The sequence below is a fragment of the Thunnus thynnus genome, chromosome 15 (genome assembly GCF_963924715.1).
Source record: "Thunnus thynnus chromosome 15, fThuThy2.1, whole genome shotgun sequence".
NCBI classification, from domain to species: domain Eukaryota; kingdom Metazoa; phylum Chordata; class Actinopteri; order Scombriformes; family Scombridae; genus Thunnus; species Thunnus thynnus.
Window position 1 is genome coordinate 10,452,942 of NC_089531.1, and position 241,769 is coordinate 10,694,710.

Genomic DNA, 241,769 nt, shown 5'->3' on the forward strand with positions numbered 1-241,769 from the left:
TGGGTTCACTCAAACTTTCCCCAAACTAAACGATTGAAACGGAACAGAAACTTTTAGTCCTCAAGACTTGTTGCCCGCCGTGTGAACCCCAAATGCTCAAATCCCATTTCTGCAGTGTGAAGAAATGGACAAAAATGGCGGGAGGGAGATGAGCACAGGGGAAGAGAGGGAAGAAAAGATGTTGAGGGAGGAAGAAGAGGGGGATGGCATGCTCAGTTGTCTTAGTAGATAAGAAATAAGCTCATATAGCTTGAAATCTCCCTGGATGTGCTTTCAACAAGGTCCATAAGTAGATATAAATATATTAATGGGAACAGCCTCCACATTTATTAAAGAGGGAATCTGCCACATTTCTGTGGTGCAGAAGATGGCACCCTGAGGGGTAATGAATGACACAGTGATTTATCTGTTTTTTGTGTGTTTGCATGTGTGTGTGCGTTCAGTAAGACTCTTCAAGACATGCAGACATCTGTGCGCTGTCATGAAATTTTCGTGTCAGTCTTAGAAGGGCCAGATGTTTTGCCGCATTCATGCTATCTGTCTGATCTTAACTGTAGATCTCTCTCTTTGTTGTCATGTCATGGTCCCAGTGCTTGTGTTTAATTGATAGTCAACACTGATTGACGAAGAAGTCAAAGTCAAAGGAGGGATACGGATCTTTGCTCCAGGTTGCTGAGAATCGTCCACTCTTCTTTTGTCTCTCCTTCCTCCTTACTTTCCTTTTTCTCACCTCCCCCCCTCTTCATACAGGTTTTCATTTTTCTTTCTCAGCCTGCCTATAGGCTTTTATATTATTCATGAACTCCATATTGTTTTTGGCTGATGCAGAATACATGTTTTCCCTCCTATATTACCTACAGCACACCATACATTCTCCTCTTCAGTGCCTCATCTGCAATTTAGCAGGGCTAAACTCCAGGAACTAAACTACACTGAAGGTTGCTGCATTAATAATTTATTTTCATTCCATTCCTATCTTATCAGTTAGTAGGCCTATATTGTGACAATATCTTGGAGACATAGGTGGATGGCACAACATAGGTTGTAAACGTGACTTGATCTTAGCCAGCTGATACTGGCACTTTCTATGTATTCACTGCTGTTGTATTTTAAACCCCCTTCACCCCTTTCATCAACATGAGAAAAGTTCCTGAAACATGGGGACATATGTTTTTACCTGTCAAGAACAACATTTTACAACCTTATCTTGTGTTGAATGTAAACTCTTAAAGGAGACGTATCATGCACATTTCCAGGTCTATATTTATATTCTGAGGCTCTACTGGAATATCTGTGCATTATTTACAGTTGAAAAATTCCTTATTTATCTTATAATGGCCCTTTATGCAGCCCCTCAGTTCAGCCTCTGTCTGAAACAGGCTGTTTTAACTCCTGTCTCTTTAAGGCCCTCCTCCTGATGAGCCCACTCTATTCTGATTGGTTAGCTTCTCCAATGACTTCTGGCAGTTCTGGAGGTTACATAGTAGTCAGATTTCACTTCTTTTTCTCATTTTTTACTCAAAATTGAAACTTTTCAAATATATATATATAAATGTTTGAGCTGAAATCTCACCCAAAATATGCAAGTGGAAAACCTTAGCCACAAAGACTACAGAACAGATGGCCATTTGTGGGCATGTGTGAACAATCTGACAGGTAACATTGCAAATGAAGTGTTCAGAGTAGGTTGAAGCCCTGGCTTTTGACTTTCAGGGAGCATTTTACAGATGTTCACCTCAAGTTCTGGACCATGTTTAAAATAGACATCCAATATCAGAGCTGCATAAATATAACAGAAAATAACAAAAACTATGATATGTCCCCTTTAATCTACAAATTTAACTGGTAACCAGCTATTGAATGAAAGTGATGGATTAAAAAGTATAACATATCTGTTTGAAATCTGGGGAGAAGTAATGGAAATAGTGTATTGATTAAGTCATGGTGCCTCAAATTTGTACTTACAGTAAGTCATAATTTTACTGTTTTTCTTTTCAGTAGAAACAGTTATGTGAATATGTTTTCATGGACACATAATAAGCTAACAAGAACACATTTTGTTCCTCACATTTAGTGTAAAAACAAATGATTGTAAAAAGCATCTGTAAGCAGGAACAGTCTGTGCACAGTGTTACTTTGTTTTACCTCTGCACAAAATGCACAGCGGTGAGAAGCCTGGCTCGAGATATAGATTTATTTTGCCTTATTCCTTAATTTAAGGTGATCGACAATGCTGATTCTGCTCTTCCCCTCACAGTGACCTTTGCTGTCTTTACTTAGTTTTCCTCTGAGTGACAGGAGGAGGAATGCCCGTTTGTCTTTGAGAAGTTAAAGTCTTTTTACTTTTTTGTTAGTTTCCTCCGCAATTTTCTCACAGCTGTCTTTCTGCCAATCTCTTCCCCTCTCTCTCTCTGGCTCTTGCCATCATCAAACCTGATATTATAAATCACAGAGTTGCGCGCCAAGTAATCTACCTCATCAAATGTGGTGATATGCAAATAAGTTGATTAGAACATGACAGCAGTCAGCGGGACCCTTTTTAGCCATCATATCGGATCTAAAAATGGCTGCCAACCTTCTTGCATGCTGTTGAAATGACACTAAAGCCAGGCATTAGTGAAATGGTGTGACTCATTTCAAGTGTGAATGTGACTCAACAGTCATCATATACTTGTTAGATGTGTATACTGTAATCCATATCATGCATGTTTATCCAGATGGCTGGCTTATCAGGAGAAAAAAAACAAACAAATTTAACATTGATGTACAGTATTTTTGTTACTTTTTAGGATAAATTCTTTGGGTTTCTGGAGTTTTATAACTTTCATTAATACAACAGAATGAAAAACATGGAGAAATATGGTTTTATGTATGACCCTAAACATGCAATCATAGCACCATTTATGCAGAGGTCATGCATGAATCGTTTTCTATTAGTCACCAACAATGTATCAGTGATACACTCTTTTGTGAGTGGGGCAAATGTCAGTTCCAAGGGTCAAGTTAATTATCACGTTCTTTTGGTCTGATTTTCATCCATCCTTAACCTCCGACTTCCCTCTTGACCTCGAGGACCTCCAACACACCCCAGTTCCTCCATAACACCCTGCGAGTGTGCGTTTGTACTTTCTAAGCCCATTTCTGTATGAATCTATGTGTGTGTGCGTGCTAAAGACCTGTCTGCGCACCAGACACACCAGAAGCAGTTTCATTAGGATTGCTGGTTCCCAGGAGGGGGGCATGTGAATAATTACCAATTAGACTGTTGTCAAGAACCAGGGTGGGTGCAGCGCTGTGGCTGCCATGGAAGGTTAGGGTGGGTGTGTGCATGCCTGCGTACTTGTTTGACGTGAATATGTATATGTGTGTGTGTGTGTGTGTGAGGTTTTCTGATTGCACTCCCCAAGCAGTGGAGCGTGCAGTCGTGGCTGTTAAATACAGAACGTTGTTTAATCTAATGCTTCAGTCACTTGCTGGGGTTCTTGTCAGCTTTGTCAGCTAATTATAAAGTAGCCACATGGATTACACACTCTTTCTCTCTTTCATTTTTTTGATATTACATCTCTCCTCTCCCCTCTTCTCCTCTCCTCTCTTTCTGTTTTTCCTCAGTAAGAGGTGGCACGGGTTGAATGAAAGACATGTCGACATCACATTGAATAGCTGTGAGTGTTTTTAGATGGGGTGCTGTATGTAAGTGACCTTGTTTTTCTAATGATTTAAAAGCCTATTTCCCTGCAATAGATGCGAAAGAACCTGCCACGATAAACAACCTGACCTTTCTCAGTAAATACCCATCTCTCTGAGAGAGAGAGAGGAATGGTGGTTTCATGTATTTTGTTAAAAAAACATTCTGGCAAGTGTGATGTTTTGCTTGAACTGAAGGTTTACATCAAATCAATTAAAACTCCCTTGAATTAATTCCCGGAGCAGCTTTATTTGCTTTTACCGTTTGTTGTTTATATACTGTTTTAGGGCTCCTTTTGTCACATTTTATTATTGGCCTCTTTGTCTATTTTATTCTCTGTATGTGTATTTGGTGTTTTATTGGTTATCTTATTTAAAGTGTCTCTTGTAATTTCATTTTATTGTAAAGCACATTGTAAGGAAGATGCCATAAAAACACATTTTACACTCAGTGATATTACTTTTTTTTGGAGGTTTTCGGGTTTTAAGTTTTATGGTAATGTGAACCCTATAAACCATAATCATAAAACCAATCTCACAGTAGCTCAGACTCTAAGTAGGAGACAAGCAGGAAAGATTGTTCCTCTCTCTGCTTAAAGGCGATATACTGTATACTTTTTTTTCTGTGGATGATTTATTACAGAACAAGGAAAAAGGAAATGGCAGACAATGTAGGGGCTTCAGTAACAAACAGGTTGATGAAAGAGGTGGATGTATTCTTTCACAGGCTCCTTTATTCTTCCAGGATTAACCTGCATGGGAAAAAACAGAGAAGGAGGGGAGTGATATATTGGGTCAAACTCACCTCGTCACCTCCTCATCCTCCACCCTTCACCCTCCACCCTCTACCCCTGCACCTTTCATCTCTTTTTTCTCATGCTTCCCTCATTTTTCATTCTGCTTGGCTCATTCCTTGACAGGGTGAGATGGGATGGGATGATACGAAAAGAGGCAAGGTGGTTGGGTGATGGGTTGCATTGTCAACTCTTCTTCTCTTTCCTCCCCTCCTCCTCCTCCTCCTCTCCCACCCCAACTCATCCTCTCACCTTGTTTTCCTTAGCTTCCGCTTGATCTCTCCACTCTTGTTCTCCTCCTTTTGATCGTTTTACTTACAGCTACACAGTTTCCTCACCCTCTCTCTGTTTTTGCTGTTTCTGTTTCTGCCTCTTTCTCTTCTTCTTGCCCTGGGAGATGAGAAGTGCTTCAAAGAAGTAGGACATAGAGAGTAGACAGAGCGAGGAAAAAGTTAAGTGTCAAAGGAAGAGTTGACACACTATGCTACATTTTCGAGAATTGTTACAATATTTCTCTCTTCCTCTATTTTTAATGTTTCCCTCTATCTCTCACTCGCATATTCCCCTTTGCCTTTGTCTGCCTTTTTATCCTGCACTGTACTGTCACTCTCCTTGTCTTACTGATTCATCTCAGCCTTTTCTCATTGCTCTTGTTCTCTCCTGCACAGCTTAGTGTACCTCCTCCAGTCTTTACCTCTCACCAGTGGTGGGAGGTAAAGGTCACGTCCTAGTAAAAGTACCAATACAGCAATGTAAAAATATGCCATTACAAGTAAAAGTCCTGCATGAAAAATCCTTCTTAAGTAAAAGTACATAAGTATTAGCAGCAAAATGTACTTATAGTATTGCAGTAAAAGTAGTGGTTTGGTTCCTCTGACTGATATATTATTATATATGACATCATTAGATTATTAGTACTGAAACATCAGTGTTAGAGCAGCATGTTACTGTTGTAGCTGCTGGAGGTGGAGCTAGTTTAGTCCAGTGTTTCCCAACCTAGGGGTCGGGCCCTTCCAAAGGGTCACCAGATAAGTCTGAGGGGTCGTGAGATGATTAATGGGAGAGGAAAGAAAAAAAAAAACAAAGTTCTGATACACAAATCTGTTTTCAGTTTTTGGACTTTTTCTCTAATCTTTGATTTTTGGTGAAACATTGCATTATTTGAATATTTATTGAAATGAAACCATGTGAGTAGTTTGGTGACGGTTTCATTTTTAACAACATGTTGTATTTTGAAAGCTTGTTATATAATCCATTGTGTCAAATCTTAATCTGAAAAGTAACTAAAGCTGTCAAATATAATGGAGTAGAAAGTACAATATTTCTCTCTGAAATGTAGTGGAGTGGAACTATATAGTAGCATACAATGAAAATACTCAAGTAAAGTACAAGTACCTCAAAATTGAACTTGAGTACAGTACTTGGGTAAATATACTTAGTTACTTTCCACCACTGCCTCTCACAACAGGAATTATTCAGAGAGTTTAGACAGATAGACAGATTTGTACACCAGAAGAGACATGACACTGCCCTCTGGGAAGTAGACTCCTCATCTCTCTCGCTTTCTATGTCTTTCTGTCATTCCTGTGCAATGTTCTCATCATCAGCCCCCTTTCCTCTTCTTTCCTTTTGCTATGCCTCAATGTATCATCACATGTGACCCTACCTGGGGTTCACATACAACCCTGAGAGCAGGGCAGAGTATTATGACTCTTGGATGCCGATATGCTTACCTGAACATAAAACATTTCTTTTTATTTAACATAAGACAATGTTCTTACATGTTAAAAAAAAAAAAAGTTGAAAGTAGTTGTACAAGAACTTTACCTTCATAAATAGTTTAAAATTGGTAAAATGTTGATTATTAAATCAGTTCATCATAAGATTATGAATCTGACCAGAAAAGCAGTGCCAAATTTTGGAGCTTTGTAGTTTTTTATACATGGTGTTAAAGACACATTTTGGTTGGTACCATTTACATTCGATATCTAGGTGGCCCTAGGACTTCTTCTAGAGGAAAAGAGATACAGACAACACTACACTACATACTCAATATGCAGACCCCAAAATAACAATTTAATCTGGAACAGGAACAAAATTTAACTGCAACCTGGACCTCTTTTGAGTGACGCGTCGCTATCAAGTCGCCTCAGCTGTCATCATTCAGCTGCCTACTAGTCACCACAGTTAGCAAGATTGTTGTGGCATGTAGGAACTCCAGTTGATAAAGTAAAACAGCTTGTTCAAAAGCAGCTGATACAAAAATAGAAAGGTTGACAGTGAAAAACATGCATTTAAGAATGACTTGACTGAGAAATACATGTTCATTTTACCTGAGGGAGGTACAAGACCATTGTGCATGACTTCCAATAAATAAGTGTAGTGGAGGAAGACTCATAGGTAAAGCAAGGCTGAAGTGTAGGCAAAGTAAAACTGAACAGAATTGATCAATGCAGAACAAACAGAGCAGTAAAGAACAATGGATCCAACAAGACTGAACTGAAAACCAGGACTAAAATACAAACTGAACTGATGAAACAACAAGGAACAGGTGGCAAGACATGAGCGCAAGCTGGGAGCTGATTGGCTGCGGAAGACATAGGGAGCAGGACAGGGCTAACGAGGATAATGCAGGGCAGGTGTGAATGGAAAGTGTGGAGGGAAAAGCAGAACAGACAGTGCTTTCCGAATTGCATACTTCTACTTTTTACATACTGTTGCATGCAGTATGCATACGAGTGGGACACACTACTTCATCTGTCATTGCGGCACCTGTCATGGCACTGTCTTCCGTCACTGCACTGTCAATGTGCTGTCATTGCTCTTTGCTCTCTCAGTGGCTCAGTCGATGTGACGGATCGTCCACTGCACACAGGATTATGTGTCAGAACAGCCAGAAAAGCATGATGGCTTGGATACTGCAAAAGGCGACTGGATGTAGTACCAGGACATCCTGGTACTTTTGGCATACTGTATTTGACATTCTGTGTATTGGGGCATACTAAATATTTTTCTGGCATACTAAATAGTATGTTAGTATGGGTATCGGAATGCACCTAATGACATGAGGAAAACCCAGAACAGCAGAAAACCTTGAAACCAGAAAACACAATCCTCATCCTAATCAACCGACATACATAAACCAGTCCAAGAGCACACATGAATATGACTTAAAGACACAGGCACACCACAACCTGCAAACCTTTACCTACAATCTCATGATGATGCAGCTCTTCAAACATGGCTGACAGAGGCTGCAAACGCAAATCACTCAAATCTACAGAAACAAACGTCAAACAAACTCTTTTTTTTATAATGTGTTGAGGATGAGTTACAGAGAGTCCAGCCATTGCACAAACACCTGTCAGTCTCTGGATAAGAAGGTCTGCCAAATGCCCTGAATGTAAATACAGATAACATATGAAATGAACTGCCTGGTGTATAAATTGCTACATCTTATATGTCTAACTAGGTGTGTCAAACTCCTCAGTCACATTTCACAACTAGTGTGAAAGCAAACTCCAATTTCAACTTCAAGGGCCTACTGCCACTCAGTCCAGTTCAACAAACAAGTTAAAAGTCAGTGGGCATCTGGTGGACTGGTGGAGGGACATAGAGCCACACTGGGACAGAACTATGACACAGTGGCCATAATGAAGAGTGGGAATGCAAAACTCCACTACGACACCAAACATGCCTATTTTGAACAAAACTATCCCAAAAACACAAAGGTAACAACCACAAAACTGAACCAGTTAAAGTCATGCTATCAAGACTCCAGCAGAATAACTATAAAATCAAACACTTTCAACAATGAATGCAGTGAAGAAGTCATACCGCAGCCTTATTAATGATCATTATTAAACATTTACTGAGTGTTAACACTTACTTTTACACTAGTTTGAGGACTTGGTTACACAACGAAGGTGTCATGCCTCCAATTAATACAGAAATGCTGTTCATGTACATAGTTCTGAAATTTTTGTACTGAAACATCATCATTTAATGCACCCTCACTAGACCTCTGATACGGTGGAAATTTATTAAGTGGACCTCTGAGACTTGTAATTGGGTTTAGAGAGAGATTGCCAAAGACATTTTAAGATGAAAAAGTAATGATATACGGATACTTCCTTGAGCTCTCAAACAATTATAAAGAAATACTGCCATGATAAAAACACAATCAATCTCAACTTTCAGTATGCGTGTATGTATAAGATAAGATGGTACATTGCCACAGTGTTTGTCAACAAGACGTGAAATTGTGTGTGAGAAAGAAAATGATGAATTTGGCTAGGTGTGTGCACACATGTGTGAGTTTGAGTGTGTTTGTGTGAGAGAGAGAGAAAGTGCAAGATTTCCCCTGCTGGCTGAGCATGTCAGCCCTGTCAGGAAATGAACTCATTTCCCAGCCTCACGCCACCGGCTGCTGCTGTTCTCGCTTCTTCCAACCCCTCCCTCAAGCATCCTCACTCTTCCTCCTCAGCCCCTGTACGCCCATCAAACACAAAAAAGAGGAGAAACACACACACAACACACACACACACATACAAACTCAACCAACCACACGCAAAGACATGCCACATGATACCATCTCAGCTGGGACTTATCACGATTATAATCACTTTTATATTACAAATCAAACATAGAAACACTGCAACTATAGATGAGATAGAAAGTGGTTGTTGAATTCTCATCAGGAGATTTACAAAGTGGATCAGGGGATTGCAGATTAACATTTCCCAGATTAGGGCGGTGCACTAGGTTACCGTGATTTAAGTGCAAACCCCATCGTGACTCACTACCAGTACAAACTGAGTAGACCCACTGACCTAATCCCCTGGTTATATCTCTCTTACTCTATTTATTTAGTGTTTCTATCTGATTTGAAAGAAGAAAATCTGACTGTACTCACAGGTATACAGCACACCTGAGATTAACAAACAAGAACATAATGAAGACACTTAAAGTAGAACATCTTTAGAATGACATCATCCACTTAATTAACAATAAAAGGCTGTTTGGTGATCAGATTAGAAATTATAACAAGAAATACAATAAGTTCAATACAGCTGATATGGTCAAGTTTATTTTCGGGACACTAGGAAACAAACATGTTCATCCACACTGCACCTTAATAGAGGATTTTGAGGTCATGTTTTTTCTGTGAGTTTATATTCTATAATTGGTAACATGCGTGTTAGAGAGTAACATATGGTGCTGTTTTATTGCCTAATTCAATTTGACATTTACTCTTAGGCTATAATTCCTAGCAGCCTGGAGAAGCTTTACAAACACATTTTGATTAATTTGGAGAAATCAGATTTACAAAAAATATGATCAAAACAGATATCTGATTAAATAAGATGTCAATTATCCAAATAATTAAAATATTTTAAACTATTTTGGCATCTCATACATTTTAGGGATATGATATCCCTAAGTATTGATAGAATCCTGGCAATGGACCTATTATGAGAAAAAGTATTCAGTCATAGTTAAAGCAGTTTTAAAGCAGATTTTTCAGTCCAGTCTCAAGCTCAAATTCATTTTAATGTCAAAACTCTCATTTATCAGCATGCATTATAATAAATGTTGTTGAAATTTTAACTTTGCATTAATAATAATACAGTAATATAACATGTATGTTTAATAGCAGCATTTATATTTTAGGACAGCGCCTGACCCAAATCTGTAGTGCACACATGATTTTTAGGGTCCTGTCAGGCTCAGATCAACTTGCAGACCTGTAGCATGTTAAAATAGTTTATCATTTAGCTTAAGAGCTTCTGGTAATTCAACATAACGAAAAATGTAGAATATGCAAATTAATCCAATTTGATGTCTATTTATGAGGTAGATAAATTTGCCCCAAGCTTTATCCATCCCTTTTAACGTCAGTTGGAGCTGTGCATGGTCGTGATTTAGATTTCATTATGTTCAGCTCTGTTTTTTTTTTTTTTTTATGTTTTCAGTTCTGTTGCTCGATGTGATTTATGTGCGTCTGTGAGTAATTTGTAATAAGTGCTGATCTGCTTCACTGTTAGGACAGAACCAGGCAAAAAAGTGAGTTGACTGAACCCAATGACCGTCCCAATGTCCTCTTTCATTTAACGATTCCTCTACTGGATTTAGGGGCTGTCACTATCAATTAACTTTCCTCACATCAGTCACAGCTGGAGAGGAACAAAAGGTTGGCTGAGGGGACGGTAGTGGGACAGATAGATCATGTGGTTTTAAAGTGAGGGAGACAAAACAGACACAAACTGAAGAAGAGGAAAAAACGGTACTATACACATACGCATGCGCACTCTTGGATGGCTGTTACAGTACCGTGGATGGTTGTGGTAGTGGCAGCGGGGGGGCGGGTTGTATAATTTGATTTGGATTTAGTGTTGCTTGGAAGAATGACACAAATTCTACAGGGATTAATCCGGCTTTAATTCAATCTGGCCGCCGCAGCCTGAAATAGCCCCGCTCCGGTCCTGCTGTTCCTCTGTGAAAGCACAGCTGCACCTGGCATGGGGTACAGAGGCCACGCATGTGTGTGTATGTGTGTGTGTGTCTGTAACTGTAAGTGTGTGAGCATGAGGAAAAAGATGTTTAAGTGTATTTAATCAAGTATAGATTTGTGTTTCTGTGTGAAGAAGAGTGTTAATGTGTGTGTTTGTGGTTATCAAAAGACTGAGAAATGGACAAAACAGCTTCCTGTGTTTGTTTATATGTGAGTTTAAAAGTTAGTCCTGACTACAAGACTGCTCAGATCTCAGAGCTGCTGTTCTGCTCACTACAAGACTTTTCTTGTACCAAACTGTCTTGTTAATGATAAGAGAAATCTGTGACTTGAGTAAATGATCAGGATATTCAACAAGAAACACTTTTTGTTTGCCTTCCTCCATTTCTTGTCATTGAATCCTCCTGATGTCCTATCTCACACTTGTTTCCAGCACATCTTGTGTTTGGCTACAAAAAAATCAAACATGTTTGAAAACTGTGTATCTCACGATCAGGTCAAGACATGTCTAAGAGCAGCTTAAATGACACAACCTGTCCTGATGGGCACAAGTGCAATTCTGAGTTGAGTTGTGATTTTTTCAGATCTCAAAAATGTGTCAAGGCATACTAATCATAGCAGTATAACCTGCATTAGGCGTATTTAATTGCAAAGGAACATTAAGTGTTTTCATGTGCATGTCAGTAGAAATATGCATTTTGTGTATTTGTGTGTGTGTATGCATGTGTTTATTTGCCGTTCTGCAGTGCATTAGCATGTTTAGTCAACAGGGGACATTTTACACCCTTCTTCTCTCTCTCTCTCTCTCTCTCTCACTCACACACACACTGCACTCTCCCAACATTTGCCTCATCAGTATTGTTTGGCTTGCTGCCTACAAGCAATCTACAGTTCATCACGGTTTCCTCCTAAAGGGATGGTTGTCTGGTGATTTGGATCCCACATCTGATGTTGAAACATTCTTAATCATAACTGCTGTGTTGTGTTTACATCTGCACCTGTTTTCAAAAAGCCTGTAAAACAGGCGTATGCTGAGTGTATGCTGATGTGATGAGTTCAGATCATTTAAAATGTCCAGACCACGATAAAATGGGTAAAAATAATGAAGCACTGGACTGTAGAGGGCTTAATCCTGTACTAATGGCCCCTCAATGTGACAACAGAATTGGACAGAACAAATACCACACTAACAATTTTGCTCTTTTTACACCTTCAAAGAAAGGAGAGGAAAGCTCCATACTCAAAACACATGCAGTCTTTTTATTTTTAGTTTTCTGAATCTTTCAGCCCATATTTCCTTGTTCATGATTAGCCTAATGTGCCAAAATGGGATTAAGGGAAGTCAGGATTATCCTAAAGAGGGCAAGTATCTTTTTGCAAGTCCAAACCTCATCGATGTGCATTTTTTTCAGTTAAATTGCACAGTGTTACCAAGAGTGGGACAGAAAAAGGAAAGAATTGTACGAGTGGCTCTATAGCAAAAACCAAGCAAAAATTGCTTTGTGTTCAGAAAATTTCAGTGAAAACTCGTAAAATTGTGTAGATTATTTTTTAGGGATTATCCTGTGGGAAAAGTTGACTTTTTGGCTAGAATAAAGTGAATTAAGTATTAGGGGTGTGTCCGAATACAAATACATTATTCGGCAAAGCACAAATAGTGTTTTTTTTGTTGTTTTTTTTCAGGTTTCAACAAGGGGAGTCACATCCACCTGCTACATGACGCACATTTCCTAATTTGGACATCACTCCTGGAGTTGGGGGTGTTCCCCAGAGATAAAGCTGAGCTACTGACACATGCAAAGTGCTCCCAAGGGACTCTCCGTTACCTGTTGTTCCACTTCTCCTTTCCACAAAGTTAGGTTGTAAAAAATAGGCAGTAAATGAAAAGTGCAAAGCAAGAATCGCCTTTGAACTTCTTTCCTACACGTTACACGGTGTCTGTCTCTGTGTTAGTGGAGTATAAATAGGTAGTGGTCTGTCTGCAATTAGCTGATGAGTAAAGTTTTAGCTCAGTGGTCAGCGCAGCCGTTTATGATCTGGGAGACTCCAGTTCGAGACCCAGTATGGGGACCTCCTTCGTAAGGTAGTTTATTCATGAACACTTACTGTAACACTTTAATTTTCTGAAATTAAAAGTGTAATAAAAACAAAAATAAAACCAGAATTTTTAAGCCTCTTTCCACTTTTACTCGAACACAAATAGAAATACAAATATTTTTTAGGAGACCTTGAAAAAGAAGTGTGCGAGTGGATAGTTTCCAGACACTATCAGCATCAGAATCTATTTTTGGCTAAGTATGTGCAAACATTTGTTTGAAATTTGTTACTGTGTGCCCAATAATCATCCAAGGAGGGATGGCTTTTGAACACCATATCAGAAGATTCCCATCAGCGACAGATGCTTCCAGTATGATGACAGATGACGAATATGATATATAATCTGGATACTACTGTCACTGACTCAGTTGGAGATAGACGGATTAAGACAGTAAGAGTAAGAAGGGAAATTAATGGGTAGAAACAACAGTTGTGACTGGAAACAGATATGAGTGATGTAGAGCATGCAAAGACGTCAAATGCACATTTCAAATACACAGGGCTTTGTTGAGCCTGCCAGAGACGGAAGCAGGGATGGATGGCTGAATTGATAAATGGATAAACGGGGGGATGAATAAGTAGGTGGTAGATACAGTAAGGATTAGGGTAAGTGGGGCGAGAGGTCAGGGTTAGGGTTTAAGGTACCCTGTGGAGTTTTTGACTGCTAGTGGCATTATCTTCTAGCTCTACTAGCTATACTAGCATGCATATGAGGATGCATGCCCTTCAGCAGAGGGTGATTATGCAAATGAGTTCAGTTATTAATTGTTTGATCCATAAAATATCAGAAAATAGCAAAACATGTGCATCCCAATTTCCCACAGTCCAAGTTGACATATTCAAATTGCTCATTTCGTCTGAACAACACTCCAAAACCCAAAGAATTATATGCATTTGACATGTTTGTTAGGCCTTAACTAAAAGCATTTTGGCAAGAAACACTAGATGTAAATATAAGTGTGTGTGTTTGCATGAAAACTCCACAGAGTACGTTGGGGTTCGGATAAAAGTGTAAGATAAGGGGCTTTGAAGTTTGGCTGTAACATTCTCCATTGGAAACACTGTAAGACAAACACCACTATATAAAATAAATAATTACAACACAGCAAGCTTAATGATAACTAAATTTACCTTTATGTAGTACCATAAAAGCCCTTTAATATTTTCTATGGTTTCATATTTCCTTCTATCACAGATCAAAAGGATTCGGATGAAAAACAAACACTGACCCACATTCTTAATGGTCCTTTTTAATTCCCACTGGGGCCACTCATGCTGAAAATATTTATACTCGCTGTAATGCAAGGTGCTTTGGATAAAAGCATCCATTAAATAGCTGATATTATGTTGCATTACTCACATTTGGATTCACCACTGCTACCACAAATTAGGACACTCATTATGACTCATTAGGAATGAGTCTCACACCCAGGCGCCAGAGGCCTCATTTATAAAGATGAGCCTTATGATAAAATTTCATCACACCAATGTTTGTCTACAGAAATTCATCGCAAAGAACTTATTTATGAATCTTGGCCTTGATTAATTTCACTGCTCGGTTTCAGAGCCAGACTCAAAATACTTTTCCTCACTTTTTCTATTACCAGTGCTCTGGCTCCAGAGAGAGGTGAGCTGAGTACAAACTGATATTTTGCTCTCGTACAGTTTATCGGAAAGTGATGTTGAGCTGCTGGTCTTCTTTGGATTTGAAGTAACCTCAAGACTTGTAGTTCAAGGATGAGAGATTATTAATCTTTTAGTTTCTCTATGCAACATTTTTGCAGGCACTCTTGGATTCAAACAGCATTTTTCTGTTCACAAGCAGGTCATCATTTTCATTCCCACTGATGGATTCTAACCACAATCCAAAGCAAAATTGTCAACGAACACTTCAAAAATCAACCATAAAAGTACCAAAAACAGCATTTGTACTTACATTAATTCTGAAATGAGACATGTAAATTCTAGGACAATTGGTCACATAACATTTTACTCACTATATCCACTGTATAAATTTGGAGCTCTGGCAAGGTGTGCAAGCCTCCAAAAGATTTCCAAAATAAAAAAGTGTAACAGGTATGGAATGGACCCAATAGCAGCACAAATGACACTGGTATAAATTTTGCAGTCTTTATTTCACACAATGTCAAGGCAATAGTAGCACGGTCGGAGAAACACAGTTCTGATGAGTATGGCTCCACCGGAAATTGAACCCCGATCTTCCACTCCCACAGCGGACAAAGACCAGGGAACAAGCAGGCAGAACTCAGAGTCAGGGACAGAAGGCTGGTGGGTTTACCGGGGCAGAGACGAGGAGCGATGGTCGAAGACAAGCTGATCAGGAACCAGGAAGGCAGTCCAGTGATGAAGGCAAGATGACTTAGCATAATAGCATAGACAATCTGACAAAGAGGGAGTGGGCCGAGGCAGCTATATACTGGCTTGATTGCAGATGATGAGCAGGTGGGAGCGCCACGTGAAAGTGGTTGAACTAATGAGGGGTGTGGCAGAGCAGAGAGTGAGACTGGATGATTGGATAATTTCCACAGCAACAGGTGAGGGGGAGAGCAGACTCTGACAAAAGTAGTCCCCTGGATTTCCCTGTATCAAACTACATATCAGTTGTAGAGCCACATTTCCAATCTCTACAATGGAGGTGGTAAGGAAAATGTTATCATGAACGAAAGCTATAGTGGACAAAAATATCATAACTAGTGCTTTCATAACCAAATCAAGTTTCAAAGAGTTTGAAGTAACTTTAAGTAATTTGTTTAAATATATTTGAAGGCTACCCACATATCCTAAACTTTGTTGCAGGACTGATGTTCGTTTTGTGTGCAGTGCATCTGCTGTGTGTGAAGCCAATGTTACTGTAACAGTTGCATTTTACAAAGTTAGCAAACAGCCTCAGCTTTATCAACGATTTTTCCATACATAGTGTCGAATTGAAACATCAGTCTACTAAGTAAATCTCAATAACTAATAGACTACTTTACTGACAGGTCAGCATTTCATGGATCAGAAGAGCATTGAAGAAGGCCCTCCCCTATTTCTAATTTGAACATGTCATTGCAGATTGAATAATACACTATTTCCTCAGTTTGAATGGTGGCTTGAGTTTTGAACAAAAAGTGACAGCACTACAAGAATATGACCCAGGATGGCTTCCCTCCTGTACATAAGTAAACATCTCAGATTGTGTGACTATATTTTATTGAAATATTGTAGGGTTTTCAGGTTGGAATACAGTAATATTTAAATAAAATGGTCCCAGACTCCGACACACCCAGATTCACGTTTCTTTCCCCTGCAGACCACCTTGCTGCTGCCCTGTGCTCTCATATCCACTCACACTCAGGCAGACGGGCCTGGCCTTACCTCACTAAGGTTCTGTCCTCTGGCCTGAAACCTGCTGGACTGTTATAAATCATCACAATACACACATATATGCACACACATTCAAATATACACGTGCACAAGCTCTGGCCTTGTTTCAAAGAGTTTTTGATGTATTTTAATCTCTTGTGCTCTTTTCTTTGTAACTCTGTAGTACACACTTGTCCAAAACCTGTGTGCGCTTCTATGTGTGTGTGTGTGTGTGACTTTACATTAAATCTTAATACCTACGCACACAGAAGGTGTTTGAATGCCCTTTTGTTGTGTGCAGCAGCATGTCAGTGCAGGGTGTTAGTTCTGCATGGTTAGCTAGGTGACTTGGCATTTAAAGACTGCTGCTGATAGTAGCGCCTGCAGTAAAGAGTGTGTATGTGTGTGTGTGTGTTTTTGCGCGTGAACTCATATATGTGTGCTAATCATGTCCCATGGTAGCGAAAGAAAGACAGCTTGTAGAGGAGACTGAGGGCGCCCATTAGCGTTATAGCCTTGGGATTGTGTGATTATACTGAAAGTGTATGTGTCTTCATGTAAGGAAGGATACTAATTTGTTTATGTCCATGTGCTTTTGAGCATGTGTGTGTGTTTGTGTAACTGGGGAAGATGTGGCCTTGAACATCCGCAACTGCAACTGGTGAGTTCAGTTTTATCAGGGGATTTAAATCTGGAGAGAAAATTCCCAGAATCAAATCAGCGTGATCAGATGTGTACCAGATCAATGATAAAACTTCTAAATAAATAATGTCATTTGCTACATCTTCCAAACTTTGCTGAAGACAATTAAAACTGTGCATGGTTAGTATAAATCAAAGCATGATTCAACTGCAACTGCATGGTTTATTTCTTGCTTCAGATTTATTCAGAAACTGTTTCAGATTCAGATTCGTGGTGAATAGTTAAGATGAAATTTGACAAGATTTTAGAACAGCTGCCATGTTCTCCCAAATTGAAAATCAGCAACAAAGACCAATCACAGCCCAGCGGGTGGCGCGTTCATTCAATTATTCTTAAGTGTTACATTGATAGTATATATTGATCAACACCTGTAAATGTTCCTGTGTTAACCACATTTTATTTTCAAGTTGTTCCATGACCACATGCTGAATAAGTCATTGAGGTAATTTCCCCCTGGATAAATATAATTCTATCCAACCCTGTCTCCTAGAAATTATGTTCATATTGGACTAAATTGCAACAGCAAATATGTTTTGATTCAAATGTAATGCTGGCAGAATTATGTTTTTTCTCAACATAATGAGAAAATGTTGCTAATTAACATATTTGGCTAGTTGCAAAAAATGTTGATACTGAATGTATGAGTGAAGTGTTCACAAACAACGTAGCTGTTTTTTTCCACCAAAATATTTGATCTTGCAGTACAATATCTGCTGGTAGAAATGACAATATCATTCAACTTATGGTTATGTTTACACCAGCCCATCCTCCCAATAAAAACGACAGTATAGGTCAAAAATTCAGTTACCAAAAATGTCCTACAGTTACGTTTGAGAGACAGACGCCATCTAGAGGCCATAGTAATTATGACCAGCAGAAATGATGCAGTTCAGATGACGTCAATATAAGGTGACAAATTACCTTAATCTGAGGTGGTGCGTTGGGTGGATGGCTAGATTTCCAACTGCAAGTGTCAGGTTCCCAACCATGAGTTGGGACAGTTTGTTAAAAACTGTAACTAAGATTGTCGTGGTGTTTACTGTTGCCATGACGACGAAGATTGTCTAACTTTAAGGAAGTAACGTTAACTCACACCATAATCTTTCCCTAACCCCTAACCAACTGGTTTTTGTGCCTAATCCTGACCAGACCTTCACCACAGCGTTGTCACACCATAAAACATAATTATTTTTTTAACCGTGATTTGTAAGGGTTTAGCGACTACTACCAAGAGAGGCAGCATATTAGGAGACGCTCCTATGGGTCGTTCTGGAGTGCTTGGGCAATTGATCTATATGGTCATTTAATTATGAGAACGTGTTGGTTTAGGCACTGGCAGCACTTGGTTAAGGTTAGGGAAAGATGATCTTGGTTTAATAAAGAAAAACAGTCTTTCGCCAACTTTAACCAAAGTGTTTTTATTGCCTAAACCTAACCACACACAGGACTCAGGATGTGAAAACGGGTCACTGTTGCCAGAGTACTGCATCTTGTACGCCCTCCATCCAGCCCGACCTCCTCCATCACTTCAGAGAGATAAATGTAGTGCTTCATTCATTAAAAAAAAAGTCCAGGCAGTGATTACATTTGCTAACTCAGTGTTATCTGGGAAACAATTTAGTTGCATATGAATGTAATTTTTAGAAGACAGAGGTGTTCTATCTTACCTTTAAAAATAGCGATAACCAACAACAAACCAAAAATAAGAGCAAACAATAGAGCAAGTCAACCAGAGTTGGAAATATAAAATGCAAGAAAATAAAAGACTTTGTACAGTAATGCAAATAATCACTACAATCAGTATAACAGCATATAGTCATCAGGGAAGGTTTGTTCAAATGCAAAAATATCATTCCACTGTTGTACAGCCAAATTTAAATGACGTCTGTTGGAAGCTAATTCATACATGGCCAAAATTTAAAAAAATGAATATCACTTTTCCAAGCTGGGAGCTTTCTTACATGGCAACAAATGATATCTAAATATGTGTTTGCATATTCGTGAGTGTATGTGTGGCCTATGGGATATAGTATTTGTCTATGTGGGTGGTTATGTGTGACTGAATATGTAGCCTGTGGGATGTGATATCATGTAAATGTTTGGGTATTTGGTTCCAGGAGAAGCAAAGCTCTTTCTATAATGGCTATTGACAGATTTAATTGTAGCTGTGCTGACAAACAACTACATTTCATCCTGCTCTTTATTTACAGCAGTTAGCCTGCGCTGCCCTGTCGCTATAGTGCGTGTTAGCGGAGGAAAGCAGTTTGTCTCAAACCAGCTGTTGCTTGTCGGATATGGTTAGAGGTCAGAGAAGCGGTTGTTGTGCATAGTGGCAGGGAGTCAGGTGTGTGTTTGTGTGCAAGTCGAGGCTAGAATAAGTTACAGATGTTTTGACAGGTTGGAAAAGAAGAGAGAAAGACAATAAAATAGTTTGGCATGAAGGGAAAAAAAAATCTTTTAAAATTCTTTTTGTTTCCTGGAGTCAATGTTGAAAAAGAGCTGATCTAATCTCCCTTGAGTGTGTCAACCTGTCTGTCTCCTTCATTCTCTTTGTATCGCTGTCTCTGTGAGTGAGGTTTGTGAAGAGGTCACGCAGTCATGTCCTGTCTTTCTCTGAGCGTGTTTGTGTGTGTGTGTGTGTGTTCCCGGCCGCTCACGCTCCAGTGAGTCCTCGTTACAGGTGTTTGGATAAGATAGGAAGGAAAAGAGAGAGACGAAAATAAAAGATGCAAAATAGTTTGAGGCGTGAGAAGAACTCTTTTTGAAATCGGGGTCCCGAGAGTGGATGTTTGAAAAGCACTGATGCAGCCTCAGTACTGTCAGGTTCACACAGAGTTCAGGCTTCAACTATTTTCAACTAATCTCTTGTTCCTCTTCTTCACCCCGAAAACATTAGCAGCTTTAACAACTTTCTCTTTATCTTTATCTCTCAATAGCTGGGGTTTCATCCAATTATTTTTGGGAAATTATTACTTTTATTAAGAGACGCTGAATGGAAATGACTACATTCAAAAAAAGTTCATCGGTTATCCCTCAAGGAATTCATCCTGTAAAATGATTAAGAAATGATTATAAAAAGTGATGAAAGCACATCTCTTTGGTAAATTATGATGCACCTGTTGAAACGAGGTTATAAATTGAGAATAAAGTGAATTTCATAATAACTCAGAAGTGGTTTCGATGTCCTTGGAATATCAAAGAAATATCACAGTTACAGTTCATGCTTTTTAAATTCACAACCTAAATTGTTGCAATTGAGGAATCAAATGCATTTCTTTGTTTGTATTTTTGACATAATAAAATATACATTTCACAAAAGCACAATAAATCTTTACCAAATACTGATAAATTTCTAAAATATTTAAAAATTTTCCAGATGCAGTTTCAAGAAGCTTTTATTACTCACTACAACCTCAGTCTAATTTTTCAGAGGATTTTCATATAACTCCCTTGACAGCTAGATAGAGTCATGTCTCTGTAAACCTGTATCTGTCTCTTTCTCCCTCTTTTTCCATGCTAACTTTTCCAGAGTGCCCATCTCTGTCTCTTCTTGACCTCTCCCTCTCTTTCCTTTTCAGTGCCTAAATTCCTATGCACCTTGCATCACCAGCCGCCACAGTTTGATTCTCCTGTCCTCCCTCAGTTCGTCTTTATCCCACCTTCATCTCCCTCCCCGTCCTTCCATCCCTCCATCTATTCAGCTTCCTCAGGGGGAGAGCTTTGAGGCTCTCTATCCGTTCTCCTTTTCCACCGCCGATCTGGTGTGAAGGAGAATCATATGGAGCCTTTGAACGGGATTGTGCACTGCTCTGGGTCCTATATGTTATCTCTCTCCTGTGTGTGTGTGTGTGTGTGTGTATGTGTGCATATGTGTGTGTGTAACCAAGCAATGCATTCCCTCCGGAGCTCACTAAAATTCCAGCGCTCAGCCATACGTTACTGGTGAACCATACTGCAGACTGACAGAGAGAGAGGGGCCCTTGGGAGAACTTGTGATAAAACACCTTCCTCTCCTTTACACGTCCACGTCATTTTCATTCAAATCACCCCTCCACTCCCTCCACCCCTCACCTCCTCTCTCTACTGATGCTTTGTTGCCGTTTGAAAGGAAATGAAGCACTGAAACATGAAAAGGAGTTTCTCAACCTGAAGTTGGACTTCTCTCTATCTCACTCTAGTCTGTTTACTCTTGCTGTTTCTTGTTTTCTATTCTCCATGTGTCCTTCACACATTATCTCTGTCTTTATCAACATCTATATAATATACTGTCTCCTTTTGTAGTGAATGCACCCAATTTACATCCAATTTACAATTCACATCTCTTGCTGTCTTGTTTGGGACTGTATGGAAATTATAAGGCGTGGAAGGGGGATCAAAAAAGGGGATGGTATTATATATATATATATATATATATATATATATATATATTATTATATATATATATATATATATATATATATATAACAATAGTTTTCAGAAAGTCCCTTACGTATGATACAATCACAGATTCATGAATGCATGCCTCAAAAAGTATTTTTCTCAGTAATTTTCTCAGTTCACTAAATTCACTCATCTATATATTGTGTGTTATTTTAATAAATCTTTGTTTATGTAAACGTGGAGGAAAGGAATTAGGCTGAAGTGCTTAAATAAAAATTATAATTGAAGTCAAATCTGAGAGTTTAAGTCAATGCTGATACCTCATCACATCATTTATGTCATTTAGAAACAAGAGCCGCTACATTTATCTTAATGACAGGCTAATATCTGGAAAATCAGAGATGCAGCCTCTCTCGTGTTTGATTAGCACAATGACCTTTTAAAGCTCTGGAGCAAACAGTATGAAAGGTCAAGTAATATGAACACTGAGCACAGCGGTAAGGTGTAAAATCTGAGCAGTGAGCAGTGAACAGTGCCCAAAGTATAGCTGCTTTGAGGTTCATCACTCTCTTTATAAGCCGTGAGCTTGATTACTACAGACAGCCTAAATGTGTTTAACACTCAAGTGCATTTAGTAGAGATGTGCTACAACTGAAAACAAGAAAATAATAGCTGTAACGAACATAATGAACCATCATCCTTATCACCTTATCCCATTGTTTGCCAGTAAGCCACCACAGTTTAAATTGTGGAACCCAATACTAGTAGTACTCCTTGTTGTTGACATGATTTTTCTTACAGTTTGGCCTTGCTATGAATGGTGGAAACCTTCACCAAGATACAGAGGTCTTTGGGCTTTTATAGAAACAGCTTTATTTGGTGCCACGTATTTGGATGGATGCCTCATCTGTATAGCGCTTTTCCTCTTGAACTCACAGCCACCGACCACAACCAGACACCTCTCAGCTGTCAGCGAAGATAGAGATAGCAGGCAGAGAGGAGGACAAAAGTGAGGAGTGGGAGAAAGGACAAAGACAATTGGTGGAGTGAGGGAGAGGAAGTGAAAAAGATACAGAGGAAAAGAAACAGCAGAAGCTAGAAATGGTATGAGACAGAGACACAAAGAGAAAGAAAAAGAGAGCGAGAAAACCAAGGTAACAAAAGCCACAAAAATGAGCAGCTTAAGGGCTTAGCTGGCATTAGAGACGCCTAATTTTCCAGTGAAACCATCTCAGCCTCGGCTGTACAGCGACAGGAGGCGAAAGCCTTATGCCCACAGAACAATAAAGCACTATTTCATCATTTGTTTCTCACTCCACTGACGCTTATTTATTTATTTATTAATCTCGGCCACTCTGGCATTACTACAGTCTCAGAGGAATCGAGAGATAAACAATAAAAATGTTCAAATTTTATAACAACAACAGTGGCGGACTGATATCGAGGTGCTGCTAATCAGCGACAATTCTGTCAAGACTTCAAAACATGAAAGCATCAGAGGGATAACTTCTTAGCATCAAGGGAGCCGATCTGCCTGAACATGTCAAAGGAAATCTTGACAATGAGGTAGATATAAAGAATTCCTTTTTCCCACCAGTTGTCTCTCCTGCCAGTGAAGCCGGAAGACACAGCAACAGAGACATTAACCTGGAGAGAGATCTCACGGGTGATCAACTCTACTTTTCTCAGATATCAGGTTTGTACAAAGAACCTGCAACTGATCTCCGAATACATCTCATCTTTGGCTCAGGGGTATTTGAGGTATATCTGTGGAAGTTAAAACACTGCCGTCTTTCTTTTGTGCTTTGACTTTCTCCAATCCCAGATCTCCGAGCTAAGGATGTCTAGACTTAATAATAAAATATAGGACTTGCTGCTTGGGTTCAAGTCTGCTCTTGCAAAAGCAGAGAGTTCTCTTACATCATCTAATTTTTAGGCATATTTCCTGAGTGAGAAGGTGAGCGATGAGAGGAGGAAGGGAGAGAAAATGAGAGGAAACAAGTAGGTGGGGAGAAAGGAAGCAAGGAAAAGTAGATAGGAGGTGTGATGAGTAGATTAGAAAGAGGGAAGAGACAAGAACCCATCCACAGAGAGGGGTAAAGTGAGCTTTGCCTGGGAGAATCAGAGGATGAGAGACGAATAAATAAGCCTTATTTCCTCTCTTTCCCCCGAAATACGGAGTACTTTTTCCGCTCTCACAAGAGAGGAGGGAGCAGAGAGAGTTCACCAAAAAGTCACAAAGAAACTGCCAAGGCGGATGAGAGGAAACCTTTATCTACATGTATACGCTCTAAACTCATCACTTGCTCAGCAAAAAAGCATTTATCTAATTTTTATTTTTCTGTTTGATTCATGAAAGCTTGTTTAGTAACCTCATCTTTACCTTGTACATTTAGCCCCAAGCGACACAGTAGAGGATTACACCGAACAAGATGGTTTAAACAAAACGCTGTTTACAAGGGAGGCGAGATAGATCAATAGACACACATGCTGTGAAGACTCAAGATACATAAACATATTTTCATGGGTTTGTTTTGGACTAACTCCAATTATGTTTTAGTTGTCTTTTATAATTAGTTTGACCTACTAAAATGCAGCCTTTTCACAGTAATTTTTATTTGTTTAGTCCCTAGAATAGTTGTACTTGGTGATTCACTGTTCCTTCACCTCTGACAGGAATCGTACAGAAACTCATTTTGGATCCACTCTAAACTTTTAAACAGTGTAGACAATCAGCTTAGCAAGAAGTAGTTTTAAAAGATTAATAATCACTGACTACATTGTTTTTTATGCAAAGTGGTCATATCAACATTCAAATGCACATCATCAGTATGAACGTGACAGCACTGCCGACTGTCCTCAGTTCAGTCTTTGATTATGAGGGCGTTTTCAAACCTCTAGTTAATTTGCAGTGTAAATCAGTGGATGAGTTGATGAACCTGTTGAGAGTTTCTCATAGCTTCGGTTTCTTTTCATAGAAAAATTAAAGCAAACCAAAATGCATCACTACAAGGCATGTGAGGACGTTCACTATGCTCATTGGTTAGTTGTGTCTGTGAAAAAGAGGAAGAAGGTCCTGAAGAAGGCCGTCTGGTTAAATGCGATGTATTTTGTTGCACTAGTCCTGGTCGGATCTTGATTCATTCTCAGGCTAGCTGCTAGCAACTGTTGATTTAGCTCATCTGCATCCCAGTATGCAAAGCACACCTGGCTAATGAGACCTGTTTAGCTCAAACTTGCAGAGTACACCTAGTAGTTGTGTCAGATCAAGGTCGAATCACATTCCCACTGCAAACAAACCACTTCAGATTTCGTTTGGGACCAGACCGAGAACACCTCCTCAAAGGGTCGATGCGGTTACTTTGGTCTGCAGCCGAGTACAATTGCTGATCTGCCCAAACGAATCGCACCAAGGGGGAAGACGAACTAGAGTCTGATTCAACCGAACTAAACACGGCAGGTTTGAAATGCCCTGTTTGTCTGTTGTCATGTCTGTTGTTGGTTTGAACTCTTTTGTTCAGTTAACAGTTAACCCTGGATGTCCTGTAGGTGTGTCTGTGTTACATCCCAGTTGCGTAACTGCTCTGTCATTTCTCCATGACAGTTCAAATGACAACTGGAAGCATTTCAGAAGCAGAGCATCTTCATTTTTTTCTTCAGCAGCTAAATTTCCAATATTCTTTAGGGTTATTATGTCTACATTTTTTGTGTTTCACAAGCATACTGACTACGTTTTCAACTCATCGATGATTGATGGGGTAACAGATACTTTGTACTAGCTGCACTTTACTTGTTTTAATTACTGTATGTAAGGCATCGTCTTTTCTTTATTGTTTATCTGTATTTATCTGTAAAATGTTTAATAGTGTATATTAGCAGAAGGAAAACCATAGAATTCCATCTTCTGTTTCACAGACTTTAGAGGACAAGTGACATAAGCACCAAGGAAAACTAGCTTTGCTATATGCATATTGGCACACATTGGCACACCGGCAAGTATGACAGTGGGTCGTCTCTGACAGCCAAGACAAAGCTAGAATGTGACACAGCTGTGCCTGATAGACATTGGGGGTAATACCAACTGCTTATCAACTGTGGGGATTTTCATATCATAAAGGCTTATGTTGTGTTTTAGTAAGCTTTTAACTAGGAAGTAATGTACCAATGAGAAAAGCTTTAATACAAAAAGCTACGAATTCGGTTCAACATTTACTGATGATTCAGTTCACTCAACCCATCTTAAAAATTGGATGTGAAAGATTTGTTTGTTCATGCACTAAATGCATAAATTACCTATGTGGCAAGTGTTTGTGCATCATACCTGGTATCGTTGTCACACAGACACAGCGTTTATGTGAATTAGACTTCAAAAATACTTTCAGGAAATGAGAAGGTAACCGCCATGGACTGCAGATTACAAGCTGGTTAGGTGGGTTTTTGTACAAATGGATTGCTGGAGCAGCAGAAAAACCTGTGAGTGGAGGAGGATAAGGCACTAAAACCGGCGGTAGCAGCGTGGTCTATAAAAGTACGGATGACTTTTTTAGTGCAGCTGTATATGTAATGCTGCTGCTCAAAAAGTTATTTTGATTCTTATTTTATTTCGCTAAAGTTTTGGAGTGAGATATCATCCATCTAGCTATCTATATATATATAGTCGGCAAGTTGGAGAATTTATCTATGTGGACCACATCTGTTGAGTCAGACTGCAGGTTCAGGCATCATGCCAACATGATGCAAACACACAGCAACGAGATTGCATGCGATGAACGTGTTTTGTCCTTTTGCTGTCCCCAACATCCACTCCTTTAGGGCCTGCACCTGGTGCCAGCCAACAACCCAAACATCTAATCACATACAGACAAAATAACACAGACTCCTGCTCTTTAACTGAAAATATTTTCATTTTGTCTGCTCTGCCACATGCCTTTTAGGGGTTTTAGACTCTTTGCTACAGGTATAGCATTACTCAACTGACATGTCTTTAACTGACATGTGTGTGTTTGTGTGTGTGTTTCGTCTGCCTAGCGGCGTACCGTTCCCAGGGCCCCTGCGCTCGTTTCGTTGTTTCATTCTGTCGCCTGCCGCAGTCGCAGCTCTGTTTTCATGGCGACCTGTCAGATTTGTAGTAATCCTTAGGATGAGAATACCACGTAGCTTGTGGCGCTCCCCTTCTCTCTGTTTTTCTCTCCTCTTGGTCTTTCTCCTTTACCTTGTCTGTGCTTCTCTGTTACTTTAATCTCTGTCTTTCTTGCTCTGTATCCCTGTAATCATGTTTCCCTGACAAACCGGGGCTGTGTGGGACTATGTTGTGAGGTGTGTTAGCAAGGAGTGAGTAATCCTCTGTGTGTGTATACAGTGTTAGTGTGTCTTTGTATGTAGATAAATGCTGTGTGTCTGTGTTGGTAAAAAAAGAGGGAACACCTTTATTTGATTACGTCAAAATGAGATGAAAATAGCTAAAATTGTCAAAGCATACGTATGTGAGTGTTTGTGTATGTGAAACCTGTCACCTCGTTAGCTCAGCTAGCTACAGGGCCAATTAGCACTTCATCTGTAAAGTGTTTTTCCTAAAAGTTTATTCCATCAATAAATTCTCTCTCTGTGCAGCTACATCAGTTTTGGCAGAGAATAATTTGTTACCAAAATTAAACAAATCTTTATGCCAATCGGAGCAAAGTGATGTATGTTACAAAATGATTAGTTCCTTGAAAGTAAAACAAAGTCAAACTGAAATTAGAATTAATTGTTAAAAAAAAAATCTGTATATACAACATATACTTGGTCTTTGACTTCCCTGTAGTTCCCAAGAACAGCAAGTTTAAATTTCATTTGTGCAGTGACAGTGCCCCTACATTAGTGATCTCCAGGGGGTGTGAATTTTTGGTACAGTGTTAATACTGTAATTTAAATGGTGCAATAAAAAAAAATTGCAGTTTTCATTATGGACCAATCTGTGTGCCGAAATGTGGAGAAAAGCATGAAACACTAGAAACCGCTCTCTGCTCACTCAATCAGACGCAAAACAAGGGTAAATTGCACTCAGCTGCAAAACTTATATGGGCGTGTTTGCGCTGTCATATCATTAGTGCAATATCTTTTGTGAAATGGACCTTGAGACGGGGCAGATAGCGGTTTGCAAATGATGTGCAATTCACGGTGCTATCAGCGGCCGCAATCCATTCTTTGTGAATTCACACCTTTAGTGTGTGGTAGCAGGCAGTGACTCAGCAAGTGTTGAAATAACAACCTAAAGTAATGTTGTGTGGGAATCAGTGCTATTGGAAACTAGTCTGCCCAGCTTGCTGGCTTCCACTTTCTGAATGGAGTACAAACTCATCTCAACTCAAAATGTGAGAAGAATAACTTATTAGACAGTTAACTTTCAAAATATCTACATTTTGCTTTATGGAATCAGTACAGTATGTACGCCTAAAATTATGATTATGAATTACACTATGAAACAAAAATGGATGCTACTAATCAAAACATACAATACATTTTCAAATTAAAGCTTATATCCAAATAATAGCTTCATAAAAGCTCAGCATTACTGTATGTACGGTACATTTCCATAGCCTAATTCCATCTGCACAACATACTGTTATCTCTATGACAAAATACACAGTTTGAATAAAAAAGGAAAAAAAAGGCCATAAATATGAACATAAGCTAATTAATATAAGCCGGTTTTAATTAAGGGTATGATTCTCTCTGTAGTTGAGATAAATAAGCCACATTTTGACATTTTACGATACTGTTTACTTATTCTGTAAGGACTTCCATAGCAAAAACCAATATGTTTTCGTTTGATTTTCATTAGATTTTTATATTTGGATCTATGCAAAGAGTCTTCCCACCCCAAGAGGATCCACTCACATAAAAAAAAAAAAATAAAAAAAAATCAGTAAAAGTAATCGCAAACATCAAATCAACCTCCAGCTAAGATTTGATTAAAGAGCGACATCTCCCTGGATATGTGTCTTCCTGTGTGAGCTCCACTCTCATCTTCAACACTCACACCTCCTTTCTATCTTCCTCCCACTCAAATACACTTGTGTTAGTTTTTCAGGTGTTTACCTGTTTTCGGGCCTGTCATCTTGTTTCCGACAGGATTGAGGGAGAAAAACACAATACCTGACCAAGGAGGGGGAAGTAAAATCACAGTAAAACTATTTGCATAAGCCTCAGGGGAGGATGGAGGGTGTGGGGTGGAAAGAATGGAAAAAAGGGTGGGGGTGGGGGGGGGGGTGACAGTAGGATAAGGAGGATGTTCTATTTCTGTCCAATCTGGGCTGGGATCAGTGGCAGATCGGGGCTCAACACATCACTCAGCCACTACAAAGATAAATATATAATTGAAAGAGAAATAGCAACGAGACGTGTGGGATGACAGGTGTGTGATTCAGACTTAACGTCCAAACCTTTGAGGCGATCTGATGCACATCATTAGCCGATGTTTTCTTCTCGCCCATGCATACCTGCTTGTATGTGTGTAATGTGTAATCATTGTATGTGTGTATGTGCGAGTGCAAAGGACTGTGTGGACAGAGTATTGGATGACAGCATTGTGAGTGTGTTTTTCATCATCTATTCATGTTTGTCTTGGAAACAAAATTTGTGTACATTTGTACTGATGTGTGATTGCAAGCGTCTTGGACAATTAGGTAGCACTCAGCAGCGTTCTTTGTTTGCATATGTGTTTTTGTATTTAGGCATGCATGGGCTTTTGTGTGCGAGACGCTTCGGCTGTCTGTGTGCACAAAACAGCACTTTCTTATGTGTAATAATGATAGAGATTGCACACTCCCTCGCTGAAGGAAATAGTGGAAGAAAAGAGGGTTATAAACAAGGATAGATGGGAATTGTATGAGGAGAAGAGACTCCCCAGAGGCCAATAAACTTGCTTAATTACGGGAGGCCTTGTTAATTTAGTCTCTGGCAATGCATAGCATCTCTGTCTTGCCAAGGAAACAGCAGCAGCTGCAGCAGCTGACTCTTTCCCTGAACTCTACATGGCCTCATCCCAGTCATCACAGTGCAAGCACGGAGAGATGTATGCATGATTCATGCTTTTATGTTGTAATATTTTGGGAATTTTGCAGTTATAAGTCTGTTGGTAGCCTACTGGAAAGGTCAGGACACAGAGAGAAAAGGGAATGTCTAAAGTACTTATCATCGTTTAAGCAATACTGTTGCATACTAAAGACCGAGCCATTTGGATTCTGTTGAGGTAATTTTGCAGGGAAAAAAAGAAAAGCTAGCTACTGTACTTGGCCAGAAATATCATGATACTAAAGACAGTAGATGGTTAGCAGAGCTAGTATAGGGATGTTCACTGTTTTAACTGAATATTCACTACTGCACAAACTACAGTAGAGTGTTTCATACATATGCACTGTAACAGCAAGTTATGTTTCCATTAAAATGTTTTGATCAAATTTCTTAATTATCTGCAAAATAAAATGTGAATAAGTGAGGGTCTCCAACTACTTTTCAAGAGGAATTGAGATGATTATTTAATGCAACTATAATGACTTTGTCTGATCATGTGTATCCTCCGGTGTTTTTAATCAATGGTGATAGAGAAAGGGGAACGACATGCAACAAGGGTCTCTGTCTGACTTGAACTTATTTTTAAAGCTTTATGAAGTGGAGGCATTTAACAGTGAGTTGCAGCACGACATGAACATGAATGCTTCGTCTACAGAAGCAGAAGCAGGTACCATAATGTCAAGAGTGAATTAGAAAAATCTAGTATGATACCCTTTATTGCAGCTTCTCTTTTGGTACGTCAACTTTTCCACCTCAGTCAAGTATGAAAACTGTTCATATTAGTTTTCATTAGCCATGGTTGTTATGTTATTTGGGGTCATGTTTGGTCAGTGCAATGTTTGCAGTGCATGGGTACTTCAGGATGTTTGACATACTGGTAAATTTGACCGCAAGCAGAATAACAAACGTTCTCTTCCAATCATAAATGTAACATCCAGTGTTAAAGCAGTGGAAGATAGCTCGTTTTTCCCACTTTGCTAATGTGTTTGTTACCACTTTGATAAGTTTTGGCATATTTTACTTTTCATTTGGTTGACTTGCTAGTATTAATTATTACTATTATGACACTAGAGTCAGAAGAGTGGAGGCTTGCAACTTATTTTTTGAAGATAAAGAACTCTATTACTCTAAACTGATCCAACATTTTTGATAAATGTAAGCTGAAAAAACTGGTATACAACCTCTATTTTTTGTTAGTGTTTGATAGTATAATACTGCTTTTCTAATGAAAACAAGCCTTTACGACATTACCTTGACCTCATTTTCACTTACAAGCTGATAGCTCTGGGAAATGCATTCTCAATCTAACAAAGTTGAACTGTAACAATAAAAAAAAAACCTGATCCTGTCTCAGAGGGGGTTAAATTATGTAAAGGAAGAGTGAGAGTTGATTTTAAAGGAGCAGAAACTCATCTTGCACAGTTAAAAGTTGATACCTCCTCTTCCTTTCGGTGTATGTGCGCAGGTCAGTCATATTACAGCGTATTGCTACACATATGACTCTCGCCCTCAAAATCTCGCCCCTGTGAAATGAAAACTGCCATAGAAGGAGTAAGAGAGGGAGGAAAGGAGAGAGGGATTTAAAATATAGAGGGAGAGCCATTGATTAAATGCTGCAAAGTGAGAGTAATTCAGCGAGCACTGGGAATACACACATCACACCACACACATTATTCATGCCTCTGCATTTCTCTCTTCACCTTCTCCTGGCTTTCGTTCTTTCTCTCTTTCCACACTCTCTCTCTCTCTCATCTGTGAGCTGGCTGTCGATGAGCGATGATAAATTGCGGCTGGTGTGGAACCTGCGTTTAGTTCTGTCATTATTCAATAACAGATGCAGCAGAAATCAAGGCGGCCCTGGCAGTTATTGTACTACTGCTGGCGCCATGTGATTATTCGCCATAATTTACTTTACTGCTCTGTCCTACAGAACCAACGTTAACTTGAGTTGTTTGTCTAACTGGGAGAGGAGAGAACTATGGGTTTGAGTAACTACTTCATCTTAATAAGAAACAAAGAAAGTGATGCACGGTTGTTGATAATGACAAAGTTGGTAACACTTTATCAGGGAAGTGGTGTATGGTGGCGTTTATCTTTGGCAGCTTTTGCAAGCGTAACCTGATAACTGCAAGTCTGTGCTTGAGATATGAATTGAGGAATAGGATTAATTGAATTAACATTTGCTATATTTATCAGATATATAGTCCTATAAATTAATCTTTTAAAGACAAAAACAGTACTTGAGACATAAAACAATACATACAAGAGACATACACAAAACTTTTTTTCAGCATCAGTTAATATTTGGCTAATAGATTCATCATTTAGTTGATAAGATGTCAAAAATTAGAAAATGTCCATCACAATTTCTCAGTCGAAGTGATGTTTTCAAATTGTCTAACAGTCCAAAATCCACAGATATTGCATTTAAAGTGACATAAACAGAGAAAGGGAGCAAAATCTCACATTTGAGAAGCTAAGAGCAATTCAAATTATGCTTTTTTCTTGATAAATAACTAAAACGATTGATTTCTTACATTCAGTTAATATTGCATATACTGTTGGTAATGAAACACTGGCATTACCTCAGAATGTATCGTGTGTATCATGACTTCCACATTAATAGTTTCGACCGTCCCAGCTGGCATCCCGCCAGCCCAGCCTGACCCCCTGCAGCGGTAGCAGATATATCAGCCTGCTCAGCTTAAACCGCATTGATATGTGAAGGATTTATTCTATGTTAAGCCCGCAAGCTGCAGCCTGCTGACTTATATTGGAGCCAGCCACAGCGATGGCCTACAGGGGTTAATGGGTTAGCAGTGGGAGCTGAGGACACAGGAATTAGGCCTTGGCTACTAATTGCACAGGGGGAAAGATTTGTTTAAATTGGGAGGGAGTAAGCCTGCGGGGATACAGTAGGGAGTACTCAGCCGAATACGTCGAGGCAGTCAAGAAGTAGGGCTGCTTTCGAATTTCATTGACTAAATCAGGCACAAGGATATTTGCTCACTTCATGGATATGGCTAATATTACTCAATTTATAGCCACAAATTTCCACTCTGACTTACACTGTTGTAGCTCAGATATTTTCTTTTCTTTGAGTTCAGACTGGTTACAGCAGGTTTAGTAAATATGCATAATGACTAATTATGCATAATGACTTTTCTTTGAACTTTCAAACTTGTATTCAGTTTTTTAAAATATATTTTATAGTTTTTGAGAAATCTACACGATCGATAATGTATTTTTTTCCTGATGATTGAGAATGATTGTGTAAGTGGTTTGCTTTAGTGGATGATGTAATCATCATCACAGTGAGGAGCAGTGGTTTGCTCTTCACAAATTTTACTTTTTGTATATCATTTGTATGTTCACAGAACCCTCACTCTCAAAATGTAAATAAAAAAAGTTAAGCCATGTTCAGATGGACTTTTACCCTGGGTGAAAAAAACACGACCCTCTCATTCATTTGAACAAGGTCAGTCTGGCGACGCAGCAAAACTAGACAAAACACTATCCAAGGCACAGAAAATTAGAAGTTGGTTGATCGGGGCATTTCATGTTCTCTGATATGCATTAAACTTCTTTCAGTTAAAGCAAGCACATGCAAATTTGCCCTATAATTTTCCTTTTTCCAGTTTGCTCTTACTCCTAACTGTGTAACCCTTCTGCCTCGTGTGATTTGTAAAAGTCATCATGGTTCACATTAAAAGCTAATCCAATGCACTCCAGTGCGTGCAAGTGTGATCACTGGTCAATGATAATAATAGCTAATCCAGTTGTGGCCTGTTTTTCTGTAATTTCCTGTAAACAGAGTCACTGATTGCTGTGGGATCCCAGATGACAGGGAAACACACATGATTAGGAATGATGTTACACTCAGTTATTGATTGGCTGAGGGAGGAATGCACTGTAATGACAGTTGTGTGGTTTAGTGTGTGTTTGTATACGTACGTTTGTGTTTTTATGTGTTTTTTGTGCTCATCTTATGTCCTGCATGTGTATAAGCTCCCCCTCTTCTTTTCTACTGTAGCTTCGTTTTCCTGCTTGACCCATGACCTTTAAAGTATTTGGCCATCCGAGAATAGTACCGACAATAAATATTGCATGTTATCCCCAATCTCTGCATCCCTCCGACCCTCCCTCCTGGCTAACAGTTTCTAAATATGTACATGTTCCTCCCAGAGGCACTCTCCAAGAGGCTGTCTGAAGCTGGAACTTCCACTCTCCGCAGCTACAAACTTCCTATAAAAGATTCAACTGAGGATAACAAGGCTCTTCAACCATATTCTTACTTAGCAACAGATGCATTCACATCTGTCTCTTTACAGGCTCTTTTTTTATTTCCTCTTTTTTTTGACACAGTTCTCCTTCTCTCTGTCCTTTCTGATGCTCCGTTAAGCCTGCTATCTGATGTGTTAATGAGGCACTAATGAGACAAGGTCCGTCTTAATCTCAGGCAGAGAATCGGTGCGCCGGATGATTTTAAACAGTCCGTGGGATTAGCCGAGGGAAGGGCACCCTATGAGGCAGGGCGTGAGAGAAAGAGACGGAAGGAGAAAGTGAGAGAGACAAAGGTGAAAAGAAAGAGTTGTATGTATGAGTGTGTGGTGTAAATTAGTCGTAGACCTGGTGTAATGTTCTGTGCTAATGACTATAGAACATGAGTGGGTGGAAGAAGTCAGAAACTGAAGAAGAGGCTTGTGACCCTGATCGGAAATAAATAATGAGACAGTTGTTGTGAGCACACTTAACACCCACACAGTCATTTTTAAAAAGAAAATGCACATGAAGTTCAGTCTTCATCCCTTGTGACGGGTCTCTTCTGTCTTTAAAGTCTCACCTACTTTCAAACTCTCTCCCTCCTCTCTCTCTCTCTCTCTCAGGTCCAGTCCAACTGTCCTGTGGCCATTCCTTTGCCTTTGTCCATGCTCTCCTCTCTCTGGAAGATGAAGGGATGTCCTTTATTTCTCTTTATGAAAAACCAAGAAGCTCCTCTGCAGATGTTCTGTCGCTTCCACCTCGTTCACCGTTGGGATCTCTCCAATCAATCAAGTCAATTACTACTGAAGTTTCATCATTTCCCCACATCACAGACTGATATGTGTTTGATTTACTTGAGTGACTTTACCCTGACTCACCAGAACTTATGGGGAGTAAAAGTTTTTGATTTGCTTGTGACCAAACTTTGAAGCATAAATTAACTCAGAAGCAGTGATTTTTTTTTCTTTTAAATTGTCACTGTTGGCTTTGCTATGAGTCAGGGGGTTTGAAAAGTTTTGACTTGAGGCAGACTTGTAAAGCTGACAGCTGATTTCAGCTGTCCCAGTCTGAACTGTGACTGTGAAGTTGCCCTCCTGCTTTCCTTCACTCTTTTTGTCTGACGCCATATGTTGCTTTTTTGACCGAGATTCCGCCGGAGGGATTATCTCGGATTATCCAAAAGTCTCGTCTTCAAGCTCCAATCCCACTTCTGGCTCCTTCCCCTGACTTCTGATTCCCCTCTGCAACCAGACACTTTCTTCTAGACGCTACATGAAAAATTGTCCAACTTCTCCTACCACTGTAATAATATTCAAAATGCTCTGAGCACAGTTGTATTGATTATCCTTATTACCTGAAGCCTTTTATTTGTTTATTACATAATAGCTAAAATGGTCTCTGACCTTTGGTGGAATTTATTTACTGGAAGTTTAAATTAAATTGTTGCAGTAAATTGCACCCCTAACAAATGTAAGAATGTAAAACTATTTATTTTCCCTAAATATAGGTCAAAATTTGAAAAATAAACTTGATTCATGAAGGCCCATATATACATAAAGTTCCTCTGACAGGATCAGAAACTTTTGTAAAGGGACTTTAAGCATACAGTAGCAACTACTGCCAGTATTAAAAGTCAGCAAATTTCCTTTTATAAATAAAAACAAGATAAATATTATTGCTGTCATGTGAAAACCATGTATCTCTAAAATGCCAAGTTTTCATGACCTAAGAAAAACAAATGTTGTCAGATTTGTGTCAATCCATTTTTTGGATAATCAATTGGATTTTTGAATGCTGTATTTAGTTTAGGAAGGAAAATAATTTCTCAAAAAAAAGTTCAAATCACCAAATTCAAAGATAGATGATTTTCATTGGCCTTTTTTTTGCCTCTTTCGCCACTTTTGGACTCGTTACATTTAGGTAAATGGGCATTAGCTGACTTTAAAAAAATGATCACAAAAGTGCAAGTGCAGCTGCTAAATTACACTAAAAATATTTATGTATTTTACCCATACATAAATATTAAGAGCTGTGAAACTGTTTACAAAAAGTTCATAAACTTCTTAAGTAAAGGTGTGAACTGCCTGTCAACATGAATCATTATGCGACTGTCTTTGTAAGGCTGGCATGCTAGCCACTTCACATATATGATAGCAAATTACAACTGGTTTACTGTAATAACATAACTTTAAAAGTATTAAAAGATTGTTTAAAGACACTTTAAACAATCCAAAGTGCTTGCCCACAGCCACAGATATAGTTCCTGCCGCATAGTAGAACTAAGTTTTTAAATTGAGATCTGTAGGATGGAGATGATTGCTTCCTGTAACAACAAAACAAAATCAAAAGACAAGGAAAGGATATGAGTTTCATAAGGTTAAGTTAGACTACACAGCGAAGATGTTGCACAGCTGAGGCCTCTCAAATCTTTATTTTGGTGTGCAGATCAATACTAGATGCTTCATATGTTCAGTGTGAACACAGTTTGGTCAAGAGCCTGACACCTATAAGTGATGTTACAGTATATTATAGTCCAAAATGCATTAACTGGCCTTAATGACCCATGTAAAAGTTGTAGATGCTTTTCAGTTATGAATAGATTACCACATGCATTAACTGTTATTATTGTAAGGCTTTACAGCCACAAATACACTTCAGCAGGGCAAGAAATAGCCTAAGCACCATTTACCTTTAAAAATGTCTATGTTTTCTAATCCTGTGGGGAAATGCAGAGACATGTTAACATTTATTTTTTGGCCTTATTTATCTTAACAGATCAATAAAGAAAAGTGTAGAAGAATGTAAGACTACTTATAACACACTGGACTTGTCTTGTGTGGTGTAAGTGACAGTGGGATTATGGGAAGTAGAGCTGCAAAAAAGTGTTTCCTCGCTAACAGAACTGGGTCTCACGATACTGCATGCCACATGGGGAAAGTGTCAGAGAAGTGATCTCTTTTTAAGGATTTGCTGCTGTAATATTTAGGACACACACACGCCACACATCGGCCATAAGGTTCACGTATGCACGCAAGCTGCGCGATGCACGTACTGTACATATTCACTCACATGCGCGGTGTGTGAATGGGTTCATGCACATTATGCACAGATGCTTTGGGTACACACACAAACAAACAGACATCCTGTGCACTCACAGGCAACCAGAGGTAGCTCCTGCTTGCATGCCAACTGTAACATACTTGAATTGTGTGAACTCGAATCCACTCAAGTGACTTATGCAGGAAACGTACAAAACAGCAACCCGAGAGAAAGAGAGAGAGAGAGAGAGTATGGAGGAATGCTGCCTCACTTGAAAAATGAATATTTATGACGCTATCCTGTTAAAGTGATAAATCTATTTTCAAAAGTTATTACTTTCCATTGTTTCATCTCTCACCTCTGTGTATCCCTGTGCAAAGAGACTGAACTAAGCAAAAACTCAACTGAATTTAAATGAACAGAACCACAGTAAACTACAATTAATATAAACTGAACTATTGAATATTTCCAGTGCTTCTCTTTTTTTCTATGCCTCTCTCCTTCTTTCTTTTTTTAACTCTCACTGTTGTGAGCCAACAAACATTACAGACTGTCAAGGTTTCTACCTCTGAGCTGACTAAGACATGTGAACACCATATGTTTATGGCCATTTCATCATTCCCTCCCATATGTAGGAATGAGGTATACAGACTTAACACAATTTATGAATGTCAGCTAGAGAAGCAGATATGGTAACCTAATACCTAATGCATAATAATATATGGTACTATGAGAGGATTGGTTATGCTCTGATACACATGGTAATGTGTTCTTATACATACATATGCATGCACACACATACACCATACACTGTCATTTATAGTAGCTAACCAGCACACGACACAATAAGTAGTTAGGCTGTGTGCCAAAGTGTATAAACTGATATTTATGTGATAATATGACACTTAAACGATGCTCAGAGTCAAGTCTTACACCTTTTTTCTGCTGTCCTCCTCCAAATATTACAATATAACAATGATTTAATCATTTTCATTCATTTTCGCCTTTGTACTGGTAATGTCCTTTAAATCCTTTTATATTATCATTATTAATTTATAGTATTTTAAATAGTGGCATGAAATATTTGGTTTTTGTTCTGACTGACACTTACACCTCACCTAAATTACAGAGCAATTTTTACACCAAAGACCACATGAAAGACATTACAGGGTTTCCAGTATTGAAGATAAAGAGAATGTGTGCTCAATCAATCTTTCTCACATAAATAAAACACAGACAGCACACTGGCAGAACAGTAACTTTATTGAATGCTACTGTTCATCATTGAAATTGGTGTACCAGCTTATTGAGTCATTGCCTATTTAACCACAGTTAAAACAGAAAAAAAGAAAACTGGTCAACATGGCTCATATACAAAGTATAAATCCAGCATGACTAATCACATTAAACAGCACACTACACGTATTACACAGTTTGCTCTCCCACATGCAGACAGAGGTGTGACAATTACCATCTGCATCTAAAGCATTTTTATAGTTTATGACAGTTGCAGTCAAAGGTCTCATTACACCTCATGTGGAATATATTATTTGATTTGATATGCTGATTAAAATGTGTATAACGAGAAGTGCTACACAGATAATGTTGAACATAATGCAAAGAAAAATATACTTAGGAATGTAATGACAAATGGCAAACACGCTAATGCGTTGTGATACGCACACTATCATGCATAATGTACGTTACTTTATGGAGTAGGTCTACGTGGGCCAGGGACACCGCTGGACTGTAAAGGAAGATATTTTGTGCCTCTAAAATAAATGTTGTAAAGTAAAACCTTTTTTAATCAACACATATGCCAGATACTGTATTGGATATATATATATTTCACAGAACTGCTCTTAGATGTGACAAACTACTTGTAAAAGGGTAATGTGACATCACAGTTCTTTGAATGGTAAATTCTGGAAAATACGGTCATCTTTGAGGTTCTGGTTGCACTAGGTGTTCGCAAGTTCAAACCAGCCCAGCAGTAAGATAAGTGTTTTCTATTTGGAGATTTCTGCATCACTAAATTAAAACGGGTTGCACTACACAAATTTAGTGCTGCCAAGTCTCACGCATTGACTGTGAGACTCATGCAATCGACACTTTTCACATGCTCTCACACCACACATGCATCTTCTCACGCAGTGAAAAACAAATTCATAACTGATAACATTGCGGCATGAAAAGAGGACACTGACAGCGCACGGACAGACAAGACAGAGCAGTACAGTGCAACAGCAGTACCGTGCAGCAGCGAATTATTCAGACTGTTGGGGGGAAAGCCAGAAATATACACAAATCTGTTATGTTGTAATTGATTCCCATGCATGCTGCTCAGAGTAATTTTAGTCAGCGACTCTTCTGGCAGCAGCATAGTCTCTCTCCCTTTCCTCTCGTGCTGTGTGCACGCAGGCGGGAATAAGAATGAGTTACTATGGTTACGGGGACGCATTCTTGGTTTTCATAGCACCCTCAATCTAACTAATCTAGACTAGTGCAGATGACTGTTTATTGACTAAAGCCAAGAGGTTAGATCGTGCAGATATGCAGGAAATTTGTATTAAATTACAATTTTTTTTACCCCCTCCCCCCACACCAAAAATGTATCTTTCCAAGTTTGCTCCCCCATTTAAAAACATAACCAGATGCCCACAGTGATGTGCATATTTCTCTCTTATCCTATGTTTTGAAGAAAAATATGTGCTACCCAATAAACACAAATTAGCAAAAAGAAAAAGTCTTACGCAAAAAATGTTGGTTCATAAGGCCAGAGAGAGGTTGAGTGGGTCAATTTACTATGAATAATGCTCAACAAAAAAAGTACTACTAGTACTATTTAGTACTAAGTACTACTAAAAGCCCCCCCCCCAACAAATCTCATGCCAAGCCAAAGTCAAAACTTGGCAGTCCTGCCATAGCTCTTATGTAGAGATTAGAGCTAGCTAACTGACAGTACCAATTAGCAATTGAACTGGCTAACTGACAGCACTGACTAGCTACTGCACTACCAGACTGACAGAATGAATGTTAGCTTGCTAATAGGCTAAATGTAGAGTGAAGAGTAAAAGAGGAATTTGATCAACATATCTAGACATTTGATAAAGAAAAATGCTGTTTATTAGTAATGCAAACTGGGATGACTTTAAATTACATTTCACAAAAACACAATATACTGTACCTCAGATTACAAAATGCTCCCAGTTTCTAAAGTGCATGAATAATACTAACTCTGAAACAATTACTTCATCTATTCATGTGTGACTAAAGCAAAGTCATACCTACATTTATAAAGGATTGGCAGTTTAATATTGTTTTCGTCTTCTAAAACAGGTATTTTTTAAAGTTATGTATCAGCTTCTGACAGTGACTTCCTGTTTATTATAATTTTTAAAATATTTTTGGGTCGTTTTTAGGCCTTTATTATAGACAGTAGACAGAGTATAGAGTAGCTGCAGTTATGTGGCAAAAATCTCAACCAGTAGGCTGGCTGGGTGCACCATAACCTCCTGTCTATATTTTTGATTGTGTTTTGATTGGATGGTGCTACAGATTTCTCCCAGGGAGACATTTCTTAGGTTTTGATGGTGCAACCTGATTTTGTAAATCACTAGTTTGAAACTAGTACACAAACTTTGTGATGGATTTATATGTAGTTGGTGCCATCCTTTTACTAAGAAGTTTCCAGAGCAATTCTTTGTGTTTTTGAGGGACACCTTACTGTGTGACCTGTGGTTTGGGTAAGAAAGGAATTCTTATTGTAGAAGAAAAGGAAGTAACCATTTTCTCTTCAAAAGATTAATGTACAGTAGTGATAAATGAACACCCCTGTAAAAATTGCTACACAGTAATTATTCTTCAAAAGCTGGTTTTCTCTGCTCAAGACTTTACCACTCTCCTAGCAAAGCTGCCATGACGAATAACACAGACATTTATAGCTGAAGGACATCTGGATCGTCAGTTTCTCTTATTGGACAACTTTTGAATTCAGTAGACCCTCAAAGCTTGTCAAAGCTGTGCTTCCTTGAATTATGTTATTCAGCATCGCTCCATATCAGATGAAAAACTGGCTTCCCACTTTTCAAAGCAGGTAGATTAAATGCAGTGGTAAATCTTTCACCAAGCGTACTGTAGACACTTGCCAGACCCCTGTGTGTACTGATGTGTTTTTCAGGGTGGCTAATTAAATACCTGTCTTATGACTCCTGATTATGGTAATCGACTGCCAAGCAGGCAGGTCTCTGCAGATCAGACTGTGGATGTCCTTGTGATTAGAAGTGTAGCAGAGCTGGAGAGAACCAGGGAGCGGATCATTAGTAGGTCTAAATGTAGTAGTATCACTCAGTGGGCCCTATGATCACTCCTGAGAGAGCGGGAGCCACAGAGGGATGAGAAAGATTGAAGATTGTGTTTGTGCGAAGGCCTGTTTGCGCTCAATTTTGTTCCATGGGCCAAGGCAGAGAGTGCAGAAAGGGGTTGGGGTAGATTAAACATCAAGAAGATAAGAGATGATAGATATCTTTACTTGAGCCCCTGAATCTTACCTGATCCGATTCCAAATGGAGTCCCTTTGATGTAGCTGAGAGCTCAGAGTAAGGGATGGAAACGTTGGTTTTCAAATGAGTTTCATCTATCGTGATTTTGAATTTCAACATTTTAATTTGAGAAGAGCAATGCTCAACATGTAAGAAAGCAATGTACAGACATACTTTAAGTTGTCAGAGGTTATTACCATGGCAAGATAACCTTTAAAGGGCAAAAATATGCAATTGGGCCGCAGTTAACCCCCCCAACCACCAGCACTCTTTACAGTTTGTATGTACCCTGTCGCCTCCATGTTTCCAGACAGGCTGTACACTGCAGCTTCATTATACGCCCAGAGACCCAGAAACCAAGCACTACCTCTATGCTGGAATAATATATGTTTTATGAATGTCAAATAGTTTGTGGTAATTTGATTTAATGACTTTATCTAGGAATATGTACCATGTGAGTACAACATAAACTAAAATAATAAAGGTGTTAAAACTACATTTTGACACAGGCTTCTCCACCAGAAAGGGCCACAGGATTAATAAATAAAGCAGGACCTGCCTTAGTTTATATTGCACTCGTGGTACAACTTACATTATATTGACACATTATAATGAACCTGTAAATTTTGGGGGCACTGGGTCCTTGGGGCAGTTGCCCATTTTGCCCAGTTGGTAAATCAGCCTTGGTTATTACTTAAATGAATTTATGTAATTTTCAGGTTTTCAGGTTTTTTCATTCATTTCACTGATAACTGAGAAACACCTGTATATAAGTCTTAACTGGATATTGTTTCTGCTTTTGTTGTCATTGCAAGACTACTTTTATGCTTCCTTCTCAGTCAGGTCTTTGTTAAAAGAGAGATCTTAGTCTCAGTGAGAGTTTTACCTGGTTGAAGAGAGGAAAAAAAAAAAAGATGGTGTAACAGGCCGAGGCATTGACACATGTCAAAACATCATGTGAAAAAAAGACAAAGATGTCATTTTAGTCTTTTTTTTTAATATATATTCAACATTCAAACTATATTGCTGATTGTTGTAATAGAGGTTTTGTATAAAATAACTTGATATTTTGATTCAATCATTTGACCAGTAGCAGAATATACAGTAGGAATGGTATAATTGGAGATTATGTGATTGTAAATGTGAGGTGAAAACTGTTTGAGCAATGATTAGGTCTGAGCTGCAGGATATGTGATGATAGTTGTGCTGCCATGGCAACACTATCTGATGTTAGTATGTATGGAATATATATGGCCCACACAGTAATACATGGCATGCTGACATATTTATGCTTGTTTGTGTGTATGTGTGTGTGTGTGTGTGTGTGTGTGTGTGTGTGTGTTTGTATCCGCAACATATTCACAGTACGTAACAGTCTGGTGTCTGTCGATTTCTGTCTTTCTCTTTCTCTTACTGTCACACACACGTACACACAAATATGCTCGCATCCAACTTCTAGACCCACCGACAGCGCTGTGCACGCACAAGAGAGTGCATGCTTTGTGTGTGCTTGGAGACCGCTGTGCTCTATTTGACATCATATTGAATTTGGTGGGGTTGAAGACAGGGTGTTTGCTGAGCCTAATTTACCTGGGCTAGACCTCACAGAGGGCCTGGGAGGGGCTGATAATTAAAATGGCTTGCTGCTGCTGGGATGGAATATTCATGGGAGATTACTTCCACCCTCAAACACCCCTGCACTTCATTGTGTTTGTGTGTGTGCGTGTGTGTGTGCTCAAACATACTTGTGTGTGTTGGCTTGTGTCTGCATGTACGTGTGATAAGAGCGGATGTGAACTGTGTGAGTGTGAATGTCGTCCTAGACATTTGGGTTTTGTGTGTGTGTGTGTGTGTGTGTGTGTGCTTTTTATGAGTCAGTGTGATCGTGTGAGTGTATGTGTGTGTGTGAAAGAGAGAGTTTTTGTGCTTGTTTACACTCCTCTGTGACCTTTCTCTCTCTCCATAATGTAAAGTCATGCATCAACACGCTGCAGAAGATATTTAGGTCAGTGTGAGACACCACACAAGATGACATGACAGCGAGAGAGTGAGAGACAGACCGAGAGAGAAATAATGAAATTGACGGGCCCCATGAGGTGATGACAGCAGGCTGTCCTCACTACTTGATGGATGACAAATGGTCAGTGTCCATGTCTATCACTGTCCCCACTGCACATCTCAGTTAATACAGCACAAGTTAAACAGAAAATCTGGCCTTTTGGCTTTAATTAACTTTGTCACTGACATTTTCTCCCGCAGATGATGTTTTTGTGACATGTGGATCAATGATGATACATTGTAAAATGTCATACTCAGCTTCGCCAGTGCAAAAAGCAGGTTTTGGACATATATTTGTGCAGTGCCCCGGCAAAATGACATGTGTGGCTATTTGCAATTTCCCCCTAATCCCTCCAAACCTGGACACCAAAGAGGACAGACGTGACATTTTCACTTCTTGACTGACTTTTATTACAGACTTATTCATGTCTCCTAACTTAAACCAAACTCCCCAACATGCTGTTTTCTTTATGATGAGTCTTTATGTGTTATTGAAAGAGACAATGCGTCTTTTGTGAGCGGAAGCAGTCCTGAAAGACTTGACCTTTTTTTCCCAGTGGCGAACGGACTTGCTCTTCCTCTCAGCCATTTTCTTTTTTTTTTTCCCTCCTCTCCCGCTCCTCCTCGCCTCATTAGGGTAAATTTGAATCTGAGGCCATTAAGGAGTGTGAGGCGAGAGTCTGAAATGAGATGAAAACAGTAGGAAGGCAATAAAAGAGCCTTGTTAGAAGAATTTTATTACCGTTTACTCCTCTCATAGTCTGGAGAACAGCCTGCGTCACACCAGGGACTGGATCTATATCCGTCATAATGGGGCTGAAAAAAGACCTTTTCTTTTTAAATGTTCCTCATGTTTAATGCAGACAAATTAGAAAGACATTCTGGGCCATTTTCACTTATTCTAAAAACCAACAAGAATGAATTTCTCTCCCTACTGACATCTAAAAACATCCGTGAATATCAGTGAAGTCACATGGAGTTGGCCTTGTAGTGAAAACGCCATTTCTGTTCCCTTTCTTTTTTAGATATCAAACAGCACATGACCTCACTGTGGTATTTTGTGTAAGTATCTAAACTGGAGCATCTTTCATATACCTGAGAAGATACAAGCCTCTGTCCTGACCATTAATCATAATTCGGTGGCTTTGTGTGTGTGAAAGCGATAGAACAGCAGATGAAGACACAGAGCAGATTGAGCTATTTGTTATCACAGCTTATCCCAACACTGGGATGCCTGCTATTATCCTGCCAACACTGGGAATGGCAGGTGGAAAATGGGATTCCTCCCTCTGTTCTGTTATTTTATTGGATTTTTTTTTCTCCTATTCTTTCTCTTGCATTTTCTGACAAAATGGGAATCATTTTCCTGTGTGCATTCACGGAGGTGATGGAGGCGAGGGCAGAAAACTGGGAGAAAGGTGGCTGAAGGCAAGGTGGGAGAGGCGGGGGAGGTAGAGGTGAGGTGGCTGACATGCTGAGATAAACATTTTTCTGCAGTTGTTATCCTAGGTAAGGCTATGACCTCTCTGGCTTGTTGATTGTAATGTTTGGCCAAGGCGTTATCTCTCTACCACAGAGAGCAGCAGATACTGTCTAGAATATTAGCCTCATGTTAGCTGGACAAAGACACTATGATGCTCTGGCTTTGTTCTCCATAGGAGTGTCTGCACATATGTGTATTTGTTACCATGTAGGCGAGCAAACTCTCCCATGGTTGTAGGTATGGCTCTGCATGTTATACGGCTCATTTTGCTATGTTTGTTCGAGAGAACAGAAAGCTTCGGTGCCTCAGCATGAATGAGTGAAAGGAAGACATAAACTATATATTTAGCTTGGACCGCTATGCGTGCCTTTACCTCCTGAGGTCAGCTCACAGGGGGGTTGCAAGGATTAAAGATAGCGTTGAAGTAGATACATTATTTATTCATCCACCTCCACCACACCACTTACTTCCCTGTGGGTGAGTGCTATGCAATTAGATCTCTGCAAATGAAGACACACCTTATCTATTTGTGGCTGGAGTGCATGCGAGGATAAAATATTGCCATGATAGTTTAACTAAGCACATTATAAGTCCTACAGTATGAGTGGTTGACAGTCATGGAAGATATTTTACAGGTTGTAGCGTGATGCTAACCAAGCGGTGGAGGATTAAGTTGCGATGAAGCACAGTGAAGCTGAGGAAGGTTAGCGTTATGTGCGTGATGCAATGGCATGTGAGAGACGCTGAATGTGGGGGGGGAAAAGAAGATGGCATGAGTTTGTGGGGATTTGTGTCAGTGGGTGATTTCATGTGCGAGTGGACTGTAAGCATGTAATGATGGTTGTGTGTGGGAGAAAATGAGGGCATGTGTGCATTATTGCATGCAGTGGTGGCGTGTGTGTGTGTGTGACTGTCTCTATATCCTCCGGTCAGGTACTAGCACTTGAGATTGGTTCAACTTACCCCTGCTGAACAGATGGGGGTCAATTGGATGCACCCATGCAGAGCCAGCCTAACCTTGAACACTGGCACTGGGTGCAGGTTACCTTTCCAATTTACCCATGGCTCCCCTTGCCAAGTGGAAGAGCCATGCCAGCCATAAGCAGTCCCCTCCTCCTCCCATCCAATCTACCATGCTCGCAGCTGCCAACTGCCCTGTAAGCCACCAGTCGGAGAGGGGGATGAAGTGGGGGAGGGAGCGTTGAGCATACGAGAGAGAGAATACAACAAAAAAAGGATTGGCAATAATGAGGATTTACAGACGAAAATGGAAGGAGAAAAGAGAGATAGGGAGATGGCAGGGTGGAAATGGGTGAGGGGAGATTGAGACAAAAAAGAGAGGATTGACAAAGAAAATAGGATAAATCAGGGAGGATGTGTTTTAGTGAGACGGGCCAAAGGGGAGGGAGAGGGAGGGAGTGGGAGAGCTTTCAGCCCCAGTGGCTTTCTGGTAAGCATGCATGCAGGGCCTTGTGATTATTGTATCTCATTGGCAACCATTGCAGGGCTCCTCCATGTGTGGTAATTGTCAACTGAAAAAAATGCAGACAATGGATTGTCTCAAACATTACACTGGTCACGATCTGCCGCAGGCAAAAAACAGTAGAAAAAGACAAAGAAGCCAAATGCCATGTGTCCCATAGGCCAATTACAATAAACTGAGAGGACATTGTATAGTGGTGAAAACAGAAATTACTTCCACTGAGTGTTTTTTTTTTCTTTTTGTTAAGTATGTGGTTATATAATAATAGTTTTTTTGTATGCAAAACACTAAAGGAATGTATTTTGTTTGCAAAATTGATTCCATTTTACAGAGAAAACAGAAAATGGACTTTTGACCAATGCAGTTAAGCCCTCAAAGTAGCTATTACATCAGCTGTAATAGGATGTGTGTGTCTTCCACCACAAGTCTGATAAATACTGGTTTGTGTGCCTCTAAAAATAACATACACAACCAAAATAATAAGAGGAAGAATGAATGAAGAGAAGAAAAATGTCTTCCACCTGTACTTGTCAGCTCTGTCAGTGGGTCACATGAACTGGCATCTTGTTGATGATGTAAATGTCAGTGGTAGCCATTCATATTGATCGGCTTAAATCATCTGTGGTGGTAATTGGTGCTAATATTTCTGATCACAGTACTGAGTAGAGTTAAAGTCGTAATATAAATAAAACATATTAAAATATACAAAATATCATGATAAGCTAAACACAAAAAGCAACTTAAGGTGCTAAAAGAATCATCTCTAATGATGTTCAGTGCATTTTTGGTAAAGCCTAACTTTAAAAATTGAAGAGAGAGGTGGCAGGAAATGACCATTCATTTTATATGTAGTCTTAACTATTTTCAATGTGTTTGTTTATAGCAGGCATCAAGCTACCAAACTATGAGGGATCATTTTAGCACACTTTCCACGACTGATGTGTGGAAACTGGACCAAAGCTTCCCTTCAAGCATTGAAGCATGTGATGATGGTGATATAAATGTTGGGATCTACTCTAAAAGGCTTAGAAAGAGGCCTGTACAACAGATCTCCCATTCCTCACAGGAAACACACACTTCACGAACACACACAGACTGATAGATGTTTTGTGTGACTAAGATAATACAAAGGGTATCTCATGCAGACAGATTTGTGTGTGTGTGTGTGTGTGTGTGTGTGTGTGTGTGTGTGTGAGTGAGAGAGAGAGAGAGAGAGAGTGTACAACAAATGCTGTCAAGTCCATTTAATTCATTCAGACACACACACACACACACATACAGGGGTAAACACACCACCACAGTCTCCTGACATCCCTGCAGTCGTCATCTTCTCAAAGCCGGTATTCCCGGGTCCAGTGTGACAGATTGCAGACGAGCCAAGCACTTCCTGGTTTCTGCTCTGCTTCTCCTATCAGGGGCCACCATCTCATCTGACACGGCCGGCCGAAGCCCGGCCTGTAATCACATCAGAGACAGAGCAGAGGGAGTGACAAATCACATTACAAGCACTGACTCACTGCAGTCTTTGTGTAGCCTCGATCCCGTGCTCCGTCTTTGCCCGTATCTCTCTGAATAAAGATTCATGCTTTGGCCTGTGGGAGGAAGAGTAATGTGATAGAGAGGCAGGCTGTGAGTGAGACAGAATGAGTGTGTTTGTGTGCATTGTAGGTGTATACAGTCTATAAAACTGACACTCACCAGGCCACAGGCTGTCGGGATACTTGGTGGGCTGCTGTGGTTCAGCTGGTCTCTTATTGTTCACGTAACTGTGCTGAGGTGACATCATTTTTTTTTCCATTCACTAGCTTAACTATTTATTAATACCTAAGAGGCAAAATATGTGTTACGGTGTGCGTTTACATGCATGTTGATGTGTGATGAAGGGTGGACATCTGATCAAAGCGAGTTTTAATATGTGCATATATGACAGCAAGGGGGGTGGGCGGTTGTGGGGAAAGAGTTCATTTGAAGATATATTTATAGTACGATTCAAATGCAGATATTACTCTTCGTATCTACAGTTCCACATGATGTATGGGACAACATAACAAATGCTATTGATAATTTGATATAAAAACAAGACAACAGCAGATTTGATATGAAAAAAATCAATTTGATATGAAAAAAATCAAGTTACTCTGGGGAAATATTTAGATTACCGAATATGTGTAAAGAGCTAGTTCATCATTTTGAGAATTATGTTTTTGTTCCTTTTGTCTGAGAGTGATATGAGAAGATTGATATCAATCTCATGTCTAAGCAAGCAGGCGATCTTTATTAATATAGCACTTTTCAAAAACAGGTACGTGTAATGTGAAATGGGTTGCTTGTAATGACGAACCTGTGGAGAGATATTCCACAATTATATAACCCAATATCACAAATGCTTATTTTTCTATGAATTCATTTTAACTGTGGTATTTGATGATATTTTATTACTGGACGTTGACTGAGAGGACTTCTCTTGTTTCACTCCTTTGTGTTTCACACTCTGGGGGCCTGAAAAACTGAAGGACGTCCGATTCTTCAAAAGAATACAATGCAGCGATAATTTGAGTGGCACTGGCAATGCACCATGATTGAAGCCAATCAAGTAGCTACAAATCGCTGTGTTTATAGATAACCCTATTAGTGCTGTGCCTTTGGAACATAATTACTGGAATTTTTATGCTTATGAGTCCCCAAAGTGAGGGATAGCACCCTTCGTGGAACAATCAGGCAGCTCAGAAAAAGAGCTTTCTGCGTCATTTACATAATTATGATGTAGACCAGTGGTGGATAGCAAGGTAAGAAAGGTTGGCGGGACCACATGAGACTGACGTTTAGAAAATGAGACAACTATTTCTCTGTGCTGTGCTAGGTCTGTATTCATGCTCCGCCAGGCAAGGTAGTCGGTAGTGCTTAACTTTGATCAGACACACTGCTGGTGTAATGTATCTTGGCCCATCCTGAAGAGGTTCTAAATTGCAGGCTGCAGGGGATTTTCTTCTGGGTCTAAAATGTGATGGTTTTACCCCAGGAACTTCCTCTCCTCTCCTCTCCTCTCCTCTCCTCTCCTCTCCTCTCCTCTCCTGTCCTCTCCTCTCCTCTCCTCTCCTCTCCTCTCCTCTCCCTCTCCCTCTCTTCTCCTCTCAGCATATTGATCTATTAACAGTAGAGCTCTGGGACACACATTCATCCTTACCACCCTCCTGCCTGGGAATCCAATACCAGAACACTCACTGCAGCTGGGTTTCTCTTTTCTGATTTTTTTTACCGGGAAAATCTGTAGAAGTCCGACATATTTAAATCTCTCCGGTCATAATGTCTGGTGAAAATAATTCCCTCTAAGCACAATTTGAATTGTATTAAAATGGACTAAAATTACATTTCCACATTTCTATTTCTATTTTTATTTAAAAAAAATGAATCTTCTTCTTTTCTTTCTTTTTTTTTTTTTTTAAAGAATGTGCAGAACCGAATCAAAACAGCGCAGCGTAGTTGCCTTGGGGAGGACAAGGTCACAAGGTTTCTGCGTATTGCAAGTTGTGGAGAGACACTTAGCACTTTCTGTTTTATGTTATCTGAGAATATGTAGGCCTATAGCTGAAGGAAATTATTTGTGTCTATGTGTTGCCCCAATGAACGTAGGCTAGCATAATATTTACTTATTTTTAAAATAGTGTTATGCACTTGAGTCTATTGACGGGACTAATTTTATTTGGAATATAATGTATAAGCAAAAGTGGCTTACTTTTCAATTAAAAATATTATAAATCTACATGCCTTGATGATGTCATTCCTCATATAGCATGCCTATCAATTGTTTTTAAGCTCAATAAACACAGATTATATTTGACCATAATTTTTCCCATTTGTCCGGGACATTTAAATCTTTCAGTACATGCAGACCCAACAGTCACCCTGCACTGCAGTGCTGTAATACAAAAGCACAAAGACAATGACGAGCACCCGGTTAAATCAATGAGGACAAGTTACACACATATAAACATACCTGCACGAGACAAAGTAGGGGCCGTATTAAGAATGGGCTTACTAGAGTGTGACAGATAGAGAGACAGGAATGGAAGGATATTTAGAATTGAATGATAGAGAGATGAGGGAAGTTGAGAGAAAGATAGTTAAAAGGAATCAAGGCTTTTAACAGCATCTCTTAATGAGGTTTAATTTCCTCTAATGTTCTAACATCGGTGAGCCAGGAGGAGGAGGAGGGGTTACATGTTTGTGTGTCTGTGTGTACATTCTTTGTGAGAGGTAAGGATGCCAGTGAAAAAGCCTAAAGTGCTTGCAACGCTCTAATCTGTGTCTGCAGGTAAATAAATGGACTGTATTTATATAGCACCTTTCTAGCCTCATCGACCACTCAAAGCACTTTACATGTCAACATTCACCCATTCACACACTGATGGCAGAGGCTGCCATGCAAGGTGCCAACCTGCTCGCAATGTTTCTATGTTCACCCATTCAAACACTCACTCACACACACACCGATGGCTGGATGGATCTTGCCCAAGAACACTTCGACATACAGACCGGGGGGAGCCAGGGGATCGAACCACCAACCTTCTGATTAGCGGACAACCCGCTCTACCTCCTGAGCCACAGCCGCCCCTATATACATATAGTTAGAGCTATTGCACTGGAAAGACAACACACAAAACAAACATTTGTCTGCTGAAATCTCATATAATAAATTATTCTGAGGTCAGTGACTGGGGATCAATATAGGTTAGGCTTGGGTTCCAGTACGGTAAGGGTCGGTTAGGTTTTAACTGTGAATAGCTATTGCTCTAAATGTACATTTAACCTTTTTTTCACAGTTTTCTTGTTGGTGGGTCATTTTATTCAGTTGAATTGGCCAGGGAAATAGCTGCAGGTACCAGCTGTTTACTGAGTGTAAAAGAGGTGCTTTTGCTAGCCATCATGTATGTATTCAAGATGTCTTCATGTAAGTATGCATGTGTGAGTGTAGGTAGGTGTGTATACGTGTGTATGTGTGTGTGTGTGTGTGTGTGTGTGTGTGTGTGCGCGCGCATGCACCCACTAACTACATGTTTATGAATGCACTGTGTCTGTGTATATTTCTTTCAGTGTGTGTATGTGTGAATAATACAGAGTATGTCTGTATACTCGGGGGCATAATTAGAGAGACTGATGTAAATAAAGTGTCAACAGCGTGTCAGACGATATTTCCATAAGCATTTGCTCTGTGATCACGTTGCTTAAATGAGAATCTTCACTTGGTGCACTTTGAGTTGTGTGATGTCAGCACTGTTGGGGTAAAGTATGAGAACAAAATGCCTCAGTACTGTAGCCTCGCAATCTGTGTGTGATGTATTAAACACATTAAACTGCAGCAGTGAATACAAATCATAGATGTAAGAAGGTTAAAAATGGTTGAATGTGTACATGTTATTTTGCTGTGCACTTTTCATATGGATCAGTTGCTTGGTTTATACACATTAAGTTTCACTCTACAGCTTGATGAAGTTACAAAGTGAGAAAGTATTTTTGGTCAAAGTAATAAGGGCATTCTTTTTCTGGGTCTTATTAATTTGCCACCAACCATCTCCATGCTACGGTATAATTCCCCAAGGCCTCAGGTGCCCGTATTTGGCCTTTCATCGCGTCATTTGGGGCTGAGAAGGAGGGAATCATTTACCTGATCTGCATACTAACTCCCTTGTTCACTCGCATTTCCCAAATTATGTTTTTAGAGGTGACTTTTACACAGCTTCCCAAGAAACTGTTAAAATTGTCATTGCGTTTCCAGCGAATGCAAGTGGCACCTACACAAAAGCAATTTGAAAACCAGATGTAATCTGAAAACATATGCACACATTGAAATGCATATGTACACACAATCATGCACAAACCTAACACACAAATAGGATCCTGGAGCCACATGAAAAGAAACATTGGCCAGTACAAGCACGTGCCGCATAACTTTCAGACACAAACATAAACAAAAACAACGTGCCAAAATGCTGCAGCTCACATCTGAAAAAGAAAAACCTCTCATTTATCTGTGCCAACACACACACACATTTGTCTTCATGCAATACAGTATTACATATTTAATGCCAACAGAGGGTAGAGAAAGTTCAGCCAAAGTTTTAGGAACAATTTTTCATTCACACGCCTCGAGAAATCCCGGAGAGAGGAACCCCAATCGGAATGCATGAATATTCTGCTTTGAATTTGCATATGTTTAGCTCTTCATCCTTTGGCCTGCTCACCTTACATCACAGCGTACTAATCTCTCAGACAGCTCACGCTCCTCTCACTAGAACAAATGTCATCATCAGACTGTTTGTTCTTCTCTTCTGTTTGTACCCTGCTCCATAGGCTGCAGGTGTAATCAATTATGCAAATAGCGCTGTTGTCCCAGCAAAATTGAGCACTGTCAGCGTGCATCCTAGACGTTGGGGAGTGGAGAGGAAGGATGTTGACACACCCCATTATCTTGCACTCAAGTAGCCATGCATGTTTGGAAGTTGTTGGGTAATGTCAGCACAGTGATGCATTATGACTCAACAACTTCCTTTTAAGGACTGACAGACTGTGCAAAACATAATGTACAAGCAGCCATTTGCTGAAGAGACAGAGATGAAGTTCTTTGTCAGTTGTCTCATAGGCCGACAAGCCATTTTTAAAGTTTTACATGGTGAGGAAAGTACAGCAATTGGAAACGGTCTGGAGATATTCTCAAGCACTTTTTGGATTCCCCAAATTGTTAGGTTCATGATTGTGAGTGGACTGAACACCTGTTTGCCCCAGCAGCAATTTCTCTGATGGGTAAGTGATGAAGAAATTTTCCTGCTAATTAACGTGGTATCCATTCTGATCTGGTGGTCTGATGTGCTATGAGCGTTAAAACCATGACTGCAAAGGACCATTCATGCTGACAGTGATCAATGTTCCCCTACCCAGAGAGCATGACTCCATGCACCAATTGGATTTTTGCCCCTTTTCTTCCAGTTAGAAATGTTCAGTTCCCGGTGTCACTGCTCCCTCCAAAGCTATGTGCTACAAAATGTCACAAAACTTTTCCTTTCATCTGGGTACAGAAGGGCATAATGCATGGAAGTTTTCACACTATCCTTGTACCCCATGCTTACCAAGCAGGTAGCCTGACCAACCAGCAGGAGTAGCCAGTGCAAAGCAGCAAAAAACACATGATTCCTCACTAGCCTCCCACTTTTGGTTTTGGTTACCCCAGTACTACCAAATGTGTCCATTGGCAATTTTCACAAGCCAAAGTCCAAACCCTAACCTGTCTTCTGGGAATCATACCCATGGCCTCTGTGGTGGTAGGCAAGAATGTTGCCCTTGTGCCACCTGAGGTCATAAGCTCCTATAAAAACCTAGTGAAAGCAGACTTGATAGTAAGTTTCTGACACATAATAACATACGGTTACCATGCACAACAACAAAACAATTGCTACTTTTTGGCAAGGGGCAATGGAAATAGCCATTTTATCTACAGTAGCTAACGTTAACAGCTACGCTAGCAATGTTTATCATCAGTCAGGGTCACAGCAAATAACATAGCATGGCCTATCCAAACAGGAGGGCAGGTTATTCTTCAGTTCCAGTTGGAATTGGTCGTTTGTTTAGTATTTCAGTTCCTGCATTTTGTCACAACAGACATATATACTGTTCTGTAAGTACTCTTGTGTCCGACAACATGTTAAAAATAGTAATTCTGTATCATCTCTGCCTACATAATATACTGAGATATCATTTTCAGCAACAGTGAGAAGAAGCCTATCAAAACTCTTCCTGTTGTAATCATAGACAGCCCACACTGAGTTTTTTTTTTCTGCGCCAAGCTATCAAGTATAATCTACCTCTGATGATTCTTTTTCCAAAAGTGGGCCAGAAAGAGAGACAGAAGACATATCTGTCATCTGTTAAGCTTCAACGTAACTGCGATGAATGCCTCAGTTCTTGCTGCAACCCAATCTATGGCAGTGTATTGATATGAGATTGGTTTGTACTGTAAGTGGACCTCTTCGACTGGTGTTATTGCCAGCCTCCAACCGTTACATTCATATTCATTTTTTTTTGTAAGATCCAATCTTAGTGCAATTTGAAGTCCTCATCATCCAGCGCCAAGGAGTAAACAGGGGTGATGAAAACAGTTTGACCCTGGTCATAGACCTCTGTAATGCCTCACATCTAGGTAGGAATCTAGCTGTGTGGCCATCTCTTTCTCTTCTCCAGTCCATGCATATTTCTCTCTCTTTATTGTTTCATCAGTTGGCCCCACAATAACCTAATGTCTGCCAATAGTCAAGCCACTGCTGGATCCCTTTCTTTCTTTCTTTCTTCTCTACAGTCTTTCCACACAAATCTCCTTCCATATTTCTTTCTTTCATCAGTTTCTTTCATTTTTATATGCAAACTTGTCAATGCTTGTACTTACATGTAATTACATTCCCCACTTTAAATTCCCCTGGGCTACCTGGGTTCTTAAATGCCTATCTTAAGGCGATAAGCAATACAATGTCACACATATACAGTAACCTGTATAAATATAATGTGGCTGACATTAAGATTTGCTAGAAAAAATACAAAATATGTTTTTATTTGGCTCACCATTAATCACAAATATGGGGTTCGGATGATTGTGCACCCTAATTTTTTCCCCTAAATTACCCTTTTCATCTTTTCCTCTGACAGCAAGCAACTCCAATTGGTGTGTGTGTGCATTTACTGATCCTCATTATGTGCAGCGGTAGGAGGGTGACGAGCAGATTTCTTGCATGTCGCTATGACTACAGTGAGCAGAAATTTGTATGTCTTAATTGCGGCAGAGGAGATATTATTAAACTACCTTTGATTTGTGTAGCTGTAATCTAATTTATCCACCATGTGCCCTGTATTAGGTAGCTGCTTAATTACTCAGTGTGCCACACATGCCACTACACATTTTGTATTTGTGTAGTGAGGCTGAACCCTGTGACTCCCAACTATTATGAGGTGTCACTTGCAAAACAATTGCGGGCTGCCACATCAGAGGGACATGCTGTAGATCTCAAAGTATACTTCAGTTGACTACATTAATCTGATAAAAACAAAGCAGTTTTTTTTTCTCTTTGAATCAGGTATAAGATATTAAGTTTAAGATATGAATTAATATTAAGATAGATATTAAGAGAGTTCAAACCTTAATATATGCAAAACCATTTATCTGTACAGACTTTACACATCTAGCAATACTACTTTTGATTGTATAGTATAAAACGTGTGTAGGTTAAACAGTCAATAATGTAATTACTGTCATTGTGCAATGCGGCCTCGGAGGTGACCATGTATGTATGACTTGGTCCATGTGCTCAAGAGTTTTCAAACACACATAAAATAAAATATGGTGTACATACATGCACAATTTATGTGCATATGTCTCTGCTGCCCAAAAGTGTTGATACACACATATAAACACACACAGACACACACAGGAAAGAGGGATACTGCTGCAATATAATTTGTCTCTCGTGATAAATTCCCATCGCTGTCTCCGGAGACGTCCAGCCCATGCTGACAAACTAAAACATTTTTCACTCTCAGTCCACCAGTTCTCTTCTCTCTCTCTCTCTTTATTCTCTCCATTTCACTCATACTTGACTCAATTGATTTTTCATGCCCTTTCTTCTCTCACCTTTTCTTCATGAGGAGAAAAAGAAAAGTATAGTACATAGCCCCTAAAATGTGGTGGGCTCCTGGGATCAGTCTGGTTATTAAAAACAAAATTTGATGCCTTTTGCCCGACTGTTGCAGCACATATTGCACTCTGTTTTATATTAGTATGATAGTTGACACTTTTGGCACATTTTCTAACATGGCCCACACCTGCTTTTACAGTAAAGATGAAACATGTTGCAATTTTTCCTCTCTAGATGTATCCTTAAAAATGTTTATATAAAACACAAACAAAGTCAAACATTATTGTGGCTTCATTAAAGTCAGAAGAGAGACATAATTTGTGCTCAGTGTCATGCTATAGAAATGTTACTAGAAGTAACAGAGAAATGAAATAAGGGAACATCAATGAGCTGGAAAAACGTGCAGGTAGAGGGAGGAAAATAAGGAGTGCATGTGGACGGAGGGAAGAATGGAGTGAGGGGAGAAAGGGTATGTGGGGGGAGAAGAAGAGGACAGGAAGAAAAAAAAAAGATGGGTAAAAGAAACAAAATAGAGGTGAAGTAAAAAAGCAAAAGTAGTCACAGTTGTTCCATTTTCCGGGCTGTCTGAAGTCGGCTCTAAAAATTGGAAACAGTGGCGTTCCCTAATCTCCCATCACCTGCACAGAGTGTATTCGTGGTCTGATAAACCACCCTGCAACCCTGAACTACCACACACACACACACACACACATACATACAGATTTAAATATAAAAGGATCATCCTGCTAAAGAGGAACAGACACACACACCGCTCTGTACGAACTAAGGCCGTTTGTGTAAACTGTATAATTGAACTTTATCTGAAGTCACGATAGGTTCGTACTATCTGTGTTGATATTTAAAAATACTGGCGCAGTAGCAGTGGTGGCTGGAATAACAATCCTTTGGAAAAGCGATATCGGATTCAGTTCCTGCCGAGTGAGTCGCCTCAGAACCGGCATGCTGTGGTTGAGAAAATGAGGCTGCCGGGCAGATGTCATATCCGGGAATGTGTCGGTGAGCAGTAGATCACACTGTATATTCCTGATTACTTAGTCATGGGCCTTATCTGCAAACTGCCACATGTCTACTTGACAGTTGGCTTGGCCCTGCATTTACTGTGTCCTCCTTTCTACCTCAACATCTCTCTCTTTTTCTTTCTCTCTTTAAGTCCTGCGTATATATTTACATTTTTTTTTCTGCACCGTCTCTTTTATGGTGTCCATCTGCAACTCTTTTCTCTCTTACTTATATCTCTCTTGTCACCCTCTGGTAGCAAAATAAAAGATGCATTTCATAGCGGAAAGATATCAAAGTTTGTTATTAAGAGCAGAGTATGTTAATCTTTTCTGCCAAAAGCAATCCAATACTTTGTAGTGTCACTTCATACAAACTATGACTTGGACTTTCAAATTTCTTGCCCCCATAATTTCAGAAGATTGGAAGCAAGAATGGTGTAAGTGAGATGTTGTTTGTGACTAGAATTAGAAATTGAACCCCGCTGTGCTTCCTTGTAATTCCAATTGCTTAAGTGCTCTGCCAAAAATGTCAGGTCAGAGGCAAAAACACAAAAAACTCATCTGGAAACAGCCCACGTCAAAAGCAACATCACCTCAATTACACGAGATTCTTTATTTTTTGGCCACAGTGTCCGTGAGTAGTGTTATCTGCTAATTGAAGAGTTTAATTCCAAAGTGAGATATGCTCCATTTGAACAAAGTGTCTAGTCTTAGTGAATTAATTTCATCAAACCAAAACCAAATCCCAAGAAAAGGATTTGTGGGTAAATTAAGCCGTTAAATCATCAATCAGATCCGGAAATGAATATTAGATTGGATACTCGTTTTAACTAAACTTTCTGGCTGACATTCAGTCCACGTCGTGTCCTGATTCTGAACCCAGCTGTTTCGTATGACCTTGATGACACCGCAGACTCTTGTTCCTGGAACTAATTGCAACACAAGGACTCATTAGGCAATGACAGTCATCCTCCCATGGGCTGTTTTACCCGTTTTTCCCAGTACGTACTGCCCGGATACCAGTGTGACCTGCTTCTCAAATTAGATAAACGTAAAGAAAAGTTAGTCTACAGCTTCCCGGCAAACTCTACGACTCCCTCCGTTATCACTTTCGCACCACATGTGATGCCCCTAACAATTATTTAAAAGTCTGATTTACAGTCAAACCACACGTAAAGGTTATTATCTCATTTGCATTAATAAAAGAAAAGTAAGATTGTAATAAATCCAACAACAAATCACAGGCTATTATAGAAATACTAATGACGGCAATAAAAACAATCCGTCCAGTGATATTGTTAGAGCATATCTATAATCTAATTCATTATGAAATGTTGGTGTGATTAACGCCTAGCAGCTAATCATCTCATAAAAGGGAGTGACGATTCTCTGCACACCCGTCTGAATAAAGCAAAGAATGACGCCTGCTCCCCGGTGCCCATTTAAAACACTCTGTATCTATTATTGCCACCACTGCTGTGCGTGTGGGTGTGGGGATCTGTATGTGTGTGTGTGTTAACACGACACATCCTTGTATGTGTGTGTAAATGTACTGTATATGTGTGTAGGCGTATATCTCTTTCAAAGACACATTAACACCTTTTCACTTGGCAGCGTTTACGGGGTCCTGTCTTGGGAATAACACAGCTATGGTACAATACATCTGGGACTTGTAGCCTACTGTTATCAAACACCCGCTCACTCCACCACCTCCCTCCATTGCCCCATTTCCTTTCCTTTCCTTTCCTTTCCTTTCCTTTCCTTTCTTCCTTTCCTCTCCTCTGAGCCTCTTTCACTCTTCCTACGCTTCTCTTAAATCCCAAAGGGTGTCAAAAGATTACTGTGACATTATGCAGGAGGAGGAGGAGAAAGAGGGGGGGGACAGAAGGGATGAAACTGCTCACCCTCCTAATTGTGACTTACAATGTGTCGACACTAATCTGGCTAAATCTGGAAATACATCTTTCTCTCACCATTTTGGCCTTTCCATCCCCACCGAAACAGATGTTTTTCACAAAGGAAAATCCTCTCCACATTAAATGAATATGAAAATAGCAGCCTCATATTTTAGTGTGAGTTTTGGAAAAGGATGACGTAAGCCGGCTCAAACACAATATTGGCTGTGTAGCAGCAAAGTGAAATTCCTGTCCTGTCCTGTTTGTTTTTCAGACCAAAAAGGAAGAAGGAGAATGTGTTTTTTTCAGTTTCAGTGTGAATGGAAAATGCTGGTGTGGATGCACATCATTTTCAAAAGTAAACAGTGTTTAGCTAGCAGCCAGCATCAGACTCAGCTGGTTTAGTGTGGATGTAGTCTTAAACATAACCTTTAACACTCACACTTGAGGGATCGAGAGCACAATTACACACCTGTATTCATACATACAAGCACACGCTCATGTACCTCTTCTCCCATTATCTCTTTGTTCCCCCCTTGTTCTGTGTGGATGACTGGGGAAATGACCAGAGAACGGAAAAGGTCAAGTGACTCCGCTCCCTCTTCTCCTCCTCCTCCTCCTCACCTCTTTTCTCTCATGTGTGTGTGTGTGTGTGTGTGAGGAGGAGCAGAGAGAGGGAGGGGCCGGTAGAGCGCATCAGCATGAAATTGTCACATGATAATGAACCTGCGGAACTGAGCCGCGTTTACATGCATGTGTATGTGTGTGAAGCGTGTGCCGGGATTGACATCTATTTACTGCTTCGACGCCTCTCCCCTCCGTATGCTATCAGGCTGTGATTTACATTTAGTTTTATTTTCCTTGGTCATTGTGTTCGTGATCAATAATGCAAGCGCACCGGCCAGGGGGTGGGGAGCGTTGCTGCAGATTGAGTCGTGGTGTGTGGGCATGTGTTGACAGAAGCTAAAAGGGAAAAATACTGTATGTATGATGTAGAGAGTAATAAAATGGAATGGAGCGTGACCTTTTCTTAAACACTTAACGCTGTAAATGCATTATTCTTATTGTTAACAAATCCTATGAAAATACCAAAACCAACAATGAACTGATCCTGACAATTTAGCCAAAGCCTGATAGCTTATTCCTCTGTGCCATAGACCTCCATTGTTTTACTAAAACAGCATCAGTAACCAACACTGTTGCACTGGGTAATATATTGCTTCATTACAAAGAATGTGGGTATGGTGGTTTACTTTGAGTCAATCCCAAAAAACACTGCACTGCCAAAAAATACTCTCTAGTGTGTGTTAATCCGCAGTTGAAAATAGTCCCTGGCACATGCACTTTTTGCCCCTTGTTAAAAACTGCAGTCCCTAGCTGTTTTAGAAAACTATGGATTCTTTTTAAGAAATAAAGTCTTTAAATTCATTAATATCAAACTGGACTTCCTGCATCATATTTCCTTGTCCCACTGTGAAAGAACCAACCAGCGCAGCCTACTGTGTCGTTTTAACAGGGACTTTCCCTGGGATCTGTTATAAAATATAAATATTTCCTCTAACTGAAAGAATTCAAATACCAACATGCAAATGAAATGAAAAACATACTAAAAGTCACATCACATTATAAAATTAGGTTTTCAAATTTGGCATAGTTGGAAGCGGCAGATACGTGATGTTACAGTTAGAGCATAAAAGAGACTGTTGTGTGCTTGTAATGGACTGTGAGGGGAGAGACAGAGTGAACGAGTGTGGCTGTTGGCCTCTGTCCTTGATGAGTAATGACCACAGAGGAGGACAGATGATCATGTTCATCAGCTCCCAGAACTAAGGCTACCAGCCCCCCTGCTGGGGAGGATCAGTCAGGCTGATGGCCCATAATCTGTGTGTGAGTGTGTGTGTTTATATGTGTGTGTGCGTGTGGTTGAGGCATAGAGAGAGCAGGAATGCAGTGGGGGCTGGGTGACAACCGTGGTAATGAGTCTTACCGTTGATTATGGAGCAAAAGGGGAGGGGGGGGGGGGGGGGGGGGCAGTGTACAGTATGTATGTGTGTGCGTGCATACCACTGCACGGAGGGGGTGAGTGTACGGTATTAAAAGTACTCATTACATTTATCACGGAGCTGTTTTATGTCCGGCAGTTGCAGGGCTTGCTTAAGGGGAAAATTAGGTGTGCTGACTAGCCTTTTCATTAGCATGTCATTAAAGTTTGAAAAGTAGCTAAATGTAGCTTAAAAAAAGGGGGATAATTTCATACAGTAAACAGACTGATGAATGTTCTTTAACTTTTTTGAGGACAGAATTCCACATCACTGGGTCATTGTAATTTGCGGAGCCACTCGAATTGCTCTTTAAAAGAAAGAATAAGAACATATTCATGAATTATACATCATTTACTTAAAAATAACTGCTTATGTACTCAACCTTATTTTCAATGTTCTTGACAATCTGAGCTTCTGAGTGACTCATGTGTTGATGATTTGTTAAAAAGATGGATATGTAGTGAACCGAGCTCTTTGAATCTCTTGCGCCCATCTCCTTCCAGCACCTAGAAAAGACTATTGATTTGAGATTCAACCTGTGTTCACATCACTAGTTTTCTCTTTGCAAAAAAAAACCTATCTCGCTTGTCAATCAGCAACGAACTGTATTGCTTTCCAAGCTAAACTGTGAGAATGATCAATTCAGGGCAAAGTGTGTGTATGCGTGTGTACACTTTCACACACACACACACATATACACACACAGAGCGTGCAGCTATACGATGGTGAGAGATGGAGAGAGGGACTTTTAAGTATAGCCTGTGTGTTACAGTGATGCAAACCCTTGAAACAGCATTTTCCATGTTTCAAATCATTGTGCTCTCCTGACTCTGAAGATGTGCAAACAAACCCAGAGGAAAACCACAATATTTGCTCGGTAGAGAACGCTATGAACATGTCTCCTTGCTTTAAGTAGCATCAAATCAATAGTCCCCCCCAAGAAAGGAAGTGATTTCCATTATATAAATTATCTCAAGTGTATTTGCAAACTTTGTGTAAAAAGAAAAGAGTATGTTATGTCCATTAAATGGTGCTGTCTTAACGTAGGTGTTGGGTGGGATTTTTGCCTGTGGAGACTCTTCCAGGGCTTCTATGTTATCAAAGGAAGAGATTTGGGGCAGCTGACAAATTTTTCATTTGAGTTTTGGTGTGTAGTAGTATTTTACTTAATATAGTACTGCGCCTGTGATGACAAGGAAAGATATATCTTAGGGATTTTTTTTACATTTTTTTTTATAGCCACTATGTGTCAGATTTGAGCGTCTTCTCAAATTATTGTGACGGCTATGTTTCTGTTTGTAGAAAAAAAATTGGTGCAGTCTATGTCCTGCTTTTAGCCCATTTATCTCAATGTCCCTGGGTTGGATCCATGTGGGGTAGTGATCTATCACTGTGTCATTTTTTTCCTATATTATCACTGGAGTGTGCCAAAGTTTTTGTAATTCAGTGGTTGTAAAGTCAAAATCTTTTTTTTTACCACATACATTTCAGCTAAACTCACACATTATTGAAGAGTTTGTCTTAATGATGGAAAATAAGCTTTTTCTGTGTTTAAATACAGGCCTGTTTTACTGCATTAAACTAATTATTTTGGTCATAGTCCAGAGTTGTTTCTTGTATTAAAAGACCTGTCAGCTAACATGAGAGATAGCAGGGTGAAGTGACCCTTTTGTAACATTTAAATCACAGTCTGTAACCACCTAATTGAAATGATAACACTAAATTGAAGACCATCTGCAACCCCCCCCTTTAGGACCCCTAAAACCAAAAACCTGTATGTGATCATTAAACACATACAAGACTCTCACCAAATCCATGGCCATCTCAACGTCTGGAAAGAAGCAATACTGCGCGGTTGACTCAACTGTTGTGGAAACACCTGGCGCGGAGATTTCAGGTTGCAGTTCCTCGATAGGTCGACCTTCCTGTACCCTCGACTCCACAACCCACTTCATTGCGCCCGCTCGGTGTCAATCTCCTCGACAAAACCCTCCCCCGAGATATCAAATAGGCCGTGTGGCTCTCTGACTACTGCACTACTTGCCCAGACGGCATCTGCTCCATTCAAACACTGAGTGCGTCTCGGCTGCGGTGCGTTGCGCGCAGGCTGGAGAGAGATGACAAGAGCCCCGCGGAACTGGCCAGACAAACATGGATCTCCGTAAAACGCTGATTTCGGTGCTTTGGATATTATTGCTGAACCTCGTGGAAGACTGTCAAGGCGAGGAAGGTATGTGGAAAATGTTTGTTTTGGCTCCGTTGTTTCCAAACTGGTCGCCGCAGCAGCAGGCAGTGTTGACCGACAGTCGCATGTCCGCGGCGGAGATAGTTTGGCATTTGCGCTTGTCCTGTGATGGGAAGCAGGTGCATCCAATTAGTGTGGGGGCATCTTAGTGGAGTTAAAACGAACCTAAAATATTAATTTGCACAAACTGCACATTAAAAAGAAAGGTCTTTTTGCCTCATAACGGAGAGACTCGTTTCAAGAAGCTTGACTATGACAGATTTACGCATTTGTGCTCTGTGAACTCGAAGCGTTTTCAACGAATAACATCAAAATGCGAAAAAATATGAGTTTGTGAGGTGTTAAGTCACTCAGTTGGTTGTAATTTCAAAAAAGATGAACATGACACTTTGGTACAAGAGCTTATTAAAAGCCAAAAATAATATTATTAGCAGCCTTGTAGATTGTGAGCTAAATAACTGATTTTGTCCCAAAGACATAAACTGAACTCTTACATTTCTAACATTTCTAATATCATACAGGAGGAGATACAGACTGCTTCAGCATCCGGTTTCTGATTTGTTCAGAAGGAAAAAAGTCAGTTTTGTTTTGGCAAAAGAAAATCCCCAGTCTATTGTCACAAAGATATGAATTGTGCTGTGGGCTTTTGTCACGGCATCTTTGTGCAACTGGTTTCTTTGTCTTTTCATACTCCAACAGTCACTGATGCTGTGGCACGGACGACAGGACTCATTATAGACTGATGCCTTACTGCTTATCCCGCTGCATGCAGCTCTCCTCCGTTTTTTTTAGCCTCAGTTATTCTCTGATCAGTATTTCCACCATCAGTTTTTAAAAATAGTTTTCAACAGTAGGGCAACAATAGTGTCAGTTCCTCTCTTTGTCTTTCCATCAGCATTAAACAGAGGGTCAAAACTGGAATGCAGGGGAAACAATGTACAATTCACTGAGTGTTTTATCAAGATTTAATACTGATGTGGGATTGGGATTCGGATAGCTGGCTCTGTTAATTGCCCTTGTGCATCTGCACTGAAGTGTGTGAGGGAGCTAGGAAGGTACTGCTGTGGTCCAGCAATTTACCGGCAGCCTGGCTGATTGCCAGAGATAAATACTTTCTGTACCCACAAGTTAGCCGCGATATCGTAAACCTATAGTTTTCTGTAAGTTGTATCAGTTAAAACAGGATGCTGATTGAATGTGTGTGTTTCTGACCGGCTGGCTTAGGTGAAGCCAGGGAAGTGACCCTAATCAGTTCTGAGATTGCGAAGTGGAAAAGAACATCATGGCTTCAGACCCCCAGGCTCTTTCTAAAGAGGGTCTTTACTGGCAAGGCATAGCTGAGTGGATTTTGGCTACACACACACGCGCATGTGCATACAAACACACTCCTTTATCAATCTCAGCCTCACTTATATGTATATATATGTATACTTATATGTATACAGTAACCTATATATGCTCCAGAAAAGTACATTTGACACACTTTACACACATCACAGCCATACATCATTGACACACATTAATGCACAACTGGCACACACGCAACTCAGGGTCAAATGCACCCACTCACTTGACATGTACATGTTGCACTTGCATGCAAGCCTTCTCATGAAACATACGCATTAGTGCACACATGCGTGGTGTGACAATTTCTGGTACTGAAGGGCCCTTTTGTGCACGGACATGTAGATACACATGAACACTTAGACACACACACATTTGTACTGTCTTGCATTCACACACACACACACACACGCTTCCTCTCCAGCATTGGATGCCACACTCGCAGACTCATTGCCAGATTGATTTGATTCCCTGGAATGCTGGATAGCCGGATTTGGATGCTAGCTTTTGTTTAATTGATGTTGTGACAGCGATTAATTGCTGTGAAAGCAATGTGCTCCTGAAGGCTGGTATTGGCAGCAATTCCTCTTGCTGTTCATAAGGATTTGGGAGATAGAAAAAACACTGGAGAGAATTTTTTCTTTTTTTTTTTTTTTTTTTACTTATAATTGCCATTATATCCATATTAAATTAAGTAATTTACCTACCTGTCTACTGTGTTCTATTAGAGGGAGAAACTCTGCCATTAGCGCTGCATTTCAACAGAGGAAATGTGTGTATATAAAGCAGAAGTCTTCCCTGTATAGGGATTTTGTTAAAGCCCTTTATTACGTTACAGTATTTATGTGGATCTTTGATCATCATTCATGAATTTTCTCTTTTCTAATCTGTCCTTGAGCATATTTAAATCATTTTAGAACCTCTTATTCATAGTTTTACATGCTTATTTCATTTCCTCTCATGTGCCAACAGCATTTTCCTGTGTTGCTTCTATGTGAGGCTCCATGTTGTTAGTTCTTCCTTACTTTTGGGCTCTACTCTTGTCTGCCTCCTGTTTTCCTTTGTTCTTCCCTTCTGTCCTCTCATATGTCATCCTCTTCTTCTTCTTCCTCTCCTCTATACCCCCTCCTTTCTCTCCCTCTCCTCCCTTCCTGAACATGCTCTCTCTCTCGCATCTCGAGCTGACTTAGCAAACACTAATATGACCGGGGGCTCCTCACAGGCAGAGCCGGGTGTCCACCATCCCACACCAGCGCCTTACACACAGTGAATTTAGCCACTCCCCTCCCTTCAGGCCGCTTTTCTCATTCCCCGCGCCTCACCGCTAACACACCTTGGCATCTCATCGGGATCTCATTTACTTCCCCTCTTCTCCGTCTCGCTCTCCCTCCTTCCCTCCCTCTGCATTCATCCATTCTGCAGCAAGCCGAGAGAGAGCGAGAGAGGGCACAAGCCAGGTAGAGAACAATAGAAGCAGAGTGAGTGAGAGGATCGGAGTGATTGAGAGCGTGAGTAAAAGAGTCTCAGAAAACTGCAGCGTAACCTGTGGGTCTATCCTGTTTGTGCAGCCATACTTTTGTTCGATGCCTCGCCGTGTCAGAATGACCCGGGTGACTTGACTGCACTATGTTCTTTCAAGCATGAAGTCTATTGTTTACCTGCTGCCTTATTATGCTGGTGTGCTGCCCGAGCCCCTCATGTCATGTGTCATTTCAAATTCACAGGTGATATTTTCCAATATGATGCTTTGGGATGCTGCGACAGGGATAGTTTGATAGTTTGGGATTAAGTCACATTATTTATACATACTTAAGATGGCAATGTATCACAAGCGAAAGCTGAAACACTTTTGCAGTTGCATCTTTGCCTAAGTTTGCACTGCTTATAGTAATTTCCTTCCGTTTGTGTCTTTTTATTTACTTAAATTTCACTTTGTGTTTGGTCTGAATACACCTTAAGAGCTACAGTTAACATTTTTGGACCCAAAAGTCAGAATATCTCAGGATCTGCTGCATCGACTTTGACCTTTCTGTTTTAAAATTTGTCTCTTGCAAGCCTCCCAACTTTGTGGAAGTGTAGTACTAAATTCCTGGAGTGTCCCTTTAAGGCAGAGGCAGACTTTAAATTAAAGGCTCATCATAGCAGGGCCACTGCCTACTCAACTGTTATTATTATTACTATAACTCCAATGACATCCCATTTATTTGGAACATCTGTTCTATTTAGATTTGATTTGATTGTCTTTACTGTTGACTTGAAGTTAATTAAAGTGACTAGCCATTATTAAACTCTATTTATATGATATACTATTAGTGAATCTTATAATTAGTACTTATAAGTGCTGTGATTGATTAATATTGGGTTTACTAGCAGTTGCCAGACTGGAAGAGGAGTATAGCACACCATCCTCCCAGGCATCAATTGGGACTAATTGTCTGTGATTGATGCAGGGTCATTTCTGCTCTGCTGCCACTGCCGGGCCCAATGCACTGGTCCGTCTTTGGCTGGCAAGGACAGCCTTGGACCTCTGTTTGTGTGTGTGTGTGTGTGAGTGTGTGTCTGTCTTGTATCAGATGACTGTGACCTCCGTGAGTATGAAAGGTCAGAGCGATTTGTGAAGATGACAGGCGTAGTGCCGCGACATTTTCTTGTCGATGCCTCAGGGACGGGAGGAAGGAAGGGTTACAGGTGTGGAGGGAGGGAGGCGGAGGATGAGGACACTCATCCAAAAAATGATGCATTACAAACAGAAATAATGGGAGGAGAGGTGTGTCAGGTCGAAGAGCGAGGGAAGAGGGACGCTGAGTTGGAGCGAAACGAGGAACATGGATGAGGGAGTGACAGAAAGAAAATTGGAGGGGAATAAAGGCGAGGGGGAGGGAGGAAGTGATGAGGGAATTGTAAGCTGCCACCACTTCTTTGTTTCACAGCTCTTGTATGTTACATGTAATCAAACAGACCAAGGGTTCCTATAACAAGTCAATGCAGCAGCTCAGCCAGATCCTTATTTACCTCCCACTCACTGGAACACATTGACTGAGACTGATAGACTGATGAATTGTGTGTCTAAGAGAGAGTATGCGTGTCTATTGGATCCCAATAGGGTCATCTGATTTCCTTTGTTCAGGGTAAGAACACTACTACAGCATCAGGGCTATTCTGCTTGGATCGGCAAGAATGAGCCATCGGAAAAAAGAGATGGGAGTGTGTGCAAGTGTATAGGAATGATGGAGGGGAGGGGGAAAGAGTAGTCTTTGTGTGTGTGTGTGTGTGTGTTTGTGCACATGTGGGAGGAAAGCTGGGGAGGGGGGGGTTTAGCAGGTGTTTCAGCCATATTGGACAGTAAGGAAGGGGCCCTGTGTAGCTGCTTGTGATAGATGAAGGAACTGCGGATGGACTGCGCATTTGGATTCTCATTTCATTGATGAATGTATGCTGAAACATCTCCTTCAGTTGCCGTCTGTGTGTATGTGAGTGCGACACTTGCTTACATTCACTTGCATCTATATTTCCATCTAAGAATGTGGAAGAAATTTTCTACTTTTTATTCTTTTGCCTTTTAATTTTTAGACTGCTGTCTTTATGCATTATTCAAGCCTACTGAGAAGCATCCTTACAATGTGCAGCTTAAGGAAGAGTTAAAGGAAAATTCAAACTTGCACTCTGTTGTAGAGATTTGGGGAAACAAAAACATGGGATGTACATATTGGATCCTCCTATGGCTTTCTAAATTATGATCCTAAAGGGGACATATCATGCTTTTTGTGATGTCTATATTAAACATGGTCAAAGTGCCAAACCTTGGTGAACATATGTAAAAATACTCCCTGCAAGTGAAAAGCCAGGGCTTCAGCCTGCTCTGAACGCTTTGTTTGCAAAGTTTCCTCTACTTACTGCACGAACGGCCATCTGTTCTGTAGTCCTTGTTCGCTAAGGTTGTTTGCGTTGTCCACTCGCATATTTCGGATTGGATTCCGGCTCAAAAAAGTTTGGATGTATTTGAGACTTTTTTGTTTACATAGCCTCTGGAAGCTGGCCAGAGTGGTGGTGGACTGGTCAGAGTGGGCTCATCGAGAGGCGGGCCTTAAAGAAGAGTTAAAAAGACCTGTTTCAGACGGAGGCTGAACTGGCCTTTTTCCATTGGTATTTTGGTCACACCCAGTCAAACCATGCTGCGTTGATTTGCACTTCCATTATCAGTTTAAATGCGCTGAGTTGCGCCGAGTCATGCCCAAGCCCGACTCAAACCGAGTCAAGCCAAGCCAGCACCAGTGTATGGAAAAGGGCTAATAGGCTCCATAAAGGACCAGGATAAGATAAATAAGGAGTTTCGAACTGCCAGTCATGCAAAGATACTTCAGTAGAACCCCAGAATAAAAATATAGACCTTGAAATGTGCATGATAGGTTACCTTTAACATGAATCATTTAAAATGCTTGTCCCTGATTCTGACTGACAGTGAATAAAGAAAGTAGCCTCCTGGCATGGCCATCATGGCAAACCACATAGGGATGTACATACGGGTCAACTTGCAGGACAGTATAAACTCACACATATATATACAGTGAGGAACAGCTTTGGGAAGCTGAAAGTCATAAATATGTTTACTCATACAAGATGGAGAGCAAACAGGATCATCTCACATTGCATATGTGAAGAGTAGAGGAAAGAAGACTTAAAACCCACAATGAAACATCAACCAGAGCTGCTTTAGCAAATGCACGTGTGCTTTAACGCCAGAGCCTTATGTAAACCCCTCAAGAGCCTGTTCTCTAAAGGTTCTTCAAAGGTTATATGCAAAATAGTAATAAATTTTACTGAAATAAATAAAAAAATTAAAAATGTCTCCCACCACCCACAGCATGTGAGAGTTAAGACATATATCTGCCTGATTTTTATACGGATGCCTCAAACACATTATTCATCTTTGCTGCTTTTGTTGGGATACTAATGGATTAGAGGAGTTTTTGTTGGCAGGCTTTTCAGTCCTGAGGTGTCTAAAGTTGATAAATGTCATTGGTGTGTGTTTGTGCCGGGCTGTAGCGGTGCTCTTGGCAGAAATTTCCACACTGGGTGTTTTGCATTGAGAGTAAACACTAACTGCATTAATGCAAGGTTTGATGTGGGTGGGCATTTTGGGAATTGAACTGACAACTTGGCGTAGCAGAGCCAGTCTGCCACCCTCACACTCCCCGCATTTCTTTTAATTTCCTTGTTTTTTCAGTAGTGAAAACAAAATCACCCACTCATTTAGGCTTTAGCATGGAAAAACAGATTTATCAAGGCAAGCGGGACTTCAAGCTTATAAGACTTTGCTCATGCCATCTGTAGTTAGACTTAAAGGAAATGTATGCTAAGTACACTTGAAATCTTATAAATATACCTGAAAACTTTAGTAGCACCTTTGTGACACTGTAGGTAAATTTGGCTCACCAGATCCCACTTGACTCTGCCACTTTTTCTAATTTCTTTGTTTGACTTATCCTGGATCTGTTATTGCAAATGCCAGGTGCTGAATGACCTCTAAAGTGAACTCAAGTTTGCTTCCAGTTACATCATTTTGACCAAGCACACTGCGTCACATCAGTTTCTTTTGAATCAGGGACAACGTTAAGGCTTTTGTGAAGAAAATGTTAGGATAGGTGTGTGTGCGTGTGTGTAAAGGCAGTGTTCAACCAGAGGTTAAATGTGTTGCCCTTCCTTTCAGATGTTGGCTTAGAGACCATCAGCCTCAATTGAGCCTGGTTTAGGCAGCGCCATCATACTGTCATGGAGGGTGACGGAGGTCCTGAAATGTACACAAAGATGTACACACACACACACACACACTTGTGCGCACACATCCTCTATAAAGGATAACAGACTGTGTAAACTGTGTCTTTGTTGAGACAATATGTTGAATCAAGAATTTGTGCAAAATGATGAACAATATTACGGATGAATTCTGAGATCAGTGCACAAAAAAAACAACTACTGCGCCCTTTTCACCCTTTTCATTGTGTTTACATCAGTCTTAGTTACATGCTGTGTGGTGCACAAGGTCATCCAACATTGCTTTGTGCCTTTGGATTGGCTGCAGCTGAGGCAATGTTGTCCAGTGGCCCAGATACAGTTATGTAACAGTTATGTGAGCTGACAACAGTGGGCTCTCATTTTGTTAAAACATGAGGCGCAATCCTTTTGTGCCTGAACCAAACTGGCTATACACACTGTGCATGTTTTAAAGACAAGACATGGATTCATGGATTCATGCACATGCTCCCATTAGTCTTGCTCTCTTACTTTCTAACACATACGAACACACGTGGCATACTTGGAGACACCATATACCTTCACACCTTCGCCGCCATACTCCAATCTTCCCTCTCCCATGAGCCTGCCCTCTTCATCTTTGCTCTGTTGTGTCAGTGTCTGCCTCGTTGGCTCCGGCTGAGGCTGGCCGGCATGTGAAGGCGGCCTCTTAATGTGCTTTTCGTGTCCGCTGGTCCTCCTCTGCCATGTCTGAACTGATGACACATGTTAGTTGCTTTCTTTGTGTGTATGTGAGTGTGAGTGTGAGTGAACGAGTGAGCAAGAGGTGGAGAAAACACCTTACATCAAACCTGCTGATGTATGTACATCTGTCTGCACTTTCTTCTTCGCACATGATTAAATGCTACATCATGCTTCTCCAATCACTCTTGCATTTCACATCTACCATCTCCAGCCCCGTCTAATATAGGAACTGTTAATGAAAGTTTAATTTTTATCACACATTCTGCTAAAGCATTTTCCAAAGTGGTGTTATGTAACATTTGTGCATTCAGATTGCAAAAAATGGCCCCTCACATGTACACATTTGTATTCACCTGCTACACACTAATCTTAAAAATATTGAATCTTTCTCCAAAGGCAGCCGTATGATATCTACGGCAATTGCATCTGTGGTAAGCAGGCCTGAGCTGAGTCAAGCTGCAGCACTTGTTCACATACTCAGACTCTTGAACACAGGCAGCTCTGCATCTGTGTGGTGAATTCATGCACACACAAAGTTCTGTGCATCTGAATGTCAAGCTGTTGAACAGCATTTCATCAACAAGCAGTATCGTCAGAAAATCCAGCTGGGTAAATGATTCATAACCAAACCAAGGGATGTTGTCTATAGGAAGATGTGAACCTGGTAGCTTCAAACCAAAAAAAAAGGGCTGACCATCATGTCTTGCCATTTGGAGACTCCCACAGTACATGAATGCACCACAGCACAACAAATGTCATGCCATAATCAGACAGCAGCCTGCAGCAGACTTTTCAAACCAAATGATATAAAGCTAGTCTTGTTTTTTTGTTTTTTTTTAAGGATTTGCTGACTTTACGGAAACCTTAACCTACTGTTCTATTTAATGAGGTGTCTTTCTTGTCTTTTCTGTTACATATTTCTGTTCTGTTATGTGTATGTTTGTCCAAACTTATGTTAGTAGTCAATGGGGGATTATTGTAGCAAAAATCTATTTTGAGCCATAATCTGCCCACTTTAAGAGGTAAAATATTCAGCAGCATACATTATCCAAAGCTCAGACCGCTGAAGGAGATGTACACATATAATCCATAACATAAAAAAATAATGATTCACATATATACATCGGATGGATAGACACACACTGTTTTCTGCCCAGCGGTTTTGTGTCGTTCTTGTCTTTGCTTGTGATCCCTCCTTCCGTCTCTGCTCAGTGGTGGTAATGACCGTCATGTTGGAAATGTGTCCGGCTAGGCCTCGTAAACCATTACCCCCGTGCCTAGGAAACCCCATTAATCTTTCTGAGAGGCGTTTGACCTTTCAAACTCATTAACCACAGCCGGTGTGCAGACAGACACGAACGCATACACAAACTGCAGATGCGCTCTCTCTCTTTTTCTCCCGCGCACAAACAAACAGTGGTGCTTAGGCAAACTTGGCTCTACACACTCACACACATACACACAGGTGAGGTGTGAATGCACCGATGTGTGTCCAACTGCCAATATCGCCTTTACCAGCTTGCCATCTTAGCCACTCTCTCTCTCTCTCGCCTCTCCTCTCATGTCCTCTTCATCCCCTCGCCTCCTCACCGTGTGGGTTTGGTCAGTGACCTGGAAAATTGCCCGACCTTTTAATACGCATCTTCCTCGGTGATGAATAAATACATAAATCGCGTGGCTCCGGTTCAGTCAGTTTTATTATACCCCTCCCAACCCCCAGTTCTCCCTCCCGTACACCTCATCGCACCCTGTCATCTGCACCCTCTCCACACAGACACGGAAGAGGGAAAGCAGGGTGTCTTTGAAGTGATAGCCCCCCGCAGAGAAGACTATCCATAATGAACGGGTGTTAGTGACTGGGCTGAGGGTGAGAGAGTACGAGTGCGAGCAGCGTAGATGTCAAAGGATTTAATGGGGTGAGTGGGCGAGGCAGGTTAACACGCCAGCATGGGACCTGCTCTTCTCAGTTTATCAGAAAGCGAGGGCGGCAGTGAGAGAGCTTTGTAGGTGGCCGAGGATGTAATGTGGCGAGCGGCAAGGAAGGTTAACATAGCAGCATGGGACCTGATCTGCTCAGTTTATGTCAGTTTTATATTGCAAAAGCGCAAGGGAGAACAGAAAATGTAGGTGGCTGACGCTGTAATAGGCTAAGTGGTGGGGCGGGAATAGATTTAAACTTTTTCTGCTCAGTTTACTGTGGGTCTGAATTATGGAGGGATGGAGGAAATGAAGCATAGACGGAGTATATGGGTGAAGTGGGCAGTTTAGAAGAAAAAGAGAGACAGAGAGTGAAAAAGTCATGTTAAGTAAATGGAAAGAGTATGCAGAGGTGGTGAAGAAGGCACCGGAGCATTGCAGCGGCCTGAAATTTTGGCACAAACCTGACCTGGGTTGATTTGATTCAGCTAACAAAATTTTTCAAAATCCGTCCACATCTTGCCTGAATTGTTTAGGCAATAGTTTAATGTCGAAACAAGTCTCATAGGTCAGGTTACAGAACTTTCTGAAGCAAAAACACGCTCGAAAGAAAGAAAAATAAATGTGTGGGATAAGATGGAGAGCGGAGGCAGAGAACTTTGAGTGATTGAAAACCAGACAGAGTATGCGCATATTGTACTGAAACATTAAAGGGGTCCTGTGGAGTTTTCTTGTAAACAAAAACAAAAATTGTGTTTTCATTCAGTGGTTCTCACTAAAATGCATTGTGTGTGTATCCTCCTAAAATGTGTTGTTCATTTCTTTCCTCATGAAACTTTTGCAAATGCATGTGAACACAACATACAAACAAATCAGTGACCCCTAAAAACACTGCTCTTTAGCACTACCTGTGGTCAAAAACTACCTTTTTAATTTACTGAAGATTTGGAACTACCATTCATCATCCCGTTGCATTAAAGTTGCACATTTTTGAGTATCAGAAAGCAGAAAGTAGTCTGCAGAACAGTTTTAAAGCAATAAGCCCAAGTGAAATATCTTCTTTGGTTTGCTGTTTTCTTTAACAACAACCTGTTTTCTTGGTCTCTTTTGATTAAATTACTTAATTGCTGAATGAAACTTAAACATTCTGTTTTTGTATCCACGTATAGGCAATGTGTGCTACTTGTTAGGTTCGTCGTCTGTATTGTATTTGCATGCTGTACGCTGTTCCTGTCGTCTCTGTGTGTTTGCGCTCGTGGCTACTTGTCCTGCATGATATTGTACAGACTAAGTACATTTCTGAACATGTGTCTGCATGCGTGTGCATTTGTATGCGTTTCTTTGTGTGCCTGGTTGTGATTGCAATCAGAGTGTCATCAGTGCAGGATGGTTGGGTGGAGTGTGCTCCTGTTGTTTTCTCAGCTTCCTCTCAGCTCTAAATGTTACCTTCCTGTTTGCAAGTCAATTAGTCTGCCAGCCAATCAGCCAGCCAGCCAATCAGTTTGTCCGTTAACCAGCTGGCTGGACAACTGGCCATTTAGACAGGTAATCTGGCAACCAAGCAACCACTGTGACAGCTGGCCAGGAAGCCATTTAGTCAGGCAGCTAGCAGTCAATCAAAAAACAATTAAACTAATAATCAAGTTAGCAAGATGCCGATTGCCATTTTATCTTTGTCAGCCAGCCAGCAATCAGACAGCATGGCATTTGATTACTCAGTCATTTGACACAAAACAGTGTGAGCACTAAAGGCATTCCTTCCTATAGCCTACTGTGTCTACAATCGGTTAATGCAGTGAGATTTCATTGAAATCTGTTCATCTCTATTCGTCATCATCCTCACTGGTTTATCAGAAGAACATTTTTTCCTTGGGCAATATTCAGATTCAGTAAAGCAAGTGAATCCTGCTCCTTTTGCACCACAGGCCCCCAGAACGACAACTACAGTGAGTCCGAGGTTTTATTTGCTAAGAAAATATGCAAATCAAGTTTTGGCACCAAAAGCCATCAAAAGACCAGTGCACAAGCAAAAACAAAGAGGAAAAAATTGTGCGCCTCAGCTGGAAGACTAATCCACAGTCTGGCACCCCAGCACCCTAAAGCACCCTGTCTAACTGGGGCATTCTCTGATCTGATTTGCTAAGAAATTCTGAATGTACTTTAAGTCCCATGGTCATTCGTCTTTAAGGTCTATTTAGTGTTCACCATCTTCTCAGAATAACTGTCTGTCTCTTTAGCTAGAAACATGTGTGAAATTTTTCACTTTCTTTGCCATTTGTTCTGTCCTTTTGCTTGGCTGGAGGTGTTGGCTCGTCTGAGCATATTTACTGGCAAATACTGCTTACAGTTTTATACATGGTGGTTGATGAATGCCATTATATTCAGCTATAGAGTGAATGTGCCAAAACAATAAGCTCAAAGTGGCTAAAGCCGCATAGTTGGGTGTTAATTCTCAGCAGGTTTGGCACTAGTTTTTCTCATGTTCTTCCTTTCTGTCTCTCTCTTTTCTTCTCACTTTCTGTCTTTTTTTTTTGACAGGATGGGAAGACAGTTACATTAATTATTAATTTAATTTAAATGACGATAACATTAAACAAAATTGCCTTTCCTGCATCTCACCTCACCTGTAATTCATGTGTGTTGGTTTGGACATCAGTTCATTACTGACACTTACTGACTATGACATGTTGTGGTGTATCTCAGAAGTCTACATACACACACACACACACACACACACTCTTTGTGGTGCATACATGCATGAACACCGTAAGTACATACTTCATTTCAGGCGTGTAGTGTAAATATGACAGGCAATAATAGGAAAAAAAATAATGTTTAATATCAAATATTGAAAAGCTTTTCTTTTCTGCTGCAGCTTAAGCTCTGAAAATTATTACACGGTTTTTTCACTATCCCCCCTTGGTCCAGCCTGTAGCTAAACACTAGCTATGGTTATTACAGCACTCTGAGAAGGATTGAGTGTACGGTGGCGCCTGTGTGTGGTGTTCGTTTTAGCAAGAATTGGTTTATGTGCTGTAATTGGTTTGCCCTCGCATTTAATACATTTGCTGTGTGTGGTTAGTGTGTCTCAACTCTGTTTCTGTGTGTGTCCCATGCTTGTGTGTGTGTTAGATACACCTTCCATGGATGAATTGATTTTAATGGGGTTACCAAGGGTTGTTATGAGGTTGATAGTGATGTAGGCAATTTCTCCCATTTTCTGTTGTGTAGTGTTCCTGTTTGTGTGCTTGCTGTTTAGCCTGAAATGACCATTTTTTTTCACTTAAATTTGCATTTAAACACATCAAAAGAAAGCTATTTTGTGCTGTTTGTTCTGTAAAGTTGTTTAATGTACCTTTCTGCATGTTTCTTTTATACTTTTGAGATGGGATTATTTGTTTGTGTTCATGAATTAATGTCTGCAAGCGTGTCCTCTCCCGTGTGCGTATAGCTCTGTGGTGGTTAATGTGTGATGTAATGCCGGAGTGGTCAGATGGTCCGACTGGCATGGAGCTGAGGTTGACCGGGATACTCTCTCTAGGGCAGATGGGAAGGGATGCTCTTGCGCAGGAAGTGGTAAAATAAAGTGCCTTCATCCCTCTCTTCCTTTTTCTCACTCACTCTCAGTCACTCTCCCTCAATTGCTCTTTCCATCTGTCTCTCCCTCCCTCTCTCTCATTCTCTTTCGCATTCTCTTACTCCATCTAACTCACTCACACAATTGAACTTGGCAGTGTTTCAGGGATTGAGTGGCTTGAGTTAATGGTGAATTACCTGCGTCTCCGAAGTCTTGAGTGTGTGTGTGTTCGGAAGGAGCAGGGGGTGTGGTGGGGGGTAAAATAATGGACTTTGCTGGAAGGTCATTTGAAGGAGCCTGCCACTAAATCACTAAATGCCACTAAAGCACTCAATAAAGTCCATTCATTGGCCAGGATTGTTGTGGATTTACATGCGAATGCAAATTGGTTACCAGTTTGTAGAATGTAATTGTTTTCCGTGCTGGAGAATTTGTCTTTAGCACACAGACTGTAATACGGGCGCCAAGAGTGACTTTGGGCTTCCCAGCAACCTTCAACCTCCTTATATGGGTTTTTCATTGTTTGTACACTGCTGCCAAGGTATGTGCGTCTCTGTTTATGTGTGTCCTTTTAGGACTTTGGGGGATTTTGATAATGACGCACAGTGGCAGCACCACTCAGACGTCTGACTCAGACTGCACCACACAAGACTTGGGTTAATTAGCAAACTAACCACCAGTTAGCGAGCCAAGATGACTAACTTTTCTTCCAGCATCAGTTCTTGAGAGTACTTCCAGAGAGAAAAGATAGCTAGTAGTTGGCCATGCGCCGAGTATTTTCACCTCCAAGAGACAGGGACGATCTAGTTAAGTCACTCAGCTTTATTTGTCCAGGTTGCCTCAGGTTTCCAACTTGTGATCTTGTTGCGACAAGTCCAATTCTTTATTCTGAAGAGTCACTTCTATACTCAAGCCTTAGGAATCACTTAGTCTGGTCACAGCTTCACTGACATCCATCCGTTTAAACAAGGAGTGCTCTGTTTCTGGCATCTCCATCTCATTTTGATGTGGTTTAGAGTTTAACAAACTCACACAAAATTATTTTTAAAAGAGTAATTAACCGAAGTCCTGATATAAAAGGCCTTGGTATAAATGGTGTCATTAATATTTGTTTTGTTATGTTATTATAATAAACTAAAGACTTTTAATACCTTGCCTCAAAACAACCTCCCCATGTATTTCAGTTTGTTTCAGTTTTTTAGCTTTTTTGTGGTATACTGTCCTTTTCTTTAAAAAAAAAAAAAAAAAAATCTTTTGCTCTGTCATTCTTCTAGTTTCTCACCAAGCCTGCTCTGGGACTGAGAAATAGCCAACATCTCACAAAATGCAGAGACTCAAAGTAAATAGCGAATATATTAGCATGCCCTTTTCCAAGAATCTTAAAGAGTCTGTGAAGACACATGTATACAGTAGGCAAAAAAGTCACATATCCATATTTACAATACACTTGTGACATGCATAAGTAGCACACGTGCCGCCTCAGCAGTTATTCTTATTGCTTTCCCCCCCCCCCCATTCTTTCTACATACATGTACAGACACACATACACAGCATGAGGGCACAGGAATTGCTTGCTTTTAGCCAACCACCCCCTGAGAATGGAAGCTGATGAAAAATTCAGCCCTGTTAGTCAAAGAGTGGCTTAAAGGAAAGGAGAACGCTGTTACTGGTCCTCTCTCTCTCTCTCTCTCTGCCTATCTGTCATTTTGTGTTTCTGATTGTCATTCTCGCTGCTCTCGTTTTCTTCTTGTTTTGCATTTCCACTCTTATTTTCTCCATCCATTTCTCTCTCTCCCTCTCTCTCTCTCTCTCTGAGTCACCCTACTTCTGCCTCTCCTGCTTATTCCTCCTCTAGCACAGTTAAAACACCTCACCGTATCTGTCTGATATATTGAAAATGGCTTGTGATTCTGCCACGATTCAAACAGTGTAACTGTTGGTCACTGGGCAGCACTTTGTGGTCACCATTTGCCCTCCACTTGGCTTGAACTACAAACCTTCTGCTCAGTCAGACCATGTGACCTTGGCAGTTGAACGTTTCTGACCCGTGACTTGGAAAGGTTTTAAACTCATACGGTGAGGTGACAGCTTTGTAACAATTAACGGGGCCGAACCCGGCTTGTATTTTAAAATGTCTCATATTGCTTCTAAAGTTCCTCGTCGTGATCCAAACTTTTTTTGATGTAAGAAGCAGAAATGAGGTTATATCATTGACACTTGTCAAAATAAACCACTCTAATCAGTTTTACGTTTTAAATTGTTTCATAATATCCAATTTAAAAAATGTCGCTGTATTCTTTCATGACGTTTATTAGGTTGAAGCCTGTCAAAGGTCCGTTGAAATTGCTGGCAGACGAGGGCAGAAGGAAAGGCAGCGAGGATGACGATTGAAATGCAGCTCGGAAAGGACAATACTGAATCTAATCTGTTTATACAACCTCACCTCCAGTGTCCCTCCTGTCTCCTCTCATTTCAAACTTGACAAACAAATATACACATTTGTGCATAAACACACACTAACACGCACACACACACACGCGCCCATGCACGCACACACCTCCTACACTTTATGAAAGAAACAGAGGTCCTTCGCTTATCTCGCAGGTGAAATCTGGAAAAATGGAAGTGTTGCATTTGCATTTTAATTTGCCCTCAATCAGGCACTGTGTTTGGTGTTGCAGCGAAATTGCCTGGTGTTTGCTCCTCGTCCCTATTTATAGGGGCTCCATGAGAGACGGGTCCTAAATTCAAATCTGCCTGCTATCACAGTGTATGGAGATAGCTTCCTCTCTTTTTTCTCTTGTCATTTATTCTCTGCATATCTGTCTTTCTCTATCTTTCTTCATTTTTTTTCATCACTCTACATCAGTTCTTTATTATTTCTCCTTTTTTCCTATACACCTTTTTTTTATTCTTGTTTTTTGTTCTGCTTTCATCACTCTCTCCACCTCTCTCCCCCCCATTCTGTCCCTCCCATTTCTCATTGCCAGGAGAGTGAATGCACAGATTTCATTAGCGATGCCATGTGCCACGCTACTCTGCTCTGAAGGGCTCCAGTAGTCATGGAATCATGACCCCGCTCTGCCCTCATCATCTCAACCCTCTGTCATCCCATCCCTTTTTCCCAAAACCCACCCCTCTGCCCCCCCCCCTCTCCTCTATATTCCGCCCTTCCTCAATCCGTTCTTTCCGCTCTAGCCGTCTATAACATGGCCATAAGCTGTCTGTGGCAGATGAAGGACCTCCTTCACACAACCAACTGCTCCCTGGAGTCCAGAGCAGTGGAGGTTTAACCCAATAGTGTCTGTAACATACTCTGGTATGGGTGTGCAGTAAATGGTGTGTGCAGGAATGTGCAGCAAATGGTGCTGAACCGTGTTTCCTGCAGGTTATTGTATAGTAATTTAATAAAAATAACACACATAAGTAATGCGATTGCCTACTGTATCCCCAACTGCACACCACACATGAAAAGAATAAAGACACCTAGTACAACAGTCTTCTTGCAAAATATTAGCCTGGGAGCCAGATGAATCTGGCGAGCTCATTTTTGATCAAATATGAATCAAGATTCTGTGTCTGCATTGCCTATGTCCTGCCTCAGATGTAATTTGAGAAGGTTTGAGAAGGTTTTGAAGGGTGACCAGGCCGCCATTTTTCCCTGTTTGAAAACCAAAACCAAGCACCGCCCGACTTGCATGTGTTGCTCAGCGCTCACGTTGCTTTCGTTGCTCTGGTTGGTTGTAGGTCTGTCCAGTTGTGTCCAGAGGCATTTTGGTCTGCCTGTTGATATCTCCCCTTGGAAACTGAAAATGAACTGAGTTTGCAATGCCAGGCTAGGAAAAAATGGAATTAGGCTACTGGCAATGACTTGACATTAGTAGTCTTTTTCCTATTTTGTCTTGGGCCTCATTTCCCAAAAGCATCTTAAGGCTAAGATAATCGTGAAATCCATGTTATGAACCTTCTTAAGTAAAGCGTGTTTCCCAAAAGTATTGTAACTGAAGATGCTCTTAGAAATGATCGTAGAATACTGAGTGTCTCCTACCAACTCATAGGAGGCTAAGAGCATCTTAAGCAGCTCTGCAAGGTCTGTTTTCCTTAAATATCCCATACCTGAACATCTGACCAATACAAAAAGCCTTTATAGCCATCTGTAGAAGGTACTAAAAGCACCTCATGATCAAATGCCTCAGTCAATCCATCATCCGTGATTTGCACATGAGGGTACAAAATGCCTGGAGGCTTTCTGGTTGTAAAATGAGGTGTACATACATTTGATCAAATCCCCCTACATGCAGCTCCAGGTGGTCTGATTGGTTCAGCGCCGGTCGGCCATGTCGATGCAACGCCTCACTCGATAGGCCGGGCACCCCGGGGACATGACCTTTGAGTTTTCTGCTGGGTGTTGTGATTGTTCGATACAAGGTGTCAGGGAGGTCTTTAGAGGTCAAGACAGCTGACCTTTCCCCTTTAACCCTCAGGGATCAGAAAGTCAACTGCAGGGCATTAAGCTATCAGGACGGGAGTGCGGCATGTATGCCTGTATAGGGTCATTTATGGTAAGGAAGTAAGTGTGTGTGTGTGTGTGATTAAAATGTAGTGGTGCAGAGAGGACTGCATGCACTAGCAGCTTTTGTCTGGATTTTGTATAGCTGTTTACTGTTGCTGTATTTATAAAGGTTCTTTGACCATTTAATCAACTAATGTTATCACATATCTATAGACTGACAGATTTCCTATTTGTTTTATATAGCAAGCGAGGCAAGTTTGACATACAATACCATCTTAATTTGAAGATTACGCTACAGAATAATACGATCGTAAAATCCAGGGGCTGGAAAGAGAATGAAAATAAGTAATATAACAAAAACTTCATCTGCAAAAATTTACTCAAACATAACACTCATACATTTCTCTAAAGCTATCCTATTATTATACTGTAAATTACACTATTAAGAGAAAACCCAACCTTTCTATGTTTTAATTTAGAAGTACCAGTTGATTTTTCACAGGCACAACCTCTTCATTTTGCAGAGTTAATTAGGAAATGTTTTTTTAAGGTTATTTTGTAAATGTGTGTGTATTAACGGCATGATTAATTAGAGCTGAGTTGTCATGTTGATGGACTATAGTTACCGAAGGCCCCATCTACAGGTGTTATCACTCAACATGTTGCCACTTCTCTTGCTCACTACATGTCTGTCCTGAGGATACGGTATTGGCTGGAACGCATCACACATCCACGCATGTGTAAATGAACACATGCGTACCAAATCACACTCAGAAAGACACACAGCTGTCATCTGAATTACATGAACATGTGTGTATGTGTGTCACAGGGTTCTGGTGACTGTGTGTGTGTGTGTCACCACAGCTATGATGTCAGGGAAAATATGAGTCTGTGTTTGTGCATGACAGTAGATTGTGTGTATAGGTGATGGTGGCTTTCCTGAATGACAAAATAGACTAGCATATAAGAAAGAAAGTGTATGACTGAGTTTGTTCTTTTCCATCAAAAAACATACTATGCTTTATTCCCAAAATATTCCCTATTTTAATTGAATTAGCTTCCATCATTAGGGTGTATATGGGGTTGTTTTTCAGAGAGAATCTATCAATAAGATAATTAATCATTAAGTCATGTGATTTTATAAAAGATACAAAATACACAAGACAACATCACAAAAATCTTTTCAGAAAAACTGTATTATCTATTTTTATTTAAAGATATTTTTAGAGAATAAAGAATTTATTAGGAAAAAGCTGTGCAACTTTAATTTTAACAGACTGGTATTGAAACACTGTCTGCACTTCAATTATTACTTTTAACAGAACTTTGACTGTGACTGGATGGTTACAGGTTTACAGTTATGTACTGGCAACACTGGATGAACTCAGATTTAATTTTCAATTCAATACTCAACAGAATAAGTAGCTCACTACACACACATATATAACAGTTTTTCTTATACATATTTTCAACTGCAGTGTAACAGTTTTTTTTAGCCACACACAAACGAATACCTGCTCTCGCAGCAGAGTCACAAACCCCCACTCTGCCAGACAACAAACTGATAATTTAAAATGGCAAGCTGAGAAAAGACATCCTTGTTTCCTGTGGTGTTGTCTCCCCACCCCGTCCTTCCATGGTAACCAGCGGCCGCCTCAGGCATTAGCACCCAGGGAAGTGTAGTAGCAGCGGCAGCGGCGGCCCCGTGGTTAACAGTTAGAGGAAAACAAGTAATTAGCCCTGATAATTAAATCCTTCAGTCAGCCAGCCCGCGCCGTTGAACTGCTCGTGCTTTTCTGTCCATTTACATAAACAGTAGAATTGGTCCGTACTAAAAATGAGGAATTAGCAGATTAATTCTGTTCTATTATCTGCCCGGCGATAAGCAAGTAAACAATTGGCGGTGGAGAAATGAAATGTGGATAATGGCTGGTGGGAGGATGAGGGGAAGGAGGACGAGGATGACAGGGTTGTGGCCCCTAACAGCTAGTGGTACAAATGAGGAGCATAAGCTGGCTGTGCCCTCTCACAGGACTGGAAAGATTTTGTTAATTTGTGACTAAACTGTGTTTGTCTCTGCCACTGTGTGGTTTGTAATGTTTCGACGTGTGTTCACACATGTCTATGTTTGCGTATAGACATATTTATGAGCAAACTATCAATGTTGTACTTGCCTGTTTTTGCGTCCTGTCCTATTGGGTTCTTGTTTACTCGAGGGGGTAGAAATCAGTAAAGGAAGTGGTCTTTGTCTCTCATTAGAGCAGCTCTTTGATTTCATTAATTACTGACCTACTGCTGCTGCTGCTGTGGTTTGGCACAGCCTGGCGTTCTAACCACTCACAGCTTACTGCCGCTGCTCCACTCCGCATTATTTATTTATCGCCTTGGCTTGATAATTAATAACCATGATTTCCCAAGGAGTCCTCAGTGTGTGTATTCGTGTGTGTGTGTGTGTGTGTGTGTGTGTGCATTTGTGTGCTTATTAAGAATGGATCACTCGCTGGGCTTAGGAACTTTACTATTTCTACAGATTCTGGCACTTGCTTTTCAACTCTGTGTAGGTCCCTAGATTTTTTTTTTTTTTTTTTTTTTTAGATTTTTTTTCATCTTTTTGTGTCTTTGTGTCAGAATGATTGCAGCAGGTCTCTCGTGGAGCAGCCGGCTCGATTCTGCTGATGAGCTCCCATCTGATGTGAATCTAATATCTCCAGCTGCACAACCAAATCATTACAGGGTTGTCTGGAATAAGCTCTATGACATTATTTTACTATAAAAAAAACTTGGCAATCTCCTAAAAAGGGAAAACTGACTGGTAGTAGCACAATGCATTCAGACAACTCCTCTCACATACACCTTTTGACAGCCTGAAGTCCACTTATGACTCACTTTTCTTCCTCCACAGTCCTCATGATTCTTCTGTTGGCACATACAGATGTCAAGATCAACATCTGGATAGAAACAGACTTTGTTTGTTACCACGGTACCCTCTAAAGGAAATAAGACACAAATGAACAAACATTGTAATTGTCTTCTGAAATGACACACAAAACTGTTTTCTGATCTGACGTCCCAATCGGCAGGATGACACCATTTGACTAAAATTAATTATCAAAATAGTTGGCAATGAATTTTCTGTTGATCGATTAATAGATTAATCGACTAATCTATTCTGACTTGTTTAAAATTGTGGGAATAATACTTGTCATGGTTAAAAAAAAACAGTGTTGACTGTTGGTAGGAAACAGGAAGCAAAGTCTCAGTCAGACCTTCTCCCTCTGCAGATTCTGGCTCCATAACAATGTTACACTATTTCCTCCTTTTGTTCTTGATGGACAAGATTTATACATCCGCTAGAGGGCTTTTTCACTTGAACTTAACAACATGTCATTTTTTGACATTTGCTGAAACAACGGATTGCTGCTGTTGTCTTTTTTTCTTTTCACAATTCTACCATTGGTGTTTTTTGTGCCATTTATACACAGTCATGTGTCAGAGCGGACAGGTGGTCTGTTTTTCTGGCCTATTGACTGCTATGACCAAGCCGTCTTTTATTCTCCCTCTCCCCTTACTCTGTCCCTGCCGAACAGAGCTAGTTATGGAGCCTATTGACTGATTGGCTGTCGGCCCCATCGATCCCCAAGGTCGCACTGCTGGCTATTGACGAATGTTCCCACAATGCCTTCCCCACCTTCCGTCATCTTCTCCCTCCACTCTTTGCACCTCTCTTGTATTTCCTTACTTCTCTCTTCTCTATATCTGCCTTGCTTAATCTATCATTCACCTTTCATCTTCAGTCCCCCCCTTATCCCTCCACTCTCCCACATTCATCTGTCCATCCATGTATCCATCCTTCTTCTCCCTCCATCTCTCTCTCTCTCTCTCTCTGCGTCCATTGCCGCTATCATTCATCGATGCAGCAGAGATCGATGCTGAGGATAATGGGCGCTGGGCCCGCGGGGAGCCGGCATAGGCTGTGCCGGGTACACGTTCATGGTGCTGACACAACTCAGATGATAGGAAGAGAAATTAAAGATATACTGATGGCGGATGAAGTGAGGTAGTGGTGTCCCTCAAGGTAAAGAAGAGCAAAAGAGGGCAACAGGACAAGCTGAGACAGAGAGAGAATCAAAGAGGAGATGTAGGCTCAGGAGTGTATGCCTGAGGGCAGCTACAAGACACACGGGCCGGCTTTTGGGGAAACGACAAGACAGAAGGCCGTGAGAGAAACGAGTGAGTGGAAAGATCCCTGAAGCTGGCAGAGTGCTGACTTTCATTTTGTGGATTGTCACTGAATTACACATTAGCGGTTAATACATCTCTATAACTACAGGGCTCCGTCCAAAGCCTTCAGTCAAGAACAAGCTATGATCCCCACTGGGCTGAGCTGAGGTCACATGCGCACTGACAGTAGACAGTAGTGATTTATCAATATATTACTGATAAAGGATCATCTAATGCTGTAATAAAGCTTAAAGGATTAGTTCACTCAAATCACAAAAAGCCATTATTCTCCCTTATCCCTAGTGGCATCTAGCTATGCAGTTAGTTTTGATTTTGTGTGCCGAGATTCTGATGTATTCGTCTCTTGAGTTTTTTTGCTACCATCCCAATTCAATGGAGGTGAATGGATTTTATTTTCTACTTTTTTTTTGCATTTAAAGTATTGGAATATTACATTTGGAAAAAGTCAAAGGGGACAGGATTATCCATACACCACACTGTGGACACTTTTCATTGGAACTACAAATGAATAGTCTGTAAGAAAATGTTTCCTTTTTAAATGGTTCCTGCTGTCAGTAGCCATCACATTTATTGTCACAGTATCGAGGGATTTCATCAGAAATTCTCGCGTGCATTTTGATGCATTCAGAAACATCAGCATCAGTGGAGCATGCATCCTAAAAGTAGGCTTAAGCATAAAGTTAAGTGGGCTTAAAGATGAGGTTATCTCATTCTTGGATGTGAAATTATCCACTTTTACTGACATACTCACCAGATGGCTAATGCATACACTATGTATTAACCTAGTTTAACTGCCGCTTTTTCAAAACATTATAGTACTATCATGGCTGTAAGATAGAGGTTATTTGAATAACGTTGATGTGAAACTATTAGCCTGTTAGCGGATGGAAGGTAGCCCAGCAGCCTGCCCATACAGAACCAAATGTCTTTTACATTAATACCCATGGAGAGAGGGATGTTTGAAAGCAAGTAATGATGATGAGGACTGTGTGTGTGTGTCTGTCTACTGTATACATATGCAAATATGTACCTATGTTTTTCTCCCCTGGGAATCTGTCAATCATGATGGTACCGGTACCTGCCTCAGATTGAAGGAGGTGACTACTGGCATAAATAGAAAACCTCCTTGGGTGTTATTACTGAGTCAAGCAAAACTGGAGGATTGGTGTAATTTCATATTTGATCACCTAGTAACATTACAGAGGGGATGGACAGATGGGAGGTTCCCTGGTGTGGCAGATATGAGCCAAGAATGAAAGCAGAAAGAAATCTACATGTGCAATTATCTACATTATACTTTGGTGGAAGAAAATCATGCTTGTAAACTATATAGCATCATAGTTTCCTGCAGTGTTTAATTGTGGGGGAGGCCCACCTTGCCTGAAATAAATATCACCTCTGCTAACATAAGAAGAAATTATTATATTTTACCAGAGCCGCAATGATTAATGAATCACTCGATCAACAGGAAAGTAATTACCAACTATTTTGATAATCGATTAATTGTTTTGAGCAATTTTTGAGTCATTGAATTATTCACACTGACGTTCTATTGTAGCCAGATCAGTTTGTTACTTTGGTGTAGAATCTCATAAATGTGACAGATCTGATGCACCAGATCTTGCAATTTCAGGGTCAGTTAATTATTAAGTGCTGAACAGCTTTTTGGGGTTTTATGGGGGGAAAAATATCAAATGTTCTGACTACTTGAAGTTCTTTGTAAGCAGGACTGCTGCACCGCTGCTGAAATAGTTTGGGGGAATTGCTTGTTTACCCACGGTTTCATACAGAGGTCTTTATACAATATATGTTTTTGAGGCACTCATCTTTCTATAAACATGTTTTTTGAGGCCTAATTTTCTGTAAAACAATGTAGTTGGCGCGCCTGCTTTTCAGTGATTGGATGGTGTTTTTTGTTTACCTCGGCACAGCAGGATGTTCGCTGTGTGCTGCACTATGGAAAGATGGGGAGTAAAAAATGAATACTGTTGTGTCTGCGTAAGTGTGTGTGTGTTCATCTATTTATTTCTTTAGTTCTGTGGACCCGTGGAACCCTAGGATGACTGAAGTGTGTATGTGAAAAATGACCTGGGAGGAAAACTACAAAAATATAAGATATGTTTGAGATGAGATACGGATTGTATTGTACATGTCACATGATATAGGAATGCACGGACTGTTTTCCTTTGTGATTTATGTTTGTATCTGCATGTTGACCCTCCATCAGCCCCTGTGCACATCAGCACTGCTGCAGGTACTTCTCATTCTTTCAGCTGTCGGCGAATAAAAGAAAGAGAGGGCGGAATAGAGCAAAGCAGAGAAGGGGAGAATGAAAGAGACGAGGAGAGGTGAATGTAGAAGAAGATGACCTAATTTAATCTAAAGTGGTTCTCAAATTGAACCAGAGGAGGGAAAACAAAGTCAGCACAAAGCCTTGGAGCTCCTCTGCACTTATGTAACTGTTCTGCCCTCTCCTATCCTCCCTCACTTATGAATAAGAGAGAGGGAGAAATGAAGGGAGCTAAGGAGGGGTAGATGGAAACAGAGGAGAAAGAATGACAGAGGCGAAAGCAGGTGAGAGGAGAAATGGTGGGAATTGGTGATCCTGAAGGAGGAGAAAGGAGGTAAACAAGTGTGGGGTGAGTGTAGGAGAAATAGAGGTGAGAAGCCAAAGAGGAAGGTATTATAAATGATGAACATGAAAAAACAATAACTTTTACTTCTCTTTGTCACGCACTATCACTTTACTTTGCCCTGCCTATGTCACCCTGTTTTCTTTTGCCCTCTGTTGCGCTGACATCAAACTATGAGGCCCCAGCAGGCTGTATTCAAGATTGTGGCCTGAATGAGTGTCTAGTTAAATAATGCAGTCTGCTGGCTGCTTGGTGCGCTGGACTGAGGAGAGACTAAGGGAGAAGATGGAGGAAGTAGTGGCACAGTGCAAAGATACAGACTTGTATTATTTAACAGTCCTCTGAAAGGCTGCAAGTAAGGCGTTCCCAGAATTAAAACCAGGGCTCGGTATGTATGTGGGGAATTTAAAGGCACGGGCGGGGAGGGACTTAGACTCACAGGTCAAAGTCTCTAAACGCTTTGCTCATAGAGACTCAGGACAATCTCCCAGGTTTCGTTGTTAAAAATGCGTGGTAACAATTAGAGAATTAAAAAAAAAAACCTGCATTGCAGAACCAGTCCAAAGTCTTTAGGGTGGCCCTTCATATTGGGGCAATGACATGCAGTTCACTATGGAGGAGAATTGGGGGAGGGGGGGCATCATTTCCAGTAAGGCATGTCCTTGAAAAAATGTAAGGGGCGTCGGTTGTCTCTGATTGTCTGGTATCGCAAGACTAGGAGGGACTTGGTAGCTCATACACATATACAAACACACAAACACACACACACACACACACTCTGGTACATATATCCAATAATGCTAAAATGCTGGCGTTCAATGTTTTGAGGCCAATCATGCATGACATATGCTGATGCAGGTGCACTTGTATTATGCACACACAAATTCGAGTTCTATTGACTCGTGGACGTGCATGTCAAAACATATGTAGTGTGTGTTTTGCAAGTGCAGACATGAATGCCACACATGCCACTTTTGCTTTGCTCTCTGTGTTTTTATGACATTTGAGAGAGTCTTCCGCACTCAAAAAGGTTAACACTCTAGCTTGTCTCTGAAACAAGGGAATATAATTATGTGTTTGTGAGTGTCATTGCAAGTGAAAATGGCGAGGGGAAAGTTTGCTTCTTTCTACTAAATCTGCCTTCAATGACATTTTCAGTCTCGTTTTCTTAGAGAGAGAGAGAGAGAGAGAGTATGCACAGGCAAACACACATGATAGTTCATTTGGTGCTGACTATCAGCCTTTAATGAAGCAAGTCCTCTTCTATGTTGTACACAGACATGCTAACGCCTCTGCACCCACACTGTACATGCTACACAAACGCAGCCATCCACGTGACTATACATGCAAATCCCATGTGAGTGGTTGACCTCTCTTCCTTCTATATGTATAACCTCTAATTCAACTTGTTTCAATCTTCAGGCATTTCTGTAAGATACAGTTACTATGCACCCTTCTTATGCCATCTGTAGCCATGAACTCTTATGTCATGCAAGCCAATTTAAATTGCCTCACTGAGCACCACACATATGTGCACTCAGCTCTGATGACTTCTAACCATTACAGAATTACAGTATGCTATGCTTACTTAAATAGAATGATGTATACCATAACATAGATGTGTGATTGCATAAGAGTCAGCTGCTCAGTTTAAAATATAATGGAAATGGTTACTACTTTTAAAAGTTCCAGTGTTGAATGTGTGTTGTTTACTGTAGAAACAAAACAAATGCATCCTTTTTTGTTTAAGTCAAGTTCAATTCAAGGCCTATTGTTTCCAAAAAGCCTCTTTTCATTATCCTTGGCTTACAATGGAATGAAAATATTTTTGGCACTAAGGTGTTTAATTGAACATTGAAAGTTTTGAATTGTTTACTTTAAGGTAGCAAGGTTGCACTTTCTGACAAACGATTGACATTCAAATTCTGGCTAGTAGGGACGGGAGAGAGGGTCAGAATTTCTCATTGGCTACTGTTGTATCTTCAACAGGGATAGTATGCCAGTGGCTTACAAACTCTTTGAGCATATAAGTGATGTGTTCTTGGGTCAGCTATCAGCAAATTAAGCCCCATTAGAGCTCCGTATTATGGCTCTATAACAAAGTACTGATGTTGTGCAAATGATTATTTTAGAAGTTAGTTATTTGTGTCACTTTTAATGCCGTAAATGCTGATGAAGTAGTATAAAGGAACCTCTCTTTGCTATTTAAAGGATTTGGCTGGTAATTTTCTATATTTTCTTTTTATTGTCAACAAATCTCATGTGCAGAGCCAAACCAACAATGAACTCATCCTACTCACAAGCACTGTGTGTGTATCCAAAGCCTGATATATCTATATTCCTCTGTGCCTTAGACCTGCGTTGTCATCCAAAAAACTATTAAAAACTCGTCAGTGAGCCACACTATCGCACTGGGTGACTTGTTCTCTCACCCCGAAGGCAATGGTTACAATAGTTTGTTTAGAAATGGTTCCAAAGACTAATAACAGATTTTCATTCACCGGAGAGTAGTTGTGTGTGTGATGCAGACAGCACTACGCATACACAGGAATGCAGTTCCGTTCCTCTAATTATCCTTTACTCTCAATACTCAATGCACAATACTTTGCTCTGCACCTGATATTTAATGACAGCAAGAAAAATATAGAATATCCCCATATAACTATGTCTTTCAAATCAACCAAAGATTTTTTTACTGGGCATAGATTAAGTCTATTTCTGGAGCCGATGTGTGATCTGTGCCGCCCAAACCTACTGATTCGTGACCAATTTTGGACTCATGAGGCTCTATAAATGCTCTACGTGGGAAGGGTAAATCTCCATACATGGTGTATGACAGTATCGGTAGCTAGTTCATGAACCCAAAAACGGAGAGCTGAGTCATTACAGCATGTTGGGGGAAGATCTCTCCCTTTGTCTATATTTGAATCTTTGGTCCTCTTTCATCCTTTTGCTCTTTTCCATCTTCTCTTTTTGTCAATATCAATGAGAGTCTCTTTCACTGACATGTTCGCCTGCCATTGAATATTCCAGCGTTTTATTTCCAGCACTCTGCTTTTAGTGCTGTGACTGTTCCTGAAGTGGTTTCTACATTTGTCCCATTGCTTACCACTCTGTCTATCCTTTTAAATAGTTCTTCTGGTAGGGTCCACTTGTTCCTTTAAACAGCTCATCCCCTTGCTAAAAACCAGGGTTATAGTAACGTGTCTGAACCGGAGCCAGCAGTCATGGAAGAGAAGAAGCTACTTTGAATTTCTGTGTCCTAAATGATACATACTGTGATAGATTACTTCATTGGCCTCTCATTTTTATTCGTCCAGTCTTTGCTGTGTATGTCGCTTTGGTCTGCTTTGCAAAAGTTTCACTTTCAGCCCACTTGCCAGTAAAGCGCTGTTCCCAAGCCTGTGCCTAGGAGCCAGTCTGTCGTAACAATAAGACCTGACAGCACTCTCACCACCCTCACTACATCAATCCAGACAACCAATTACAACCTTTTACAAGAACCTACAAATGAAAATAAGTTCCTTCGGCCTGCGGTCTCTCTATTTCTCTCTCCTGCTTTGTCTCTCACGTTTCATCTGTTGGCATGTTTCTTCCTTTCGTTCCTTATCTTTCTATCATTCCTTTACCAAGTGTCTGTGAAAGAGAAAGGAGGGAATATTTATGTATCTTGGAGCTTTGGAACATATTGTAATAAAAAAAAAAGCCTTGCAGGTGTGTATTTATGCAGTAGCAGCAGGTATAAGTTTAATAGCGTCTCTTTTTCTTCCTTACATGCTTGACTCTACCTGTCATTCTCATTTTTTTTTTCTTTTTACAGTCAGTCCTCACTCTTCGCCTCTTGCATTTGCTTTTTCCTCCTCTCCCATTCCCCGCCCACCCTCCCAACCCTCCCTCCCCCAAACACACACTCTCTGCTGTCACTGTTTCTCTGACTCACTCAATGGCTCTTTTCTTTTCGTCTCTCCCTCAAGCACACACAAACATGCATACACACACTCACTTTATTCCCCCCTGGAAGCGATCTGTCGTAACAGGTGGTCATTCAGATTCAAGACTGGCACTGCAAGAGAGGTAGTGAGAAGGGGAAACGGGGAGGAAAAACTGAGAATTATGGGGGGGAGAAGATTAGGAAGATGAGGCTAAAAGTGATTTGAAAGAGAAGTAATGTCCTGGATGTATAGACGTACATGGACATTATGTACCAGGTGATGCACACTCTGTCTCTAGTGGTGCTACAGTACAATAATAGTAATAGTGATTTCAATGCATCACCTATTGTCTGTGTCCATGCAGTTTAGCTTTGTTTTTTTAAGGCTTATGTCTTTCATGTTGTCTCTTCTGAAATGTATTCTTTACAGTCATTGTCTGGAACTGAAACTGGTTTCTCTGGACTTCTCGCTATTGAAGTCTTCCTTCTTTCTGGTCGGCCTAAGACAGCCGCGGAAACAATAATAACATAAAAGTGTAGCATTCTGACCATACAACACCTGTTCGTTCTCACATCCTGCAACTGGTGTGAGATAGCAGGGGTTTTTGTTTTTTTGTTGTTTTTTTTTTCTTAACACATAAAGCTGTGAGAAGATTAGCACGTTCATACCTATCATCAGCCAGGATATACCTCCCTTCACACAAAACTGAACTTGTCTCTACTCTCTTTTTTTACAGGCCACCTCAATGGCTGGCTCAACAAGAGCTAACAAGTACTTAGGGCCAAGTTTTGTAATTTTTTTTTTCTTTTAACAATGCACTTATTAAGAGATGGGCTGTAATGAATGATTGTTTTCTTGATTAATTATTTAGCCTATGAAATGTTGAAACATAGTGAAAAAAATTGCATTCACAACTTGTTAGAGGCCATGGTGATGTCCTTAATTTGCTTGTTTTGTCTGGCTAACAAAACAAGATATTCAGTTCCCTGTCATAAATGATAGAAGAGAAGAAAAATAGCAAATTATCACATTTGAGAAACTGGAACCTTTTCCTCCTTTCTTTGTTTTTGCTTGAAAAATGAGCTAAACTGTCATTCGATTATCAAAATACAGTAATTGCTGTAATTAATTTTCTGTCAATCAACTTGTCGTTGTAGCTCTAATTATTACTATATGTTTAATTACCTTTTTTTTTCATTTTGACTCTCTGCTCTGCCGTTTATGTCAACATTTATATCCTTTTATCCTACTTTTTTGCGGACCATCAACATTAAAATATACATGTAATCACCTAAAGTACACCATCAGAGGTATACTGTATAGAGTTTGCTTTGTAGTTTATATTAGTTTATAGCAACGCTTAAATTAGTCAATGGACAGAAGAATAACCACCAACAATTTTGAGCGATTAGAGCCCAGTTGATACTGGATTTTTGAGGTAGATAACAATAATTGATGTATGAAAGTTACAAAAATCGATATAGTATTCTTTTTTTTTTTTTTGTACAAAGCTGGACATTTTACATTTGTTAAATAAGCTTGATAATGATAAAAATGATAAACTATGATAACTGAAAATGAAATGTTGCTTATAAACTATCTCTATCACTCAAATACGATGATTTACTTTACTGTATTATAGTTGATACTGTAGCTTGACAGCTTATTTTAGCACATTATATAGATAAGAGACATATGTACTGTACCATGATAGCATTTAACTGTTCACCCCATTGTCATGCATCATGTAGGTAATTGCTTGGTGGGCTTCAGAGAGCAGACAGCCTAGTCTCTGTACAGTATGTCACATTACTGAAGTTGAAAGTTTAATGACTCTGTTAAAAGGAGAGCCCCGTGAAGTTAATGTGCTCTGCTGTTAGAAAGGCTATTATGGTCCCACTGGCTGTGCCTGTGTGTGTGTGTGTGTGTGTGTGTGTGTGTGCGTGTGTGTGTATAGCAGGACAAAGTGAGTTCCTTGACACCATTTGTCTAAGTAAGAAGGCGGTGTGTATGTTTGTTCCCGATTTGTGTGTGTGTGTGTGTCCGTTTATACACAGCATTTATCTTTTATGTGCTTGTTTGTGTTTTTATGTGACACTTCATATCCCCATCCATTTATTCTTTTTTATCTGTCCTGCAGCAGTATTACTGTATTGCTTCTGTTGAACTATATATTATCTGCCCTCCCACATCTTTGAGCAGCACGACGTTTGGTAGCAAGCAGGAAGATCATTTTTCATGTGAAGTGCTGAGATTCAGGCCCTCCAAGTCCCATGTCCCCCCCACCCTGCTCTGTTGTCCTTGAGCAAAACTGTAAATTCCAGCCAGTATCAAGGGTGCTTCTACTTCAATATTTCTGTTCAGGGGGGCAAGTGAATAACCAGTGTCCCTGGGGATCAACAGAGTATCCTGCCGAAAATCCCTATGGGTGCAGGTATACACAACATTTCTTCTCATTCAAATGATTGACTTTATTTTGTAGCTTCTTTTCATTCAGCTATATATCACAAATGTGTGAGACATCAAGTCTCAGGCCACTGAAGTCCAAGTCAACTTTCAAGTCCAGGACAGACGGGTCAAGTTAAATCTGAAGTCACTGACTCAAGTCTAAGTTAAGTTTCTAGTCTGTCTCAATCCAAGCCTCAAGTCAAGACAAGTGTGTCAAGTCTCAAGTCATTGAAACAAGTCAAAGTCAAATCTTAAGACTGTCAAAGCAAGTCTGATGTCAAGTCTTAAGTCTGCTGAGACATGTCAAAAGTCAAAGTTCGAATCTATCATAGAAAAATCCAAGTCAAGTCTAAAATCATTACAAGTGCAAGTCAAGTCTAAAGTCATTGAGGCAATTCACCCAGGTCTTTGAAAGCTGATGATTAACATTTTCTTATCAAAGCTATGATAACAGTGTTTTCCCTTAAGTGAAATCATGTCTCCCTACTGCAAAGACCTAATAATTAAATATTCTAGGAATATGGCTATGCAAACCTGCTTGTCACTGTCTCAATTTTTTATTTCTTATAAGTTCAAACCTAAGACTTTATTGTTTTTGTTTTGAAGTCTCTGTAAAGTCAACTCCTTAGGGAGTACAAATCTACTTCAACTTCAATTTGAGTCCAAAGGTTAAAGCACTGTTATATCTTCGATTGTCCTCCTCTCACTCTCTCCATTTTATTTGCAACCTCCTCATAGTTCCAGTATCCTCCTCCACTCTCCTGGCATTACAGTATGAGAAGGATAATGCCTGGACAATAGCTGTGCCAGAGGGAGCGTCGGTGGACTGCTCTTATCCCTGTCTCGGTACTCTCTCTTCGGACAGGTTGAGCTTCCTGAGCTCCGTGGTCTCCTCGGGTGTCGGCTGGCTGATAAGTAGCATGGGGTCACAGGGAGGACAGCCAATGCAGGAGCTAATCCCGGCATGAAACTATAGAACATCACCGTGGCGAATTATGAAATGAGCCCCATTCACTGGGAGGGATTTAAATCGTCTGTATGTTAGTGTGTACTTGTGTGTGAGATTGTGTATTTAAGCAATAGATTTCTTTGTCTGTGACAGTATGTCTTTGACAAAACCCACAATATTTATTCATACCTTTTATTTCCTAGGCAAGTAGAGCATTGCACATCTCTATTTGTTATTTCTACTTGTTTCTTTCTCCTTTCAGATAAAAGTCTTGGCCTTGAGAGCCTTTTTACTCTCAGCTCAAGAGTTGCCCATACACTTGGTTCAAGCTGAAAGAATGAGACTCCTTAACCTTGGAAGCCCTTAGAATTAGCCTCTCAGACAGAGCTTTCTTCCTGTTGCGTTCTAGAGAAAAGAAAGGCCAGCTTTTATTATTTAGTATACTTGACCTGTGTGCTGTAGAGTACATCTGTCCTACAGCCGTCTTTTCCCTCAGTACTCGCCTTGTATCTGTCACTGTGTCTCATCTGTGTGAACCAGCACGGATACATATATCACACAAACCAGACAAAAGATGAAAGAGTGGGTGAGGTGACGGAGAGAGGTAGAAAGAAATGCTTAGACTTTAAATACGCTTTTAATGAGAACTCTGACAGCAAAACCAAAAAAGGAAAGCAACTCGAAATCCCTTTATAACCGCCACCTCCTACACCTTCACACACACCCAGGCACAGACACGAATATATTAAAACACAGAGCAGCAACACATATGATTGTATCAAAATCGAAGACTCTCCTCTTCTCATAAAACATCCTGCAGCCCGGAAACATTCATAAAGGTCTCATTTCTGAGGGAAAAACACACATCACTCCAAAGGGGATTAAAAAAATCCCTCTCGCCATTGCTGTGGAGTGTCTGCTTTTGCATTCCTTTCATTCAAATGAGTGGTTTCTGGAACCGGAGAGTTTGCTAAAGTGAAATATTTGAAAGTCAGGCCAGACAGCACCATCAAATTTGCTCCATTACTGGGACTGTTTCTGTGCCTTCTTGTAGGAATTAATTTTTTCTGTATGTTTCAACAGGTTAAACAGAAAGTCAGAGAGAATCTCTGGTCAACTCTCCTTCATACTCTGATTTTTCACATTTTTCATCGAAACAATCAAACTTCATCAGATCTGAATTGAGTGCCGCAGAGATCTAGCAACTCTTTTTTACTCTAGCTTTCCACACATTGTGGTCAAAGCAGGCTCTGGTTACTCTTTATACATCATCTACTTGTGATCATGTTGTGTTTTTTTTCTGTTAGTGATGAAAGTCAGCTTCCTTATGCATGTCCTAAATAGGACACAAAAAGGCAAAACTGTCCCTGTAATGACGGGCAATTATTTATGAAACAACCTTTTGAAATGAGTGTTTAGTAGCTAATGTGTCATGGCTATTAGTCCGAGCCATGGGTAGCAGATAGGGAGAGCTTTTGTTTCTTTGTCTTGTGTTCTTTCTCTAACTTTTTCCCTCTCCCCTTCTTTTAGTGACCCTTCCTTCCCCTGCTTTGGCTTTCTTTGCTTTACTTTTTTCTCTTTCTCTGTCTCTTACTCTTATCTGTCTCTGTGTATTTCTCTCTCCCCCCGCCTACCCCTAAAGACCCATTAGTCTGTCTAACTAGACTGTGATTACATGACTTATATTCAGTGTGTGATCATAGTGCCAACTTTGTCCTCTGTGTCTCTCTCTGACTGACTGAGTGACTGCTCACTAAGGCACACTCATCCCTCTGTGTATTACCCGGTGTATTCATTTATTTGCACTTCATGTGCTCCTTTCTCTCTTCCTTTTATTTTCTGTCTCTCTTGCCAGCTCAACTTTTTTTTCTCCTCTCTTTCATGTTGGCTCTCTTCTTTCTTCCCCTCACCCTCCTCCGCTGATTATTTTTCTTTCATCGTCAGTCTTTGCCTCCCGCCTCAGCCCTCCTCTGTGTCTCTCCACCACCCTTGCCCTCTCCCGCTCTAATCTTCTCCAAATGCCTCTATGTTATCAGCTAACCACAGAACCATGCTTTGGGCACCCGGCGGTGTTAACCCAAAAACAATAAAGTTAAGTGTTTAGTAAAGGATCTCACATAGACCAAGGCAAGACTTCTCTGCACTCTAGCCAAGGTGCCGCTGTCTCCTTTTCAAGCAAACCAAAAAAAAAGTAGAAAAATCTATTCACTCTCATTGGCCTCTTTGGGTTCTGGATTTACAATATCCAAACTGTGGTGACACTACAGAGCCGGTCTTTTCTATCAATCTCAAAGCGCTTATATAACCTTGCATTAATATTTCTTCCCCTGAGTTGATTGAATTAGGGCCTTGGGGTGAAGCAAGCTAATTAAAGCATCCATTGTTGTGAGTATTATTTAAAAGAACACCTCTGAAAAGGTAGTTTTCTCATGCTGTTTTTGCTGCATGTTTTCTACAGGTTTGTTTGAAAAGTTCAGCTAGTGTATGGACAATTTTATTTTGACACTTTGCGAGTGTAAAACCTAAAGTCCTTCTTCCCTTTCAGTACATCAGCAGTAAGATTACAGGTCTCGAGTCACCGCATCGTACAAAGCCTACAGCGTGAGTCAGACTGCGTAGGTTTCTACTTTTTGCTGTTCTTAATGTTCATAAGGCCAAATATTTTCTCACGTAGCAGCAGGTATGAGATCAAAGTCATACTTTTCAAAAATGTGAGAGTTGCACAGGATGAAGAGAAATGGTTACTTGTCAATGAGTCTGCTGCCTACTCTAGATTGTGTCATGCAGGTTATTTTCGATAGCTCTTACAAGGTTCCTGAAGTGGTTGGAAGTAGACATAGAAAACAAAAGTTAAAGCCAAGCACAAGTACAAGACTGAAAGTAGCACTGTTCAAGAATGAAAAAGCCCTCTTTGCACAATGTACTCTTCAGAGTGCTCAAACAATGTCTTTGTCTAGTTGTCAGATCTCATATTGCCTCAAGGCTGTAGGTGACGGGAACACTGCGCAAGAACCTGAAACTTGGTGTGTGTGTGTGTGTGCGTGTGTTGGGGAGTGGGTCTTTTTAAGCAGACAAGCTTAAAGCATGGGTAACTCTAATATCAGCAAAATCCTTCAAAGATGAGGTGATAATACAGCTCACCATATGTCACTACATATGTTGTTATAACATTATAGATTAAGATAAATGTGCTGATGATGGCTTTCATGTTTGCCTGCAGCATACTACTGAGTCTGAAACAACGCCCATTCTCACTGCTTAAAGACATCAAACTTTGGTTTGAACAAGTAAAAAGTTTGTAAAAATACTCCATTATAAGTAACACTCTTGCACATAAAATTTTAGGTAAGTTAATTTTCACATGTTTTAGCAAATTTACTTTTAAGTATCCAGCTTCTCAAATGTGTGGATTTGCTTCTTTTCTCTGTATTTACAGTATATCATTGTCTAACATGCTTGAGTAACAACACCTGTGTCTGCCAGATGAATCAGTAATAATGATAATACTAATTTGCAGCTCTAGTTGATAATGTATGCTGTAAGTAAAAGTATTGAAGTTTTAGCAACAAAATGTACATAAAGTATCAAAAGTAAAAGTATTCAAAAATGGAACTGATCCAGTGGTACTCAGTTATGTTTCTGTGCTGGTATTTTGGTAAAGGTACTTTTAAAATGAATAAGAAAAACACTTAAACATAAAAATTTTAACTCTTCTCCTATATGTTCCTTTGGAAACTTCACATTTCCGTTTTTATTTGAGCATTTGAAACAGTAACCCTCTGAGCTTCCTCTCGCTGCACACTAATTGATCTTTTTTTTCTTGTGGAGCTGTCCGTGGTCCTGAAAACAGACTCAGCGCTTGCTCTCTCTTGCTGTCCGTGGTGCTGAAAAGAAAACTCATAGAATATAGACTTTTTTAGACTTTTAAGTATTGTGTTTTCTCTACTACACCATTGAAAGCTAACTGAGGTCCCTCTTTGTCTCTTGGCTTGTTTTGAAAGCTCTGTGGTCCTGTTTTGTTTGCAAATGTGTGTGTGTGATGTGTTTTTATTGGTGATGCCAGAGGATGATGGAAAGCTCTTTGTCCAGCTTACGTCCTCAGATGGATATTAATGCACTTATCAAAGGATACGTTCACCCCACCAGATTTTTACAAGCCAGCCTCAATGCTAATGGTTTTCTTTCATTATCCCAAATGTAACATGTCACATTGCACTTAAACCGTTAGACTTAAGACCACTCTGTCTTTATGAGTAAGTCTTCATCTTGTTCTGTTATCATGTGTTCGCTGCACACTGTTGACAAATTTACAGTATTTATCTCTACAAGATTAAAGGCAGTCAGAGAAAGACTATTGATATTTGAACTGAACAGCCAAACAGATACACCCCTCCCTTCCTTCTCCTTCAGAAGCTCCACCTCCAAATTCAGGGACACGCATTGCCAAGGCAACAGCCAAAAGAGAAATATGGCAGAATCCAGAGCGATGCGTCAGCTGTAGAGTCACTTCTGTTCCTCTCACAAATCATCACGAATGGGGAAAAAAAAATTTCATCTCATGTGAGCACAACACTCACACACTCTCCGCCTCTCTGCAGCCTCCCCACTTCTCACTCGACCTGCGTTCAGCGTCTCTGTCCACACAAGCTGCCGTCTGTCAGCTGCAGCTCCTGGGAAGCTGAGAGGACAACAGCCGGCCAAACTGGCTTCACCAGGCTGACTGACAGCAGATATTTACTGAATAGAACTACTGTGTAAAATAGTTTGCATGTGGCCTCCACGGGAAGAAATCAACGGTGTTTGTTTTTATTGATTTATTGATACAGTTAATAAGTTCAAAACACATGTACAGCGGGATATTTGTGATTTTTTTTTTTTTTTTTTAACAGCTGCCTGCCCATATTACACTTCACTAAATGTGATAGAAACAGATTTGGTTGCTGATTGGCCGGAGTAGTGGTGGTGGTTGTGTGGCTCGCTCCAAACCACTGTGTTTACATGCTGATTTACAGAGACAGTGCTGTGTATGGACACAGGATTTTTTTTGTCAGCGCACACATAGAACAGACAGCTAGTGGCCCGCAAGGAGATATTTGCTGAATTTGACAAAAAGTGTATTGGATTATAATCGCTGACTCTACCTTTTTAAATAAAGGTGAACTGCCTCTATTATGCCACCTCAATTGACCTCTAACTGTATGCTTGTCTGTCTATTTTTCCCCTTTCTTATGTTTCCTGCAGTTGTGCTGCTGAATTCTAAAGAGACTCAGGCAGAGCTGGGCTGGACGTCATATCCCCCCAATGGAGTAAGTTTTCCTACTTGCATTTTCTTTGTCTGTATGTTTATTCGTTTATGTACATGTACTCAGTCCCTCACCGTGTTCCACAACACAGCTGCCTGCTTAACAGCTGGCCTTGCCCACCGAATTTCATCCCTCGTGTTCTTTCTGCACATGCTGTTTCTGCTAGGACACTGCAGCATCCAAACCAGCCACACAGATATGCTGCCACAGATAAATGGTCCCCTCACATGTTGATCGATTTGGCTTCTAAAAACCTAAGTTATGACTGCAAGATGAATGCAGGAGCCCTTTTTAAAGAATCTGCCCATGCTGAAGCAGTTTGTCACCCACTTTCCACCCGGAGGTTGGCTTTTCCATACACACATACCCAAGATGTCTGTTATATAAATGGCATGACTTGGGAATTGTGTGTGTGTGTGTTGACATATACAGTGCAGAGTACACATATGTATTGTTTATCGTGGGTTGCGTTGAATCACCGTCAGCTTGAAGTGGTCACATGCAAAGCTATATCTAAGATTAATGGACTTGTGTGATTCACCTCAGCCCCAATAGAACTAGGAGAGGACACACTCCATCCTCTTTGGTTTAGTCGCTATGGCAGTAGTGCACTTTATCACATTACCATCACAGATAATCCATTTTCACTGTCTGGTTTGCTCTGTGTGTGTGTCTGTTTGTGTATGTCTGAGAGACGGAGAAATTCACATTTGGTGCTCGGTTGTAATCATTCATCTGTTGGACAAATAATAAGAAGTTTTTTTCACAGTTTTTCTTTATACTGGGAATTTGCTCACTGAAAGTAAATCAAAGTACGTGGCTCTGCTGCTGCTGGTGAACATATTTAACTGATGTTCTTATCTAGAAGAAAGGCAGCAGTTGCTTTGAAATTTATCCTGCCGTGTTCTTTTTGTGCAGCCAATTCACTTAAAAACACCTTTTGTCAGCCAATAATTATCAATTATTCATATCAATAATAAGACAAAACCCCCTTATTTCCATCACCAGGTTAAAGATCAATACATAATCTCTTCTCTTTTCACAGAGAATCTCAATCAATGCCAACATGTAAAAATCAATACTTCAGGCAAAAAATAAATTTGTATTGGGAAAATCATGTTTACACTTGACCACTTTGATTTTTAAGGATGATTCCTGCGCTAAAGGCCCAGCAGAAAAGACCTGAGATTAATCTAGCTGTATGTCTTTTTTTTTTTTCTAAGCCATTTCTTGGGAATGAATCAGCAGGGTGTAGGCGACAATATTTAACAAACATTCCACTCAAATGCCATTACGTTTACCACCAAAGGCAGCTGAGATGAAAAGAAACTGGCTGAAAAGGCAATTAAGTCCTGACCCATAGTTTCAGACGTGCTGCTCAAGGTTGATGTGATGACTGAGGATGTATAGTTTGTCATTTTCTCTGTGTGCTAATGTTTTTTTTTCCCCAGACACCCACGCATCAGATTGTCAATACGCTGTTAACCTGAACTGACTGTTTTCTGTCTTTCTTTTCTTTGTCATTATCTGTCATCTCCCCCTACCTTACATTACTTTTTCTTTCTTTTTAATGCCTCATTTTATCACTTTACCCCTTGTTGTCTCATCCTCCATGTTATTTCAATGTCATCCTCTTTTCCTTTGTTTCCTCACCACCACCCTTCGCTCCCTGTTGTCCTCTTTTCTCTTACGCCATGCTGCCATTCTTCCTCTCATCCTCTTCACTGCATCTTCATATTTATTCCTCCTTGTTGTCCATCTCCCCTCCTTTTTCCCTCCCCACCATACCCCTCTCTTTCCAGTGGGAGGAGATAAGTGGTGTAGATGAGAAGTACAAGCCTATCCGGACGTACCAGGTGTGCAACGTGATGGAGCCCACGCAGCAGAACAACTGGCTGCAGACCGGCTGGGTGGCGCGCCGAGGCGGTCAGCGCATCTTTGTGGAGCTCCAGTTCACGCTTCGTGACTGCAACAGCATCCCTGGTGTAGCAGGCACCTGTAAGGAGACCTTCAACCTCCTCTACGTTGAGTCAGACAGGGACCTCGGTGGCATCACTCGAGAGGACCGCTACACCAAGATCGACACCATCGCTGCTGATGAGAGCTTCACGCAGGGCGACCTGGGTGAGAGGAAGATGAAGCTGAACACAGAGGTGCGGGAGATTGGCCACCTCAACCGTAAGGGCTTCCATCTGGCCTTCCAGGATGTCGGCGCCTGCGTGGCACTTGTGGCTGTGCGGGTATACTACAAACGTTGCCTTGCAACCGTCCAGAACCTGGCAATCTTCCCCGACACAGTGGCTGAGGCAGCCTTTGCCACGCTGGTAGAGGTGCGTGGCACCTGTGTCAACAACTCTGAGGTTGACACAGACAGCCCTCCCAGGATGCATTGCAGTGCCGAAGGGGAATGGCTGGTGCCCATTGGGAAGTGCAGCTGCAGCGCCGGCTACGAGGAGGGACACAGCAGCTGTGAAGGTAGGGAACGGATAAATAGACAGTGGGGATGCATGGATAGATGAAAGAAGACAGAGAACAAAGAGAGAGTAAAAGGAACAAGGGAAGGGAATGTGTAACGAAAGGAAGGAAACAAAACGATGAAAGAACAAAGAGCAGAAATGTTTGCAAAGCAGATGTGAAAGTAGAAGGAGGGAGGGGATTGATGTGACTACATAAGGAACTATTCATGTCTAACTATTTAAAGCTTTTCACATCTTTATCAGAACAGTGTGAGACTGTGATATGCTTGCTTTTGGAAGTGTAGAAACAATAACTGAAAACATTGAAAAACAATCTCCATCTTTTCCATCTCAATTAATAATTATCTATTTTTGAGCACTGAAAGTCTTATTTTCTTCAAAGGAGTAAAAGAATCTGGCAGTGCAGTAAGGTTTTTATTTCAACCTCTGTTAACAATTCAGATTGTTCCAAGAATTTAGTAGAAATCGATGAAAAAAGACAAAATAAAGCATATTGCTGCTCTAGAATAATGAAAAAATATATCTTCTTGAAACAAGTTTATTTCAATTGGGAAAATGCTGATTGAACTGAACTTATTTGATTTATTGACTTTTTTGTTTGTTTGTTTGTTTGTTTTTGGAAGGGGGGGTGAAACAGAAGAGATGGAGATGGTGTTAAAAAGACGCACAAGTAGGACTTGGAAGGAAATTGGAAATAAGAAGTACTGTTAATAATGAGGGATGATGAGAGGACAGATGAATAGAATAGAGGAAAGGAGATGGCAGAAAGGAAATGATGATCCATACGAGAAGAGACACAAGAGCTGTGAAGATGTGACAGAGATACTGTTAAGAGTGGTGGACAGTGAAATGAATAACTGCGTGAGAGCACAGAATGAAGGGAGCAATCGAAAAGAGAGCACTGTTAACAAGTGTTGAGAGAAGGAGGTTTTAAAAGACAGACAATAGAATTGTAGAAAAGCCTTTCTCAATTTCAATCCATGCCTGCTGTTAGACATCAGTGGTGAGGGCTTCGATTTATCAGTCACGTTACCTTGTTTCATGTATACATCCAAAGAACGTTGTCACACATATCGACACGTGAAGCATGATATGTGAACCGTAAGGCTGAACAATCTGAGCGGCCTGGTGTGTGTGTGAGTGTGAACACAATGACTAATGTACTCTTTCTTCAGATGCACACACACACACACTCACACGAAACATTGTCAGTGTAAAGCCGGCGGGTGGCGTGGGGTGTTGCACTCTGACGTGAACAGAAACGGACAGTATTTGAATCTTTTGTCACAACCCATTGCTCATATGGCAGCAGCAGTTTGATCGCCTGACTGTTGCTGTTAGCTTTCACACCCCATCTTGCATTGTTGTGCAATGCCATGTGGGTGTTGTAGTCACTAGGCAGCAGAGTGTGTGCATCGTAATGGAAGGGTGATTTAGTAGGAGTGTTGAACTCCTTGTAGGGAGATGATGTTGTTCTTGTTTATGGTTGCAATTGATTGTTGTTACTGGAAATTAAGTCCTTTTTCTAGCCAATGGTGTGTTTTTGTGGGTGTGATTTATGATTTATATCTATAATCTCTGTGGAGTGTCACCTTGTCGTGGTGGAGAAGCTTGTGTGGTCCTGAGATCCCAAGAGCAATACCTTCCGGAGGTATGCTCTTGGTTGAGTGACCCATGGCGGTAAGGTCGAGGGGGAGTTCCCTGACAAAGAATAATCCAACCAAGACCTCAATGGTGGAACAGGCAGAGGATGATGGCTGACTTTAGGGGGGGACATCACAACGGCTGCGAAGGCGGATGAAGGCTGCAGCAGAAAAGTGCCCTCAGTTGTCTTGGACTTCATGCCACTGGATCCTGACCCAGATCTGTCAAGGACCATGTGATGGCTGTCTGTACAACAGTCTCCCCAAGTTAAACAAAATCACGCACAGGCGTTCTCCATAAAGGGATCCACCCTAACGTCCTGGATTAAGTCCTATGGTGACCAGCAAGTGGGAACTGGGGCAAGATTGTGAGTTCTGGAAGCCCCGATCATGAGCTGACGTATCAAGCAGTGCATGCTAGATTCTGTCGCTGGGCCCTTCGGTAGCTGCACCCACGACTGAGAAGCCCTCTTTAGGATCCACTCTGCTTTCCCCACCTGGCAAAGGGCTGCCTCCCTCTAACCTCTCAACTAGATTTCTGCATCCAGAGGGATCACCACACATGTTCAGAAACACAGAAGTTTCTTCAAAAGCTGACATTGACCTAAAGGTCAAACAATTCTCCTGATCTACAGAGTCATTGTCCTGAGTCAAGGACCACCTACAGCAGGCACCTGAGAGCCCTGGAACAACACCACCAAAGATCCTTAGAAAAGGTTCTGAGGACCAGCTAGGAGGACAGACGCGCCAACTTCAGCATTCTGGAGGAAGCCAACATGACCAGCATCACCACTAAAATAATGCAGCACCAACTCAAATGGACAGGCCATGTCATCTGCATGTCCAACACACGTCTCCCCAAACAGATTCTGTACTCCCAGCTGAAGGAATTTCAGTGAGCCCCTGGCAGCAAAAGAAACGTTTCAAGGAGAATATCAAGACCAGTCTGAAGAAATTATACATCACATCAAGCAACTGGGAGCATATTGTACTGGACAGGCGTTTCTGGGAGAAATCTGTGGAGGAAGGAGCTACACGTCAAGAAATGGAACTCCATCGTGCCGCAGAAACAAAGTGACAACACTGCAAGGAGGGAGAGAAAAACAATTTCCCCTGCCCACACTACACCAAAGTATATGGATCGTGTCTCGGCCTCTACAGCCATCTGAAGATTCACAAGTAGACGGCCCAATGAAGAGGACAGTCATACTCACCTCGAGTGGTGATGATGATGATTATAATGAAAACAAAGGCAGGCAAGGACATGAGAGACAAGTCTCCTGCTGATACAGTAATTAGATTGAATTGAGAAATGGAGGATCTGGAAGAGCGAGAATGAAAGACAAGAAAGAGGCAGAATTAGATAGAGTCCAAACTTGGAGACAAATACATGAAATGCCCTTGGAGTGAGAGGAGGACAGAGGAGGTGGTAATGGGAGTGAAGTGGGGGTGAAAGAGAGGGCTGATGGCGGATGTAGAGTGATAGAGATGAGAAGTTTGGTTGGATTCCATGAATATATTGATTTGATATTTTCAGAAGTAGAACAGAGGCAGAAAATAAGGGGGTAGGGGTGAGGTGAGTGACTGGAAAAGAGTTTGGTGGTGGAAAGAATCATCTTTCTCTTTTAAACTACCTGTTCTCATATTCATGAGGCGGGTAAGAGGAGCTGCAAAGGCGCTACACCACCTGTTGTTTAATGCTATTCTGCTTGTTTTCTGAAGAACAGAGAAGTTCAGATTTTTAGATAACCAGATCAAATTGAAGTGAAAATGGAAACAGTATCAGTAGAAAAGTTGATAGAAGTGGTTGTTTATGTTGAAGTCATGCAGAACATTTGCTCTTTTGCAGAATTTCTGGTTCTTCAGTACTGTAAGTGTTTGACAGTTGGAGATAAGAGCTGCTCACTGATATTGGCAGTTTATCTGTGTGCAAACAAAGTATGCGTTGCTTGACCTGCTTTTTGTAATTACTAACAATGCTTTGTCTACAATAGAAGCTGATCTGAGGACAATAAAATCTGACGGACACTGAGAACAGAGTAATGATGAGCTACAAGTGTGGTCAGGAAGCATGAGAAAGGCAGGGGTGTATATAATGTATAATATATAAAATATATATATGTATACACACACAGACATACACACATTCCCTGTAGTTACTAATTTCTCAGTTCAGCTGTAATAGCATGAATATGCAGCCACAACCCCGACATCTCCCACTGCACCAGAGCTATTGATCAGCCATAATGCTCCACTAAACTGAGGAATTACGCTGGGACTGCTCATACACACACATATAGCATGGACACACTTATTCAGCAGACACACACACTTGGGTTGATTTCATTGTGTATGTGTGTGGGAGAGACACACACTGAGTCTCTGTGTGCCTGAGAGAAATGGATAGTGTGATAACAGCAGTGTGAGTAAGGGAATTTATGTTTCACCATCACGCCTGTGTATTCGTGCATGGAGGACATGCATGACTGACTGCTATGAAACATAATAATTGCGAAGCAGGCAATCACAGCTTTACATGACCATAATGTTAAACTAATTTCTCTGTGTGTGTGTGTGTGTGTGTATGTTTGTGTATGTTAGTGCAGGTTCTGTAAATATGTCTTATTTACTCCTGGGTCTAATTGTGTAACTGAGCGAGTGCAAATGCACTAAGTGTCTCAGTGCAGGTCAATAATATTGAATAGCCAGTGAGCAGCTGATAATGGTGTAAGCAGATAGTGTTGTGCAGTAGAGAAGAGGATTATTACCACATGCAATGTAACAGTCAGGTCAGTACCGGACAACACTGGATTACTTCAGATTATGATATCTATAGTTGTCACAAGGTACTCTTAACCTTCTGTTATTTTAATGCTGATAGACATAATTACTAAATTGCTGACTGACAAGACGCAGGAAGTTTTGTTTTGTTTGTTTTTTCCCACAAGAGCTCCCAGGATGTACAAATGAGGCAGCTTAATTTTGTTGTGCATATTTGTACGGTATGGTGTCTGCAAAAGCTACTAATTTATATTTTTTCTGTTTTCTTTTATTTTTATACATTGTGTTTTTTTTACACCCCACCTATATAGTGTGCTGAGCTGTTAGTTGCTTATTGCTAATAACAAATTTAAATCCATTTTTGATTTTAAATTAAAAAAAACAAACAAAAAAACACAGAAAACTACACTTGAATGGAATGAATGGAGAAAATCCTGGCGCCATAAACGGATGAGAAACATTTAATCCACAGTTGCTCAGAAGACTGGAAGACTTTGGTGGCACTTGACCAGCTTCTAGTTATGAATGTGTAGAGGAATGTAAATGTAAAGGAGACATTATTGAAAAGTCAGCTTTCTCTTGTGGAATAAAGGTGTAAAAGCCAAAAAATTGGATAAAAATAAAAACCAGACCAGTTAGAAGTGGTGTACTGTAATGTAGAACCATCCTGCTGTCTGCCAGACTTGCATGTGCTCACACAGCATTGTTACTATATATCATGACCCTTGCATACATTCACAAATTTGCACTACATGTATTCGCAATGATGAGTGCACACATGTTCTCCAATCTCATTATGAAATGCCACCAGCAGGACTATACTAGGGAAAATAAATTATGTAATGATTCACCTTGCAAATGCTGCATTTCATGTGCATGTGTATTTGTGTTTTTGTGTGTGTTTCTGTCACACTCATGAGCTCCATCCTGTTCTAATTAAGGCAGGCTGCTCTTTCTATATAATTACTGAGTGTGCCACATGCCTTCAGCACATTCTCTTATTATCTCTGTTGTTTGCTGCTCCACAATCCGGCTCCAGGCGCATTCACCACCCTGCTATTCCTTCCTATTGCTCTCCTTCCCTCTATAATTTACTACACGCCTTCCTTCTCCTCCCCTTTCCCCCTCTCGCTTCTTTATTTCCCTCACCCATTTACCCCCCATGCACTCCCTATGCTGCCAAAGAAATGTGCACTTAATTTCTTTCCCACTGATCTCAGCGCCACTTCATGACTTCCTCTCACACGTCTGATAGTTTGCTTTCTTTCTCACCTCCTCTACCTCCTCATTTTCTCCCTTTTCACCCCTTGGTTTTTCTCTCTTTGTCTTTAATTCTCCCTGTTTTTCAATATTCATCTGTATCATACCGTTTCTGTCCCTCCACCCCTCTCTCGCTGCCCCCTGTGGGGACCATGTGGCAGGGTGAGATGGGGTGAAACAGGGTGAGTCAGGTTAACAGGCTGAAATCTGCTGGAGAAGCTTGGAGACTTATCTGATGTGTGCGTGTGTGCATTCGTGTGTGCTCAAGAGTTGGCACCAGTGCCCAATCATATGTTTCTGAAGTCGCTCCCTCTGTTGCACTCATCTTCCCCTCTGTCTGTTGTCACTTCTTGTCATGTCCTCATCAACCCTCTAACTCTTTTTGTCTCAGATAGAAGTCTCCTCGTATTTTCTCTTTTTCACTTTTATTTTATTTTTTTTAGGCTTCCTTTCCTCGCTTCCCACCAACTGATCTGTGCCTTTTATACAAAAGCCCCCTCTCAAAGCCACTATCACTTACCACCCCCACTCCCCCTCTCCAGCGTTTGACTCCTCTTTCATTCTCTTTCTCTCTTTTATCACACTTTTTTTTTTACCCCCTTCTCTTTATACCGGCTCTCCTTGGCTCTGTCCATCCCCCTGCCCATCTGGTCCTTCTCCCTCCCTTCATCCTTCTCCATCTCTCTCTTCTCCAGCCACGTCACCCGCTACTGTTAGTCATCTCTCGCCCCAGCTTTTCATTTTAAATAATTCACATTCTCCTGGGAGAGAGAGACAAATGTGTTCTTTTTGAGCCCAAGATCTGATGTATTTATTTAGCCAGCCAGCCATACAACAAGTGGGCAAACAGCAGGCACATAAATACACACTCGGACCAACAAACAATCCCTCACACTAATATAAATGTAGTAACATTGCCATGAGACATACATGCACACACGTGCGTGTACTCACGGAAAACAGGACCAGCAGAATGTCCCTTGGTTATTGAGTATGTGTGCTGGAAGGAGGCCAATCATTCACCTCACCATTCCTCCCCCTGCCTTCTTTTACCTAGGGACACTGATGCAAGGAAAGAAAGAGAGGAAGCAAAACAGGGCATTGTGGGTATGGAAGGAGATGAAAATATTTTTTTTGAGGGGGGGGGGGGGGGGCGTAGGAAGAGGAATACACAGCGTTGCAGAAAAGAGCAAGAGAATTCTCATGGTTGCACTATTTGTTAGTCACTCCGCATAAGAGATGAATGCATAAAACATGAGTTGTAAAAGCAGAGGATGATTTCAAACACACACACACACACACACACACACACACACACACACACACACACACACACACACACACACACACACACACACACACTCAGTGGTGGTGTGGTGAGATGACTGTGAGACATAGGAATGAGGAAAAAAAGAGGAGGACGGATAACGTAAAGTGAAAAAAAAGGAGGACAATACACAGGGAGAAAAAGCAGGAAGAAATGTGTGATGGGTGAGAGAAAAGATGAGGCGGTTGGAAGCTTAAAACGGTAAAAGTAAAGGGAAAAAGTTGACATGGAAGGAAGAAGGAAAAGTGGGAGGGGAAGTAGTAGAAGAGAGTGCAGAGAGAAAAAGACAAGAGGACTTTGGCCACAGGCAGAATCAGTGCGAAGATGGGGATAAGCCCACAAACTGCAACATGTTACCGCCGTCCTTCCTCTCTGCCTCGTCTTACCGCTTTCAATCTTCCACACCAGACTCATGAATTAAACACGGCCGACATGAATGCATCAAAGTTAGAAAAGGTTGGCATCCGACTTAATCATGTTGCTAACTCACACAACATGACAGCCTCATTTCTCTCTGCCTCGCTCATGACCGCTGAGCTGAATCAAACATTCAAGTAAGGAAGGAAATATCCTAGAATAAAAACTCCTGGATTTATAAGTAAGTGACAGGTATGATGTTGGTAAAGCACAAAAAGAGATTATTAAAACAAATAAGCTTTCATGTCTCGTTCTTTGTTACCCCGTCTTTTTGGATATTTTCCAAGCATTTCTTTACTGCATAATCATTCATGGCAGTATTGCCAAGGGACTATACAATACCTGTGTTTTCAGTTGTGCATGTTACTTACTGTAGTTAAAGAGCTTGTGATTAAATTATCAGGTAAACACCTAAAATCTATTGTAAGAAGTAGAAAATATCTCCCTGTGGGGAAACTCTCTTGCAATGAGTGGAGATTAACAGCACAGCCATTAAGCACAGCACTATTTTCTCTCCTCCAAGGGAACATATTTACCTGACTGTACATCTGAGCAGCATATTATTTTCACATAATGACATTGTGCAAGTTTTTTTTTTAAGGCTGCAACTAATGATTGTTTTCATTATTGAATAATCTGTTGATTATTTTCTCGATTGATCGATTAGTTGGTTGGTCTATAAAATATTTGAAAATGGTGAACAATCAGTCCATAACCCAAAGAGTTTACTATCACAGAATATCTCAAAACGAGTAATCGATGATCAAAATAGTTGCTGATTAATTTTCTGTCAATTGATTAATCGACTAATCATTACAGATCTTAAGTTTTTATAAAATATCACTATAGTAAGAAAATGTATCTCCAAATCTGGTGATTGAGATTTTTTAGATGAGAGGTGGTATTTCTTCAGTTTACTTCCTAAGTTACTGTAAGTAAACCATTTAAGAACCTGTTGGGTCATCTGAAAAATTAATTCCCACAAAGCTGAAACCAAGGCTGTTTTTCTTAGCTCATGAAACATACATGGTTTCTACAAGACAGCAGCAAAAATATCCAGAAAGCAACTTAAGGCCTCAATATATATAGAGAAGAACTTGAAAGTAGAAATATGAAACATACAGTATGATCTTGCATGTATGTCAATTGTGAGAAATAACAGCAGTAGAGCTGCGTAGATACACTAGTATGGAAATAACTGGAACTATTAATAATATATCAAGATAGAAGTGAAACGGGAAATATGTATATTATTTAGAGATGATGTATGCAATCATTTGTTTACAAGGAGAGGAAATTCAACTCATCTAGTGTCCCGTCGAAAGATTGCTGCCCCAGCTGCCTCTGAGAGCTGCGCACACTCGTCACTTTGGGCCACAATAGCTTGCACAGGTGCAGATTGTGATTCCCACTCTGACACACAAAGGTTGGATGAGGACAAGCTGCTTCTTAGCCTGAAGATGAATTTTAAGTCTTGATTATGTCAGACTATAATGCTCTGCATCCTGAAGTGACACAGCGAAGTGACGCTGGTGCCCGAGACAGCTTACAAGTGTTTCTGTGTGTGTGTGTGTGTGTGCACATGTGTTATGTAAAGAGAGAATTAGTCAAACAGTGAAAGAGTTTGTCTCCTTTTGGCTCCAGGGAACAAAACAGGAAGGTTTGGGATTACAGACAGAAAAATATGTGCAGACAAACACACATTTATACTTACTGGTACCTGGCTCTGTTCTCGCACATCCCTTCTCCTCTGTTGAAAATGATACATCGTAGGTGAGAAGGCAGCGCGTAGCAATTGCCCTGCTGTCCCACAATCACCTCTTTCCATCCCCATTCAACCTCCCCTAATAACTTTCCATCTGTTCAAAATTGATGTGGGATCAGTGTATAGATCTGTCTGCCCCCACTTAACCTCCAGTGAAATGTACTTTTTTTTTGTCGAATTGGCCAGAAGACAGCAAGCACAGCACATGCACGCTACTTAGGAAGCAAGTATTAACAGGAATAACATTAAAGTGATAATTATTTTTAACATACAGGTCTCGGTGCAGTCACAGAGCTGAAATAAAAGATGGCAAGCACAGCCGTGCACGCTACTTAGAAAGGAAGTATTAACAGGAATAACATTAAAGTGATAATTATTTTTAACATACAGGTCTTGGTGTAGTCACAGAGCTGAATTAACAAAATATCTTAGTCAAAGGTAACTGCAGAATTAGTCATTTAAAAATTTTGTCCCTCGTTCAAGTGGCTCCACTTAGTCTTTTTGGATTGTTCACGTGTTGTTGTCACAGGGATATCAAAATGTCATTGCAAATGTTTTCAGTCATCAATGTACTAAGAGACATGAATACCGTATTCCAAGATGTGGCCCCATTAATTGCAATGAAAGTGGCTCCCTAGGTGCGTACTATACACTGAAAAGGTTCTCAGGTCCTCATGTTCTTTTAATCAATAGACCTTGTGTATTACACCCCATTAACACCTAGCCACTTCATGTGCCTTAGGTGGATAAAAATTTCTATCTAATATCAAAAAAGCCAATTTTCGGTACACAGCCTAGCAGCTCCAACACCATGTCTACACAGGAAGCGCAGCGTGAACAGCACGTTTACCAGAACAGCAGCAGCAGTGAGTGCTCTGTTTGTGTGTCTACACTAGAGGCGTTCAGGTACAGTGTTGTGTAGGTCACCCGCGTTTCGGAAGTGCTAAGAGCCAAATACACATTCACTGTAGTTATTCACGTAAAACAGAGGAAAATAGACTCGAAGCCTAAAAATACACTTGTGCTGTTACATGACCTGTGTAGATAGTTTGATGGATTAAAATAAGAGCAAATCTATTCTGTTCAGACACACACGCAAGATAGATGACTGAAAAACGTGGCTGAGGCACTTTCGGTGTAGACCCAGTAGAGTAAGTCTCTGCAGTTGTCATTTATTTAAGGTAAACCTTGGATATCACAAGCTTGTACAACATTATTGTGCATTCATGCAAAGGTTTACGTGTGTGTTGCACGTGATGGGTCGTGATGCCATCACTGTTTGATGCTGCTCTGTGTATGTGGCTCTGTGAGTGTGCGTGCGTGCGTGTGTGTGTGTGTGTGTGTGTGTGTGTGTGTGTGTGTGTGTGTGCCGGCTGTTGTCTCTGTATTCACAGCTCGGCTGAGGGGCCTGCCGTGAGGACAGAGTGCCTGTGCCCCTGGCTGCACAGTGAGCCTGGCATGCCAGCTTGTGCCAGCTTGGCTTTCCATCCCCCTGCCTTCCTCATTTTGTTGTCATTTGTCATCACCCTCCCTCATACACACTGACACACACACACACACCCACAACCCACATCCCAATGAAAATGGATGGCATTTCGAGGGACGTCTGCGCCTCTGTGCTCCATGTCCTCCCCCCCCTACATGCACACGCACACAAATGCACACGCCCACACATATGCATGTAAATGTACAGCAGATTTTCTTTCGGACACGTGCATTTGCATATCCACACACTCTATGCAGCTCATGCATGCTCACGTGCATGTGCAGATACAAACAACATCACATATGCGTGCTCAGACTTGGGCTTACTCCCACTTCCTCAAAGGCTCATGTGCGTTATTTGTCCATAACCCACTCCATCTGTTTCTGTCTTACTACTGAACACACACACACACAGGCACACAGTCATTGTTTTGATGTATAATCATGCATAGTTCCACGAACACCTGTAGTCCTCACACTGACTAGACAAGCCATAATCCCTCTGGACAGGCTCATTAGCACTAAAAGCACTCACACATCACTGGGCAAAAAACATTAAAACATAAATCTAGGCATACACTTAGGATGAATCTTATTTAATATTCTGATTGAGATGTCAGGGATTTTGTGTACACATTCTACCCATAATTGTCTCATGCTCACTTTACACATGCTGACGTGTCCCTTGGTCTTTCTCTCTCTCTCTCTCTCTTTCTCTATTCCTTTCTCGTCCTCTCTCTCTCTCTCACACACACACACACACACTCACAGTTGGGCACAGTGTGAAGTGATTGGCATCCTGAGGCGAGTGTTATGGGTGACATTTCCACTGTGCTGTGGTATAGAGGTCTCCTGCAGAGCCTCTGGTCCACTGGCACACCGAGAGATTTAGGGGTAGGGGGGGTACAGGGGTGGAGACACGGGGAGAGAGAGAGAGAGAGAGAGAGAGGATAAACACATTTACATGCATGTGGACAGAGACACATTAAAAATCAGACACCTTTTAACCCTTAAAACTACTAACTATAACTAATCATAACCATAAATTCCTTAACCTAATCCTTTACTCTAATCTATGTATTATCTACTGAGCCTAAATCCAAGTCCTACCCTTAAATACCTTTGAACTTAGCAAGCACAGTTCCTAACACATAACTAGATCGTAAAAACCATGTATGATTGCTCTGTAAAAATGTCTTGAAACTCAAGATGGCCCTCTCAAAAATAGCAAACCAGGACTACTAGCACACAAACATAAGTAAACACAGAAATCAAGAGATGCTTGGAAGATTCTTTTCTGTCTTGGCTTGATGAGGTTTAATTTCCTGTGATGTCCTAACACCACCGAGCAACAAAGAGGGAAAACTGGCCCACGTGATCTGATGATAGAAGATCAGATCTTTTCAGAAGTGTCTCCAAAGGATTTAAAAAAAACCCTGCACCTTCATCTCTCATGTTTCTCTGTGTTCATCCCTTGTTTTTCTGATTATGTGTACTTTTTTAGGCTTCCCCCCGCCCCAAGTGGCAGCCCTCATCACAGCTGAGTGGTGAAGCTAACACAGAAGCAAACACATTCATTCATATAATGGTCACTAGATGGAGACACGAGTCTGAATGTAGTGAAGTCGAGTCAAAAATACATTAATATTTGTTTTGAATATTTCTTCTTTCGCCGCAAGAAGTCTTCCTTCACTTCTAAACTTCCAAACTTGGATCTTAGGATCCCGCCAGACACCTATGAATGATGTGAAAAACCGCAGGCTACATCCACGCATTATCATCTGAAGTCCTTTTGCAATCTTTTTAATATTACAACATGTTACAACACACACCTGCTAGACTTTTCTCTTGTAGCTATCAAGTGCTCTACTTTCCCTTTTCTCTTGTTGTCTTTCTCACTGTCTCTCTCTCTCTTTGTGTTGTGTTGTTTGCCATCCGGAACAATGTAAATCTACTGTTGAATTAGTTATTTTCCCTTCCTATCATCCATCACGCAGGACACACCGAGAGGGCGGAGTGCGGAACAGTGAGAGTCTGTGTGGTGCAGTGAACCATTGCTGTGTGTGCACAGATTGAAAAATCAGACACAGGAAAACACACATGTTCACATAGGCCTGCTCATGTACATTTTTGCTAGGCAACCAACACACACACACACACACACAAAGTCTTGCACGGGAATTTATTGGTTGACCTGCTCAAGCACAACATACATGTGTACACACAGGCTGTACATTACACGGAGCGGTCCCTCCGTTGTTGTCTTTCTTGTCTTTGTGTGTGAATGTTTATGCCAAGTGCAAGTTTGCTTGGATATACGAATGTATTTAGTGCAGTGGACTGTTTCTTTGTGTCCATAATGCATATATAATACCTGGATGGAAATAGACAAACACACACATACATGTTTGTTCACACGTCAATGTTTCTTCTCATTACACATGGAAACTCATTCAAGTGATGTGTGTACATGTGTGTGTGTGTGTATATAAGTACATTTGAATGCTTATATTGTACCTTTGGCTTGGCATCTGGTTTGTAGTTTACTGTATATACTCGTGTGAATGTGTTGTTTTTGGCTCTGAGAAGCCACACACACACTAAATCAATCGTGTGCGTGTCATGTAGTTTTAACTGGCCCTGCCAGCGGTGATGGATGGTGTATTTATGAAGCCCCTTTCCGTGCTCTGGATCAAGGACTGCAAGCATCATCCAGTCCGACGGAGAGTAGGACAGGTGGATCAAGGGATGACAGAAGCAAGGATGGAGGGAAGGAGGAAGGATGGATGGCTGGAGAGAAGGAGGAGACAGCAGAACGGAAGGATTTAGGGATGGAAAGAGAAAGTTGGGGGGGGGGGGGGGGGGGGGGGGGGGGTGTGGAGTGAGAGAAACAGGGCCGCCTGCTTGGAGGGAAGGTCATAGTCAGCAGGGAGGGTTGGAGTCCTGCTGAGCCAGGGACACGTCACATAAACACACACACACAGAGTTGGGCTGTCTTTTAAAACTGAAAATAGTCCCACATTCTCTGTCGGTCACTGATAAGCATTAGTTACCTTTTCAACATTTCTTTTAACACACCTTAAATAAAATGAAGAAGACGTGAGGCGTCAGCTTGTTATAAGGGTCTGTGATAGATATTTATTGTCTCTCCTGCGCGCCGATGAACCTGACAGCTCATACCTTCAGTGTTTACTGTCCTAATGCATGCACACGCTCGCACACACACACCCGCACACATGCAAGCAGCAGCCTCGCCCCTCGGTGTTTTTATTTGTCCTTCCCCCCGTGTTGTCTCATCTAGCCACCCTCTTCCATCCCGTGTCGTTATTCTCATTTGGCACAAGGATAAATCTCATCTCAGTTTATGAGGCAGCAATTGTAAGCCAGATAGAGGTAGATAGACCAGCAGTGAACTATTAGATGGAAAGACAGATGGGGCAGAGGAGGGATAGACGGCATAAACAAGCAGACTCGCTGCTAAATAGAAAGATGAATAGGCAGGCAGGGAGACTATAAGACAGACAGACACATTTGTTAGCTGTTAGATAGTAAGACAAACATGACAGCAAGCATGACAGGCTGGCAGGTTGAAGACTGAACGGAGGCAGATTGAAGTTTTAGTTACACGACCATATCTCGAAGTAGAGCTGCTCTGGAAGCTGAAATAATTAAATCGGTTGTGTTGAAGCCCAACCGGTGGATCCAAAAATCAGTTTGTTAAATATTTTTGTCTTTATTAGCTAGGATATAGTAGAGAGTTGGCAAAAAATTGGGGGAGAGAGGGAGTATGAAATGCAACAAAGGACCCTAGCTGAATTAGGACCTGGGATGTTGCAATTACATGGTAAACATTTTAAACCCCCGTGGCACCAAGATACCTATGAGAATGCCGAGCTAGCAAAGTGGGAAATAAATTTGAATGTTAAATGTACTTTTATTTTCCAATATAAGTACTTTTTTCATTTATTCACGGTGATGGAGTTCACCCTGGAGTAGATATCCCAGTGGGATCGACTACACCACTACGATAAATGTGGCAGAAGTTGTTTTGCTTAAAAGTAAGGTACGTTCTTCAAGATAAATGTCCTCTGTTATCAGTCCTGAACAATAAAAACTGCCTTTGCTGAGCTTGCTGTACTAATTATATCTTTTTATAGCAGTTGCATTTAAATATAACATATTAAATGATTGCAGTATCTCTATATCCTTAGGGAATGGTAATTTTCACAATGACAAAAAGGGTTGATTTTAGTGGAATTAAAGCCAACCCCAAGTTATTCCCTTTAATAATAAATCAGATTTAAGCATACCTAGTGTTTAATCAATAATTGATGGCATTATTCAAAAAATCCCTTCAATCCGATTTGTTAATTTTTAAAGAAATTGACCACTTTGTCTGCACCAATACTCTAGATGCCTTTCTTTCTGTCTACCAACCTGCTCAGCTGTCACGGAGGTGATGTCCTCTATCAGGATAGGACAAATTGACCTGGCCCCCGGGGCTGCCTGAGGGGACACTGCTGACTGTTCCTATACCGTCTTCAGTGGCTGTCATCCGCGGAAACAGCTCTGCCAGCACATCTTACTTAACCAACAGGGGAAAACAGACTCACAGAGAGTTTACACTAAATGTCAGTGAACAATATTAAGTACATGTTTTACTTCTATACAAATGAAAGAGTAATGCTTTTTATTCTATTTTTATTTTTTATTTTTTACAGGTGCTTTGATTTCTAAATGATTTCCTGATTACAGGGTAGTAGAGGCAACGTTCTCAGACCAGTTCACTTCAGAAAGAGCCAGTAAATTGTACAGCAGTTATGTAATTGTAGAATTTATTAGAGATTGTTGATATCCAGAGAAAAAGTGACAGTAGAGACACAGAGACAGGACATGCAGGGACAGAGACAGGAATGCATTTAAGGTCTCCTGCCAGTATTAAACCAGGGATGTTGCATTTATAAAGAAGGTAAAAATCCAAACAGCCAATACCTTAATAACAAGAAAAACTGACAGAGATCCATTTTTATCTAAGTAACGGTAAATTTATTGTTGAAATTTTTATGCTCTTATTTTTATTGTATTTGCTCACCATCTTTCCATCTATAGAAAGACATATAGAAGTTTTTGCATGTATATGTATATGTCTTGGTATAATTAGTACCAAAGGAAACTCCTAGGAAGCTTGGGAAACTATGGAAGCATGTGAAATAAAGCATTACCAACATTTGCAGGAAACATGCTCAAAGCCAGACTGAGTCATTGGTCCTCACTGAGCTTTGACTAGTGGCACTGGTAATTCTGGTAATAGCATGCTGTACTGTTGGATTTAGCGAATATGTGTCTCAAAGCGTGGAAGGTTTTTAGTGTCATTGGTTTTGTGTGCGTGTGTCTTGAGGGAGTCGTGTTAGTGGCAGGCCTGCTTTGGCGTCCCCTCCATCTGTGTGCTTTGTGCTATGGTTCCCCAGAGGCCCTTACACACTCTCTGATGGCGCATCAGAAGCCTCCACCTATAAACACCAGCATCAATAACTACTCTCTCTCTTTCTTGCTCTCTCACTCTCTCTCTCTTCGCTGGCTGACTGTTGTTTATATGGCTGTAAAATTCAATTAGGCTGCAGGGGAGCGGGCCGGCCTGCATTACTGCCTGCCAGGGTGACATTTCATTTGCAATGAATCATGGGCCAGAGGAGGACTGGGCCGGCGAGCAAAACAACACTTCTCCTCCTGTCTGTCCCCTTCTTCTCTTCTCTTTTTTTCCATCTCTCTCTCTCTCTGCACTTCTTCGCTTACTTTATACCCTCATCCCGTTCCTCCGGTGCATAAACCCTCCCCCTCTATTTCTCCCCCTGACATGTGTTGCTGAGCAAACCTCCAGAGCTCACTCTTGTTTACTGTCTGCTGTCCATGTGAATGTGGTTGAGTATTCACCACTGCTTTTATTTTCTCAATTCTTGCTATTCTTTCACTTAGTTTGTCTCAGTCTCTGTTTGTCTGCTTCTCTTTCTGCTACCTACAGCTGCCATCATATCACTTTTATCAAGTCACCTGATGTTTTGTCCCGTCGTATTACTCCTCTTCTTTTATTTTCTGTGATTCTTCCCCTCAATCTTGATCTTAACTTCCAGCTAAAGAAAGCTCGAGTTTCACACAATCTCCTTTCTTGCTTCTTCTGCTTCTCTCAAACACTCTTAGGACTCTAGCTGTCTCTCTCCAGGACCTCGACATTTCAGATCCACCTCAGCTCCGACCAAAACCTCTTAAACAAAAGAAAATGTCATCATCAAAACTTAACATGCATTGCTTTGCCTGACAAAAACTGTGTCAGGCCCCTGCCACCACCGAAAGGGTTCAGACAAAGACGGCTTTGCTTTTGGACATGAAAAAGAATTAGATATAAGATTCTCTGAGAGCTCTTGAGAGTGATGGATTTAGGGAGTTTTCCGCCTGTACGGTGTGAATGTGCTGACTGTATTACTATTTAAAAAAAAAAAAAAAAAAAAAGTTTAAGACCACAGAGAGAAGTGTGAGAAATTGGCTTCTTGTGCTCATTAAGGCAATCTAAACAGAGTAGAATGAATAGGATGGCACTGAGAAAAGTACGCCGTACAGCTTTAAATGAATGCATAAACTGTCGCTCTGATTACACAGCAAAGGGATTCTACATAAATTGAGGATAAACTGTGAATAATCGAATGCAACGACATCCACGCTGAGGAGGTATTAGTCTCACCCTTGGAAGCCTGCTTTTGAAAACATACCAGTGGCCTTGTAGTTTTGTATTCAATCTACCACTCGTTTTGGGTTCTTGCCTGTAATTCAGGGAAACCCAATGTACACTATTAATAATGCATGAATAGTGCACTGTTTTTTTTTTTTTTCTTTTGTTCTTTCCTTGTGTACAAAGTTTGGGTGTTTTTTAGTTAAGGTTTGTTTGTGTGAGGATAGGAGAGCGTGTGGCATTTGTATTTCCGTTACCGTTCTGTAGCAGAGTTTGTGTCTAGCAGGGCTGCAACAATCAAAAGCCTGGAACATACAATTTTGCAATCAATTGGTTTAGTCAGAAAGGTGGCAGAAAATAGTGAAAAAACGTCAATTACAATTTCCCAGATCCTAAAGTGAGGTTTTCAAATTGTTTGTTTTCTCTGACCGTTAGGCCAATACTCAAATATACTCAAATTACCAAAATATGAAGCAGAAAAAAGCAGCAAATCTTCACATTTTGAGAAGCTTGAACCAGTGAACGTTTGGCATTAAAGGGACATTTGCTTTCATTACAAACAGGATCTTATTTTCATAGTTTCAGCCATCAATACTATTGAATATAACCTTGTAAATTAACTTCTGAGTGTGGCGACATTGCGAAGTTAGATGGGTCTGACACTCACACAGGTCTAACAAATCAGTCCTTGTTAACCGTCCTTCCTAACATCCGTCACAGTTTACAAACTGACTTTCTGGTTCACCTTTGACCTCTCATCCTTGCAGTAGTCGTGCAGTTTTCCGGTGCAATGAGCAGTTATTACAAACATCTTGGGTGTGCTCACTTTCTATACCTCCAGTGTTTTAGACTATCTGGTGAAACTGTTGAAGTTTTCCTCTCGGAGTTAACCAGCTATTCAAATTGTTCATTCAATTTCTGACTGAATCAACCTTGTCTCTCATAGTGAGTGCTGAGATGTCTTTCATCTAGTGATAGCCTGCTGAGATAACCTGTCCCTCCAGTCCTACCCAACACTCTGATTACTAAGATCTGAGTTTTTGTGTGTTCGCAATCCAAGCGGTTCCGTCTGTGTGTGTGTGCGGAAGAAACAGTGTCCACATGTCTTGTCTTGATACTGTGATTATCATTCCTCATAAGATGCTAAGCTCTGTCCTGAACACTTTATGCTCCTATAAAACTGTCCAGTATCCTGTTTACCAGCCATGTGATAGTCAGGTGACACAGGGAATGGCTGGGAGTGCGGGTTGTTCGGGGGAACGGGATGGAGGCGGTAAATTTACGGCGACACCAGAGTGGAGGAGGTGTAGGAGGGGGTTGGGGGAGGTGGGGGCGTTACTCCGTGTGACACTTCCGATAAGGCCAGCTCAGGGAACAAACGGTAAATTCTTTGCCTTCTCCCACAATGCATTACAGTGCAGCGGGATAGAGTCGCTACTGACCTTCAGGTGTCAGTATTTGCATGTTATCAGGCAGGTGTGTGTGCGTGTGTGTGTACTTGTGTTTGCGCATGTATGATTGTTCTCTGAACTCTGCCAGCTTAAAAAAAAAAAATCTCATTTTATATTCTGTTTGAGATGCTCCATGCAGATTGCTTTTATAATGCAGTTATCATCATGACACATACACATTCATACACAGAAACACACACTTGCACACATGCAGGCAATTTTGCACTCTAGATTATTCTCTCTTCACCTCTCTCTCTGTTTCCCCTTCACACACACGCACACATACACATACACACACTCACACTAAATGTCCACAGTGAGTTCGTCCCCGCTCCCAGTTTAGGGATGAGCCCCGTAGGGAAGGTGATCTTTATTTAAATCCAGTTGTCTGTGCTCACTCCTAATCTCCTCCCTCAGAAAGAAGGGATTTCTCTGCTCTGCTCTGCTCACTGATGTGATTTACACCAGGAGGGGGAGGGAACGGATGGAGGGATGAAGGGGTGGTGGTAAAAGTGAGTGATGGGAGATGGATAGGATGCCGGAAAATGTTATCTGTCTTTGAAAAAGACTGTGAACATAAAGGGAAAAGACTGCAAATGAAAGATCACAGGGTTTTGGAAATCCACTGGGAGAGAATACAACACATTTGTGCATTTCTGGTGCTGTTTAACTGTAGGTTGAGTGTATATGATATATGTGAACTTCCATCACCATATCAATAATACTTTCTTCTCAGAGTCAATCAAAACGGAACGTGCAGACGTCACACACATATTATATATCTGAATCAGAGCGACGTACAGTTTTGAGTGATAGCAGTTTTTCAGATGTCCATTGAGGAAAAACAACAGATCTGTTGCAAAATTACATGAAAGGCAGCCCTTATTTCTTAAAATCTTTTTAGACTTCTCAAAGAAACAGTGTTAGAACATGTATAATATCACTCATGTGCCAAATAATGTCATTCTTGAGAAGCCTAATCTATCCTGAAATGTGCATATGCCATGCCAAGGTAAAATAATAAGTGACTCTGTCAAAAACCTGTAATTAAAGGCATTGAAAAGCAGTCTATAGGCTTCAAAGGGTTTTAGAAGAGCTATCTGAAATTTGCTAGTTAGAGCATGAAAAGTTCTTAAGTCATTTAGAAGAAGCGCATCATCTGCATAGGTTTCTCTAAAATCTTATATTATTTTCTTACCATTTACTTTGTTTGTATTTGTATTGTATGGATTTGATTAGTCAGTTATTCCCACCTAGAGGATATTCCTGCATGCATGTGTTCTGCAGCTCTAATTAAAGTTTGACAAATACTCCGGGTGACACGCAGCGTGTTTCCCAGGCATTCTGCATGGTCAAACAGCATTACTGAGATAATTCCTATTACTCCTACCACCCTAACTGTTCACCCCCTCGAGTCTCCTTTCAACTATTTTTCTCTCTCTCTCTTTCATTCACTTCCTCTCACCCTTTTGCCAACTTTCTGTCCGTCTTCGCCACTCTTCTTCACCCTTCAGCCGTTCTCAAAGACAAAAAGTTTTCCACCCCTGTCAGAGGGATTGGATCGATCCGTCCTCAGACCTCCTGCCAGAGTCCCCGACTGCTGGGCTGAACCATTAAACTCCCTATGGGGGGATTATGCCTTGTTCCTCTCTGTATTCCCCTTGACTTTTCTTCTCCTGCTTCCTCATGGCTCCCCCATCCCTCTAACTGACACTCTGATACCTTCTGAATCTCTCTGCCTTGCTGTCCTTCGTTTTTCGCTCGGTCCTTCCCTTTGATCGATACCTTTGCTTCCTCTCCACTTTTCTCCCTGCTTGTCTGGGCATCTCCCAGGCCTCTTCGCCCTTCAGCTGCGGTGTGTGTTCATATATGTGTATGTGTTTGTCCGATGCCCTCCCTGCTACTCACAGGAGGAAGATGCCAATTAGTGCACGGGCACAGGATAGTTTGGCTGCAAGCTGCTGTGCCTGTCTTCTCCATATGACTTTTTTGTGTTTGAACAGCAACTCATTGTAAACTGCAACAAACATACAACCACAAAACTTTGCAGAGATTAGTGTACGTTTGTGTGTGTGTCAGCGTGTATATTCGACACCGCGGCCCAGAAGAGCCCACCCCCCGATAGGGTGAGTCAATACACAGTGTGAGAAAGGCAATAACCCCCGGTGGCAAACCTCTTATCTCTCATCTCTTTTCCCCTCTTTATCTCTCTCTTTCTGCCTCTCCATCCCTCCGTCTCACTGTCTCTCTCTCTCTACCCCTCTCTCTCTCTCTCTCTCTGCACTTCCACTCGTGTGTGTCTTTGACCCAGAGGACGCCTCATAAACACCCTTGGTAAGAGGAAGCAAACAAAACAAACAAAGTGAGAGAAAAGAAAAAAAAAAAAAAGAACAAATCAATAAAGAAGAGAACACAATAGGTTGACATGGTCGAGCTCTCGGGAGAGTTTGTGTATGTGTGTGAGTAAGAAAGAGAGTCTGAATGAGAACACCTTGTCAAACGCTGTTCGAGTCAACCGCAACGTGTGCTGTCACCTCTTGATCACAGGCATTGACGAGTCTGACAAATCACAAACACACACACATACTATACATACAGATAAAGGGATATTCGTACAGTTTCCTTGACCAGTCCATAAGCCCTTATATCATTCTCTCTGTGTCTTTACACACTGTCGACTTTCCTTGTCTATTTGTGTGCATGCGTGTGTGTGTGGTGGTGGTGTAGGATTTGTGTTTTCCTCTAACCCTGCAGAACTCTCAATTCCTGTTGCCCTGCTCCCCAAAGACACATTTGTCACTTTGTCATTTGTCATTCTGGAGTCCCTACGGCTGGCTGGCTCCAGTGTGTGTGTGTGTGTGTGTGTGTGTGTGCGCGCTTGTGTGCTCTGCTGGACACAACACAGCTGCAGCCCTCATTACTTCACACCTCACCCCTCTCCTCTCCTCATATAATCGCTGTCTCCACAGTTTCCCCCCTTCACTCTTCTCCAGACCTGCCAACACTCCCGTTTTTCCCGGGTTTCTCCTGTATATTCACCCCCTCTCCCGCTGTGCTCCTGTTATGTCGTTTCTCCCAGGAAGCTCCCTTAATTTGCGAGGCCCTCGACCTTTATTATGAATAATCGTCATACACACGGATCCATAAGTTTGTCTGACGTTACCCAAGTTGCCACATCATCTATGAAACACAATCTACACACACAATCCATATAATTTCAACCCATCTGTCACCACAACCTGATTCAAGGGGCATGTGCACAGCTGCTCTCTGCACAGGCAGTCTTTCCTCATGTCCTCTGTACTCCTCCGTCTGCTGCTGATGTGATTCACTGCCTGCAGATACCGCTGGTAGAGAGGAGGGGCTGGTTTGTCTAAGCCTGCAGCTAAGTTTACAGGAATTTGCCAGATTTTAAGATACGTGGCAAACTCAGATAAACAGTTAGGCTACATACAGCTTTTGTGTTATTAGCTTAACCAGCATGCTGTCGTTGTATAAAACATACCAGCGGTCGATGGGACACAGCGGGCAAAGCAGATGAAAATATTGCCTGAACAGGTGGTTTGATAAAGTACTTATTGACTTTTTCCTAACTCTCACACTTGCCGTCCTCTTTTCCATCTATAACTTCCTCAATCTCTAGATGTCTCCTACACAGCAGGACAATAAGGTTTTCTTCTCAAGTCCCTCTCATGCTCATAATCATGCATGATAGTCTTTCTTCGATTCAACCTGATAATTGGCCCATCTGCAGTCGCCTGAGGTGCCCCATGGGTTTACAGCATGGAGTGAAATGCAATGATAGGCCTGTAAATCTTTCCAAAGATTGCATCATCAATTCTGCTTAGGGGGGTCAGTTGACCAAAAAGCAAACATTTTGCAGTCTGGTGTCCAGCCATGCAGCCATGGAGTTTCAGTTTTTGCTACATTTTAAGATTTTCCTCTGTGAGATTTCAACTCCAAACCATTAGAACTGAGGTGGATGGGAAGTCTTTTGTGCTGCAAACAATATATAAAAATCTATATATGTTTTGAAAATACAACAGCAATCTCTCTTTCCAGGAACATTGTCTGTTATTCTGGATAATCCACAGATCTTGCAGTTTTTCTTCAAACTACTTTCTACTGAAGAAATAGCCCCATCAAATTCCATTTGCTTCCTTTGTATTGGGATGGCGGCATAAATCTTACAGAAGTAGCGTCACATCTCAAGAACTGGGACAATGAAGCCAAAACTATCTGCATGGCTAATCATCTGCATGTATTAGTAGTTAAAACACTTCTAATAAAGGTTGGAGTCTAGACTTTGTTTTTGTTTTTACTGGAGGCAACTGTGAAACAGTGAAAATGCTGCTGAACAACACATTCAATGATAGTAATTAGAAATCAAAAAAGTACAACTTTTGTTCATAATCTAGTCAACGTGCACTTTAAAACATTAAAAGTAAAAAAAAAAACAGAAGTAAAATACAGAAGTTAGCCCACTGCATTAGCAAAACATTAGACACAGTTAGCTATTATAATGGCTACCTTGGTTAGCAGTAAACTGATCTCAGGAAAAGTGAATTAACAAATCACAAATTGACAATGACAAAACAACTGTAATAAAAGAGTACCTCTAATGAAAGACTAATGTTCCAGCAAGCACATGTGGACAGTAGATAAAGAATTCCTGTCAATATTTGCTTGTCTACAGATCTGACAAAAAAGGCGGTTTGTAACAATGTCAGTTAAACTCTAACCAGAACAATACCAGTAGGGGTTGCTACTAGCAACAGAACAGAACTGACACCAACTGCTAATGACAGAATTGCTAAACATCGCTAGAGATTAGTGAGAAAAATATGCTTTTTTTTTTGTTATTTGGGTGAACCTATCCTTTAATTATTCACTGATTCACCCTTTTTTCATTTTGTATTTCTTTGTCTCTCTTGTTCACTTTCTCTCTCAGGACCGTGGCCATCACTAATTCATTCCACCCGTTACCCCTTTCGTCCCCACCAGACTCGATGCCATATTTAATTCATCACTGTGTTTGTGTGTGAGAGCCTATGTAGCATTTATTGCATTAGCATTATGATGAAGTAGGTGTGTGTGTGTGCGTGTGTTTGTGTGTGTGTGTTTGTGCTGCTGTAGGCTAACATGAATGGAAGAGCTGGAATCAGGGAAATATAAAAGGAGAAGAAAGAAAGAGGCCCTGGCAACCCTAACGAAGAGAGTTCCCAATGGACATGCTAACATCTAACGTCTTCCTAGATCTCCTCCTATAGCATGAAACTACCCTGAGGCACAGAGGAAAGGCAAAGTTGTACATACACACAACAGACATGTTCCACACGCTATGTAAAAGCTGGACTTAACACACGCATGCACACACACACACACACACACACACACACACAACACGCAAACTGGCATGAGGCGTATATGCTCCACACGCTACAGATTAGCATACATGCATGCACAGGGGATCACCCCACCTCCTCCACATACTATAGCCTGGATATTCCAATTACCCAGCTGTACACAAACACTCATTCATGCCTCAAAAAACACACACATCTCAGTTTTACGTATGTAGTCCCATGCCACTCATTGTGTATTCACAGCGTTGTCATGCTGTCTTTATCTCAGCTGAAGACTCCTCAGAGCCGTGCGTGGTGCCTGTCACAATCCCTTCACCTCAGCGTCAGTGAAATCTTCCCAGGAAAAACACCATCATTAGCTCCTCCTCTAGGGAGCTCTCTGCAGGGAAAAAATAAGCGGGTCTTAACATTTGTTAGACAGCGGACGAGCTGGAATTCCTATTCCACTCAATTTGAGGAATGAAACAACCATCAAAGCCCTATCACTGGGGCTCGGATGGTGGCTGGAGGGCTCTATTCTATGCTTGTAACTCTCACTGATCCTCTGTCAATTGATTAAAGAAGCGGCATTATCATCGTTTTTCCGTTGAGTTGCTATTCTCAACTGTGAGACAACAAAAGAAATGTCATCTTCTTTGTGATATATTTTACACCCGTGACTGGCAGTGCATTTTATCAGTAACCAAGAAACTGCAAGGCGATTGCATCTAGCTGTCATAATGACAGCGGTGCCATTAGCGCTCGCTCCGTACATGAATAAGCTTGGCTGTGTGTACGTGTGAGTGTGAGCACAAGGTTTATAGACCAAGCTTAATGTCCCTGGGATGTGAGCCATGTCGTATGGCCTCTGTCTGTCTGTCTGTCTGTCTGTCTGTCTGTCTGTGGCACAGATCAGCACAGCACTGATAAAGCGTGAAGATAACAGTGGCACTAGTCAAGGACACACTCATCTCTCTCTCTGTCCTCCTCCTTCTGTATAGATTTTTGTCTTTCCCTCTTGCTCTCGCTTCGTCTCTCTCATCTCTCCGCATCCATCTGTCTCTTTCTGTGCTCACATGGTCATCTTTTTATCCCCCTCTCTCTGTCTTTATTGTCTCTGTAGCCCTAATCTTTCCTTTGTTTTCACAATGTTCTTGTAATTTTTCTTATGTCATTCACTTTTCTTTTTTTTTATTTTATCCCTCTTGATGCTCCCTCTTCTGTCGCTTTTTTCCCTATGTGGTAGATTAATGAACTCTTACTCATACAAAAGTGAAAATGTAGCTGATATATAGCAGCATCTGTTGCCCATGGTTTTAGAATGAGTCAAACAATTAAATATGGCTGCAATATGCAGTTGTCTAAATCTTTTTTGGATGTCAACATACTTTTAGCCATATAGTGTATATGTTCATAAATGCTCAAAGATCCCCTCCAGACATGTTTTAACAAACATAAAAATACACTATTTTGACTAATAATTTGTATCTCATATGTTTTTTATTCCACAAAAAAGTTCAGTTACCTAGTTAAGAATTCTTAAAATTGCATCTACTCCTTCTCCCTCATTTAAAAAAATCTATGAATATCCAAATATTTTTAGTTTTAAGAGTTTAACTAGTGGATACAAGATGTCTGCTACCTCACCGAAAAGTCCATTCTTCATGTTTGTGCACTGGAGGCTGCAAGTTTTCACATCACACTTGTGTAAGTTGTACACTGGACCCCAATTGGTCATTCTTGTAGGTACACACCTTAAACACAGATTTAGCATGAGCACAGCAAAACTTTTCTTTTGCCGCAAATAACCAAAACATTCAAGGTGGAGCTCAATTGCTAGAATTATTGTTCTGCACGTCGGAGTAAGTGGATCACCGATAATGCAGTAACAAAAATTGAACATAGCAAATGGTAGCAGATCAGAAAACAAAGAGGCTTTGTACGTAAATATGAGCAAATATACTTTTTAGACAGAGAGAACTGGAAATAAAGGCCTCTCTCTGATATAAGTCTGCTTCCAATAAGGGCCTGGTACCCTCTGCAGTTGAGGTAAATAAAGACTCCGGCCACTATTTGAGGAAATACGGTACATCATTCTGCACAGTGAAGTTCAAACATCCAACTGAAGTAACAAGAAGAAAAAGATATTTTTGAATGGAGGGGACTTTAAATACAGTAGCTGTGTATATATTTTAACATTTGGACACCTTTTATATAAGCAGTTATGGATTACGTGGTAGTGGCAGTTTAGCATGGGCCATTGTAATGACCATAATGTGATACTTTATTGATCCGTAAAGAGAATTTCCATTTTTGTTTGTGCCCGTCCTCCACTGGGAGGTCAGAGGTCAAAGTGTGTCACACAACAGAAGGACATTTTGTGTGTGACGCACAATCCACTTCTACTTAGTTTGGGTTTTGGGTAAGTATTGACAGATGTATTGATCTGATTTGTGCATGTGTTTGTTTTTGTGTTTCCCTGCCAGTGCTGTCAGTTGGATGTATGAAGTTTAGTTTCTCCTTCAGAGAGAGACGTGATCCCTGCTGCTCTTGTCTAAAGCCTCTTTAATTGTGCTCTCTCTCTTCTTTTCCACCTGTTTGTGCATAAGCTGCACTTGAAATGAACCATTTATTATGTGTTTGTTATTAGGAAACTGGGGTGAACAGATGAAAGAGAGGAACATGAGTGTCCATGTAACACACTGAGATGAAGGGCATAAAGGGAGGAGTAATGCTTTGGAAGTCTCATCTGACTTTTAAGTAGCTGTCAGACTATGAAATATCTGTCCAGATCTGAGAGCGTCTGACCGAGCCAGGGTCGCTTCCTGTCATGTGGACCAAAAGAAGATAAAAGACTCTTTTTGCATTTCAGCCCCTCCGTATTACCATAATACCAAATTTACTGGCAGTTCGCAATGGACAACACAACTTCAGTGAAACACTCACATCCTCAGCTACTGATGTTCAGCTCCTTACATGTGCCTTACAAGTAGTACTCTCAAGTTCAGACAAAGGCCTGTTGCACACCATCAAAACAATCACACACTCTTCCCTCTTCCTCATCTCTCTCTAATGTTCAAAAGAAATCCAACACGACATCTGAGAGCGATTTAAGAGGGCAAGAGAGCTGTGAATCAACACTCTCAGACTGAGAAAAGAGGAAAAGGGAGGGGGAAATAGCTAACGATGGATGGAGACGACAATGGAACTAGAGATGCAACGCCCACAGCTGCCAAACCACTTGCCCTCCTAACAGGGTTTCCTCTCCTCCTTGCCTTCCCTCCTCTCTTCCACCCCCACCCCCCTATTCTGCCTCTTCTGCTCTGCCTGAGGCGTCTCCTCTGGATCAGATCTGACTTGTCACGAGAGCACAGTAATCCCTCCATTACAAGTGACCTGCCTGGAGTGTGTGTGTGTGTGTGTGTGTGTGTGTGTTTGTGTGTGTGTGTGTGTGTGTGCACATGCATGCGTGCGTTAAAGTCAGTGTCTCTAGGGCTATGGCCTAGATTGAATTATTCATGAAGCATGTTTATTCCCTCTCCTTTACTCCCGCTATCTCTCATTTGACTCTTTCCATCCGTGCCCCTCCACCCCATCCCTGTCTGACCCTGCTGCTGGGTCCTAACTGACAATTGGTCTCACGCCATGTCAGCATGCTTTGCCACGCTTAAACATGATTGCTCGTCTCCTGCACACATTATAGGCTACACAAAGCATCTGTACAATACAGTATAGACTTGGTATGTGTGTGTGTGTGCTTGTTGGACAAGCGTGGTGGGGGTCGTTGAGGACAGAAATCTTTATCTTTTGCTCACAGTGTGTGAATAAGTCTAACAGAGAGTAATGTCAGCAGGGTGGCTCGCTAACTACAACTCTGCCTTCACTCACAGATTGACGTTAGTGTCATGCAGACATAGACGAGCACACACATACACACACAATGTCTGGGATGAACTTAAGTGACCTTAGAGTTCACTCAAGTTAAATGTGGTTCTCTTTCATATCCCTTTTTAATCTTTGTAGTTTGTTATATTATGGCTAGTTGTATGTTTTTGAGTCTTAAGGCTATTTCCTTGATACTGAGGCCTCAGCTCACCTCAGATAGTGCTAAAATGATTAGTTGGTTGACTTTGAAATTAATCAACAACAATTTTGATAATCAGTTCATCTTTTATTTTTTATTTATTTATGTATTTTTCAAGCCAAAATGCCACACATTTGCTAATTTCAGCTTCTTATATGTGAGAATTTTCTAGTTTTTCTGTTTTATATCATTGTAAATGGAGTATTTTCGCATTTTGGACTGCTAGTCAGACAAAAAAGCAATTTGAAGAAGTCAGTTTGGGTTCTGGGCAATTGTGATGGGCATTTTTCATCATTTTTTGACATAACATAGATCAAACAATTAACCAATTCATTAAAAAAATAACAAAAATAATAATTTGTTGCAGAACTCATCTCAACAAGTGTCATCTGAAATTATATACTGTGTGTGTGTTTGTATGTGTCTGGATGCCCATCTACTTGTATGTGTGTATAAACATGTGTGGCTGGTGTCTGCTGATATTGATTTGCAGCGACCTGCGATCAAACACAATTAGGTGTGAATTCTCCAGATTGTATATCGACATGTCTCCTTCTGCTGCTGTTGCTGCTGCTGTGTGTTTGTGTGTGCATCCTGAATCAATAGGTACGCCGACACTTCACACACACTTTAGAGGTGTTATCACTCGGAGCCAAAGCTCTGCACAGTAGCTAGAGCTGCTAAATTAAATGCAGATGCTTGGTGATGTAATGGGGTGGTTTGTGTGTATTTGCAACATAAAAAGGAACGAGGAGTGTTTGCATCACATGCAGACAGAAATGCACACAAATGTCTCCTTGCACCAATTTGTATCTCTGTGCTCTTCTCTTTGTTTGCGCTTTGGGGTTGCACTTGTCTCTGCATTGATTAGAATAGTCAGCATCTCAATCTGTTATTGAACTACAAGTCACTGTGTGTGTGTGTATGTGTGTGTGCACTGTGCATGTGTGCGTGTGTGTGTGTTTTATGCATACCTATGCCTACTCTACTATAGACTGGCCAGACAGAATAGATTAGCTGCCGCCCCTCTTTTCCAGCTTTTTTGTCAGATCCCCTGCCAACTGTTGTCTTGGCAACCTTTGTTTACCCCGTCATCCCAAGATCAATCTAATTGGCGGGCTCTGTCTGGCACACAACCCACCCCCACCCCCCCCCTTCTCTCCTCTCTTCCACCAACAGCAGCCAATCACATTCATTCAATGAGAGACAGGTACAAATAAAAGGATGGATGGATGGAGGAATGGATGGCTTTTGTCATTTATTGACCACTGTGTGTTATCTCTCAGCATGTTTTGGTCTTTTGTCTCAGTGTGTGTGTGTGTGTGTGTGTGTGTGTGTGTGTGTGTGTGTGTGTGTGTGTGACTGAAATGTGGTTTTGCAGCACAGCAAAGGTCATGCATTATTTGGTTGTGCCAGAGTGAATACAATATGGAGTATTTCCATTTTTTTCCCATTGTGTGTGGATTTTTTTGGGGGGGTGGCACTGTGAATGCACTCAAAGGTTTATATTTGAGTGTATTTGTAAGCTATGTGTGTGAGCAAGGAGCACAAGAAGGGTTTGGCTCTGCATCAGCTGAACAACAAGCAGAGTAATTTAGACAAAGGTGCTACGAATCACAGAGAGGCATGCCTTCTCTTTGTTTGAATACTACCCAGCAGGCTTTATGGCCGTTTAGCTTTGTAACTATGAGTGCGGGGCCCATTTAGAGTCATCAGACCCCATTCTAGTCCAATTATACCGGCTCTCAGTGGTAGATATCATTGTAACACAACAAGTGTCTTGAGGAAATACTAATGAGGAATCTTCATACTGGGACACACACACATTCAAACACATGCCTAAATGCAAACCAACCAAGCGGGAAGAAATATTTGGGTAGACAGAGTAGCATAGCTGTGCAGGCCTGGCAAAGCTAATGCATTAAATTAAATTAGCAACTCCAGTTAACAACTCATTACATAGTGACGGCAGTTTCAGAATTTATTCATCCAATATAAGAACAATGAGACCTCAACAAACAATATTAAGTGTTAAAAGCTGTTTGATCATGTATAAGGGATGATTATGTACATTTTTATGGTTTGCAGTCCCCTCTGTGGCTGTTTTTGAAGAGTTGGACCATAATCAGAATATGCCGCCTGTAATCAGCCCACATCAGTTGCGTTGTCTAAAGTAATTTGCCGTAACATGTTCTGCTAGCAACACTGCTCATGCTAATTGTTTGTGTTTGTTGCCAGTTCCATTTACAGCAACAACTGTGATATAATATCCTGAAGCTGGGGGAAAACATTTCTCCTGTGTCACTCACTTTCTTCAGTCCCTCTGCTGGCTGCTTGTAGCCGCTCGGAGCAAATTCAAAACCTTGCTGCTGGTGTACAAGGCAGCTCAGTATTTCCAGGCCTGTGGTCCAGACCTGAAAACCAGCCTTTGATCTCTGTTCTGCCCTTACCAGCTGCTCAGCTGCCCCTACTCCCTCCCTCGTACTCTGACTCCCAGCTCTGCTCGTCATGCTTTCCCAGTAATAGAATGACCCTCCTCCCCTCTCTGAGAACTGCAGAGTCACCCCCATTTCCCATCATGCTTTGAAAACTCATTTTTCAGAAGGTGACCTCCTTTTTTGCCATGATATGTTTGGCACTTTGCTGTTGTATTTTGTCTGCACTGCACTTAGATGACTCTCTTTTCACTTTTGTTCGTTGACTACTTGGGGGAAGCACAATCAGAACCAGAATCAGATTTATTGCCAAGTAGGTTTGCACATACAAGGAATTTGCCTTGGCTGTTGTGATGTATAACAGTCAAAAATATACGTAATCCTATGTACATACATAAGTAATCCTAAATTATATGAAGAAGAAAGAAAACATATTATAATATTACAAAATTATGGCTACTGTGTTAGCAAACAGTTGCCTATTTACACATCCAGCAGACACAGAACAATATTTGCATTCATTTGGAGTCGTATTTTTGTTGAGAAAAATATTTGGCTCTTTAGCTGATAAATGCTCCACTATGCTCACCAGCTAGTTGCTAACTTTGTCTGTCTGCCATTTGCCCTTTGGTGCTGGACCAAACCAGAAAGCAAAGTTGGGTGATAATTCTCTGTGAGTTTGCCACTATGACCGTAACACATGGTCATTTGAACCATTTTCATTGAAAAATATGGATTAGTGCAACTTTAAATATAGCACAGCATGGCATAAATGTAATAAATCATGAGAGATAAGATTGAAAGACAGTTGAGGAAATTTGTGGAAGAGATAGGACGGCAAGACAGGTTTCAAATACTTCAAAAGTTGAAATGTTTCATAAACTGGAAAACTGTCATAAGGACACATTCTGCATCTTTGTGGGGATGCACTCATACAGTATTGGACAGATCTCTGGATCTGTTTGTGTGTTAGCTGTGGTGTGTCAGAGCTGACATCTTCATCTTCTGAAGGGTTCAGTGTGTGGTTGTGTGTGTGTGTGTGGAGAAACAGAAGTGGACTTGGCTGTCTATGTGATGTCAGTGCTGTTTCCTGTCTTGCTCGTGTCACTTCCTTTCTAATAAACTGTCACGCCGTCTAATCTGCCCAGCTGGCACTGTCAGAACATGTGTCTGGATGAGGAGGATAGAGACAGTTTGTGTGTGTATATATGTGTGTGTTTGCATGGTATATTGAGTTTATTTTTCGTGTTTGTCTGAGGATAAGGAGGGATAAGAGTTAGTATACTCAGAATCCTGAATTTTGAATAGAATTTAGGTTTTAGTTATTCTTAAATGTTAAAATAAAGGCCAGATAAGGGTAAGCAGTGAGTGGTAGGCATTAATTTACAACATGCTGTAGGCAAATGATCTACTATGGAGGCATCAGCTCAGCAATGTAAGCAATTCAACATTATTATCCTGATAGAAATACAAAATGCTAATGAGATTCTTGTTCATGTCAGACATTACATTAAGTATTAAGTGCTTGACACTGAAATGATGCTGGTCTGTAATCAAAACTCGATTTCAGGTCCAATATTTTCTGGTAACTTGTTCTTTCATTTATCAAAGCCCACACAGGCTATTTAGCTCAATTACAATCTGTCTTTATGATTCCTTCGTCATTCATCATTTGAGTCCTGGTCCAAGGTTTTAAAAATTTGCTGGGTATGCAACACATCTTTCAAATTGCGATCTATCTTTAGGACTCTTTCTTCACAGATCACTTACAAATACAGGCAGGGACATGCAGAGGATGTTAGAGGGACAGGGGCCCAAATTCATAAAAGGCGATTTTTTGTAATTAATTAAATAAATAAATGCCTGACATGACTACTTTTTTAACACTAAGGGGATATTAAAATGTATGTATTTAAAACAAACCCATGACTGAGGTTGGTTCAAACACTGCAACATGACAGTTAATTAATTATACATGCAAAGAAATGAAATTGGCATTGTGCTGCAGGCATGGTTAAAATGAATCCTTTTTAATTACTTTGTAATGTTTCACAACTCAGATAACCTTCTGCTTCTATCCCCATGCATCAGAATGCTGAATTGACTTACTACATTATTAATTAATTGTATAATGTAATATTATCAGTAGGTGATATGAGGGGGGATGCCATCCCTCTTGTTAGCAAAATGACCAAAATGTATCCCCCTTGTTAACCTGCCATCTCCTAGTAGCAGAGAGTAGATACTGGAGAGAGTGCAGGGGCTGAGGGGTTGTTTAGTTGAATATGTTAATCTAGTCTGCCTGACTCACTGATCCTTCATCTGACTGAGGTTTGTGCAAGTTAGAATATATGGCCCGAACCATGGTTCTGAAATATCAGTAGCCTAACTGTGCTGTGTATTCATAAATCTATGGTGCTGTCCGTGGTGCTGAAGTAGCAGACGAATTTGTGATTGTGCCTTTTTTTTCTCAGTTCCACCCTTCTGTCAGTTTCGTCTTGGATCTATAATATTCTCTAAATGATATACTATAAATATTCCATTCTATACTATATTGTATCTATAGAGTAGGGTCACCTTCATGATTGAAGTGACAAACTGCTGCCTGTACCATGTAGTATTCCCATAATATTCCTATGATCATTCAGTAGTGTCTGCACTGCAGGAAATACACCCCCGGACCAAGTCTCATCTGTAACAAAATATTTTAGGGGAGACATGACTACAGATATAGTTTTTACTGTAGTTGTTTGGTGTAACCTGGGAGTGGAGCAAGTAATGTGACAGGAAATTCACCTGCAATGACACACAGCTTCTACAGTTACATAAAATTACACACACACAATAACTATAGAAAATGAGCTAATGGAGACAAGTACTTAGATACACTGTTCATTTTTCATGACTAATGTACCTGCTATGCCTTCCTGACACAGCAGAGGGAGGGGGGCCTGGCTATAGGCTGTCATGATGAAGATCTATGAGCATACCCTGCAATAATCCAATAGAATGAGTGGTTGTTAAGTGAGAAGCATACAATCAAGATTACACAGTAACTGTTTAAGTCTAAAAGTTTGGCCCCATACCTGATGTCTGCCTCAGAGTAACTCATCACACTGACTGACTTGCGCTGACTGTCAAGTGCCTATTCATGCATATGCATGCAATTTTGCATGCATTGAATTGGAGGGAGGGTAGAGGGCATCACCCAGGAGCACCAATCTCCCGACCTGATATTTTGATCAATCAATATATCTGTTCAGCAGGACAGACTGAACGCAAACAGGAATTTATTTATTTATTGAAAAAAAAAAAAACGTGCCTAAGTTCAGGTGCAGCACTAAAATCACTGGAAACCCACTGTGACCAATTACAGCACACTGACTGCCCTTTATTTATAATCTGTCTTTTATTTGACTCTGAATGCACAGATCAGTGTATTAGTAAATGACCATGGATTAAGAAACACAACTGTATTCAGGCAAGCTTTTTATTTTGTGCATGACTTTCCCTGTGAAGTAACTGTCTCAGATTACAGTTCAAAGCATTAATTGGTGTACATGTAAACAGCAGATGACCTGAAATAGCAGGTTGATGGATGCATGTGTGGGCGGCTGGGTGGGTGTCTGTTATGTAAATGAACAGCAGCTCAGGTCATAAAAAGCCAGATTTTCTTCAGCCAAATGCCTAAAATGCAGAATGTATTTTAAATGTGATATTGTTTTAATTCTCTCCTTTAGTTGCAGAGTTTTTGCAAGAGTAATTTACATACATTTTTCTTGTATGGCTAAAATTATTGCTGTTTATTTGCATCTGCATCTTGTTTCTTTAGTGGGGAGAGATTAACAAGTGTGTTTGTGACAACACCCTTCATAATCTTAATATATCTTAATATTTTTACTGATATTTTAGCTCTTTCGGTGGGACAAATTCAATGATAACAAAATTGCACTCCTAGATAGGCACAGAGGAAGACAAAGAGAGGAGGGGGAAAAACAGAAAGACGGGGGAGACACACTGAGTTTATGTATATGTCAGTTTTGAGTGTCTTCCCAACTTTCCCGCAGGCAACAACACGTTTTTTTTTTTTCCCTCCGCTCTCACATCACTGCTGTAGGTTTCACTTTGTCCTCTGACACGCAGCAGGATAACTGTGAAAAAAATCTGTGTGCCTAGAACCTACCTGAATACTGCATCAAGCACAGTGAATGTTGTGTGTGTGTGTGTGTGTGTGTGTGTGTGTGTGTGAGACTGTCATGTGCCCGGAAATCCACAGAACAACATTTGGTGACAAAACTGCCATCTTACACTTGGCAGGGAAGAAACTAGACCTTCATATGAAAGTTGGCGTTGTCCTTGTAGGAGGTATACTTGTCTCTGTGTCTCTCCTTTCGCTGCTCTGTGTGACTGAGAGAAAAATTTCAAAAGGAAGACACTGACAGAGGGAGAAAGGGAACATTAAATGCCGTCCTGCAAGCTAAACAATAAAACTGTCCAGCGGGGACTCATATTCTGTATCGTTGCATCTCTGTCAACCTTTTACCCCCCCTTATTTCTACAACATTTTCCTCTCCAGCCACCCACTCCCAACCTCCATCCCGCCTTGTTCCCACCACCTCATCTCTACAAGCAGCTAAACCCAGCGGGGTTCCAGTCCAGACGAGCTCGATTCCCTTTGGTCATGTTGTGGTCATGCCGCATCAAGCTCCAACAATTTGTGCATCTGTCTCCCTCAGCATCCCCCTTTGAGTTGTTTACAACATGTAGCCTCCACTTCACACACAACTGATGCAACTAATGCAACTGTTTATTCACTTGCTGTGGATATCTGTGTGGTCTAGTGTGCTCGATCTTGTATTTCTACACAACAGCTTGCCATTGAGGCTCCAGACAGTTTGTCCCTAAACGATTTTAGTACACTTTGTTCCAATAAAAAGCCGCAAGCTAAAAAGTATCTAAAAACCTGCTGCACACTGTGCAATTGAGATTATCAACAGTGGTAACTTTGATCATTCTTAAATCTACAGCAGCTTAATTGTGCCAAATAAAGGGACCAGATTTAATCAATTTTAGTATATATTCAGTGGTTTTCAGCTAAATACAGAATTAAAGTAAAGGATTGTCATCACTGATCCTTGATGCTTGCCCATTAGCACTGATGCAATTGTAGCCCTTTTTGTGAAAGTCCTAACTGGAAAAATGTCATACACAATGTGCTGGAAACAATAGAACTGACTTTTTCCTGTGGTCCCAATGACGCATGAGGATTAGCATCAATAAGTCTGATCTTGCCTCATAATAACAAAACTTTTTTTTTTTTTAGTATCAGAAGTTATTTAAGTGGTTGTTGTTTGTAAATCCACTTACTACAAAGTTCCTGCACTCCAGAGAGTCTCATACACAGGTAAAAAAAGGCTATGCCATAGGCCTGTAAATGAAGGGAGTGAAAACCAAAGAAAAACAGCCCACGGTTAAAAGGTTTCATGTCAAGTTATGTTAATCGTTGATCACTGAGGCTTAAGGCAAATAATTCCTTGTTCTCAGGGGTTCTTTTAGGCCATTAAAATGATCTCAGCTTGGGGCTTTATTTATCACTTATATCTCGTAGTTTCAGCCATAACACTGCACTTGATTCCCTCATCACTATGGCAACTGCTCACTGCGATCAAAATCCCCAAAAGGTTTTTACAGGGATCATTATTATTTTTGCAACATGTGTAAAACTCACACTGTTGCTTGGAATTTCAACAAAATACATATTTACCAAGCCAAGTCATTTCATGCATTCCCGTTAAATCTAAACTATAGAAATGGACTGGCTGCAAGCTACCAAGAGGCAAATTACATTAAGCAAACTGCTAGCTGTTTGAATTTTTCAGAGTTGCCAACAAGAAATTTGGAAGCATATTTGGTGAAAGGCAGCAGATTATTAAGTAGTAGATGGGAACGGTGGTGGGTGTTTCAGCTTTTGGGTTTCTGGATGAGTGTGTGTGTGTGTGTGTGTGTGTGTGTGTGTGTGTGTCGGATGTTTTCATTATCGACTTGGATCGCAGCCGTTCCTCACAGAGTCGGAGTGATCCCACTCACTCCCTGCTCTTTCCTCAGGGCACGGAGATAGTGAGGAGGTATTAATGGAGAGAGTGGTGGGAGGAAAGAGAGAATGAGCAAGCGGGAGAAAACATGTTAGAATGAGAGGGGAGATGGATGGACAGAGGTTATTGGGGGAGTGAAAGAGCGAGATGGATGGATGGAGGAGAGTGGGCGGAGGTCAGCGAAGAGAGCGATGCAGATCAACTGTGGGCAAGAGGAAGAGCAGAGGAGGTGGAGGGGGGGAGAGGCTCAGATCCAGATGGGAAGGTATTTTGGCAAGCAACCACCGATTGGCCCGCTACAGAAACTGCCAGCGATGACCCATCTGGCCCCGCCAGAAAGCAATCATAGTTTCATCTCTTCTAATAAAATCGCTCTCACTCACTGTCTCTCCAGCGTATTTGTTTCCTTCCTCCTCTCCGACCTCTCTCAAGTAGTTTCAAATAGTTCTCTTTCACTCTGTCTTTATTCTTTTTCCTTTTTAATCAATGTGATCTGACCAACTGTTTAGGCCATACTTTGCCCTTTAGAAGTAAAAGCAAAAAAAGAAGTAACGTAACATTTAAGAAGAGAAGAAACTGCTTAAAGCAAGACATCCTGAAAAATCATAATCTCTACTTTCCCACTCTGCTCTGAGTATTCGTTTCCTCCACATAAGCAAGAGTTATTGTGTGCCCGTGTCAACCCTGTGTGTGAGGACAACTGACTGATGTGCCAAAGGCAGGAGTGTAACAAGGACACGGCACAGCAGAGGGCAGGGAGTAGGACCTGCGCATGAAGTGGGGGAAGAGTTAAAGGGGAAAAAAGTGATACAGTGTAAGTGTGTGAGAAAGGAGAAAGGGACTGAGAGATTGTGTTTGTATCAGGAAGCCAAGACGGGTTTGTACATAAACTCAGTCAACCATACAGAGGCCTGCGCTATGTAGAACCAGACATTTGTTCCAAGAAAGAGCCAGACAGTACCAGGCCAGTGTGTGCTTTTCTACTAAAGCTTGGAGGAAACTTTGAGATTATTGGAACCTCAACCTACAAAGGCTCAACACCCCTCGTGATGAACATTTCCACCAACATAGACAATACATGTCAGTAGAGAAATGTTGCTAGTACATCTGAAGCAATTAATCAATTGACAAAAAATTAATTGGCAACTACTTTGATAATCAAATAAGTAAAAATGCCAAACATTTGTCGGTCCCAGCTTCTCAAATGTGGCAATATGCTACTTTTCTTTGTCATATATGATAGTAAACATATATGAAATTGGACATTTGAAGATTTCACCCTGAGCCTTGGGAAATTATAGTGGGTATTTTTCACTTTTTTCTGACATTGTAGAGACAAAATGATAAATCAGTGACTGGAGAAAGTAATTAGATCAATCTTATTAATTAATATACTAATTAGATTAAGCAGATTAATCAATAATGTACAAAAAATCATTAGGTGCAGCCCTATTTGCCAATCAACCCCCTAAAATCCCACAAGAGCCAAAACAGAAAGGGACATCCATCAAAAACGGTCAAAAAAAAAAAAAAAGTTTGCCTCGCTAATTTATGCTGCAGTTTGTGCAGGAAAGAGAGCTTCATCTCAGCTGTAGGTCTGGACTGAAACCTGATGAGCTACGTTCTAAAATGATTATCATTCATGGCACACTGCACCATTTTGTTTGATTGCTGTTTTCATTTAAAAAAAAAAATGGCTTCAGGATGTAAATGGTATTAACTCTAGTCGTAAAAATTAGCCATGTTTAAAATGATCTTAAGAGATCAGGATGGGCAGTAATAAAATTGACTATGAACACCAACTGGACTTAACAAGGACGGACTGAGTCCAACTTGATCAGATCAGCTGCAGAAGCATATTCCAACAAGTCCTCCAAATGAAACAACCAAATACCTCGTTTGACTATGCACTCCAAAATGACCCATAGGGGCGTTTTCTAATCTCCATCCTCCTCTAAAACCTCCTCTAAATATATACATCATCTGAACCGCGACACTGCTCTAGATGGCGTCTGTCACTCAAATGTAACCATATGTCGTTTTTGAGCGACTGACATTACAAGCTACTGTGTCGTTTTTCTTGGGAGGACAGTTTCCTATAATCGCTTCAACAACTATTAAGAGAGGAAGACAAAAAAAACTCTTTCTAAACTTATAAAATACCACTTAACAGATCAGGATGAACATCGGAATTGTTGTTCAATTTGAAGAACTCTCAAAAGGTTTATTTTCCCTCGCTGAATCCTTGAATAGTTGAGCCTTTTCATTTATTTGCACCATTCTTGCCACAATATAGAAAAACTCAATGAGTATGTGTATATTCTTGTGTGTTAAGTACACAAATATCTTGAAGTAAATCATTGGGAAAGCATGGTGTTCAATCGATACTGCATACAGTTTTGGCTGTATGGAGAACAAGGACTAGAACTGTATAGTAATCACTGTAGGCTTTTTTTTTTACAGCAGTACTCCCACAGCAAGGCTTAGTTAAAAATACAGAAAGAAAAGGGTTATATTGAACCTCTCTGCTTACACACAGACACACCTACACTCACAGTCCACTTCGGCTTGCCTCCCAGCAATCAAGAGCTCCGAGTGAGGAGGGTGTCAGCCAACAGGAAAAGCAGGGATTGAGGGAGTGAAAAATAAAGCAAAACAAATGCAAAGGGAGGGATGGTGCTACAGAGCTTCAGGGGAAGGACAAATCGATACACTCGCACATAACACTCCCACGCAACAACTAAATAATGCGTTAGTTTGTCTTGCCTTCTACCTCTGCGACCTCTGTCATCTTTACACACTGTGTGCAGAGAGTTTATTCTTGTCTTGCAAAATTACAGTTTTTAAAAAATCGTTTTCTGTGAATTCATTTATTTACAGAACTGTTTCAGTCAGCTCCTCGCTATTAAAAAGCCTTTTTTTTTAATTTGCTTGCACAAGTCTTTTGAATGACCTATTTTCTGTTTCCTTTGGCTCCAAAGCCACTGTTGTCCCAAACTGTCACTTTCAATCTGTTCGGTGTGCACATGGTTTGCTCGGAGAGACGGATCCGTGGTCATGATATGACTGAACATTGTTGGTCATTAACACTGCAGTATGTCAAGATTAAGGGTGTGAACAGCCAGTCTGCTCCTCATTGAACTCTACTCAGTCAAGTCTATAAAGAGAAGATTACATAAAACCAAACTGTGACACAGAGAGACACTGGGGCGTGTTATATAAGCTGCGATTCCTTCCAGTTCCCTTAATGACTTTCAAAAGTATGACTTCATCATATCATCAATTACATGCGAGCGTCAGTGGTACAACAGCACATATTGGTATGCATACAATAAATGTAAATGTTTAACACTGTACAGTTTTAGCCCCGGTCGTGGCTATAGGCTGTTACTAAGTAATGTGACTCCACGCTAGCGATTATTTCCATAATTGGCCTTTTCCTTCAAAGCACCAGTAATAAGGCAGCCAGAGAAGACTTTTGCGAGTGATTCTGAATCCGACAAAGTCTGCAGTTGAAGACCAACTACAATGCTGTCCTACTCCAAAGGCTTCTCCAAATGTGGCCAAAAATGCAGCCTTGTTTTGCCCAAATTTGAAGGACACATCTGGCGTATTCTCTGAAGCCTTCAGTACCACACAATCCATTTAGCATGGGCCACTGTTTTAATACTACATTCACACAGTTCTAATCAGTTTGTAAAGATTAGAAATACAGTTTGCATTATTTTCCAGTTATTTGCCTTCGGTCAATTATTCGTAAATACCCCACATGAGTGAATGATTATTTACCTCACTGCAGGCTGTTAACAGTGAGAGCCAGGCATAAACTGTGCTGCTTGCTCTTTTTCAGCAGCCTAGACATTGTAATTGTACAGAGTGATGGGAGTTAAATGGAAAAAATTGACTGTAAATCTGGTATATTACTTGTCTATTGCCAGTTATACCTCACACTGAAAACTCAGGTATCATTAAACTTCCTTGATACTGGTACAGCATATAATATTTTGACAGAGTTTATGGCCTACTTCATGCTACTGCGAGCTTTTCCCTGGTTTTCTTCCTTAACCACAATAGTGTAAAAAATATGGGGAAGACTTTGCTTCCCTGTAAAGATACATTAATTGAACAGTAGTAGCCATGATAGTCAACATAACCCAGACAGAATTTCTTTTTAATAATGTTCAGCAGAGGCAGCTAGGCGGTAACAGCAGCCATGTGGATCTGGAGCAGGACCGAGTGTGAAACAGACCAGTTTAAATGGACCACCTAGTGTCAGTGTTTGATTGTAACTGGTGCTGATGGCCACTGTGGTGTGAATGTCTGCCTGCTCTACTCAAATTATGACAAACAGGGTGTCTGTCCGGTCAGTGGATTTTAACATCAGCCGGGGCCTCTTATGTCTCAAACTGACCGGTTCGTCAGAAGCTGGTATGAAAAGTCTGATTTAACAGTAAATTTTTGTATGACCCTGGTTTAATCTGGTAGGATAATACATGAATAAGAGCATTTTTCAGTGAATATCTGCCATTGTTTTTATGTATTTAACATGTATTTAGTGTCTCTGTAGTTTCTTAAATGCCTATAGAGCTGATTTATGATTTGTGGCTCTTCTTAAGTGCTAATGAGTCAGGTTGTTTGTCCATATTTACTACGGATCACTTTAAGGTTTTTCACTGGCAAAATGACAAATGCTGCACATAAAAACTGAATTGGAGTTTTTGCCTTAAATGATAGACTCACTAATATTTCAAGTCTGTCCTAAAACAGTAGTCAGGTGCCCATATAAACACTAATGTAAGTGTATTTGAAGATAAAGCTTCAGCCAACCATCCATTACTCAAATCCAGTCAATATCTTTTAAAGGTACTGTCTTTTAAGTGCTAAATTCCTACTTTTTGTTTGATCCTTCCACTGTAATTGAACAGGAAAACATCTGTCAAGACACAAAGAGGGAATTTAATTTTTTTTTACTAAAGACTAACTGTGGAAGCTTCATATTATCCTCAGATACACTTTAAATACATTTTTCTCTCTCACTCCATGAATAGCGAATATATTTGTCCTTTCTGCACACTTTTCTTTCTTTTTTTTTTTTTTTGGCTTTTCACCAACCATTTTTAAGTACAGTCTGACTGTGCAGCTAGTCTCCAGCCACCTGTTTGTCTACTTCTCCTACCTGTTTCAAGCTGAGACTCACCATGGCTCTCTGCCTGTATTAGGCAATGGTTGTTGACAGCACTAAGTGAGGCAGTAAATAGCTAGGTAAAGTGGGTCTCGGTACGTCTGTCGCATCTGCTTGTGCAGCATGGTTCTTTTTTGTTGCTCTCTGCTCGGTTTGAACGGTTGGTTTTTAGACAGTAAAGGCCTCTTTTAAGCACAGATTGTTAGCATCACTCTTCTCTGCGAATATATCTTGCTGTGTCGGGTGCACTCTGCCTGCCTGAGACCCACATGGACTAGGATACAAACATGTAAACACACACACATGCAAGAAGAAGGATGTGAACACACACGCACGCAGATTTGAATTGACACAGAAATGCACACATGCGATGTAATGCGTCTTGAGTCACTTTACTCGATGACTCACTGTCTGGTTCAGTCTGTCTCCACATGCTACAGCGTCTGGACCATAATTCCTAGCTAAGGCCTTGTTGGAGTATTCTGGGAGCTGTGTGTGCATACGTGCTTAATCATGCCAGGAGGAAGATTGCACTCAGAATGTACTGTATTTAAAACCTTTCTAAGCAGCAACAAACAAACAAAACAGTCATTCATGAGCTCATATTTTAGATGGCTGTTATCAGTAGACCTTTTAAGAAATGTTGGAGGCTCCAGAACAGAGAGTGCTGTGACGAATTTGGTCAGAAAACATGTGCAGTCAGGGGAAATGGACAAGATGCAAGGGGAATTTCTGAGGTATAAGAATAGAGACACAAAATAAAGTAAATTAGGCAGACCGAGACTAATGACAGAACAGAGTAAACTGAGATTTCACCTTCTACATATCTTGTTTTGTCTCCTAATTCCCCTCTTTTTTTTTTTACTTGAGCCACTCCCTTTATCCCCTTCTTTTCTCCATTCCTTAATTGCCTGACTTCTGTCCCCTGACTATTCGTGACGCCATCCTGCATGTCTTAATTAAACGGCTGCTTAGGAGGAGGAAGGCATTGTGTGTACGAAGGGGGATGTACTGCAGGGGGGGGGGGAGGTTTTGGGGATGGGGAGGGATGGGGTGGTGGGGATTAATGAAAGAAGAGTCCGTTAATTACACAACAAGGTCAAGGCTGCTTTACCTTCACAGCTTAATTGCAACCCCTGATTGTGTGGCAAGGCCTCGTTTTTTTAATTCAAACAGCAGACTAAACTACGTTAACTGTCACGTGTGTATGTATGTGCATTCATGTCATGTTTGGATGACAAGGGTGCATTTTATCAGGCAGTGTGTCAACTCACCCTTGACAATGTGTTTTAAGGGCATTATTTAAATAATTTTGTAGGTGTCCATAAGTGTCTTGCACACATGCTGATATACTTCTATTTATAAATATTTATTTACAATCTTATCTCTTTGTGTCCACTGGGAATTTGGGAACTTTATCTGTGTTTATTATTACATTTTTTGATGATGAATATCAGTAATACAGAAATGAATGTGAAAATCAGATTTTTAGACAAACCATTTGCAGTGCAAAGACTGTGCAATTCAAATGTTTTTTTTTTTTTTCTTTCTTGACTTTTCTAGAGGGAATCTGGTGCATAATCAGCGACTCATTTGCATTCCCTTCCTCCCCGTTTGTCTCCTCACTTTTTTTATTACGAGAAGCGTTTTCCGAGATGTGATTGTCACAAGGAGACCTCATTGACTGTAAGCTGCAGTGATTACTGTATTTTTGCGGCGAGAAACACAGTAATTTCTGGATAAAATCCTGATGAAAATCAATTCAAACCTGATGCTTAAAAAAAAGAAAAAGTGAGAACTGAAAAGGATGAGCTTTACACATACTTAACGCATGTTGTCTATGTTTGTGTGTGTGTGTGTTTCGATCCCTGACATGAGTTCAGCCATTAAACCCAGTAGAGGGTTGTGGGATGGGGGGTGGTAGGGATCAGCCCACCTCATCCATCTTCTTGATAGACCAACTGCTCCTCATCACATGGGGCCTTTAGCCCACACACATACATATGCACACACACACTGCGTACACACACTCCAAAAACATTTTAACTGTCGAATGCTGTGACCATGACCGCTCTCCCCCATCCTGGCCAGTGAAAACACTTAATCAGACTTATGGCCCAAGTGACCCCCTACCACGATCGCCATCACCCATTCTGCTTTTTAATAACTTTGGATCAGGGATGGTAGATCCGAAATGTTGCATAGAATGAGTGATGAGAAGGGATTAGGTTTGCTTTAGATGGTCAGCTGAGCGTAGGATTGTACAGAGTAGAAATCATACAAACCTGTGTCTGACAGTAATGTTTTACAGCGGAACAATCGAGTGTGCTTGGAACTTCTAAAGTGAATAATATCATGCATTTAGAGTGCTCATCAGGTATTCAGAGTTGGAAAGAAGGAACCTGTTGGGACAAGCCTCCACAAACATCTAACACCAACACACATAACCAAGATTGGAAACACTTTTTTACATGATTCCTTCTTTAAAACCATCTTATCCCCATGTGGAGCCAGATAAATCCTTGACATTCTTTTTTGATTCACAAATTTTTCTTTAAAGCACTTTAGTATATGGACGTTCATGCTATTCAAACAAAACATGTTCATGCATGAAAAAGGAAAAGGATCCATTGCCTTTTCATTGCCCTTGAGATCATTGCCACTGAGATTTAGCCTCGTAGCCTTGGCTTATACGTACAGGTCAGATGTCAAATAAGGGTCAGGCAGGTGAGTCAGTGAGGCTTTCATTGTGTATGTGAAATCCACAGAAAGATAAACCAACGGAGTACAGCAAGGAGGAAAAAAAAAAAGACAAAGAAGTAAGTTGGATTGTCAAGCGTACTTAAACTGTGGCAGATAATTAAACACTTGTATGATGTAATGTATTGCAAAAGAATAGGTCTGTTAAATATTTAAAATGTTGAGTTTTTGTTGAGACTAGTTGCTTCTGTGTAGAGCTGCACTTTGTATTATTAGTCTGCATCTTGTTGAAAGGTATGTCTAATATTTTGTCAGCTTCATTTACATATATGGAGAAAAAATAAATCAAAGAAACACCTTAAACATAATGTCACCAGTAGAACAACATAAAGTACAAAAAAAACATATCATAGGTGCATTTACACCTCCCTTGGACAGTGTTTCTTCTTTTTGGTCCGTGTACTCTGTGTGCATAGGCTGAATGTCCTCTCAGTAGCAGGAGTCTTTGTCAGGAGTCTAATGTTGGCTAGAATATGCACCTCGAGTCCTCTTTCTACTGTGAGAGCAAGCATGCATGTGCAAGCATACTCTTTTTGTCATTCACACAAATTATGCACTAATATGCTGTCAAAGATGCACACAGCCCTCATATAGGCACTCATATGCATAAGTACACTGCATAAGCACACACAGATATGCACCTTTTTCTACCCTGGTCCATTCTAAGTGACTCTAATAGGTATGTCTTCCAGGGTTGAGGGGCTATCTGATGACCCTTGATCTCCTCTCGTTTAACAATTCGACAAGACACTAGATTGAATGAACTGCTCTACAGTCCCCCCCCCGTTCTCCTTTTTCACTGCTGTAGTTAAGGATATGCAGCAGCCCTCATCTTGTCTACACTCTTGGGAATCAAATTTATCAGGCCGATTTGTCTATATCTGGGTCACAGTCTTAATGGAAATGGCTGATTCGGATGAGGCAAATGAAAATGGAATGTCATTAGTAGGCGAGACTCATTCAAGTTCACATCCCAGATTTGAATAGCTGATTCAAAGGAATCAAATGAAATCGGCATGTCACAACAGACTGCAGGCTGAAGATTATGCTTGTTAATTTCCATAACCAGACCATATTCAACACAAACACACACACACACACAAACGAGGGGTCTTCTCTCCCTAATGCGTCCACCAGTGAATTTGATTAGCTTCTAGTTGCATATATTATAGAATGTTTAGGAAATGTAAAATCTAAGCATATGTTTCACAGTGAATTATGATGCGAATCAACTGCGACAAACAAGAGTTCTTCATTTCGGTGCCCTGCAAAAACACACAAATATTGACAGTGCCTTTCATTCACAGTGATGCTCCCTTTCTTCATGACTCTGTGGTCGTTATATACAACATACTCACAGCACAGACATACTGTAGACATGTGCTTGATGCATATTTACACATGAAAAATTGGATGTAGTGAAGAATGACATTACATATTGCCATTGCAAATGGGGAGAGATGTGTCTAAAAGGCTGGTGTCTGTGTAACCTTCAGCGGCTTCACAAATCAATATTACTTCTTAGCTAAGCTATCTGCGCTCTCAGTTTGAAGGAGGAATTGTATTTTAGTGAAGTCTGACAGGCAGGAGAGACGGTGTGCGCGCATGCACGTACGCACAAAATGCACACACAACAGCATGACTGTTGGGAGAAAGAGCCAAACATTGAATCTCATTTCACAAGCACTCAACCTGAAATTGCCTGACATTCACATGCAAACATGTTTGCTGACTTGCGGCTGATATGGTTATAATGTAAATGACGGGGATGCTCCTCTCAATTACACACACACACACACACACAAACACACACACACACACACAATATAACACAATATATTACCCTGACATTAACATTAACTTATTTGAACCCGTCTTCTGCTGCAAGCTGTTTCCGTGCACTGTGTGTAAGTGCAGTAAGGAGTATGACAGTGTGTGTGTGGGACTGTCCATCTGGATATGATGATAGTGATGATGATAATGGGTATCAGTGGGACGTGAAGGCTCAGAGCCTGCAGACCATCTTTCAAGGCTTGACCGATCAGCGCTGCTTTTTTTTTTTAAAAACAGTATTTTTACTCTCCATTCTTCTCCAAAATCTCTTTTCTTTTGTTCTTTTTTCTATGTTCTTTTAGTCAGCCAGAGGAGTCGTTTCTTGTCAGTCAGTCCGAGTGTGTTTATGGGTTCTTAGACAGCAGCACTGCTTTGCACTAGAGTTGAGAGGGTGTTTGTGTCTGCATGCGCACATAAGCATTTTGAAAGCTGTGTGTGTGTGTGTGTGTGCTAATGGCCGCCTGAGTCCTTTTGAGCGTGTTTGCTTTTTGCACACACATGTCCACATAGTGTGTGTTTTCATGCAGGCGCCATTTTACTAGGACAGGCATGGACATAAATAAATGGCTGTGTGGTTGAACTAAATGGGAGCCATCAATCACATACATGGTGAAACAAAAACACCACACACACACGCACATACACACACACTGACCACTGGACAATGTTGGCAATTTCACAATCATGGTATAATGATAGAGGTGAGGTTTGATGATGTTAAAATAAGGCTGTGAGTTTGATGATGTCAAGTTTAAAGGAGTGTTCAGACAGAAAGTGACCACACAGAACAGTCATTTGTGACTATTTGAACACCTTGTATTTATTTACCTCAAACAGCCAATGTGTACGAACTGTAGAAACGTTATGTGTATGGGAAGGATGCCTGTGCGTTTGGCAGTTCAGCTTCTCTCAGAACTCACGAGGATTTCTTGTTCTTTGTGATTTTCCTCCAGTCTCTCTTTTTCAGCTGTCGTCTCTGTACATTTATGAAGCAGGTTCATAAAGTCCTGGGATAAGCTTAAGGTTTTCGCTCAAGCTGAGACATTTTGAACTCTCGCAAACATTGAAATAGTTGACAGTGGAGACAGACAGAAAACATGGAAAGAGAGAGTGAAGGGGACGTGACATGCAAACTGGTTTTGATACTCATATTAAAATCCTAACCTTTTGTTAGGATTCATTACCTATTATTGTTTAAAACTTTCTTATTCTTATGAGCATGTGAAAATAAAACCTTTTGAATATTAAAAGGAAGCTATTATGCTCATTTACAGCTCTATATTTTTATTTTTGGACTCCATTAGAGAATCTTTGCGTAATTCACAGCTCAAAAAACTCCATAGGGATTAATTCTACATACGTTTACTTTATTATTTGACACTTTGGCCACGTTTAATATGAACATCAGACATTGTAACATCATATGAGTTGCAGATTTCAACCAATCACTGTGTAGAACTTGAGGCCAAACCCGGTGCTCATGATTAGTTGATGATGCTGTGATGAGGAAAAGATAACTGTCAATGATCCATAGTGGTATCTATACCTTCACATACCTTCCTGCAGATTTCTGCCTCTAATCCAATACAATGGGGGTTAATGAAATCGCATTTGTACCGATCAAAGCATTGAGCATTTCTTGTGTTCAGAAAGTCGTAAATGTATGTGATTGTCTGTGAAACCCACGTTTAATAACAACAGGAAACAAGTGAATGATAGGAGGTATACGATGAAAGAACACTCTTCAGCTTAGTCACAATTTCAATCTCCCAAACAATATGTGCGCTTATTGTATCTCACTGTGGATAAGAACAACAGCCAAATACCTGAAATGTAAATGAACAGAGCATGTGTGTGTCTGTGAGATGAGTAGAGGAGAGAGAGAGAGAGAGAGAGAGAGGCAACAATATCCTGAAATTGTTCCCTCTCAGTCTTTTGTTCCACAGCCTCTGATAAATCCTTAGAAAATGATAGCTGGAGCAAAAGTAGGGACAGCGAATAATGGACAAAAAAAAAGGGGAGGGAGTGTGGCAGAGAGCAAACATGATAGAGTGAGGGCAGGAGGATGGGCGGGGCGGAGTGGGCAACGTTTGGCAGGGAGCAGAGCTGATAGCAGTCAAGAGCTATTTGAGAAGATGAGATGGGAGAAAGGTAAACGTCAGTGTGACACGGGGTAATGGAGGCAACAGTGAAAACATGGGGGAAAAGAAGAAAAGGAGGCTCTGTCAGCAGTCCCTGATTGACTTCTGTGCGCGTACGTGCTTATGTATGGTGCTCTTTGTATAATGTCACCGCCTGTGCCGAGTGAGTCAGTGTGTGTTCATGAAATACAGATAAGCATCTCCCGTCCATCTGTCTGTTCTAATCATATTTACAAATAAGATGAAAACCGATATTCATCTTCATATTCATATGTACATATGTCATACTGTATTTTTTTTAATGAAAATGTGTGTCATACCATTTTAATATCCCATTCCACATTGGATAATGTAACATGCTATATTGCCGTATATATAACTTTATATGTAGAAACAAAACTGCCATGCTAAACAACACTACTCCATAGTGTTTTTTTAATTCCAGTCGCTAAACCTTTGTTGCAAATTCTGACGTCAGTTGTCATTCTCTGAGCTTTTCTCCTTTATCAAGCTTTGTCTAAGGATATTGCTGGCAATTTTCTATATTTTTCTTATAGTAAACAAATGTGCAGAGCCCAACCAATAATGAATTGATCCTTTTTACAAGTATTGTGTGTTTATGTATCCAAAGCTTAATATATCATATATCTCTGACCTCCAAAAACTATTAAAAACACGTCAGTGAGCCACACCCTTACACCAGGTGACCTGTACCTTTGCCACAAAGAGTGTAGTCACTGTAGTTTGTTTACAGCTCCAAAATCTAATAACAGTGAACATGTTTTCAGTCTGGAGAATTTTTCTGTGTAAAATGCATCTATTGTGAAGAACATGCAAGCAGTGCTGAGGTGTACGCAGTAGCTTTATGCATGTTGGCTTACCTACAGGTTGGATCAGTATATCCCTAGTAACACATCAGTTTTGTCTTCAGTCCTCTGTCTGTTTTCATGTGTCTGGCTGTGTTTGATGTGTATGTTTCTATCTGGTCGAATGTGAGTACATCTTGCTTTTGATCCTCTCCCGGTTCAGGTGTATTTTGTTTGTCTGCGGTTGCCTGTCTGTTCCTTTCTGCGCTGTCTGCCTGATACAAACAGTACTGGCCTGGCACTTCGGCGCTGTGATGTAACACGACAGCGCTTTGTTGTGTCAGTTTTGTGATGTAACCACTCTGGTAATGTTAAATGTTCTGTGTCTAAGTGTATGCCTGCGCGAGAAAGCCAGTGAACGAATATGTGGGTGTTTACATTCAGGCATTTTTGTGTGTGTGTGTGTGTGTGTGTGTGTAATTGTGGCTATGTGCTTGTGTTACGCTTCTGTTTCTGTGCGTACGTGCTACATTCGGTGTGTCTTTGTTGGCAGAATTAGAAATGTCTCCAGCGTAAAGCTTGTACACAGCACAGCTGACATTAATACCCCTGGCGGCATTGTTCGCTAGTTATCCTCCTGTGTTCTCTGTGTGATGTCAGTCTGTGGTAACCAGGGCAGAACAGAGAATAAAATGATAAAGCAAAAGCGTTGACCTGAATGGCACAGCTCAGAGCTTTCTCCCCGATTACACTGTGAGGCAGGAGCCAGTCAGTGGGTGGACTTGAATGAGGCCTTTACTTTGAGCTAATAACAGGGATTTATGCTATAATTCAGGGCTTGGTCATATCTTCAAAGCAGCTAGGCGCGCAGACAGGTTACGACTCTGCATGTAGCACAAGAGAAAATTGTTGTCTCCGAAAAGCAGACTGTGGAAAGTGTCACAAAATTGCTTTTATCATCACTCACTTAATGTCAGCCTGTTGCACTAGAAAACCAAAGCCTGATTATTGAAGATATGATCAATGAAACTGACTTGTAGCATTTTTTTTTTATCATCAGAAGAGTACTATTTTATGATTTGTCACCTTATTCAAACAAAATATCACTATCATACAGTTTGACTTTTATGTTCATGTATTTTGGTTCTCAAAGAAAATGCTGTGGTTACAACAGATTTTTATTATGCACTACATGAGTCATTATAAAGGCTCACAGCTTCTGTAAAGGTTTATTCATCTCTAGGCCTCTGCACTCAATTATTTTTGAGAACCTGAATACACCAAATTGTAACCTTTTTTTTGAAGTGAAAGAACTATGAAAACAAAAACATCAAAATTTCAAGGTTAACCTAAGACTATCAATTGGAGATACAGCATTTTAACTTTGAGACCAACAAAAGAAACCCAAAAAGTTACAAAATAACAATCTGTAAAGTTCAGTTTCTGTATGTAAGAATATTTTAGAGCTTTTATGTCAGATATCAGGAAAAAGACACATTTACATTTTGATTCACCCCTTAAAAACACACATTCTTTCACTATTTACCTCTGACTTATGCTTGATCAGTAGAGGTGATAGTATATAGTATGTGCTTTTAGCCGTTTGTGTGGGAGGGGAAGTATTCTCAAGCCACTGTCCTCATTTTTGTCTGTAGATTCACCTTGGCAACCCTCCATGCCCATTTCCCTAAGCTTCAGGCTAGTCTAAAATACTCTGAAGTGAATGTCTTTGAATGTCTTTTTGTTTTTGTCCAGTTTGGTCCATAACCAAATTACTCAAACTTAAGTCCTGCTAATTGGTAATACAAGCCTGGAGACTGGATACATCCATTTAGGTCTGATTTCAACCAATCAAATTCGGACTTATCTAGGCATCATAACCTCCTCATCATTTCACAATTCTATAATATGACCCAGCCTGAAATACTTAAACGGACAAATCAGGAATCTCGCTCCAACTCGCCCACCTACGTGTGTGTGTGTGTGTGTGTGTGTCTGTATGAGTGTGAGTGAGAGAGAGAGAGAGAGAGAGAGCTTCAAAACTGTTTGATGGTAATGAGAGATTTTGTGGATATTAAAGCTGCCCACCAGCTGAAAGAATTAGCATCAGCATTAGCCACACAGAGGGCACTGATCTGAATTAAAGCTCTCTGAATTATAGATTTCCACCTGCTGGAATCACATCCTGTCTTCCTTGTATCTCTCCTTCATTCATGCCATCATCGTCACCTTTTTTGTTCCACACCATGTAAACCTCTTGCCAAAAAAAAACTTGACAATTCAGACCAGTGCTGACTAAATCAGTGACTGGCATTTGGTGTCTGTTGGTGGTATTTTTGTGTGTGTGTGTTTATGTTTATACACAAGTGGATGTGTGTGCATATCAGTGAGAGGTTAAGATGTTTCTGTCTGTGTGCAAGTGTCTAAAGCAGGCCTCTTTTAGTGCTATTAATATTAATTGATGTATGCTGTCAGGGAGGCATAGAAACAATTCATTGCTCACATTTATTGTATTAAGTGCTTCATGATTTATTAATGCACATGCTTTAAGGTTAGAGAAAAGAAAGGGAGGGAAAATAGGAGAGAAGGGCAAACTATAAATTGAATTGTCTCTCAAAGACAAAAGTCTATTAAAGTAATTTGTGAGCTCATTGAAATGTGGATGTTTTGGCCTTTTTATTTTTATTCATTAAATGGTGAAACTGATTTTTTTTGTTGTTGTTGTTTGTTTTCACTTACCTGATTAATATGAGTAGATTAAACCAGTGTTTTGCTGTTGTGTTTCTCGTTGTATCCCTCAGGCTTTTAGCGTGCATACATGCTGGACAATGCCACTGTTGCATAAATTCCCACTATAGACGACCTTAGGCTCTCTCACTGTCAGCTCATTCTGCTGTTTCTTTCAGTGTCTCTCATCTGTATGCATCGCATGTCCGTGCTTATCTGTTTTCTGACTCTGTCTATCTGTCAAGCTGAAGGAGTCCATTCTCCCTCAGTTTATTGTCCTTTCTTTGTACAGTACGTAGCCCACCGTCTTTCTCTGTCTCACACACCATCTGTCTGTCTATTGGTGTCTCTCTGTTTCTCCTAACTATCTCTCACAGCAGTTGGTCTCCCGCCTCATCCCACCAATCTTCATCCCTATACGACTCGGCATGTTGCTGCATATGTATATTATTACACCTTGAAGAAATATCTCTGTATATATCTGTGTGTGTGTACATGTGCTGCAATGTTCCATTTAATCGAGGCTCCCAGTCGACACATAGGACAAATTGATCAGTTGGTTTGCCAGCTGTCCTGGCAGATCTCTCCTTCTGTCTCTCTATTTCTCTAACCACCCCCTCTCCCTTTCTCTCCCCGAAGCTCTCATTTTCAGTTTAACTCGTATACCTTGGCAGTGAAAAGGCGAATATGGGATGAAAAAACATGCCTTCTAATGATTGGACTGGTCTTCCTTACGAGCAGTATCTTTTTTTTTTCCCCGCACTGTTGGATGATTTTTAGAGATTCCACATTCTCCCTTTGGCAGATGGCTGCTGGCCCATTTTGACTGACGTGACCTTGCATGGCATTGGCTGTTGGCGGCCCTTCGAATGATCCCTTGCTGTGGAGAATGACGGGCAGCGTGCAAAGCCAGCTCCTTTTGTTATCTGAGCTGCACATATTGTCTTGATACACCCCTATCATTAGACACACATTTCCAAGGTGGGCTGGCAAAAATGTGTATCCATGCTGAATTAAAGAGATAAGTCAGAATTGCTGCCAGCCTTGACTATGGCTAGCCAGCTTTTAAGCATCATAGGTGGAAAATGCAAAACCATAGGTGGCACCAGGATATCATGTTTGGAGAGCATGATATCCTGGTGGATGTCCAACCATGTGAACACACAACACATAATGTGTTGCTGTTTAACAATTAATTAAAGAAATAAATAATGAAAAACATACTTTTGATGAAGCCGTTTATATAATCACATCGATCTAATGCTTTTTCAGTCTTAATTCTACTCTCTCATGTTGTAAATTGTCACATCATATTGCAAAATGTGATGCCACAGTATAAGCATCGTAAGCCGTTTCGAGAATAAAACATGAACTGCTGAAAAACTGCAAACAAAGTTGAAAAGAAGTTTCATGACTAAAGAGCTTGGATAATCCAATGTCTCCTGCATAAAAGGCAGAATGCCGAGTTCTAACTGATCAGTCTGAAGTGTATAGAGGCTCCAGATTAATTAACATATGTGTCCTGCTGCCGTCAGATGGTTGCAGAAGCTTTTCATACAGTATAAAGCAACTGTGGACAACAGATACTGTCGGAATCAATCATATTAATTTATTAATCAGTGCAAACTACTTTACCGCTTTACATTAAACTTTATATTTTTTATGTTGATCTAAACGCATCTATTGGCTGGGGAGTGTTTGATTAAATATACTTTATTTGTATTATAAACATTATTCCGTTATTTCTGTGCATTTGTTTGCTCTTGTTGATAAAATCACTGAGGTGCCAGTGGAGTGACATTGCTTCAGAAATGATTCTGAGACATCTATTCTCAGCACAGCAACACCAACAACTCACTTTGCACTGCTTCATCTAAATAAACGCCCCCACCTGTTTGTTCCTCTCCTCCCACCTGTGCACCGTGCGTGCTGCGCTTGGCACCAAAATACACAGACAGGCAAAACAAATTCAGGAAACGGTCGGAGCGCTGCTTGCGTTGGTCATTATAATCAGTAACTAGAGGCTTCTGTCTTCTCCCACTTGGTCTCTCAGCTGGCTCTCTCGCTTGCTCACTCTTTCTCACCAAAATATCCTGCTAGCTGTTGCATCCAAATAACAATCAGAAAGACAAGTAATTCACAAAAGGCTTCAGCATAATATTTCCATGATCATTTTTGGGAGGCTTAGCTTTCCCTAGCCTCTTATTAGCACGGCCTATGTGCAAAACCAATTTCTGTTCTCGTAGATCTATGCATAATTTTGCGTTGATTCGGGTGCTATTCACGCTTGATGTTCTTGGTGTGGTGAGGGAAGGATAGTGGCAGCACAGTCAGGAACAAAGGGAGTCTACTCCAGTGTTGCTTGACAGGGCATGTGTATGTATGTGTGTGTGTGTGTTTATGAGTGTGTGTTCCTGTTATGTCCCCATGCTTGGCTGTGCTGTGAGCTGAAAGCGAGAGGCTTTTCTCTGTGTAATGATAGACATTAAAAAGTCGATTACAAGGTTCTTACAGCCTCAGAAACACAACTCACAGGCATACACACATGTACGCAGGCATAAAACACACTTTCTTGCACATGCACTCTGGTCCGAGCCAGGAGAGGCCTGCTAGTCAATGTGTGATGGCAGGCCTTTTGTGCGTGCGTGTGTTCTGTAAAAGTGAATGAGTAAAAGAGGCCCCTTCGTTTATTGTGCGTGTTGTGTGTGGTGATATATTAAACCACACATAACCATGGAATGCAATCCATGGAATATCAATTTAACATGTTCTTGATCTATTAAGCTAGCAGATTCAGGCTACTGAAAGCATAATGGCTATGCTGGCTGGCTAACAATTTAGCCAACGATCAAACAAAATTTAGCCAGGACTATGATGGATGTTTGTGATACTCTCCAACTCTGCCTCCTAATTATGTTCAAGGAAACTTTGTTGTGCTCTGACCAGCAAATTATATTTTGGAAATCGGCATGTATTCTCAGTGTTGACTAACTGTTCTCTGTTATGCTTAAGTTATGCTGTATGTGGGCTAACACAACCTCATTGTCGACTGGATATGTCAGTTACTAAAGATCATCAGGGCAAGGTCAATATACGTCCTCCTATAGAAAACTCCTTGAAGGCATGACTGAATAATGTAGTGGAAACAAAATGGCAATTCAATCCGAATATCAAGCCAACCCACATAGCCACTTTGACCTGGAAATGAAAGCCTGTAGAAGGTTATATTTTTTTTTATGGGAGAAGGGAGAAAAGGGATAGAGGTAGAATGTAAAAAGAGAAAGAAACTCATGAGGAGTGGAAAAGGGATAAGACAGACAAATGTAGTAGGAGAGGAGAGGAGAGAGAGAAAATGCAGGAAGAGAGCTGCTAATGTAGACCCACTGTTTAGAATATAGTCTCAGAAGAGAGGAGATCAGAGTATCGAGCAGTAGCTGGCTGGCTGATTTCACACCCATTATCACCTGCTACAAAGGCACGGCAAGTGGAAAATGAAACTGCATAGTGGGAGAGTGTAAAATAACCCGTTTTATTCTGTGTGTGTGTGTGTGTTTCTGAGTGTGTTTATGCACGGCGTCTTGTCACGCGTGTATTGATAAGCTTCTGTTACATGGTGTGTATTCTTGTGTGCTGTGCATGTAAGGTCATGAGTGCTTATCACCCTTGCCCACGTTCTCACCTTTTGTAGTCTCTCTCTCGTGCAGTAGTTGGGTATCACGTTTGACTGTAGGGGGAGACACATAAAATGTTGGGGGGGAAACAATAACATAATTAAGTTTTGGGTTTTCCAGTTGCGTGTCTGCACATCGCCTTGGCTTGTTTTCATTTGCCTAGCTGGTTCAATCCAGTAGCAGCCTTTGATGCCATTTGCCAAGGCCACTGATCACACGTAATGTGAGAATTGTGTTTGTTAGATGGATTTAGCCAAAGTCTCCTCTACATTTCTCCCCTAATCCTATCTTTTATCTTGTCTGTACGTCCCTGTGGATTCACTTGCTTTCTTTTTTTTCCCATTCATTCTTAATTTTCTCTCTCATGAAGTGAAAGAGAGATTATAGCTTTTTTTTTCACAAGGCTTAAAAATGCTGCCATGCTTAGTGGAATAGTGGAGTTCCTTCGCAAAGAAGTAGAAGCGTTTAAGTGATATAAAATGGCTTTAAATTGTTTATTTTGAAGTGCTTTAGATGTTTTATTAGACTGACTGTAGAAATATCTTACGGTTTTAAATGTCTTTCATGTAACAATGTGTGATTTATGTGTTAATATTATGTGCAGAAATCTCTTATTTTCCCCTGTCAAGATAAATCAAGAAGGAATTGTTAAATCACATTACTTGGACATATCTGATATACTATATTTCTGTGTGTGTGTTTGCACTTTTCCAGCATGTCCCCCTGGATCATACAAGATGTCCTCCAGACAGCAGGAGTGTTTTCCCTGCCCAGCCAACAGTGTCGCAGAGGAGGACGGATCTGTGGTGTGTGTGTGCGAGGAAGACCACTTCAGAACCCCCCTGGATACACCCTCAGCCCCATGCACACGTAATAAGATGATATATTTTTACATTTGTGTTTGTCTGTCCTTCACCTCCCTTTTCCAGTGACCTTTTGGCAGTCAATCTTCCTCCTATCACATGGTATCATTCATGAAATGTATTGTTTTCATCTAGACTTTTTGCATTAAGTGAGCAATTTCATGTTTGCAGGCCAATCATTATCTTACCCACTCATTCAGCCTATTATACGCTGTCGCCGTTTGCCTCTTTATCCTCAGGGATCACTTTGCCCTTGTGGTTTACCTGTCCTTCACCCTTTTTTCCACCTCCCCTTTCTCATCTCATCACCCCTCTGTCTGACCTGCACCCTCCTCCATAGCCTCTGTCACTCCATCTATCCTTATTCTCCAATCTCCAGCTCCTCCTCATCACTCCATTTCCATGTCTCGTCTGGCTAACCCAACCTTCACCCCTCCTTCACCTTCTGTACCTCTTTTGATATTGAATTCCTTTCAAGTTTAAAAAAAAAAAAGCACACCCCGAGACATGTAAGGGGTTTCTTTTAATCATCTCAGATGGTTCAGGAAGTTGTTGACCATGAACATGACCCAAAACTAAAGACAGGAAATATATCTTGTGCTGATCCATTTACTCATGAAGTTGTAAGGTGGAGTTTTTACATCTAAACACTCAAAGGACACACTCACATTTTTTTCTTACAGTACTTCCCTTTGATAACATCAGTAAACACAGCACATAAAACACTTTTAGATGCACTTTGGTGTGTTTTTAAGGATATTAGATAAACTCCAGTCCTTGTTTGACAAAATTTGTACATTTTGATACTCCAAAATGAATGAAATATCTCCAGGATCATACACATTATTTTATGTTTCAGGGTGGGCTTTCCAATAACTGTAACCCCTTCCAACCTGTGCTTACACCCCCCTCTATCCCGCCTAATAGTATACACACATTATGTATCCATCCACCACAGCCATTTTCTCTGCCTCTTAACCTTTATCCCTTTTATCACCCATCTATCCTTCATCCCTCCCTCCATCTCTTCTAACATTAGGTCTACATTATTTGTCCAAAAAGCCCATCACCCCATTTTCTCCATCTTGTAAATTCTACATTATGCGTCCATTTTCTGCTATACATCCATTATCCACCCCCTTCAACAGACCACCCCATCTTTTTCTACCCCCCTCCATTCCTCCTTTTTTGACCCCTGAACACACACTTCCTTCCTTTCTCTCTGTCTGTCCTCTTAACTCGGACACTCATCACTCTTCTTTCGAGCCACTGCCTCTTCACATTTTCCTTCCTCTCTGTCCTTTCATCCATTTCATCCAGGCATGTTATCACCCCATCCGTCATCCTTCTGTCCAACTGAAATCTCATCCCTCTGTCCTCAAGCGACAAGCACACATACCACTCTATAATCTCATCCCCACTGTCCACACATTATCCTTTCATCCCTCACCTCTTGCCTTTTTTCACCCTACCTCACCTGTTCTCCCATACCGAATACCATTCTTCTCCAATAAAGATGCAGTACAAAGCCAATAAGACAAAGACCACACGGGGTAGCCCTATTGATTTCTGCATGGAGAACAGCCTATTGATATAGCTTAGTAATTAGATGGAGGAATAATGGGCCCTATATCCTGGGAGTACTCAGGGTAGTAAAACCATAGGGTCACTAGGTCTGTGTGTGCGTGTTTGTAGATATCCACATCCACTTGTGTGCACATATATATGTGTAAGTGTGTGGTCATACTAGCTTTTATGGTAACTACTATGGAGGGGTTTAATTACAGTATTGATCGCTGAGCTCTCTGATCCCTGTGTGATAACATTTATAGCAGCCTAATGACCACATTAATTACACTATTGATTCAGTAATTATGATCATCCCCAGATTTGGGTAATCCACCGCATGGTCGGATGGAGAAAGGGAGAGAAAGAAAGGAACATCTGAGGAGGTTGATGAATGTAGAATTTTGAGTATAAAAGAAAATGGGAGATTTAGCAAGATGAATGAGATGTGATGTGCACACCTTATTATCTCAGCAATTAAATGATATAATACCAGTGTAATTTTATTCTTTTACCTTTCATTAATGCCTGTGAAGTATCTAAACCCTAATGTGTTTACCACTGTCAGAAGCTATTGCTGTCTCTTTGAAATAATAGACTCCTCATTGTTTTTAATAATCCTTTTGAAGCGGGTGAAAGAACACACTGCTACATTTTTTTTTTTTCAGATGAGTCATCCTGCAATACTTCCAGACATGACTAAGTAACATTTTTAATGGCAACTATACGCAGGGGGGCACTATGACTGCTAAAAGGAGAGAACTGGCTGATTTGATGGAGAGAAGGAAGGTAGAGACCAGGTTGAAGGGGAGTAAGGCCAGGAGCATCAGAGGTGGGCGTGGTGTGGATGGGAGGAGAAATGGGGTAGGGGTAATCCTGAAGGAAGTGTATGTAAAGAATGTGTTGGAGGTGAAGAGAGTGTCAGACAGAGTGATGAGTATGAAGCTGGAAATTGAAGGTGTGATGATAAATGTTGTCAGCGCATATGTCCCGCAAATTGGGTGTGAGAGGGAAGAGAAATAAGAATGAGATTGGAGACTATAAGGTGGTCACAGGGCAGAACGTAACTAGGCAGCATTGGATGTTGATCTGTAGGAGACCAAGAAGAGGAAGAGAATGAAGGCAGAGCCAAGGATCAAATGGTGGGGGTTGAAGAAGGAAGACTGTTGTGTGGAGTTCAGGCGTGGAGTTAAGACAGGTGCTGGGTGGTGGTGAAGAGCTGCAAAATGGCTCGGTGACTGCTGCAGAAGTGGTGAGGGAGACAGCTAGGAGGGTACTTGATGTGTCATCCAGACAGAGGAAGGAAGACAAGGAAACTTGGTGGTGGAATGAGGAAGTACAGGTATACTTACGGAGAAAGAGGTTAGCAAAGAAGAAGTGGGATAGCCAGAGAGATGAATAAAGTAGACAGGAGTACAGGGAGATGTGGCATAAGGCATAAGGCGAAGAGAGAGGTGGTGAAGGGTAAGGAAAAGGTGTATGGTGAGTTGTATGAGAGATTGGACACTAAGGAAGGAGAAAAAGACTTGTACCAATTAGCAGGTTAGGGTGATGTAGGATAGAGATGGAAATGTACTGACTAGTGAGGAGAGTGTGTTGAGAAGGAGTACTTTGAGGGGCTGATGAATGAAGAAAATGAGAGAGAAGGTTGGATGATGTGGGGCCAGTGAAAGGAGAAAGTGAGGGCAGCTATGAAGAGGATGAAAAGTGGAAAGGTGGTAGGTCCAGATTACATACCTGTGGAGGCATGGAGCTATTTAGAAGAGATGGCAGTGGAGTTCTTCACTACACAACCTTGGAAAGTGGGAGGATGCCTAAGGAGTGGAAAGAAATGTACTGGTACCAATTTTCAAGAATAAGGATGATATGCAGGGCTGTTGTAACTACAGAGGTATAAAGTTGACCAGCCACAGCATGAAGTTATGGGAAAGAGTAGTTGAAGCTAGGTTGAGAGGAGAGGTGATGATTGGTGAGCAGCAGTGTGGTTTCATGCCAGGAAAGAGCACTACAGATGCAATGTTTGCTTTGAGAATGTTCACAGAGAAGTAAAGAGAGGAGTTGCATTGTGTCTTTGTGGATCTAGAGAAAGTACATGACAGGGTGCTGAGAGAGGAGGTGTGGTATTGTGTGAGGATGTCGGGAGTGGCAGAGATGTATGTAAGAGTGGGTGGAGAAGAGTGTCAGGAGTGATCTGCGACAGAAGGGTATCAGCGAGAGTGGAAGGGAAGGTTTACAGGAGAGAAGCGAGACAAGCTATGTTGTATGGTTTGGAGGCAAAGGCACTGATGAGAAGACAGGAGGCAGAGCTGGATGTGGCAGAGGTTGAAGACGCTAAGATTTTCATTAGCGGTGATGAGGATGGACAGGATTAGGATTGAGTATATTAGAGGGACAGCTCAGGTTGGACGGTTTGGAGACAAAGCGGTAGATGTGAGATTGAGCTGGTTTGGACATGTGCGGACGAGAGATGCTGGCTATATTGGGAGAAGGATGCTGAAGATGATGCTGCCAGATAAAAGGAAAATAGGAAGGCCAAAGAGGAGGTTTATGGATATGGTGAGGGAGGACATGCAGGTGGTTGGCATGACAGAGGAAGATGCAGAGTACAGCAAAAGATGGAAACAGATGATCTGCTGTGGCGACCCCTAACAAGAGCAGCCGAAAGAAGAAGAAGAAGAATGGCAACTACTTACAAATTTTCCAACAGAGCACAGTTGCATATTTCCTGGGGGCTGTGAAGAGGCAAAATAAAACTTTAGGAAGAGTGAAAGGAGACATCTCTGTGGGGACACTGAAATATTTGTTTGTATTCAGTTTTGGCAGAGTGGAACTACTGCTGACAGGACTGCAATGGCAATGATTGTGGCATAATAACTGTCAGAAGAAAATGCCTTTAAACTGATGCATAATGTTTGCCAATGTATACTGTATGTCTCTGCAAATGGATTTTAGAAAACAGTGGGGGCCCATGACTTCCAGGAGGAAGGATAAAGTTGCAGTAGAACAATTTTAGCTTCTGGCTCAGGGAAATGCATAAATGCAGACTCTTCATAGGTTTTAATGGTAAAAGTGTAAAAACAACAAGAGTAGGTTTTAAAACTAAATTAAACCACGCATTATAATAGGATACAAAACAGATTTAACATGTCAGTGATCAAGAGGGGGGGGGGGGAGTTTATCATGCCATTAAGCTAGCAGACAACCTGGTTATCCTTAATGGCTAAAATTAGCTAGCTAAGTATGTTAGTCAAAATATTTGCTATATATCTGTTCTTGTCCCAACCAACATATTTATCCTTGTTATCTTGATGAACCATAAATTAAATGTATCTTCAGTGTTGAAAAAAACCCCCACTAGAAACATCATTAAACCTGCATTAACTGATTATTTTTTCATACCATAATCTTTGTCTAGCTGACATGGCAAACTGTAAATGAGCAACACTGTCATTCATTTGGAGTTGTGTGTCTGGCTGCCTGATGAATATAAGTCCAATATCCATCCTACTTTAGCTCTGATTTTGGTCTCTATCAACTCCTGAAGGAAATAGCTGGCCCTTAAGCTGCTAAATGCTCATCTGTGCTCACCAGCTAGTCACTAACTATGTCTGTTTGCTGTTTGGTGCTGAGCAGATACTGTCAGTGGATTTTTAGAGCTTTTTTCTCTGAAAACAGCTGCCTGCTGTGGCTGAAAACGACACTATGAGAGCACTGAGAGTTAACAAGAACAGTAAAGTTGCATTCGGAAAGCTAAACAATGAGCTGAAACTCACTATGAAGCTCCGTAAAGCCAAGGGGAGCTGCAGAGTTGCTGCTAATTCTCTGAACTGTAGGTTCATCTGTGTCTACATCAAATATGTGTGTGTGTATGTGTATGCTGAGCTTGTGTGTTCACACTCTGAATGCTCTCTGGGCTTATGTAATTCTGTTCGCCACGTGTGTCTGGGAGCGGGACGCAGCTGTGGTGTGTGACGTGTTTGACAGCACGCATAGGGCAGCACACCTTCACTTATTCATCATACAGCACATACACACACATACAGGGACGCATATAAAATTCATGGCCTTTAATGGACCTCAGCTCTATTTGGCCTCTGTGTGCAAGGACCTGCAGGAAAAGGCAGGGGGTCAATCAGGACCACTGACTTAGTGATGAGATAACATCCTCTGGCCTGATATTTTATACTGCCCTGGACTATATGTTTAATTTTAGCTTTTTGTCACTGTGGTGGTTGATTCTACATTCAAAGACTTTAAAGAATAATAATGTAGTTTTCCTGCATTTCTTTGGCTTTGAGAAAATGAAAGGAATCACAGTATATTACTCAAAAATAATCAAAAGTAAAAGTAAATATCCAGTGGGTTACCTCAGAGTTTCACCCCAAATTTTCAAATTCACAGCCTTACAGTGAGCTTCTCCATGGTGATGTACCTTTATTTACTGATGGCAAGCGGAGGATTTGCTCCACACAGCACTGTTGACATGAGTGTACAATTGACAAACTTGTTATGCGTGCACACATATGTTCAGACAACAGGCAATGTCCTTTTTTCAGTCACCATTGTAAGTGAAACGAATTCACAAGCTGGTTAAGAGTATTTTTTTTCATTAAAACAGAGACACTCAACAAATATTTTAAATGTACCCAGCTACTGCTTTTAGCCCTAGGCTTACTCCCAAGTGTTTTTACTCTCTCTTTGTAATCCCTCTTGCATCTCAAACCAGAAAATGTTTTTGTACTCCTACTTCCAAATGTACACCACACTAATGCAACTTATACTAAAATATCGCAGCAAACAACTCCGCATTTTGAATTGCAAATTCCCATTAGGGTCAAATGGATCTCATCAAAACAATTGTTTCTTAACATCAAATCCTGGATAAAACAGGATTATCATAGCGTGATGTGCAAACTGAGCCCATGCAATCACACTATAATACCCGATGTACTTAGTCCATTAGTCTTGTGGAAAATATCAAACATCAGCAGCTTGATATTTGAGCGCAGTCTCTTGAAGTCATACAGGTAACTAATATTTGTTGCGGTCAAACATATTGTTGTTGCTTTTTCTATCAATGTCCAGCTTTATACACACTACAGACGTTAGAGTGAGTTGGGAATTAAAAATGCTGTGCTCAACTTCTACCTAAGAAGTCTTTTATTAGCTGTAGTTCCCACCAATAGAATCAATAAAATATTGTAACAAGCCTGCATCTGCAACCTTGAAATCATAATCGTTTCAATGTGTGCCATATGTATGGCTTTCTATATCCAGAAACACACAGATTTTTTGATACTGATTAATTTGCAGCATTACACTTTATTTTGCTGTGTTTCTATTTTAAGAATTTAAATTGCTGCATAACAATTGCTAAAGCAAAGATGTGTTTGATTAAGTATCGATGTTTGCAAAAAAGTCAATACTGTTGTCTACCCCCGCCCCCTCTCTTTGTCTTGTCTTTAATTTGTTTTCAAAAAAGACTAATAAATTCTTTAGGTCTATAACAATAAACAAAAATATATCTTATCTTATATCTTATCTCTCCTAGGGCCTCCCTCCCCACCTAGAGACTTGGTCTACACCCTGAAGCAGTCCACGCTGATCTTGGAGTGGGCCGCACCGTCCGACACAGGAGGCAGAGTTGATCTGACCTACAGCGTGGGATGCCGGCGGTGTGTTGCGAGGCAGTGTGAGCCATGCGGGGCGAGCGTTGGCTTTGTTCCTCAGCAGGTCGGCCTGACGGAGAGAACTGTGACAGTGGTCAATCTTCTTCCCAACACCAACTACACTTTCACCGTCGAAGCTTTGAACGGAGTGTCTGAGCTGCTGCCCAGCAAGAGGTTCTACACCCAGGTCAACGTGTCAACAAGCCTGCCCGGTGAGTCTTGGTTAGATTTCTAAAAATGCCCACACACACACACACAACTTCACATGACACATGCACAAAGAAAGGGTATTACAGATATTAAATTACAGCACAAGTCTGTGTGACTGAAAATACTGAGAACTGGTTATTTCATAACTGAAGAAGGTTCAGAAGACCTGGACGTCTTACACAGAAACATTTATTGAAGCTCGATCTAAGAGAACAGATATAAGCAGTACGAGTGAAGACACTGTAATGCCACTCAATTCTGAAGGTTACATTCTGGTGGGGACTATTTAACCCTTCACTAGCCCCACAAGATGCGCCCACATAAGGTTATTCTTCACTCATCTATACATGTGTGAGGATTCTATTGGGTACTGGATCCTAAACAAGAAACTATGCTTACTTAAGTTGACCAAAGTCACATTCAGGTCACATGCAATACTGTCTGAGAGGAGACAGTCTTGACCGTCTGAAACGGAGCATATCTTTTACAACCTTGGTTTCCATAGGAGACAGCCAGCCTTATCAGTACAGCTGCTTTGCCCAGTCATCCTTAGCAGACAGAGAGATAAACTGCTCCGAAAGAGACAAGCCATGACCTACTGCTCCAAGGTTTGCAGATGACCCGAAAATGACCCAAGGAAACATGTTGTCACAGGAAAAATTCCCTTATAGTCTGCACAGTCAGATAACAAACAACAGCTGAGCAAGAATTAGGTCGCATTGCATTTGTACTCAGCAAATGTACTCAAATGGGACTTCACTTGGATTTCGCTGAAATGCTTTGTGCATTTAGACTACATTATGTGTCAGCTAACATGAATTTTAAATCGTGAGGCTTGTGCTGCATTTTCTCAGTTTGAATATCTCACATCAGGCTATATTATAAGGAAGATCTAGCAGAGTGGACTGAATTTGTTTTGGCTTGTCTAAAAATATGAAATTGAAATTGAATTTGCAGTTTTCTTTTGTGCTATCTTCTGTGATCAGTTTACTTGGTGGCTGGGTAAAAAAATAGCCTTGTATGTTAAATGTATGGCCTTTGCTGTGTGAAATAGTAAAACTGACTTCTTTTTCCTAAAGAAACGTAAGGCTTTGTTTCATAAAAGCACAATTGTCAATTCAGCATTGATGCATTGCCTCTGTCGACACACATGCCCACAAAGTATATGCATAAAACATAGATGTGTGTGCACATAAGTTCTGGGTATCTCATTGTACAGAGATATATGTAAGTACACCCACAGGCACATACAGTTAATAGTACTGTAGTTTATGTAGACTCCTAACATGCCTACAGCAACATACACACACACACACACACTGAAAGCCACATACGCATCCAGATAGAGTGATTCTCATTTGTGTGTGTACATGTGTGTACTTATAGCATCCCAAACTCTCATCATACACCTTCCTTCCCTATAATAACAGCGTGCTCGTCACTGCCGACAGAGCAAAAAGTCTTGCTGGTGGAGGTGATCTCATTTTCATCAGCAGAAGTCTTCAACAGGCCATTAGCCAGGGGCTTGAAAAAGCACTTTGCCTAGTAGCCTTGTCTCTGTAACAGTACTATTTGGGGGAGCTCAAGTGTGAAAATACCAAACACACACACACAGAAATGTACAAGCACACATCCCGGCTTGAATACTGACATACTTATACACATATGGGCATACACGTTTACCCGCCATACCTGCTGTGTATATATTTTTTAAAACTTGATTTCTCTGTTTGTTTGCGAAGCTTTTCATTTGAAGAAGCTGAAAGAAATATGACTCTGAGAGTGAAGGCATAATGAGGCAAATGAAGTATGAAGGCAGCGAGACTGGAAAGTGCTGCGCAAGGAGGCAGCTGATGGAGAAACAATGAGAAAGGAAAGTGTGTTTTTTCTGACTAATTGGAAATTAACTTAGAAAAATGTGCTACATAATGAATGGAGCATTGCCAGTCAAAAGTGAGTGCTGAGATGGCAGCACTTAGTATAGTTCTCTGGTTAGTTTCAAGTGAGTTAAGGGCTGATATAACAGTTCATTTATAAAATCTTGATGAGGGAAGTAAGAGGTTTGTATGTGAATTAAAACACGGGATCTTTTAGCTGGTGGGTTGAGGTTCATGTGCATCTGTGCATACAAAGAGGATGGATTTAAGTAGATTGATGTTGAGTATTTATAATGAATGTGTGTGTTTCTCAGTGACCCAGATTCTCTTGTTGACCAACTGTAAATATTATGCAAGTGTAACATCTGGACATCTGGACCACATAGGGTGACTGAGAGGCTAAAGCAGAGCTTTATGTGTGTGTAGGATGAGCCAGATCTCTGCATAACACCAGTGACATGTGGTTCAATGTTAATACAGATGCAGTTCTACTGAGTTCGGGGCTGCAATATATTAAATAAAGGCTTTGCAAAGACAATGTGTATTTATCTTTTTTTCCTCCTTCATTAACTCTTCTCAGTGTGTTTGCATTCCACTAATGGCTTTTAAAACTTAAAGCTGCATTATTTGACCGCTAGGGGACAGAAAGACTGTAAAATAAAGGCTCAGAAGTACTGGTCCAACATACTGTACTGTGGACACAGAGAATCATAGGCATCCCATTTTAGTTGTATTTATGGCCAACTGAACCACAAAACTCAACCATATATTGTATTTTATGTGCAGGCCGCTAAACAAAGGTAAAAGACACAATAAGCTGCACAAAGCAATACAACATTATCATTATGAATCAACTGATTAAATATTAGTTTGAAATAGAACCCTAAATGCAGTTTTATCTTTGTCCAGGGATAGCTTTAGCCGCTTTCTATTTGCAGTTTCCCCAAAATGTTGCCAAAACAGACACTTTTTTGGAATAAAACCGACTTATGTGGTTTTGAAGATTGTTTTACAAGAATATGTGTTGTGGTGTCTCATACCAAACCCCTTTATCTGACATAAGCTGAAATATAGGATAGTATGGCTGACACCAACATGGCTTCAACATAGCCGCCTTCAGCTCCCCAAAGGGATTCAGCTAGCCAAAACCCCAAGCTCCAAGGTTAGCGACAACACTATATCAGAAAAAGGACAAACCTGTGGTGATTATTTTTCCTGTCCCCATGGTTCTTTTCAACCTTTCTTTCTTTTTTCTCTCCCTTTCCTGTCTGTCTGTCTTGTCAGCAGTTGCCCTGACGTTGATTTGTGGTTATTATGGGGTATTAGGGTGTGAGTTGTCCCGCTAACCGTGTCATCCAGAGGGATTGGACAAGGGGTTAGGAGAGTGTGTTTGCAGGGGTTTCAGAAGACTTTCTCTGTCAGGGAGGATTTGGTATGGGGTGCTTAATGCTGTGTGTGCGTATCTGTGTGTGTCAGACAGAGAGAGAGCTTCTTTTTAAAAAAAAAAAAAAAAAAAAAGATGGTATTTGATTTAGAAATGTGCTTTAGAATTACTTTTCGTGTGTCTTGTCTCACCTCTCCTGCCTTTGCTAGCCACGCCAGCTTTTGTCAAAAGACCTGTGGTTTTCCACACATGACCAACAGAGCACAGTTCAGATCAACAGCTAACCAACTAAACATGACCTAAACCCTCTCGCGTGCTCTCTACAGTGGACAGTTTTCCTTTCTGTAGGGGCTGGTGAGGTAGTGCTGTGTGTGTGTGTGTACACAAATCGGTTTGTGTTAGAGGACTGCAGTGGGGTTTGGATTCTGCTCATCTATATCAGGCATGGGGTATATTTACAGTAATGCTGACATATCATCAATGTGAGATATGAAGCGTACTATAAATAAAATTGATGAAAGGAAAATTCATATATGAAAATATGAGAGACGATTATTATGACTATTAGATTTTACAAAGCATGTAAACTTTTAGTACACTCAAAATAGGGTCATAAATTTTAAGTTTATTTGTTATTCAACTTCTCTCTTTTTCCACTTTATATTTATTGTTGTGTGTGTATTTGGACTAGTCATATAGTAGGTGATATGAATTTTGTTCAAACACCAGTAAAAGTACACAAAATGGCATCTCTAATCCATATCTGATCTGTAAACAATACCACTGTCACCGCCGCTCTGAAGTATAATGTTCCAGCATCCAGTTTGTATCTGTTGCCAAGGAAACCAAACAAAACTATCTGAAAAACAGGGACACAATCCATACAATTTCCATCTAGTACCCACTGCCTTAAACATATATCTTATTTTTGTTGGAGGATATGGCTGACAGATTTTCAATAGAAAACGTTGTTGCGGGTGGGAGTGATCAGAGTCTTTGCGCGCTGTGAAGTGAGGGAGCTCATCTGCAAGAGCAAGCGGTAATGGTTGGAAATCCTGTGCAGCCTGGTCAGGCACAGAATTGAAAAAAAAAACCATTCCTTCCACGGACTTCAACCTCGTGTCAGTACATGTGTGTGTGCTCCTCCACAGCAAGACTTTACACCATCAAAACTCACTGACCTTTATAAATACTGCAGCAGGGATTTGGAACAAAGCTAACACGCACCAGCACACACCTACACTCTCTCATGCCACCTCATCATCTCTTTATTACTTTCTACTTTTTTTTTTTTATCTCTGTGTCCCGATCTCTTCTTTTTTTACCCTCTATTTCCTTCCTAATTTCCCCCACCTTATCCTTTCCTGCTCTCCCCATAAACTCACTATTCTTAGACGGCAATTTCTCTCCCTCCTCCTACCTCTCCATCCGCAACCGCTCTTGACATGATCACCACTGCCCCCATCCTCCTCATCTCTCAGCTTCTCTTTTCCCCCCATCTTCTCTACTGTACCATATTTGTTTTTCTGGGCATGGTAAGCTTGTTAGCAGTGGGTGGTATGATTTAGCTGGCAGCTGAGGGCCAAGAAAGCCTGAGGATTTAAGGGCACAGTCTGATTGGAGAGAGAGAAAGTGCTAAGGGGTGCTATATTACAGCCAAAAAACCTGACGACACACATAAGCACACAGGGGGGCCAATTTACATCTACTGTATGCATATACTAAGATTTTTCTTTCTTGGTGGATAAAAAGCATCTGAAACGACATTTAAAACCTCATGACATTAAAACCAAATACAAATTGAATTCTTTGAAAGCATCTCCTCAAACGGGATGCTTGCACATTCACAGCGCCTGGAGTGGATTTCTCCCAAACAGATGGGGTTTTATCAGGACTCTCCAGGCCACCAAGGGGTAGGGGGGAGTTTTGCACGGTGTGTCAAGGATGGATGGATGGATAAAAAGGAAGAGGGAGAGAGGGGGATAGAAACATGGCTTGAGTTGCGTGAGGAGATGGGGCATGGGCTGGGTAAATGGGGGATCAGTTTTGCCCAGGGCTCATGGGGCCCCTTATCCAGCTGTGGATTAGGGATGCCTATATCTATGTATGTGTGTGTGTGTGTGTGTGTGTGTGTGTGTGTGCGTGCATCAGTTGTGCATGCACCAGGCCATGCGTGTATGACAGCAACATTTTCATGTGTGTGCTTTACCATGCTTGCATGCCATAAGCTCTGTGCATGAGTTCATGTGTGATTTGTGTGTGTGCAAGACAGGATACAATAATGACATCATGGCTCAGCATCGTTCAGCGTATGTGTGTGTTTGTGTGCATGCGTGTGTGATGGAAACACACTTGGTTGAAGGTGTTGGACCCCAGTGGTACATCCAAAGCCCTTTAGCTGAGGCAGAGAAGAAGAGGGGGATGCAGGAATGCTGTAGAGATGGGGTGGAGGTGCGGGTCAGAGAGGAGGAAGGATTGGCATTTCAATATCCTGAGAGGATTACTGGCCGGGCTTTAGATGGCCGGTCCCCGTGGAGTTACATGGGCCTGAGAGATGGACGCATAAAGGGAGGAAAGGAGGAAGGGATGAATATAGAAGTGAAGGGACAGGGAGAGGTGAGCGATGTTGCATTGTGAGCAGAATGCCTTGTGGATGCAGAGGAGAAAGTGGCTCGTGTGAAGAGCAAAAGCAAAAATGCACATTTTTCTCAAAAAATGGTGTGCATACAGTGTAAAGTTTTGTCTGAACTATCTGGCATTGAGGTGCTTCAAACAAATAAAGTTATTGCGTGTGAATAGACGCCAGTAGAAGACAGGGGTGCAGTAAGTATAGAGGCAGAAGGGGAACATAAAAAGTCAAAGAAAACTAGAAGCAAGTGAGGAAAGGTGAAGCAAGCTGCGCAGGATATGTAGTGTAACAATACAGGAGAATAAAGCTGTAAAGATGAAGGAAGTGAAAATGAGAGAGAATGTGGTAGAATCCTGGTTAGAAATATGAAAACTGTATGTTTGAAAGATGGAAGAAAGATGAGAAGAGATGCTAAACAAGAAGAACTCCGATTGACTTCTGAGTACACGTTTCAGTTTGACTATTTGAATATTTATAAGTTTGAAACAATTTCGGATCACGCCTTCTAGCCATTGTGACAGAGACAAACTGTCAGGCAATGTTTTTTTTTTGTTTTTTTTTATTTCCTTCCTCGAATGAGAGCTCCTCAACTGTCAAAGTGCAAAACTCCGCTTCTTTGTCATTGAGTTTCCAATAGCTTTTTTTTTTTTCCTCACTTTCACACCTCTCTACCTTCTCTCCCCTCATCTCCGCCTCCAGTCCTCTGCATGGAGGCATTTGGATCCTTTTTGCCTCCTTAATTAGAAGTGATGGGAAGGTGAGGCTTCAGCAGGCACCAAATGAATAGAGTCATCAAGCTACTTTTCAGGACTATAGCCCAGCCACTTAAGACGCTTTGTCATCCTGTGATGGGAATTTTAATTGCCTACCTCTTGGCTTATAATTGGAGTCTATGAAGAGGCACTCTCAGGGTCTTTAGTATCTGTGCTTTGTATGTGGATTTATAGGCTGTTTCTTGTTGTTTAGAGAATTGTGGTGTTCACTTAAGAGACAAAAATAAATCTTGGAGGTAGATGATGAAACACACACGCACTGTTATCTCATAATCAGAGTATAATACAGGGCTTGAGGGCTGTCTTTGATGCACGTCTTTGCCAAACCCCTCTCAGGAGGGGAGAGAAACGGGTGAGAACATAAACCCTTATCATCGCAAAGAGACTAGAAAGAGAGGTTCAAACTTCAAAATCATCTTTCATTTTTTTTCTGTCTAATACCTTGTAAGGTCTTTATTGCGCCTCCGTTGAGAGAGAGAGAGAGCTCGGGTGTGTTTGTGCGTGCCGTGTTTGTTTTATACGGGGTTTGTTGCTGGAGGGCAGGCGAGGTTGACGACGTCCTGCTGTGCGAAAGAGAGCGAGAAGGTTGTGCAGCTGTCTTTCTGAATGACAGCGCACTCCTCTCGGATACAACAGTAGGTGGGTCACACACAGTTCAGCTCATCAGACCAATGTTGCGCACACACAAACACACGCGCTCTCACTTATTTCTCATTCACTGAAGCCTTGCTTTTACATCATTTTCAAACAATTGTCTTCAAAACAATATATGCAGTATACATTATACAATCCCAGTATTTGAGTATTTATGCTTATGTGTGTGTTTTTGCCTTACAAATACACAATATACTTTGACTCTGCAGTCCCACTCACATTCTCCAAAACCTAGCATACACTTAATGCGATCACCTCCGATGTCAACATGTTTGACTGCACTTGAACTATGTGTCAGAAAGTGGATGTTGAGATGTGTGCATGCGTGTGCATGCATTTGCAATCCTTGCAAGTCTGTCAGGGCAGATAGAGCTTTCTTCGCCTTCTTAGCCAACCTCCTGCAGCAGGCTTGGGTCAGTCACTGTGTTTGTGTGTGTGTGTGTGTGTGTGTGTGTGTGTGTGTGTGTGTGTGTGTGTGTGTGTGTGTGTGTGTGTGTGTGTGTGTGTGTGTGTGTGTGTGTGTGTGTGTGTGTGTGTGTGTGTGTGTGTGGCCTGGCTTTTTATTTGTTGGAGGCTCCGGGTTGAGGCTGTCTGGCTTAATGGACATGTCGTGATCAGACCTTGCCTCTCCCTTTAGGCTAAAGCACATCGGGCCAAAAGAGTGTTCAGAATCAGTGTGTGCAGCTGTCAAGAGCAGTTTAAGCAAGTCGGCCCCAGTCGCCCTCCTCTGTGTGAGATGCCAAATTTCAGTAAATGCAGAGCCAACAGGTTATCTGTGGTTTTTGACATACAGCAGCTCCTTGTGTTTTCTCTTTCTTGAAATATTGAATAATCTGATCCAACAACGGTCACTCATGCCGTCTGTAATTGGATGTATTTTAACATTGTCAGGGTGCAGACATGCTTCATCCTTTTATTGTAAACTTATATTCAGGACCTGGTGTTTCTGCATAGCTGGATTATGTTGATCAGGCCCTTCTGAATATGTCATATGGCAGGAGACTCTCTGTCCCGCTTGCTTGTTCGCTCACCCACCCACCTACTGACTGACACATTTAATCAGGCTATCACTGAGACTCTCTTCTTTGTTACACACACAGAAACCCTTTTCTCACACACAAACACACACTCAGACACACACACCTTGGTGGATCATGTCCCTGCAACATATAATCTTGTAGTTTAGATGGAAATGTGCCCTATCCAGGTGTATTCCCTGCACCGAATCCTCCCCCTCGCAGACCAAAATATCCAAATTTGTGTGTGTGTGTATGTGTGTTTCACCTCTCTAAACACTTTCCCTCCTCTTTTTTTTTCATACACTGATATGCATGATAATAACCATAGATAATACCTGTCTCTGACTGCATCTGCTCACCTCGCCTCTGAGGGAGGATCCTGGATAATATAATTTTTTTCCCTTCCTCCCTCTTGCCTCCAATCTTCCTCTCCTACTGTTTTTCTGTCTTATGCTCCTACTTTGATTATTTTGAGTTGTGTCTATATGTATTTGGAATGAGGCGTCCATGCGGTCGAATGCTGATAGGCCAGATTAGACAGTGAGTGGTAAACGGGGACAGGTTGCCAGATAGCGCACCACCGCTGGCGCAGGCTGATAGCCACAGATTAAAACAGCAAGGCCTGCTGCAAGATAGTGAGACCTGGGTGTGGTAGCTGCTCTCATAAACAGCATCATTAGATTGGGACGCAATCACATGCATGCACATATAGCCACCTGGTGAACCTCAAAATGGTACTGGTAGGATGCTGTGACTGTGAGAGTAATTGTCGGGAATCGTCTTTAAGGTTTGTTTCAAGTGTCCAAATGTTTGTGCAGTTTTACATGCCAGCTTACTTTAGCAGCCACCTTAGAATTTTTTTCTGATCTTGCAGTTAACTGTGCATTTTTGTACATAAAATGTTGTACTTGCATGCCCTAAATTGATGCTTTACAGGAATAATATTATATATTGTCACCCACACCATTATGTAATTATATTTATATACAATATATACATTAATTACAAATGTTAATAGATTTGTCATTCAAATCTGAGGGAAGATTGCTTTTAATTGTCAGTGATTTCATCACAACAGCTAGATGAAATTCTACAATGTCCTACCTTTTTCCTTGCATCAAAGAGTTGCTGAAAACCTGCCTTTAATTTACCCATACAAGGCATGAAGTGCAGTGCAAGGTTACTGTCTGAGTAGAACAAGGATACTACATTATTTCTCCACTCCAGTGATCCTTGAAAGTGTGCAGCGGTGGATTCTTGCTTTAGTCTGTCAGCATATTTGATGTTGTTCTAATCTAAGTGAAATCCTGTGAGGAGCTACTGTCAATTTAAAAGTAAATTATTCAATTTCTAAAAAAAATAAATATTATTAATTGATCAAAAGTCTCATTGACTTGGCATTTGAGATTAAAAATCTCTCTTACAAGAGCCTCTTGGCCCTGTTAATTGTTCTGCTGCCTGTCAGCAGAACAATTAACAAGGTTGCAGACATGAAAAAAACAAACAATTTATGGTGAAAATAAAGAATAAATTACAGAATCATAAAATGTTATCATCTACAGGCACATCTACAGCCAGATGTGCCCAAATCCAAGTCATTTAGAATTACTTTAAATGCGTCCAGTGAGACCAGCTCCTGAAGATTCAGGTGATTTTGCAACTGATTCCAAGTGTAACAGGCATATGTTACAGAAGCAGGGGGAACAACATACATAAATGCCATTTTTCCCGGTTCAGTACAAATTTTAGGGAGAGATAGTAGGAATAAGTCCTCAGAGCGAAGACAGTAACTCCCCATAATTTTCTAAAGGATGTAGATCTGTAGGTAAGATGGAAGCAGACCAAGAATGGCCTCATAAATAAGAATATGCCAATGGTTAAGTCTATGGGTGGACAAGGCAGACCAACCAACCCCAGCATACAAAGAGCAACGGTGAGTAAGGGTTTTAAGATTTGTAATAAACCTCAGCGCTCCATGGTAGACAGTATCCAGCGCGTGTAGGTATTGTGAAGATGCATGCATGTATATAACATCACCATAGTCCAGCACAGACATAAAGGTGGCAACAACAAGTCTCCTTTTGGCTTTGGAAAAGCAAGACTTGTGTCTAAACTAAGAAGCCTATTTCAACTTCAGTTTTTTCCACCAACTGCTGAATGTAAGGCTTAAAAGAGAGATAGAGAATCATCTATTACGATTCCTAGATATTTGTACAGACAGAGATACAGACTCAATCTCAGAGCCCTGAAAAGTTGTGATAGATAGATGGTTCAGTGGTTTTGATTTTGCATTTAGAAGCATCATCCTGTAGACATAAGCTGAAAAAGAAGTGGAAAAAAGTGAAAGTTATCCACGCAACTCCTTGGCCATTTGAAACTTTAATGACTTTATTAAAGAAATGCACAGGCAAATGTACACTCCACTGGGATTTTGGATCCATTGACAGAAATGCTTGCGGCAGCAGGTGTATAAAAAGCCCCTGGGACAGCTGAACCAAAAGAAACTAAATGTTCCCACTCCTCCGCTGTCAGTCACATAAATCGTTGCACCATCCGTTTAACCCCAGGTAGAAGCCAGTGGTGCTGTGCCCAGAGGGAATGGAGCTCTTGCTTCTCTGTTAACCCTTTGAACATGAACAGACCTGACAGATACAGCTCTCTTAAATCACTCCCACCTGTGACTTTAGAGCTACACACTCTACCGTCTTGTCTGTTCATCCCCGAACACACGTGCAGTCACTCACCGTTTTTTAATATGCGTATGCACACAGAAGCGCGTAAAGTATGCAGCGGAGATGGTGAGAAGCAGAACAATGAAACCCCCTCCTGACAAGATGGATGTCATCTAGGCAGAGGCACAAACAGGCCTGCAGGGAACAGCGGATTCCCCTGAGAACCGAGCTGGAGAAGGAGCTGTGTCGGGGAAATGGAGAGATAAGGAGACGAAGAGACAGTGAGAGAGAATTTCCAGCAAGAGGGCCCCGTGGAAGTGAGGAAGAAGAGGGGAAAAAAGTCAGAATGACTGCGAGATGTTCAGCCCTGCCTGTGCCGTCGCCCCTGGGGAGAGCGGCTCCTCTGCCTGTCTCCTTTGATAACGAAACAGAGATGCCAGTTGCACCTCAGCTGCCTCGGTACACATGGATGCAAGAGCCTACAGCGGCGGCTGCCATTTTGTGCCAAAGTCTATTCATAGATCTACCTGCCATAGAGACCTGTGCTAGAGCCGCCACATAACCCCCAGTGTCTGCATAATGACAGGCCTGTGGTGGCGTTGGGTATCGAGAAACAGTTTTGAACTGGAACTTATAGGAGCCTTTGGATTCTTTAAGAAACAAGCTTTTCAATTCCACTTGTCAGTTATTGAAAGCAAAGTTAGGACCAGCTGTGTTTCTGTGCCAGCACACGTGTAACAGTAATGATAGAGAAAATTTAGTCACTACAAGAAAATATCATGCATGTTACAATATTTGTCGAAATACTGAAGTGATACCGCAGTGTTGCGTAAGAATGCAGCGTTTTTCATGTCCTCAGTTGTCATAATGTTCCACAATCCACTGTTAGTGTATCCAACTCATGTAAAAGGCAGAAAATACTTAAGTTGTGCACGACTGTATATAAGGTATAAGGTAGAACCTTTAATGTGTCATAATTTATGCAGAGTTGGTGTCAAATCTATTGAAAATAAAGACAATTTTTGCTTTTCACATATTGAAACGTATATTTTCTCACTCAAATAACATGAAAATAATCAAAACCAGTTTGCAACAGCAACTGAATTGATAAGATGAACCAGAAACCAAATTTATATAATCTCAATGATACCCAGCTACAGCTTGTACTAGCCGGCTACGTAAGTTTAATCACTGAGAGGTACAGCTGTGTTCTTCCTGGTTGCCGTTGTGTGCCAAACTCCATCTATTATACCTCCTCATGCTTCACTTTTCTTTCTCATCATAGTGTCCCTTTGAAGTCTATAGACCATTATCTGTATCAGTGATTGGTATATGTACTGCAAAGGTTTCATAATGGATCTTATCAGAAGCTACTGTATATGTCTTTGTGACGAGTGCCTCTTCCATGTGATTTCGGTGGTATGATGAGGCTTTGAAAACGTCTGCTGTGCACTTCCACAGCAAAGCTGGAGAGGCTTATTGCCCACAAGGCCATCACCTCTTCTATATTACTTGTGAAAATCACTGTGCAATTGTGTGTGTGTTTTTGTTTGTGTGCGTGTGTGTGTACATGTGAGTGCAAAAGCCATTTCAGACGGCAGACGGCATCGATTTCTTCCTCTCAAATACAGCGCCAAACCCAACGCCACCCACCATTTGCTGCCATACACTCTTGTGTGTGCGTTGTGTATCGGAGAAGAAGTGGGCGTATCAGTACTCGTGCCTGTTTGCATGTCTTGGAAGCTATTACATCCACCAGAGTAGTAATTAGTACTCAATAGCTGTGTGCAAATACTTCATAGCTACTCATGATATCAAAATTTGCAATGTCAGTCGGCAAATTTTGTTGGTGAAAGGTGTGCAAAATTGACAAGCGTGAAGCTGACAGGAAATAAATAAAAAATCTCATCTTTGTGATTAGTTGTTCTCAGAGGACATTTTCTAGACAGTGTGACAGGTAATAAAGTGTAAGTAGCAGAATCATACACCAGCAATTTCAAATTCTGATGCATTTTTTCAATAATCTCATAATAAAGTATGTTATAAGATCTAAAACTTCTTCTGGTGTTAGGAAAGGTCACTCTCATTTGGATATGAAAGGATCATTGTATAAACTTGTGTTCATGCATATGGAGTGCTGCACATTGCATGGTATACACTAATAGCAATAGTGAATTTCTCAAGGGTGCAGAAATGTACTTTGGACGCCAGTTTGTCTGCCGTAGCGATTAGAGACCACTTCTTCCCTGCTGCAGAGGTGGAAACACCACCTTAAGCGATGTCTTACTTTTGTATTCGTGCATGTGCACCAATAGAAAAATTGTCCACACTTGTTTTTTTTTTCTGTGCTTGATTGAGCTGTGATGTGATCTGGGGTTTGGAGGCAGGCACCAGTCCTATGCATAATTCAGCATGCAAGGAAGGAAAGAATAGCAAACAATAGCCTGCAGTTGTAGACGGGGAGAGCAGGTTGACACTGACTGTGTTCTTGGTTTAGTGTGTTAAGCTGAGTTTCTCTCAGTGTTTTGGGGGGGCACTCTGAGAGGGAGAGGGTGTCTGTTTGAACTTCTTTTCACTCATACAATCATGCTCTCTTTCTTTTTTCTTTCTCTGTATCTTTTCTTATCACTGTCCTTTTCACTTGCACATCTCACCTGCACTTTTTATACTTCACATTTTGTCTTTACTGTACATGTAATATGTTCATACTTTCAAAATGCCACTAACTGGCATGATTAAAGTTTTCTGGACATCATATTGTAAGTATTTAAAGATTTTTTTTCACACCCAACCAATATGGACCTGAAAGATAAGCTACAGTATGTTTCAGAGCATCTCAAGTAAAGCAGTCATCTCCTGAGATTGTATTGCGTTCACCATTGCAATATGTCACACTCATTTAAGTTTCACAGTAGTTCTATTTGGATGCATCATGTTATGAGGATGAACTAATGAGGTGGAGTGATTCACTTTCATATTTGTACTATTTCTGTAGGCCAGTGTTTCCACTGATGAAATAATGTAAATTAAAGCTTTCATTACACAAGAGCTTAATTTGTGTGATTAAATATTGCCTCGAGACATGTTTTAAGCCATATAGAAATACTTTGCTTTGAATTTTAATTTGTGTCTAATAGGGTCTTTCCACAAAAAGTTCAATTACCTTTTAAAGATAATTTTAATATTTATTCCTTCTCCCTCATTGAAAAATCCATCATCTAAAAATATGCAAAAATTGTCCGTTCCGAAAGTTTAACTACTTGACACAAGATGTCTCCCACTTCATTGAAAAGTCTTTTCTCAGTGGGTGCTCTAAAAGTTTGAAGTTTCCACCTTACACATGCAATTAAGTTGCGTAATGGACCACAATGAGCTTCCACACTCGTGACTATGATGTCACAAAATCATGCTCTTTTTGTACTCGTGTGAAACTCAGATTTAAGGTGAGTGCAGAGAAACGTTCTCCCTTCAGCAGATGAATGTGAAAACGGCCTTCTAGTGTCAAACTCTGCACGTACGTCATTCTGCACGGTGAAGCTCAGTCATCCAAGTGAAGTCACAATAAGAAATACTTGTGAAATGCACAAAAAAAAGCACAGTAAAAACGTGCAACAGGTTGGCTTTTTTTTAATCATTTTAAGAAGGTATTGTGCCTACATTAATGACAGCATAGTCATTTTCGTGGATTACTAATTGCAACTGCAGTGGCTTAACGGCACTGAATCCACTTGAATTATTTTTTTAATGAAAAGAAGTTATGTTGAATCATTAATCTGTTTACTAGATTTCACATTATGATTCTGCATATTCAGATTTTTAACAAGCCGGTATAAAGACAGAGCTGCATTCATACTGTACACCATTTGTGAGACAATCTCACACACACACACACACACACACACACACACACACACACTCAGGCCAATCATACAGCTTGAATTTTCTTCCTCCTCCAGTCTGCCTGATTGGGCAGACATAAAAAGCAATGATAGTTTCTGCACTCACTGGCCTGACTGATACGCACAAACACACACGTACGGCTACACACACACATCTTTCCTCCATGATACAAAAAGTCACAGAAGTCACCATGAATAATGGATAATACCTGTGTGTTCAGAGACATCAAAAAACAGACAGATGGAGATGGACAGCGAGAGAGAGAGAGAGATACAGACAGATCGAGTGTGTCTTTGTTCCGCTGCCTAAAATGACGGTATTATCTTCCTGTTATCTTCTCGAGAGGAGGACAGAAGGAGAAGAAGGAGCTGTGCAGATGCTTTGTGTGTGTGTGTTTGTGTGTATGAGGAGGATGTTGTGTGTTTACATAGTTTTGCTCATGTATGAGTGACAGGCAGAACATATTCATTAGTGTGACATATTCATTAGTGTGGCCGTTTTCAATAGAGGAAAAGAGATGAGGTGTCGGTGAGAGGTCAGGAAAGAGATGAGCAGCGAGTGAGAAGAGCACAAAAGAGGAAGCGAGTCAACTGACGGGGAGAGAATGAGAAAGCGAGAAAAACAGATGAAAAACAGGAATAGCATCGGGGACAGAAAGAAACGGCAGAAAATAAGAAAAAGGGACTTCAGTGCCATGGAAAATCTGGAGGCGTTTAAGTAAGTGGAAAACAGCAATAATTATCATTCAGTGCAAAAAAAGATGACAGAAAACACCCTTTAGACTCCCCTGCTACTAAACCTAACCCTAATGGCCTTAATGGCATCGCTCCTCCCAAACATGAAGGCCGTTTGACTAAGCTAACTGCACCCCTTTATTTTTCTTAGTCTTTTTGAGTGACAACCCATTTTGCTTCTTCATTAAACATGGCATAATTAGCACTTAAGCAAGAGTGGGTGGTGCTTACTGATTATCATACTATGCGCTGCCTGTCATTTATTGACAGAGAAACAAAGGACTGGTCTTTCCGTAGTAATGATATTGTTTTGCTTTGCAAGCTAAATTTGGAAGGCACCTTTTCGTCCTCCGTTTTGTTCCCTATCATAATCAAAAAGAGAACTATCTGTCAGGATAAATTTCACCGCCCGCTCTCCTAGATGGAGTCAGAAAAAGTTCTGAGGTCATTTTAATTGAGAGACTCTGAGAGGAAACGGGGAATCCGGATCAGGAGCGTCTCCATCCGTTAGTCTTGTGTCTATACAGACTTCAAGTCAATCCATATCTGTAGTGATCTATTGTCAGTCCCAATGTACCGACCCAAGCTCTGTTCAATACCACACACACATACACAGTCAAAGACAAAGAAACGTATGCAGTGTGTGTCCATTCATGGGACTTTGAGTCCGATGAAGTTGTCGTCTCTGACACGTCTCCACTTGAATAATTAACTCGTTACCTCTCTCCTACCTATTTCTGTGCTGTTTCTTTCTCTCTCTTTGTTCCTTTCCTGATAGGAGATCATTGTTGGACTTTCCCATCTGCTCTTTAATGCCCACACTCCACATTTCTTTTGCTGTCTTGCTTCAGATCTGAAAATACTTTAGGGTATACTAAGTATATCAGTGCTAGCCTTCTGGCAAAATCCACCCTGAAAGAGAATTCACTGTACAGTATTCCTCTGTTGACCTTTGTCTGCACAGTCAAGCTCTGTGAAAACTGGAAATATCGGAGGGTAATTACTGTTTCTGATGTCCTTGAGGAAAGTTCTGAAGCTATTGTGTGTATATTGAATGAGACTGGAATTCCCAAGCTCACCTCTCTGTCTTCTCCTCTTTCTCTCCCTTGTAGCACCATCTCTGATAAGTGAGCTGCGAGCAGAGAAGATCGAGCAGAAGAGCATAACGTTGGTGTGGCGGGAGCCTTCCTACCCAAACAGCAGCAGGACTGAATATGAGGTCAAATACTATGAGAAGGTAAATACACTGTTATATCAGTATGTGATATCTATATCTGAAATCTAGTAGCCTATTGGTTGAGCATCAGTTTGTGTCCGTCGAGATAGCATACACCCCCAAATCCACCATGGTGCACTATACTAGTTTCCTAGCATAAACCAACACTGGTGGCAAAAGGAGGATAGAGACTTACCAACGTCAACTGCGGAAAGTGATATATTGATGGTTGTTGTGTGACTTTGGTGTAAATCAGAGATGGTGTTTTGACATCTCTTTCCACTTGATTAAATCCTTGTCTTGAACTGTTAATCATTAAGATATTGTTCAAAAATCATGTACTTTATAGCGCATATTAAGCGCCACTGACGTATGAGCCTGAGTCTGTATTCCTGCCACATTTTCTTATGCTTTTATGGATAACCACTGTAATTTCATCCGCCTTATCACACTCATTTAACATAGCACTTAGTCAGATTGTGGCCACGCCGTCAACTGTCATCAGTCTTCACAGTAAATCTGTCATGCACGTAAACCACAGCTGTCACGCTCTCGCTTCTCCGTTTTCATACGCTGCGTTTTCTAGCAATGCCAGGTCTTTGTGTTTGGCTGTGTCACACTCTCACCCATTTTCACACCTCCCTCTCTTCTCTATGCTTCACCATATTTAATAAAGCCCCGCTCCTTACTGCTCGACTCCCACATCTTCAGAAAAAAAACAAAAAACAAAAAAAAACAAGAAAAGATTCAGTAGAAGAGTGGGCTAGGAAAGAAATGAGAAAACAGAAGAGATAACAGGGAATTTTCGAAGGAATGAGATGCCTCTGCGATGACCGAGGGAGAGAAAAGGTTGGAGAGTATTAGGGACGGGGGAAGATGACTCGGTGGAGAGATGGTGATAGAAATGATGGAAGATGCTTTGAGAGACTAGAAACAAAAAGAAGGAAGCAGATGAGGGAGAGAGTGTAAGGGATAGACAGAGTAACAGAGTGAGACAGGAAAAATGTTAAAGGCCATGAAATGAAAAGGCAATACAACTACACTGAAAAAGAGTCCATTTAAAGGAGATAATATGGCTTTGCTTAGTCAGTGTATTGCCTTTTTTATCAAGATACAGCTTTACAGTATGGCTCCACATAATGCTTACTGATATTTTTAAAAATTACAAACATATGAGCTGATTCATCTGAATCATAACATTGACTATTAATGTGACTGATTATGTGCAATAATGAGTTTATTCATAACTTGATATAGCAAATATTACAAAGCGTCATTTCTGTGTTTTCTTCTTTTTCATCCACTCGCCTCTTCATCTCTCTTTTTTGTCACATATTAGCTCCACAGGAGTCCCTCATTATACAGTAGTTTCCACTCTTTTTCTCAGTTAATCTCTCTTTATTTCCCTCTGCCTGCGTCCCTCTCTCTCTGACTTTTTCTTTCTTTATTCCCTCCACACGCAATTCTATTCTCGGACTTACTGTAATGAAAAAGTCATACGCCCGTTACCTCATGCGAGCGGCGTTGTGCACACATGACCACACTCGAAAACTACACTCGCTTTACCTCTTAATACCCTTGCATGTAAATCAGATTTATCATCACAGCTGTTATACGAGCTCGATCGGAGTGATCTTATTGATATTCAGAGGGAGGACATGCAAAGATACAATGAGGACTGTTTGTTGAAACAAGGCAGAGATTGCGTCGAACAGGCAAAAACAAACATATCAGACAACAAGTGGAGTCATTATGGTAATGTGTGTCACCTACTCACTGCAGCCATTGTGCCCACTTGTGCAAAGTGTGACTCATTCTCACGGATGGAAACAGATGAGCGTTAAAGAAATTATTATTATTTTCTAAAGATCTGTCAAATTATTTGATTCATGCAATTATTAGTGTCTGGACTTAATTTTTTTTTTTTCTCCCAAAGGGCAGTTTTGATACTTCTCAATTAAAAGCAGTTCAACTGCTGCCAAACACTCTCACTCTTAAACTTTGTCTGACTCTTTGAAACACTGTGCAACAAATGAGACACAACCAAAGCTCTTGATTTGGTTACAAAATTGTTTCGCATGTCCTCCAGCATTACAAACTGTGCCTTGGAATGAACAAGGCATCTCACAAATGGATTCCTCCTACTCGTCTCACTTCTCCTCCTGCTGTTCAACTCTGTCTTTGTTTCCCTGTCTCTCACATCGCTTTCTGTCTCCACAGGAACAAAAGGATCAGAGTTATTCTACTGTGAAGACTGCTGCCACACGGATCAGTGTCAACAACCTCAAACCTGGCACCACATATGTCTTCCTCATCCGCCCGATCTCCACGCCGGCACCCTCCTCATCCCTGTCCTCCTCCCCTCTCTCATCCTCCTCTTCTTCTTCTTCTGCCTCCTCCTCGTCCTCGTCTTCTTCTTCTTCTTCATCATCATCCTCCTCATCGTCATCGTCCTCCTCCTCCTCCTCCTCCCCGCCGCCCATCGACTACGGAGCATACAGTGCTCCCCTGGAGCTGCAGACACTTGGCGAGTGTGAGTAGCCGTTTTACGCCTCCCCCCCCCTTCTCCTCCTCACTTTCTCTCCTTTCTCTTCACTCCCTCCTCTCAGCACCACCAGGCAGATTGAGATAGGGGGTTTGTGTAGGCACCTGGCCAGCCCACACAATGAGACATGCTGCTAGAGTGAGAAGGAGAGGCAGAGGAGATGTGGCTGTGTCTGAGATATGTGTGAATATTCAACATTTTACCAGTAAGCTGTGAAATGGTTCTTCTTTGTGAAAGTTGATACCACGTCTCTCGTGCCACCCCAGTGTCTAGTTGTGACTCGATGCGTTTTATGCCTTGTGCTTCTCATGAATTCTTTGTTTTGAACCTTTTTAATTTGATCCAGAAAAGGGATTTGGTGAGCATTCATAGTCTTATAGTCCTGCGCTGCTTCACATCATTAGGTATTGCAGGCCTGCAAAAAGATTTAAAAATATTGTATTATCATTAAGCCTAATAACACGATTATGGCATTTATCTGCCAGAAGAATCCTGCATTAGACAAATGGAATTGTGCATTAGACAAATGGAAATATTTGTTGGTCGATTTTAAGCAAACTGGAGGAGTTGGCAGGTGGACAACTGTAACACAGATGGAGAAAAAAAAAACTTTTTAATGAATGAAGATTAATGTTCAGTTTTATGATGATAATTAATGGCTACTGCATGCTTAGCTCTGATTCAGGACCATATACTACGCTTTACAGTGCTGTGTGAATACCTCCCACTACTCAGAGATTTCAGTCACCTATCCACTAATAAAAACCACATGGTAGGAAATCTTCCTTTTTTTAAGAAGAAGAAGAAAATGACACTTAAATTCAGTCAACATTTAGAAAACACATGAAAAACAGATTAAACAGAAAATGAATTCATCTACTGGTGTCACATCCACTCCTACTTCATCTTATAATGAAAACTGAACTGAAGTATACAAAATGATTATTAAAACACCTTAGTGAGAAACCAGGTTGGAAAATTAGTGCAAATAATGTATCCAAACATGTATGAAATAAGCATAAGATTTGATGATTACTTATCAGTTACAGTGTGAAATAGTCCTTTAATGAAATCATATGTTCTGGATCATTATAATTTAAGTTAAAAACCATGTTAAATCAAACATGGTGCAGGACTCCTTCCTCTCTGTTGCTTCAGGAGATCATGTAATGTGATGGTCTTCACTGAAACACAATGTGATGTATTGCTTCTGGTATTCTGAGTTAATTCAGTGGAGCAAAGGGTATGTATGTAGACAATAGTGTAATACAGGAGGGTCATGTATTAATGATGTAGGGGAGGTCTTGGCTTTCTAATATAAAAAAATGTTAGTTTACCTTCCACTCTGTATATAAAATTAATTTGGCCCTCATCGCCTTTCTATTTGTTCTCATCTCCTGTTCTTGTTTACATGTAATATACAGTACTGTATGAGCCTTGCATGCCGTTGTGTTAAATTGTGCATATATAGTGTGATGATGAGCATATGCAGTGCAAAAATGCCTGTGGCTCTTTGTCCTGGCTAATAATTGGTGTGTGTTTTATTCAGAAGCATATTCATTGATATATTTCCATTTTCAGTGGCGTTGGCGTCCAGCGAACAGAGTCCAGTGGTGATCATCATTGTCGTGTCTGTGGCTGCCCTGATTATGCTGCTCTCCATGGGAGTTGGACTGCTTATCTGGAGGAGGTAGATATGTGTATACAGACATAAACACGTGTACAAATAACGAATTCACTATCTACTATACATCCTGTCATTCTCACATTTTAATACCCTGAGCGTGTTACACAAACATACACGGACATGCACATGTGTACAAACACTCAATCATAGACTCAACCGCAGATTTCAGTCAACTGTCACACACTCCACCGTTTTAATCCAGATTACAGTAATCCAATGATAAGAAGAGTCCCTCTATGAAAGGAATCTGCAGCGATGTTGAGAGAATGGTGGAAATTACACGATCGCCAGTTCCACTCAGTGTCGTTTTAATATGCAACATAAAGAAGTCAGCTTGATAATGGGGCTGTCTGCGTCAAGGGGGGAAATGTTGGCAGGGTCAAAACCTTTTTTGATCTTTTCTGTGGGAGGGTGGGGGGGGTGGGAGTTCACAGTTCTTTGCTGTCTAATTAGTTTTCACATGGGGAAGTGGGAAACAGTAAAGAGATGAAAGAGAGGTTAAAGTGGTGTCACTTGTGTAACAGCTGACACATGGTTAACTCAGACCGATCATTTGCTTCATCACTTGGGCAAAGTCCAACATTCTTTTGTGCTTTTCATAATTAGAGTGGACTGTTCCAATTTATTATTTCACCAATTAAAAAAAAAAAAAAAAAAGATCTAAAGATGACTATTACAGGTGTTTAACCAAATGAATGGACTTGAAGGTGGCCATGTCTTTCTTCACTACTGCTGTGACCTCATTTTTCAGCAACTGCTCGGTCTTATTAGATCAAAATTCTTTCAACTGAAAGAGTTTCATGGTGGCAGGAAGAAACCATTCAGACTGCAGCAATCAATACAAGATGCTTTGTTTCTTTATTTTCCTAAGAAGGTTTAAAGTAGCAACCTAGAACACCAAATTCTGGGTCAATATGGGTCAATTTTAAAAGTGTAGTTCATGAATTGAAATGTGGACCTTGATCTTTAATAGTTGAGCTAAATTCGACACGTTGCTGTTAGACTTTGACTGTGAAAACATGTCAGTAGTCAAACATTTACTCTGTGTATGCACCAGCACATAGTCCACTTATGAAGACAATACAGATACATATAATGGCTAGTACACATTAGCAAGACCCTAAAAACTGTTAAAAAAAGTAACGGACGTAGCCACCATGACGTCACCCATTTTGTGGACTCCTGTACTGAAGCCTTGAGTTTGCATTTTGCGTGACCATATTTGGACAAGAGGGTGGAGCTGACACTAACGCTAGCTGCTAGCTTCCTAGCTTGCTAGCTTGGTTTGCATGGTGTATTTACAGTCCATGGTTAACTGTGATAATGCTAATACTAATGCTAATTTTCGCTAGTGAAAAAACAGGCTTAAAACCATTAAAACAAAATGTACTTACTGGAAAAAATTGAACATCCAACTCCTCCAACTACAACCAAACACTGAGCAAGGCAACCAAAATGTTACAATTAACTTTCATGAACTGAAAACACACTGAAATAACGACAGCTACGGCTACGCCTATGCTCTGTGAATCGTTTCCTAACCAACATTCGCCATGGTAGCAACTTACCTGTGACGGCACCCACCTGTCACTCAAAGCAGCCACACCCTTAATTATGCATAACTTTAAGCCTTAATAAAATTTAAACAGGTGAGTTGTTTAAAAATTCACCCCCCGTACAGTTGTCATGAGTGGGGAAATTAGCTATAGAGACCAAAACCGTTTTTTGTACCAGGCTGTAAACATGCTTATTTCTGCTGTAAAGTTGGGTATTTTAACATGGGAGTCTATGGGGATTGACAACGTCAAGTGGCCATTCGAGGAACTGCAGTTTTTGGCACTTCCTCATTCATTTTTCAGCCCTGGAGGTTGCCGCTTGAGCAAGACCTGCCCAACTTGAACCCCTTTACTAATAAACAGTAACAGTAAAATCTTTTCTCTTTACTCTCTTTTACTGTATAGAGGTTGAATCATTATGGATGGCATCAATTGGCTATTAAGACTTGTAAAACAGAGCTTTCCAGGAAAAAAAGGGTACTTTTATCAAGATCAATTTTGTATTTTATTAGAGAGAAAACCTAAATGAGAAAAGATGAGAGTTAAGTGAAACTGACAGATAAAATCATGCATTGTCTAACTCCTTTATCACAGTTTGTGAGACTTGAAAGTATTATTTTTGACTTCTTTTCAGACTTTCTGACAACTATTTCCTAAATTAATTTGTCTGAAGTTTATGATACTACTAAAGTAACACTCAAACACTGTCTTTGAAGTTTATGATACTACTAAAGTAACACTCCAATACTTTTAGAAGTTTATGATACTACTAAAGTAACACTCCAACACTCTTTGAAGTTTATGATACTACTAAAGTAACATTCAAACACAGTCAATCACCCAGCTACTCATTCAACACTATACCGCTATTCTGTGTCATTTCAGGCATTTTAATGCATGTGTTACTGACTTGTTTATTGCACTGAATATATCTTGCCATATACTAGCGTGTTGTATTCAGTCGAGCAGATAGGGGTGAGGAGGTGGGAGGGCTGAGGGGGGAGTGCATTTTCAGCTTACCATTCCAGCCACTTTGCTCTTTGACTCCTATCCAATTCTATATTCTGCCAGCTCGCCTCACACACGCCCACACAGAAAAACATGCACTCACACAGTTGCTACCGTATACTCCATCACACATGCAAGCAGATGAGTAGGGAGCACATATCTACGCCCACACAGTTACACACATACACACATGGCCAGAAAAACAATTGGGTTTTTTTTCGCTACTTCTTTTGGCTGGACCGCCACAGCTGGACCAGCCCTATAAACGTCTGCGCCATGTGTCGCCACTTCCTATATCTGTCATTTTAAATTAAAATCCGTCTAGTGTTTCATACATGGTCCAGCCATATACTAGGTTTCTACCTAGTCTTGTTTTCATTTCATTTGGCTGGTGTCCAACTAATATCCGTCCAGGGAGATTTTTCAAATGCATTGTGGAAGCATTGATTTGCATAGTTTGTGTACATTCTCTTTGTCTTCCCACGCAAACACACACACAGATCTCCACCAGAGTCACACGTTAGCAGGATAAAGTAAAACAGGCCTTTTCCACAGCTGCAGCTACCTGTATACAGAAGGGATTGTGATTGAGAGACCACCAGACCAATTCAGATACACACAAACAGTGGAGTCGACCAGGTGTAGAAATGGACTGTATTCACTCACAACAGCACTATACAGACTGGTGCAGTCAGTCAAACACCGATAAAGAAATATATGTGGGAGAGGCATAGACATAGACATATACACAAACTCACCCACTCACTGTAGAAACAGACAAAATATGCAGAAACTTCCTGAATCCTCAGTACACACATATACGTTCTTGCTTTGAGGAAAAGCAGCATCATCCCCTCGCGCACAAGCCCAGTATTGAATAATAATGCTTATCTTTCTCTCCTTTATTTCCATCACTGCATTCATTGAAAGTGGTCTCCATTGTTCATCGCTGCTGGACCATTAACTTGCTCTTCATGTTTTGCATAGAGACAAAGAGGGGGAATGGCTTGATGCCTCAATTACCATGCTCTCGTGTTTGCAAAGACAGCCAGCTCCCGGCTACAGCTGGAGGGTCTCAGTTACATCTATCTGCCCGCTCACACAGACGCATGCAAATGAGTCCTACTGCACACACATGAAGGCATGGACGCAGGCGTTCGCATGCATTCGAGGCATGCATTACATTTATGGATATGCACGGGGATACTTTGCATGCCCCTGAAAGCCACTTAATCAGAAAATTTGACTTAATTTTTCACTGTTAATGTAAAGTATGTGTCAGCAGCTGTAAAATGTGCACATGGATTAGGTCTCCCTCTTCTTAACCATTTCTGTCGAGGTGGCACTAAAGTTCAAAACAAACACGCAGCTTACTTGCCTATTGTTTAAATATAAGGGCAGGCAGTAGCATGGGTGGACTCGCTGCACTGCAACAGAATGTGTCGCCCCCCTTATTAGTATTTTTGCAGGTCCAAAGAAGTAGTGGCATAATTTTTTTCAGATTTTCTCCCTCAAATGGTGCATCCCAGCCTCTGTAGTGACTTCTTCATTTATTCGGTGATGATATGTGATATTCTCACGTGTTTTAGCTGTCACGGTGGTGAAAATTATTGTTGAGGTATAACAAAAGCCAGACTTACACAAGGCTCAGTTTCAACATGAGCTTGATGAACCATAGCTTGAAAAATTGGCTCCTTGAGATAGAAGTCAAGTGGAAAAAAAAAAAGCGCACAACACATTCAGTGTAGCATTCCATGTGGCACTGTGTTTCATGCTATGCTGTGTGGTCATGTTAACATACAGCTGCACCTCCCCTATACACATGTCACATGTCTGCACCTTATGTGACTTGCTGTTATGCGGTCAGTGGGTTATGGACTTAAAGTAAGTCTCCCTCGCTGTTAAAGTAGTCATTTGGAGCCAGGACAAGGCCGGCTCTGACTGTGTTGGTGCCCTAGGCGAGATTTAAATTGGAGCCCCAAAAAGTGCAACAATAGTTCCTCCAGTCCAAGAACTCGCACTAAAATGAGGTGTAACAATGATACCTCCAGCCCAGACAAATCCTCCCTGTTTCCTGGACAAAAGGCAAGTTGGGGTCAAGGTGCCATTCATATTCATATATATCATATTTCCCAAAGCTGTACAGAAGCAAGCATACCTGTCAGTAACTCACTTCGTGCCCCCCTCCCTTATTTGGTGCCCTAGGCGACCACCTATGTGGGCTATGCCACGGGCCGGCCCTGAGCCAGCACATCGCTGTGACGTACATAGAAAATTATTCAGAACTCTCAACAAGAATAATGTGGGGAAATGAACTGATGGGACAAAGAAATGAATGAATACTTTGTATTTTCCTCTCTTTGAGACCTCCACACCCTATCTCATTCTTTCCTGTCACTCTCTCTCACACACACACACACACACACACACACACACACACACACAGACATTGGTGCCTGACAGAGTTTGATAGAACCACAGTTCCAGGGCATTGCCCAAACATTCTCCAGGAAGCCCAGGCTTGACTGGTCAGTGCAGGGATTGTTTACTCTTCACTGGCCATACCAGCTTGCATGTGTGTGTGTGTGTGTGTCTTGGGATTGAGTGTGTGAGTATGTCTATGTCTGGTGAGTGAGTAACAAGGTATCAGGAGCAGGAGATGGAAAAGAGATCAAGAAGAAAGGAAGAAGCGGGAATTAAAGCAGAGAGGGTCATTTCATGGGGCCATTGACTCTTGGTGACAAAAAGTGGGATTTGAAGGGGAAAAAATGAGAGTAGGAAGAGACGAGTAGGCCAAGAGAAAAGGTCTTAAGCACGGCAGTGTAGTTTCCTGTGTGTCTTGTACAGATCAGTGCTTTCATGTCTCAAATCAGACACAGACGTCTTCCATTTCAAATGTGAAAGTCATTCTAAAGTGCTCTTTATCAGTTTTGGAAATACAGCATGTAGCCATTTCATTTTAAATCAGCATTACCTCATTTGTAAGTTTGGGACTGTTAATTATTCTTAACCTTGGCGTAAAACTATAATGTCTTTAAGGTTTGTGTGAGACAAAGTTTCCGAATAAAACTACTCATATCGGCAGGTATCAGCCCAGTGTAGATTTACCTGGAATAGCTCTCAGTAATAAAACAAAACAAATGTGTCAGTGTTTTAAATCTTACAAACAAGTTGTTCTAATGGATAAAATTTATGATGGATAAAACTTAAAGTGGCTTTATGAAATTCCCTAATTTTTCCATGTATTTTGCCCCACATAAGTCTGTGCCGGCCCAGTTCCTCTCTGCCTACCTGTCAGCTATGATTCTATTTCTACTCTAACACCCATTATTCATGTTATTTCCATAACTGCACTTTATTTTAGATGAGAATTCAGGTAAGGCGAGGAAAGAGCAGGCAGTGAATAGACTAAATTTACATGGCGTCTGTTCCCTTTTTTTTTTTTTGCTTTTAAAGCTCTCCTGAAAACAGGAGTGTGAGTGAGCTGTATGATAATTCACTTGAAATTGCCATTAAGGTGCTTTTAATATACGGTAAGACCAATGATAATTTTGTCAACCAAAATCGTGATTACTTTGTGTTTACACCATTAGCATCATGACAATGATGTCATGTGCGGACAACATGCTGATTCTTGAAAATACACAAAAAAAACCCCTGCTCTACAGTTTCTTTCACAACATATATGATAAAAAAATACTCTAGTGAATTAGAGCACTACAAGCTAGTCACTCGTGCACATTCAAAAGAGATTTCACCTTACATGGCTCCCTTTTAAAACATAGCTCCCATGGGAAAGATACACTACACCCTCTATCTTTTAAAGATTCTGCATTTATTTCCCAATGCTGTGTGCCAGAGATGAGACTTTGGCCAATGAAACACATTCACCTCACACAGTTATAAAATAGTATGATCAAATGTAAGTAAAAAACTTGCTGAAATGACTTCAGGAAATAGATTTCACAACAAATGGATACAGTTAGAATTCTTGCCAAAGTTTAAAGGCTCAGTTCTTGCAAATAACAAAAAAAGATCCCTAACCAATGCACTATTAACTCCTGAATGATGTTTGCTAAAAACTATATAAAGTTGAAAGTATTTACATATTTGTGACCTGTTTTTAAAAGATTTACATCTTCAGTAGGAATGAATGAGCTTGGAGCTGAGAGACTCTCTGACTGGGAATGTCAGTTTTATGTCATTTGTTGACAATTACACCATATAGAATAGAAAAAATATTGAATATAATACTTAATTGTTTGGGTTAATTTATCCTTTCTGACGAAAATTGACAGTTTAGTCTTCATTAATTGCATGAAGACATTCAAAACGACTAAGACTGATATGTAAATACTTGCCAAAATTAACATTTGATGAGGTTGAGCTGACAGTGACAGAGTTTGGCAAGAATTTTCAGTGTTTTGGCATCCAGGCGGTTCTTTCTGCCTCTAGTTTAACCATAGCCATCTGGTTCCTCTGAAGTGTGAAATTTTAAAAATTGGTACGAAATTCTGGTAAAAAGTATAAAATTGGAACAGCCTTGGGACAGATTAAAATGCTGGATAAATTTCATCATATTTTCAAAGGAATGGGTCTATGATTATTTCAGTGATCCATCAGTCCAAAGTTGTGTTGACTGACCATCTTTTTAAAGTAATGAATAGAGCAGGATTGACATTGGCACCCCCACCGCCCCCCCACCCCCTTTTTTTCTTCCCAGCAGCGTCTGCTCGAGCTCCTCCAATGTAACTCCTGCTAGCGTGGTGCTGCTCTCGACCTCCTTCTCCACTCTTCCTCCTCCTCCTCCTCTTCTCTCTCCTCTTCCTCCCTTCACACAGCTGATGCCCAGGTACACTGGCATGTCTGCACTCCCCTCCTCCATTAACCCCCCCCCCTCCCTTCCCCTCCCATCCTCTTTATCCTCCACATTTCCTCCCTGTTGTCCTGCCATCTCTTCTATCCTTCTGCGGTTTCTTTTCTTCTTTCTCTAGCTTTCCTCTGTCGAATTCATGCCCAAAAAGAAGCCACCATCTAAAAAGAACTACTTTGCATCTGCTATTTCATTTTTGTCACATCTGTGACATTTCAAAGGTAATGGAAAAGGAATCAAGTCATGCAACTTTGCCTCCATGCAGCCTTTCCAATTATTCTTATTTCCTGTCTCCAAGGCTTAGTCTCCTCACTTCCTATATTCCATAATCATTTGACTTTTCCCCTTAAATCATATATTCATGTACTTTCAGTTGGTGTTTTGCTCATTTGCCTCTCGTCGTTCCATTAACTCATTAGCCCTTGTATGTGAAGTTTTCCACCATCGCCTTGCTTCCCTAATTTTAATCTTTTGCAGCCATTCTTGCCCTGCACTCCTGACTACCATCCTTTCTGCCTCTTCTTCCTATTCTCCTTGCTCCTCTACCCCGGCCCCTGTACTGTATGGGCTGTGCTGTGTGCCTTTTCAACTATTTCTCCATCCTTGCATACCCTTCTGCCCAATTATCCTCTTAACCGTAACCTCTTATTTTCACTTCCTCTGCCTCTCCTGACTTCCCAACATTTTTCTCTCAGTGACTTATCCCCTGCTTTGCCCTCATCCCCTTGCCATGTTCTCCATTTGCTCCCTTACCTTTACTCCCCCTTAGGTCGCTTGCATCTTGTTTCTCTTGGTACCGCAATGCCCTCCGTCCTCATCTCCCTCCTGTTTCCCCTTCGCTCCCTTTTCTGCTGTGCTCCCTTATCTATTAATTCTTGTCTCTTCTCCCCTGTCTGGTATCTCCTGCCCTGAGGATCTGTGCTGCATGTGTCTGCTGGTGTGTTTTGACAGACAGGGTCCTGACCTTGTCTCAGACCCTGCTGCTACACAGGCTGAGGGATGTGTCAGCCTCACCCTCATCTCCCTGCGTGCGAACACTCACAGGGACATGCGCATGCAAAAAAAAAGAACACAATCCTGTAAAATGCACGCACACAAGTGTTTGCGCATACACACATAAACCCACACGGACACAGATAAATATTCACATATGCATACATGTAAAGAAGCGAGCGTGAGCACACACACTCGTGCTTAAATCACACAATGCGAGTCCGCCAGGTTCTCTGTGAACTCCCTCTCAGCTGTAACGGTTCTGTGTGAAGTGCTGATGTGTTCTGACATTCCCATTAACACACGGCTCCCTGAGCAGATATTATATTTCACTCAAACACACATATGCGCACACACACACACACACACACAGGTCTATAGACACGTGCATGGACATCCTCACTCATTGTCATTAACCATCAAATCTTTTCTTTCTGACACAAAACTTTCCCATTCTGTGATCAGTGCTCCTTCACCTGACTGTCCCTGTGTGTTTTTGTCCATAATCCCTGAAAACACGGTAACCAGCCACAATAATTATGTTTCTCGTTTACTTGATATAATGCCGATATTAACACATGCATAAATATGTTTGTTCAGTCATAAATCCCACAGTATATAAACTAAAATGCAGGTTGTAACCTGGAGGAAAACACCACAAAGTGTTCATGACTTTGTATTTTCATATACAGTATATGTTGAATATATTTAGAATATACTTCTATAAGCATCCTGTTTGTCAGAAGAAACTCAGATGTAGTGTAGATGTTACCATCAAAACTTTCTTCAATGCCTTGGCTTTATCCTCTTGTCTTGTTTTTCATCCCTCTCTCTAATCCAAGTAAGCATGGTGCCGGCCAGCCAGAATGTCTGTTCATCACTTGTTAATCTGTCACTTACAGTGTTTGTGTGTGCGTGTGTTTGTGTGTGTGTGTGTGTGTGTGTGTGTGTGTGTGTGTGTGTGCGAGCGTAAAGAGCCAAGTTTCCGCTAAGCTGAAAAGCCATCAGCAGTCAGATCATAAAGAGCTCTCTCCTCTTTAAACCCCCTGTGGTGTCCAGCGATGAGAGATAACAGTGTGTGCACATCCGTGTATGAAGTACAGTCGCCCGTATATGTATGTGTGTTCGCCTCTTTCATAAAAAAAACTCCATCGCGGCGAAACAACAATAGCGTTATCCATGCCAGGCTGATCGGTGTGTGTCTGTGACTCGCTCAGTCAAATCAGGAAGGATTTCCACTTACTCAGCCTCAGATCTTTCTGTTGCTCATCAGTGCCGTCACATCAGGGGTCTCTCTGAATGCCTCTCCGTATCCTCTCCATCGCCACTATCAATACTCTTGTCTCCGCTCTCTCTCTCATCCCACAGTTATTGCACATTCCATGTAATCTATTACGTTGCAAGATAACAGCGTCTGATGCTTGTTCATGATTTGTGTCTGCATATTGGGATAAAACATGCCTGACGCCTGTCTTTGTTTCTCTTCGTAGACAATGCGGCTACAGCAAAGCTTCTCAAGAGGGAGACGAGGAACTTTACTTCCAGTGTAAGTGACAGTGGTGATCACTCTATCGTATCGCTGTTGCGTGTTTGTGTTCAAGCTCTGAGGATAAGAGGAGGAATCTGTCAATAAATGCTTTGTCTTGCCTATTCCATGTGCTGGAATGCATGTGAATACACACATGCATCGCAGATGACTTTTGAGGCATTAAGTAGCGCCACGGCATTAATTCTTAATTCTGAGTGCATGCCGAGCCAACTCTGAGCACACTGACACACTCCATTAGGTGGTGCGTGTGGGTGATTTTGATGGGGAGAGATTGAAATCAGGAGGAGGGGACAGATAAAGAGCTGGAGGTAGGGGGGAGGGGAAAAGGAGAAAGGGGCTAAAAGCTCCAGAACAGAACAAGGCAGGCAGGCAGCAGCTGAGATTGTGCCTCCAAAACAGGATTTTAAATGTTGTTGTTGTATATGATGTTGTACAAGGTTGTAAATGCTTCTTTTTTTAAACTCTGCTCACTAAGCTCTCAATAGGCTTTTTGTTTGACGGTGACAGAATGGAAGTAGTTTGACATATCTCTTCCTGTTGGTGTGTGTGCATGTGCCAATGCTTTGCTAATGCGGTGGATATGTGTGTGTGTGCGTTCTTAGAGTTTTCTCCTGTGTGTGTGTGTGTGTGTGTGTGTGTGTGTGTACGTACACAGTTTTGTAAATTTTGCGCGTGTGCGGGTGCACGCGTGTGCATGCTCATTTGCGTTGTTTAATCTCCCAGCATGCTGAGCTCTCTGGAGAGTTTTGGAGCACTATGCCTGATGAATAATGAGCCGAAGCCATGCGGCTGGGAATAAAATCTGCCCAAACAAAGACATGCCAACAGCTGACAAGCACGCAATACACACACAGAAACACACACACACACACACACACACACACACACATTTTTTGGACTGCTTTTCAATCACACCTCTTTTTTTTTTTTTTTTTTTTTTTTTTTTTTTTAATAGAACATGGACATTCACACAAATAGGCACAAAGACACATTTTTGTTCTCTTCATCCAACACACATTCTCTTGTGTCCGCTTCCTGTTCTGTGACCGCGGACTCTCTGTGCTCTCACGGTGCTGCAGGTCTGTCTTATCCATTTGCAAGAATAGGGTTTCTGTGAGGTAGTGAGTGTCATGTAAGCCTGATTTAAATTTTTTTTCCATCTTCCCATCTGTTCGCCTGCCAGATTCTTAAAACACGTTCCACAGCCATATATTAACACATAAGGACAGGAAATGGAGAGAAGGAATGAATGAATAAATGAGTTGTGTGAGTAATAAAGCAGAGGAAGGGGAAAAAAGAAGGATAAATGAGTGAGTGAAGGATGCAGTTAGAGGGATGGAGCATGAAGAGGTGAGTTGGCAGACATGCAGAGACTCATCATTGATGACATTGCTCAGAATATTAGTTTTATGTCATGAGTATGTGACCTAGAAACATACAATGGGAGGGATGGAGGAAAGGATCAAGACTCATCTGTAAACTCCATTAATGGACCAGTTCTAGATATCGTCCATAGTCTGATTGCATGTAAGAGAGAGACTGAGAAAGAAGGCATCTGGGGAAATGAATAGGGAAAGAGGGGTGTGATGGTGAGGCGTGATAAAGCGCTTGAGTTTGCGGCTTTTTGTCTAGAATGGAAAATATTTGCGGCTATAGCTACCAAATGTGTGTTCACTCTGTGGTCCACTGAAGATGTGCCGCTCACGCATCCGAGTGTGAATATTCTTTAGTTTCCCTCAATCGCTCATGGCAGTGACACAGTTAACCCTGAAACTAATCAGCCACGGAGCAAATGAAGCATGCATGCCTGTGTGTGTGTGTGTGTGTGTGTGTGTGTGTGTGTGTGTGTGTGTGTGTGTATGTATGTGTGGTATTTAAGTGCCTCAACCTTTGCAGCCATTTTCAGCCCATATGTTTTATGAGGCACATGGGCATCCCCCTCTTATGTGTGTACTGTATAGATGGTTTTAAGCAACAGCAGTGTATTTGAGAACCCGATTTGACAGAAAAGAGTCTTCGATCGTCCACTCAGCCCTGGCCTTGAATAGAAAAGGTTTCATTTGCTTCATAATTGGACTTTTGGCTGTATTTGTTAGTGTGTCTGTGTGTGTGTGTGAGTGCGTATCTGTGAGTGTGTTTGTACACACAAGCAAACGCGTGTTTATGTGTGTGTGTGTTGGATCAATAAGCCGTTATGAGGCAGCCAGTATAGGATCCCTCAGGTCGATCTGGAGCTGTAATCACATTTCAGGGCCTCTGCCTGGCTTTTGGGAAACCTACCAGTCTTTTTCCTGGAAGATTAGCCTTAACATGCAGTAACAAGGGTCAAAGGTCATCTAATTGAGAACTATACTCCGTTGTTAATGGTTATTGGCTATCTGCTAGCAAGTTTATTTGCTAGTTGTTAGTGTTGGGTAAATACAATAGGCAGTTGATAAAGAAAACAAGGTGCTCATTGAGAAAGCAGGTAGTGTTTTTGTTTTGTTGTGTACAGTGAAACAGTTGGAGTCAATATCACTTTCAGCTCTAAATGTCAGCTAGGATTTCCAATTGTTGTGTCTCATTAGTGTCGCAGTGGTGATCTTATAGAGGTCCTCGAAAGAAATTATCCACGGTAATCATTAGCAATAACCTTCTTTTCTTTGTGAAGCAACATACAATTATTTATCTATTTTGACTTTAGACTCCAAGTTGGTATTTAAACTTGTTTTAACTTCGGTCCTCGTCCTATTATCATCTGTTAGCACACTTTTACACATGCTAGGTTATTTATCAAATGTCAAAATGGGGATCAAGGACATAGAATCATGTTATTTTTGGAGATTTTTATGCTGAGGCTGCTGTCATTTTTTTTGGAGTGGGGGAGTTAGTACCCAAACTCTAAAACTAACAACAAAGCAGCAAGCCAGTGCCATGGCAAGGTTTCTCTGCCTCAGCATTTTACTGTCTATTATGTCCTGTCCCAGTTTCTGAGTGAAGATTATATTGTGTGTGTGTGTTTGTCTGTTATTTTGTGTGTGTGTGCGTGTGTGTGTGTGTGTGTGTGTGTGTGTGTGTGTGTGTTAGCGAGATAACATTTGGAAGCAAGCGAAAAGACAAAAAGCCCGTTGGAAGAGCGCTGTGATCTGACTAAAGCCTTGTGAAAGAAACCCAAAGTCAGATTTGAGCACTCTGAGCCTTTGATCCCGGTTTTCCCTCTGCCTCTGGAGTTTATAAGTTCAAAACAAACAAAAACAAAGAATTAGACAATTGATACATGAATGGAAGCATTTTATATCTTTTTAAATGAAGAGAAAAAAAAAAACACATTTGATGAACATCTATTTGCATTTTGGGTTATGTTTGGTTATTATAACCACAAGTAACTGGCTGAACATGTCAAACTGTGTAATTTACAGTATGCATATGGTTATAGTGGAGTGTGATAGCAGACAATGTTTCAGCTGTCTCGAACATTAATGGTTAAAAAGTATTGATTTCAGTCTCATCTGGATCAAAGAGCAAGGGCTTCTTATAGAGGCAATGTTTTAGTCTAATGTTCAACAATCAGAGAGAGAAGTTCTTTGTTGAGGAAGCAGACACCAATTTCTCCACTGATGTTAGCCTCAATAGAGCACAAAGCAATACATCCATGAGAAATGTTTTGCTTTGTGTTGAGAGAAGGTTACTGCTAAGGCCACAGACATCTCTTTATGCTAACAAAAATAGTTGGCTAGTTAGCTGAATTACTTTGCCTGTACAGTTTAATTTCATGGTATCTGAATCTGAGCTTGGTTCTTTTTTATCTATTTTGTGTTTGATGTAGACATTTCTTTTAAAGTTTCCACGTGTTTCTTTGTACAGAGGAGAATGTTCACCATAAATTCTGTGCTGCTGTCCCACAGATTTATTAGATTTCTGTAAATGTTCTTATTTTTATACTGTTATGATGTTGGATGTCTATGTTAAACATGGTAAAAGCTCCAAAACTTCCTCCTTGTGACAACATCAGATTGTATGTACCCACAAACGGCTGCCGTTGCACAGCCTTTGTTGTGTCGCAAAGGTTGTTGCTAAGGTTGTTCCATGGGTTGTTCACATTATCCACTTGCATATTTTGGCTGAGATTCGGGCTCGAATATGTACAGATGTATCTGAGAAGTTTCCATTCTGAATTAAAATGGGGGAAAAGAAGTACTACTAGTGTTTGTTTGTCAAGTCTGCCAAGGGACTGTTTCCAGAAGCTACCCAATCAGAACAGAGTGGGCTCACTGAGAGGCGGGCCTTAAAGAGACAGTAGCTAAAACTGCTTGTTTCAGAAAGAGGCTGAACTGAGGGGCTGCATAAACAGCCAGTACAAGATAAATATGGAGTTTTTTAAACTGTAAATTATGCAAAGATATCCCAGTAGGGCCCCGAATATAAATATAGACCTGGAAATGTGCATCCCATATGTCCCCTTTAACGTTATATTGTACATTTGTGTGTGTTTGTACGAATCCAGTTAAGATCCCGACACGGAGGACCTACATTGACCCAGAGACCTGTGAGGACCTGCTGCAGGCCGTTCACGCCTTCGCCAAGGAGCTGGACAACTCGAGCATCAAGATTGAGAGAATTGTGCACACAGGTAAACAACTCTACATGAGAATAAAGCAGAAGTGTTGCAGTTTTTAAAGGGTCGCTTTGTTGATTTAGTTCTGCATTTTCATTAAGTTGGGGGACTTAATGAATGAGAGACAGAAGACAAAATCGAAGCAGCAAAAACCAAGATGCCCTGACCTTAGTATTACTTTAGTATAGGTCTACATGTATCTTGAAAATCCCTGGATCTTACATTTTGTTAGACGCTCCCTGTCTGGTAAATGCCCACATCTTTCAAACTCCACTTCCCAATTTTCTAATATGGTAGTAGAAGCGAAAGAACTCTTAACCTTGCTACAATTTTCCACTATCAAATATGAAAAGATAAATCACAGTATTAGCATAGGCAGCAAACAGAGCTGGGACTATCCACAGCATGAGCAATCTTTAGGCAACCCAAAGTATTTTGGACCTGCTGCACTATCCCTCAACCTGCCTTCGAGAGATTTTAGAGATAGCAGTTCAATCAGTTATATTTGCCTTGTCTCTTCTTGATGTTCCACTGTTTCACTTGCACCCTACCCAATCTTTGATCTCTCTTTGATCCCTTTGTATTTCATGTCTCTCTCTCAATAGTGTTGAATTTGCGTCATCTCTCTTCCTCCCCAATATGTTTGTGTTTCTTCATCTGATTCTGCTCTAGCCTTTTTCATTCCTCCTCACTTTGTTTTGATCTTTCTGCATATATTATTCCATATCATCACTCCGACCTGCAACACCCTGTCCTGTTACTTCTCTGCTCTGTTTGGCTGTTCACCTACCAAAAAGGGATCATGACCTCTGTTTGCCTGTCTCCCCCTATAGGTGACTTTGGGGAGGTGTGTCGCGGCTGCCTGAAGCTGCCCAGTAAGAGAGAGCTGCCAGTGGCCATAAAGACGTTAAGGGCCGGCTGCTCTGAGAAACAGCGCCGCTCCTTCCTCAGCGAGGCCGGCATCTTGGGGCAGTTCGACCACTCCAACATCATCCGACTGGAGGGAGTCATCACCACTGGTAAGGAGGAAGGACGGTGGGGAGATGAAGCAGAAAGCAGGAGATGAAAGACAGTTTTGGAGGAAGCATGGAAGGGGGAAAAAATCCAAGGATCAAAGGAGGAATGTGTCACCTCCATTACCAAAGAGGGAGGAAAGGGGGGAAAAAGGAAGTGAGGCAAGATGCAGGATTGGAGAGGCTGTAGGAAAAGCAGGGTAGCAGAATGAGAGAGATGGGAGGAAAAAGAAGGAGGAGCAAAAGTGATGGACAGGAGAAGGGAAGAGGGAAGAGCAGTGGGACACTCCAACCACCTCAATATCACACACGTGGAGGGGGTCAACGCTCACAGCGAAGAGGGCGGCACGAGAGGATGGGAGAGAAGAAAAGGTTGAAGAGTAGAGAGTGAGCTGGCGGGATGGATGCCTTACGCTAGCAGCCAAGCTACATCAAGGCCCATTTTCCGCTGACAGATAGCAATTGAGGTCCTAGAGCGAAAACAGGATGGAAGGAGGGGAAGAAAAATAAACTTGAAGGGAGGAGACGGAAGAAAGACACACGAGAGACGGAGAAGATGAGGTAGAGGTTAATGGGAATGGCAGGTGAAGGGAGAAGCTTTTAAGAGTTTGTGAAGTTTTTGTTACTGCTGCAGTGACGCTCAGTGTGGTGTGTGCGTATGTGTGTGTGTGGGCATGATGCCCGAACACACTCTGTGCTCAGTAGGATGGCAGCAGATGTGCAGGGTACAGTAATTGGTGCTAGAGACCCAGCAGGGCCCCGAGATCCACTCCAATCTCTCCCACTATCACGCACACACACACAACTCAGGTGCCTGCTTCTTCACACACACACACACACACACGCACACACACACACAAAGGCAGTCCCATATGCTCACTTTGTCTTTCACTATCACTGACACACACACACACCTGCTTGCTTGCCTCTTTGCTTGGCATGAAATCACACATCCATGCACACAAACACTAAACATGCACACACCCACATACTGTTGGACTACAAATCACCTGCTTTACATCACTTACCCCCCACCAGATCCTCACTCAGCCCTCTTCTTTCCCTCCACCACACCTAGCAACCAGCACCCAACTCCCTCCTGCCTTCATTCAAGACCAAATAAAAAAACACGGGTGTCATTAACCAGAAAAGCTTCCTCTTTCGTGACCCAGCATTTGCTCCCATCTTCTTACTGGCAGTTCCAGGATTATAGGTAATAGGATTATGGAAAATGCAATAAGGTTCTTTGTTACCTTTTTTGAAGGAAACATGAGAAACATAGTGGTAGGTTAGACAGAGCTGCTTGCATTTGCTGATTGATTCTTTTTTTACAAGAATATGTTATTTTTCCCTTAAAGGCACACTGTGCAGGATTTGCCGGTTGGTGTTTGTAAACACACAGCATTCAAACTTAGCCCTTCCTCCCCAGCTCAATGACAGAGAGAGAGCAAATCAGTGAATTAGATAAATAAAACGTTATTTTCTTATTGTTTCACCACAGTTAGGTTCTAAAGCACAAATAAAAACACACACACCTCCGCATAACCCTGCAGGAAGGTGCCGCATTGCCAGATTTTGTGTGAATGCAGAGCTTCATCCTGTCCGCTGTGGCCTCTCTGCTCTGCGTGTGTGTAGCTCAGCCCCGCCCTCGATCGAATAGACACACAGACCTGCAGCTCTTTATGCATCCATGACACAGAGACAGAGAGTAGAGCAGAGCAGAGGAAAGAGACGGAGGCAGCAATGTAACTTGGTCGCTACGCTAAGAGTCTCAACCTAACATTCTGAGTGCTGTTATTGGCTGGAGGCTACAAACCCACTGCCCAAGGGCTGATGCCCAGAAACGTGGCAAAATAATAAGAAAATATAGGCAGAGGACAGGGTCTCTGTAGATACATACACCACAACACCCACAAGGGGGAGGGCCCCACAAGCCTCCTTCTGTGCAAAAATATAGCCAATATGAAGCTCCCGCCCAAATCAAGTAGATGCTACAGTGTTTTTAGGGCTAAATTAACTTTTTGTTACTATCCTTCCACTGCAGCTGAACAGAAAAACACTGTCCATTAAGACACAAAGAGGGAATGAAGCCTCATGTAAGCTTCAGATAAACCTTTAAATAAATATTTGCAAAAGACAAGGATTTTACACTGAAAGCACATTAGGAGGTATCTTAATGGACAATAAACAGGAGGAATGTTAAGAAAAATCAGTTTCAATGTTCATTTGGGTGCCTGACTATTGTTTTAAGCTAGACTTGAAAAATTGTGAACTTATCCTTTAACTAGTCATGTTATAATAAAACATTTTCATACATGATTGAGCTGTTCTGGCAACCTGATTGGGTACATACAAGAGGTTGTTTGTCTTAAGCAGGACAGAAGAGTACAATAAGATTCAGGGACTCTAAGTATTCATCAAAATTAAGATCTTTAAGTGTGTATGGCTGTAAGAATTTACTCCATCCTCTCTGTTTGCAGCACCCCCCTCCCCAGTGTATCCTCCCTCCCTCCCTCCTCTCTGCATCTCTACATCCTTTCACACACAGTGCACTATGCAACAGAACAGCAGATGACACAAATGATAGACTTCCTTGGTAGGTCCTTGGTTGTGGCCGTCATTCCAACTCTGTGCAACCCACCAGCACATAGTGAAACCACTGATCCACTCTCCAACTTGGATTAATTAAATGATGGCAGTGTCTCTGTGCTGACTCACAGTTCCCCACTGTTGTTGGTAACCTTTCCAAATAGTTTTCTGAAAGCCCAGAAATACTGGCAAACCATGAATTGTGGATGTTAGAACTCTCAAATTATATTTTTACACTGCCTGGCCTGCACAAACTGTCAGCCTATCATCCTATCTCAGGATATGTATATTTATATAAGATATCAAATTGTTTACATATCTATCAAGCGCCTATGTGCCTGCCTCCCATAATCCACTCCTCCTTTCTCCTCCAACTGCTGCAGTCTTATTTTCCCTCTCTGTGCACTTCATAGCACTGCTGGATTCCTGCCATCTGTGCCTGGGCACACTGTGTGTGTGTGTGTGTGCACGCACGCATGCATGTGTATATGATCATGCATACCTGGACTTTGTTGCTCTGTGTGTGTTGTTGTGCACAGATTGTGTGTGTGTGTGTGTGCATGCAGGCTTGAGTATTTGAGGGTCGTTAAACTTGCTGAGACAGCCAGGGCAGCACACAGGTTCTCCCGGCTTCACCACAGTTCACTGGGTGAAGAATGGCTTTGCACAATGCCTGCCGTGCTGCCAAGTGGACTACACTCACTTTATTGTATCTCTCCCCACTCTCTCTCTCTCTCCGTGTCTCTGTCTCTATTACCGCTCTCACTTGCTCTGACTTTTCCTCTCGATTCTCTACATTCTATCCCAATTTTAACTTCGATTCATACGGTCTGTCTTGCTGTCTGCCTTTGTCCAGGTAACACCATGATGATCATAGAGGAGAGCATGTCTAATGGAGCCTTAGATTCATTCCTTAGGGTAAGCTTTTGTATAATATATATGTATGTATTCATATAGCTTATGTGCAAAAGTGTTTTTTTTTGTGGTTTTTTTGCATTTGTCTAATACCAAAATAAAGCCGTTATCTCCTGTTTTTGAGCTCTTGCGCACAATATTGCAAGACATTTTGTAATAATAATGATCCTAAATTTACTAATATATGACAGTCCTAGAGCAACAGTACTTATTATTCTAATGCTTATTAGAGTAATAAGGAAAAGGTACATAATTAATCACACAAATGGAGTGTTTCTGCTCAAAGAGCTTCTGTAAACTGTTTGTGCCCCTCTGCTCTCTGAACCACTGCGGCGTGGTTTATAATGATATGAATTAATGTCCTGTTTGTTTTTATTCTCCAAATAAAGAGATTCAGCTCAGTGAGCACAACATTGTACTGTAGTAACAGATGTGTTTTTGGATCACTACGTACCATACGCTCATGTTACTATCCTTTTTTTTATATACTGTCTCTCCTTCCCCTCTGTGTTATCCTCTCATTCTCTTCATTTCTTTCTTTTCCGCTCCTTCCCTTTTCTACCTCTTCTCTGCCTCTCCTTTTGCCGCTCCTAACCTCAGAAACATGAAGGCCAGTTGAGTGTAATGCAGCTGATGGATATGCTGACTGGTGTGGCATCAGGGATGAAGTACCTCACCGAAATGGGCTTCGTCCACAAACGGCTGGCCGCACACAAGGTAAAGGGAGCAGGTGGGAAGAGATGATAGCGGAGAGGGTGTAGGGTGATGTATGTCTCAGGCAGGTTTTTGCAGGTGGGTTATAGAATACAATTTGTCCTTGTCTGCAAACATCTTTGACAATCACTTGCCTGTAGGTTTTTATTAGAGGAATACACGAAGCTGAAAACGACAAGAAAATTGTTTTGTCACGTCCAGGTTTTTTTTTTTTGTTTTGTTTTGTTTTTCCCCTAAAAGAGCCCGTCTGTCAAACTGCAAATGCAGTGGTCACATTGCAGAAAATGAACAGGAACACTTGTTCTTTTAGACTATCAATTGTCCCCGGTGTGATAAGAGCTTTGCCCACCAGGGTGATGAGCTCTCATACTGAGATTGTTTCCTGTCTGAATATAACCAATGCTTATCCCTTTGTTTTCCCACTCTCAGGTGTTGGTTAACTCCAATCTGGGCTGCAAGGTGTCTGGCTTCAGACCTCTTCAGGAGGACAAGATAGAGGCTATCTACACCACACTGGTAAGAGATAACCATGTTTATTTTTCTGGAAATACTAAATTCTGTGTTTTTATGTTCTACTTTCCTCATTAATGACCCTCAACTTCCCATCGGTAAGAACCTCACACATGTAGGGGTGACATTTTTAATGAGATTTGACCAAATATGAGTTAACACAAGTCATGTCAGGTTCACATGAGGTCATACAATTAAGCTTTCAAGGTAAAAAAAAAAAAAAAAAAATCAATTTCTACACTATATTTCCCTGGATATTTTTGGGTTCCACTCAAGGTGAATCCAGGCCTCTAAATATTCTTTTGATCTACTGAAAATATGTTCAAAGCTTTTCAAAGAGAATATTAAAGCTTTACTTTTGTGAACTCTCTGCACCCTTTTACTCCACGTCTTACCTCTCCCGTTCTCACATCACATCCAGCATGGCGGGAAGAGTGTAGTGCTGTGGACCGCTCCGGAGGCCATCCAGTACCATCGCTTCTCTTCAGCCTCAGATGTCTGGAGCTTCGGCATTGTCATGTGGGAGGTCATGTCCTATGGAGAGAGACCCTACTGGGATATGGGCAACCAGGATGTAAGTGTGTATAAGAAAGGAGAAAGATAGGACGGTGCTTTCCATTAATCTCTCCAGTTATTTCCTTTATATTCCTGCCTCTGTTTTCTTTTCTTTTTTTTTTACTAAATATCTGTACTTTACCAGTCTCCCTCTCTTTTTCACCTCCCTCTGATTCTCTTTATCAGTGAACTCTATCCATAGCCAGCTTGGATCTTATTAACAGAAAGCCAAGAAGCCACAGTACCTCTGAAAGCTTTTGCCGGGCCTAAGTCCCCTCTTTAAGTCTGCATCAGCTCCATGACAAATCCTGTTTTCTCATAAGGACGCATTGACCCCCTTCCAGTGGCCTCCGCCTGTCCTCGAGTGTCATCCTGCTCTTAAAAGTGTTGAAAATCCCTCTAGAAAAAAAAAAAATTCAGCCTCTTTTGGGAAATGTAAAGCATTTGCTATTTTAAGGGTTGAAGAGATTGTCCAGTCGATAGGACCCAGGCGCCTTGTCAGAAGCAACCTATTATTTCCAAGTCAGCGTGGGTGGGTGCTCTATTTTGCTGTCGTCACTCCTACCTCTTATTCCTTCAATATATAATAAAGAAAAAAGGTTTTTAGGTCTAGTTTTTGAAGGAAGTCATACCTCTAAAGTGCAGCTGAAAGTATGATGCAAGTCTGCAGAAGAGGCAGCAGGGAGCAGATTATTCTTTGTGACTACTTTTTATTGAGCACACAGAGCACTGAAAAATAATACAGAAGATGGCGATCGTTTTAAGAGTTATTATTGTTCATCAAGTCCAAAGGCTTCATCATGCTAATGCCCTCTCAAATTACTGTCATCATAAAAGAATGCCAACACTTTGTGCAGGCAGGTGCGTAGTTAAAAAGCAACAGATTATTAACATGTTCCATTTTTTGAATGTCCACAATTACTATGCGTTTGTTATTCGGCAGGCACAAGAATAGTAAGCTTTTTAGTCTTTTTTTTTTTTTCCCCCCACCAGTGCCCTTTTCACAAAGCAGCAGAAAGTTTCCTCTCAGTGTAGTTCATATCATCAAACTTTCCAATTGCGAGGGCAAAGGTCAAGCTTGTAGAGCGCCGGGGATATTAATCCACTTTAAATTGATACATTATATCATAACGGAATTGTTGGTTGGCCTGTCCACCTGTGATCCACCGTGCCCTTTACCTACCAACTTTGATTAAATGGAAAATGTCAAATGCTGAAAAGCATTTTATGAATGCTCTTTAGTGAGATAGGAGCTTAAGGGGCCGAGAGGATGGCGGAGCGGGGTGGTGGGTGAGTTTAGGTAAAGAGAAGAGAGTGTTTTAGGAAATAATGCTGCTGATGGATGTCATTTTTGTGATTATGCTCTGACTTTATTTCCTCCTTTCAGGAGATTGTATTTCTTAGAGTGATTCAGGACGGATTGCATGTCCCCAGACATATTGAGAGGAAATCTCTTGTGAGGTGTTATGGTGAATAGTTTTTGAATGGGGACATTAGTTTGATGGAGGAGCGAGGAACATTGAGGAAGTCTGGATGCTTTTATGCTCTGCTATTTGAAGACAGTGAGGTTTCACAGAAGTAGATGAAAAACGCTGAGATGAGATGAATCATTTTCTAAGACTCATATTGTATTTAGTTGCTCATCTTTTAGAGTGGGGTAGGGTATCGTAAGAGCATTTAAATGGGACATTTGTGATTTTCTGTTGTTTTTTATACTGTTATGATGTCAAATGTCTATGTGAAATATGGTCAAAGGTCTAAAACGAAAACTAAAAGTCAAAAGCTAGGCTTCATTTGCAATGTTACCTCTGCTTCCTCCTTGTGATGACATCAGATCATTCGCACATGCTCACAAACAGACATCCGTTCTATAGTCTTTGTTTCTAAAGTTATTCCACGTCTTGTTTGCATTGTCCACTCGCATATTTTGGATCCGATTTTGCCGTGAACATGTACAGATGCACTGAAGTTTCCATTTCCAGTAAAGAAGAGGAAAAATAAGTGAAATCTTACTACTACTGTTTGTTTACGAAGCCTCCGAAGCGGGAGGAAGTGTCCTGAAGCTGGCCAATCAGAACAGAGTGGGCTCATCGGGAGGCGGGCCTTTAAGAGACAGGAGTTAAAACGGCCTGTTTCAGATGGAGGCTTAACTGAGGGGCTGCATAAAGGACTGGTAGAAGATAAGAGCCCCAGAATATAAATATAGATCTGAAAGTAATACATCAGCTTTGAGAAAATATTGACTCTTATAGTGACTGTTTCATATGTGTAATTCCTCCTCTGCTTTAAACCAGCCATTATTGGTTTTTAAATCCACAGGCCTACAACATATTTTATTATAGGAAATTAAAACGTTTTAATACAATTTTCTGCTGATATGAGCGCAGCTAATGTGATACCCCATCAAATATCCTGTGAAGTAACACTAAGTGACACTGAATATCCTGTTAAGTGACCTTTCAATCCACAAAGGCAGTCAGTCATGCAAGATTTCATATTGTTCAGTTTTTTCAGGTATACCTTTCGTTTCTGTCTGATAATGTTTGGGTATTTGCTGTATCACGTTAGTGTTGTAGTATATTTTTTTTTGTCAAGACCTTACTGCAGATTTGTATTCAGTTCATATTGTTTAGGCAAGCAATATTGCTCTTTAAAGTTTGGTTCATTATGCAGTCGGCGCCGGCTCGTAAGGTGACCTTAAAAGGACGCTACCTAAAATAAGCACAATTATCAAAAAGCAAAGCCGTGCAATAGAACGTTGTAGGAGGTGTAATTAGCGAAGAGAAAATGAAAACACCAGCACTTTTCCACTCTTATTTATCCACATAAAGGTTGGCGAGGTTGCCTGTACTGTCCAAAGTTTGCTATTAATGTCAACTGAAGAACACCACTGTAAATGAAAAATGTTTTAAAATACCTTACTCAACTTTTTTAAGTAGGACAGAAATTTTTCTACATTCTCATTCACTTCCCCCAAACAGCCCTTACAGTCAAAGTCCTGCTCTTTGGGAATTTAATCCAATTGAAATATAAGAAATAGAAAATTACAACACTAATTCCAGATTTTGTGACCTGATGTTATTGATTTCCTTTTCCTTTCTTGGTGTAAATGATATAGGTGATCAAGGCCATCGAGGATGGTTTCAGGCTGCCGGCTCCGGTTAACTGCCCTCCACATCTCCATCAGTTGATGCTGGACTGTTGGCAGAAGGAGAGGACAGAGAGACCCAGCTTCAGCCAGATCCACTCAGCCCTCAGCAAGAGCATTCGCTCACCTGATGGCATTGGCTCCTCCACACTGGCACGCAGGTAAGCTCAAGTGATATATAGGCTCAGTAAATGGGCTGTGTACAGTCTCTCTGTGTGAACTGACTGTTTACATTTCAGTAAATTTCCTATCTCTGATCATTCAACCGTATTTTATCTCTTTTAGGACCCTGAGTTCATCCATTACGCTAGCAGAGAGGCCTCTACCTTCCTTCCCATCATTTAACTCAGTAGGAGAGTGGCTGGATGCGGTGGACATGGGCCGATACAAGGACAATTTCACTGCTGCAGGATACTGCTACTTGGAGTCTGTGGCACGAATGACTGTACAGTGAGTAGCTCTGTCTCTGTAACCTTTCATTTCCTGTTTTAGAGAGGCTGGCAAAGAATAAGAACAAATAATTGAAGAGATAACTGCATGAATAATTAAATGACTGGGTGGAGTGGATAATGCCTACTTTTTTTTCTTGAAAATGGTTCTTTTTTCATTCTTGATAATTAAAGATAATATTTCCACATCTAAAAAGGGTCTTTGAGTGGCAGATGCGTAGGGAAAAAAAATCAAAATACAAAATAGGAGTCTAACTTCACATTTAACTTGCAACATCTTCACCAGTGATTAGTCAGACACTTTGTACCACTATTTTTGATCTTTTATCGCTGTAATTGACAGCTACCATTCATCATTCAGATGTAAACACTCCATACATGTACTAGATAGACATCAGTCTTATTGTATTTCTGAATTTCTGGATAATTCCAATTCATTTGACATTTAAAATTATGGACAGCTTGTTACTGCTTTATTTTACAGGTCTGTACATTCCTGATTATTTTCTGCAAGGCTTCCTGGATAGAACAATGCAATTTCGCATTAATTCTAGGTGAAATACAGACAGTATTCAATTGGTACACTTCTGATTATTTAAATCCAATTAAATGCTGAGCTAGTTTAAAGGGAAACTTTGGTGTTTTTTCAACCTGGACCCTATTTTACCATCCATTTATGTCTAAGTGACTAATGGGGACAACAATTTCTGAAATTGGTCCAGTATTGAGCAAAAAAGCTTCAGTGGGCGGCCGCAAAATGGGCTGCAATGTAATCTGATGGGGCGATAGCGCCCCGTCAATGTACGTCCACCAAAAGTGCTTGTTTTTGCCACTGACAGGCTCAGATTGTTATTATAAGTGTCTGTTGTGTCTTTCTAAAGGAGAAGTCACATTCTGCAATCTTGCGAGAGTTGAGTTGTTGTCGAAATCAGCTAAATATTTAGCCATGACAGAGTCGGAGAGAGGAGTGCTGTGAGGAGTTTGTTGTGTTGGAATACAGAAACGATAGCTTAGTTTTATCTAAAAGATGTAACGGCTGAATATTTAGCTGATTTCGACAACAACTTAACTCTCCTTGAGCAAGACCTCCTTATTTCTCTGTATGGTCCTTTCCATAATGTTGTCAGACACTTATAATAACAATCTGAGCCTGTCGGTGGCAAAAACAAACACTTTTAGTGAACGTACATTGACGGGGTGCTATTGCCCCGTCGGATTACACCACAGCCCAATTTCATGGCTGCCGGCTGAAGTGCTCTCACTCAATACCGGACCAATTGTTCAAAAACTGTTGTCCTCATTAGTCACTTAGACACAAAAAGATTGGAAAATAGGGTCCAGGTTGGAAAAATACCAAAGTTTCCCTTTAACCTTGAGTATTTTAATCAGTGCACAGCAGGTTAGCCCAACATTTTTTACTCGTAAATTGTTTAAATTGAGCAGCTCTTTCAAGGAATTTTCTCTAGAATTCAGCAACTCAACACAACTAATATTGTTACTACTTTCTCTAGACTTAACACCAAATTACATGGTTATTTCCAGGAAACTTTCAAGAAATGATTAAGAAAATATTACAACTGTTGGTGAAATAAAACTTTAATTCTATAAAAAATGATAAAATCAGCACCATTTACAACTGGAAACCTAAGGATGACATTATTAGAAACATCTTTTCCACCCCACTGACACACATTTTACAAATAAATGTTACAAATTTTGAATTCATTTTGGTAAATCTTAATCTCCGTGTTCACAGAGATGTGCTGAGCCTTGGCATCACTTCCCTGGAGCACCAGAAGCTGATACTGGCTGCCATTCAGACCCTCAGAGCCCAAGTCATCCAAATGCACGGTCGCGGTGTGCAGGTCTAAGAAACAGTCGACACACCCGGTCTCACGCTGCTGCCGCAGACTCACGCATACGTGCAGATGGATGATGATGGGGTGGAGAAGAGGAGTGAGTGAGAGAGAGAGAGAAAGAGAGAGAGAGAGAGCTCTTCCAGACTGAAGGAAAGATGAACAGATCTTTCAGCTAACTGCACTCCTCTATTTACTCCTCCTTCCCACACTTCCTCATGCCTTCCTTGATTCCTTCCTTCCTTTTTTTCTATGAGTCCCCTCCCGAGACGAGCAGCGTTCCTGTCGTGATCGGGGGAGAGGGGGGGGTAGCAGAGGAGTGATGTCATGTGACTTTTCTTTTTTGTGACCTCTATCTGCACTTTGACCTTCAATAACTGTGTCAGCTGCATCTCACTGGTTCTGGATCAGTGCGTAAAGACAAATGACATATTGTCTCTACTAGAACGGGCTCTGTCTGACGCTGACCTCCGAGCCTCAGGAGAGGCAGAGATGTACTACGCTGCAAACACACACCGCTTATGGACCAGTGTTCAATGACACATATATACATTTTGGGTGGAATTTCCCTTTACCACAACATTTCAGAAACAATACTGACAAAGCCAGGAACTGTTTTACTGGCCTGAGATGAGACTGACAAAAAATGACTTTCTGCGCCAGCCGATTTCACATCAAACAGGAAGTGATTTATTACGAGGACGCAGAATCATATCGTCGTACGTCAGAGCTGATTTCACATCGGGGCGGTAAATGAACATTTCTGAAGATTTAACATGGCTGGAAGGTAAACCACAGTTTCAGAGTAGCAGCTGTCAGTGGTAAACCGTTAACAAGACTGAGCTGTCCCATGTCAAGAGTTGAATGAGGCATCAAAAAAAGGCTAAAACGAACAGGGCTGACTTACAGCGCGGTCCTGAATAAAGCATATAACGTGTACTCACTGGCTGTGGGTTGATGATATACTGTACTTTCAGGAATATCAGCCTGCTTTTTGTTTTTTCGGAGCTAGTGATGGTGAAACAAAAGCTGCAGGATACAATTGTAAAGCGAAGGGTTGAAAAAACATGTTTGATTTGTTCATTAATTTGTTGTACGTCGCTGTCTGTTTCGCTACTCTCCACCATATTTCTTTTATCCCCTCCGTGCTCTCCAGTTGTCTTTCTATGTGCATTGAAAACATCGAATTTTTTCCCCTTTTAGCCCGGATGTCGTCTTGGTAACACAATCCTCCTCTCCAAAGCCTCTCTCACTACCACGTTTAATACTCTGTATAGAACTCAGGCCGACTCTGGAAGATGGCCTGAGTCAGATATTTATCCATATTTATTTATGTTTAACACAAACCTCTCCAGAAAAGAAAGGAGGTTAGGAAGGTTTATTTAACTTATAGTATTTAAAAAAAAAAAAAAAACAGTTACTCAAAGCAGTTGTCTTGTTTTTTGGTTTACATCCTGGAATATTTGTTAGTTTATTATATGACCGTGAGTTTATACTTAACAGATTTTTTGTTGTTTTTGTACACAGGAAGTGAGAGGAACACTGGGGGATTTTTACTGTCAGCACACAGTATCTGTGTATTCTTGAACACTGGATCTGCTACAGTTAATTTTAGGTCCATTATCATTGGATTTGCTGTATAATTACAATGTGTGTGTTGCAGTATGGATTCAGTATTACAGAATGTCATTAAGATGTCTTTTTTTTTCGCTGTTGGATTATCATGTTTAATTTACTGTTACTATCACGCTCTGCCATAGTACTGTATGTGGCTGCACTTTTTTTTCCCAGTTAACTCCCAGAATTCTCTCTGTACAGTGATCCGTCCCTCGCCTTTTTCTGTCCTATTTCAATTACAGGAGACTTAAAGGAAGAAGTTTATCGGGGCATTATTTAATTATCATACAGCTTCACGATGAAAGGTACATACATTTTTGACTGGAATATTGTAACTGGTTTGTATTTGGTACAAAATGAGTTTTTCGTTCTTTCTCCTTGTACTCTCCTCTCTGTAACCGTTTTGTCAAAATAAATAAACTCATATGTCCTTTATAGATGTTTCCACGCACATGTTAACATATCCCGAAGAAACACTCCGACGGTCCCTTTTACACACACACACACACACACACCTACCTACGAACAAAGACACACACACGTGCAGTCACTAGCACACAACAAACTGGACCTCGTCACCACGATGAATGAAACTTGAGTTGTTTCCCCGCTCTATCCCCTCTCTGTTACTGTGACCATTATGATAGATGTTTAATACTGTAAATATGTATTTGAAAATGCTAAATCTATTTTTATAATTTGTTTGAAGAACAATGTGTTAAATATAATATCTGCTCACTGTGTAAGGGTTTTATTTGTTTGAATTTAGGGCCATAGCCAAGAAACTGGTGTTTGGAATATTAAACTGGAAAAAAAAAAAGTTTCTTTTTTTTGTTAGTTTTTGATGATTTTTACCTGTTAGAAGAAATTCTGATGGCTGTTGCAATATTGAAATGTGTTATTAAAAAATCCAATATAAGCAAATGTTCTTTTCTGCTTGTCTTCTGTTTGAGATTTAATGTGAACTTCAAATCAAAACCACTTATTACAGTATAGTAAGTCTAGTCCGACAGATACTGGACAGGATTTTCTTTAAACTTGAGAGTTTAAAAAAATCCAGTTGTTATACATCAGTCAATAGTAATTATTTTCATAAATACATGAAGTTTTTTTTGGTAATGATCCCTTAAATTTATTTTCAAATACTGAGATATGCACTAAGCGGGACTTCTTACTGCCATAATATTAACTTAAGTGCTTAACAGCAACACTAAATTACCTCAAAACATACTTTTGTATTACCGTACCAACATTTCTTATGACTTATTGGCCAAAATATACACAGATAATGTATTTGCAAGAAGCTAAGTTCAACCAATATACTGGTCTCTACCACATGTAACATTACAGTTAAAAAGTATTATCATTTGAAACGCTAGTTTTGCGATACTCTTGAAATCTTAACAATTCAACTCAAAAATGACACTAGTTTACAAACCTTTGAATGACAATTACTAACTAAACAGTAATTCCGCTAAATTCAGACCTCAGATATCGACCTCGTTGTTACCGATGCTTCCTTTTTGTAAATCTGTTTTTGTACATTTGAATATACAGCGTCAGAACAACAACAACAAAAAAATCGGCATTCAGCATGTATTGGTATCTAAAACATTTTAAATTATACTTTTTTTTTTATGTTGCCTTCTCTCCTAGAAAAACTTGCTATACAGCTGTCTAAACGATCAGTTCACACAAACAAAAAGATCTCTCTTACTTGGCATGGAGATAGTGTTGGTTTAAAAGTACCCTGCAGAGTTTTTTATCAGTAGTAGTGTTGCTACAGAGAACACAGCAGTTGCATTGAGCAGCTGATACTGTAAACAAAGGTGGATGAGGTCAATATGATAAACTTTCAATTATCCCTGTACCCTTTAACTTCCCTTCTGGTGCAAAGAAACGAACCAACGGCCTTTAGAGCTTACTTGTTTCTCTTACCTTAAGGCTACCTAGGCCCCTTGTACTTATGTGTTAGCACTTAATGCCTGGTATCCACTTACAACAGAATTCAACTTTCAGTTACCTCTCCAAGCCCTCTTCTGGAGTTCATGGTTTTCTCTTACTCACTCTCTCTCTCTCTTTCAGCTCTATCGTGTGAACTTATTAAGTCTCTCTCTCCGGGACTGAGGTTATATTACTTACTGTTTTATTACGCAACGCCCACCTTTAGATCAGCGCTGAGCATATGGGAAATTATTGTAAATGCAAATTAACTTTGGTTTGGGATTGCTGTGGGCAACTGTATGGGTGTGCAGAAGTGAGTGTGCCGGTACGTGCTTCTACGCCTGCTCACATGGGTCAGAGTGTGTGCACAATACTGTGTGTTTGCGTGCATATTATGTGTATGTGAATGTACGGGCATGCATTTCAGATTTTTATTTTATTTTATTTCATACACCGTTGCTGCAGCAGCAATCCATACTTTTTATATTACTGTATTATTGGAGTTGAGGATTGGAGTTTGAGACTTAATGAGTTTCATCTCTGAGCCATCGCTGGTTGCTGCTTTCTAAACCTCCCACGCAATCAAACATCACCTCCTTCAGTTGCTGCTTAGCAGACCCGGGCTAAGCAGCAGTTGAACTCCCGGTGCAGTAACACTGGATTTGGGTAATTCATTATCAGAGGCTTATCATAGATTTCTAACTCACATTTGAGACGTAATGTGATGAAGAAAAGAGAAAAAAAAAACTTATTTGCATGTCTTACTCATCAATATTCAGGGTTAGAAAACTGTAACACCCAGAACTGGTTGCTCTAAAGAAACGCATTTATTTAAATGAACAACCACACGAATGATGCAATGACTATTGTATATTGGATATAAAATAAATACTAAAATCAAGAATACAGCTGTAAAAATATATTGCCGGCTCTAATCTACATAATAGGAATCATGAAATCCTAATAGCCTTGACACTTGACTCCTGCCTGCTCTGGGTCATGAGCCATCTTAGCAGCTGCACACATGCTAAATGAACCGAATAGAGGGCTTAATCAACTGCTATCTGCCTCCTTTTTCCCTAGTGGTACAAAATAATAAATGCTGTTAGTCTGAGTGTGATGTCTTAGTATGCAAACAACATATCCCACAGTAACTCTGCTCAGTGGCGAGGGGGGGGTTTTGTGTTAGTTGGTATTTTATCAGGCTTCTCACGGTTCGAGCGTAAAGCTTCAATCAGATTTGCCTGTTTATTCACTGTAAATGAGACTGGGACGGGGAGACTGGGAGGGATTCTTCCAAGAGCAAGCGTGATGCAAATCAGGTTTAAAAATGCATTGATTGTATGACCTAAAATCCAAAAATCAAGCCCAAGAATAAGGCCTCTAGTGCTGAAGACCTGCTTAGTTGATTAATCAATTAGATCATTGACGACAATTTTGAGAGCAGATCAATAGTCATTCATCAAGGAAAAATGCCAAGCATTTGAGGGAGGGCTGAAACAATTAGTTGATTAAAATTGCTTTTCTGTTTTTATATAATTTAAAATGAAATATCTTTGGTTTGCGAAATTGCTCTCTTAGAAATTGTAGCGAACGTTTTACAGACTAAATGACTGAAATTAATCAAAAAATAATTGATAGAGTAATTGAAAATGAAAATACTCGTTAGTTGCATCCCTAATTTGCAGGTTCCAGCTTTACAAATCTGGAGGATTAGCCACTCTTCTCTTTTTTTTTGCAAAAATGAAATAGATTTTGGTTTTTGGACTGTTGGTTCGGACAAAACAAGCAATATGAAGATGTCATCTTAGGCGCCAGAAATTTGTGATGGACATTTTTCACCATTTTCAAAATTTTTGTAAACTAAATTAGTTGTAAAAATACTTTTGACATTAATAAAGAATGAAAATAATCCTTAGTCACAGCCCTGGCCTCATATACACGCCACCCTTTAGCACCACACAGCTTTTACTGAACCATTAGGATCTGAACTTTAACGTACAACCTTATAATAAAAGAAACTTTGGCAGTTGAAAAAAAAAAAAAGAACAAAAACTTCTTTAAAAAAAAAAAGGAGTCTAGAAACGAAAGAGGAATAAATGCCACAGAGGTAAAGGAAGAAGCACAAGGTTTCAAAGAGGCACATGGGAAAGCAGATGACACCTCTGTAAAGACATTAGCGATTCCCAGCTGTGTGTTGAGAGCCCTCTCCCCTTCTTGTCCTCCCTCTATCCCTCGCTCCCTCTGCTCCGTGTGAAGATTAAAGCGAGCGGCATAAAGGGGAGAGCAGTCCACCTCTAAGCTAGTGTGAAGGGGAAACTTCCCCCAGCACAAAAGTTCTGCTCTCCGCTCTTTGCCGAAGCGTGCCGCAGCTCAAATCGGCTTTGAGAAATTAATCCCTGCATTATGGAGGGAGTAAGTAAACAAACGGAGGACAGGATGGGGACCTGTGAGTGTGGGGGTGAGGGGAGGGGTGGGGTGGGGAAGGAGTTGTAAGATGGTGAAGCTTTTATAGGTAAAAGCTTGTGTTTCTCCAGAGGAGGAAAAAAAAAAAAGAAGGCTGTGCTTGCTTGCACACGTGCGAATGCGTGCGTATACGCACTGGTAACAGAGCGAAGAGGGAACTCAAGAGGTGACGGAGGGGGGGTGAATGAAGGAAATGAAGCAGCAAAAGCCTGCCCAATCCTCTGGGACACTCCTGGGAGGAGAGCATCACAGCCTTGTTGCTGCATGATCTTAAACCCCTCTCTGTCTCTCATATGTCCAGCTTATTACGGGGCTTTGTCTTTCCCGGCTTCATTCAACCACTTTGCCCCAGTGGCAAAGAGTCATTGTCTGCAAATCCTCCTCCTCCTGCAGCCTTCTCTACTTTCCCCCCCCTCTCCTTTTTCCCATCCTGTCTCTCCACTGAGAGGTACTTAGATAAGGCACGGGGGTTCAGTCTGACGAAATCAGAACTTCCCACTGAGCCGAGATTAAACTCTGAGTGACCGGACGGACAACTTCTCTCACTCTCTGTGGTTGGCTGACAGACTCGAGGCTGGCGGAGAGTTTCCATCTCTCTTTTTGACAGTTTAAACACCCATCTGTCTGGCTGCCCCCGGAGACTCTCCATAAGTGCACTTTCCGTCTCTCTGCACTTGTCTGCTTGTTGCCTCTCACTATCTCGCTATATATCTGCCATCTATCACCGCACTCAATCTCTTCAACTTTTCCGCACACACTCTAAAGATCTTTCCACACATCTTTACCTCTCCTCGCCTGTCTCCCCTTGCTTGCTATTTCTGCTCTTACACAGATGTGTTCTCTCTTTCTCTTATCTGCCAGTGATTTGATTTCCCCCCTGCCAGGCGGAGCGACCAGCAGAGAGACAATGTAAAGTATTAAACAGATTGGCATCCTGCTGTTTGGGTTTTTTTTTTTTTTAGTCCACAATCCAGCACAACGAAGCAGTCGAGCGGAATGATTCCAAACTGACACACAGCCTTTGACCTCAAGGTGTTGACGGAGGCTGAAGCTTGGAGGAGAGTTTCTGCAGTGTCATACTGCCACTTGGTGGAGTACATGACAACTGCAATACACAGTAATGACCATTTTGTACTGATGAGCACAAAGCATACTCATATACTCAAATACTGTTGTTACTTCAAATGTATATTTCTACTCCTACTGAGCTCCATACGGTCTGCTGACTCCCATGGTGCATTCAAGAAACGCCTGAAAACTCAACACCTTTAACCTTTTAGCCCTTTCTTAATTTTTAATTTTTTTCTTATGCTACTTGCAGTCATTTCTTTCTTTAATAATTATAAAAAAGTATATATTCTGTGTAGCGCTCCTCTCTCATTGTACTTATACCCGGGCAGCTACTTGAGGATTTGTACCACTGCTCTTTCCAAGTCATTGTCCTCTAATACTTGATTTTATTGCCTTGCTTGTAAGTCGCCTTGGATAAAGGCATCTGCCAAACGACAAAATGTAAATGCTCTCCACTACATTTCAGAAATACTTTTCACTCTACCGAATTTATATGACAGCAACTGTATAGTTACTTTGCACATAAAGATTTTATATACAAATTCTTACAAAATATGATGAACTACTGTTGATTACTCAAAAATATACAAGGCTGATTTAAATGTGAATGAGCTGCTCACATGTTTATGTTTCAGGAACAATATTCCAATAATTTAATATATATATATAATAATAAAAGACTCATATTATTATATATTATTTTTACCCTGTGATATTGCTACTTTTACCTATTTACTGCATACTTCTTCCAGCACTGGTGAACAATTCATATACCATCATTTATTAAGTGTAATATTTAGATTTTCTTATGTCTTATGAAGTAGATCGAAAGAAATAGTAATCCAAATAGACATTTTATTGAAAATGCATTAATCCACCATTCATATTCAAATCCAAATTTACAGTAAATGTTCAAAAAAAAATGTCTAAAATCCTTCTTTGCAATTGATTGGTTATGTTAATCTAGAGTTAAGAGAATTATTATAAGTATTTTTGATTTTTGTCACTTTTGGCACTTTTTCTAAAGATTTTAATTTTGTTGCATCTTTCTATAACCGTCAATGGTAACTGCTACATTTGTTCCTCTAATCTTACTCTTCCCTTTTCTAACTTCTAGCCCCATAATTTCCCCTTCATTTCCTCCTAGTTATACAGCTATGCCTTCTTAAAAAAATATCAAAACAAACAAAAGAAATTATGTAAAAAGTCAGCATAATCCCTTAAAAACCTCGCTTATTGTGAATTTCCATCACCTCACTCTCCCTGTCACATTCTCCTCACTCTTTCCAGCTGAGCCCGAGAGTCTCAGCGATGAAGGAATAAATGTGCGTGTCCTCCAAGATGGCCTTTGCAGTGGGTTTCCCTGCACCATGCCCGCTACGGGTGTCCACCCTGACCATCAGGGGCTGACGCTGCACGGGACTGCTGCCCACCCCGTGCTGCAAGGCAGCGCAGTACTTCAGTGTGTGGAGCGGAACCACGCGGTCATCGTGATCTGCCGTCAGAAGCAGGACGGCAGGGTAAGGAGAGCCAGAGTAAGGTGGCTGAGGCAGATTATGGAGAGGAGAATACCTGGGAGAGAAGGTGAGAAAAACTGGTTGGAAGGAAAAATGTGAAGAATCTCTTATCGGGGAGATGAGAGGATATGGGAGCGTTTCGTGAACTTTAATGTGTGATTCAGTTCTTTTGCATATGTGAGTGAGTGTAAAGCTGAGAACAGACCTTGAAATTTCTGAAATCAACAGGGCATTAACACCCCTTAACAACACATATTGTTTTGTTGAGTAAATACAAAGAACAACACACACGACAGGTTGACTATTATCAGAGATGTACCACCAGGCAACCTCTGATAATCCAGCAGGAAGACAAATTCTCATGTGTGACTGTATCAAAATAGAAACAGACATCCGTCAAAACCTATTTGCCTTGCAAATTTATGCTGCAATCAGAGCATAAAAAGGCAAATAAATTGAGAAAAATGTAAGAAATCTGGATGGGAAGTAAGATAAACACATGCGGGCAATGACGTCTGTAAACTCTGATGAGGACAGAACTGAAAGTTGTGGCTTTTATCTAAAACCTGATGGGCTGGATTATAAAATAATCACCACACTATTTAGCTTTTTTCCTTACAGTTCATTGAAACTATTATCGCTCGCACTCCCTCATGTGTCAGCGATCCCTATTCCACTAAATGTAAACATCAACTGGCTGGAGCAGAACTTTAATTGGTCAAACGATCTCAATATTTCCACCGGTTTAGCGATCAGGATTTGAGTGACATATTTTTGTGCGTGGTAATATTTAAGTGACTTGTTGTGTCTGTGTGTTCCATACTTGATGAGCCACTTAAACTGCTCTGGGTCATCAGAACAGCCGTAGTCGGTGGTCCAGGCATGACCGATGGTGTACTTGTGGAAATTCAGCATATCCATCACCCCCACCTCTGCCACAGCACAGCCGTACAGGTCCGGACGCTGGTTCACGCATGCCGCTGTGTGTGTGCATTTCAAATTTGTGTTATAGATTGAATTTGCTTACTAATACACACACACATACACACATACGTCCCCTTTACCTCACACTGTAGGACACAATCACTCCTAAATGGCCACTTACGCAGCAGGGAAGAAGGCACAAGTTGGGTTTGTGCGATGCCATATGGCAGCCAGCCTTTGGTAAATGATGTGACTAAGCACTGTTTAATGTGCTGTTTAATGGCTAAATTAATTGAGGCTAAGCAGCTAACTACTGTTAGATGAATTTGACATTAGCAATTATGCCAAAGCTATAATACAAAGCATTCAGTATCTTAGCTTTGAAGTTGAGGTGAATTCAGTTTAAGCAGATATAAATATGTGTATTTTTAGTGGCTTTATGAGTGAAACTGCAAAGAAAGTGGGAGCTGAGCTGTTAAATTGGGGAGAAAGAGGAGGTAAAGCTCCAGATTTTGACTATAAAAATGAAGAGCATGGCTTCCCCACCTTGACAACTTCAACTCCTGTGCGTAACATGTAATGGACTGTTACATAATCGTCCCTTAGATATACCTTTAAAACCCTTTCATTTCATCTTGCCTTCTCCCTCTGACTTTATCACTAGATTTCTCTGTAAATACATAATCACATAATGTAATGACGCTCACACAGCTGATTCTGTACTTACCCACTAACAGCCCTCCATTAGAGGCTCCATTGATAGCGATGCGGCTGGCTGTGGTGTACTTTTCCTGGATGAGATACTCGGCTGCGCACTGGAAGTCATCAAAGCATGTCTGCTTGTTCCCTAATGTACCGGCTACAAAACACATGACGCAGTACAAGTCGGAATTACATCAAGGAACATCATGTTTTAATACTTTCAAACTAACACTGTCTGTCTGTCTCTGATTTACTCTTCAGTATCTCCTGTATTTCTGTGTGTACCCGTCATAAGTCTGTACCTTTGTGCCAGGTGAGGCCGTACTCTCCACCGCCTCTGATGTTGGCCACTGCCAGGACCCCTCCCAGGTGTCTCACATACACCAGGTAAGCAACACTGACCGTACAAAGACAGAGGCAAGAAATAAAAGGATGTAAGTGCACACAAGGTTATGGACGTACATGGGAAAAACATCATTAGCAGCATAAAAATCTACCTGAAGCACATTTTTTGTTCACGACTGAGCAAAATCTAAACATAAATAAATGAACTGCAGAAGTGGTGATAGTAGTAGTAATGCTGTATATTTAGAATACAATCAAACCATTTTTTCAATTATTTTTAAATCACACTAACATTTCACTCATATTACACTTATAATATATTCCTATTCTATATATCTACCTTTAGATTACATCTTCATTCCAGTCTTATGAGGTGTCAGGTATTTAGGGTACGTGAAAGTAAACAGTATCGTCACTGATGCCTATACCGGCTGCTGCATCCTCTCATTTGCAGAAAAATCAGACACAAAGTAGACCCTCATATTTTTAATCTTTGTTTTGAAGTATGCTCCAAGGGGCTGATGATGACAACAGCGGCAAGGACCAGCAATCAGCTCCCTTTCATATTTTATTTCCAAATAGCACCTCCCTTCCCGAGCTTATGTAACCCAACTAATGAATGTGAGCTGTATGATATACCGCGCAAAATACATTTTAAAATGTGTCGTTTCCTGAAATTGTAGCACCTAACACAAAATACAAAATATAACAGTCACAGCACAAAGCAGCAGAGATAATAAGGCTAGGATCTGATGATAGACAGAACAAACACAGCCTCTTTGTTAGTTTTTTTTAGAAAACTGCCGTGTAAATGACTTTGACAGGCACCTGTACATATCACTCTATCCTGGACTATTGATAGCGATATTTATAGTTACACCTCTACCAGTTTGTACTTGATTACTCTTCATCTGTCTCTGCTTGTCTTTGTCAGCTGATATCAGAGAAGACAGTTGTTAAAAACGGTTAAGCGAGTTTGACCAGAGAACTTGTACCTACTTGTAGTATGGTTGAATGGAATTCTCAAATCCTCCGTATCCATAAAGAAAGACAGGATGAGTCCCGTCTTTCTTCAGGCCCTTGGCGTGGACTAAAAACATGGGGATCTTGGTTCCATCTTTACTGGGATAAAACACCTAAAAATATAATAAGAACTGTATTATGTGGCATGGCTTTCACACTCGTGTTTTTTCTACAAGTCAAAAAAATGAGCTGTTCACACATATCATTTACCACTTCCTTTATCATAATGCATATGTTTCTGGGAAATCTGCATCACGCTATGAATTTGCAACCAGTAAATGTGATAATATAACAGGAAGATATGAAATGGAAGGTGAGAGAAAAAAATACAAAGAAAGAAGAATGGGGAAGTTTTAACAAGAAGACGTATGGTCTAGTTTAACAGATAAGTAAAGAACATAGAAAACAGTACATTACCTGGGTGGTCTGATAGTCTTCTTGCTTGATGCCTTTTACCTCCACTTCCCTGAACACTCTGGGTTCTGGGTTCGACTTGCTCAAGTCACAGTGGTAAATGATACCTGGGTACCAGAGAACAAAGGCCATGTAGGTTAGAGGTTACTGTGTGTTTCTGCGATTGCGTGGGGATACTTTAATAACTCATTGTTCATATTAGGTATGAAGATATTAACGTATTAAAAGTCAGTAGTGCCTTTGGTGATCCCCTGACTTTTGCTCTAGCACCACCATAAAGTTCACATTTGTGGTTTCAGTGAAATGTCTCAACAAGGATTGGATCATGAAACTTGGTACAGACATTCATGTCCCCCTGAATTTGTCCAATATTTTGGTTTATGACCAACTACCTGCAAAAATATAATATCCTCAGCTTTACTTTGTGTTTAAAACTTAAGTAAAATAACATTTTTTGTCATGCCAACTCTATGTGGGACATGTTCAGTGGTAGTTCTGATTGATTACTATGGGCTGTTCACAATTTTTCAAGTCTGTCTTAAAACATCAGTCAGGTGTCCAAATGGTGAGGTTTTCTTCATGTAATCATTCCTCCTGTTCATACTGGCTATCAAAATATCCCCTTCAAGTACCCTGTCAGTGTAAATGATGGGAGGCCAAAATCCACAGTGTGTCCACACAGTCATTTAAAAGTTGATGTGAAGCTTATATGAGGCTTCAGCAGTCTAAGTTAGTCATATCAAGTGGATATCTGCCACATTTACAGTCTTTTTCACATAAAATTCCCTCTGTTTGCCTGTTGAGCTGTGGTAGAAGTATAGTAACAAAAAGAGAGGTTTTGGCACTAAAAAGACTGTAACATTGAAAGATATCTACTTGATTGGACTAATTTGGATGGCTGAAGCCTCATATTAGCTTCAGATAAACTTTTAAATATATTTACAGAGGGAGGCTCGTGGATTTAGGCCCCTGTCACTTACATACTAAGTGCATTATGAAGGAGAAAAACCTATATTAATGTTCATTTGGGTACCTGACTGTTTTAAGACAGACTTGAAAAAATGTGAACCTGTCCTTTAAGTAAATTAAGACATTTGTGTGTTGTGTTTCTTGGCAGTAAATATGCATGATGCATTGTTATTACTAATGGCAGACATTACCTGGTGTAGTGAAGGAGGTAAACTTGTAGAAGAACTCAGAGTGTTTCTTCTTGCAGCTCACTCCAGCCACTGTGCCAACGTCCAGCGGCAGGTCCCTGACCAGCTGGCCTGTAGACAGCTCGTACAGCTGCAGAATGTCTTTCACGTCATGGAGGTAGTTGACCAGCAGGTGGTGGTGGTTTACACAGGAGACGAGGCCTGCAGAGGGATACAAGGAGGAAGCAATAAAAAGTAAACATGATAGCATGAATCTGGTTTCATTGAAAACAAAGAGAAACTGTATCCTAATTCTGTCTGTTACTATCAGTATTAATTCCTTCACGGCTAATTTACCTTTTTATCTTGATATTAAAGAGTCATTTCATAATCCTTTCATAAAGGCAGTTACTTAGTTATTGACTATGGATTGATTGTGACTGTATTGATTTGTTAATTCAACTGAGGTGTACAGGTAGATTTAAGAGTTAAAGAGGTATATAGAAGTCTATATCCATTTACTGAAACCTTATTAAATCTCATCAACAGCCTGCAGAGGGCAGTCTAATATACTGTAAGTGTGATGCATTGTAAATACAGCCTTATTGCTCAGCAGATGGCAGTGGTGCTAGAGGCTGCTATCTCTTAGTTACTGTTTATTATACACACATTAACCAAAACTCCATATATGGTATTCCCCTTCATGCATCATCAGTGTCTGGACAAGGACAATGGAGAGTAACTGATGAATCACCGACTGTACAATTTATATCAGACTTCATAAGCAATACTTGGCAGTCCAACCACCTTCACTATTAGGCCCCACTTGAAGTCGATATGGCACAAAAATTTATATTGGACATATTATTGAACTGATAACTGACCTATTACAAGGCTCTAAAGAGCTTGACACAAGATGGCATCATTAAAAAGAAGACAAGGCACACTTTAGAAGATGAAGCCTCTGACTTGCCAGTCAATGAACCAGCTGCATGAGTATTCGATTATATTATACAAGTTATTAAAACTTCAAAAGCAAGGGAGTAACATGATATTATTGGATGTAACTTTCGACTTCCTTCTATTAAGTGCATGCATACCGTTAGTGTTTGATACCATGGCAATATGCGTATTGTACCGCTATAAACACATAAGACATATACAAACACAACAATAAGCAGAAAAAAATAGTTTAAAAAAAAATATAAAATTATCATAATAATTTAAAAGCTCACATAAAATAGTATGTATACAGAAAAATATAATATAATAATATAATAATGGAGAAAGCAAAAGACCACAAACTTTCACAAATAAAGCAAATATATCCAAATATTTTATTCACCTCTAAATTTGTACTGGTGTGTGTGCATGTGTGTGTACTTATTTCGCGGAGGAAATGACAACATTCACTGTTGTATGGCTGACTGATTTTATAATTACAATTTCCATCATTCGACTGACTAATAACAGAAAAAAAGTTAGACAAAGTGCTTATGGGTCAAGTTTCACTTTTTGAGCAGAGTTCCCTCTGACGAACATCTTCAACCGCATACAGAACTTCCCACTTGTTGTGGTCCGAAAGTCATCGAAACATGAGGTCAGAAATTCAACGAAAAAGTGTTTTGCAAGATTTTAGTGGCTAAATTGTGGAACTATGATTCCTTGTATAAGCCCTTTAGGTATTACTAAACCCTTGAGGATTTTATACACCGCTGAAACAAAGCGGTGGCTGTCATGCCAACAAACGTCTGTTATACAAACCCACTTACATTGATGTAGTACTGAAATCTCAGACTCACTAGATTTCTCCTGTAGGGAACTGATACTGTAGTAGTTGAACTATACTACCTGACTTTCACTTCTATACTCCATTGTCATCTCCGTTTAGTCTCACCCAGGACATCCTTGTCGTGCTGCGGTATGAGTGTTGTCCAGTGCTGCTTGTCTGGTTTCTGGATGTCTATGTTGATGAGACAGTACCGAGGAGCATCCGAGTTGGAGTGGAAAGTGAATACAGTTCCCTCGTTGGTGATATAGGAGTACTGGGCGTCAAAGTTGTCCACGAGTTTGACCCATGGCAGCAGGCCTGGAGGAGGACATTCATCAAATTACAAGATAAACTTAACAAAGAAAAACAGCTCGATTAAATAAAAGATGCATCACGTGATTTTTATTAATATCACTGAACACTGGAAACTCAAGGCCCGAACACCCCACCCAACCCTTCCCCTGAAATATGGTTGCCAGTATAAACCGATGACACGATTTCACAATAAGCTTGCATTAAAAATTCCTTTTTTGGACCTGAAAACCTCAATGTGAGTTTTGAAATCTTCACCATCTGGTGAAATAATCGTTGAGTCACTGGCATTGGCATCGACTACCCAGACAACCCACTGTTGATACAGCAGTTATTTTGTGCTATTAATATATAAAGAAAGTTTCGTTTGCCACTTTAAAATCTGCAAGCAGATGAGTTTTTTAATGAATCCATGTTTGATCTGAGAAGATACATGTCTATTGCTATTCTACTGCTATTTTTCAACTGAAAATTTAAAGCAGCACTTAGTAATATAAAGTTGATGCTGTCAATATTAAAAAGGTATTTATGGACTTTAAAGGATTTAGTTTACAGCTTCACTTAGATCAATTTACTGTTACATCAACTTAAGAGTAGTACAAAAAAAAGCCACAACAGACCTTTGGTTTCATTTTATACCTGTCATCCTACTTCTCAAGAAAGCATGTGATCTGAGTTGTGTGCTTGTCACAAGGCTACAGACCTGTGATGCCATTGGGGAGCTGCTGAAGGTCACAATACCACAGCTGGTTGACAGGCTCACAGCCTTCAGTGATGGACAAAACAGCATATCTGCCATCATCTGATATCTGGGAAACGAAGGAAGAAAGGCGCGAGAGAAAGATTCGTGATTATGTGAATGTAGCACTTGCTATGACAAGTTTTAACTTTCTCTCACCACTCCTATTGAGAAACACAGCACACTCATCCTAACCAACCATCCGACAAACCAACCAGTGAGGTCATCAATTTGCATTTCACAATTTAAACATTTTCACCTACAGTCAGTAAAAGGTGTGCTTAAGTGATGGCTTTAAATTAAGCTCTAATTAGCTGCAAATTGGTGAATATGATCTCAATTAATAATTGACTCGAGTTTAGTATTTACTTACTGTAACTGAGCTGTGCCACTTGGGATGATCGGGGAACTCTGCAACCAGAATGTCTTCAGACTGCTTGGTGCCGATGACGTGGAAGTAGAGCTTCTGGTTGATGTTAGAAGTGGTCTCTGTGCCTTTAGCCAAATACAGAAAGATTAAGTCTTGACTACATTTATATTAGTCATTGTACGGTACAATGTTTAGGTTAAAGGTGTTGTTTCTCTGATGCATCATATGCTAGTGTGCACAGGTGTCTCTTCCTCACCGTCAGTCTTGCCTTCCTGGCGTGGGTAGCAGTTGTAGAAGACACCCTTCGCGTCGTGAGTCCAGGCCAGGCAGCTGAATTTGACCCTCTCCAGTACATCAGGCAGTGGGGTGAGGTCATCTGCCTTCATGAAATGCACTGTTACCCAGTCTGAGCCACTGCTACTCAAACCATATGCAAAATATTCACACTCCTCTGATAGACGGCCCACTGGACAGAGAGAGGGACAAAGAAAAGGGGGAAGTGAGCACTATTATTCTATTTTTCATGCCTCTGCTTGTCTATATGTGCAGTATATATATGCACTGATGTTTGGCTCACTTTTCAGTGCCACGGTGCCGTCTTCGGACAGCTTATTGGGGTCAAAGAATACGGTGGCGGGTTCATCAAGAGAGTCCTGCACATACAGCACACTCTGGTTCTGGAGACCTTTGTTGTGAAAGTAAAAATACCTGAAAAGAAAAACAGGAAATAAAGTTACAGTAAGCAAGTCCTTCTCCTAAGTGTAGCTGTTTTTCTGTTGTAACAATCCCTTTGATTTTAGCTGGTACCTCGTTCCTCTTTTGTAAGGGCAGCTGTATTTGGGATAATCATAAAGCTCAGTGAGACGCTGGTGGAATTGAGCCCGGACAGCACACTGCTCCAGGTACGGCATGGTCAGTTTATTCTGCTCCTCAACGAAGGCCTGAGAAACAAAAAGGGAGAAGAGGGTCAACATTTGTAGATTTTTCCATGAAAGCACTGAAAGGCTTTCTACGCAAGTCCCCTACACGTTACGTATCTTCACATACCATCGTTTCTTTGCTGTCAGGGTCCTCCAGCCATGCATAGGGATTGCAGATCTTAGTTCCATGGTAGTCATCCACCTGCTCCAAGGATATTCAAGTTAAACAGGAACAAACTCACCAGCATACACACCCAATCAACAACTGTGTTATATCTTTGGCATTCAAACTTGATTTTCTTGACAGAAGGGAGTCTCTTGTGCAATGCTATGGTTTGAACTTCCTTCCAAAAACAATTTTCAGTAGAACTGACAAGCATCTGTACTTGTGACTGTCAAATGTGTTTAAAATTTTGAAAGACCGACCTTGCAACAGCGGACAGACTGAATTTGTTGCCCATTCACTCACCACACACACACACACTGTGTCCATTGTGTTCATGGGAGGCACCTGGTCAATGTTCTAGTTTCCAGTAATCTCAATGAGAGATCATTTCCCTTTAGTTTTCAATTAACCTAAAAAGTTGTGTTAACACCTTCTTATGCTTAGATGTATCACATTAGGTTAGTAGTCTTTTTATATATATATTTATATTTTATAGAGCCAACCACATTTTCCATTTAGATATCAAAGTGCAGCCAACTGCCAACATTGCTGGTGAGTTGTGGTGTAAGAGACAAATTTGTGTACTTACGAATGAATACAGTATCAGACAAAAGTTTGGACACGCTTTCTCATCCAAGAATAGGAAGGTGTGTCCAAACCTTTGACTGGTTCTGCACTCTAAGTACATTTAAATTATGCCAAATTTCCTGTAAAGCACTGCAGGATTATTCCTGAGAATTTAACCATAGTTTGGCATTGTTTCATGACAATACCACTATAAAGCACCTTTCCTCTGATGTATTTTTACCTTTCTGTCTCTGTCGAGACAGAGACAGCAGAACAAATATCCAGAGGCAGAAAGCTATAACTCATACTCCTACATTCAGTTCTCATGAAGTCAGTGGACATGTTCCCAGTCCTTCACCTACGCGTTCTAAATTGTCTTGAAAACTGCTGTTGGAGCATGTCCATCTCTAAGAATGGACGTCCTGTTTCCTAAGACATTGTGGGTAGGTATCACGTCACGAAATACAAGCATCGGTGTTTGACGTTTGAGGAGAGTCAAGTCAGTTTTATTTGTACAGCCCAGTACCACGTAAGTATTTACAATGTATCAAAGGGCTTTAGAGGCCGACAACGTAGTAAACCACGTTTTCAGTTCCATCATCTTCCCTTCAGCTATTGTCTGTTGCCGTACACATTCTGCATTAGTGCGGACATGGTGCTCAAAGAAAAATCGGTATGAGAAAAAAGACCGACAGTTACAGTACAGACGAGTTTGGATCTGAACTTGTGTGCCATGACGGTGCATCTGCTGAACAAGCCCTTTGTTGCAACTGCTCAAACATGTTGTGATTCTTGAAAGTAAGAATCTTGTCTCCCACATCACACCACCTCCAAGATGAGACTGCAGGGTGTTACACATGATCAATCTGCAACCGTGAAAAGCGTGGGGGGAAGTGTTTCGCTTCGTATTGATGTCTTCACACAGGTTGGAGTGGAACACTTGGCGAGCACTACTGACATCTCACATCACATAAATCTGGTAATCAAGTTGTCAAACACGTTAGCTCCACATCATATTTTAAGATTACAGAAAACTCGGCATAAATTGTACTCAGATATTGGCTAATAATGACTTGTGTTAGAAAAGTTGGAACCTGAAAAAGGCCTATATTTACATACAATTTCTCTCAATGTCTGGATATAATGAAAGAGAAGTTTAGAAATTCACCTACATGTTGTCTGCTTCGGACAGAACGCCATTTTTACAGAGCAACTAGAATTATGCTACACCTCTGGAAAAATAGCTGTTACACAGATAAATGAGTGGATAACATCAATTATTTTAATAAATGTATGTTAGCTAGATTCAAAGCTAATATTGTAAAAATGTTTACCTAATTTTGATATTTGGTATATGTTTATAATATTTTATCTGATCTTGTCATTCAGTTTACAAAGCATGCATGTGAACCAGTAAGCAAAATGATGGCTGAATGATGTTATTCATCAGATGAACTAGATTTTTGGTCTTTAAAATTAGTCATGAAAAAGTGCATTTTTAACTTTTTATCAAGCAGACATCTGGGCCTCATCTGCTTTAATCCATTCATTGCATCTGCTGAGATGTGATATGTACATGCACTGCCATTTTTACAGTATGTGTGAGCGTGAGTTCGTCATTGCCAGTATATCTCTCCCATACGTGACATTTTGTAATTTCCCTTTGTCATTTTATTTCCTTAAAACTGCAAATGATGCACCAGCCAGGTGCATCACTTGCACCATCAGGCAATGCCTATCTGTCCCTGCTGTAAAATACTTCTATATGTTTCCTTATGTTGCCTAGAAAGGTTACTCATTAAAATTTTGATACCGGTGCGTTAATTGCAGACACTGCAGAATTTTATACAGTTCAAGGGAGCAAGTTTCAAGTATAATTAAGACGTACACTCAGGGCTATAGATACCACTGAAGACGTGAAAGTCATGTCCTTGGTATTTTTTCTGGGAAGGTGAGGTTTTTAAATCAGTTTACACCCTACAATAACGAAACAAAGTACATATGGTGGGTTGGCAAGGCTGATTCTGATACTCTTTACAATCAACTTTTACTGTTTTAGGGGGATAATATAAATAATTGAGTCATTACATTGAAGCTAAAATTATTAGTTGATTGGTCAGTCAGTCAATAGATAGAAAATTAATCAGTTATCTTTAATTCATTTTGAGCAAAAAATTAAACACATTCACTGGATCCAGCTTCTAAAATGTGTTAATGGTTTGCTTGGTCTTCTATGATGTTTTCTTAATCTTACATGAATGTAAATTGAATGTCTGTGGCTTTTGGACTATTAATCAGATAAAACAAGCAATTTAAATAAGTGAGCTTGGGCTTTGGGAAATTGTGAATTGGGAATTTTTCCTCTATTTTCTGACATTTTACAGAATAAACATTTAATAAATTAATTTACTAAATAATCTGCAGCTAAATCAGTGCTGAAACCACAGTTAGTTGCAGCCATCAATTAAGATAAAAATAGATTTAACGTTTATCCACCAGAAACCTATTCCTGGAAGTGTGGTGAAGGCTTTGAAACAGCCTTTAAACCATCACACTGTGAGATCAAATTTACAGAAAACCAGTGGTGGATCGTAACTAAGTATTACATCTACTCAAGTACTGTACTTAGGTACAATTTTGAGGTACTTGTACTTCACTTGAATATTTCCATTTTATGCTACGTAATACTTCCTCCCCACTACATGTCAGTCTTACAAAAAGCAGTGTGTAGTCGAGGTCACATTTCAGATGTCTATGAGTTGTTAAAAGCTCAATTGAATAGTGATTTTTCCCTCTAAATTTCTCATATGGTTTAATTTCAATGGATGTTCAAATGATCCAATATTTCACCAAAAAGCAAAGATTAGAGAAAAAAATCCAAAAACGTTCATTCTTTCCTCTCCCATTAATCATCTCACGACCCCTCAGATTAATCTGGTGACCCTTTGGAGGGGCCCCACCCCTAGGTTGGGAACACTGGACTAAACCAGATAACTGTATATAAAGTAGTTCACACTTGCTCCACCTAAAGCAGCCACAACAGTAACATGCTGCTCACACACTGATGCTTCACTATTAATAATCCAATGATGTCATATTTATCAGTCAGAGGGCCCAAATCACTACTTTTAATGCAATACTATAAGTACATTTTGCTGTTAATACTTATGTACTTTTACTAAAGAAGGATTTTTCATGCATGAATTGTAATGGAGTATTTTTACATTGCTGTATTAGTACTTTTAAGTAAAGAATCTGAATACTTCTTCCACCACTGCAGAAAGCTGATCACTTGAATGTGTGCAAACTTATGCTGGGAGAATAATTCAATATATTTCTCACTTCATTTTGATATTAGAGAGGTGTATTATTGCACACATGAGTGGTCATAGGCCTAAACGGATGTTAAATGGAGGACACACCTTAGTGGAGCTCTGACAGTCTCAGCAGAAAATAGTGGCCATTATGGGTGTAGTTTAACTGGGCTGCTGTTTCATGGGATGATGGTGTTACTTACATTACTGAAGTGAATGACAAACAACAAACAGCCACGTGTTTACTTTCTTTCTCCCTCTCGAGCGTTAGCTGACGCCGCGTGACTTTTTCCGTCGCTATTAAAAGTTTTGTTTTTGTATCTTCAATCATTCGCCATTTGTGTTTCTTTCACCCTCCACCCACATGACTTGTCTTTCTCTTCCTGGTCTCGCTTTCCCTGCTTGCGGTGTGCTCGCTGCACAGCTAACAGAGAAGTCAAGCAGACAGAAAAAGAGACGGCTGGACTTTGTCACTGACCTTACTCTCATCTCTGCGCGCAGCCGGATACTTAAACGCCATGGCGGAGTTTCCTAAATGTGTTCTTCTGTGTCACCGAGTCGTCTTACTGTTGCTAGTTTGTTTGTTTGTTTGTTTGTTTTATCTTTTTTTTTGTTCTTCTAAATGTAGCGTCTTAACGCAATCAGTGGAGCCTTGAAATGAAAGTGAAAGCATTTTTTCCTCACACACGCACACACACTCGTACAAGCCGCCTTCGGCTGCGCCTCGTACAGGAAATGACGTGTCATGGTCGACAGACGCTCAGAGCACACGTGCGTCTATGTGCTTGTGCGCGTTTCAGGTTGAAAACATACCACAAGATAGCTGATGGCCTAGATACTAAGTTTCATGACGCAACATCCACATGTTTTTCCCCCAAAAAATGAAATACTGAAATTTTATTTCTCTTAAAAAAAATGTACATTTACATGACAGCCTAATGAAAATAGGCTACAGCAAGGTTATTCAGGATTTTTCAGTGCAGAGGAAACGCAGGCCTATATGTTTGATTCATTTCTTTTAATTCATTTAAGAGTAAAATAGATTTATACTGTTTTGGATTGCATCTGAGGTCAGATTTCATGTTTCACATTAGTAAGTTACAAGTTATTTAATACTCATTTGGCTAAAAATGACTTGTGGACATATGCTCTGTGTTACACGAGGAGACTAGAGATGTACTTTATTGGTTATTCGCACACAATAAACAGCAGCCTGCTTAATTTATGGTTGATTATAAGTTCTGTTGTTGTTGTCTTAAAAGAAATTAACAAACAAATTATGTTCAACTGCCACCTATTTGTGTGTGTGAAAAACATATCTGCTCTGGTCCAACAGTGCTGAAGTTGTGGAATTAAAAAAGTGTTAGAATACACTCATTAAAATTTAATTTCTGGTATTAATTAGACTTAATTTTAGCAGCATGCACCGTTCAAACAGCACGGTTATATTCACTTACATGAGCCATGTGTTTATTTTGTTGTCTACAGTGGATTTGTGACATAAGCTATGAAAGTCAAAACTTCAGCGGCCATCAGGGGGCCAAACATTTTTGCAGGAAGGCCACTGTTTGCCTACCACTGGGCCACAGTGTTGAGTCACACAGCAAAATGCCTCTTGAGCCCTTTTTGATAGCCGCTGTAGTCTAATTAAAGTAATTTTTTTTAGCATTGAACTTGACACCAAAAAGAAGCTAACAAAGAAAAAGAAAAGAAGGATGGGTTTGTTTGCATGGGCACACCAGCACATGTAGGCATCCAGACCTCACAGAGCATAAGCAAGAGGAGGTTGTGCATTGATACTAAGAGCTGCATCACTTGTGGAGATATGGCACGTGCACTGAGTCACGTTGCTAAAAGTCTGTTTGGATAAAAATAAGATGCATTAGAATTATTGTGGATTTCATTCATCAGAAAACAGCTGCATGGAATTACAGGCTACTTAAATCCTTTCTAGGGCAGCGACCATTATTGTCATTAGTAGATGATTAGGTTAATCTCACAAAATATTAGGACAAAATGAGACACAAACAGATATACAAAACCCAGAGATGTTTAATTAACTGTACAACGGTCAAACAGCTAGAAATGCAGCAAATACTCACATGTGAAAAGCTGAGTCCTGTGAACATTTAGCATTTTTTTGTGACTATTGATGTAAAGAGTCCTACAGTGTGTCAATGACAACATCTGTATTATGTCTTTGGCAGTAAAACACAGGCACATTCAAGAGCACAAGTACAAGCATAATGGATTTTTTCCTGTCATGGCCAAACCAAAGACGTAAGACATCTGCATTTGAAGATAAATCTATCTTATTTAATTGAAACAACTTCTATGAATGAGTTTGCCACATTCAGTGTTACGCCATTAAAAATCATCCTTAATCTTGATAAAGGGTTCAGTATTTGCACAGTTGTGCTTCCCTTAACATGGTGCTTTTATAGAAAGTTGTGACGCAATAACTGGTTAATGATGCATAAACTGACATCATTCTACCAACATTTGTTTGTTTTGTTATGAATTTAGCAGGAACTGGTTTGAAGGTAACACGATATGTTGAAACAGTGCGCATCGTGGATTAACACCCCTCAGGATGGAAGGACTGAGACAGAGAGAGAAAAAGAAGAAAAACAGAGTTCCAGACGTGTAATCTGTCTAATCCACAAAGCTGTGAAAACGACTGGGGAGAAAAGGGGGAGGAAAGGAGGGGAAAGACAGAAGACAGGGAGTTAGAAAGAGGGCTAATTTCAAACTAATTTAGCTAAGGTGATTAAGTGAGACTTGATGAGAAAATAAGCTGTTAAAGGCCCCTGACCCTGTTACAGTGTATTTACCTCTCTGTCTTAGTGGTTATATATATATATATACACATACATACATATGTATGTATGTATGTATGTATGTGTGTGTGTGCGTGTGTGTGTGTGTGTGTGTGTGTGTGTGTGTGTATGTGTATATATATATATATATATATGTATGTATGTATGTATATATATATGTATGTATGTATGTATATAATATGAATTAGAATGAATTAGAACATCATTTCTATAGTCTACACACTGATAAAAAAAACATTATAATTTCTATTATAAGTAAGAAAGAAAAACATTAAAAATGGTTAGAGCACATCACTACATAAAAAAGACAGCTAAGAAGATTTAGCCCTTGTCATAAAAATCATAAAAAACATAATGACACACAGGGTGGATAGATCATCATCTGATAGTGCTGTTTAAAATGCTGACAGCAGGAAAAGAGGTTTATTTACAACACTAATAATAGCCACACCTAATTTATATGATGATGAATTACAGTCATATTGCTGCTGTGAGATGAAACTTTTTTCCTTATTCATGACCTTCTGAGTAGGTTCATATAAACCTTTATGCCTTATTACTGTTTTCTGTGCTAAATCTAACACTACAATTGCTAAAACAAATTCAGCATATTATCAAATGTTATGTTTCTTACTTTGTGGAAAAGCAAACATCTCTGAATTGCATTGCAATAAAATAAATAGACATTTATCGTCAAAGTAGCCCACGTAACCTCGTGATGAATAATGGCTCTGGTGATTACCTAACAACTATATAGCAACAAGTGCTTTAATTGGCAACAAAGTCTGCGGAGGATCCCTAATCTTTGGGGCCGTTGGGGATGAAAGTGGACCAGGCCAAGCTACAGGCAGATGGGCTGTTATGGAAGCAAATATGTGGGGCCTCAGACAGCCTGAGCCATCGCTGAGCTTTGCAGAGGCCCGACTGGTTGGCTGGGCCCCTACGGTGGCTGGCTTTGGCCTGGCCTGCATGGCGTGCTGTGCAGATGGGCCCTAATTGGCTGGAGAGACCCAGGTAGTTTGCCAATCTGTGAAGACAGATAGATTAGATTAGCCATGTCAGATTACAGCAGAGCAGAGTCAGACAGTGTCATCTGACAGCCATGCCCCTCCAGACTCACCCACTGAGAGAGAGGGACAGCGGAGAGGAGGAGGGAGGGGCTGAGCTGTTGATATTGTGAGAGGAGAAAAAAAAAGAGCATACAATGACAACAGTGTGTGAATAAAGGTGTGTGAATGAGTAGGAAAGAAAGAGAAAAAGATAAAAATATACATAATGCCAAAATGAAAATAAGGATTTGCCTGAGATTGAGAAGAAAATGTATGAGGGGATGAAGATAAGGGGATGTATCTCATATTCCGTCATTACATCTTGAAATTGCAGTGCAACAAATACAAACATCTGTATAACGCAAATGGAAATGCGCCTGCACGTAAACACACATATAAACACATATGCACACACAAGTGAACAACATTATTTACTCATATGTCCCGCTCCTCAACAGATGGTGCAGAGTGCAGCCACTGAAACAGATAATCCGTTATTGTTCTGAATATTTTGATTATAGTCCCGGGTTGTCATTTCAAAATCATACACAAATCATCTCCTAACCTCAGCTTGATCCTGAGCTTACTACTGCTCTGAAGCTAATATCTTTGGCTCAAGGCCCAAAGCTGTATTGTAATATAACTGAGAGTGCTATTCCATAAGCTTCTCATTTGAGAAATTGACAATGTACAGATTTGTTTTATTTTGAGAGCATAAAAAAAGAGGCTGTGGGGAGATTTGAAGACAGTGTTTACAACTGCTGTCTTGAGCTGCTGCTTTCGTGTGTGATTTAATCCACAGATGCCAAAAATGTTGATATTTTTCTCATAATACAAAACTGTGAAATGCATTAAGCTTCACCTCAAGTGGTACTGCCATTCATCTCTTTAATACATTTAGCTCTCTGATTCATAACACTGTGATTTGAGTTATGAATTTCACAGTTACAATTTTTCCATATTTTTTCCATATTCTAAGTTTTCTCAGCTGCTCTCACTGAAATAACAAACAACAAAGATTATATTTTGTATTTCTTTTAAAACAGACACCCCCCACCCTCTTTAATTAAATTCATAAGCAGCGCAACTCAACCTTAAATTAGTGATAATCGATAAAGACCGTCCTGGTAGTTGTGGCCTGATGCCAAGTATTGATCTGTGGTAGATGTTTTTGTTCTGCAGTACACATGAAGCCCCGGGGACAATAAAAGACCAGTGAGATTAAGACAATTAGGGGGTTGGTTGTTATTCAAAAGACGAGAAGAAGAAGAAGATTAAATGAGGAGATTTAGGTCAAAGTGGTGATGTCCAGAGGAAGGAAGGAGGAGGGGCAGGGAAAAGGAGGAGGGCAAAGAAAAGGTGGAAGGAGGAAGAGGAAGGATTGGGGTCAGAGAAACTGATCGCTGTAGCACGGGAGCTTGCCTATGACTGGGGAAGAGAGTGATGGAGGGAGGCCAAGCCTGATCCCTGGCATGACTACATTGGATTGACCTGAAGAGCAAGGTGTCACCAAGTGTTTCACCTGATTTCCACACCTAGACACGCCTGTCTGGGGATTTTCCTTATCTGTCCAGACTTCTGAATCAGCACTGACTGCTCTTGATGTTTTCTTTTCTGTCCTCCTCTTCTCCTCTATCTGTCTCACTCTCATCCTGCCCCCCCCCCCACCCCCACCCCCTCCTTTTTCTGGACAGCCTAATTAGCAGACATTTTTATTGATCCGCTGGATTTGGTGCTGAAATCCCCTTCTCTGTC

At 40.7% G+C, this 241,769-nt stretch overlaps 2 protein-coding genes across 3 annotated transcripts; one reads left to right on the forward strand and one right to left on the reverse strand.

Annotated features, from left to right (window-relative positions):
- Window positions 1–62,964: 62,964 nt before the first annotated feature.
- Window positions 62,965–216,859, forward strand: LOC137198656 (ephrin type-A receptor 7-like). Of its 2 annotated transcripts, XM_067612527.1 has the most exons (18): window positions 62,973–63,316; window positions 100,623–100,687; window positions 102,487–103,159; window positions 159,802–159,957; window positions 167,068–167,397; window positions 184,150–184,274; window positions 186,474–186,786; window positions 188,380–188,488; window positions 198,406–198,461; window positions 202,948–203,073; window positions 203,892–204,077; window positions 207,517–207,578; window positions 208,176–208,292; window positions 208,719–208,805; window positions 209,221–209,373; window positions 212,473–212,663; window positions 212,788–212,952; window positions 214,708–216,859. In XM_067612527.1, the coding sequence occupies exons 1-18, from the start codon at window positions 63,238–63,240 to the stop codon at window positions 214,820–214,822; spliced, it is 3,108 nt and encodes a 1,035-aa protein (XP_067468628.1). In that variant the 5' UTR covers window positions 62,973–63,237; the 3' UTR covers window positions 214,823–216,859. The 2 variants fall into 2 exon arrangements, with proteins under 2 accessions (XP_067468629.1, XP_067468628.1); XM_067612528.1 differs by lacking the exons at window positions 184,150–184,274; window positions 186,474–186,786; window positions 188,380–188,488; ... (8 more) ...; window positions 212,788–212,952; window positions 214,708–216,859 and adding an exon at window positions 167,901–168,510 and having other exon boundaries at window positions 62,965–63,316.
- A 5,881-nt stretch (window positions 216,860–222,740) lies between these two features.
- LOC137198657 (prolyl endopeptidase-like) lies at window positions 222,741–236,861 on the reverse strand. Its single transcript, XM_067612529.1, has 15 exons — window positions 236,604–236,861; window positions 232,206–232,280; window positions 231,966–232,099; window positions 231,736–231,866; window positions 231,415–231,624; window positions 231,162–231,283; window positions 230,753–230,858; window positions 229,864–230,055; window positions 227,991–228,188; window positions 226,834–226,937; window positions 226,393–226,529; window positions 225,351–225,445; window positions 225,074–225,205; window positions 224,246–224,402; window positions 222,741–223,477 (listed from the first exon to the last, which is right to left on the reverse strand). The coding sequence occupies exons 1-15, from the start codon at window positions 236,643–236,645 to the stop codon at window positions 223,183–223,185; spliced, it is 2,130 nt and encodes a 709-aa protein (XP_067468630.1). The 5' UTR covers window positions 236,646–236,861; the 3' UTR covers window positions 222,741–223,182.
- Between the last annotated feature and the right edge of the window lie 4,908 nt (window positions 236,862–241,769).

Excerpts from the sequence above, each read along its gene's own strand:
- LOC137198656 (XM_067612527.1), top strand. The coding sequence starts at position 63,238 with ATGGATCTCCGTAAAACGCTGATTTCGGTGCTTTGGATATTATTGCTG. Across the intron at positions 204,078-207,516 it reads GGAGGGAGTCATCACCACTG|GTAACACCATGATGATCATA; the intron begins GTAAGGAGGAAG and ends GCCTTTGTCCAG. Across the intron at positions 208,293-208,718 it reads AACGGCTGGCCGCACACAAG|GTGTTGGTTAACTCCAATCT; the intron begins GTAAAGGGAGCA and ends TCCCACTCTCAG.
- LOC137198657 (XM_067612529.1), bottom strand. The coding sequence starts at position 236,645 with ATGGCGTTTAAGTATCCGGCTGCGCGCAGAGATGAGAGTAAG. Across the intron at positions 232,281-236,603 it reads CGCGCAGAGATGAGAGTAAG|GTGGATGACTACCATGGAAC; the intron begins GTCAGTGACAAA and ends TCCTTGGAGCAG. Across the intron at positions 226,530-226,833 it reads AAGACTATCAGACCACCCAG|GTGTTTTATCCCAGTAAAGA; the intron begins GTAATGTACTGT and ends TTATATTTTTAG.